The sequence below is a fragment of the Dipodomys ordii genome, unplaced genomic scaffold (assembly GCF_000151885.1).
Source record: "Dipodomys ordii isolate 6190 unplaced genomic scaffold, Dord_2.0 Scaffold24, whole genome shotgun sequence".
Taxonomy (NCBI): domain Eukaryota; kingdom Metazoa; phylum Chordata; class Mammalia; order Rodentia; family Heteromyidae; genus Dipodomys; species Dipodomys ordii.
The window spans coordinates 5,696,300-5,984,657 of NW_012267240.1; the positions used below are offsets into that span (position 1 = coordinate 5,696,300).

General features: G+C 39.4%; 1 protein-coding gene across 5 annotated transcripts; it reads right to left on the reverse strand.

Moving 5' to 3' along the window:
* Window positions 1-48,834: 48,834 nt before the first annotated feature.
* On the reverse strand, window positions 48,835-190,452 carry Znf438 (zinc finger protein 438). 5 transcript variants are annotated; one of them, XM_013014783.1, is made up of 8 exons: window positions 190,373-190,452; window positions 163,160-163,213; window positions 142,228-142,278; window positions 129,252-129,328; window positions 94,343-94,431; window positions 80,001-80,068; window positions 52,399-54,244; window positions 48,835-49,922 (listed from the first exon to the last, which is right to left on the reverse strand). In XM_013014783.1, the coding sequence occupies exons 6-8, from the start codon at window positions 80,035-80,037 to the stop codon at window positions 49,331-49,333; spliced, it is 2,475 nt and encodes an 824-aa protein (XP_012870237.1). In that variant the 5' UTR covers window positions 80,038-80,068; window positions 94,343-94,431; window positions 129,252-129,328; window positions 142,228-142,278; window positions 163,160-163,213; window positions 190,373-190,452; the 3' UTR covers window positions 48,835-49,330. The 5 variants fall into 5 exon arrangements, with proteins under 5 accessions (XP_012870237.1, XP_012870236.1, XP_012870235.1 ...); XM_013014782.1 differs by lacking the exon at window positions 142,228-142,278 and adding an exon at window positions 167,195-167,213; XM_013014781.1 differs by lacking the exon at window positions 142,228-142,278.
* Between the last annotated feature and the right edge of the window lie 97,906 nt (window positions 190,453-288,358).

Sequence of the window (288,358 nt, forward strand, 5' to 3'; positions counted from 1 at the left end):
TCTCCAGTCTAGCTTTTTGTTAGTTAATTTGGAGACAGAGTCTTGGAGACTTCTGCCTGGGCTAGCTTTGAACCATGTCCCAGGTGGCCTCAGCCTCCCGAGTAGCAGGTATTGCAGGTATGAGCCACTGGTGCCCAGCTGAACTTGACTCTCTTGACAATCCACAGATCTGAAATATTGTTGACATTATGCTAATTAGGCTTGGTGAGCAGACAGTGACAAGCATTGTAAATGTCTGATAAGACACCAGTGTGTTAGAAGTGGCCACATAAAGAAGTATTCAGAATATTGTCACATTGATAGTTTTTATAGGCAATTGGTCTAGCCCATATATTTCCTGTAAGCTGACAGACAAGTTCATGTACATTGTGCCTTTTGGGCACTGATAGGCCACATACTTGTGCTTCTATCAGTGTCTCTGGTATGGCTCTGGATATTACAGGGACAATTTAGTGGCCATACATGGCTGAATGTGATGATGGGCAAGAGGAGGAAAGTAATTCTGGAACTCCCTTGCTGCCAGGTGCTGGTGGCTCTCACCTATAATCCTAACAGCTCAGGAGCCTGAGATCTGAGGATCCTGATACAAAGCTAGTCTGGGCAGGAAATTTTTTGAGACCTTTAACTCCAGTTAACCAGAAAAAATCCAGAAGTAGGGCTGTGGCTCAAAGTAATACAGTATGAGCCTTCAGCGAAAAAGCTAAGGGACAGTACCCAGGGCCTGAGTTCAAGCCCCAGGACTGGCACACACACACACACACACACACACACTTCAGGAGACCCCATGTCATTGCTTCCTGAAGATAGCAGTGTAGTAAAACCTCCTGTGCCCCACAGGTTCAAGAAAAGCTTGCTGAACAGGTTATTAAATGAGCTATTTCAAACCTGGCCAATCCAAATCCCAGCTTTCTTTCCCAGTGTGAATGTGGTCCTGCCAGACCATTTCGGTGAATGGGAAAGAAAGCATGTGCCCTGAGGCTGCAGCCAGCAGCAACAACAAAGCCAGGGAATCCAGAGAGGCTAGAAAGTATGGAGGGCTAAGCCTGCGGACACACTGTGCTGGAGCTCACTCTCAACCCATCAGGGTGACAGCAGCAGAGGCCCAGAGCTATAGAGGCTCTGGTCTCCAGCTAGCCCCTGTAGACTGTTTGGTCTTAACATGTTGTTTACTAATACTTACTGGCTCTTTGGTATGTTATAGATTCTTTTGTATGTGATAGATTCTATAGTAGGTACGGAGGGCCTTCTATTAGTAGTTTTCTTTCTATAGTCACTTCTATTACTTTAAATGATATATGATTCATACCTTGTTATGGTGTGTGTGTGTGTGTGTGTGTGTGTGTGTGTGATTGAATTTAGGGCTTTTCACATATCATAGGCAAGCACTCTATCACTTCAGCCATACTTCTAATCATTTAGTTTATGTTTTCAGTTTTGGTTTTTGCCAAGATTGGCCTCAGACTTGCAATCCTCCCTGCTCCCAAGTAACTTAAGGTTAATACATTTAGCTAAATGCAACAATAAAATCTACTGAGAATGAAAAAAAAATAAGAATGAGAATGAGTAATGGAGGATGAATTTGAAGTACATTATATGCATTTATGTATGTCAATACAATAGAACCCTTTGTACAATTATTGTGCACTCATAAAAATTTATAGTAAAACAATTTACAGTAAAAACTGTCATTCATCACATTTTTTGTGCCAGTGCTGGGACTTGAACTCATGGCCTGAGTACTTTCCTCAAGTACTTTGCTCAAGGCTAGTGCTCTACCACTTGAGCCACAGCCCCACTTTTTTTGCTGGATAATTGGATATAAGAGTCTTACAGACTTCCTTGCCTGGTCTGACTTTGAATCCTGATTCTCTGTTTTCAGTCTATGGAGTACCTAGGATTACAGGTATGAACCACTAGTGCCTGGCTACAATACTTTTAATCCACTGTGACACCTTGCTTGCCTTGCCCTCCTTGCTCAAGTCAAGGATGGGTGGATAACATCCCCGCAGGGTCCCACACCATCACTGAGTCCCCTCCCCCCAAGAATGCCTGCTGGGCAGAGGGAAGCTGGATAAGTCGCCCTGACCATGTATAAGTTCTGGTGGGTGAGACACAGCCAGGGTGAATCCCAGGGAGACAGCTCCGCCCAGGCTGCTGCCAGACAGGCTGTGTGTTCAGAGAGCAGGGATCCACACATGGAGCCCACCATCCACGTTCTGCTTTCTCAAGACAAAGCAGGCTCTATCCTAATGTGGACACTAATGCTGAGTGCTGTTCATTTAATGTGTTGCTGGGCACCCAGGCCCAACATGCTGACTGTCCCCATTCTAATAACTGGGAGGGAAAATCCATATTACAAATCACCTTACTCAGTGTGGCTTTACAAGAGCTATTTATTCCATGAGAACCAGTCCATGTTTAGCATCCTTATTCTCCTCAAAGCAGCACGCAACAGCACATTGATAAATGAAGGCATTTTTTTTTGCCCTCCTAGCTAGAAGAGAAGGGTGGGAGAGAATGTGGAGATGCTATAGTCGTGATGGCTTTGGGCATTTTGTCCGAATGCCCTCCACAGCTGATGACCTTGCTCAGTAGTTCCCTTTGGTGGAGGATGAGAGGACAGTGTCACTGGTTGGCATTAGTCCCTGTACATGCTCAGGAGGTTCAGACCTCTTGCTGGAACCTATGGGCCATGGAGATGTCAGAAGAAGAGGGGTTTCTTCCCAAAGGAGTAACAGTCAATAATGCAAAGGAGCAGAAATGCCATGGCCCTTAGAAAGTGAGATGTCAGGGTAATTAATTACCCGTCTCTTAGGTAAGAAGAGGGGATGCACCGCCCGGCTGCATCTCTGTGCCTAGCACTGCACCCATCTAACCAGGTCTATATTTCTCAGTCCCTTTGCAAAGGGAGTATGGAGGGAGAGGAGTGAAAGGTACTTTAGGGCAGTGTCCCTGGGGCTGAATGGAAGAAGTACTAAAGGAAAATCTGGGAGCAGGCATGGTAGTACCTGTCTGACTCAAACTACTTGAGTCATCAGAGGAGAGCAATCTGAAGCTGGCCTGACAAAGTAGGAGACCCTATAAAAAAATAAACTAAAGATGGGCGCCAGTGGCTCACACCTGTAATCCTGGCTACTCAGAAGACTGAGATCTGAGGATCAAAGCCAGCCTGGGCAGAATCAATGAGACTCTTATCTTTAATAAAACTACTCAGAAAAAGCTAGAAGTGGCACTGTGGCTCAAGTGGTAGAGCACTAGTGCTCAAGCCCTGAGTTCCAGCCCCAGGACTGGCAAAAAATAAATAAATAAGAATAAAAATAAAGCAAAATAGGGCTGCGGAGTGTGGTTCAAGTGGTGCTGTCCTAGCAAACAGTACTGCAAAATAACTAAGAAAAAATACTACAGATGTTCATCAAAATCCGTTTTTGTTTTTTTCTGGATCTATGGGTATTCTCAACTATAGTTTTCATTAGAGGTCAGGGCAGATGCTTTTGTTTAAAATGAAAATTTCCTACTTAGCCACTTCAGTCACTTGTCCAAAACAGAGAATATTTTTCTTTGGAGTCTAACTATGAAAAAAAAGTCTTCATTAAAATTTTTGATTCTGCCTGAAAAACAGCAGTTTTTCTATTTTTTACGGACTGTGTCGGACAGCTGCTCTGGACTATAGTATGTTGCTACCAACTAAAACTACATTTGACTATGCTTTTGATATTCTGGTTATTTTATACCAGATGGAAGTGATTTGGATTTGAACGAGTCTATTTTTTTTTCTTAGAGGTGGAGAAAATTTGAATGAAACAATTGGGGGGTATTTGCAATGGGTTTGCTTTGGTTTTTCTTATACGGACACGTCAATTGTCTCAAGGAATAAAGCTTTTTGACACTTTAAAAGACAGCCCTACCCTTTATAACACCATTTTAAATCATCACCAGGGTACTAGGCAAAGTGACTTGCGACAACAGGATCAAGAAGTACTCTCTCCCAGGCCATAGTTCCATAGGACCCAGGAGAGCACTGGATGGCTGCAGTGTAGGTTCATGGCTGGCTGAGCATCATGGAGAGGGACCCAGAACTGAAGGCCACATGATGTTTGGTTGACTGAAGCCCTTAATGGGAGATGATGTTTTGAATGTTTCCAGCAGCATTATTATATTCATAACCTAGAGTGGAAACAAACATCTTATATCCGATCATCAAAATGTGACATATCCATAGACTAGAGTATTATTCCATCATTAACAGGAATGGAGCACTGATTCATGTCACGAAATATCAGAATCTTTAAAACACTATGGAAGTGAAGCTAGGTGCTGGTGGCTCATGCCTGTAATCCTAACTACTCAGGGGACTGAGATCTGAGGAGGCTCACGCCTGTAATCCTAACTACTCAGGGGACTGACATCTGAGGATCACGGTTCAAAAGCCAGCCTGGGCAAGACAGTCTATGAGACTCTTATCTCCAATTAACTACCAAAAATATAGAGCTGTGGCTCAAGAAAAAGAAACTTAGGGGCAGCACCCAGGCCCTGAGATCAAGCCCCAGGACTGGCACAAAACAAACTAAACAAATTTTATGGATGTAAAAGAGGTCAGACATAGAGGACCACAATCACATGCTGCCATTTGTATGAAATCCAGAAGAGGGAAATCTATAGAGTGGGTGGATCTCTACAGACAACAGAGCAGTGAAGTCCTAAGATTGTGAGAAGGTGCCAGGCTGGGAAGAACTGTTGGCTAAGAGGTGTGCTATTTCTTTTGAGAAATAAGGAAACTGAACTAAAGTAGACTTGGACCAGTTTAATTGTATGGTATATGATTTAGATTGCAAGCCAACAATTTTTAAGTAAGAAAAAAAAGAAAAAGAAAATGATGTTTGAGATGGGCTTTGGAGACTGGGTTGCAAATGCACAATGGCTCTCTGCATGTGTAATCCGAAGTGTGAACTGAGAAGCAGTGTTACTGGAGGCCAGGCCTCAATCTTACCAGCAGGAGCAGGGCTTGAAGTCCAGATGTAGCCTATAATCCAGATGTGGTGTCAGTAAGCAAGCTCTGAATGTCACGGAATTGCTTTCAGAGCAAATTCACACTCTCTCCCCTTATCCTCCTTCACACAGCTGCCACAATCTCTCTCTTAAACACAGATCAAGGCAGGCTGCACCCCACCCGTCCCCCTTTGGTCTACTAAACACTCTGTAGGCTTCAAGACCCTCCTAGCACTGGGCAGTGAACTGCCCTCTTAGCCAAACACAGCAGATGTTTTTATGTCATGTGCTGTATTTATGTTCATCCTTAGGCCTACACTGTCTTTCTCTCTGCTTAAAAAAAAATCACACCCAACACCTAAATGAAATTAACCTCCCCACATAGTGAGTCCAGTTCTTCTGGAAGCATGTAATCACATTTTCCTGGTCCACCACCTTTTGTCTGGTGCCTCCATTATGGCACTGATTTCATTATGGTTTTCTGGTATTTGTTCATATCCCTTTCGTTCAAATACATAGCTCCTGATGGCTGGAATCCTTCCTTTATGTCTGTGGATATTTATTGTGATTTACTGCACACAAATCACACGTCTAAATATTGTGGGAGATACCCACAATACTAAAGCATAGGTCCTTATTTGAATTAGTTTGATATCCTTATTCTCAGCATGAATGATTGACAGAGTATCTTAAATATAACAAGAGTTTTTACAAATCAATAAGAAAAGAGCCAACATTCCTATAGGAAAGAGAGGCAATCCTACGTGCTGACAACATTTTTGTCAACACTTTTCTGGAAGTTTGCAATACAATCAGTAATGTCAAAAATCAGTTATGCTGCTGGGCGCCAGTGGCTCATGTTGTAATCCTAGCTACGCAGGAGGCTGAGATCTGAGGATTGCGGTTCAAAGCCAGCCTGGGCAGAAAACTCTGTGAGACTCTCGTCTCCAATTAACCCCCAGAAAACTGGAAGTGGCGCTGTGGTTCAAGTGGTAAAGGGCTCGCCTTGAGCTGAAGAGCTGAAGGACAGTGCCCAGGCCCAGAGTTCAAGCACAGCAGTCGACCAAAAAAAAAAAAAAATCAGTTACACTAACAAGGAGGATGAGAGAGAATGAATGTGCTTGAAGTAGGCAGTGTGTATGTATGAAAACAGAACAATGAAATATGTTGAAATCGTTTTAGGAAGGGAAGAAAACAGTGATGGGGGAGTTGGTTGGAATACTTGTAAATATATGTGGAGATGTCACAATGCAATACTCCCCCCTTGTATAAATAATGTATACTCATAAAAATATATTACTGCCAGGCACTGGTGGCGCAGCCCCATAATTCTAGCTACTCAGTCCTACTGAGGATTGTGGTTTGCAACCAGCCCCGGCAGGAAAGTCCATGAGACTCTTATCTCCAATAAACTACTCAGAAAAAGCCAGAAGTGGAGCTGTGGCTCAAGTGGCCGAGTACTAGCCTTGAACAAATGAAGCTCAGTAGGGCTGGGAAGGTGGCTCAGTGGTAGAACAAATGAAGCTCAGGAATAGTGCCCAGGCTCTTAGTTCAAGCTCCAGTATGGACACAACACACACACACACACACACACACACACACACACACACACACACACACACACACACACACACACACACACAGAGTTACAGACTTTCAACAGTTCTATACTCAGCAGCCAGAGATATGATTTGAGTAGAAATAGGATGATTTGTAATGAATAAGTTTGTAATTAAAAGTGGAAATGAGCATACCTATTATAGAACTCTTTTGCAAAACTAAAAATGTAAACAGTACTCTTAGTGTAGACAACATATCTAGGATAAGGTACAAACAAAAAAACCAACCAGAGCACATAAAAAAATCTCCTTCACCTCCTAAATATATAATTAAAGTGTTACTTTAGATTATTTTTTATCTTATTCTTTAAAACTTTCCAGTGTGATTGCATATTTATTCTAAAATCAGGGGGAAAAAGCCATACTGGGCATGTAGTTCAGTGGTAGATTATGTGCTTAGTATATAAAAGCCCTTGAATATGATCTCTAGTGTTGAAAAAAATTAAAATCAGAAAAAATAATTTAAAAAAAGAAGTAAAATCTAAAGGAAAAGCAGGTGCTAGGTGCTGGTAGCTCATGCCTATAATCCTAGCTACTTGGGAGGCTGAGATCCCAGTTCGAAGCTATCCCAAACAGGAAAGGCCATGAGACTCTTATCTCCAATTGACCAACAACAACAACAAAAGCCAAAGTGGAGCTGGGGCTCAAATGGTAGAGCACAAGTCTTGAGTGAAAAAGCTTAGGGAAAGTACCTAGTTCAATGCTCAGTATGGTATGCGTGTGCACACACGTGTACGCGCACACACACACCCATACCCACCCCCACACACATACACACACACAAAATCAAAATAAATAAAAGGAAAATCTGGCTGAGATTCCAGCAGGGCCCAGTACAGATGACCAGTGACTATTTGATGGGCCAGGCCCCTAACATACTGATCTACACAAATATTTAATATTATCATCAAAGGCAGAGAATAACACATTTCCTAAAGCCTGGATAAAGTGCTTTAACCAAAAAAAAAAAAAAAAACCCAAAAAACAAAAAAAAAAAACCCTCTTGTTTCCATTTCCTGGAATAAAGTGCTTTTTAAAAAAATTGGCATTCAATGAATGACTTGAAAATTGTTGACAAAGGACATGAAAGAGGCCAACGTGCTCTAAAGACACAAATATTAAAGAACAGAAATGTCACAGCTGGAGATAAGGTGGTGCTGAAGAGGCCAGGGTCTGAGACGCAGGCAGTGGTGCGCAGGTTGAATTGTGTCCCTCGTGATTTACAGGCTGAAGGCTTCAGTCCAGCATGTTCCTCAAAACATGGCCTTATTTGGAAAATGTCACTAAAGACGTAATTAATTAGGCTGAAGTCATTAGGATAGGCTTTAATCCAATTGCCTGGCTGAATGTGACTAGGGTCCTTAGAAGAAGGGGAAGCTTCTGGGTCCTAGTGGCTCACACCTACAATCCTAGCTGAGATCTGACGATCACAGTTCAAAGACAGCCCACACAGGAAAGCCTCTGAACACAATCTCTAATTAAACAGCAAAAAGCCAGAAGTGAAGCTGTGACTGATGTGGTAGAGACGGCCTTGAGCAAAAAAGCTAATGTATAGTGCCTAGTCCTTGAGTTCAAGTCACATGCCCAGCACAAAAATAGAGGAGGTAAAGCTTGGGCAGAGGCACACACACCAGGCAAGTATTGTGTGAGCATGAAGGCGGAGATGGGGGTCCATGGATTTGCAAACTATAGAAAGCCAAAGATGACCAGTAACCCCAACCAAAGAAGGCAGTGTGGACAGAGTCTCCCTCTTAGCTCTCAGAAGGAACCAACCCTGGGGATACTTTGATTTTGAACTTGGGGTCTCCAGCACTGTGAGATAAGAAGTTATTACTATGATGATGATCATGATCATGATGATCCCAGTCCTGAGATTTGAACTCAGAGCCTGTGTGTTATCCCTGACCTTTTAAACCCAAAGCTAGCATTCTAGCACTTGAGTCAAAGCTTTACTTCAGGTTTTTATGTTGATTAACTGGAGATAAGAGTCTCATAGTTTTCCTGCCTGAGCTGGCTTTGAACTATGATCCTCAGATTTCATCCTTCGGAGTAGCTAAAGAAATTCTTGATAATGAAGCCTTGGCCTGTGGTACTTTGTGGCCCTAACCCTTAAATACAGCTGGGAACCAGGTATGCCAGCTTAGCCCAGTGCTAAGGTCTCTGAGCATCCTATGGGTGGCTCTGAGAGGTTTTAGGGTGAATGAACCCTGGGACCCGTTCCTGTTTTGGACTGGAATGAAAGGGCTTGGATGTCTAGGTCCCAGGTGTGGTTTAAAGCAGGTCCTGAAAGTCCTTTACCTAAGCATGAAGCCTAGCATAGAGGGCAGGGGGAGGCAGACCCGGGGACACACACTGAAGGCTTCAATGCTCCTGAGTGTACACTTTTCCAGTGAACACAATGAAATGGCAAGTTTGAGAGCAGCATCTTTTTGCAGGCACTTGGCCTCTCTCCTTACATTCCTCCTCCAGCTCCAGATGTCTGAGGCAAGAACGCTGGGTCCTGGACTTTTAATTGGTTCCAGATGGTGTACTGAGGCCTCTTAGCATGTAAGGCAAAGCAAAGGAAATAGTAAGGATGGCATGCGACTCGATAAAGCTGAAGCAAGACATACTACTGAGGGGATAAGCAGCAGCCATACAGAGAGGAAGGAAAGTCCAGGGCACTTTCGACAGAAATCTAGGGCCTCCTGGATAGTCCACTCTCATAGTTGCCTTCTAAGTCACAGCAGCCCCACTGGTTACATTGACATCTAAAGGTCAGCTTCTAGGCTGAACTCAAACCAAGATCTAGGACTCAGTTTCTTTCACTTGAAGAGGGAGTTGGTGAGGGATGTGTGCAGTTAGCCCTGTGTCATTTTCAGAGTCTGGGCTGACCCCTCATCCCTACCCATGCAGCCTTCTCTGAGTGGGGCTGCATTCTCCATGGAAGGGCCTGTGGAACACATCCTCCAGCTCCACCTGGGACCCCCCCCCCAGGACTCAGATCCACTTGTTTAGGACCCACGGAATGTTTGAAAAGCGAGGATTTCTACAGAGCAGCTTAAAACACAAACCAAAAATTCTTCTGGAAGCCACTTTGTCCAGCTGTATTAGGCCAAAGAAGGAAACAGCCCTCAAATTAAAGTCCATGATACATTTTGTACATAGTTTGTGGTTTCCTATCACCTTCATCTTTCTTTCTCCTCTCTCTGTACTCCTCCAAGATTTGGGTTATCAAGCTGAGCCAATACACTGTTGCATTTCGAAGCAAGAAACTTGTAAAAACCAGGCTCTGGATCGTGTCCATTACAGCTTTGTAACATCTCCAAGTGCAAAGGGTGACATGATAAATTGAAATAGGTCCAAGGAGCCATTACGATGTTTCGTGTCAAAGAGCTGCTTTATTAAAGGCGTACCACTATAAATCAGGCCAGGGGAAGGTTGTGATTTCTTTGCCCTCTCCAAGTTCCAGATGGACAGAATCCATTCCTAGGGTCTTGGGGGCTGCCTTGCATGTGTCCAGGACCTTGCTTGAGGCTAAGCCGGAGGGCAGCATTGTCACAGGCTAGGGCAGGATACACAGAGACAGATATGAGCACCCTAGATAGTTTGAACTCAGCACATAGATTTCTTTATATATATAAAATCTTTAAGTAGTTGTACAAAGGAGTTGCCATTCAGCAAAGCCGTTTATGAATAGAGTAGGTCTTGATCAATGTCACCCCTTTCAACATTCTCACCCAACCCTCCCAACCCACCCCTTCCCTCACTTCACTTAATCTTGTAGGCTATATATTGGCTTTTTTGCCATTCAAGAAAGTATTTTGTGTAGACAATGCATCTGGATCTCTGTCACCCCCTCAACATTTTCACCACTGCCTCCCTCTTCCACCCACCCCTTCCTTTATTTTTCTTCCTGTTGTGGTATATACAATGACTGCATTCAACACATGGATTTCGGACACCACCCTTTTCCAGATTTGTCCTCTCCTCCTCTTCCCTTCCCTCCTCCCCTCCAAGGCTCTTGATTTACATCTGACCCAAGACTGATAGGAAAAGATTTCCTTCCCCCAATACCTGAAAAAAAAAAGTCTCACGTTCAAATTATCCAAAGGAGAGTTGTAATTCTTGTCTTTCCGGCTTCTTCCCTCTCTTTCCTGGGATACTGGGATACAGGATGGCTCAGAAAAAGGACCCTTCCTAGGTAAGAAAAATAGTCAGTACAATTCCTTGGCATCATGATTTAATGGAGGAATACTCCCATTCCAGTGGATGTTAAGACGTGAAGTTTCCTCGTGAGTTCATTTGTACTTGCCACGGCTGGAGAGCAGGGAGTTTGGGATTAGAGGCACTGGCTGAGCCCCAGCTTTTGGCTGAGACGAGTCACCTCATTGTCCCCCAACCTGGCTCATAGAGCAGCTGGGAACAGGGTGTGTGGGAAGTGGGCTGGCTGTGGAAACATCTGCCCGCGGTGTATAATTGCCAGAGCTGACCTCAGTGAGTTGGATTTTTGATGAGGTCCCACCCTGAAGATGCAGGATCTGGGTTGGGTCCTTGAGTTACAACAGGGCTGCTGAGTGATCTGAGGTCCTGTCACCCTGACAGAGAAGAGCTGCTGTGACAGAGGGGGGAAAAGGACTCTCCTCTCGCAGGGAGTTTGGGGGAAGCTACGTTCCTGTCGGCTCACCTTGCCTTAATGGTGGGAAGTGAGAGGAGACGGAGCAGACACACTTGGGGCACTCAGAGGGCAGAAGTCATGCTGAGTCTGACTTGCCCTGGGCTTAGCTGACAGGAGAAGCTAGGCAGAGGCAGAACCACCATTCCCAGCTCAGGGGAAGGTCAGGACTGGGAAGCTGGCCTCTCTTCTGCCTACCCTCTTCCCTTAGGCCAGTGGAAATCTTCACACGAGAATTATCAAGCTCTTTCAGAAAGATCTTTGGTTAAAACACTAATGAGAACAGTGGGAGGTGTAGATACCACAAGACTCCTGAGGACCTTAGAGCAGGTGTGTTTGTTAGAGAGCACGTCCCTCACCCCTGAAGGAGAGGGGTCAGGGGTAACACCTTGAGTAGGCCAGGGAAGTCCATATGGCCCCGTCACACCCTAAGGGCGTGGCCACTCCCTCAGGAGCAGGCCCTCTGGTGGACAGCCAGCTCCCTTGCCTAGCTCCACATGGGTGTGGGAGTAAACCATCAGGAGGGGTTGTCATGTGGGCAGAAACCATGAGACAGGACCTAGAACAAAGCAAGGCTGTATGACCAACGTAGACCATAGTGGCCAACTGGCTGAGACTGGGTGGCTGAGACCAAGAAACCCTTGCCCCCCCCCCCAGTCCCACCTGTCTACTTGGAACCTTGGAACATAGTACTACTGGTAATGTCCAAGGACATGGCTGCTGGTGTCTGAGTACCTGCTTCCACTGGCATGCATGTGGAGACAGTGAGAAATTCCAGACTCAGAGCAAATGGGAAGAACAATTGAGAAGGTAGGGCCACAGTGCCAGAAGCCAAAGGAAAGGGGTTTCTGAAAGGGAGGTGAGTTGGCGCTGCAAGAAAACTGGGAGTACTAGGAGATGATGGGCCACCAGGAGGTGCTGGTGCCTGAAGGGCAGAGACCATGCGCGACTCAGTGACCTCAGTGGAGAGGTAGGGTCAGAATCCTGGGCTGGAAGAAAGTCCCCATCCTTAGGAGCAGAGAGTGAGCCTTCAGGGTTTCAGAGCTCCTGGTGAGAAAAAGCTTCCTCCCCAATTCTCTTCCAGGTTTCTGATAGCATAGGAAGACCTCTGCATCAGGTTAGTGCATTCCTAGCACAGCGTCTTTACCAGCAAACCCTAGAGTGATCAACAGAGGACTGACCCCTACCTGAAGCTTCGGCAGGCACAGGACATTGTAATGACATCATTTTGTCTTCGTTGAATTTTCTTGCCAGTGCTGGAGACGGAAGATGGGCTACTGCTCTACCACTGGGCCCTGGCATTGAAGTTTGTGAAGCTTTACTGAGAGATGCTGATATACAAAAGCTGCACACATAATGTAAAGCTCGATGACCTCAGACTCATCAAACACCTCTGAAAGCATCAGCAGGATCAAGGTAATAAACATCTATCCTTCTAAAACTTTGCTTGGGCCCTCCTTACTTTTTGAGTTGCTGTGATGATAGCTAGACAGACAGACAGACAGACAGACAGACAGATAGATAGATAGATAGATAGATTAATATGTGTATATATGGTATATAACATGATATTTTGCTATACATATTTTGTGAAATTATTTTTCCAGGCAAGTCAATCATCTCTCATAGTTGCCATGTATGTGTGTACGAGTGTAAGAGCACCTAAAATCTACACTATAATGTAACATTCTTAACTATGCTTATGCTGTACACTTAATCTCTAGATTTATTTGGGTTTTGTGGTTTTTGTTTGGGGTTTAATTTTTCTGTCTATGTCTGTGCCCGGGGCCTCATGCCCTTGGCTTTTTCACTTAAGAGTAATGTTCTACCATTTGAGCCACAGCTGTACTTCTGGATGTCTGCTGGTTGTCTGGTCAACTCACTGGTTGGCTGGTTAAGAGACTCACAAACTTCTGCGTAAGCTGGCTTTGAACTGTCATCTTCAGCCTTCTGAGTACCTAATATTACAGGCATGAGCCACCAGAACCAGCTCTAAAAGCTTTTGTTTGCTTTTTGTGCTAAGAACCTATGAGTTGTACCTCATTAGCAAATGTGTGTGTACCATGCAGTGTTAATTAATAGGCACTATATGGTACAGAAGACCACTAGAATTTTCCATCTTGCATGTTTTATGGTTTGACAAATGCTATTAGCTTTCTCAGTCAGTGTAGTAATAGGAAATCTCCTTATAAGCCAATTTTATTGAAACAAAATGTGAGTCAATTTAAAGATAAAAGGAGTAAGTGAATGTAGGTGGTAGTGACTGGCAAAAAATGTTATACAGAACATGGTAATGCCAGTATTGGTCACAAATAATGATGAAGCTTGAAGGCATTTCATCTTCTTTGGGAAGAAGAGGCTGAAGACAGAGCCCTGGAGTCTAATGAGGCTAGCTCCCTTCAGAGACCACAGCAGAAGGGCTGATTTCTCTGAACCCCAAGCATGTCATGAGACTAAAACAGGAATTACTATCACCCATTAGAATGACCCTTAAACATTTTATAGAATGACCTTAAAACAAAATTATCATCACCCTACAGAATGACCAAGAATTTAACTCAAGCCACTCAGAGCAGAGTTCACACCAGGTACCGGAGGCTTTGATAGCTGCTTGTCCATAATAGGATAACGCTGACATTACAAAGTGAAGCAACAGAAACATTAGTCCTGGTCCTCTGGTCCCCTGGTCCCCAGGGGGGGCGATGACAGGATGGCCACCCCTTTAGCTGGGAAACTCACCTTCTGGGCCACACATGGAATCCTGGCTTGGAGAGAAATTCCCTCCAGGGCCCAGGCTGGTGAAATGAACACCAGATGGGAAATGCAAAGCATTGTTGTGAAAGCACATATATAAATAAGCCTAAAAAGCAGACCCATGCTTTTCCCTCATGCAGAGAAAGAAGCCAAGTGAGGGAGATAATGATTTAATCAAAGAAAACCAGCTGACAGTTACACTGTGCAGATGCAAACAGACTGAGGGGCAGGTCTGTCTTCTCTGCTCCTCCTTCACCCCCTAAAGAAAATAAAACACACATGTGGGAAATCAAAGCTGTACTGCCAAGTAGTTTGCATTCAAATTAAGGATGAAAATCTAATGCTTTTGGGGGTCTGGTATTGAGAAAAATGTCTGATGTTCTGAAGACAAGCTGTTTATCACTCATCTGACCCCTTCCTTCCCCTGGGGAAAATCTGAGCATGGGGTGTTGCACTATTTTCTGTTGCTGGGTTCATGGCTCCACCAGGAAAGACAAATGGTTAAAACAACAGGTGGCCTGTGGGATTTGCCTTTAATTAAGTATTCTAGGAGGCAGGAATTACCTTGTAATTTGACCAAAGCTAAAGCTCTGCTTTAATTGAATCCATATTCTATCGTTCCTCTTTTTTTTTTAATAAGCCTTCTTTTGGTTTCTGCTCTCTTGTCTTCTTACCCATTCCTTTTAGTCTTCAATTTGAGGGCTGTATGCCTCCGTAATCTTAAAGTGAATACTGACAAACATATGGCCCCTTCTACAGAATCCTCCAAGGCTGGGCCCAGAGAGTCCTGCCCAATCTCTGGTCTCTTTCAATCTCCTCTGCTCTGTACGGGCCAGGACCAGCAGGGACCTCATTTGTCACCTCCACAGTCCAGGAGAGGATGCCTGGGTGCTATGTGGGTCAGGATTTATTAAACTTTACACTGTAACTGTGTGTAGCTTATTGTGTGCTTCATGATATTATAGTACTTTGCTAAAAGCTGAGGAGAAAGAAGGAATGGGGACAAAGAGGAGGCAAAGGAGGGGGAAAAGAAGCTTCCATTCTACTTCAGTTGGTCCTCCCTCCCCATTCTCCCAAACCTAATAGGTTCAGATGCGACTGAATTCATGGAATGGGTAAACTACAAGAAATAGAGGGAAGTTTGAGTGATAGAAAGGCATGATCTTTGGGTGTCGGCATGAACTTAATTTCCAACTCATTCATTGACTGGTAGGAAAATCTCTCTTTGATTTCTCTCTCTCCCTCTCTCTCTCTCTCTGTTATTGCACGTTCACTCAGAAGGTTCTTAACCACTCTCAAGTTACCATCTACTCATACACAGCCACAGAGCACAAAGATCTCCAGCTATCACTGATATTCTTATCTGTCTCATTCTTGAAGGGAAGTGACTCATGGATTTCCCGATGGCATATTCAGATTTCTGGCTGTTCAAGGAACTGTGGAAGACTCAGAAATACCATATGGACAATTACAGATAGGCCATCTCCTCTTGGGACAGGGAATGCTTTGCTTGTAGCATCCTCATTCTCTCACCCTTCCTGCCATAGGTAGAGTAGCCCTCCTTCGTGTACAAGGCAGCAGTGGTTTGGTGAGCAGGTAACTTCAGTAGGTCCTGCAGCTGGCAAAGATGGAGGGCAGATCTGATGGTGAGCAGAGCAAGTCAGGAAGTTCTGAATACAGGATGTGCTCCTTCCGTCAACCATAAAGAGCATACTGTAGAAGCTTGATCTGAAAGCTCCCTAAACAAGGAGAAAGGGAAGTGTTTGGATGGAGGTAACTTCCCTCAGGAAAAAAATGGTGACAAGAATCTCTTCAAGCTGAGAATCTTTAAAAGAAGTGGAGTCCAGTGGGCACTTCAGGAGTGATTGATGAAATGTCACTGTGACCAAGAAGTACTCCACTGAGTACAGGTGTCGAGTTTGCAGTCTTCTTACTAGTCTTGGGGACCCACTGGGGGTCAGTGTGCAACTGGGAAGAATCTGGAAGAGCTTCCGGTTCTATCTAAAGTCTAACCAAATCTATTAATGGTTCTGGACGAGAGAAGGACTTTTGCAGGTCTAGCTTGCTTTTGCCCTGGCTGGAGTCCACGGTCAGGGATGTTCACTATTTGCCAAGGGATGAGCTCTGGAAGGAGTCAGAAGCAGGGAAGATGGCTGTGCATGAGGGATTCATTTTATGACTCCTCTTCCCAAACCTGACTACTGTTTCCATGGCACATGGAATCGGCTGTGCTACAGTCACAAGGGTGAAGTGCACATGGAGGCACATTCAAAGCCAAGATCCACCATGGATCATCTAGGTAACGCCAGGCCTTCCCTCTCCCTTCACAGAGAGAGCAGCAGAAAGGGGAAAGAAGCAGAGGAACCAAGTAGATGAAATAGGGACTGAGAACACACAAAAGTTTCCCTAGCTCCTCTGGGAAACCAGGTTTAGACCCCCATGGGTCTATAAGGGTGGGGTTGATGATGATGGCGGTGGTAGTGATAAGAGCACCGCTGGGCTGAGCATGGTGATGTAAGCCCCTGTAACTCAAGCTACTTAGGAGAAGATGGAAGAGTTTCCATCAAAAGCCAGCTTAGGCAACAGGGAGAGGCCCACCAAACACAATGGCTCAACTTATAATCCTAGCTATTTGGGAGGTAGTGAACAAGATTCCATCTCTACCCATGGCTGGGTTCAGTGCCACATTCCTGTCATCTCAGTTTCCAAGGAAGAACTAATAGGATCACAGTCCATAGGAGCTTACATATAAAACAAGATAAAAAGTAACCAGCAGATCACTGTTGGTGGGAATGAAAACTGGCTCAACCACTCTAGAAAACAACATAGAGATTCCTCAAAAAACTAAAAATAGAGCTTCCCTAGGACCCAGAAATCTCACTCCTGAGCGCTTACCCAAATGACCACAAACAAAGCCACATTAAAGCTACCAGCACAACTATCTTCACTGCAGAATTATTTACCATAGTTAAGATATGGAATCAGCCCAAATGCCCCTCATTAGATAAATGGATCAAGAAAAGTGGTATTTTTGTTTTAGTATTTTTATAGGAAGCATTACTTCTAAGGTATATGTCTAAAAGATTCTTCTTGAAAATTGTCAAGGCAAGACTAAGTAGCTATAACCCAAACTAGGAAACAGAAAGCAAGATTCTCATTTGAAGCCATTCTAGCCTACATGTTAATGAGATCTCATCAGAATCAAATGAACCCTATGTAGTGGATCATAAGTGTCATCCCAGATTCAAGGGAGGCATTAGTAGAAAGATCATTGTTCAAGACTGGTTTTAGCTAAAACTCCTGAACATACCTGGTAAAATAACTGACAGAAAAAGTTGACAAAGGACAAAGGGTGAATCGATGCAACAGCAATACTCACTAGACACTATGTTGGAAATGAACTTTACAACTTTGGGAGGTGGAGTGAGGGGAGCCAAGGGAGAGGGAAAGTGGGAGAAAACGAGGGAGGGGGTAACAATATTCCATAAATAATGTACTTGTCACCTTACTTATGGAACTGTAACCCCTCTGTACATCACCTTTACAATAAAATAAAATAAAACACCAAACTACCTCCCTTCCCAAATAACCAGCAGAGGCCAGGTGCCTGTGGCTCATTCCTATAATCTTAGCTATTCAGGACGCTGAGATCTGATGACCAAAGTTTGAAGCCAGCTTCAGCAGGAAAGTCAGTGAGACTCCAATTAACCACCAGAAAACCAGAAGTGGCTCTGGGGCTCAAAGTAATACAGTGCTAGCATTGAGCAAAAGAGCTCACAGATAGTGCCCAGGCCTCAAGTTCAAGCCCCATGACTGACAACACACACACACACACACACACACACACATACACACACCAAAACCAGCAGAAAAGCACTGGAGACATACCTCTACTGCACCTGTCTAGCAAATGCGAGGCCCTGAGTTCAGTCCCTAGTTAGGAGGTAGCACAGAGAATGGCACAGATCATTGGGATGAGCAAGTGTTTCTGAGTAAGAGTTAACTCCATTCCAGTAAGGACTCAAGAGTAGCTATGGGCATCTTTCAAATCGTCCCATCACATAAGGAACAAATATGAACTTGGATTTATAGGTAACTTTCTTTTAGATTTAGAGTCTGAAAGGTCTGTTTCTGTTCTATCTTCTTTGCTTACTAGCTTATGACTGGGAAAGTTCCTTATAGCATTTATCTCATTTTGCCTCCAGAGAGAGGGTAGTACTCCCCTCTGCTCTCAGCCTGCAGGCATCCTGGGGGCCAGGGGCTCGAGTGGGCGTGTGGAGCATGCTCTACACTCACATCAGAGGCAGCTGGAAGGGCAGCTAGTCCCTACCCTCTGGCCTCTGATTCATCATCCACAGAACTGGAGAAGGAGCACACAGGGGGTCCTCTTGCCCTTCAAATGTTCAGCTGTGGCAAGAATCAAAGAGTATACGAGAGCAGTCCGCAGGGCATAACTCAGCCAGGAACCCACATACTGCAGAGGCTTCACGCAGGACAGCTACACTTTAGTCTTCAAGTAAGGTCACTTGAGCACCCCCTCCCTCCCTCCCTCCCCCTCTTCTCTCTCTCTCACTCTCTCTCTCTCTCACACACACACACACACCCCTACACACCTACACACCTGAGCTGAAAGTGATCCTCTGCCCAGTTGAGGCTTCAGAAGCCTTCAGACCAGGCCTCAAAGGAGAGGTGGGGTTCCTAAGCTAAATTCCTAGGTTCATGCATAGGCCTGACCCCATGGATGCCATGGACTCGGGCTAAAGGCGACCCCCTCAGTGGGGTAGTGAAGGAAGCTTTTATCCTCCTCATTCTAAGACCCTGTAGCCTCTCTGGCTTCTTGGCTCCATGAATTGCTTGATCTTCATCCAGCTATTTGCTCATATAAACAAGAGAGAGGAAAAAATAGTAAAGTTGTGAAAAATAGATATCCAGAATTGGGTCACCCTGAATTCTCAAGCTGCAGTGAAGCTCTTGTTCAGCATGACTAATTCAGTGACCTCTGACCACAGCCAGACCTCAAAAGGGCCATCTGGGGAGAAGGGAAGACGGCACAGGTATGGAATGCCTGGGGAAGCCCGGAACACCTTTTTGGAGCTGGTGCATGGGCTTGCAGGGGTCGGAGGTGGGGACTGTTTGAATCGTAAGGGTGTTGGACATTCTTTGGGGTCTAGGAGGTTTTTATCCTACTACAGTAAGTGAAGTCACTGGACCCCCTTCACACAATGCATCTAGATTTCCCCCATGCAGAACATTAAGCCAAGACATTTAAGAGGGAACACATCCCTCCTACCTCTGTGAGCTTCATCCTTGGATTTGCATTTCCTTGATCTTAATGCCAGCAAGTTTATAGGACAGAACAAGCAAGCCCAGGATTTACCGGCAAAACAAGGCTACTGCTGGAAGTTGGACTTCCATTCTGCTGCACTGTTTGAAGACCTATTTTACTTTCAATGTGTCTTTCTGTAGGCCATTACAAGCCTGGGAAACACATTTATACCTTGGAGCAAATGGAATGTATTTTAATTGGGTCAAAAGGAATTAGGACAAAGTTCCAGTTACGCAGGAAGCATAAACAGGAGGATCAAAGTCCAATCCAGTCCAGGAATAAAAATTAAATCCATTTTGAAAATTAGGTAAAATGAGGGGTTGCAGGCATGGTAGCACACTAGCCAATGAGAGAAAACATTAGGTAATGAGTTCAAGTCTTGATCTTGTGGGGTGGGGAAAAAACTAAAATGTGAGGCCCTAAGTTCAAAACTAGTACCACTGAATAAACGAGTTGAAACTGAAGTAAAAGGTTTGCTCTGTGCTGAATTAGATAGTTTCTTCTGCTCAAGACCTTGAGAAGTAAGAAGGTTGCATATTGGGTGCTGAGGGTCTGGGAAGGAAGGGGTTTATTGGAATACTTAGATTTAGCAGAGGAGAAAATAAAGGAAAAGGAATCATGATCTTGGGAAATGAACCCTGGGTTTGAGATTAGCTTTGGAGTAATTTATTTGACCTCTCACTTTCCTTATCTCTATCTTGGAAGTAATGATACTTATCTACTAATAGGCTGAAAATAAAAGAAGAAGAGGAGTTAATTACTGGTGGCTCATCCCTCTTATCCTAGTTACCCAGGAGGCTGAGATCTGAGGACTGTAGTTCAAAGCCAGCCCAGGCAGAAAAGTCTGTGAGGTACTGATCTCTTAACTAGCCACCAAAAAGCTGGAAGTAGATCTATGGCTCAAGTGGTAGAGCACCAGCCTTGAGAGAACAGTGTCCAGGCTTTGAGTTTAAGCCCCGCTATTTGAACACACATAGATGAAACATGTTTCAGATTCATGAACTGCAGTCATGTGCCACATTATTTATTTATTTATTTTTGCTGGTCCTGGGACTTGAATTCAGGGTTTGGGCGCTGTCCCATATCCTCTTTGTGTTCAAGTCTAGTGTTCTACCTGTTGCACCACAGCACCACTTCTAACTTTTTCTGAGTCATTTATTAGATAAGAGTCTCTCATACTTTACTGCCTATGCTGGCTTTGAACTGCGATCTTCACATCTCAGCCTCCCGAGTAGCTAAGATTATAGGCATGAGCCACCAGCCTCAGCTAACAACATCTTTGTGTTGCTGTTGTTGTTTGTTTTTAATCAGCAATGGGTTGCATATATGACAGAGGTCCCACAAGATGATTAGGAAGCTGGAAAGTACTTAATGTCGAGTAGTATAAGGGAACAGTGTAACACGTTTCCTCATTGTTTTCGGTGATGCTGGTAAGTAAATATACTTCACCGACAATTATGTAAAAGTATAACACCTACAATTATGTACCTACAATTGTGTACAGTACTATTTACACAATGCCTTATGATAATAAATGATGGTGTTACTGACCTGTGTATTTATGCACTACTTGTTTTATTGTCACTCGGAAGTATACTTAGGACACTTGTACTTCACAGATTCTTCTACTTTCTCAAGAAGGAAGGCTTACATCTGCTGTGGCACACTGTCAGCATTCCGTGTACATTTTTTGATGACATCTAGAGGCCATGTGTTCTGAGTGTGATGGCACATTCCAGCTACTCAGGAGGTGGATATAGGAGGATCACAGTCCAAGGCCAACCAAGGCAAAAACACAAGATCCTATCTGAAAAACAAAAGAACTGGGGTCATGACTTAGGTGAAAGAGTATATGCCTAAGAATTGGGAGACCTTGAGTTCCAATCCCCAATCCTGCTCAAATCGCCAGTTCCTGCTTCTCTGTGGGGGGAAGGACCCATGCTGAATTTGTGCAATCCCACTGTATGAAATTGGCTCACGTTTTTCAGTCTATATTCCCCTAGCTTAGTGACACACAACTGTTGTGTCTAAATGGTATTCTTCTTCAGAGTCTGTCATTGATCCCAAGCTCACTCTCAGATGGATGCTGGGCTGCTGATTTTACCTTTGTGCCAAGCCTGAATGGTAGGCAGACTGCTGTCCTCATTTGCAGATTCAGGGCCCCAAAGCTGAGACATGCCTCTCCCTCCCTGGAATCTCAAATTCCAGACTAACTTTTGAGAAGCTGCATCCCCTGCCAAGAGGGGAGGGAATAGTCAAGAGCAACTACCCCTACACTACACTTTAAATTGTGATCTGTACATATGTCCCCAAAGATGATTAGAAATGAGGTTCAGGTTTGGCTGCTCTGAGAGTCTGCATTCTCAGACTGCTCTGCAAAGTCTAATCAGTGGTTGAACCTTGAGCAGCAGCCATTAGGCCCCGGTTTCCAAGATACCTGGAGGTTGGGTGAAGGAATTCTGGGTAAAATTTACCTTGAAGAAGGATATTTTGACCTTTCATTTTTTCTTTTCTTTCTTTTGCTGCTGCTGCTGCTTTATGAAAAAAAATTGAAAAGCACAGCTAAATAAAATATGCCATACATTTGGAGACACTCACTTGCATGGATAGTAAGAAATTTTGGTCCTGAAAGAAAAATTCTTTCATATACTCTGCAGACTCAGGGGAATTGACAGCCATATTTGGACAGCTGGCCTCTCATTGACCTCTCTGCTGCTACCTAATGGAAAATGTAGAAGGTTCTCAACTTAGAAATAATGATATTTACATAGCTTCTGTTCTCTCTCTCTCTCTCTCTCTCATACATACACACACACACACACACACACACACACACACACACACACACACACAAAGAAAAGGACACTTGCTTTTGGCACTCATCAGCTCCAGGTGTTTACCTCTATTTGAAGTCAGAAACATGTTTTTTAATTTCCCCCATGTTTAAATTTCTTTTTTAAATTGTTATTGTAAAGATGACATATAAAGGATGATTATCTAAGTCAGGTAATAAATACATTTCTTTTGGAACAGTGTTATCTCTTCCATCATTTTCTCCCAGTTTTTCCCTTCCAATCCCCCCTCCCACAAATTGTGTAGCTCACTTTCAATATTGTCTACTGAGTGTCACTGCTGCATTTGTTCACTCTTTATCCCACCATTTCTGTGCTCCCATACCCTCCCCCAAAACAGATTAATTTGCATACTGGACAAAAGGTACAGAAAGAAGAACAAAATTAAGAAGCAAAATAGCATAAAACCTCTTGTTTCCATTTCTTGGAGTTTATTTCAATAAACATCATTTCATATGTTCATATAACTATAGTTATTGAGCCTTTGTGATCCTCTCCTAAGAATATCCTCCTTGTTTAAATTTCTTCTGGGAGAGCAGGACACTTCCAAACTTGCAAGTATGAAGTTGTTACCTCCATGGACAACAGAGTATTTGTCCCAAACATTGAATGGAGTTACTACAGACCAAAGGAAACATACTAGAGCTGGACTGGAAGGACCTGAATGGTCTGGAAGAAAAGAATTTTGTGACCAAACACATTAGAGAGGTTCAACAAGTCTCTCTCCTGGTGGGGCTTTTACAGTCTGCTAAAAGATACAATGGGGGAATTCCCTCCTTGATGTCATGGAACACCTACTTTTCACTGGACATTTCTAGGATCAATAGAAGTCCATGGCATCCAACTTCTGGGGAAAAGTGTTCAAGGCATGGCTCTAAAACAACTAACTCAATTCCTTAACTTGGGCAAGTACTAGCCCTTATAAGCTGGCTCTTCCAAACTATCAAACCCCAAGACCTTCCATTTCTGGAATTACTATTCCAGAAAGTTCCAGGCTAAGACTCTGAGTCAGCCCTGGAAGTTTGGTGCAGAAGCTGAGCTAGAAGTCCCCCTCAAAGGTGAACTACTGAGGATCCTCCCTTCCCCATTCTGCATATGCAGGTTTCACTCTCTGTGTCTCCACTGGGGCTCACGAAGGGCCATCTGCAAGTGTGGGTCTGGCTGAATGTGGGGAATTAGCATGGAGGAGACTCTCACTGGGGCTGGAGTCTGAGAAGAGCTACTGGAGGCCATGGAGATGAGACAGCAGGGTCCCTTTGTTCCTGTAAGAAAGCAAGAGAGGATAGAGGGCTTGCTGAAAAGGGCAGGATATGGATGTTCTCTTCAGACAGAACAAAGCTTGATTTGGTGTTCAGTTTCCTTAACTCTCTGCTTACTCATTTCTCAAACAAGGAGCAATTTGGTGGTTCTCTGGCCCCTCCTGGACAGTCAAAGCCTCCCACACAGCTGAGCCTAAGTGATGCTATGCATTAGAGGTAAGCTTGGAGGGGGTGAGGGGGGGATGTCTGCCCACCAGACACATGCTTTTTATTTTCATCATTATATATTTGACCGTTTCTTCAAAAAAATGTGATCTAGCACCTCAGTGCTTGTATTCCCAGATGTTCTTGCTCTGTTAGAGGCTGGGTTCAACCAGGTGCGGTCAACCTGCTGTACTCCCACATGTGTCTGGCTTCGTGGCTGGAGCGTGAACAGGTAAAGGGGCAGGAAGTACAGATTCATGGGGATATTCTCACTTCATGGAGATTTGCCTCCTGGCTGCAGAATGAATCTGGTCCACTCAAACAAGGTGTAGCTGACTGTGTCTAGCAACAGAATTGAGGACAGTTCCTCCTCACCCAGTCAATTTCCTACCCTGCCTTTGATCCCTTTTAGACTTTAAGAATTAGGCCTAATTCACTGGATGAGATCGTCTTAATTTCTACCACTTTGAAGGACACTTTTTGGAAGATAATGATTTAAACTGAAATGTAGGAGACAATTTATCCCCTTAAAATAGTTCTCCATTTGAAGGTGTCCATTTCACCCCTTAATGCTTCAGATTAACATGACATAGGACTCTGCATATTCAAGTGACTGGGCTTAAATTATGTAAAACTTTCTATTTTCTGATTCTGGCTCCAACCTGGTTCATCAAGATGGTTCTGCCCATTTATCACTGTTGTACCCAGAGTTATAATAGCACCAAGATTACAATGTATCAAGTGCTATTCTGAACTTAACTCTTGTGAACTCATGGAACTCTTGACAGCCAGGAGATGTTTTTGTGTCCATTTAATGGATGAGGAGACTGAGACACAGAGGTTAAGTAATGCTCAAATTCACAGAGCTTTAGATGGTAGAGCTGGGATTCAAATCCTCCAGGCATAAGGTTTGGGGCTTGTATCCTTTCTAGTTGTTTGTTAAAAAGAAGACAAAAGGAAACACCAGATGCATGGATTTTCACAGTAATTTTTGGTATAGACTGAATTGATCAAAAAGAATCCTAGGCCAGACACTGGTGGAGTCTGTAATTGTAGCTATTCAGGAGTTGAGGTCTGAAAAAAATCACAGTTCAAATCAGCCTGGACAGAAAAGTATGTGCCAATTACCACCACCCACCCCACTCCACCCCAGAAATGGAGTTGTGGCTTGAGTGGTAGAGTGCTAGCCTTGAGCAAAAATGCTAAGAGACAGCACTTGGGCCCTGCATTCAAGCCCCAGTACCAACACACACACACACATACACACACACCCAGTACCAACACACACACACACACACACACACACTGTGTTTTAAAATAATGTAGCAATCTTAGAGCCTCTCTGATGTATTGGGGTTTAGATAATTCATGAGAATTATGTGTATTCAGGAGAAAATATCTAGGAACCTGGAAGGAAGGGAGAAGAAAGAGGACAATGGGGACATGAGGAGCTCAGTCCCAAGATTGCACAATGAAAAAGAGGGAGGGAACACCAAAAGAGGGAACTAGAGGAGTTGGAGTGGCTGGGGTGATGCACTGGGGCCTTGTCACACCTCCCTGCTACTGAGCTTATCCCCATGTACTACATGGCCACCCTGGTCTTCCTGACCCAGGCCATCCATAGCTGAGCTCTGAGCAAAAGGACCCTGAACTTGTCCTGTTACACCACTCTAGTTGATCTCCCCAATCCCCAACACTTCAACCCCTCCAGCCCACTGATCCATGCTCCTGTGCCTTGTTTCCTCAAATTCCTGTTCTAATTGCCACCTTCTAGATGAGGCCTGCCTAGGCCACTGATTGAAAGAGATACCCCACTTCACGATGTCATTTCATCTCTGGATTCTTCTTTTTCCCAGTAATTCACAAACTCAAGACTCTCATGTTTCCAGCCCACACCTCAGGAAGATGTATGAAGGGGAGAAGAAGAGTGGTTAGGTAGGAAAGCCTGCATTGTGATAGAAGAGCTTTTGTTCTCTCTCACTGGGATCTTAGCCAGAAGCCCCCAGGAAGGGTTCTTTACCCCCCAACACTGGAAAAGAAGTGGCCACTAAGAATCTGCCAGTCACAGATGGACAGGTAAAAGTTTGGAAAGCAAGGATGAAGGGGAGCCAGCCTCCCCCAGAGAACAGAGCAGACACCCCTGCTGGTATCCATGGACCTTTGCACCTGGCCCCCATGTCCTCTGCCAGTATGTAGATCAGAGCCTGGCATGTGATGGGCATTCATCAGATGCTTCATAGCTTGAGCTAGGCAACACCCTCCAGGCACATTCCCAGTGTTGAAGAGAACTACAGTTGTGCTGGCATGGAAGTTAGGGATCCCCAATCTTGCCTGGTAGTTGTTTTCTTGAGATCCACCAACTGTTAGCACAAGGATATTGTGTCTGGATGCTAGCCCACAGGGCACACCCCAGAAATAGAAAATAGCAGGGCCCTGCCTGACCCTAAGAGGAAGAATAAGGAGTCTGGAGACTCAGAACAAGCAAAACTGGCCCTCCTTCCCTGCCTCCTCTCTCTCCCCCATGCTATCTTAGGGAACATGGCTCATCCCTTATAGGGGATCCTAACTTCTCTCCCTCAAAAGGGATCCCCTGCCCTTTGTTTGCTCTCCAGGCAGTCACCCTTTTCCTGACAACTTGCAGCTTTGAGAGATATAAGTCAAATTCTGAGGCTTGAAGCTTGAGCCAATTTTTCCCTACCAGGGTGCTTGGCTTGGGGCCTTTGCAAGTGACCAAAACTATATCCTCTGGGGAGACAGGGGGGTAGGTCATGTGAAGGGCGCTTACTTTGCCCCAACCCCTCCTGAAGTCCTTCCTGGCCTGTCTGCCAAGTTTCCTGTCCTCCTGTTCCTTTGGCTTTCCCCCAGGAGAGTGAGCTACTCCCAGCTTGGAATCCCAGAGATAACTCCCTATCCCCACCCCCACCACTCCATCCCCTGTCACTGGAGAAGAAAGGTTCCCTTCTGCATGACAGCTAGTTAGCTTGTGATCATTGGAAAACCTAGCAATATTTTGAGTAAGCAGGCTAGAAAGAATGTCAGTCTTCATTGGGATTTAAGGTGACAGGTTTCTGGCTCTGAACTTGGATAAGATTAACTCTTCATTCTTAAAGAAAGAAAAGAACAAAACCCAGTTCTCTGAAATAGCAGGTTAGTCCCAAAATATACAACTCTGGAAGCCTCATAGGCAGTCCAATCTGCATGTTTTTTTTTCTTTCCAGGGCTACAGATTTTCTGTGTCTGATAATATGTTTGTTACACCTCATCTCTGCCAGAGACCCATACAGTAAATTGTCAGATCCAACCATGTAATCTCTTAACCATAAGGCTCCAACATCTGCTGGCCAGTTGTCTCATGGTTGGATCATGAACAAGGCTTCTAATTTTACTTTCTGAATTTAACATAAAAAGTTTTAATGAGTCTATGTAATTCATACTTTCAAACTTCAGAGAGTCCTTAAAAGAGAAACCTATGCTTTCATAACCCAAGTCTCCAAAGTAAACGGTTTTATTTTTAAATCCCATTTCCTCCCCCTTTTCCTCTTATACAAACGCATTATCACACAGACTAATGAGACTTTATCTCCCTTTCCAGAAAAATGCATGACAGGGTTTGTCTTGGTTTTGCTGAAGAGCCCCCACCCCCAAGCTCCATGTTCATGTGATGCATCCCATAGGCTCATTCTTCATTCTGACATTAGACAGATGTCGTGAGCTCCTGTCTACTCATCTATAAGAGCAAATTGGAAATTAGAAATGATCCCTGAGTCATGTTGAGTGAAATTGTTTTAAAATTTGCTTTCTCTCATTCTCTTGCCTGTTTTTTGCTGAAATGGTATGGGCTTAGTAATGGCTTGATCCTGCCAACTTAATTCTCTTTTCCTATTTCTCCCTTCTTTGGGCGTGCCCTCAGACTTGGAAGGGATTACCTTTGATTAAAAGCAATTTGGGGTTGGCCTTCTTGTTCAGAAACCATGTCTCTATAAATACATTATGGGTTTTTTGTTGGAACAAATTCCAACAGGCCAGAGGAGTGTAGTGAAGTAGCTCCTTTGCAATTTCTTGCCATTGTTATGATTATCCTTAATCACATCCTGAAGAATTTCAAAGGGAATCATTAAATTAGTCCTCACCTCCTTGTTGAGGATAATCTGTACTGAATGTGTGTGTGTGTGTGTGTGTGTGTGTGTGTGTACTGGTACTAGGACTTGAACTCAGGGCCTGGCACTGTCCTTGAATTTTTGTCGGAAGGCTAATGCTCTACTACTTGAGCCACAGCTCCACTTCTGGCTTTTTAGTGATTACTTGGAGATAAGAGTCACATGAACCTTTCTGCCCTGTTTGCTTCAAGCCACAATCCTCAGATCCCAACCTCCTGAGTAATTAGGATTACTGGCCTGAGCTGCAAGTGTCAGGTCTAGACTGAAAATTTGGATGATGCTCTTAAAGCCAAAGGCCTAGGATTAACTTGGTTAAGGTGGTTTATTGATTCCTACTAGGAGTTCCACACATATCTTTCATCCCTTCCTGACAAATACATCTCCTCTACCCTCATCTGGAAAACTGGGACAGCAATGCCCATGGTGAGTGACCAGAGCCAACCAGAAAACACAGTTAGCTCCTTTGACAGGAAATGAAGGGGACAGTTTCCCTTCCATTCTCTCCAGTTCAGAAGCAGGATCACAGCATACTGTTGTTAGCCATTGCCCTAAATGTATGGTTAGAGATAAGGTGAAGTAAATGAACTTGTTTCTAGTTAAAAAAGTCTTCCTCCATCTTGGAGGCCAGCTTTCTATGAAGGTAACAAAAATGCCTGAGGCAATCAACTTACAATAAAGGAAAGCCTGTTTAGGCTCATAATTTTGGAGGTTTTAATCTATGGTTGGGAAGAGACATTGCTTTGGGGCCTGTGGTGAGGCCTATGCATCACAATGGGGAGTGTGTAGCCCAGGAAAAGCTGTTCCTGTGGTGACCAAAATGAAAAGGAGATAAAGGAAGAGGAGAGGGGAGAAGAAAAGGAAGAGGAAGAGGGAGAAGAGATAGAGGTGACTTAAAACCTCTCACTAGTTCCTACCTCTTAAAGTTCCCTCTACCTTCCTCATAGTGCCACAGGCCAAGGAACGTGCCAGGCACGTGCTCCACCACGGTGAGCCCCATTCACCTTCTAGACTGTACACGTATTTGACACCACTGCACTCAGCTGACAGGGTTCTTCTGTGTGCTGACTGCTGCCCTCCCAGGGGGAGCAGCAAAGAGGAGCTGAGGCTGTGCTGTGCTGGTTAGGGGTTTTCCTCCATTCATTCAACCTACCTGCCAGCCCTAGGGCTTTCTGGGAGCAGAGTCTGGAAGAAGAGAATGGCTGATGGGCCCATCGTGGAAGGCAAGCCTTTGATCCCTACTAAGCCAGAAAATAACCTCTGCTAGGCTCTGAAAACCCACATGCACTTTCTGATTCCCTCCAGGGTGGGATTGATTGGTCCAGGAAGAAAAGAGCCAGCACAGGAGAGAGGTGGTCTGTGTCTTGTCTGACCCACATGCATCTTGGTCACATCAAGACGAATGGACCCAGCCCAGCCTCTAGGATTGCCTCCCTTTAACCATGTCCCATCCATTCAGACTGACTTTTTAAATTGCATATTACAGAAGAGAAAGTTCCTATCTTGTGGTTCACTGTCTTGTGGTAGCCCCTTTCCTCTCCTTTCCTATCTGACAAATTCATCTGAGACTTCGCCTAAGCCCAGTCAACTGGTTAATGGGCACTTTTTGCTGTTAGCCTGTGCCAACTCGGCATTGGGTTACAGCGATGCCTACACAGGATCACATGGACTGGTAAAGGGGGTGAATATGCAAATGGAAACTGAAAATAATCTGAGCGAAGCAAAAGTTAATACTCAGATAAATACAGAAAGAGAACAGAAACTTCAGGGTGTCTTTGTCAATCATGCCAACTGCTATCAGAAGTCACTCTAGAAACTTCAGGACCATATAGGAAAGTTCCAAAAGTACAGAGAAGCTTTGGAAGTACAGAAGTCCATTTTGCCAAATCAGTATAGGACGAGAACATGACAGGGTTGAGAAATCTGAAGTATAAATCATGCCTCTGTCATATACATCATATGTGAGGGAGAGACTGTAACCAAAGTCCTGTAGGTAGCTTTGTGACCCACTCCCTGCCTCTACTCTGGGTGGTGGCAGAGGCAAGCCCGGGGACAGGAAGGATGACAGGCGACTACCTGTGGGAGGCCAGTCTCTAGTTATATATTGAAGAGGTTGGGAATCCCTCAGGTTAGATGACAGTGGGAGAGGGAGGGGAAGAAGAGCTTCTAGGGCTAATAGCTAAGTGACCGAACACCCTGGACCCTTTAGGGGGCCCCTGGCTGCTTGAAGACCATGACTTTGGAAACACCTGCAGACTTATGAGTATATGACTTCAAGAGAGAGAGAGAGAGAGAGAGAGAGAGTATCCTTGTAGTAGAGATTAAAAGCATCTGTCACATCTAAATACTAAGTTTTTGTGTTTGAACCCAGTACCAAGTATTAGACATCTAGTGACTTGCCTTCTTAGTGCCTTTATCTCTTGGAAAGTCTGTATAGTGGGCCTAACAAAAATACCTACTTCCTAGGATTGGTGAGTTGAAGGGCCTGCTTTAGGTAAGGGGCTGTACACGCCTCAGGTGCTAGCCAAGTTACATCTATGGCTCTGTAGGACCATGTGGAGCAATGATCAGCCACTTCTGATCTGATGAGCTCCATGCAGCCATCATAGAGAGTAAGAGAGACTACATTACTGGCTATGTGACAGCCGCTCTGGACACCGGCCAAAGTGGGTGATTCCCTCAGTGTTTATGAGAACGCATGCAATGCCAATACCAAATGGTTAAACAAACCCAGATTGTTGTTGGGGATTTTGATGGAGAAAGGATTAACTGGCTTCCAAGTACCTTGGCTTCATACCAACCTTATTTGCTCAGCTGAGAACTGCCTTTCAACACCAACTCCATGAGAAAGACCAGGCTGAGCACTGGGGAGGCGCAACTCAGGAAAGGGGACGCCGGGGTATGTTACAAAGACTTTGGCTCTGTTCATTACTCTGCTCTCCTTTCCCCTTCCCTCCTTTCTCTCATTCTCTCTCTCTCTCCTTCCTTCCTCATCCCTCTTTTCTCGCTTTCTCTTTTTCTTTCTTCCTTCCTCTTCCTTTCTCACTTTCTCTCTCTAACTTTCTCTCTCTCTGTCTCTGTCTCTCTCTCTGTTAGAGTAAATTAGATTTGCCAGAAAACCATGTGGACATCCAGGTACAAAGAACAAAGAAAAGGTTTATTGCTGGTAAAGAGGCCGAGGGGCCAGCAAGACTCTTCTCACAAGGGAGAGGAAGTGAGAAGTGCCGGCTATTGTCTCAGGTGACCTTTTATAACCTCTGGGGGAGGGGATCTCACTGCCTTATATGGTCTTAGCTATCCCAAAGGAAGGCCCTCTCAGGTGACCCATATGACCTGTGAGGTGCAGGGGATCTTGCTGCCTTATATGGTTATAGCTGTGCCAAAGGAGAGTTCTCTCAGGGAAAGGGGCTTGGAGCAAATCATTTACTGACTTTACTACGAGGGCCTAGTGTTGCCTAGGGAAAGAGCAGGCCAAGCTATGAGAAGAGGCTTCTGGGCTAACAGTTTCTCCTTCCTTCCTTCCTTCCTTCCTTCCTTCCTTCCTTCCTTCCTTCCTTCCTTCCTTTCTTTCGTGTCAGTACTGGGGCTTGAACTCAGAGCCTAGGCACTGTACCTTAGCTTTCTTGCTCAATCAAAGCTGGAACTCTACCACTTGAGCCACATACCACTTTAAGCCACTTCTGGCTTTAAAATCATTTTATTTTATTGTAAAAGTAAGGTACAGAGGAGTTACAGAGTTATATAAGTAAGGTAATGAGTACATTTCTTTTCGTGCAGTGTTACCCCTTCCCTTGTTGTCTTCTGCTATTTTTTCCCGACTCCCCACCCTGCCCCCCAAGTTGTAAAGTTCATTTCCAACATAGTGTCTAGTGAGTATTGCTTTTGCATTGGCTCACCCTTTGTCCCACAGTTTCTGTGATTCCCCATCCCCTCCCCAAATCAGATAAACCTACATACAAGACAAACGGTACTGAAATCAGAAACAGCAACCACAAGGAATAAGCAGAGGAGAGCAAAAAAGATGAAATAATTGCAAACAGTACACTAAAAAAGAAAAACAAAACAACAACAACAAAAATCTTGTTTCCATATTGTGGAGATCATTTCAATTAGCATCATTTTATATGGCCATATGTTTCTTTGGGGCTAGCTTACTTCACTTTTATGATTTCTTTCCCCATCTTTCCATTTGCTTATGAATGGGGCAATACCATTCTTTCTGATGGAGGCACAGGATTCCATTGTGTATATCTACCACATTTTCTTGATCCATTCATCTACTGAGGGGCTTCTGGCTTGATTCTATATCTTCGCTACGGTGTTTTGTTAGTTACTTTGAGGTAAGTCTCCTGAACTGGCTTCAAATTACAATTCTTGCATCTCAGCTTCCTGAGTAGCTGGGATTACAGATCTATTTCATATTGGGTCTGTACTCCAACTTAGGCCAGGAGACACTAGGGATTAACATTTGAGTTTAAGATTACACAGCTGGGTACTGGTGGGTCACACCTGGAATCCTCACTACTCAGGAGGCTGAGATCTGAGGACTGCGGTTCGAAGCCAGTCCAGGCAGGAAAGGCTGTAAAACTCTTATTTCCAATAGACCACCAGAAAACCGGAAGTGGGTGCTGTGGCTCAAGTGGTAGAGCGCTAGCGTTGAGATGAAGAGCTAAAGGACAGCGCCCAGACTCAGAGTTCAAGCCCCATGACCAAAAAAAAAAAAAAAAAGATTACATAATCAGACATATCCAAAAGTCACAAGTCTCCAAAAGGCAGTAATATCTTTCACTAGCTCACTCTCTCCACAAAGCTAGTAGCCATCACTATGATGCAAATGCTTCTCTAGGCCTCTAACAATTTAAGTACAAATATATTAAGAAACATCCAGTGCCAGCTCCCACCCCAGAGTTTCTAAAGAAGTTTAAGGTATTTCTTTTTCTATGCAAAGCCAAACTGTGAGGAGCTGGAGGGCTCTCAGCACAAGCCTTTGATGAACTGTGCAGTCTGCAGGAGGGACATGCGAGTGATGTATGTCTGCAGGGAACCTGGATTAGGCACCTCAGGTACATTGGGAATCATAGATCTGCAGACAGTCAAGATGGTGGTGCTTTAAGAACACTGAAGAGCGAGGGGCTGTGGCCTCACACATTTAGGGCAGTTTACTCACTTAATGAATCTATGTGTATAGAAGAGCATCATATTTCCTCTCAGCTTTGAAGAAGTCAGAGTAACATGGGAAGCTTTGTTAAGAGAAATATAGGGATCACTGTGAAACAGAGCAAATCAAAACAGCCTAGACTTACTACAAGCATCCACCCAGGGCTTTCTGGTGGCTTGAATGGTGTTAGGATTGTGAAACCCAAAGATGGGGTAGCTTTTTCCCTATGAAGAACTGGTAATCTGACATGCCAATAAATAGGCCTACGCTGGAACAAGGAGAGCTGGAGTGAGAAGAAAAGCTCCAACTACAGAGCACATTTAGGAATCTGGGCTCCCACATCCTCCTCCCAAGACTCCTCAGTAGGGAGTAGAGTCACCCCATCAATGGCAGAAGAAATGGAAACCAGCCCTCTCCTCCCATGGGCACCCTTAGCTAGTGGTAGAGCTGTGATTCAAACTCCGATCTTTCTGTTTCCTGGGTCATTATTCTTTCATGGGGCCATTCAGTCTTGTGAAAACATGTCAGGGTTCCCAGAGCAAGGGGTCCTTTCTGTCCTAGAAAAAAAAAGCTCCCGAGAGAGAGGGGGGGATACGGATGGACAGCTGAGGTGCATGAGTAGCTCTGTAAGTAATTCTTCTTCCAGCCCAGGAGGAAAGGGAAGGTCATGAGCCCCAGTCCCAAGCCCAAGAGGGGGTGATTGCAGGGCTGCTAGACAGCTGGCAATGTGGAGATGCATTTCTCAGGTGACTCTAAATGGACAATGAATCAAGCAAAGGGAGAAAGACTTCTTTGCAGCTTTGACAAATGACACTTACGGGACATGATCTGATCATAATAAATCCCACACTTTTGATCCATATCTCAGAACTGCCATCCTCAACCTGGCCCATAACATATCTAATTTGGGAGCTAAAATGTGCCTCATGTCTTTACCAGCAATACATAAGACAAAAGCTAATATCCAATATACACAAAGAACTCAAGAAACTAACCTCTCCCAAACTTAATAAGCTAATCACTAAATGGGCAAAGGAGCTAAGGAGAGTTCTCAGAAGAGGTAAGAATGGCAAAGAAACACATGAGAAATGTTCATCATCCCTATCCACAAAGAAACTACAAATCAAAATAACTCTGAGATTCCATCTCACCCAGTTAGATTAGCCAACATTTTGAATTTGACAAAAACAAATGCTGGCATGGACGTGGGGGAAAAGGATCCCTACTGTACTGCTGGTGGGAATATAAATTAGTACAACCACTCTGGAAAGCAGTCTGGATGAACCTTTAAAAACTAAACATAGACCTTTCCTACAACCCAGCGATACCACTTCTAGTCATGTACCCTGAGCATCATGAACCAGGATACAATAAGGACACCTGCACATCCATGTTCATTGCCACACTATTCACAATAGCCAAGATATGGAAACAGCCCAGATGCCCACAATAGACTGTGGATCCAAAACATGTAGTACAATGCAATTTTACACAAGTATTAGAAAGAATAAAATAACATCAAAAAATAACGTCATTTGCAGGGAAATGGAACTAGAACAAATCATGTTAAGTGAGCTAAGCCAAGATCAGAGAAACAAATGGCACATGTTCTCTCTGATATGCGGAAATTAGATTTAAAATGTACTAAGATATGACAAATTACACAGGATCTAGATACTCACATACAGTGAGACCAAAAGAGGATAACCTTAGGAGAGAATTACAAAGGTGCAATGAGCAAGTGGCTTTTCACATATGAGTGCATGTGTGTGTGTGTGTGTGTGTGTGTGTGTGTGTGTGTGTGTGTGTATGTGTACCAAAACAAACTCTTAAGATATGGAAACAAAAGATTTTTTTAAAGATTTTTTTCTTTTTCTTTTCTTTTTCTGATGACTCTATATTCTTTACTTATATATGGTACATTCATGTGTATATCTTCAGGGAGGGCATAGAACTCAAGGAAAAAAGGTGAAAAAGTGCAGCAATGGAGTGCACTGGACATTAATGAAAGTGAATTATACAACCTGTGGGTGGAGATAGGAGGCAATGGGAGATAACAAGGGAACCGATGAAATGTCCTCATTACCTGACTCCTGTGAATGTAACCCTCTGTACCTCACCTCTACAATAACAATAAAGTAAAACACGAGGCACGTTAAAGATTGTCTTTTCCAGTTACAGGCCATGGAGGAACACGTAGCTGGGCCCCTCAATTAGAAAAGTGTGTGTCCTGACCAAAAGCTTTGGCAGAAATGGCACAGCATTGAGACTGCCAAGAGCATCCTGCGGTAGGGACCACATGTCTGCTCCCTTGCTACACAAATGCTACCCAAGATGCAGGTAGTGGTACAGACTGGGTGACTTATGGGGAGAAATGGGCAAAGAAACCGCCTAAGAAGTGACATTGGCAATCAGTGGGCTGGGTTCTGGCTCAATCACTGACATGTCAATCAAAATTAGAAATAACAAACCAGCAAAAAATCCACCAACATGTGTCACTACAAATATGGCTCACCTTTAGCATACCCTTAAGAAGAAATTCTGGCACTTGTCTCATTTAAAGACTCCAGAGACATCTAGGACAACCACCAAACATCTAATCTGGTGTTTGATTTGTCCCGAAGAAGCAAAGAGTCTATCCTGGAAAACCATTTTGAGATCTACTCTTCCTATTTCACAAAGAGATCTCCCCTTGAATGGTCTTCTTTGGTAATATCTGAATTTCTACCAGCAGGTGTTCACCTTCAGCATTAACGACACTACCATTTCTATCTGAAATGTCTTTTATAATTGTGTAATTACACACCTCATTTATCCAATTGTTAAGCCAAGAGACTGATTAAATATTAACAACTGCTTGGTTCTTATGGTGTCATTAGTTGGAACACAACCCTGTAATCTCAGGTAACACATGATGGTAATTATCCTTCGTATTCACACTTAGCTGAAAACCAGGAGCAGTCAATCCAGATAAGGCTGCGTTGGAAAATGCATTGCCTTTAAATCCTGTTTTATCTCCTCTGTCTGGAGCATGGTGCATTTCAGACCAGCTCAGGGTTTTGAAGAGTAAACCTGCTGGTGCTGAGAAAGCCAGGCAGGGCCTGGCATAATGAACAGCTCAATTCCCACAGACACAGCTCTTTCCAGCCATAAATCCAGCAGCTTCAGAAGTTATAATGGGATTTTTCCTCCCATTATAACTTCACTATGATGAAAAGTCTGGTTTGGGTCAGATATTGCTCATCCGAGAAAACAGTCCTGAAGCTGTCAGAGTTGTCTTTGCAACGTTCCCGGGCTAGGGAGTGGCCAGGCAGCCTGGGGGCACTGGTCAAGGAGCCTCTGCCCAGGACCATCCCATCAGTGGAAGCAACTTGTCAGCTTTTCAAGGTCTTTCCTTCAACCTGCTCTTTTCCTTTCAGGTCATCCTGAGCTGTTTCAGAGACTCATCTTTTCCACCCATATGTCTCTCTCTTTCCCTTCCTTCCATCAGACTCTTGCCCTTTGTTGGCAATGTGCACACTTTAATTTCTTCCTGTTGGTGCCCTTGGGCCTTAGGATCGTTGCCCAGATGCTCTTGTGCTGACCTGGCAAATTGGGAGCAGGCTTCCAAAGAGCCTCAGGTTTGGGGTCAGCCTGGGCTCTTTATGCCTTGAGATGCTGTGGTCTGGAAATGAATGGTAAGCAAGGGCAAGGCCGAGAGTCTCTTGTGTGTCCAGGGCTGCTAATTATGCACTGGGTTCTGTAACTCTTGTCCCCTTCCCCAAGCATGGACCCTCTTGATGGAACAATCAATCATTGTTCTGTCCAAGGCTTCGGGTGCTATTTCAGGCTCTGTTTAGCCATCTGGCCATGAGGGAACCACATTGCTGGGACTGATGGACACTCCAGGAAGTTCCTACTCCATAGGTCAGACATGTTGAGAGCATGGCTAGGCCTGTTCAGACTCCAAGATGGCCAGCATCTGGAGATCCTCTGGATCCTCATGGGTGATGTCCCCCTTCTGTCCCAAGCATGGCACTGGTGCACATCTGGAAGATTATTCACCAAAGGTAACATCCCTTTGTAGATGTAAAGGGTGCTCTTCTGTGTTCTGCTTGGCTATGGTAAGACAGAACGAATGAGGAAAAAAATAGCTAATTATTGCTCAAATTGAATAAAACACCCAAACTTCCAGCTATTTTCTGCACTTCAGGGAACTATCTAAACGAATTTGAGCTCATCTGAAATATTTATTAGCATATGAAACCAGGTGACAGTGGTTCAGGTCTGTAACCCTAGCTACAAAGCTGAGATTTGAGGATCCTCTGCAGTTCAAAGCCAACCCAGGCATATCAATCCTAGAGACTCTTACCTCCAACTGAGCAGATATGGCTCAGAAAAAGCTAAAGGACAGTGCCCAGTACCAATACACGTGTGCACGTGCGCACGCACACACACACACACACACACACACACACACACACATTAATAACATGGACACATGTCCACATGAGAAGCAAAAGGAGAAAAGAGAAAGAACAGATTACTCCAGTGAATTCTGGTAAACAAATCTCTCAGCAGAGTGGGTAGCTGGATGTCATCACGCTGCTAGGGTCAAACAGGCTCCTTAAGACTTCATTACAATGGCTTCTGACACCACAAACCTATGTCTGATTGCTTTATAAATTAAGGATGATAAAAGATGTTGGCTTTCTCTATTACATGTCAAAGCCTCTTATTTTAGGTTGAAAAGGAAAATGGAAAATAAAAAGGCTCCTTAGTGAAAACCACATCTGTGTAGCAAATTTGGGGTTTGCATTTATTGCACAGCAGGGAACAGCTGTTTAAATCCTCCAAAGCAAACAGACTGGCACCAAGCCTCTTGGGAAGAACAGGCCGTTTTCTTTTGACAACTCATTTGCTAGATCCTAATTATACTGTAGGCTTGGGTTGTTGTCATGGCCGTTTGTTTATTTAATACCAAAGTCAGGGAAAAAGCAGGATGGAGCAGAGTTACAGAACATTCGACTCTCATGAGGTTAGGAACTCAGGACTTTCAGTTGTTTGTATGCACTGTCTGGGGAATAGTTAAAACTACTTTTAAAAAATAAGGAACCTTCCCCATGGGCCCCTGCTTGCTAATTTCTGATTTGACAGCTTATCTAAGGATTTGCTTCTGCATTTAATCAGCCCAAAGGCAAATTTTGTTTGGCAGCCTCTCTCTCTCTTTTTGATGTTTATGAATCTAGAGGATTTTTGTTATTTTTTGGTGGTGGTGGTGGCAGTTTGTGTGTGTGTGTGTGTGTGTGTGTGTGTATGTGTGTGTGTGTGTGTATTCTGGGGCTTAAACTCGGCCTGGGTGCTGTCCCTAAGCTTCTTTTGCTCAAAGGCAGTGCTAACATTTTGAGCCATAGCTCTACTTCTGGCTTTTTAATTTTTATTTTTGTAGCTCCTTGGAGTCTCGTAGTCTTTCTTGCCTGGGCTGGCTTTGAACTGTGATCCTCAAATCTCAGCCTGCTGAGTTGCTAGGATTACAAGCATGTGCCCAGAAAATCTAGAGGTTTTATTTTTCTGTTGCACAACTTGTCAGCTACCTCTTTCTGCCGATGGAAGCTGAGATCTGCCGGAAGTCAGGGCTTCTAAACAAGCTGCCCAATGCTGAGTAAGCACTGCACCTAAGAAGTGCCCACCCCGGCCTCTGCCTCTGTGGCTTTATAGTTCTCCTTGTCTAGCATGTCACTGTATTACTGCAGCTGGCAGAAGGCATGAAGTGCCCAGAGGCACTGAGCCCGGGAGACCTGACAAGCCTGCTTGAGCCCCGCCTGAAAAATGTAGCTCATCCTCCTGCTGCAGTGGAGGGAGAACACGGCAGACTTTAATTGGTCCTGGCTTCAGCATTCAGTTCATGGTTTTCCCTGGAGGAGTGCATCACAGGAAACAGTGTTACTGAAGCCAGGTCTTTTCTAAATGGCAGAAATTAATCAAGTTCCATGATCATTCGTAATGGGAAAAGGGAAGGGAGCATTGGAACATTTAATTACAATATTTTGTAATTGTTAAATCACCAGTGACATGACAAAAAAGCTCTTGGTGAGCAGATACATGATGCATTTCTGTGGGAGAAGGCAGACATGCTCAGCAAAAATAGAAAGCCATGCTAGGCATCTTTCTCCTCCTTTATCTTCCCCCCAGAGAGACCAATTCAAATAGATCATTTGACTAGATTGTTTTTAATTACATTGTAAACATTTAAAAAAATAAGTCTGGGATAAAGGTGAACATAAGTCATTTGGTAATCAAAATGCAGGCTATAATTCTTCCTGGATGACGGATGAAATGAGTTTAATATATTCTTGCTCTTGGCAAAGCAGGAACATTTAAAAAGGTGAATTAGTGAATTAGATTAGCCAACCTTGTTCAAAATGGCTTGAAGAACTGCAGACAAGGAACTCATGTTCCCCACTGATTGTAGAACTACAACATGCATCATGGTGCACAGCCAAGACCACTTGGTAGAAGAACAATGTGACACTGGTTCCTGTGCTTTTTCCATCCAGCCCTGTCGGGCAAACAGATCCACTCAGAGGTTCCGCTGCTAATGTTTTGATCCCTCACCTTACATAAGCACTTGATTTATCAGGAAGGTAGAAAAGTGGAGAAAATGCATGCAGTGCTGAAAGATGGACTGTTAACGTCATGGCTTTGAAATCAAGTAAACCCCAATGGAAAAGTTCAATTCCAAATGATCCCTCCCACCCCTTAATAAATCACCATCAGGATTATCAGTGTGTCTTGTAAGCAGCCTCGCCCACCAGGAGAGTCAGTCCTCTGAGAGATAGCTGGCCTGGAATTAACTTTTGAGTTGCTGATGGTTTCCGGTTTGTTTTTACGGATGAGGCCTTCACTGTGTTCAAGGGAAGTGTTTCCCTCAGCATGCCCATGGCTTTTATAATCTTGGAAATGCTATAAAATATAATTTACACATTCAAATGCTTTCTCTGGTTAGATAGGAAGAGGAACTCTTCTGAACAGGGATCAAGTTGTCACCTGATCTGCTTTTCCTCCTCTTCCTCCTCCTCCTCCTCCTTCTCCTTCTGCTCCTCCTCTTCTTCCTCTTTTTTCTCCTCCTCTTCATCCTCCTCCTTTTTTTGTTTAAGTAGTTGAGTATTAAGGCAAAGTACAGTACCGTAGCACCCTGAGGTTGAAGATTTACTTAGAAAATCAGAACTCTGGGGCTGGAAAGGTGGCTCAGTGGTAGCGTGCTTGCCTTGCATGCCTGAGGCCCTGGGTTCGATTCCTCAGCACCATATAAGCAAAAAGAAAAAGGCCGGAAGTGGCGCTGTGGCTCAAGTGGTAGAGCACTAGCCTTGAGCTGAAGAGCTGAGGGACAGTGCCTAGGCCCAGAGTGCAGGCCCCACAACCAGACCCCCCCCCAAAAAAAAAGAAAATCAGAACTTTTCTGGGACAGTGAGGGGATATCCATTGGTGGCAGGATGTGTGCTCTGAGAATTGAAACAAATGTGCTAGAAGAGTGAAGAAGTGGACAAGCCAGGAGCCAATGCTCCTGTAAATGACAGCAGCTATGCACCTGGTTTAGCCTCTTCAGTAAAATGTGCCTAGATATAGGAAGGAACTGGAGAGATGTTTGGCTGTATCCTGTCAGAGTGGTCCTCCTTTCATTCTGGGGAGTTTAGGTTCTTTAGGTTCATTGTTTCCCTTTTCAAATTTTTAATTATTGTTGTTGGGCTGGAGTCTTGCTGTGTTGTCCAGGCTGGTCTTGAATTCTTGGGCTCCAGTGATCTTTCTAACAACTCAGGTGCCCCAGTAGCCTGGGACTATAGGCATGAGCTACCATGCAAGGCCTGGGTACTGTCCTTTAGCTTTCTCACTCAAAGCTGATATTCTACCACTTGAGACACTTTTGGATTTTTGGTAGTTAATTGGAGTTAAGAGTCTTATGGAGTTTCCTGACTGGGCTGGCATTGAATTACAGTCCTCAGTTCTCAGCCTCCTGAGTAGCTAGGATTACAGGCAAGAGCCAACAGTACTCAGAGGTTCTCTCTTCCTTTTTGTAAAAAAGTTTTTTATTATAAAGATGATGCACAAAGTGTTTACAATTACATGTCAGGCAATGAGTACATTTCTTTTTGGACAGTGTCAACCCTTCCTTCGCTTTCCCAGGTTTTCCCTTCTGTCCTCATCCTCACCCACAAGTTGTATAGTTCTTTTTCAACATAATATCTAGAGAGTACCACTGCTGCATTTCCTTAATGAGAAAAAAGTTGTATAAACTTTCATGGTGTGTTCTGTGTGTGTTGCAGACATGATTGCAGACTGACAGATACTACTATTATGGAGCAGGAGGCAGGATGGGCGTGGCTCTGTAGGATGAGAGCAGGCCTGGGAGGGAAACATGACAGGTGGTGCCACACCAGGATGGGGCTGCAGATGCAGAAGGCTTAGCCTCAAGTGGGCCAGGTTGTATACTGAGCTTGCAGGCTGCTGGCAAAAAATGATTCTATATGGTACTATGTTGCATGGCTCACAGTGCCTTCCCACCATACTCCAGGGGACTTGACTCAAGTTTATGCAGAAAAAGAATAAAGAAGACAAACAGATTATTGGAAGGGAACTGAAGGCCCCAAACTTGGGGCTTAATAAAAAGCTACATCCCTATTGGAGGGGGTGGGCTCTGTCCCGTGCAGTTGATGTGGGCTTTCCAGGATCTGCTCTCCTCTAGCCCCCCTCCTTCTCTCGCCCCCCACAAAGAATGGCTCCATCTTTCAGGAGGACATGTGAAAGAACAAATGAACAACTGGGTTAGGCAGTGAGGGGAGGAAAGGCCAGCTGAGCAGAAACAGAGTCAGCCCCTCTCTTCAGAGGAGAAGACAGAGTGGGCAGCTCCAAAAGAGGGGGGGAATCTCAGCTCCAAGGATGATTCTGATCATGTACCTCCCACATTTCATGGCAGGTTCATGATCAGAATGGCCTGGCTTATAAAACCAGGTACATGATCAATATTGATTTAAGGAGGTAGGGTAATACAGCTCATGGGGTATGGGGAGAGGAAACCATTTTCTGTGTGCTTCAGAATAAACAGATTTTCCAGTAGATGTCTATTTTTTTTCTGTCATCCTTTGTCTTTTAGAAGAATTGTCCATGTAAAACATTTCCCCAAAGATGTTGGCGAATCTGGCAGAAAATCACTTGGATGATTTCAGAGCTTGCGGATGCTGTACTGGCATCAATGTGAGATTACACTTGGTAGGAAATTGGTCGGTATCAGCGAATGATTGGATGTGTCAAGAGTGCAGAACTGTGGAGTGTAAAAGTCTGATTCACATGCACAATGTGGCACAGCCTGCTCACCTTCCTTAAGAGCAGAGTGGTCCTTGCAGGTCACACCTCGCAGCTACCCTGTGCAGAGAGTCTCACATCAGAACTGAATCTTTCATCCACCCCCACTCTCCCATCACTTTGTCATCAACTGAAATTCTGTAGTTTCTTTCCTAAAAGGCTGTTAATTCTGGAGTATGCAGCGTGCTTAGGGTCTTGCAGAAAGCATTGTGAGTTCCTGGTAACATTAGAAGGCCTCTTGCTATTCTGGAGTGAGTTTTCAGTGACATTGAGAGCCTGTGTCCCAGAACTGTTTTTCTTGTCTCCAGAGAACACATATGCATGATTTCCTATTTACCATTTCAACTCTAGCAAGTCGCTGTGTGTCCCTGGTTTGTCTCTTCTGGGACTGTCAAGGAGGCCAATTAGTGCCCATTATAGCCATTGACTTTGTGATGTGGAAATTTTCCCAATTGTAACAGGATTGAAATCCCAGTGAATCCCCCAGGACCCAGAAAAGCATCTGAATTCTTTGTGATAATTGCATAAGGCTGTCCTCTTCAACAATAAAGGTCCTTAGAGTTATAACAATTATCAGTACTGTAATTATGATTTCCCATATAAGATGATAGATTTGTTTAGGTGGTATTTCTACACATGGATAGAAATCAAAGCAAAATTAAAACACCCAGTTGTTGGTAAATACTTTCTAAGTTCCTTCTTCTTTTGTACTTTTTTTTTTTTTTTGTCTGTCGTGGGGCCTGAACTCTGGGCCTGGGCGCTGTCCTTCAGCTCTTCAGCTCAAGGCCAGTGCTCTACCACTTGAGCTACAGCGCCACTTCCGGTTTTCTGGTGGTTTATTGGAGATAGGAGTCTCACGGTCTCTCCTGCCCGGGCTGGCTTTGAACCGCGATCCTCAGATCTCAGCCTCCTGAGTAGCTAGGACTACAGGCGTGAGCCACCAGCGCCCGGCTTCTTTTGTACTTTTTATTATCATTGTAAACAGCTAAAAATCGATTCTCCTGTCCTGTGTAAATGGAAAAGTACAGCTTCGCAGCACCCATGTCCAGGTAAACCCATTGGGCTGGGACTCCAGAAGGCCTTCTCTGGACCAAATTCCCGTGTGCCAGCCTGGCTCTTCAGGATAGTGACTCCCAAGAGGACATGCTGGGGGAGGGTCTCTCCCTGTGAGTGAGATCAGTCAGGAGCTGTGTATAGATTTGAGAAAGCCCTGGAGGACTTGTGAGTTGTTCCATAAATACTTTTTGGCAACTCGTGAGAGACTTAAGCTACTATAAAAAGGGAAACCAGATCTATTTTCTTTAAGCCAACACACTGAAACTGAACAAGAAGGGCCTCTGAGGGATATACACAGGAGCATGTGAATTAACTAGGTGTTACCTTGGAGAGACCGGGGCCAAGTGACAGCTGAGTGAAAAGGAGAGTTTTTCTCTTTCTGGTGGCTCTGGGCAAAGAGGCTGCATTTGGTGGAGTTAGTGAAAGACTCAATCTAACTTCAGAATGGTTCCCTGAAGAAATAGAGATCATTTTGAAGTCCAAGAGGCCTCTTCTTTGACCATGCAACTCCACAGGCTTGGCAGATGGCAGGATATTCAGCAGGAAGGCCAGGCTGGGAGGAGAAGGAAGGGGTGACACCCACTTGCTTAGAAGCTCTCCAGAGGGGATCGTCTGTAATATTTTTAATGATGATAGCTGTGTCCAGTTGTTTGCTTGTTATAAACAATGCTCCAGTGAACATGCAATTGTGCAGTAATATCTACAAGCCATATGCCTAGAAGGGAAGGCTCCTGGATCAAAAGGTTTGTGTACCGATACTGTTCAATTTTTCTCCATTGAGAGTACACCAAAATATTCAAGATGTTTTTCTGCCTGGACACTGGCATCAGATTCTCTCTACTTGTGAGTACCTAGTTGGGACTTCCATTGGCAAATAAGCCCAAAATACTCAGGCCACATTTTCACCCTCTCTCCAGCTTTTACTTCAAGAAAGAATGCAGTGCAGGTATGGTAGTTTACCTAGTATCCCAGCTAATTGAGAGGGAGAGGTAGGAAATTTACCATACAAGGCTAAACAAGGCAAAAGTTTAAAAGCCTATTGGAAAGACTATAAAAGCAAAAGAGTTGGGGGCATGGCTCAAGTGGTAGAGGGTTTGCCTAGCATATTTGAGGACCTGGTAGTAGAAATAAACATAGTTCAAATTACCATCTTCTTGGACATTTTGACATAACTTTTCTTGGGTTTAATTACTGTCAAAAATGCTTTGCTCAATGAAAGTCTTATGAAAAATGTAGCCATGCTTCAGTATGGATTAGACGGGAAGAAGTTTTCAAAGGATACACCTTTCCATAGTTCTTTATAGCCAGAGCTTTGGGGTAGTTGTGTAGTGCCTGTGTTTGAATCACCTGGATGTTTTCCATATCCAGTCTGTGTGATGATACCTATACTGCTACTCAGTAGTGATCAGACCATGTTCACTGTTCTGTCTCTGCCAAGGCTTACAGAACACCTGGTGGTTCTTGTTGCAAGTTCTCGGTGTGGATTAAATTCATACCCAATGAGAGAAGGGAAAGTCTCTCATTGTTTTTGTTAAGTAGGATATCTGGCTCATAAAAATATAATGCTTATTATTTGGTGTTCATGTTTGGGATGTACTAAAAATAGAGAATTCTTGAGTACTCAGCTTAAGAAAAACTCTATTTAGCTCCACATCAAATTATAATAAGTAGTCTTTGTATCACATTGAGTTGTCACATTTGGTTTTCTTCAATGGGTACAATTCTTTTTTTTCCCCTAGGATTAAATAACATATTGAAATACTTTCACACTTCACAGTATGGAAAATGTAATGTCCTTCCAAGCCAATGTGTGCCTACAATATGCCTGATGAATGGTGGTTATAGTTTTATTCTGGGGATAACTGTGACTAATGGCCAAGCTCAAAATACAAGGGACATTTTGCCTCCCAAGGAAGTAGAAAGTTAAAATATATATTAGATGGCACCACAAGCCTAGATAAGCTGCTGATTGTACAGCATCAGCAAAGTCAGTCCAAAGTTGAAAGCTAAAATCTGCTCTGCTATATCCTAGTTCATCTTTCCCAGGGCTCTTTTTTCCTCAGGAGCTCTGTAAAAATGGAGACTCTATAAAATACATACCTAACAAAGGATGTCAGCAGCTTGAATGGAGCAAGCCAGTCCAGATCTGAGAATGCAAATAAATAAATGAAGTTGAACATTTACTGCCAACAGTCATGTCACTGGGGCCACAGAAAACTGGAGCTATGCAGCTGGGGAGGGGAGGAGTCTGCAGCCAGAGAAGGCAATGGAACGTACCCAGGTTTGATTATTTACGGTTTGCTGATGAAGACACAGCTTTCCATATGAGGAGCAGCTTAACAGACCGACTCAACTAGGAGGAGATCCAGAGAGAGAGTGTGTGCAACAAAAGGGGAGGTGAATAAAAATGACAGGCAATAAAACAATACAAATCTAAAATGCTGTAACTTTCAGAAATAATTTAGGACTAGAAGAAAAGAGGGAAAAAGAAAAAGAAAACAATCGTGGTTTTTCTGGCTTTGGGACAATTTTCCAAGGAGCAAAAGATATTAAGTCAAATGAAAGTGCTGAACTGAAGACCAAATTTGTCTCATGCTTTTCTAGCTACATATTTGGTTGTTTCTAATGCTGGCTTATTCACCAAAAGCCACAGCATAATCATGCATTTGGTTGACGCATTCATTTTTTTTCCCTAACAAATATCTACTGGGCTCTATTCCATGGAAGAGGGGTTGGTCCATCAAGGATTCAGTGCTGAACAAAGGCATAATGTACCTGCCCTGACCTCACGAGGCTTATGGTCCAGTGTGGAAGCAGACGAGGCCACAGTCAGCTTCTGGTTAGGGGACCTGAGTACTATGGGACAGCAAACCCAGGACCCAGGGGAGAACACAGGCTTGGCCACAGGGAGACCTGGGCATTGTTAATCTCACAGTAAGGCCTGGAACAAAATCATTTAGTGAGCCTTGCTTTCTACACTAATTGGCTGGACACTTACCAAACCCGCATGCCTTCCAAATCCCAGATTTAATACTTATTTAAAAAAATCAAAAGAAACCTTTAATGAAAAGGTATACATTTCTGTGTCTCTCAGTAGACTTCTTGTCCTGGAAATCTGTACCTAAGGCCTACCTGAGCTGTTTTCAGTTACCTTTGTATGGTATAATATACCTTTCTTTCCTCCCAAATTTTCTGTCATGGTAAGTACCATTTATCTGGTACTATGTGATCCAAATATCCAGACATTTTGTGTTTCATGGATTCTTCACAACAATGTCTAGAAGTGGGGATGGACCATCATTCTCAATGTGTGCAGGGAATGGAGCCCTGGGAAGGGCACTATTTTAAGATCACAGTGATGAAGGATTACAACACTTTATTGGGACTGTGCCAATGACACTTTCACATCCAAGGAAGGTCTTGAGCTATCCCACCATTACCTTAGCTAAATTAGTTCCTCTTATTTCCTCCTCCCACGTTGTCCCAATATGAGCCCTTCTTCCCACCCGTCTCATGGAAGAACTACTGCTATTAAGGTCTGGGGGAGTACTGGAGCTGCTCCTGCTATCATGCAGCGAGTGTTTCCCTTATATTCTGAGTGACTCCATACACCATGCCAAGTCTTCTCTCATGAAAAGTTTTCTTAAAGATGAATGTTGCCCTCTACTCCTCCCTGTCTTCTTTCCTACCTTATAGATCAAAAGTCTGATGGCCTGCCTTCACTTAGTGAGGCAGGTCACTATGGCCACTGCTCTGAATGGATTCTAGAAGATCAAGCCTGGGCACTTGATCATGAACTAATCCTACCTTCTGCCTACCTTTGCTTTTTTCCCCACCGAAGTCCCTACTCCTCTCCAAACTATGTTTTATAACTATGTGGTTAAACTATAGCCACAGTTTGAGTGTCTCCACAACCAAAAGGACATCAGTCTTTTCATTACTTGCGGGCTGCATTCTGCTCGGCCTCCATACATGCCAGACTCATCCCTTGGGCCTCAGCCAATTGGCTAGTACTTCTGACACACTCACTTTGGATCTGAGGACTGTGCATATATTTCAGAGTATGAATTCATGGTCTGAATTTAAAATAGTATTTTTGGTAGCTCTCATTTTATATCTTTAAGACCAGTCTTTCAAAAACTAACAACTTTATTGAGGGGCATGATACTTCCTTACTAATCTGAGAGGTCTAAAAATATCACGCAGGAAGTCTCACAATTTCTTTGAAGCTGTGATAAATGTAATCAATTAGCTAAACCATGGCAAGATCCTTCAAGAATTCTAAACATGCCCTTGTTCTCTCAAGTTTCCAAAACTACTTGTAGTAGAAGGCAAGGACTGAGTTTTGTTTTCTATTTCAGCCACTTAATATCTATGAGCACTTACTTTTAAAACTAGACATTAAAAAAGATGACTTAAAACTTACTAGTGTAATAATGAGCCAATCCTATGTTTTGTCTGCCTACTTATTTTGTGTGTGTGTGTATGCCAATACTGGGACCTGAATTCAGGGCCTAGGCATTGTCTTCTTTCTTTCTTTCTTCCTTCCTTCCTTCCTTCCTTTCTTTTCCCTCCCTCCCTCCCTCCCTCCCTTCTTTCTTTCTTTCTTTCCAGTGCTCTACCACTTGAGCCACAGCTCCACTTCTGCATTTTTGCTGTTTGATAGGAAATGAAGACGAAGAGTTTCATGGACTTTCACACTTGGTCTGGCTTTATATTGCAATCCTCAGAGCTCAGCCTCCTGAGCAGCGAGGATAAAGGCATGAACCACTGGCACTCAGCCTTCCTTTGCTCTCATCTATCTCTAAGTCTCTACTACTTCAGTTCTTCCTCTACTGGGTAGCTTCCTTAGTACAGAAAAATGTTAGAGCCATTCCTGGGCCATGTTTTCTCAACAGGGCCAGCCACATGCACAGGGCTTTCATCCAAAGGAAGCAATTTTAGAGGCAGGCGCGCTCAAACACACCCTCTAAGAAAATGACTTTGCACTCAGGATAGCTAAAAACTTCAAATGGCAACTCTTCCGATTCTAGGTAATTTCCCAGGAATTTAAGAAGCAGTCATTTACTCTTGACTTTCAAAGAGAACCTAGGCATGAAAGGCGCAGTTGTATCTAAAATTGATCAGCTAGTGACAACCCTCTGAAGTTACTTGAGAGTAAGAGAAAGCATTGAGACACCTACACATCTGGACTGGACTATCTAAGTTCACTTTCCAGGTTGTAAAGTTTCTGGCCCCAAACACTTCTTGAAAATATTCTTTTACCAAGAAAGTACATTTCTTTTTTCATTAGCTAAAGTACTATAACTTTCCTATTATTTTCATATGGAACACTACAGCTATAAGATTTGCCAACAACTGATCTTCAAGGAACTGTGCATTTAATGAAATTGCAAGACTACAAAAAATTCTAATTCTGGAAAACAAAGATTTTGAGTTATAGAAGATAAAAATAGTGTTAACAAGACTTCTCTCGTAGCATATTTAAATAAAGTATATTTTAATAAACATCAACATTATCATCTAACTTGACACTGTAGTTGCCACTGAAATGGAATTTTCTCCTAAGAATTTTCATATTTGTTGATCTATATAAGCAGAAAACATACACACACACTTTTTGTGTTCTTTATGAACTCCCCCTGACACTTACTAAAAATTGTATGTAAAGAACCATCTATAATTTTCTACATTTCAGTCTCTAAATTTTTACTTTCTACTTATTCTTAAATAAAGCCTAAGATATTAAGAGTCCATACATATAATTTTAAAATGAGACTGACTGTGGTTAAAAAAAGTGCATCCAGGGCATATATTTTATTTTATAAGAAAATAAAACTATGTACAAAAATCACTTCTGTTCATTGAGGTTGATCTTAACTTATTTTCTTCTTCTAATGTACCACCAGAAACCCCAAAGCTGTGCAAGAAAGGTGCTAGGAAAACTCTTTAGCCCAGTTTGCTTCAGGATATCATTTTCCAGCTTCATGGGAAAGTTCGATCCTTCCCTGGTTAGCGAATGCACTTAAGATAGCCCACAGTCTGGAGGAATCCTCACAGTTATGGTGGTGTTCCCAGTGGAGGAGCAGATCCTCCTTCCTCTCCAGTGTCTGGGCACAGAGGAGACAGTTAAAGCCTGAATCAGACCAGAGGAGAAGGGTACGGGAGCTGGGGCAGTCAGGGGCCTGGGGCTCACTTGTTCCTGGCTGATCCACTTCGTTGTCCAGGAATGTCTCCACACTGTCTTTCTGATGGAGGCAGAGCTGCTTTTTCAGTCTCGGAAACGCCTCTGGGGCACAGGGCTTCACCTGCTTTCTTCTCTCTGGGTGCGGTTTCCAGTCAGGAGTTGAGTGTTTAACCAGTGCTTCCTGAGCAGCTCGGCTGCCTGGCAAGATCCCCTCTTGTAGCCTGCCTTGAATTTCCTCCCCATGAACACAAAGCAGATGAAACTTGATTTCAGCAAACGACTGAGCAGTGATCTGACAACGGCCACACTTGATCTGCAATTTGACTTCTTCTGCCTGGTTGAGAAGGATGTCTTCTTCCAAGCTTGACTTGTTTTCCCTGAAAAGGCCACAAATACTGTATATGAACCCTGATGGAAAAACACAGTAACAACTTTTTCCTCTCAGCTCAGATCTTATAGATCCTTCAGGAATCTATAAGACACCAGGAGAAGTACAAGGGATGAGTACCCAGAGAAAGGCTGGGCAGGACCAGTAAACTCAGGTCATCACCCCCACCCAGGGCTCTCAGGGTACATCTGCATCTGTGCAGTTAGCACAGCAAAGTCAGGTGCTTAGCACAAGGCAAGGTACTTAAGACCACTCTCATATATTCCATGTCCCTAGCCTTGAGTACTATGTGCTGCTTGGACATTTTTCTTAAACAGCAAGGCACAGGTGGCTCATGCCTCTAATCCTAGCTACTTAGAAGGCTGGGATCTGAGCATCATGGTCCAAAGCTAGCCTGGGCAGAAAAGTCTGTGAAAGTCCTATCTCCAATTAACTACCACAAAGTCAGAAATGAAGCTATGCCTCAAGTGGTAGAGTGCCAGCCTTGAATAAAAAAGGTAAGGGACAACATTCAGGCCCTGAGTTTAAGCCCCAAGCATTGTCGCGTGTGCGCACACACGTGTGTGTGCATACTCAAAATCTTTGTTTTCCAGAATTAGAATGTTTTAGAATCTTGCAATTTTCTTAAATGTGCACACAATTTAGGAAAGTAAGAAGGGAAGGAGGATTTCTCACAGAGATGAGAAAGGAGAACAGAGATACCTATGGAAAAGGAAAAAGCTAAGAAAAGGAAAGGAAGAAATAGGATAGAGAGGTATCCTTCATTTGTACTGATTATGATGGAATAAACCGAAGCAGAAAACATTTAAAGCAACTGCAACAATAAAAAAAGCAAACAAACAAGGCCCATGAATTGAAAGTGTCAGAAAGGTTGATTTCCCACAGTGTAATGAGAACTGATTGGTTAAAATGCCTGACTTCTTAGTTTTCTTAGAAAAAAGTAGACACAGTGGTTAAACAAGTTTATACTCCCACCAACAAGTAGAATTGAGGTTCCTCAAAAGACTCCAAATAGAGCTCCCCTATGACCCAGCAATCCCACTTTTGGGCATTTACCCAAATGATCACAAACAAGACCATACAAAAGCTACCAGCACAAATACGTTTATTGCAGCATTATTTACCATAGCTAGGATACAGGAACCAACTCAGATGCCCCTCAGTAGATGAATGGATCAAAAAAATGTGGTACATATACACAATGGAATTCTATGCCTCCATCAGAAAGAAGGACATTGCCACATTTGTTAGGAAATGGAAAGACTTGGAAAAAATTTTATTAAGTGAAGTAAGCCAGGCCCAAAGAAACATAGGTCCCATGGTTTCCCTTATTTGCAATAACTAGTATATGTCTGGGTCAAGCAGAAAAGGTCAGCTAAGATGATGTTAGGTGAAATGAACCCCAAGATAAGGACACAACTGGTTTTTTTCTTTCTTGTTATTGTTTCTAACATATTTATAAAGTGATTGTTTTGTTGCTTTTTATGTCCCTCCCCCACGGTATAACTCCAGTTTTCACTGTATTTGATGTTGGTATAATTTGGGGAGGGGAAAGAAAAAAAACAAATTGTTTAAATAGGGATAGAGGTGGACCTATTGCAACAATGAGATGTACAAAATGCTATGTTTAAAACGGAATTTTACAACTTTGGGGGAGGGATGGGGTGGAGAGTTGGGGGGGAGAGTGTAGTTGTAGAGATGGGAGGGCAGGGATGATGGTAGGGGAAAAACAAAGGAGGAGGCAACAATGCTTGATAAGAAATGTACTCATTACCTTGCTCATGTAATTATAATCCCTCTGTATGGTGTTTTCACAATAAAAAAAGCTTATTAATAAAAAAATGAAATAAAAAAGTAGACACTCGTGGCCACACCAGGGGCATTTCTCAAATTCATGACTACTCTTACGCATGCCTTCCAGCCTGCCAAATTATGTAGCTTGTTTGTTTATAATGCTAGGAAGCAAGAGCTTTCACAGGAAAAAGTCAATCTGGCCTGATGGGAAAAATAGAGCACAGGGTGATCGGGCTATCTTCGGGGACAATGTGCAAACCTCTGAAGACCTGACATGGGTCATTCATGCCATAGAACAGCTGATGCTGCTTAGGTATAAATGCTGAAGACAAGAAAAACTACCTGTGAAAACTCCCGGCATCTTCTTATACTAACTTAACCGTATTTTTGCTATTTTCAGATGCAAAAATAATCTTCTCTTACCCAACTGTCCCCACCCACACCTCAAAGCAACATTTTTGCCCTGAACAGATTAGAAATGAAATATTATGACTGATCAGAAAGCAGAGAGGAATGAAGTCATTCTTGACAAACCTCAGGGGAGTGGGTAGCTACCTTATACAATTTTAATCTGAGATGATGTTTGTCAAATCTTTCTGAGTTTAAAATCTCACCCTCTTTCCTAAGTTTCCATGGCTTTCTTTCCCAGTTTGCACCCACTGAGCACTCACCTCTCCAGGGATCCCTCCATTCCTCGCATACTAGCATCTCTGTCTCTGTTCTTCGGCATGTCCCCTGACTGCGGGTCACTGGTGGAGGCTTCAGTGCTGATCACAACCCTGTGTACTTCTTTCAGGTGGCCAAAATAGACTCGGATGTGACCAAACACTTTTGCACAGAACTCACAGCACACCAGTTTCTTCAGACGGTTCTCATTGTGATGAAGGTTCATGTGTGTGCTCAGGCTGCCTGGATGTACATAGGCCTTGCGACAAATCCGACAACTGTAGGGCCGTCTGTTGGTGTGTGTGTTCATGTGATCTCGAAGGTGCTGCTTGAACTGGAAGTGGTGGTTACAGACATGACATCTGTGCCAAGGCTTCTTAATGCCAGAAAACCCTTTTCTGAGTCCAGAGCTGGGTCTAGGGGATGGGCTGTCATTCTGCTTATAGGTGAAGTATTTAGGAGTGGGTGAACTACTTAATAAGGTGTCCTGTTGTAAGCTGCCGGGTGTTTGGGATGGTAACAGAGCTGTAGGAGAAGCCAGGGAGGTCAGAGCAGACATGACAATGACAGGTTTGGGCATAATACTACGGTACTTTCTCATAGTCCCAGGCTTTTGGTCTCTAGATTCTTGAGGATCCATTTTTGCTCTTTCTTTTCCATCTCTACATTTATTAATACGGCACCTCCTCTTTTTCCCCTGAAATGCCAAAATTTCATCTGCTACCTTTCTTTTCCTTCCTCTTTTCTTTGCTGTTCCCCCATTCATTTTGGCTTTGTGGTTGAGATCTGGTTTGGTGACTGGACAAAAGTCGTTTTCACAAAGGCTCTGCTTTGACATCTGTGAAACAGGTACCTTGCTTCCCTTTTTGGTAGCTTTATGGAAGTCTCCCGTAATAGAAGATTTCTGAGCACAGTCTGTCTTATGTCCAGGCAGAGAAAAATCTGCAGCACAGGTATCTGATTCACTTTTACAAACCTCTGTTTTTATTTTGGTATAGGGCAAGACTGGTAGTTTTCCTGCAGGAACTGAAGAGACCAACTGAACTGCATTGCTAAAAATGGTGGGTAATAAATTGGTCATGGATTTCGTATCATCAGCTTGTGCTTCAAGTTGTTCACTGGCAACAGCAGGAGGTTTCTTGGCTGTTTCCTTGATTAGAAAGCTTGTTTTCCCAGAAATCTTTGAGAGGCTCTGTATGGCAGACAGTTCCTCTGAAGTGGCCAATGATGGCATAGCAGGAGGGCTCCAATCTTGTTGGCTGCTGGCCACTGGGGATCTTGAGTCTCTGTGGCCACCACTGGTGGTCAGTGGAGCTGTGCTCATGCTGCTTGGGGTTTGGTCTAATGATGGTGCTTGTTTGAGAGGACTAGGTTTGCATGGAAATTCTAGATGGGCAGGTGGGGAAGGACACATCTGAGGACATGTCTGGGCTGGGACAGGAAATCTGCTCCATCCACTTTCAGGAGAACCCAGGCTGGGTTTCTTTCTCAATCCTTTGTTATTTCTTGGAGGCTGATATCGAGGAATAGGCAGTTTAAGGTTTTCAGGCAGGGATATCCTGGGTTTCTGAACTGGCTGGGCTGAGGCAACATTTGGCAAAGCCACGAGAGAAAATGTCCCCTCCTGGCCAGCCACCTGCATCAGTGCATAGTTGTGGGTGGGCATCGCCAGGGGTTTGGAGGCCAGGGGGGACCCCAGACTCCCCTGATCAGACAGTGGAGGTGCAGGACATGGCAGTACTCTAGAGGTTAGGACTCTGGGCACAATTTTTGGTGCAATAGTCCTAAACTGACTCTTATTCTGCAAACTTTTCCCACTCTGTACTGTTCCAGTAGTGATGTTTGATTCACCTGCAATGACAATACAACAACATAAAAGTTAACTGAGAGTTCAAGTAATCTGCTTCCCAGATTCCCCAAAGATCACGATTCTTCTCTGCAGTACCATTGCTCAGATTATAGTATGGATCATTTGCCATAAAAATGTGTTTATTTGTAACTCTATCACTAAGCACAGAGCTTCCGGAAAGACCTGGTCAGTCATCCTCTTCCTTCTCTCTTTTCCTCTCCTTCCTTCCTCTTCCTTCTTCTTCTCCTCTTTTGTGTGTGTGTGTGTGTGTGTGTGTGTGTGTGTGTGTGTGTGTGTGTGTGTGTGGGCATTGGTCCTGGACTGGAAGGGGCTGGGTGCTGTTCCAGAGCATTTTTGATCAAAGTTAACATTCTACCACTTGAACCACATCTCCACTTTCACCTTTTTGGAGGTTAATTGGAGATAAGAGTCTCATGGACTTTCCTGCCTGGGCTAGGTTGGAACTGTGATTCTTAGATTTCAGCCTACAGAGTAGCTAGAATTACAAGGGCCAGCCACTGGACCCTGGCTCTCATTCTCATATTCTGCAAATCCACTGTCTGTGTTTGCCCAATTCTGATCCATGTTCACCTCCTTTCTCCATCTCCTGAGCTCCAAAATCTCTCCTCTGTCAGTTTTTGTGGTGCATCTCATTTATTTTATATTCATGCCCTGTTTTCTGGATACATTTAAGTTCAATGAGGCTGAAGCTTATGCTAAATTTGTCTTGGTATTATTCACTGTATCTCTGGTATGAAACAAATGTTTCATATATCAAAGGCACTTTTCACTCAATTTCAGGGTATGCTATTTGACCCCTTGGCAGTGCAATTTGTTTTGCACTGTGGATGAATTCCAGACTGAATGCTAGCTTTGTTGGTATTTCCTTACGTGACTTGTGAATTTCTTTTCACACCTTTCAAACTGTTTATGTGTGCTTTTGCAATTAAATCACCAGTATTCAAAAAGCTGATGTGACACCTTTAGAAATGTTGAACCAAAACAGAAAGATGTAAGTGATAAGGTACAGAAATGATATAAAAATATAGGGATCACACAAAAATGAACCTTCTAGGATACTAACAGATAATTTTAACTGATAGGATGTTTCATTCACTCTAGATTTATTAGCCTGACAAAAGACCAATTACTCTAACCTTAAGAGAACAATTAAAGAAACATTTTGGTGTCCAGCTTCTAAGGACTGAATCAACTACTTTATTCCTTGAGGCCTCAAGGTCACTAGGTCTGGCTATGGAGACATTTCTCCTTTCTAAGTACCTCATATTAATCAAATCTCACTTCAACTCACATTTTCTCGGCACCTACACTATTCTAGGAAGTGGCTACTGCAAGCTCATAATCCCTCTTCTGAAGCATGTGGGGCCCTTTCAGATAATACTAAGAAGTATACACCAAATGTTATGGAACAACCATGCCAAGAGAATCAGCAGGCATGTGTAATTAAACTTACACTTCTGGAGAAGGCATGTGAGTTTTCACTGCAGTCAGACAAATGCAGATTTTTAAATTGTCTTATTTCAGTTCAGGTTTTGCTTTTCACTGAGTTTAACACTCACTTTTTGGGTAAGATTTTCTGTTTTCAGAATTTTGTAGAGTTAAGAGTTGTGTATAAAGTACAGAAGAACTGTTCATTTCATGTTTATCAGAGAAATAAAGTAGCTGTCAGTCTAGCTGAAGAGAAAATTAAGAATTTAAAACTGCTGAGTGTATAGGTAACATGCCTGTAAACCCAGGAATTGGGAAGTGAGAGGTTATGAAAATGATACTTTAAAAAATTACAACCAGGTGCTGAGATCTGAGGATTGTGGTTCAAAGCCAACCTAGGCAGGCTAGTTTGTGAGACTTACCTCCAACCACACACACACACACACACACACACACACACACAGAGACACACACAGACATACAGACACACACACACATAGCCAAAAGTAAAATTGTGGCTTGAGTGGTAAAGTGCTAGCCCTGAGCACAAAAGCTCAAAGACAGCACCGAGGCCCTTAGTTCAAGTCCAGCACATACACAAAAAGGTATAGAGGAGAAAAAAGCAAAATGTAAAAATTCACTTAGGGAACATTATAAAGCTAGTTTTCCATGAGCTTCCTGGTAATAAATGAAGAAGAAGACAACAGATAACACCTCCTCCGGATTGCTCAGGCCATCACACTAGTCCTGTTCTAGTCAAGGTACAAGTCTCTTAACATCCTTTATTTTACCCTAAAGTCATGTTTGAATGGAAGTTGGTCAATATACTTTTCAACTTATTCCTTTTATGCTGCTCGTTATTTGCAGTGTGCTATTTTTGCTAAAACACAGTTCACAGCTCACTTTATGCCTTACCTCTCTTTTTTTGTTAGAAGAAATAATGATGTTTAAATAGATCTTTGAAATCAGGATGGAGAGAGAGTTTTCAGAAGGCTAAAATTATTGCTAGGTTTGGCTACTTAAAGAGAAAGCTTATTAAAAATTGTATTAATTATTGCTCTTTGCATGTACACAGCAGATGGGGGCAGAGAGAGGGGGAGAAGAGAACATGTTGGGTTGCTTATATTCAGTTCTGATTCCAAATTGAGCTGAAAATATTTATAGTAGGAGGAAAGAATAGAAAGGCAATTTCACTCAGTCATAAATCCTCCTGAAAAATGTGACAATAATACATCACAGTATAAACCATATTAATATGGTTTCTTATGAATGACTGTCCTTATGAATGACTGTCCACCACTCTTCATCTCAGATGAAAAGGCAAGGTCCCACAATAGCCTAAAAGCCCTCACACCAGTGGTTCCTGGGGCCTCACTGACTCATTTCTTGCTTCCCTCCAGCCTCAGTGGTCTCTGCTAGAGGGGCACCTCCTAGGTGCCTTTGCCTTAGCTATTCCCACAGGCCTTGAGCATTTGTCCCTCCTTAAATCCCCAGGGTGTTCTGCATTACTTCTCTCAAGGTTTTGTTCAACTTCCTTCTGGTGAGCTCTTCTCTTATTATTTCAAACTACACTCTCATTCTGAACTCCTGCTATGGTTTAGATGTGATGTCCCAAGGTCCACCTGTTGGGAATTTGTGGAACCTTTTTATTTTTGTTTTTGGTCAGTCATGGGGCTTGAACTCTGTGCCTGGGAGCTGTCCTTGAGCTCTTCAGCTCAAGGCTAGTGCTCTACCACTTGAGCCACAGCACCACTTCTGGTTTTTCTGGTTGCTTACTGGAGATTAAGAGTTTCACAGATTTTCCTGCCCTGGCTGGCTTTGAACCACCATCCTCAGATCTTGGCCTCCTGAGTAGCTAGGATTACAGGCATGAGCCACCAGTACCCAGCTAACCTGAAGAAACTTTAAGAGGAGGGGTGAGGGCTGGGAAGATGGCTCAGTGGTAGAGTGCTTGCCTTGCATGCATGAGGCCCTGGTTCAATTCCTCAGCACCACATAAGCAGAAAAAGCTGGAAGTGGTGCTGTGGCTCAAGTGGTAGAGCGCTAGCCTTGAGGGACAGCACTGAGGCCCAGAGTTCAGGCCCCACGACCGACAAGAAAAAAAAATAAAAGAGGAGGGATGGAGGGACCCTGGTTAGCTCTTACGGGAGGGTTGTTTATAGAAGCCTTGGCCTGGCTCCATCCAGCCAATCTTTTTTGGAGACTTTCAGCCTCCAAAACTCTGAGCAAAATAAACCTTTGTTTCTTTATAAGCAGCCTTTCTTGGGTATTTCATTACAGTAATGAAAAGCAGACTAATACAACTGCCTGCTCCCATTTCCTGTTTGATCCCTCTGAACACTTGTTCCATCTGACATGTTACATCTGGGATCAGCTTTTTCTTAATGAAATGAGATTCTTAAGGGTAGGGAGTTTGTATCTTCAAGGCCCAGAAAATCATGTGGCTGGGATTAGTAAATATTTGTTGAATTTTTCAGTGATGATAAAATGACCAGTGAGGGAAATAAAGAATTTACAGATGGAGCTTAGGAAATTTTCTAACAATGAAAAAAGAAAAAAACATTTTAAATTGTCCATTAACATTTGAAAATACAAAAATTAAACAAGACATCTCTCAAATATGTACTTTCTCAATTTAGCTACATTCACTGCCAGAATAAGGGGAGAGGCTAATACTATAATTAAGACCTTAAAAACAAAGGAAGAGAGAGGTGGCCAGTCCACTAATGATCAGGAAAGATGGCAAAAGAGAACACTCAATGATCAGGTTCAGAAGCAGAAATTGCCTTGCAAACAGACATATGTAGAGGGAAGTGTAGGGGTCAGGTGGTAGGAGGAATAGCCAGATATGGACACACTGAAGCTCATTGACAATGTCACTTAGAAGCACAGAAGCATCAGATAGTGTCAAGGTTATCAAATTCTCTAAAGACCAAAATTGGGAAAGGACTATTTTTGCTCTTTTATGACCAAGTATAAGAAAGCAACTTGATGGTTACAATTTTCAGAAACTGGGTATATTTTACAGAGCCAGACCAAAGGACTGAATGGATCATGACATGTTTAGGTGAGTGTGCTTCAACTGATCTTTGAAACTCTGTATTATGGTGGGAATAAAATCACACAGAAGAACAATGATATTCAAAGGAAAAGGAGGCCAACCATAGTTAAGTACAAAGAACACTGCCCATTCCCAAGGGTAACTACCTCTGCCCCATCAGGGAGAACCTGATCATCAGCATAAGTCCACTGAACAGCCTGCCTGGACAGAGGCCTGGAGGACAGGTAGTGCCACAGGATAGAGTCACTTCTCTTCGAGATCCCTAAGGTGGATGCTGGGGTAGAAAGACATATCAGCTGCCTCATGATCAACAATCACAAACTGAACTTAATCTGTGGGTGAAGGTAAAGCCTTGTGTGTACTTGTCTGGTCTATTTGGAGGAACCCATAAAGCAAGATTCTCCAGGTTGAGTCCTATTTCTCAGCATCATTAAGTATAAGAATGAAACAGGCAAATTAGAAGAAGTGCAAGGCAGGAAAAAGAGAGCAAGGCCACAAAAATGGAAGAAAACCCCAAAAACCCTAGAAATGACTTAAATATCTAATCAAAAGGTTACCAATGAAATAACCATCCAATTATATAACATAACAGCAAGAAAAGAATGAATTAGCCTGGCACTGGTGGCTCATGCCTGTAATCCTAGCTATGCCAGAGGCTGAGACCTAAGGATCACAGTTTGAAGTCAGGCTGGGCAGGAAAGTTTGTGAGACTCTTATCTCCAGTTAACTACCACAAAAAAACCTGGAAGGGGAGTTGTAGCTCAAATGGTAAGGCACAAGCCTTAAGCAAAATAAAAGAGCTCAAGGACAGTGCCCAGGCCCTGAGTTGAAGTACTAGGACCAACATAGAGAAAGAAAGACAGAGGGAGAGAAGGATAGGAGGAAGGGAGAGGGGGCGGGGGTGGGAGGAGGGGAGGGAGGGGGGGGAGAGAGAGAGAGATAGAGATAGAGAGAGAGAGAGAGAGAGAGAATAAACTAGATTGATATCCTCCAGTATGTCAGCTTTATAGTATGCTATCACTTGGATCAAAGGCTGGGGGGTGGTGTGCATAAATATATTCCTGTATAGGTGCATTTCTTAAGGAAACAAAGCAGCTATTAGTGGAGGCTGCTGTGGGCTGGGGGTGGGGGTCATGTCTTCCTCTGTGCTTGGCTCATGGAGGGTTTTCAACATGTATCTGTTGAATCAATTTCTAAAAGTGGTGCCCTTTTAGGATTTTCATGGTTGACTATATAGATATACACAGTTAAAAGGGCTCATGTCTTTTATTTTTCCTGACAATTTAATGGCAAGAATTGCTACTAACCAGGGTAGTAATCTAGTTAGCTGACAGGCGGTACGTGGCTACCTTCTGAAGTCAAGCGCTGCTGGGAAGTATGGAGCTCATTACCTCCTAAGGACAAGTGGAGTCCTGAGAATTGTTCTGCCAAACATTTGGCTCTTTTAGATAAAAGAAGGTAATTTTCAATAAAGTTCAGTTATGCTACAATAACCACAGCTTTTAAAAAATTAATTTGAACAATAGGAGTCCTTAGAAAAGATTAAAATATCAGTACATCTTTTTAAATTCTCAAATAGCAAGGAAGTATGAGATGGGAAGTCTTTCTAGGCACTGCAGCTGTAACAGTGGTTTATTCCTCTCCACATTTACAAGACCTTTCACAGATGGTGTGATCTGAAACCCCTCACCTGCACCTACTAAATTACATATCTTCCAGAGGTGTGCAGTAAATAATGAGGAGAAATTTCCACTGACATTCCTAATTTCTGGAAATCCTAAGAAATTACCCATAACAGTTAAAGACACTCACAGCACTCTTGGGTGCTACACATGGACTTTTATTAACTGAAAACATAAAAGGCTCACTCAATAAAATTAATTTTGCACAATTATCCAAGGAGAATACTTACTATTAGGATCTTAAATGTGGGATGTTTTTAATATCATAAGCATATTAAAGTGGCTATTTTGAAAAGTAACATTTGCAGTTAGTGAGACATTGTTTCTAACTGGAATAAAGGGGAACTGGTTAGTGCTGAGTACTTACTATGGTCTAGAATCTACCACAGGCCTTTTCATTGACCTCTCACCCAAATTCTGCAAGGAAGTATTTTTGTTCTCCCTTTTAGCAATTCAAATGAGGCTTGAGGAAAGTAAGTAAGAAAGTGAGTAAGCACAACCATTTAAAGTAACCATGTTCTTCGTTTTCTTGTCAAGGGAGAAACATTATAAAACTGTCATAACTAATTGCACGCTGCAATGTAATTTCTGATTAAAAATTTTTTTTTGACTGGAACTGGGGCTTGAACTCAGGGCCTGGGCACCATTCCTTGGCTTGTTTTGCTCAAGGCTGGTGATCTACCACTTGAACCTCAGTTCCAGTTTTTTGGTGATTAGCTGTGTTTTCCTGCCCAGGCTTGCTTTGAACCATAAGTCTTAGATCTCAGCTTCCTGCATAGCTAGGATTACGGGAGTGATTCATAGGCATCCAGCTAATTTCTGAATTTTAAGGAGAAAAAAAATTGAAATAGAAATGGCTTGTCGTATCTAAAAAAAAATACCATTAAGGGATCTTTCTTTCAAAAACTCCAGCTAGTAGAATGAACTGGAAAATTAAATGAAAGTAAAAGCTGAATTTTATAGTTGAATGTGTCACTTACCACCCTGAGGATGCTGATGAATCTAAAGGCTGCCTGGCAGCATTCGTATGGAGATGTGCCACAGGTGTCTTTCCAGCCTCTAGTACCACATGACTAGCTCGGAGGGACACCTGGACACATGGCCCTTCTACATGTAGGCAGCAGGGAGGAAAGAATGAGGGCTCAAGAGCACTAGGTGCCAATGCCTAGCCAGTTTTATCAAACTGTTCACTGCACAACTGGCGTAATTAAAAGACAAGTGCATGGGGCAATTATCTAGACAGCTGGGCACAACTCACTTCCTGATTTCCATTTGCAGAATGAAGGCTCACTTTGTTGCTTCTAAACAAAGTTGTCCCCTCTTGGTTTGGGCAAAGTCCTATTATTCCCTCTCCTGGGGCCACAGGTCCACTGCTAAAATGTGAGGGAGTAAGCAGAGAGAGAAAGAGAGAAAGGGGGGGGGAGAGAGAGAGAGACAGAGAGACAGAGAGAGAGAGAGGCCCTGCTCTTGAAATGGGCCCCTGGGATCCAGGTTCAGAATGAAGTGAAGCCAAATCAAGCAGTAAAGAGCCAATATTTTAAGGTACTGTTTAGGTTTTAATTTTATTAAACTGAAAAACCCTATTTTCAATTTTATTTTATTTGCTGGAATTCTTGTTTAACCTCTCACTTGGTTTTCAAATAATAAATTCCAGTTGGGGTTCAAAATGTTTCCCAAGATGGGTCTCTGGTTAAAATAAATATGGCATATCCCTAGAGAAGTCTTGGATAAAAGGAATGTCTCATAACACAAGGGACCTTAAGTTAATTTTGTCCAAAACACTATAAACACATTTAGCCCTTGCCTACCCTCTTGCTTCGCTGCCTTCCAGAGCTGCAGCCACAGGCTGAGGCAGGAAGAATTTATTGAGTACTGGCTGTGTAGCACAGGCTGTTAAAACGTGCTGGCAACAGGAACAGCGTCCTTTTGTTTGAAAATAACTCATTCCTCGTTCTCAGATGTGCACTGTAGGACCTGCGGGACTCCTATCTTGGGCCCAAATTTCAGGAAATTTGAAGCAATTCAAAGTAAGCAAGCCCATTTCCAATTGGAAATCATGTGTCTTGTTTTGTCCATTCTCCTTGGCACCTGGTCTGCTCTGCTGAACTCTGTGCTTAGCTGACTCTCTCCCCTGCCTTAATCACATCCTAATCACGAAGCACTGTCCACTTCCACAGGCCTTTGAGAGCTGGCTTGCCCAACAATGAGATCATTGCACCATTAGCCAGAAAGGGAATTCTCATGTTCTGAGCAGCTGAGTTCCTTTGTCAATACCATTTCTTAAGCGATAAGTACCATATTAGGTGTCGGGTATTGTTCAAAATACTTTCTGTGCATCATTTTATCCCAAATAAGCAGAGTAAGGCCTTACTGTTAAATCTATTTTACAGATACAGAGTTCTAGGCTGGGAGGCAAAGATACTGGAACCTAGGTCATGCCCTCTGACTCCACAGGCCCTTTCCACCCCTCTCACAGCTCAAGAGTACTGAGTCAGGGCCTCCTTCACAGCCCCAAGGAGGGATTAGGGTCTGATAGTTGTGGTGTCAGCGCCTGGCTCTGTCATGTACGTGTGACCTTAGCAAGTCATTCTCTGGGCCTGCATGCTGTCACCTACAAAATGGGCAACAGGATCTGGCTATAGAGGTCACATCAGAATTAGATGAGAAAAATATGCACGAAGGTGCCAGATACATGCTCAATGTGCATTATGAAGTTTGACATTTATTTTCAGTGGATTTTAAAAAGGACACAGAACTTGAATGCTCATGGTATGGATGAGAATCTTTAAACCTTTTTCTTCTTTCTTTCTCTCTTTCTTTCGTGTGTGTATGGTGCGTGTGTGTGTGTGTGTGAGAGAGAGAGAGAGAGATAAATGTGAGAAAGGGAGAAGAAATGGCTGCTACTTGTTACTAATGATCGCAGTCTTTGGCAGAGGTCAGCCATGCCCACCATCTTATCCAACCTGTCAGTATCTCTCAACTGCAGGCCTGGGTGGCAGATGACCACGTGTTAATTAGATGAGCCCTGCAGTGAGAATAGGAGTTAACATTTCTGCATTTTAAAGCTGTGTTTTGTGGGGACTCTTAACTTTTATTTACATACAACAGAGGTGCCAATCTTTGCAGAGACAGAGAGGAGAGAGAGACAGAGAAGAGAGAGAGAGAGACAGAAAGAGAGAGACAGAGAGACAGATAGAGAAAGGGGGGAAGCAAGCCAAGTATCAGGGACCCTGTGAGGGAAGGTATGTAGGGTGGGTTGGGACTGGTTTTATCTCTGGAGGACTGAGGGCACAAGAACTTATGATTTCTCAATTCAGGAATTCAGGAGTGGAAACACCTGGGCTGCTACAGTGGGTAGAGGCAGGGCAACTGAAGGGTTTATTATTATTTTTTTGTTTTGTTTTTGGTGTTCTCACTAAGGCTTGAACTGGAGCTTGGGTGCTGTCCTTGAGTTTTATTTTTTGCTCAAGGCTAGAGGCTCTATCAGTTGAACTACAGCTTCTCTTCCAGCTTTGATAATTAGTTCCTGCTATGCTTACAGGCATGAGCCAGTAGAGCCCGGTACAACCTGAGTTTTGAAAGTACTTCCTTGTACATTTAGCATTTCACTGAACAAATCATTAAGTTTACAGAGGTGAAGTTAGCTTAAGTACAGAAAAAAAAAAGTTGAGCAACAGAAAGAGAGCTATAGTCCATAAAAGTGAATAAATGAGATATGTAAATGTATTATGAAACAAGAAGAAACAAGCAGCTTTTGTTGAAGAATTTAAAAGGCAATTACCTTAAATATTAGTGGCAATAAAAGAAAAAACCATAATGTGGCTTGTTAAATTAAGTAACTAATTATTCTTTGGGGGCATATAATTATAGAGTCCCAATGAAAAGTAAATTTAAAAAGCTTTATATTTAATTATATATTTTGATAATTCTGTTTCAATGACTTTTTCCATCGTCTTTATTATTATTATTATTTTGGGCCCGGTCGTGGGGTCTGAACTCTGGGCCTGGGTGCTGTCCCTCAGCTCTTCAGCTCAAGACTAAAGCTCTACCACTTGAGCCACAGCGCCACTTCCGGCTTTTTTCTTTTTGCTTATGTGGTGCTGAGGAATGAACCCAGGGCCTTTGGCATGCAAGGCAAGCGGTCTACCACTGAGCCACCTTCCAAGCCCCAATCGTCTTAATTATTAAAGCTCTTTTTAGTAGTTTTTATTTCTAGGAGAATTTGTTTTTGATTTCTAGTGCTTCAAATGGAAAACTGTTGAAAACCATACAAAACACTTTTTTAACTTGTTTATCTTTTTGGCAAAGATAGTAGCATGCACAAAGTTTTGTTCATCATTATACAACAGTCAAGTCAGTATCTTTCCCCAAATGTAAGAATGACACATAGCATAAAAACTTAACAAAGTGCTAGTGACTCTCCCAAGACACTAAGCAAGACAGACTTCTGAAATGTTTTTACTCCATTCTCTTAATATTCTTTTTGTTGTTATATTACTAGGTTGTTAATATGCATTTGAACTCCCACTGAAATTTAGAGCTTAATCATAACTTTAACATGACAAAGGCATCTGACATTTTAATCCAGATGACAAATACCTGTGCATGTTGCCTTCCCAGCAGATTCCGACATTTGCTGAGTCAGTTGGTTCTCCCCAGGACTATTGGAAACATCTGCAAAAGAGCTTTAGTGAACTGCAAAAGAGCTTTCAAGAAGCATCCACCTGTCTCATGAAACCAGAAACGTCCTACCAGCCAATGAAAATAGCACCCTTCATTTTTAATCTTATATTTCAACTGCAGTTGCCTAGCTCAGTATCTGGGATGACTCACAAGATTGACAGCTGGTAAAGAACATCTTTTCCTTAGTGAGATAGACAGATAAGGTTTCAGCACTGCAATACACATTCAGTTAGAACAATTCAACGAGACACACAGGAGATGGAAGCTCCTTACTGTTGGACACTACATTATTATTAATGAACTAAAAGCATTAAAAACCCCACAAAACGTCAACACAGTCCACGTGGTATTACTAAAAGCAATGGACAAGACCCCAAAGGTTATTTTTATGTCATCATTTCAAAAGGGCTACACACACACACACACACACACACACACTTCAGTGGTAGAGTCTGGCATGTGCCAGAATCAATCCCTAGTATGGAAAAAATGTCATTTCATTGGTACAGATGCTTGATCTTCACTTCTGAGTTGCCCTCACTCACAGTAATTTTACACTTTTACATGCAAGCCTTTCTATACCTGGGCTTTTTTTTTTTTTTTTGGGTCCGGTCGTGGGGCCTGAACTCTGGGCCTGAGTGCTGTCCCTCAGCTCTTCAGCTCAAGGCTAGTGCTCTACCACTTGAGCCACAGCGCCACTTTCGGCTTTTTTCTTTTTTGCTTATGTGGTGCTGAGGAATCGAACCCAGGGCCTCGGGCATGAAAGGCAAGCGCTCTACCATTAAGCCACCTTCCCAGCCCCTATATCTCAGCTTTTAAGGCAACATTTCATTCAATCATAAGTCAAAACACTCAAAACACACAAAGTTGGACAGGCATGAGCCTGTAGCAGTCAAGTATGACCATGTGGCTACAAGTCTATTTTTCTCATTGATTACCATTCCCTAACACTATGGATGGTGACTTCTGACACACCTTTCTTTAACATGAACAAACTAATGCAACCCTAATACTTTTTAGCAAAGTAAAGAAGCAAGTGAAAGTAACAGGCACCAACTAGTACCTCACTTCCTTTGGAGTAGCTGACCAGGCTCTCAGATGCAGATTCTGAGGTACAGTGAATATAAATCAGCTCGAGACCTGAGCTCTCATCAAGGTAATCTTATTAAGGTTTAAAAGCTTTATTGACCAATTTGAATTTTTTCCTTTGAATTCTGCTGGCTTCTCCTTCATCAATATTCTTCATTCTCCTTTGATGACAACTACAAAACCAAGTTGAAAGGAGTATGTCTCATCTGACTGTGGAAATATGTAAGAGTTCACTCTCCATTTACCCAGGAGGGTTGGAATGAGTGCTCAGAGTGCCAGTTCTCTCCCAGTCCTGTGGCTATGTGACTATGCCTGTCTGTGTGTACGCTTAGGTAGATGTACTGGCTGCAGAACTAGTTTCATGGCTGCTCAGGCTAAGTTCAACCCACTGCTGTCTTCTTCCTACAGAGTTTTTCTCCAATTGGCCCCCACTTGTGTTCTCCACTCTTGCTGCCTGCTGACTAGTGCTGAAGAAACCCACTCACCGTAAGCCCTTGACAATGTTGCAAAGAGTAAATTTTTTAAAAATTTAAAAAAAAATTTTAAAAATTTTGTCTTGAAAATTCTTCTCCAATCCCTTGGCACCATCCATTTACTTTCATTCCTAGATGTCTTTCAGCGAGGGCTCACCCAGGCTCCTTCCATTGTTCTAAAGCACACTCAACTGTCTCCACACCCACCACCATTGCCTCCTTGGCCAGCAGCTTTCATCATTGACGGGCAGGAGAGGTCATTATATGGGACTTGCTGTCCCTTCTTTCTACTTCTAAACTTCTCTCCTAGTTTTTTTTATTGTTGTTATAAAGGTGATGTACAGAGGGGTTCCAGTTACATAAGTCAGATAATGAGTACATTTCTTTTCCCTACTTTTTTTTGTTGTTTCATTATACCATGTACATAATGCTCTCTTGTGATGGAGAAAGGAAGATGAGGTACTAGCTATCACTCTAAATATATGATCAACTGCTTCAAGTTTTGAAACAATAAAAGCATATACATATCTTGGAATAAAGAGATGGAGGATTCCTTTTTTTGTTTGTGCTGGCACTGGGGCTTGAATTCAGGGAATCATGCCTTTACTTAGCTTTACTGCCAAGGGGCAGATGTTCTACCACATAAGTCACATCTCCACCTCTGGCTTCAGAGACTCTGCATGGGCTGGCCTGGAACTAGGATCCTCAGACTTTAGCCTCCTGAGAGGATTGGGTTCTTAACCCTTTTGCACCCCACTCTCTTCTCCAGTCTCTTTGCACTGCTCCCAGCTTTCAGCGGACCCCTTCCTGGCAATCCTAAGACTAGCTACTCAACCCTACTTACTGCTTTCTTCTGTCCTTTGAGGCACTGATGTGTACAATGGTATTCTATTATCTGTCTCTTCCCATGAGGCAGAGTCTAGCTTTATTCACTACCAGGACCTCAGTCCCTAGACCAGTGTCTGTCACAGAATATCATATTCATTTAGTAAATGCAAACACAAAAATATAAATATATAATAATCTTGGGCCTAATTTTGGATACTTCTGTACCAATCTATGGATGTAGAAATTGCATGTTTGTTGTAGGGTCATGAAACTGCAAAGAGCTGGATCTGAACCCTGATCTTTGCAGTAAAAAGGCTGTTTGTTCTTCTATTTCAAACGAAGTGTTTTGCAATTTATCCCCTTGTAGGGTCAGTGTCTTCCAGTGGCTGGTGAATACCCCATAGTCCACCCCAGTGTTGAGAAAACAAAGACCTTTTTACCAATTAAGAGTGTCTTTTTAGGGGATGATGAATGGCCTGTTTTACTAGAAATCTACACTACAGTGGCTGGATGGGTGGCAAGTTGAATTTACAAAGTAGTTGTAGCACCCTAACCCATTAGGCTCATACAGAATATAATTTTTTTTTGGGGGGGTCCGGTCGTGGGGCCTGAACTCTGGGCCTGGGCGCTGTCCCTCAGCTCTTCAGCTCAAGGCTAGCGCTCTACCACTTGAGCCACAGCACCACTTCTGGCTTTTTTTTTTCTTTTTGCTTATGTGGTGCTGAGGAATTGAACCCAGGGCCTCATGCATGCAAGGCAAGCGCTCCACCACTGAGCCACCTTCCCAGCCCCAGAATATAAATTTTTAAAGTAAAAAATTTACAATAAATTCTATGACACTTGTAAATATTTTTCTTGGTAATACTAGAGTTTGAACTTAGGACTTTGCACTTGCTAGGCCTATAAAGTTTCTTTAATACTTAAGCCATGCCTCTAGCATCACAATACTGTTAAGCTCTGAGAAAGTAGGGTTTTTGTTGTTGTTGTTTTTGTTTGTTTTGAGCAGTTGTGTGGCTTGAACTCAGGGCCTGGGCACTGTCCCTGGGCTCTGTGACTGAAGACTAGTGCTCCATTACTGAGCTATAGGGCCACTTCTGATTTTCTGATGGTTAACTGGAGATGAATCTCACAGCCTTTCCTATCCAGGCTGGCTTTGAACAGTGATCCTCAGATCTGTCTCTTGAGTAGCTAGGATTACAGGCATGAGCCACCAGTGCCCTAAGTAGGTTTTTGTTTCTGTTTTTTTTTTTTATGAGCAAACATTAAATGAAAAATATTTATGATTTAAAAAGTAATAGAAAGAGACTAGGAAAGTGGCTTAGTGGTAGAGTACTTGCCTAACATGCATGTAGCCCTGAGTTTGATTCCTCAGTTCCACATAAACAGAAAAAGCCAGAAGTGGTGCTGTGACTCAAGTGGTAGAGTTCTAGTCTTGAGCAAAAGAAGCTCAGGGACAGTGCCCAGACCCTGAGGTCAAGCTCCAGGACTAAAACATGAAACAAAACAAAAAGTAATAGAAATGGAGGGGTAATTTTGTAATTTCAAGGTTCCTACTTTAAAAACTGAGGTCACTGAAGAACATTATGACTGGAAGAAACAGTGTAAGAATGCTCAAAGAATTTTGGGTGCTGGGAGCCGGTGGCTCACACTTATTACCCTAGCAACTCAGGAGGCTGAGATATAAGGATTGTGGTTCAAAGCCAGCCCGAGCAGGAAAGTCCAAGAGACTCTTACTCCAATTAACCACCAGAAAAAAAAAAAAAACGAAAGTGGCAATGTGGCTCAAGTGATAGAGTGCTCTCCTTGAGCTGAAGAGCTCAGGGCCAGCACTTAGGCCCAGAGTTGAAGCTCCACAAGCGATAAAAAAAGAAAAAAGAAAAAAGAATTTTGGGGTTCCACTCACACATGGCAAGTCTTAACTCTTTCTGTGAACTTGATAAAACACCAAGACTCTGATGTCTGATCTTGGGAATCTGGTATGAGTGGATGAGAGAGAGAGAGAGAGAGAGAGAGAGAGAGAGAGAGAGAGAGAGTGTGTGTGTGTGTGTGTGTGTAGGGTGGTGGTTCTCTGAGACAAAAAAGACAAATTGCATATAAGATGGTAAGCAGAGGTCAGGAACAAACCTGGACACAACAGTAATCCTTAATCTTTATTGGCTTTGACTTCTATCTCTAGCAGCAGAAGATTAGAGTAGATCAGGGTTTTCTTTCTCTCTGAAATAGTAGTTTGATTTTTAAAGAAGATCCGAAAGACACATGTTGAAAGAGAACATGTTGAAGAACCTAGTCATATTTAGGTATCTGGCAGACACTTTCACAAGTGAATGAGTGGAGGTTTCATTACAAGAAAACAACTTCAGGCCATATTTGTTGTCAATGGTAAAAATCAACTTGCAAGAGGCAACTGGGGTATTGGAAAACTTGAACTTAACTACCAGAAACTTGAAGCTTCTGAATATAGATGCCCTTTGATCTATAATGAGGTCGATATCTTGAGAAACCCATTTTAAATAGAAAATATCATAGTAGAAAATGCATTTGGTCCACCTAACCTACCAAATATTGTAACGTGGCGGCAGCACACAAGTGGTCATTGTGGTTTCATGGCTGACTGGCCCCTGAGAACAATGAAGAGGAGTTTCATGACAACAGCTTGGGAAACAAAAATCAAAATCCAAAATCAAAGTACATTTCCACTGAATGTGTACGTGCTTTCACATCATACAAAACCCAAAACTACAATAGGAACAATCTGAAATTAGGTTTCTCTTAATGAGTTTTTAAGTAACAGTATACAATATTTAAAAAATATTGTATAATAAAAAATAAAGAAGATTTGCATAAGTCAGTGAACTGATGCTTTTTACGTGACCAGTGCACATATAATGATTAATTAAGTGTAAAACAGAGTACCTGTAACAGAATATAAAACATATAGTGACATGGTTTCAAATTTTACAATACAACTAAATTTAAAAAGTTACTCTATGGCAAATTTTGCTGTACCAATCAGCAAAAGACCTGAATTATCTGAAAGCTCTATAAAATAGTTCCTCCTTTTCTGGAGGTAACAAAGCTGTATTTTCTTGAAATAATTCAGCATAAATAACACCATAACAGATTGAAAGAAGGATCAGATGTGAAACTCAAAACTCTCTTCAATGGAAACTTTAAAATATTCACAAAAAAATAAGTTAATGTTTGCCTTTTCATTAATCTTTTGGAAAATACAGACAATTTCATTAAACTAGGTTATTTATGTTACAATACAGTGAGATTATTATTTTAAAATGAACCCATAAATATATATTTTCCTGATTCTAATACTTAAGATGAGAAATAAATATGAATGGTGTTCAGATAAATAAAAATGGTCTTTAGAGTCCACATCATTTTTAAGAGAGTGACAGGGTCCTGAAGTTAAGAAATTTAGAACTGCTAATTTAGATGAGACTTATATCTCACTAGGTTTTCTGAGATCCTATGATCCTGTTCGTGCTTGTGCGTGCATACAGAAAATCAACTCTAGAAATATTTTGCTTTTAGTTAGGTTTTACTTTGTTTTTCTGGTCCTGGGGCTTGAACTCAGGGTCTGAGTGCTGTCCCTGAGCTTGCACTCTACCACCTGAGTCACAACTCCCCTTGTGGTGGCTTCTTCTTCTTCCTTTTTTTTTTTTTTTGAGATAAGAGTCTCAAGGACTTTGAACTATGCCTTATATATCAGCCTCCAAAATAGCTAGGGTTACAGGCATGAGCCACCAGTACCCAGCTCTGTTCAATTTTTATTACCATAATCTTTGTTTCTTTGAGACTATGGAATATAGACCAATATAGATCATATAGATCAACAAATAATAAAGTTAAAAGATAATTTATCCTAATAAAAGTTTAATTATTAAAATATTACCAGCAGCTGGGTGCCAGTGAGCTATGTTTAATCCTAGCTACTCAGGAGGCTGAGATCTAAGGATTGAGATTCAAATCCAGCCCAGGAAGGAAAGTCTATGAGGCTCTTATTTATAATTAACCAACAAAAAGTCAAAAGTAGAGCTGTGGTTCAAGTGGTAGAGCACTAGTCTTGGGGACAAAAGGTCAGGGACAGTGCCCCAGCCTTGAGTTCCAGAACTGGTAAAACAAACACACAAACAAACAAAAAATATATATTCAGCTAGCAATGTTGGAATACAGATTAAATAATAAAATGCTTGACAAAAATCTTGTGGAATAATTCAGAGACATGTCACTTAATTTGCATTGAATTCATAGAATATATCATAAATTATGTTCACATTGTTTACATTTATATTTTTCCCATGAAATAATATCATTAGATGTAATATGTAATCTTTTGTAAAAAAGCAAATACTATTTTTAAATTTTTTAAAAACTGCAATTGGTTTAAATTTAATCAAAACCATAGTAATCATAAATTTTTCTTTCTAATATTGTTTACTTGAATTTCTGTAAATATTTTTAGAGTTCTGATGCTAACTAATTGAAGACAAGAACATATATTATCTCTATCTAGAGTGCTAGTGGATTTATAAATTGCTACTGTTACTATTACACTTTTAAGACAAAAATGCCTACCCTCTGTTCTTGGTTTGCATAATAACTGAACCCCTGTCAAATGAGCCCTTGCTCAGCTCATCACACCAGCCATCTGCATGAATAAAGATGTAAGCATCTGCTGTATGGCAAATGGTCTCAGGGGCAGATGTTGCCGTCTTCATGTTCATGTCACTGGGGCTGGACACATTATTTGAACAGATGTACACAATCTAAAAGTGTTGTGTCCCACAGTGAAATGTCTCCAACTGCTTCCTATCACAGTACATAAGTGCTATTTGCACCTGCATTTATGTTAATGATAAAAAGGCAGCGGGAGTTCTGATAAAGTGAGATGTGATGCTATGAAATATAGTTACATGGTTAATTGGAATTTCTGAGAGCTTGTACTGCCAAACAGCCACACTGACACCAATACCTGTCCAAGTAAATGGTCTCATTACCAGCCCGCATTTTTAAGCTGGAAAAATATGGTAATTTCAAGTAACAAATTAATCTGAACTTACTAATAAGAATATTATTCTAATCTCCAAATAAAGCAGCTTCTATATCTGGTGTACTTGGTAAGTTTTTGATCACCAAGGTCATTTTCCATTTGGTTCTATAAGGATAGGTCACTAGATATGTGTGTGGTTTCCATTTATTCCTCTGTCAACAGCAGAACACTTATAATGCACAGCTATATTTTCCACAAGTTATTGCATCGGAAAGTTCCAATTTCTAGCATTAAAGAGTTAACCAAAACCAGCTTGAAAAATGTCAATTTGTACATGGTCTGCAGCATGAAATGGTACAAAAAGGTCCAAGAACAGCATTTACACCACTTGTTAAGATCAGAATGTTTCCATATGAATTTTATATATTTAGAAACATAATATTTTGGTAATACATAAAGAATGGTTCTCCCCCCCAGTAACGAGGTCAGAAATCAATGTTAACCACTAAATGCGAAGCATCAAATTACAGTGAGTCTCCTTGCTACTGTGCATTCAAATGTGAGGACCAGAGAGCTGACTTACAATAGTAGTGTTCTTTAATAAGCTAGGAAGTTGTGGCTACTTTCAAATACTTTATTTGTGACTTTATTAACTTAAAACATTCTGTGCACAGAATTATTAGTCAAATGCTATCCAGAAGAACTTTTATTCCTCAAATTTGTTCTGAGATTCCTATTGTGTTTTGAAAGACTATTTACAAGGTCTATTTGTCTTTATTATTTAAAGATTCAAAATTTCCTACTTGATTAAATTTATTTATGACCCCAAATCTAGTGTTCATGGCGTTTCACAGTCACTCATGGGCATGTGCAAAGTAGGGAACATTCTGAGTCACCTGATGTGCACTGTTTCCAGCTGGGGTCAAATGAGGTGATGCTCTGCTTTCTTGTTTTAGCTTCCATGCTGTAACTAAGGGTCCTTTTCATGGTCTATTTGTTTTGTTGGTCTATTTGTTTTCATGGTCTTTTGTTTTGCTTTTGCTTTTTGCATTTTTGTGGGTTTTTTTCTTGGTTATTTCACTGAAGTGGCCATCAAACACAATGCTGATGAGGTCTCATGTTCCTAAGCACAAGAAGGCTGGAATATACCTTATGAACAAAAGAGGTAAGTTAGATAAGCTTTACACAGGCAGGAGTTATTGTGCTGTGCCTGTGAATTCAATGATAATGAGTTAAGGATATACCTGAAACACACAGCAAGCAAGAGTGTATATTGATTGGTGTTAAAAATGTTGAGATCAAAGGTCCACAGGAACTTAATCTTGTATATCATCCAGAAACAAGGAGTATTTGGTTCAATAGTGGTTCAGTATAAGTTAATTCAGTGATGCCTATGACTTTATAAAATGTAAATACTACGAATAACAAAAACAGACTGTGCTAATCTCACTTAAATGTTACAAGAGCAATCATTATTATCCTCATTGGATAGATGTAGGGACTGATTTAGCAAAGATCACAAACACTAAGAAGAACAAAATGAGCATAGCTCAGCTGTCCAGCTTAATTTTCTTTCATAAGACTGAGGGGAGAGAGGAGGAATGGAAGAGGAGGAAAAGAAAATCTAGGAATGGAGACTTAAGAAAATAGCTTTCATACCATGTTTAAAAAACTAAAATTTCGGTTTGATAACAAGATAATAAGATACTTTTAGGTTAAATCCTCATAAAAGTAAACTCATGCTTGGCTAGGCAGTCCCGTGTGATTAATTAAGACAGCTGGAAGAGAGCAGAGCTTACTTTGGTTTTACTTTTCCCCTCTTTGCTTCTTGCTCATTACTCCATCAAAGACAATAAATATTTATTAACATTTGCTTTCATTGACCTTAAAACTTTAGTTTAGTGTTTAGATAAGAATAAGCAAAAGAAGACATAAATATTTTCACAGCATCTTATATGACTTATAAAAAATTGTTGGAGAGTTTAAAGTCATGTACCTAAGAAACCATTGATGTGTTTTACATCTTGCTAAAGATAGAAAATTTATCAGTAAATTTATAAAACTGCCCCAAATAACAGTTTTCCCTTGGCTTTACAAAAGATGTAAATATCAACTAGCTACTTTACATGTTTCCTAAGTTCTAAAATGCTATATTCACTAATACCAAATTGTTTATATAAGACATGAACGTATTTTGGGGGTTGTGCTACAACTGGTCATTTTGCAAGTGTTTTATTGAATCAGAAATTCCAGGTTTTTAATAAAGACACAAATTTACATGATAGACTCTAATGGATATGGCTTAGCAGTCAGATAAGGTACAAATTTTGAAAGTTAGTGTCAGTTGTGCAGCACGTACTCAGACAAATGCAGTGGTCCTGAAGGTGTAAGTAGAGCCTCTGTGTTTGTGCCTCATAGCATATGCTTGCTTCTCAAGGCTCACTTCTTAAGTTCATTTGTGTAGGATGAATAGAGCAAGCACTCACAGCATTAAAATAGTTATTTCAGCAATACCATGTGAAGGAAAATGCTAGAAAACATACAGGAAGACTCTTCTACCCACAGCAAACTTGCCTGGGAAGTGTAAAATGAATTGTGGAACAGAAAAATGACTAAGAATTCTAAGTGACTCCAATAAACTCAACTGGACTCAATACAATCTCCTGACTAAGGAACAGCAGAAGGATTTGTTTTAACCAACTATGTAAGGACTTACAATTCATCCTGCCAGATCCAATGAACAAATCTCAATCCTCAGTGGATATAACCACAGCGAACTTCTTTGCAGCAAATAAAAACACATTGTCCCTGTCAGAAAGCCATTTGGTGACGCTGTCAACAGTGCAAGGGTTTTTTTTTTTTGTTTTCTTTTAAAATCTGTCCTGGAAATAAATCCCCCCGAATTTCCCATCACTAGTAGTGTTATGCTACAACAAACCTAAGAAAAAGAGCTACAGTTGGCCTATGTTGTTTCCATGCCTTTTCTGAAAATGCAGTTTACCACTATAATTACTCTTTTCCAACATAAAAAAAATTCACACACATTTCTATTACTATATCAGTTGAAAATAGCAAAGAAAAGAAGAAAATGATATACCTTATCCCCAAATCCTGAATTCAGAAGACAGAAAATAAAATAAAACATGTCTCATGAACTCCCAAAGATTAAGAAAATTAATTTAATATTTTGACACAGAGTTGAGTATGTAGCCTAGGTAGTCTTTAAGTTTATGGTCCTATTTATGGTCCTCCTATTACTACTGCCTGGTGTGCACATCATGACCCTCCCTCCCTCCCTCCCTCCCTCCCTCCCTCCCTCCCTCCCTCCCTCCCTCCCTCCCTCCCTCCCTCCCTCCCTCCCTCCCTCCCTCCCTCCCTCCCTCCCTCCCTCCCTCCCTCCCTCCCTCCCTCCCTCCCTCCCTCCCTCCCTCCCTCCCTCCCTCCCTCCCTCCCTCCCTCCCTCCCTCCCTCCCTCCCTCCCTCCCTCCCTCCCTCCCTCCCTCCCTCCCTCCCTCCCTCCCTCCCTCCCTCCCTCCCTCCCTCCCTCCCTCCCTCCCTCCCTCCCTCCCTCCCTCCCTCCCTCCCTCCCTCCCTCCCTCCCTCCCTCCCTCCCTCCCTCCCTCCCTCCCTAGGGGCTTCCTCTACAGCTCAGGGTGACTTCAAAAGTCTGATTCTCCTGCCCTATCCTCCTGAGTACTGGGATTACAGATATGTGCCACTGTTTGTCAAAAGGAAAATGATAATACTAAGTTATAGTAGAAAGCTAAAAGTAAAAAATTTCAGTACAGTGGCACAATAATGTTAAATCTCTTTAAGTAAAATTAGGAAACATTTTCTCTCTATGTATGTAGTTACTTCTTCCGAGGTTGAAACCCACATCTCTAGCCTCTACATTCTATCTGGTTGAAAATGACATACACATTTATATATTAAGCAAATATCATATCTTATGTTATGCTTTCTGACCAGCATCAAAGCCACTGGCTTGAACTGTCCTTTCATCTAGCTTTCCAAAATAAGTTGTACTTCTAAGACAGAATGTATCAGGCTTTAATCTAATTAATTACATACATGCCTATTGTGCCAAGAGGATTCTGTGTTGCCTGAAAGCCCAGGCTCTGTCTGATTCATTTTTGCATCTACCACTTCATCTGACATAATCCTGGCAAGAATTTTCAGTAAAGATGGTAGGCTGGTGAAGTGGATTTCATTATGAAATTAGTATGTAATAATAAGTCAGAAATTGCAAAAGCCCCACATTTATAAACAACCATGGATGGTTGTGAAAGAAATTACTTGGCATTTAATTGAAAAATGACATGCCCAGCAAATCTCATGTCACATAAATTATTATATTTGGTGACAGAAAAATAAACAGAATCGTAAAAATCAGACACTATTTTCCCAGACATAAGAACATTTAGATGAATGAATAAAATGAGAACAAGGGCATTGTATAGGTCTCATGTACACTTGTATTACTACTTTTCTTTCCTTTTTGTTTTTTTGTTGGTCATGGGGCTCGGGTGCTGTCCTTGAGCTCTTTAGCTCAAGGCAAGTACTCTATCACATAAGCCACAACGCCACTTCCTACCACTTTTCTTTACTAATTTCTGATTTTGATTTAAACAATTTTATTTATTTCTAATATACTTTTTATTATATTTAAGTAGTTGTACAGAGGAGAATTGCTACCCCAAAGCAGTTTATGCATATAATGCTTTTTTTTTTTTTTGGTCCATCCTGGGGCTTGAACCCCAGACCTTAGTGCTGTCCTTGAGCTGTCTTTTGCTCAAGGCTAGTGCTCTACCACTTTTTTTTTTTTTTTTTGGTCAGTCGTGGGGCTTGAACTCTGGGCTTGGGCACCGTCCCCACACTCTTCAGCTCAAGGCCAGTGCTCTACCGCTTGAGCCACAGCGCCACTTCTGGTTTTCTAGTGGTTTATTGGAGATAAGAGTCTCACGGAATTTCCTGCCTGGGCTGGCTTTGAACCACGATCCTCATATCTCAGCCTCCTGAATAGCTACGATTACAGGCATGAACCACTGGCACCTGACTTGCTCTACCACTTTAAACCACAGTTCCACTTCTGGTTTTTGAATGGTTGATTGGAAGTAAGACTCTCATGAGGACTTTTCTGCCCAGGCTGGCTTCAAACCTCAATCCTTGGATCTCAGCCTCCTGTGTAGCTAGGAGTATTAAAGCAAAATCATTTTTATATTTTTGGTCATGCTGGGGTTTTGATTCATGGCCTTATGCTTGCTAGCAAGTGCTCTACCATTGGAGCCATACCTCTAGTACTAGCAAAGTGATTTTAAATTAAATCTTTGGCTCACAATTTATTGATTAATGGTCTTGGCTAAAGAATCCAATCTCCCTGAACCTTTAATAAAGGTTACATTCAGCTATCTGTAAGGTCTAGATAAAAATAAAACATGAAATTATAGGTAGAGTGGCTATCACACGAACACATTTGACTCAGTTCTTATGTCTTCCTATCAAATTCCAGGTTTAGAGATTAAGTATCAAAGGTCTTAGAAAAGACTGGAGAGGAAGTTACTAGGGTTATTAAATCTCTAGGAGGCTCCAGGGGTCTTATTTTCTAGCCATGTCAATGGAGGTACAAACTTATATAGCAGTCTAGCAAGGTAGCATGGAAACAAAACACAGCCCTGACAGGAAGCAAAGCAGGCAAGAGGTGTGAGGGTGACATGCTTTATTTCCCTTTATTAGCTGGACAGCAAGCAGGTCATTGCCCAATTACTCGTATCTCAGGACTAGAGTGGAATGCCTAAGAACTTTGGCTTTTCCAACAGGGAAAATGAAGCTCAGAGGCAAAATAATTTTTCTGAGATTCCACTTGTGGTAGGAAGGGGTCTGAGAAAGGAGTCCAGCTTTCCCATGTCCCAGTGGTCTTCCTTCTATGCCAATCCTTCTTTGTTTAGATCAAAAGAAGGTATTAGTAAAGTTAGGACATTAAGTTCCTAATCCTTTCATCAATTACCAACTTCCTCACTAATCTTTCAAGGGATACAGGGGAGAGAACATGCATAGAAAGCGTGTGTTCTTTACTTCTACCGAAGGTTCCCCTCCCCCCTTTCCATTCTTGTTTCCATTTTTGCCCCAGTGCGCAGCACTGAATTGTATGTGTTAAGGGTGCTCTCCCTTTTGCCCAATGCTACAATGACATTCAAGACACAGGGTCTGTTTCCAGTGGATTTCTTGCTACAGGTCTCCTCAGATCAGATCCTGCTTGGCCTTCAAAGGGCATGGGGTATTACAGCAGGAGGCAGCCTCACATGTATATAATCATTTAGCCTCCCCAAAAGAGAAAGCCCAGAGATCAATAACTACTAAGAGTAACTAATGTTGGAGTGTGTGTGTATGTGTGTGTGAGAGAGAGAGAAAGAGAGAGGGAGAGGGAGAGAGAGGGGGGGAGAGAGAGAGAGAGAGAGAGAGAGAGAGAGAGTGTTGGTACTAAGGCTTTAATTCAAGGCCCCATGCTCTTGCTCATCTTTCTTGATCACAGCTGCCACTATACTACTTGAACCATTCCTCCAGTCTGGCATTTTGCTAGTTAATTATAGATAGAGTCTTGAGGACTTGTTTGCCTAGACTGGCTTCAGGTTGTGATATTGATACATTGTCTCTTGATTAGCTAGGATTACAGGCATGATCCACCAGTACTCAGATCTAGATTCTTTATAACAATTTTTCTTCATTCACTAAAAGATACATCTTTTACTAAGGCAATGATATCAAAACTTCATTCTGTATGGAAGAGAGAAGGTAGGGACAGGGGAAAGATTTGTATTTGTTTTATACATTACAATGCCCTTTTTAGTGAGAACAATTTAGTTATTCTATATTAAGAAAGGACTCTGATAACTCTTTTCTAATAAAAAAAACAAGCTTATGTTAAAACAGTTATGATATTAGCTAAGCATGGGCATGCATGCCTGGTAATCTCATCTACTGGGAAGGCTGTCTCAAAACATAACATTATGGGGAAATTGTTTTTCTTATCTGCTGCTTTTAAAACGTGCATGGGAAGAAACAGGCCAGAGTTGTATAAGCAATTTTCCTTTCTGGTATGTGTATAAAAAATACGTACAAATGAATTTAGTATCTATGAAAACCCATGTGATTCTGCCTCAATAAAGCCCTTTCCAAATCCACTGATGGCGATTAACACAGCTAACTGCCAGGTAATAGGCGGGGTTCTGTTAGTTGTGCGTGGAATGAGGGAGCCCAGCTCTCCAAGAGCTCTTGGCCTAGAGGAGGAGACACATCTTATAATTCAGGAATCCACATGCTCTCAGTTAATTCCAAAGAAAACAAACTTTCATGTATGGTCGTAATTTCTGTCTTTAATTTTAGGAAATAAGTCATTTTGTGATTACAGGGTCATGACACTAAATGTTAACAATAAAAACTATTTTATTATAACACAGACATTACTGTCCTCTTCAGCATGGCTTATCTTACCTTGATCTTTTGGTGGTACTGATAATGAATTCTGCATTATGATGTACTTGACTTGAATAGTAACGTTCCTAAAAATAACCAAGCAGAAATAACAGTTAAAAAATAAGGCATTATGTTAAATACATACTAAATGTTAAAAGCTCTTTTAAAAGCCTATTTATAACTCCACGAGTAATAAATAATAATTGATGTTCTTATTGCCTTTTTCTTTCTTTTCTTTTCTTTTTTTTTGCCGGTAGTGGGGTTTGAACACAGGGTGTTGTGTTCACTCAGCTTGGTTGCTAATGTCTTAGTGCTAGAACCCTACCACTAGCTTAGCTTTTTTACTAGTTATTATGCATATGAGTCTGGCAGACTCTTCTGCCAAGGCTGGCTTCAAACTACAGTCTCCTATGTCTCAGCCTCCTGAGTAGCTAGGACTATAAGCGTGAGCTACCAGTGCCTGTTTTCTCATCTTTCTACTGACAGTTTTTATTTTACATTATGTACTAGACTTGGAGAGGGACACAAGGACATCCCTCTAGTAGAATCACATCTAAGTAAACATTACCTGAAAATCAGCTGTCTAATATTTTTCACATACTCTATTTAAGAAGAAATAACTAAAATATTTAACATGTAGGTGAGGGTAATAAAATTGCAACATTTTCATTTGATGAAATATAACTCAGTCATTGAAATGTGATTAGAAGGATTATGTAGCAACATGAGAAACGTTGATGATTCAATTTAATGGATATGCATACTAAATGATATACACTAATACTACAACTATAGGAAAAACAAAGGTGGTAAGAAACACATGGCAGAAAATATGTTACACTGTGCTTGATTACAGAATTGTAGGCTCTTTTCTCTCATTTTAGCCTTTTTATAAATTGCTCCACTAGGGATTGGTTCTAGGGCTCCCTTTGCATACCCGAACTCCAAGTTTCTCAAGTCCCCTATATAAAATAGTGCAATGTTTACATGCAACCAATATGTATCTTCCTGTATACTTTAAAAGATTTCTAGGTTGCTTATAGTACAGGTTAAAATATAATATTATATAAATAATTGCTAAACTGCATTGTTTGGGATATGATGACAAGAAAATAATCTGTACATGTTCAATGTAGGTACAATATTTTAAAAACGTATTTCTGATCCATAGTTGGTAAAATCTGAGGATATAAAACAACAGATTAGAAGGGATGACTGTATCTAAATATAAAAATATGGCAACAAAAGTCTTTGAAAAATACAGTATTTTTATAGGCTTTCAAACAAGAACTGTTTCTAAGCAAAACAGTAACAACAGAAACCATTAAAGACTGATGAATTAAAATGTTGTGTGTTTTCAAAACAAGAAAATTAGGCATCAGAAAAAGGTATGACTTTCACTTCTAGCCAAGACACTAAGAGACCAGATTGGTCCTTCTGCCTGAAAAAAAACAGTAGAGGTAAACCTGTACGAAACCATGTTTCAAATACTGGACATAAGTGTTTGAAAAACTAATGCTGGAGAGATTGGAAGCAATTGAGATGAGCCCCAGAGCTATATAATAGGGAAGAAACACCTTGGTGGAGATTCCCATTGTACTAGATCTAAGAAGGCTGCTCTTGACTGGTGGCTATTGCCTATAATCCTAGATATTCTAGAAGCTGAGATCTGAGGTTCATGATTCCAAGCCAAGTCTGGGCAGGAGAATCTGTAAGACACTTATTTCCCATTAACAACCAAAAATGGACGTATAGCTCAAGTGATAGAGTGCTAGCCTTGAGCACAAAAGGTTATGGACAGCACCCAGGGCCTGAGTTCAAGCCCCAAGACAAGCACCAAAAACAAAACAAAACAAGCTGCTCTTGAAAGGGTCCTCATTGTGAACTCTCCAAACAAATATGGAAACTTCCTCAGGCCAAGGAGATTTCCAAAGTACTCTGCTTTCAGGAGGGAAACACTACCTGTTCCTATAGCCAGTTGGGACGGACTAGTAATTCCCAGAAATGCTCTTGACTGTGGGGGTGGAGGTGGGGAATAATTAACCCCAGGCTGAGAAATTTTCTGATTTCACAGGGAAAATCTTCACTTGATCTTAGCCAAAAGGCCGAGAAGCAATTCACAGGGCAAATCTTAAATGAAGACATGAATGGATCAACTATTTCCAGAATAATGCTCAGGTATACCTGGAGAAACACAAAAATATCTACCACCCAATGAAGTAAAATTCATAATGCTTGGCATCTATTAAAAATTATCAAGCATTCAAAGAAGCTAGAAAACATGATCCATAATGTAGAAAATAGTCAAAATTGATTCAGGACAGACAGATGCTGATATTAGCAGCTAAGAATACTAAGTATACAATTATACCTCATATGTCTTAAAAAGCTAAATAAAAGCCAAAATGATTTTTTAAAAAAAGACCCATATGAAAAATTTAACAGATGAAAACTACATTGTATAAGATAAAACAGATGGGATTATTAGACTACTTAAAAACTTACAAGATATATGGACATTTGACTATTCACTTGCAGATACTATTATTTGAGATGCTATTATGCATTTTGGAAAGGATACACTAAATATAGATTTAAAATTTCTTTTTTTTTTCGGAACTGGGGTTTTAATTTAGGGCCTCACACTTGCTAGGCAGATACTTTTATGTGTTCTGGTTATTTTGGGGTTAGGGTCTCACTTCCAGGGATATGCCTGAACTTCAATCCATCTACCTATTTTAGACTTCCCAGTGTAGATGGGATGAGAGGAACATGCCACTACATCCAGCCTCTTCTGCTGAGATGAAGTCTCAGGACTATTCTAATATTCTCCATCTCAGAATCCCACATAGCTTTATAGGTACACATCACTGTCCAGTTATGGATTGAGAAGGGTTCTTGAAAACATGTCTGTCCAGGATGGCCTTCAATCTTAATGTTCCTGTTTGTAGCCTTCTAAGGAGCTTAGTTGTGAACCATGACACCAGGCTACACATCAACCTTGTGCTCCTGTCTGATATAAAATAAAGTAATAAACAAAGAAAACATCCTACTATAAAAACTAGTTGACTCCAAATTTTATGAAAGGCATTAAGTTAGCAATTGATGAATGTTGAGGTTGACAAAAATCAAAGAAATGCAAATTACTAAAATGAAATTACCTTTACTGGCATATAAATTGTTAAAAAAAAAAACTGCTAAGAGTCTGAGGAAAGGCGCATGCCCACTCACTCTGTACAGCAGAGTAGGTACAGCTGAGGAGGTATGTAGTCACGTGTGCCTTAATGTCTGCAATTATTTTGGCCCAGACCTTCCTTCTACTTCTAGGAATTTATCTTAAAAAAAAAACATTGGGGTAATATGTAACATTACAAATCAACATGATTATCATTATCCTAGTTACCTTTAAAAGAACTTTCAGGATGTTATTTTAAAAAGTTGCAAAACTCTGAAGTAAATTAGTACATTTTTATAATGAAGTTATTTTAGAGATCTTAAAAAATTATTAATGCTTATGATGCATACGGTTTGTATGAAAAGTGCTGCAGTTTGAATATGAAATATTCCTCCAACAGTTTTGCATATAAAAGCCTAGGCTCCCAGCTGGTGGCACTATTTTAGGAGCTTCTAGAAACTAGGAGGAAGGACCTAGCTGGAAGAAGTAAGTAGGTCACTGGCAACAGGTTAGGTGGTTGGGGTTATCTTGTCCCTGGCTCCTTCTTATCTCTTTCTCTGCTTCCTCTGCCATTAAGGGAATGGCTGTCCTCAGTTATATCCTCTGAAGGTGACTGTCCCGGTTATGATTTTCTCTCCAGGTGCTTGAAGCCAAGAGGTCATGGATTGAACCCTCTGAAATCCTAAACTTTAAAAATCCAAATAAATCCTTCCTCCCTTAAATTGTTCCTATTAGGTATTTAGTTACAGCTGTATTTTCTCCTATTTAGCAGTTTGTTTCATGGCTCTGAGTGACTGTTTGCTTGCTGTGCAAAGCATTTCAGTTTGATGTAATCTGATTTATTTTTGCTTTTGTTTCCTGTGTGTTCGGGTTCTTGTCCAAAACCCCTTGCCCATTCCAATTTCCTGAAATACTTCCTGTTTTCTTCTAGTAATTTCATTATTTTAGGTCTTATATTTAAGTCTTTACGTTCATTTTGAGTTGATGTTTGTGACTTGTAAGAGATAGGGGTCTAGTTTCATTCTTTTGCTGTAAATATTCAATTTTCCAATATCACATATTGAAAATTTTCCTTTTCCCGATGTGTGCTGTGATCACCTATGTTGAAAATCAGTTGGCTGTAGATGAACAGGGTTATTTCTTGGCATGCAATTTGTTTCCACTGGTCTCTTATACATGCCTGTATAATACTATAGTCTTAAAGTATATTTTGAAGTCATGTAGTATAATATTTCCAAGTATATGCTGGAAGATTATGTTCTTTATCTTCAAATTCTTTATTGGCTACTCAAGGTCAAGATAATTTTAACTATACTCCCAGTATTTTGGTATCTAAATTAGAAAACTCAAAGTCATAGTGGCTTTTGTTACCATGAAAGGCAGCGCTGTATTTAATTTTATTATAATTATGGAAAATTAATATATTGTGTTATTGATGTACCTATCACTTAATAAAGAAACCAATGAATAATCACAATGTTGAAAATGACAGATTGCATAATGCATTGTAAATATAATAGAGGAAAAGATGTGGTAAATAGCTATATAAATTATCAGTATTTTTCAAACAACACATAAGGAAAGTCAGTGTGCACTTTTACTCCAGGGAGTAAGCACTGTGTCCTGGGAAGTATATAAGAATCTGTGAAAATTATGATCTGACCTTTCTTAAATTGCTGAAAAGCATATTAAGCAGAACAATCTATCAAAAAGGAACAAAAATTAAAGAATGCAAACAGCAAATATCATCAATTATGGCAAGATCTAGTAAAAGGAGCTTTATAAATCACTCATATGATTGCTTTTAATTTTAGTTAATATATCATATTTAAGCAGGTTCATTAAAAATGAAAATTAGGTGAATCTGTTACTTAAGAAAGTGACAGCTGGAAATAGAAATTTCCCCATTTCCTCTTTATTGAGGAGCCTGAGGCAAACACTGCCTTGTCTTTGTTATGCTGCTTTGCCAAGGTTCCTAAAACTAAATCTCAATCTACAACCTTAGAGAAAAAAGATAATCACTTCCAAGTTCAAAAAGCTTCCAGACATCAGATCATGTACAGTTGTGTGGTGAGTGCTTGCTCTCTGTGTCTGCATGAACACTGATCACAGAATTGCAATGCAGCTGTCAATCTAGAAAACTATTTTCAGGAAACTATTTCCTGGGAATAGATATGTCTTACATCACCAGATAGCCATGAACATTCAGATAAACGCCATAATAACATAACAACATTGGCCACAAAAACTTGTAATGCAAAACTAGCAAAAACAGTAATGATTCTTTCAGTGTCTTATAATGGGCAATTTAGCATGCTCTTTTTGGTACATTGAGATAATGCTATTGTTATCCTGCTCTGATTGGGTAGTTACTGCTGTGCAAGGCTTTCTTCCAGTTTTGCTTCTACCATGATTTTGTGCCCGTTGATTTGAAAGCATAACATGGTGATAGTCACACAAGATTTCAGGTGTGAGGTCAGAACTGGTCAGTGAATTCATAGATCATAGCTTTTTCTAGACTGGATATTATACATCCCTTTGGCAAAATGGTACTAGTTTGGTAGTAGTGTTCTATCAGGTAAGTGTGACACATCGTTTAACCATTAACTGATAGACATCTGAGTTGTTGCCATCTATGGGTTATCATGAATAAATATGTGTCTAGTTGTGTAGATAGGTGTTTTCATATGTCTTGGGTAAAACTTAAGCGGAAATTTGGGGTGGTAATTGTCTGTTCTCCAAAGAAGTTGTGTTCATGGATTTTTTTTCAAAAGAAAAATCAGCCTTGATTTTCATTACAGAGTAGAACCCAGGGCCTTATACATGCCTCAAAAACTCTACCACTTCAGTTACAACCACAGTCCTTTTGTGTTTTGTTTTTTGAGAAAAAGTCTTGTTAATTTTGCCCAGCCTGGCCTTAAATTTGGATCCTTCTGACTCTGCTCCCAAAATTGCTGTAATAGTAGATTATAGGCATGTTCCACCAAGTCTGGTACTTTAAAAAGCTACTTTTTTTTTTTTTTTTTTGTCGTGGGGCTTGAACTCTGGGCCTGGGTGCTGTCTCTCAGCTCTTCAGCTCGAGGCTGGCACTGTACCACTTGAGCCACAGATCCACTTCCAGTTTTCTGGTAGATAACTGGAGAAGAGTCTCATGAACTTTCCTGCCAGGGCTGGCTTTGAACCATCATCCTCAGATGTTGGCCTCCTGAGTAGCTAGGATTACAGGCATGAGCCATCAGCGCCCGGCCTAAAAAGCTGCTTTTAAGAAATGGAGTTCAAATGTGTTTTTTCTTTCAGGCAATTGTTTCTAACACATTTATAAGATTATTTCTTTGTTTCCTTTGTATGTCCCTCCCCCACAGTATAACCCCTGCTTTCACTGTATTTGATTTCCGTATAATCTGAGGAGGGGAAGGGGCAAAACAAATTGTTTAAATAGGGATACAGGTGGACCCATTGCAACAATGAGATGTACAAGTCATTATGTCGAAAATGAACTTTACAACTTTGGTGGGGGGGGAGGATTGGGTGGGGGGGGTCAGGGGGAGAATGGGAAGGGATGGGAAGGAAAAACAAAGGAGGAGGCTACAATGCTTGATAAGAAATGTCTCATTGGGCTGGGAAGGTAGCTCAGTGGTAGAGCACTTGCCTTGCATGCCTGAGGCCCTGGGTTCAATTCCTCAGCACCACATAAGCAAAAAGAAAAAAGCCGGAAGTGGCGCTGTGATAGAGCACTAGCCTTGAGCTGAAGAGCTGAGGGACAGCGCCCAGGCCCAGAGTTCAGGCCCCACGACCAGACCCTCCCCCCCCCAAAAAAAAAGAAGTGTCTCATTATCTTGCCCATGTAATTGTAATCCCTCTGTACAGTATTTTCACAATAATAAAAAAAAGAAATGGAGTTCATGTTTCTTATGATTAAGAGGATCAAAATACCTTCAGGTTCAATTTTGTTAAAATAATAGAGTCTTACTGTATATGAATCAACTGATAATAGTATTCATCATTACTCAACTGTAATAAGTGCTTCTTTCTATCTCAATCTATCCTACTAATCAAATTAAATTCTCAAATTGGCGCTAAAGAATCAGAGAAGCTAAGGCTTAATCTACGTAAGTTTTAATCCACTTAGTAAATTCTCAGTGCTTATATTCATATTTATACTGACATAAAATATTAATGTTTAGAATTTTTTCCTTCCCTAAATAAGCATATGCTGTTAGTAAGTTCAAAATAAAAGTATTTCAAATTCACCTATGTTTAATGCCAGCTACTGATAAAGAAAAAAACTTCAGAGTGTCACTGGGAGGCTAGTTTCAGACCCTTCGAGGCACTGTATCTAATGGTTCTTTAATCTTTGGAAGAAGTCCTAAATTCCTTATGTTTACATTCTGTAAGGAGGTCTTCCTAGATACACATGACTATCCCCCACAAGTTACTACCAGGGTGAGAAAATGTTCATTCACCCTCGTTGAAGTTTTTTTTTTTTAATACTTTTAGGTTTGAACTTGTTTGCTAGGCAGGCATTCTATTATTTGAGCCACACTTCCCACCAATATGTACATTTTCAAGCCAACTTACTTACTGTCTTTTCTGTTTGTTTTTTTTGTGGAAGTAATTTTAATGGACTCATATTTTACATAGATGCCATTCACATTACCCAGTAATGGGACAACTAGCACACAATTAGATTTGGCATGTGGTGTGCAATCCAAGCAGTACATCCATTCAAGACTTTACTTTTCCCATTTGATTTCAAATATAAGCTACTTGTGCTGTTAATGAGACTTCTAATACTCTGAGGATCTTCATAATTTATTCTTTCAAAGAATTTTAGGATGAGAACATTTCCAGTAATAAAACAACCGCAGATTTAGGGATCAAATTTCTCAGCTTTGAAGATACCTTATGGACAATGTTATCACAACAGAGAAACAGAAGCCCCATAATGATTTTCTTTCATGAATGCAATGAAATCACTTAATTACCTCGAAATAAAAAATGTGTAGAACATTCTAATTATGCAACCATTTAATATCACAGTTGGCAATTCAGTGGCTTATAGGTTCACATTTAAAAAAAGCACACAAACTTATTTTCCTAAATGACCAATGCACAGTATAAAAAATGCATATCCATGCTTTATTTTGTTATTTTTAAATTCCTAAAAAACATGAAAATTTATTTCTCTGAGTAGTAACCCATATGTTTAATTATTAAACAAAGCTTTTCCTAAAACTTGGAAATAATTAACTTGTTTATTTAACTTATCCAATATATTTTATTGTTAAATTTATTTTAAGCATATTTTTATTAACTTTAAGTAGTTATGCAAAGGCATTGCCATTCAACAAAAGCTGTTTATGAGTGAGCGCAAAGCATCCTGATCAATGCCACTCCTTTAGCATTCTCCCCCATTCCTCCCAATCCCATCCTTTCCCTAATTTTCTTAATTTTGCAGGATATGCATTGAATTTTATGACTGAGTTCTCCCTCTTCCTTTCTTCATTCATCTGTCCCCCTCCCCGTGACCACCCCGCTTTCCAGTATCTGTTTCCTGGTGTTTATTTTGTTGGAATATGAGTTAGCATTTCTAAGTAATTATACCATTGGAGTTCTCTCCCAAATCTACCATTACATCTTTAACCCCACATTCCATCATCTTAGTTCTCACAGCTTGGGAGGGGATAGATAATTTGTCCAAGAGAAGAGTTACCTAGATTCTGTATATTGAAAATAATTTACAAAAATACTGTTGAAAAACAGGGTACACATGTTCATAAAATTCTCTAGCATTTTTTAAAAAGAAATTAATTTTAATTGTTGGCATTAAAGATATAAAGAAATGCAGTATAATATACTTAGAAGACAAACGACATTATTTCCAAACATAAGATCTAATTATTCATCTCATGCAGAGGTCTTTGTGCTATATGTATAATTGAACTAGGGAGGCTAATAATGTTTTAAAAGTCATTTTTCTGCCTCAATACAAATCTATTTAGGAAAATGTATTCTAGTCCAGGCCCAATTTCTTTCCCCTTCACAGATTTTCTATAAATTTTCTTCCAACTTTGATGGCTCTACCTAGAATTTTATAATTTAATTTCTAGTCTTCAGGTTCCAGATCACAGTATTGTGTGATTAGATGGTGTCAACATATTCCAGTTGGCTACCTCCAAACTCAATGCATCTCCTGCCTGCACACTAAGCTCCTGAGAAGTATTTTTCAAAACAATTGTTCTGCTCCATCACCACCATCATTGCTTTAGTGTAGGTACTCAGCTACTTGCTACCACGCCTCCCGTCTTACCTCTTTCCAATCTATGATTTCTGTATAAATAGAATAATCTTTCCATGATTTCCTTTGTGATTAAAAATGTAAAGAAAAGCTACTTTAAATATATGCATATACCTTATTTTTAAAAAAAATGCAGCCATGATGTCCTCTTCCTCGACTATAGTTCTAATCTTATTTCTTCTTACAGTGGTTACTTGGCTTTAAATCTGGGCCTCATGCTTGCTAGACAAGTGCTCTACCACTTGGGCTACATCCTTGTCTTTTTTTTTTTTTTTGCTCTAATTAGTTTTTTAAAGGGTCTCACACTTTTTTCAGTCTGAGACCCTGATCCTCATGCTTATACTTCCTGTATAGCTGAGATGACAGGTGCACACCACCATTGTGAGATGAAGTCTTGGCAACAATTTTGCCTGAGTTGCCCTTGAACCTCAATCTTCCCATTCTCTGCTTAAAAGTAGCTGAAATGATTGGTGTGAGCTACAATGCTCAAGCCTAAATCTATCTTCCTTCCTTCCTTCCTTCTCTCTCTCTCTCTCTCTCTTTCTTTCTTTCTTTCTTCTGTTAGTCGAGGGGCTTAAACTCTGGGCCTGGGCACTGTCCCTCAGCTCTTCACCTCAAGGCTAACACTCTATCACTTGAGCCACAGCGCCACTTCCAGCTTTTTCTGCTTATGTGGTGCTGAGGAATTGAACCCAGGGCTTCATGCATGCGAGGCAAGCACTCTACCACTGAGCCACCTTCCCAGTCCCTAAATCTTATTTTTTGATTGTTTCAGTTGTAAACATTATCTATTGACGTCTCCCCATAGAATTTTAAAAGTTATCTCTTAATTAACAAAAAGTATTAACTAACAATATTTCTAAGTACAGAATTTCAGGTTGAAATTTAAGGGCATTGTTTCAGTGGCATATGGTTGTGAATGTTAATGTGAAGACATTCAGAAATACTGTGATTTGTGGTTCTTTGTAAGTAATCTTTTGCTTACAGAAAATGTTTAATAAACATCTCAGGCCCGGTGTCAGTGGTTCACACCTGTAATCCTAGTCACTTAGGAGGCTGAGATCTGAGAATCGCAGTTCAAAGCCAATCCAGTCAGGAAAATCTGTGAAACTCTATCTCCACTAAAACTACCAAAAAACCAGAAAGGGAGCTGTGGTTCAAGTGGTAGAACTCTAGCCTTGAGCAAAAGAACTGCAGGGACAGCGCCCAGGTCTTGAGTACAAGCCCCAGAATCAGCATACACATATACAAAAAAAGCATCTCGGCCTACTTTCATCCATTTGCCAAATGTTTAGTGTCCCTTTCTATCTGGAAACCTATGTGTTTCAGTTCCTAGGAGATTTCCTGTTTTCTGAGATATTCTCTGTCAACAACTGTTAATCAGATGTTATCTTCCCTAGATAGTTATAACTTTTTTCCTCTCTTTCCTTTGTTGTATTGATCTGATGTTGCCATTCAGAAAAAAAAATTCTCTTGGTAAGAAATGTACGCATTATCCTGCCCATGTAATTGTAACTCCTCTGTACAGTATGTTCACAAATAAAATAAAATTAAATTTAAAAAAAATAAAAATAAATAAATAATGAAAAAAAAGAAAAAAAATTCTTAATTTTCCAACATTTTAACTTTACTTCCTAGTTATATATTTAATATTGTTCCATAATTAAAACTGACAGATAACTAAATATAAATTTCCTATAATTTATACAATTGTCTGGTGTTTTTGAACTGTACCAATCCTGACATGATTTAAATGTTATTTTATGTAAATGTAAAAGAAGTCCTCATGTTGTTGGGAGAGGTAACCATGTTTGCAATCCTACCACCCCACCCAAGAGGCTGAGACAGGAGGTTCCAGAGGCCAGGTCAGGCTATATACACATTGAGACCCTGTCTCAAACAAACAAACAAACCAAAGTCCTCACTACTTCAATTTTTCTGGTATCGAGTTAGAGAGATTTTCAGATATAATATCATTGTTTAAAGTTTAAAGTTCCATTACTCACAGATATAAGTCCTAAGAAACAAAAATTTCCAACATCATCTATCTATGTAGTATGTTAATAAGGCTGCTTTTTCTATAAATACAATACATTTCATCCTTGATGACTTTAAACTATCCTTCCATTTCTTATGTGTTTGAATATATAAGACAGATATTAGAAATACTTGGATCTTTTTTGTTTGTTTGATGATGGTTCTGGACTTGAACTCAGGGCCTAAGTTCTGTCTCTAGGTGTTTCTGCTGAAGGCTAGTGCTCTACCATTTGAGCCACAGATCTAGTTCTGGCTTTCTGGTAGTTAACTGGAGACAAAATTCTCAGGGGCTTTCCTCCCTGAGCAGGCTTTGAACCAAGATCCTTAGATCTCAGCTTCCTAAGTAGCTAGGATTACTATCTTGAGCCATTGATGCCTAGCTTTTTGATTTAGGTCTTTTTATATCAAACAGAACATGCTTGGACTTTCTAGTCTGGCTTCCAATTCTAACAGAATGAGAAGTACTTCAGGCCAACAAGGTTACCACTGATGAAGAAGAAAACATTTCACAAAGGAATAGATAATATCATCTGGTAATAAAGAACACTAAGCAGTGAAATAAATACCACAGGAGAAGGAGGTTGTCATTTGCCAAGGATATCTGTTATGAAACAGTTCATTATCTTGTTCCTGTCAATCAGTTTAGCTGGTTGAATGGATTTAATTTATTATTTTAGACATTTAGACATTTCCACTACTTTAGCTCTTCTCTTATCTGCACAGGGACAAAATCGTCTTTAAACTAAGCGGGTTTACAGAAAGTTGATGTAATTTTTGTAAGAGCATTTCAAATTCCTCACATCCCCTTTCCCTCTTCTCCTTCACCTGCTGGTTACCTCTCTGTGGACCAACTCGTGGGCTATCAACACATTCCATTTCTGCCCCTCACCTCCCTTCCATTCAGACTCTCACTGTGGCCAGTTTAGCACATTTATCTCTCAGTTGCCATGTCTAGTTTTTTCCTTTTCTACAAATTTCAGCATTAAATTTAAATCTGCTTCATTTCCCACTAACTTCAACCATGCTTTATAGCTTTTCTCATATTCTTGTGGAGTATATGAACTGGTGAGAGTGCATGCGTGTGTGTGTGTGTGTGTGTGTGTGTGTGTGTTTGTGTGTGTGTGTGTGTACTTAGTGGTACTGGTTTGAGTCAGCGCCTCCTGCTTGCTAAGCAAGGACTTTGCCACTTGAGCTATTCTATCAATCTCCCCCACCTCCCGCTTTTTTGGGGGGGAGGGGTCTTGGGGCTTGAACAAAAGGTCTGGGCATTGTCCCTGAGCTTCTTTTGCTCAAGGCCAGAACTCTACTACTTGAGTCACAGCTTATATTTTATTAGAGATAGGAGTCTCACAAATCTTCCTGTCCCAGCTGGCTTCAAACTGTAATCTTCAGGTTTCAGTCTCCTGAGTAGCTAGAAATACAGGGTTTGAGCCACTGGCACCTAGCTGAACTGGTTATTTTTGAGAGAGGTTATCATGTCTAGGCCAGCCTGGACTATAAACCTCCAATTTGTATAATGTGCAATTGTATACATATAGCTTTGTACAAAATAGGATAATTTCTGTAGGATAAATCCACAACCAGAAATTTCTGGGTTGGTTTAAAATTTTTATAGATATTGGTAAATTATTACTCAAAGCCCTTTTCTTTTCTTTCTTTCTTTCTTTTTTTTTTTCGGTCAGTGGTGGAGCTTGAATTCAGGGCCTGGGCGTTGTCCCTGAGCTCTTCTGCTCAAGACTAATGCTCTACCACTTTGAGCCATAGCACTACTTCCTGGCCTTTCCTGCCTGGGGCTAGTTTTGAATCATGTTCCTCAGATCTCAGCCCCCATAGGCATGAGCCACCTGTGCCTGGCTTCAAAGTATTTTTATGAATTTACCCAACATATGAAAATGACTTAAAAACTATTTGTGAAAACTGCTATAGATTTTCTTCAACTGAATGTGAAGATTTAAAAATTCCAACGTATCTACATATGGTTGGGGATGCAAACATTGATTTTCACTGAAATATACAAACCCTTGAAAAGGAAATGAGAACCAAGATTCACAACCCAAAGACTGAAGGATGATTGCTTATGGAAAATCTGAGAAACTGGCAAAGGGAAAGAGTCCATTTGAAGAGACAGTGATGCTGTTAGTGTTCATGCAGAAAGACCCACTAGCTGGTACTAGCACATTCTTGCTATGAATATGAAATCAGTGACTTCCTCACTGAAAAAAAGACAAGCCAGAGAAAATAGCACGTATTTGAAAAGTAGCTACTAAGGACATTTTCCCCCTAGACATTACAGAACACACAGGTGAGGCTTTGAGATAATGTATAACAAAAATTGGGCTCTGTTGTCTAATATGAAATGTTATATTGACTGAGGTGCTACTGGCTGAGGATCAGGTGAACCCAATTAACCCAATTTTTTAACTTGCCCATACTAAGTGATTTATTTTAGATGTGTAGCTACTCCAAAAGTCCTTTAGGGTACAATATGGAAAAACCATAAATAGGCCATAAAGGTCATGACATTAATTTTGTTGTCATTCTCATGCTTTAAGCATGCATCAAAAAGAAAAAGAAGACTGTCCTTTGGGAACGAAGGCAAATCTGAAACTAATTATAATAGTTATTATCATAATAGTATTAAATTAAACACTGTGTCCCTAGCTAAATTTATTTGGGTATATTTTGCTAATGAATGTAACTTCTCAAATAGGATTACTATAGTCTTGCATAGAACAAAATGGTTTACCTGGGCTCATTTCAAAGCTTTATTCAAGAGGTAAAAACTTCAAATTCACTGGGTATAACACTGAATCAAGAGTCTTTATCTGCCATGCTTAATAGCCTACTTACAGACAGCTTTCTCTTATTTTCTGTTGTCATATGCTTCTTCTCTGATGTCAAATGAAGATTTGCTTGTAACCATTACTATTTATTTCAACCTGAAAGAAAACAGGGAGAAAATATCTCAATATCTCAGTAGCTTCTTTCTGTGCTTAAAGTTTATTTTTTTGTTTGTTTTGGTTGGTCATGGGGCTTGAACTCTGGGCTTGGCCGCTGTCCCTGGGCTCTTCAGCTCAAGGTGTGAGCTCTACCGCTTAAGCCACAGCGCCACTTCCAGTTTTCTATTGGTTTATTGGAGATAAGAGTCTCATGGACTTACTTGCGGGGGCTGACTTCAGACAGTGATCCTCAGATCTCAGCCTCCTGAGTAGCTAGTATTACAGGCATGTGCCACCGGTTGCTCTGTGCTTAAAGGTTTTAAGAACCAAACTACTTTGTGCATTTAGAGAACTTACATCTAAGGTGAATGATAGTCCAGGTTCCACCCACCTTCCAAGCACTTGATCTGAGCACCAGGCAGGACAGGAAGCCATCTGACCTATTCTGTGGGAGTATTTGCTGCTTGAAACTTCAATGTTACCTACAACTTAAATGTGTTCTATGGCCCCCTGGGACTTGTGTGACTTCTCTTGGAGCATCCAGTGACACTTCTCAGTAGATGAATGGATGAAGAAAATGTGATACACACACACACACAAACACACGTGAATTCCATGCCTCCATCAGAAAGAATGACACTTCTCATTTGTTAGGAAATGGGAAAACTTGGAAAAAAATCATATTAAGTGAAGTACATCAGTTCCATGATTATAACAGACATTAAAAAATTCCTAATGACATCATAGCTGTTATATGTGGCAGACAGACAGAACTACCAGAGCCACCAGCAGGCTCAGGATATGAACATAAAACTTGCCCAAGACCTCAAAATGATCTCTCCTAGAGTGCCATAAAGATGCTGGTAACATATTTGGGAGTCATACAAGCTAGTGCCATGTTGTGATAGCCCGGGATCCATGCATGGATAGAGCCCTTCTCAAGTGAGCATATATATGAACAAGAACAATGATCCTGTAGTGTGACCACTTGGCCCCTCAGTACCCAGAACTTGGGTTTGAGACTGTTCAATCTGTATTGGGAGTCTACACACAAGTGGTCACACAAACTTAGGCATACATTTTTTTTTCCTTCAGTAGTAGTAGGATGTGAACTCCAAGTATTACACTTCCTAGGCAGGTTGCTTTACTACTTAATCCGTATCTCCAGCCTTTTTTTTTTTTTTCTAAACTTAGTTTCAGTAGGATCTTTTTTTTTTTTTTTTTTTTCAGCATTAAATTTAAATCTGCTTCATTTCCCCTGAGTGCTGTCCCTAAGCTCTTCAGCTCAAGGCTAGCATTCTACCACTTGAGCCACAGCGCCACTTCCGGCTTTTTTCTTTTTGCTTATGTGGTGCTGAGGAATCGAACCCAGGGCCTCAGGCATGCAAGGCAAGTGCTCTACCACTGAGCCACCTTCCCAGCCCCTTTCAGTAGGATCTTGTTTTGACCAGTGCTAGCTTTGGACACTGATCCTCCTACCTCTATCTCCTGAGTAGCTGGGATCAGAGGCATGCACCACTATGTCTGGTCCTCTTTATCATTTTTTGCATTTTCCTCATTTCAATTTCACAACTAACATTACAGTCAACAAATAATTTAGAAAAATCAAATGCTCAAAGTCTATCCATTAGCTATTTAATAAAAGGATCTACTGTACCTAAATTGATTAAAAAATTAAATGTAAATTCTTAAAATTCATAAACACTTTTTTCTAACCTGAAAGAAATTTGAACTAAAATATTAGCACAAAAGTAAAAAAATAAAAGCAACAGTATTTTCTAACTTCAATTAGCTAATGTCCTGTTATTCTACACTCAATTTGTATAATTTAATTCTTCTTTCCTAACACTGGCTTCACCTATCTTTCCTGACAGACTCAAAACTACAAGGGTGGGGTCCACATCTATATTGTTCCTACTAGCCCAAATGCCTTGGAGAAGAAATTTTCAAATGTCTTTGACAAGTGGACTTGAATTTAAAAGATATAAATTTAAACCAAAGGAATGTAATATTTTACAGCTGTTCAAAGAAAAGTATTTCTTAATAAAGATTATGTAACCAACCAACAGAACAAAAAGGTATACATAGTTAACAATAGTGTACGGGTGGAAGAAAGAAAGAAACGATTGGTGTGACAAAATTAAAACATGTGTTCTCTAAGCACAATTACCAAATGCCTCCAATTTTGGCTACCTTATAAATATTAACCTCCAATTCATACAGTCAAAGACTTTTAAAAATAACAAGCAACTTCTGAAAGTTACTGTATGTTATCATTGAAAAATTACTACTTCTTAATGTGAATGTTTTGGATTTCGTTGCACTGCAAAAATCTCTGGAAGGAATTATAGGATAGCAAATAGCCTAGTTTTAGGTAAATCTAATTCATACAACTTACCAGTTATTAATTTGTCCTTAATGCTGCCCAAACCTCCATACAACAAAGAAAACCACAATAAACAGCAACAGAAGATTAAGTTAATTTTCAGGTGGGGGTTAGAGAGGAAAATGCTATTAGTATAACAATAGAACCAGAAACCTACATTTATTTTTGAGATTGCTATGTTTCAAACAATATTCTAACTGTTTTCAGTGTGTCCCAGCTTATTTTTATTATATGGCATGGGCATTTTATGACCCCCCCCCATTTTGTGTATAAGGAAATTTAGGCACAAAGCGGTTGCGAATTATCCAATCTCACACAGCCAGTGAACATGTCCTTGAGGACTTGGGACAGGCTTTATCTTTAAACTTCGCCAACACTCCACTCGTAAAGTTTCCATTTCAAATGACAAACAATTCTCTGAAATTAAAATATATAATAGAATAAGCACATTTGGAAAAAATGTGTTCATGCTTATCAACAGTAAGGAGTTAGTCTTTAGACTGAGTCTATATTGACAGTAACAAATATGGAGACAATTCAAATAGATGGGAACTACATTATTTTCATGGGAAAAATAAGTAACCACAGTCCTTGCTCCTTTCTTGTTTATGCAAGTTAGTGTGAACAGTATTGTTAAAAATGTCATTGAAACCGAGTGCAGGTGGCTCACACCTATAATCCTAGCTATTAAGGAGACTGCAATCTGAGGATCATGGTTCAAAACCAGTAGAGAAGCTGTTAAACTCTTATCTCTAATAAACTACTCAGAAAAAGTTGGAAGTGGCACTTTGGCTCAAGTGGTACAGCACTAGCCTTGAGCAGAAGTTCAGGAACAGCACTCAGGCTCTGAGTTCAAGTCTTGTTAAAGTCAAATCATGAAGAATGATGAAAGGGTGACATCGGTCAAGATGCAATATACTTATAAACTAATTTGTTGAATGCTAATCTCTTTGTACAACTACTTAAAGATAATAATCTTTAAAATATATACTAGTATCTTCTCTAAATGATTTTTTTTTATTTTCTTAGCTTAAATTTCCTTAAAAACTGGGAGCCAGTGGCTCATGCTTGTAATCCGAGTTACTCAGGAGGCTGAGATTGGACGACGTTGGCTCAAAACCAGGCTGGAAAGAAAAATTTCTAAGAATCTCTGAGACTCTTATATCTAATTTACTACCAAAAAGCAAGAAATAGCGCTAGTCTTGAGCACAGAAGCTTCGGGACAACACTCAGGCCATCAGTTCATGCCTCAAGACGGACACACAGACACACAGACACACACACACACAATTCCCTCAAGCTTTATTGTGTACAAAATATTCACAATGTTTTAAATGTGTTTCTAATATTTTTCCGTTAGTACTACATCAGAAATAAAGTACTAGTGGCCAGGAAGATGCTTTTCTTTTTTTATGTTTTTTTTAATTGTAAAAATACTGTACAGAGGTGCTTTTCTTAAATAGTCTGTTTTACTTACATCCCATGCATGTGTATCTTGTTTTCTTCACAGGGTTCACCTGTTGGCTCTGTGCACTGCTTTTAAATCCAACTGTATGCATGCCCATAACTAACTCTGCAAGAGTCATTCGAAAGAAAGGGTATGGTATAAATTAAAATTAATTTCATTGTAGTTGTGTGTACATGTATGTGTGTGCATGCACGTGTGCATGTGTGTGTGTGTGTGTGCCAGTACTGAGGCTTGAACTTAGGGCCTGAGTGCTGCCTCTTTTCTACTCATGACTGGAATTCTCCCACTTCTGATTTCTGGGTGGTTAATTGGAAGAGTCTCTGGGACTTTCTTATTTGAAGTGGTTTTGAACTGAGATCCTCAGATCTCAGCCTCTTGAGTAACTAGGATTAGACATGAGTCACTGGCACCTGGCTCTCAGTGTAGTGTTAAATCACCCAAGTGGCTTTTTGAAGTTTTAAGAAAACAAAACACTATTCTATTCCATGTAACTGTGGAATAGAAACATCATTTAAGAACTAAGTTGACATTTTAGAATTGGGGCTGGCCAAGGAAGTTAAGAAATTGCTAAAACAGAATTCATTCCAGATATTTCTCGTTGGAAGGGAGTAACATGCCAGAAAATTATTTCAGTGTCGACTTGCATTACTTTCATCAAATGAGGAAACTTAAATGACAGGTGATCTCTACAACACTGTGCCAAGTACCTTCTAATAAAACACAGAGGTTGTTAGCTAAGACAAAAGAGACTCCCTGAGCACAATTCATCTGGCAAATATTAAAAATTTTGTTTGCTTGATTTTCTCAATTTGTACTTTTCCAAAATATTTTCTATCACTAAATGGCATGACTCTATATTATATGTGACTGCTTTTGTAACAAGAAGGTATTTTTGGCAGAAAAAAAATCCAGTCATGTTAACTTAAGTTGTATATACCAAGGGAACAGCTCTAGCTCAGAACTAACATCCAGCCTCCTACCTCCAAAAATATAGCATGTAGAAGAGTCTTGCCCTTTATTGCTTACCTATCCATCTTGGTGGTCAGCAAATTATACCAATTTCATCTCCTAAATAGCTTGTAGATACATCCATTTGTTTCCTTGTATGGCTTAACTCTCTAGTGTGAATAGCTGTATCATGTCCAATCCAGATCAGTGAGTACTTTCAATTGGTATTCAGTGCTCCATTCTTGCCCCTTTAGCTAACATAGCCAAAGTAATGTTTTCAAAACACTAATTAGAACACTCCTTCTCACAATGAATATCTCTCAAAGCCATAACACATCTATGGAAACTTGACCTGCTTCATTCTGTATTCCTTTCCCTATACTTTGTGTCCTGGCCACACTAGCTTTCTTTAGATTCCTGAACATAATGCAGCTTTCTAAGTATGTATTTATACATGTTGTATTGCCTCTCACTTTTTGCTCTGATAATCTGGATGATCCTTCAGATCTGAATTATAGTCAGCTTTCTGTTGCTGTGACAAATCACCTGAGAAAATCAACTCAAAAGGAGGAAGGATTGTTTGTTTTAGCTTATGGTTTCTGAGGATTAAGATCATGGATGGTTCAGTTACTTTTGAGCCTGTGGTCAGGCAGTATATCATGGTGATAGGAGAACATGGCAGTGAGAAGGGGCCAGTGTCCCTTTCAAGGGTAACTTCCCTCTATGACCCAACTTCCCTCTGCTAGCTTTCACCTGTAAGGGTCCACCAACTCCCAGAAGAATTACAGGCTTGCAAAAAAGCCTGTAGCATATAAGCCTTTGGGAGATACTTAAGATACAAACCATAACCAGATCTCAAGGCAAAATCTTAGGAGAATGGTCCTGACCTAGTCTGGTTCAGATATTCATGCTAATAGACTTAGTAATTCTTGAATCTTTTTTTTTTGTAATACTTGCTTTTACTTGATTTTACTTAAGATGATGCTTAGTACCCTTGACATAGGGAAGGGTTCACATCCCTTTGTGTTCACATAGTACCATATACATTTAGCATAATTAGCATTTATTCATAATACAATGGATGTAATGTACATGGCATAAATTCCATCATTTAAATGATTATATCTAGGAACATAATAGGTATATTCCGTACAGATAAGGTCATTAGCTTAATCTATACTTCATTTTATGAAGTTAAACTTTTCCAAAGAAGCTTTCCATATCCTTTACTTCAGTAATGCACAGTTTCCCATTTCTACATATTTCCACTAACACTTGCTTTTTCCATTACTTGATTAAATGGTATTTCATTGTGTTTACTTTCTACTAACTAATGATATTGTCTTTTTTAAGTGTTCACTGAAAATTTCTGCATTTAAGAATGTATTAAATTCCTTTGTCCAGTTTTTTAAAACTTTTCATTGCTGAGTTTTCAGGAATTTTTCCTATATTGTGAATGAAAGTCTGGTCAAACAGGTAACTAGTAAAAATTTCCCACCATTCTGTAATAGCACTATTGTCTTCCCCTGGCTTCTATATTTTGAAGCATAAGAGTTATTAGCTTAGGCCAACTTATCTATTTTCTGTTGCTGTAGCTTATGCTTTTGTGACCTAATCCAGAGTCATAAAGATGTCAGCCCATATCTTCAGGTTCATTGATCTGGTTTGAGTTCATCTTTATATTGAGTTCATCTTCTATCTTGCATGTGAATATCCACTTGTCCCAATACTACTAGCTAAAAATACTCTTCTTTCTCATTGAATTGTCTTGACCTTTGTTAAAAATCAATATCTCAGCTGGGCACAGATGGCACATGCCTATAATCCTAGCTACTCAGGAGACTGAGATCTGAAGATTGCAGTTTGAAATCAATCAATCAATAAATTGCTGCAAATGTTTTTTTTTAATGTGCCTAAAAAAATTCCAAACTCTTCCTCATAGCTTCTTTAATGTTGACCTCATTCTTAGCAGAAACAAACTGGCAGATATCCTAAACTCAGAACCACCCAAATCACTCTAATGGTGTCCTATGAACACTCTTCTCAAAAGTCACAAGTAGTGAGAAAAAGGTGTTTTGGTCAAGTAGGAAATCCATTGCCCAGCTCAGGTTTAGAAACACAAGAGTCAGGCTCCTGGATGATCAATACTGAACCTTCTCCCCTGAGCTCGTTAAACTTTCTGAAATTTCAATGCTCTTCCCATAGCTGCTCTCTGATTTCCTGTTGCCCAAAGAGAAGGTACTCTCCAATATTACCCACACCTTCACAAGAAACTCAATCCCTACCTTCAGAGCTGACCCAAAGGAGGGATGCCCCTCATCCTTCCCAAGGCCAGGCCTGGGATCTCTTCTCTCTTGTTTTGCCACACAGAAACATTATTTCTCTCTCTCAATCTGTTCCTTTAAGCACATTTCTTATGCTGACTTTTAAGCAAACCCAAATCTCTTCCAATAAAACAAGAAAAACATCATTTGGTTTCACATCTCCGTGCAGCTGTAGCCACAGGCCTATCTAGGATTTTCCTTGTTTCAAATAAGCTTCTGTATAAAACTACCCAAGTGTTCTCAGCCATTTCCTCATCTCCTGTCCATGCTCCCTGTCCTCTGAGCCCTACCACACCTCCTCCAAGATTGCCTCTGCCAAAGCCATACACAGAGGCTGTTCAGTCCTCATTTTACCTGACCTCTTAGCAGCAAAACAACTTTCCTAATGTCCTCCTTAGGGGTTTCTTGTCTCTTAGCCTACATGAACCAGAAAGCCTTGTTTCAGACTTTTGCTTTCCTGGCCATCCTTGGCCATTGACTGCTGGAGCCTTTCTAGGTAAACATCAAGTCTTACTTTATATTCTCTCCCTAGGGTATCTTATCTGCAGCATTTTTATTTAAACCACACTCTTAGATTAAAAACAAGCCCTATAACCTCTTCTCTGTGCTCCTACATCATATGACTCTCCTTATCTGTCTTCCGGGGCGTGTACCCACTGTAAACCTGCTTGGTCTCAGAGGTGGATTTCTTGAATTCTGATCCTATCTTTTCTTCTTAGTATCTGCCTTTGGACAAGACTCTTAATATGGCTACATCTCTGTATTCCTAACTAGCTTTACCCCACTCCTCTTCCATGCCTTGCTCCTTTTCACCAAAGGTCTTTGCCTATGCTCTTTCCTCTGTTTCAAGTGCTTTTTCCTCCTGCTCTTCTAGTTAAGTCTTTTTTATCCTTTAGATTGCTACTTAAATGACCTTCCTGAAGGAAGCCTTCGATGAAGCCACTTTTACTGTTGGTTCTGACTGCTCCAGGCTTTTCCTTCAGGACAGAGGAAGGTGAGGGGCATTAGAAAAGAAGAGCAAAGGAAACGTTCAGTCAGTCAGAAATTTAAAGAAGATAATCACTGCCAAGAGAAAAAGCAAGCACTAGGCAGTGGGTAAGGAGATGTACTCAGATAACCATCAGCTAATGAAGAGAGTTGAGTCATCACTGGCTATGTAAGGGGAAAAAATCCTCAACAGCAAATCTGCTGGAATCAGAACAAAGAAATATTTTGATCTCCAACCCTGCAGTGGTTTATTAGACTGAATTAGGGAGTACAATGATCTTTAATTATTTTTTCTATGAAAATATATTTTCAGTATAAAGACGATAATTTTTCTGTATTTGGTATGCTAGGATATAGACAAATACAATCAAAATGACAAAATAAAATGAATGTATGCTTTAATTAATAGGTTAATTTCAACATTTTAAATCTAAATCTACATAATTTTATGTTATATGTGTATATGTAAACAGTAAAAATATATAGATAGGATTCTACTAAACAATAAGGAAAAAAGGGCATTTTTTATCATTTTCTTTTAATCATTGTATCCTTGTCAGGTTTGGTATCAGGGTAATATTGGTTTCACAGACTGAGTTTGATTGTAATCGTTCCCTTTGTATTTCATGGAAGAGCTTGAGGAACACTGGTATTAGTTCCTTAAAGTTCTGATATAAATTGACATGAATCCATCTGGCTCTGGACTTTCCTTTGTTAGACTCTCTCTCTTTTTTGGGGGGGAGGTGGTCGTGGGGCTTGAACTCTGGGCCTGGGTGCTGTCCCTCAACTCTTTAGCTCAAGGCTAGCACTCTACCACTTAAGCCACAATGCCACTTATGGTTTTCTGGTGGTTTACTGGAGATAAGAGTCTCATGGCCTTTCCTGCCGGGGCTGGCTATGAACCATGATCCTCAGATCTCAGCCTCCTTAGTAGCTAGGATTATAGGCATGAGCCACTGGCACCCGGTGTCATTAGACTTTTATTACTGCTTCAATCCTGTAGCATATTAGAGGTAAATTTATATAGAAAAGTATACATTCCCTCTACATTTTCCAGTTCATTGGACTACAGATTTTTAAAGTATTATCTAATGAGCCTCTACATTTCTTGGGTATTTGTTGCATCTCTAAATTTAATTTGGGTCTTTTCTTTCTTTTGGGGGGAGTCAGTTTGGCTGTTTTTTGAGTAGAAAAAAAAAAGACTACTCTATACCCTAACTTACTTAAAAAGAAAAGAGTTAAATAGTTCCTATACTATGGAGGTTTTCTATTTTTTTCTTTCTTATAGAAACCATTTTTTGTCTTATTGATTATTATATTGTAGACTTCATTCCATTATTTTCTGCCCTAATCTTTATAATCTCATTCCATCTGCTAATTTGGGACTTGGCTGTTCTTGTTTTTCCAGGAGTCTGAGGTGCATCATTAGGCTGTTTATTTGAGAAAGCTCTGCTCACCTCTCTCTTTTGGATGTAGGCACTTACAGCTATGACCTTTCATCTTGGCCTTGCCTCTGCTGTGTCTCATAGGTTCTGGCAAATACTGTTTTTATTATATTTAAAAGTTTAAAAATCTAACCCCACTCATTTCTTCAGTGACTCAATGGTTTGTACAACAATGTACTGTTCAATCTCCATATATCTGGGTATCTTTTGCAGTTTCTCTTGTTTTGAGTTCTAGTTTTATTCTACTGTGGTATGGAAGAATACAGGAGTGTTTTCAATTTTCTTATATGGATATCTTATATCCATAAAGACTGTCCTAAAATACATTCAACAACTTGAATCAATCTCAAAAAATTATACTGAATGAAAAAAAATCAATCCCCAAAGGTTATATACTCCCAGGATTCAATCTATGAATTATTGAAATGAAAAATTATGAAAACAGACAACCAACCAATTATCTCCAGGGCATGGGGATGGAGGTGGAGAAGTGGGAGAGTAAATGTGGTGGTCAAAGGGCCCTTTTAAAGAGAATTCCCATAAAGAGAAGTCTGTCTTGACTGTGGTATGCATAACAAGCTACATACTGGAGTAGGGTACCAGAAAGGTAGGCTGAGATCAGAAAGATTGTGGTTCCAGGATAGCCTGGGCAAAAAGTTTGTGAGACTCTATCTGAAGAGAAAAAGAGCACCTGCCTCGTATGAGGCCCTGGGTTCTCTGCCCAGCACTACAAAGAATCAGATAAATAGACAGCATTAAAGTGTTTATACTGTATAAAAAATGGTTATTAGACCACCCACCCCTAACTACAGAATTCCAGTTTAGTTAAAAGTAGTCTTCCTCCATTTGACCACATTCTATCCATGTGGGCATCAGCTCATGAAGAAATGGAAATTTATGTAGACAAAAGGAAAAACATCTTGAGGTTGTAATGAGTACGATAAACAAGTGTTAATATCTTATAAAGTACATCTTAAATATATTTGAAAGTTTGAGATCGTAATGACATAAACAACTATTTATGACATGACCTAAGAAAAACTGCTTCCTCTTTAGGTACTTTGAAGTATTAAAAAAATCACATAGAATTAAATTACAAAGCTCGTACACTTGTTTATGCAGCTGGTCTTTTAAAAGTGGAGCAACTTTAAACCTATGATTCTAATAGGCTTACTGGTGACACCCCAATCCTTTGAAAAATAAATGAAATATCATAAATCACTTGACAGTTCTTAAGCTTAGGTTTTTATCATCAGACTTTAAAAATAAAAAGCAATATTTAAGGATAGAATCTTGTTGTGTACCCTATAAAACTAAAGATAGAAAATAAATCATGCTATTAAATATGATTTGGACCCCTGACTTCAATACTTAACGATTAAATTGACATAATATTTGTGTCTGTTCCTATGGGAATTCATACAAGCAGAACAGCTTTTCTTACAAAATACGGCAGAAGTCTGGTACTTATGGTGATAAATGAAGCAATAAGGCTTTGGAATTGCAATTGTGTAAATTTAAGTACTTCATATAAGCAACCAGACTGTCATCCTGTAGGGATATCCAGCACTATGAATTTATTATTTCATGTTGGAATGTTGGAATACTTACAAAGGGTAAGTCCTTTTAATTTTAAGCTACAAGTTTAGGACCACATTATAGCCAGAGCTTTCAACCTGTGTATCTGGCATGTTTATTTAACAAAAAAATTTCACAGTTTTTGTAAGAAATGCTGAGATAAAAACCATAACCTTGAAAATGATTAGGGTTCAACAGAATGGCAGTCTAGGTGCTAGCTAGAGTACTCTGATAATTTTTATCACAGTTAAGTTTCAAGAAAGTAAGTGATAGGATACATTCTCCATGACCTGGCTATATAGTATAAATTAAATGATGGGCCAGTTCATTTAATAAAAGCATGTATTCAGAAGTCAGCTAGATCTGTCTAGAAGAAGGTCAAAGCTAGGCCTCCTGATTGTCTGGCCCATCTATTTTACAGGAGTTCTATCAAAGGAAATTCATTTGAAAGGTCAAAATATTACTTCTGTCTTTCTTGATTGTTTCATTTGCCCTTCACATAAGTGAAAATCCATAATTCTCCTTTCCTTTCTGAAAGCAGTAGTGACACAACTTCTGAGAAACAATCTCAGATTTACTCTACACTTAGACAAACCATAATCATTCAGTATTTCAGTAACTTTTCTAGATCATTTTTAGGATGTAGTTACCAAAACTGAAGTCTGCTAATACAGCCTTAACCATATTAGGCTGTGAACAGGCATCTGACCACATTTGAGTGAATGACTGAATCACTGACAAAGGGAATCTTACTCTCTAGATTCTGCACATTGTTGCGTATTATTGGTAATGAAGCGTCCTGAATGATTATTCAAATGTACTTTTTGTGGAAACAATACTATTGAATCTTGAATACACACCAAATGATACTCCCACCAGCTGTCTAATAAAGACAACAACACAATGGACACCTGTTTTCCCTGCTGGCCAGCTTAGGAAACAGAACATTACTGTTAACTTTGAAGACTACTTTATGGCTTTTCCCACTCCAATTCTTGTCCTTTCCATGCCTTTGTCCAACTATTCTAATTTTTGTATTTCCAATGTTACCATATATGTAACCTAATCAATTTATTGTTTCATTTTGGCAAGATTCTGGATGGACCTTTTATTATCTGGAATCATTCCTAAGGAGCATTCTTATGTCTCCTGTCTTTAATCACTCAACATAATGTTCATGAGATTCATCCAAGATGATGTATTTAGTGACATATCTCATTGATGGATATCTGAGCTATTTCCACTTTTCTGGAAACTTCTTATACATATTTTCCACTAACATTTCACAGTTTCTATGCATCAAAGTATTACTGAACTGCCATAAACTCAACTAGTTAGATAATGACAACCTTTTTTTTAGACAGCTGACCTAATTTATATAATGGCTAATGATTTGTTTTTGGGGATTTTTTTTGTGCCAATCTGGTGGACATAAAGAAGCATCTTCTTGTGATAATGTTAAAAGCTTGTTCTTTCTTGTCAGGTAAATTTTAAACTAAAAGACATACATAACTCCTAAGTACACCATTCTGTGAATTTTTTCAATGTGTATACCTGTAACCTTAGTCAACCTCTTCCCTAACCTTCAGAAGCCACCATTGCTCTGATCCTTTCTCTTCACACTTAGATGCTGAGTTATATAAGTTCTTTATGTAGTCCTCAGATAAATATGTTTGTCTTTGTGTTCATGTAGCTCTTTTGATGAGCATAAGATTTTATCCTGATAAAGTCACTTTTTTCTATTTAAATCATTCTCTTTTCAAATCTTCAGAAAATTTCTTTAAAACTTTAATATTTTTTCAAATATTTCTTAGAAAATACTTTCCAGTGGATAAATGCAGAAAGGAATGGCAGTGAATACAGTTATAATACTAAATGTACACACGTGAAAATGGAAATCGTTAAATTGAGGGGACTGGTGGTGTCGAGATAAATGGAGGTGAAATGGAGGGAAGGGAGGGTGACACTGATCAAGATGCACTGCACTTCTACACTGACATGTACAACTACTCAGAGGTAAATATTTTCTATCTTCAAGTCAAAATATATTCTCTTGCGTTTGATGACTGCTTTATACCACATAAGAAATGTCTGTCTATCCTCGAAATATAAGGATATTCTCAGATGTTTCTGTACAAATTTTTATGGTTTTAACTTTTACATTTGTACCATTTTGAATTGGTTATTGTAGTTGGTGCAGGTAAGAACTAAGATTCCATCCCCTTGGACATCTAGCTGTTCTAGCACCCCTTAATGAAAATGTTTTCTTTCCCAGCTGAGTTGCTTTGGATCTTGATTAAAAATTCATATATATGTGTGTGTGTGTGTGTGTGTGTAGGTATATTCTGGTCTTTTAGTTGCATCCATTTATTTGTTAATGTATATGGCAATAACATATGCTTTCACTATTACAATTTTAAAATCATGGTAAAAGTCAAGTCTTTTAGCCATGTTTTGAAGATTATGTATATTATCAGTCTTTTATATTTCATAAAACTTAAAGAATGAGCTTGCAAATTTTACAAAAAGTAGATTATAATAGGAATTATGTTCAATTTATAGATTAATTTTTTGGGAAGGATGTAATTTAATTCAGTTTCCAATAGACAAAAAAAGCATCTTTCATTTTGTTTAGATCCTCCCTAACTTTGCTCAGTACTGTCTGTTCTTTTTTTGGTAATATATCCATCTTATTAAATGTAAAGAAGGTTATAGTATTGATAGCTAAAATATTTTAAAATGCTTATTTCTTAAGATTGCTCTATCTCTGAAAATATTAAATACATGAAACTTGTAAACAATTTTAATTATATTATAAAATACACATATACATATAACATAATAAACATATGTAACATATATACATAATATTATATCTATACACACAGTTTTTAACTCAGGGCTTTACACTTGCTAGAAAAGCATTCTACTGCTGAGCTATGCCTCCAGCCCTTTATTTGCAATGGTTATTTGGAGACAGGGTTTGCTTTTTGGCTAGGCTTGTGTTTGGACCACAGTCCTCTTATTTTATACTTCCAATGTAGCTAAGACAACAGCCATGTGCTACTGTGCTAGTTCTTTCCACAGAGAAGAAACTGATGAAATCTCCTGACATTTTTTTGTAAATCTATGTGGCTTGGAACTGTGTTCCCCTCTTATCTTAGTTTCCCACACAGCTGGGATGTCTGGCATGCAGCACCCTACCCAGATACTAAGAAGGGGATCTCAAGTATATGCCTGTTCTGGCATTCAACCTCCCAAATAGCTTGGATTAGTACTTGGCTCGAATAAGTAAAAATATAAAGTAAAATGAAAGGGACAAGGACTTTAATACTTGGCAATAAAATGAAGAAGCAGATAAAGTATAACAATATATATGCTGGAAATAAGAACAAAGTTTTTATAGTCTGCTCTCATTTTAACTATATTCTGAGACAGAAAATGCATTAGATATATAATCACTTTGATCTGCAGGTGCATTGCACCTTTAGGCATGGGGCTTATATTACCCAACTGATCCAAGGTCCTTGCTCACTTCCCCAAATTATTATTATTTCTGGCCCACATAGCCATGATCAGGAATTTCAAAGGGAAGATAAAAGCAGGAAGTATTTAAGTTTCACTTCACAAGTCTCTGTTTTCTGCTAGAGACAGACCTTCATCTAACACTCTTAAGATTTCATAGTAAAACTTCTTTCCATTGCAATTTGTTGATGTCATATTATACTCCTTCCTCCCTCCCTCCCCCCCCACCCCCTCTCTCTAGAATAACTCTGAACATACTACTTCTAGCCCCAGCCTTCATAGAGCTGGAATTCCAGGTGTGGCAGTAACAGCTGAGTCTACTCTTATCTTTGGCCTTTGCCTCTTGGCTTCTCTTCAATCTCTCCTCTTTTGAAGACTTTTCGTTTTTTGCTTTGCCTTTTAACTTTCTTCCACAATTTCCTTGATTAAATTTTCTCTCTTCTTGAGGGTCTTCTTTTGCAATATTTATTCTAATGCAGGTCTTGTTTTCTCATTGTTCTAAATTCTTTTATTTAGTCAGTGGGGCAGAATAGAGCCCTAGGCTCATTTATAATTTTTTTGATCTGTTCTTTTACATTTTATGATTTTTTTTTAATCTAAGGTGTTATAGCAGGTGGTTCTGTTACATAATGGATAGTGCACTGGACTTCTAAGGTGTTATAGCAAGACCACAAGATAGGGCATATTCAGGAAGAAGTAACACTTTCAATCCAAATATTTATTCACCCTTCATTAGATGGACTAACACAGAGGAAAAAGAATAAATTTGAGGTCTTTCATTTAATTCAATCTGCGACTCAAAATTTTTCTACAATTATTTTGTTTCTTTCAGAGGTGCTCTCTTCTAAAAAAGTTGTTGTATTATTCTTTTTCTATCCAAGGAAGGGTAATTAATAAAGTATGCAAGTACCAATCTCTTTTTGCTGGGTAGCTCTATGTTCTCTATGAGTGAGTTCACATTTCTGGGTAATCAAACTGAAGAACTCAATTCATGGCTTGGATTATTCTGGCTGCAATGTTAGCAGCAAAGAACACTGCATCTCTCTCTCAAATAAACTGTTTTTTCATCTGCTGCTATCACTACGAGGGTCAAGGATAGCAACAGCAAAGTAAAGCAGAAAAGTTGTTTAGATACCAAATCTCTTTACAACGGGGAAAAGAAATAGAATACTCTTCTTCAATGAATTTTAGTGAACTTCTTCAACTTTACCATGAACTAACCTTTAGAGATTGCTATGAAAACTTGTAGCTACATTATGTTTATTCAGAAAGTTGACCCTGTATGCAAACTACTGTGTTTATCTTATTGATGGTCTCAATCTTCTTGTTCAAATCTTTTCTTTCAAAATGAGACTGCTAGGAAGTTGTGACTTTTTCTCGTTTTTGGACACCTTAAAGACCTGAGAATCTTGTCAGTTCTCTCTTAGGGAATATTATTGGAGCACAAAGTTCATTTGCAATAGTTCACTACAAAAACAAGTTTTTATGGTTGCTACAAATCTTTACCTTGCAAAGCTAGGTCTAAAAAGTCTGTCTTCTAAGTGTACATTCAATAAAGTCTTAAAGAAATATTTTTTTAGAAATTCTTTTAAGTGCAAAACTCTTTGTTGACATATTGTAAAGACAATTTGGACAGATAAAAAATATTTGTTACCTGGTTCTTTACTTAAAAATCTTTTTTTAGTGTTTTAATTAGGATTTGTGGTAATATAACAGGGTTACAGTAGGGAGAGATAGAAAGAGAAAAACAAACTGGAGTTAAGGATTCAAAACGGCAGCTGTTATGAGCTACGTCAGGGCAGTAGAGCAACCCCCAACCGCTAGACAGTGGTTCTGGGTGGTAAAATGGGTGAGGACCACCCATAACACAGGTAACCTTCAAAACTTCCTTTTGCATACATGCTATTCTTCACATTTTTGCATTGAATGAAATCTGAAGCTAATATAATTTCTCCCTTTATAAATACTGCAACAATCTGCCTAATTCCTCTCACCAATTCTCTTTGAGGTCCAGCAACTTCATAAAGCCAAGGCACCCAACATGCCCTTTCAATATTGAGCATCAAGTTGTCATTTATTCGAGTTTAATCTCAAAATGTTGGTTTTTTTTTACTGTTAGTTTTCCATGTGTGTTAATAATTATACATATGATAGAGTTTTCCTACCAATCCACTATGTCTGGAGCTACATTTGGGTCTGCATGAAGATGATCTAAGAGATAAGGTAGACACAGAGTTTTAAGGTAATCCATTTCTAGGTTCTCTACTTTCATTCTTCCTAGTAGTTGGGAATGTTCTGGCAGCCAAGGTATCATGCCAGCCACTTTCCCCATCTCACAATTTTGTTTTTTACCACTTTATATAAGAAACATATACCTCTTGCGAGATAAAATCCTCTAAGATGCCAAAATAGGGACAAACTAAAGTAATATTATCTGTGAATCCCCTTTTAATTAATGGACTAAGAAGGCTTGGCCTTCTTCTTTCACTGTCTCATGTATGTTTTATTAAGAAATAGAATATTTGGGTCCACATTATTATACTGTAAAGCAGAAGCATACTAAAATGAAGCAGCAAGTAAGGACATTTACTTCAGAACTTTACTTCTTCATAGCCTTAATATTAGAAGCATTTCTTTTCTTCATGCTCAAGAAAAGAAACGAAGGCAGTGGTACCTTATTGTATCCAGGCAACACAAGACAAGGCTCTGTACCTTATCTATTTATCTATATTAGGATTAGAATTCAGTCATGGGATGGTTGTCATGACGGCATAATATTAACATATTTGAGTTTTTAAAAATCAAGTTGGACTTTCACTGAAAGGAGGATGACTGATTTGAAAGATATATGAAAAAAAATGAAGATTAGCTATGACAGATTAATTGGCAACCATTTTCCTTAAACAATAATCTACATTTAATAGCTTCCAGACTTGGATAAAAATATACTTAAGATATATACGCAAAAATTCTCTAAAATCATATATTGGAAAAATGCATGTTAAAATGAATATTCTTATAACTATTTCTTGGTATAGTCAGATAAGATGCCTTTATGTGAAAGAGAAATAAATTTAACTATCCTTTGATAAATCTTTGCCCAACCTTATTTGATAAACATTTCCAAACTGAGAAAGTAATAGCAATCCCGTTACAAATCAAATGTTTTCTTTCACTTTCTACAAGGGACAGAGTTATCAGTTAAATGATCATTGAAATAATTTAATTCATAGGCCCCTTTATAATTTTTGGTAAATAACTCAGAAGGCTGAGCAAAGTTAAACAAAGGACACAGTTACTGCTCTGCCACACTGGTATTTCACAACTCTGAAATGCAGACTTAGCTCTTCTCACCTCGCTCTGGTCTAAGCCCTACAACTCCCCGTTTCTTCTGTAGCATCACTTTTCTCTCAAATGACTTTCAATTTTGCTCTCATTTCTTTTGGCATTTTTTTTCTTATTCGGTGTCTTCCAATCAGTTCTGTTTTTGATTAAAGTTCTCAATTTCATAATCAAATTTAATTATAATGATTAATGTATAACATTAAAGCAGTTCCCCATTGTATGAAGGCATCCTGTGATCTTTCATGTATCAATGTATTGCCTCAGCACCACACAACGAAAGCCCTGTCCACCCTTTCCCCACTGATCTACAAGACAGTTTTTGTTGAGTTTTGTTACAAACCAAGTTTCCACATACAGATGAAGCTTTTTCTGAATTCTTGATCCTTTCCATTGGTCATTTTATATCTTTACACCACACATTGGCTTCATGGTTTCATATTTAGTTATGATATAAAGGCACAGAACCAGATCCTTGATACACGTCAAGAAAACCATCTTGTTTCTGTAGGTCTGTATTTTCTGTAATTTCTAGATGTCTGTTCTTATGACTTCAAAATTATGATATCAATTTTCACCAAAGTATTAATAACATGATAAAAACTTCCTCTAAAATCTATTAAACATTTGATTCTATGTGCATTAACAATGATTATTTTACAACATTAAATCTTTGAATCCGTTAACATAGTGTATTCTGTACATCCAATTAAATTATATATATCTGGTTCATAGCTTTCTCAATAAAGTTCTAAATCATTACATTATTCACAGATTATTTATATTGTATTACTATGTAAATTGTCTTTTAAAATTATACTTTCTATAAACAATAATCCCTCCCCACAATCTGTGGTCTTGCTTTCCATGTATTCAGTTACTTGAGGTCAACTATGGTCCAAAATTATTTCACAGGAATTTTCAGAGATAAGGATTTCATGAGTTTTTTTTTCTTTGAGTACTTACGTTTTTTATTACTATTATTGGCTTATATCAGTTATATAGGGAGATTTCATTGTTACATCTCTTCACAAGTTTTCATTGTATTCCAATCAATGTCACCCTCTGTATCATACTTGCGCCCTTCCCTCTAGCATTAGCATTCAAGAAGTTTTCTTTCTTTCTTTCTTTTCTGTATTTCTTTTTCTTTCTCCCTCCCCCCTCTCTTTTTGTGCCAGTTCTGCGGCTTTAACTCAGGGCCTGAGCACTGTCCTCAAGCTTTATTGCTCAAGAACAGTGCTCTACCATTTGAGCCACACCTCCACTTCTGGTGCTATGGGGTGGTTCACTAAAGGTAAGAGTCTCGTGGACTTTCCTGTCCAGGCTGGCTTCAAATCATGATACTCAGATCTCAGCTTCCTCAGTAGCAAGGATTACAGGCTTCAGCCACCAGTGCCAAGCCCTTGATCCATTTTAATAATTACAAGTAGTCTATTTTGACAGTATTTAATCTTCTTTATCATGCTGAGAATTCGTAAGGTGTTTTTTTTTTTTTTTTTGGTCAGATGTAGGGCTTGAACTCTGGGCCTGGGCACTGTCCCTCAGCCTGAGCACTGTCCCTCAGCTCTTCAGCTCAAGGCTAGCGCTCTACCACTTGAGCCACAGAATCACTTCCGGCTTTTTATTTTTCCTGCTTATATGGTGCTGAGGAATCGAACCTAGGGCCTCATGCATGCAAAGCAAGCACTCTACCACTGAGCCACCTTCCCAGCCCCGAGAATTCATAAGTTTTAAATTGTATACCATGCTCAACAGTATAACAAAATCCCATGTTGTCCTGTGTGGTGTGATGAGCTTGCTAAGGCCTATGAGAAAAAAATCTCCAAAAGACATTCATGCAAATTTTGCTAAAACTGCAAAAAATATGGCCATAGTCAAAGAATGATAAATACTTAGTTAAGAAAAGTCATTAGATTTGTGGGTGGAAGTACCAGAAAAACATTGGGCTTATATGAAGATAGATATAAGCAAGGATTCCATGAAACCAACTCCATGTTACCAAACAGTGGTATCATGTAAAGAGTGTTTTATAGACTTAGTTATAGGTTTAGACTTTATCTAGATCTGTCCATAGATAAAGAAGCTACTGTCTCATTTCTAGCAGAATTGAAGTTGATCAAAGAAACAGGAAACTACCAAAGACAAGTCTCAAGTTGTAAAGAAACCAGATTCTTCTGAATGAAGATATTCTACAGAAGCTATATTCATGAAAATGCAAAGGAGGCACTAAGGCATAAAACACAGAGGAGAGATCAGATCTGCTACTGTGTGCAATGCTTCAGGGTAGACAATCAAGTGTAGTACATGGAGGAAAGAAACCATAAACTCTCAAAAACAAAAACTGTATATTGGGAGAGACACCAGATCTATGTAATTTTTATTAGTGACTCTATAATTGTTCTATTTTTATCATTAGCTACTATTGTTAATCTCATACAATACATAATTTTCTAAATGAAACTTATTATAGTAGAAAGAACATGGTAAACACAGGGTTCAGTACTACCTGCAGCTTCAACATTCACTGGAAGTTTGGAACATATCCCCAAGGGATAAGGACTTTTACTACTGTAGTAATTTTGTCATGAAGAAAAAAATCTGGCCCGTAACCAAAAGATCAGGGCTAACACCACAAGCAATGAATCATGCTGATGTAATTTACCACCTGATCAGATGTGCTATATAAAAAACACTAGACAAATCCAAATTGAGGCCACTTGTATAAAAGACATGACTTGCACTCTTCAAAAGTGTCATGTTGATGGGCGATGATGACTTATACCTATAATAATCATAGTGACTCAGGAGGCTGAGATCTAAGGACCATGGTTTGAGGCCAGCCTAGGCAGGAAAGTTCGTGAGATTCTTATCTACAATTAACCACCAAAAAGCTGGAAGCAGGTTTGTGGCCCAAGTGGCAGAACACCAGCCTTGAGCAAAAAATGCTCAGGGGCCAGCCCGCAGACCCCCAGAGTTTGAGCTCTAGGACTTACTTGCACACACAGCAAGGAGTGTCATGTCCACAAGGAAAAGAAGAAACCAAGAAACCGAATAAGTTGGAACAGACTAAAGAAATAACTTCTGTGTGGAATTAGCTCTTTGACATAAGCAAAAGGACATCATAGAAAAACTAAGAAAATGAGAAAAGGAGGCTGTAGTTTAGAAAGCACTATTATATAAATTTTATTTTTTTAGTGTCTTTTTTTTGCGGGGGGAGGTCTGGTTATGGGGCCTGAACTCTGGGCCTGGGCGCTGTCCCTCAGCTCTTCAGCTCAAGGCTAGCGCCACTTCCGGCTTTTTTCTTTTTTTGCTTAAGTGGTGCTGAGGAATTGAACCCAAGGCCTCATGCATACAAGGCAAGTGCTCTACCACTGAGCCACCTTCCCAGCCCTATTTTTTTAGTTTTGATGGCCATGTAGCATGTTAGTTATCATCACAGTCTCTATATGCTAGGCTACAGAAATGCAACCGACTTTCCTATATTGAATTTATATATAAAAGAACATGTTAAATTTATTAACTAATAATTCAGTTAATAGTTCTGAAAGTTTTCTACTTAAGACAGTTATATCCTTTGCCAATAATGACATTTTTTTTTCTTTGTATTCCTACACTTTTTCTTTTAGTCTCTTAACTTATTTTGCTGGCCAAAAGTGATGCTATTTAGGTATCTTTGTATGCTAAGAGTTGAATTATATATGTTGATGGCCTGAGCTAATTTTAATTTCGTTAGACTAGCTCAGGGAAAATAAGATGCCTTTGCTTTGGACATTACTACCATAGAAACAGTTATACTATTTTTAGTTTCAATACTGAAATGAAAGACTATACAATACAAAGAAATCATGAAAGAATATGTAATACAAAGACAAAAAGAAATAAAATAGAGTATTATACTACTATAAAAGTGGTGACATTAACCTGACTCAATTTTACTTTCCTCTGTAAAATATGAGAAATGTCACTGGGAAGGGACTGTCCAATCAGACTTTGCATTCCCAATCATTTTCCCACCCCAAGTATTCACCTACAGCAACTTATATGGAAACTTGACAGTAGGCATCCTTTTAAAAATGCCAGTGAAAAGACTGGGTACCATTTCATAGGTGGAGGTTTTATAGAAGCAGAGGAGCCATGATCATTGTTTTTGTTTGTTTGTTTGTTTGTTTTTCCCACTTGCTGGAAGCATCATAGGCTCTAGTTCCAGAAGGTCACAGGCCAATAAAAATGTCTCTAGTACATTGTTACTTTAGCAATATGAACATTTGGGGCTTTATTACATCTTTCCCTCACTCACACACACACACACACAAAACAGTATCTTCAAGGGAGGTGCTAATCAAAACTTAAGTAAAAATCTAAAATGCAAAGCAACTGTTTATAGCCAGGCCTCAGGAGATGAAGAAAATAAAATTTTAAAACCCTGCAAGGTAGCTATGGTATACAGCAAAAAACATATTATACAAATATCACTTGCAAAAATAATACAAAAGGGGTACTAAATAGAAAAGGACATCATCTGGCACAATGAAAATATTCCATATCCCATTGTGTGAGTTATGGGGTCCATGGATATACAAGTGCCCCAAATCACTGAACTGAACACTTTAGTTCATCTTCTGTATTTATGAGGTTTGCATCTTTGAATTCAGTTAACTTCAGATAAAAACTAGCTGGAAAAATCTGCATGTGGGCTGAACCTATAGGGACAAATTTTCTTCTTATGATTCCCTGAACGATATAGTATTATGATAAGCTACTTACATAGCATTTATATTGTGTTAGACATTCTAGGCAATATAGGATGTGGACACAATAGGGAAATATAGAATGTGGATGTGAATACAATGCCATTTTATATAATACATGATAATTTTTCCTATCTTTTGGAGTACTGGAATCAATTACTGGAATCAATTATCTGTGGAGATCTTCAGACAGTTGTACATGTATTTTTTTAATGTGTCTACCAAGCATATGCCTGCAGAGAAAGAGATAGAAAAAAAGAATATTAGAGTAACAAAGTCCTATTTTGTACTTTTATTAAAATTTATGAGAAAGAAATGTGAATAGATAAGCACTAAAAGTTTGAAAGTAAACAAAGAAAACAGTTTTGAGATATCTGGGAAACTCCCCGGATTAGAAACACTGACTGCTTCTGAATTTCCCATAGGAAAGAAGAATGGAAAAGACTTTGAACGCAACAGGCTGTTACATTTCCTCAGGTAAAAGGAGACAGTCTTCCTGCAGATCAGACTAAGCATGTCAACTTTAGATAAAACCTCTTTCAAGATGGCTGTAGGAGCACATGTAATAAGAGAGGGGCAGGAAGGATGGAGGTCTGGAATTCTTGATGCTTATGGCTAATGAGGATGCTTATTGGCTAGTGTGACTATATATATAATTCGTACTCAAACTGTGGCAGTTTTCAGAGTGAAAGGGGACATTATTACTTTATATGGCAAGAAAAGAGATGTAAATTAAGACTGTCCCTTCCAACCAAGGAAATGTAGTCACTCTATTACTAGCACTTGGATTTACTCCAAGAAGTTAGATCAAAAGCTAGCTAAGTTTTATGGGAAGAGTATTTCTACAAGCCCCACCAGGGCTGTCACCTTGGCTTTGACTTTGACCCTTAAAACAATGTTCAAGGCCTTCCAAGTACATGAACAGAAAGTAGGAAATAAAGGCTACTGCCTCCACAAAGGGCAGATTCTCCAGTGTCTGAGCAAGGAAGATTCTTCTTCCAGAGGAAGAAATCAGGTCTTAGAGAACAATAAACAATAGTTCCCCATAGAGAGCAGAATCAGTGTCTAATCAAGAGACGCCTTCTTCTCTAGCCAAAGGTTCTTCAAAATGTTTCCTGCCATTCATGCTTTTTATCACTGTCCATATTCCTAATCCAAGAAGTTTGCTTAGCTTTAGAAAATTAAACAACTTGTAATTTGCTAACTGGGCCTAATACAATAAATTATGAACATTGCACATACAGTGATGGTGTTGAAAAGAAACTTGAAAACCCTCTTATGAAGATTATTAAACTGATGGCTAAGAGGCCCTGATTCTCACATGACCTGGACAATTAGCTGCATGACCCTGGATAAATCAAGACCTCCCAGGACTTCAGTTCCTTCATTTATACAATGAATAAAAGGGATGATTTCCAGCTCTATAATTCTAATTTAAAATTCTTGACTTCACTGAGCCAAAAGAAAACTACAAAAAATCCTCTATAAAATGTCACTGCCTGAAGAATCACAATAGACTAGTGGGTCTGGTTTTCCAGCAGAAGCAAAGTCAGCACAACTTTAAGAAGTTATATTGGCAGGAAAAATTCTGGCCCTATTTCTTTTTTAATTTTTCTGTATTACTTTGGCCTCATTCAGATATACTAAGGAATAATATATCATTTTTAAGTGGGGAAAGACATTTGCCTTCTGTTTCATTAAGCTTTAGACACTAATCCAAAAAGAAAGGAAGAAACTCCATCCCAACTCAAAATACTTTTTATAATATTTACAGACTAAATTTTAGAATGTTTAAAAAACCCCAATTGCAATTTGGAGAAGATTTCTAATCTAAAAATACCATAATAGCCTATTTTATTAGCTACTAGTCAAGAATAATATTCATCAAGTCCTAAAACAGTACTTTTTAGGCAATTAAAATCTGAAAAACATGTCCACTAAATTTCAACTTCTGGTACTTCCAATATTTAGAAGTAAACAACAGGAGAATTCTGTCTTCCTCATTGATATACTGATTCTTTGTTACTGAAAATTATCCAGGCCTATTTATGCATAAAAATAAGAGAAACATTTTAAAGTTTATTTTATCTATGTATTTACTTATTTTGCAGTTCTGGGATCTAGTCCAGGGCCCTGAGCATACTAGGCAAGAGCTCTACCACTGAGCAACACCCCTAGACCCAAAGCCAAAATGCCAACCATTTTAAGAGAAGTGAACTCAAACACTGTCCATTCAAATTTCTATTGTTGAGATAAAGAAAATATGGCAAATACTTTGCAAATCCTGGTATCACATTGTGATATTTCTACTGAGAACAGATGTTGAGAAGTCTCTCATTTACTCTTATTCACAATATTCTGTGTATGACATTTACATTTACTGGAGCTCTACGAAGAAGACATTCACTTAACCTCTCTGTTCCACTTATGTCCACAGATGTCCTTGTATAGTCTCTGTAGTTCGGATTTATCCAAAGAAGAAATCTCCCAACCCTGTGGTTCGGAGAAGACAGTTGTCTGGCTTGGGTAAAGAGAGGGCCTGGGAGTCCACTGGGTCCTCCAACAGATATTCAGTCACATGATTTTAGCAATTGCCTTATGATCCTATCTTCTAAAATCATAGTCTGTGGTCTCTACAATGTTGAAGTTTTTCTCTGTTCAACTAAATTGTGGTGTCATATATTTTCTGTCTTCAAATATTAGGGACCAAGACTACTGATATCACCTACTTCTTTTGTTTCCATTACCTTTGCTTTATAATATTTCTTTAACAGAAGGCAGAAATGGCTTAATTTCCCACCAAAAGTCTGAATTATTTCATACACCTTTTTAAAAAAATTGTGGTACCAGATCTTAAACTCAAGGCCTCAAGATCCTCATTTTTCCTACTACTTGAGCCAAACCTCCATTTCAGAATTTTGCTGGTTAAATTGGAGATGGGAGTGTCTCAGACTTTTCTCCCTGAACTAGCTTTGAACTGTGATCCTCCAGGTTTCAGCCTTTCAAGTAACAAAGATTTCAGGTAGGAGCCATGGACATCCTCACTCATACCATTTTTAATGATTCTGAAGTCATGACAGTTTGGGAATGCAAAGAACACATTCTGTTTGCTTTGGAGGAAGACTTCAACTCCATGAGATCCCAGTGGAGCTCACAGTCATTGGTCAGCTTCTGTCTATCAGAGCCCTGGAAAACAGCCTAAGCTGGCCCACTAGTGTACAGCATTCCCAGGCCACACAGATTGTTTAAGGAGCTATACTTAAAAGAGTCAATAGAGATAATGTGTATCTTCTGTAGGAATACAGCTGGGTTCTCCTTGGGCGGTTACTAGACTAGAAGAACAATAATCTTAAGTCACTATAGCCATCTTTCTAACCACATTCTTATTTGAAGAATGAAATAAAGGAACCCATAAAGCTAAAAGAGATTCCAGATGAGATCATTGGAGTTCCTGGCCAAAACCATGCCTGAAGCCAGATGCACCTCTGGACACCATAGTTACATAAACAATTAAGTTCCCTTATTTTCATAAGCTGTTTTAAACTGGCTTTCTTTCGCTTATTAAACATAATAAAACCTACATATTCTGATTATTAATTCTTAGACTACAAAAGTTTCTCTGTCCAAAATTAAGTTATCTAACTTCTTTGATTCAAATAAAATTACAATTCAGAAATAATATGGAAATAACACACACACACACATGCTGCTTCTATCACTCAGGTAAGATACTCTTACTTGATATACTTTGATGTTTTCAGATAGCAGCCCCTTTGTGAATGAAATGTACAGGGTTGTATACAACCCCAACAGTCACTTATCCACAGAGCAATATTCTTCCTGGTATTTCTGTTTTTTACCATTTATATAATTTTACTACAATTTAGTATATTAATTGTACGAATTAATTGGTTTATAATAATATTTTTATATATGAAAGTAAAGCACTTGGATTATATTTAACCCTCACTCCATTTCTTGATGTTTCTCTGAAATTTCTCTATTAGTTTTTTAGTAAAACTCAAGCTGCATGATTGTCATACATAAAGTCTATGTGAAAAAGTGAAATTATATACATCAAAACAGAAATAGAATTTAAATTTGGGACAGTCTCAAACTCTGACACTACAATGAGGACCAGAGTAACTTCAATGTAAAGACTGTGGGAAGGAAGTAGAGGGTAATGATGAGCTTGCAAGGAGACAGATAGGAATGATTAAATGTCTGCCTTTTTTAGCTTCCTCATTGTTATTTATATAGCCTTGTATTTACCAACTCCATAGTCAATGTCTGTGCTTCTGGGTTTGAAGTTCTTTCCTTCCTAAAGATCTGTCTTCAGTCAACTTCAAGTAAACATAGGGGCCACGGGGAGCTAATCTAAAAGAGCAAGCAGGCTAAATATTTTTAATGCATTAAAATTACTTGCATTAGATACAAATCTGATTAAAATTTCATTCCCTTTAGGGGGTAATTTCAAGTTTTTTCCAAATCCCATTCATCATTGCTACCTATCTTTAGTTTATCTATGAGTTATTTCATCATGTTATCCTAAATCATGATTTTTGCCGCAGATACTCCATGTACACATTTAACTTATATAAGAATAAGAACTAATAATAATGACAAAGGCCTAGTTTGTTTAGTGCATAGTATGTTCCAGGCACTTTTCTAAATGCTTCATATATATTGCTCACTTTATCCTCAAAGTAAACGTGTAAGGTAAGTCCCTTTTCCCCAAATTTACAATTCAGGTCATTGAGAACTCAGCTTATCTAAAATTACATAGTAAATACATTACAACTTTGGATGCAGGTACTACTTGAAAGACTACTGATCTTAAACCACTACTCTGCATTCCACAGAGAAATATGATGTCTGAAATGGGCTGAATTCTGTCCCCCTAAATGACAGGTTTAAGTCTGGTCCCTAAACATATGAATAGGAGTACCTTATTTGAAAATAGTCTTTGTAAAACAAATCAGATTAAGATGAAGTCAACCAGATTAGAGTATATCCTGATCCAATAAGACTGGTTCTTTATAAGAGGAAAATCTGGATGTGGAGAGACACAGAGGAAATACAAACATAAGACAGAATCAGAGACTGGATTTATGCTGCCAGATGGCAAGGAATTCATGGCCTTCCAAAAATTAAAACAGGGGAGAAGGATTTTCCCCCTGTGGAGAGGCAGCATGGGCCTGTCCACACCTAATTTCAGACTTTTAAGTCTGAAAACTATAAGGGAAAAAAATATCCACTGTGGAAAATCACTTGATTTGTGGTACTGTTTTAGGGCAACTCTTGAGAATTAGCACCAACTATCATTTATACTAAAATATGCCATCAATCAAACTGGTGTGTGTGTGTGTGTGTGTGTGTGTGTGTGTGTACATGTGCACGTGTGTGCGCATGCACTCATGTTCACACACACATGCGCACACGTGCGTGTACCTGAGCTTAAGCTTGGGGCCTGGGTGCTATCACTGAGCTTTCTTGCTGAAGGCTAGCACTCTACCACTTGAGCCACAAATCTACTTTCTGGCTTTTTGTTAATTACCTGGAGATAAAAGTCTCATGACTTTCCTGTCCAGGCTGGCTTCAAACCCTGATTCTCAGATCTCAGCTTCCTGAGTAGTTATGTTTACAGACCTGAGCCATCAGTGCCTAAAAGTATAATTAAATTTAACTTTACTCTTAATCCTACCTAAAGAAAACAACAGCGGAGGGCTGGGAAGGTGGCTTAGTGGTAGAGTGCTTGCCTTGCATGCATGAAGCCCTGGATTTGATTCCTCAGTACCACAGAAGCAGAAAAAGCCGAAAGTGGCGCTATGGCTCAAGTGGTAGAGCACTAGCCTTGAGCTGAAGAGCTGAGGGGCAGCACCCAGGTCCAGAGTTCAGGCCCCATGACCGACAAAAGAAAGAAAGAAAGAAAGAAAACAACAGCTGGAGAAGGGGCTATGATAATCAAAAGGCACAGACATCCTTCTAGTAAAGGCTATTTCTACTCAGCCCATGGAAGGATGGAACCAAAGTTGCCAAATCTTCCTGTTTTCCTGGGACTGTACCAATCTAGATTGGTACACTGAATTAGTTAATAACAAATTAAATTAGCTACTAGTTAATACTACACTACTTTATAACTAACTGATGTTTTCAAAATAAAACAAACAAAAGGGTAGGTCAAAGATAACATTTATGGACCAAATTTGGCCATCTCTGCTTTATGTGTTTATTTTCTATGTCTGTGTCTCTTTATACTTCACATGACCTGGTACTAACTGGGGTCATCTATCTACCAGATCTAGAAGCAGGCACAACCATGGCTCTGTGGGTCATGGTGAAGTCATAACTCAAGACTAGAGAACCCTCTTTGGGATGCTGAGTGTGGCATATGCCTAGGAGTCACATATACCCAAAATAGAGGGCACATTTATCTGGATCCACATCTGAGGTCTAATTAATGCTACTTCTCTATTTTTCCAGCAAGTATCTTTTATGTAGTGACTTGTAATTTTTAACAGGTTAGTGATTTTGTGTAAGCCTTACTACCATGGCAGTCATAATACTCTCCTCATTGTTTAATGAACTCCCAAAATTTCTTATTTCTTATATGTACCCTGGGGGGGGAGCACAAGTGGCTTCCAATAACCTATGATTATCTTTCAGTATGTTATAACTCACAGCCTAGGAAAGCATGAGTTCAAAGTTGTCCCGAAACCTGAAAACATTTTTGAAAAGCAACTTTGTGAAAACAGTCTTACAAATGAGACTTTATCCTTCAGGTTTGTTCTAAAACTTCCAAAATGTGGGGGAAAAACACTGTTCTGAGAACATTAACATCGACTCTAGTCCAATAAGTCACATTGCCACGAGGATTGCATTACAATCCCCACTGGCAAGATGCATCTTCCAGAGTTCAGACCTATTTAGTATGGCAAAGAATCTAATGATTGCTTCTGGTAAGGGAAAGGAGGTATTTGGTATGTGGCCAGGACACTCTGCTATGCCAAAATATTAAATGCACACTGATGCACTTTGGCACACCACAGTGTTTGGGATTTGCAAAACTGACCAACATTCTTTTTGGAAAGTTTGTAGAAATGCTAAGAAGTGAAAGACCACAAAACCTCTCCAAGTCATTTCATTTGTTTGTGCTCTCTCTCTCTCTCTCTCTTTTTCTCTCTGAATTAAGTATCTCCTAAACTTCCACTGAATTATACTAAATCTTTCACTAGCTCATTTTCACACAAGCCATTTATTGACCTTTTGGTGAAGAAAACTTTTAATACCTTTATTCTAGACCAGGAAACTGACACTGAGAAGATGAAATAATCTGCTAAAGTGACAGAGGTAAAGCTAGAACTCAAACTTCCTCAGTCTGTTTCCCACCAAGTGAAATCATGCAGACATACAATAGCAGGCTGTTTAGACAGACTTGAAACCACAACCCATTTATGCTGTTTACATTGCTTACCTCATGTTTGGTCTCAGGTAAGTGTTCCAAACCTCTCAAAATCCCAATATACTCATTTGCAAAACAGAGTTAGAATGGTAATGGATACAGAAGTGGGAACATGAAAGGAGTTCCCTACTCTTTCCCACTACCTGGTCCTTTAATTCTAAGCAAAACATTCACTATGTACGTAAACATTTAATACCCAACTTAAATACCCAAAAAAGTTATTTCATTACTGATGAAATAATAAAAAAATTCAGTGTCATAGGCAAAAATGATTATAGTAGAAATTGTTCTCAAGTGTGTACTATTAAATAGCTGAAAAAGAAGTTTGTTTACTCCTGGTACAAGTGCTCTTGCTCAGCTTTTTCATTCACAATTGGTGTTCTACCACTTGAGACATGGCTTTAGTTCAGTTATTTTTTCCTGTTTAATTGGAAACAGAGTTTCTCAAACTCTTCTAGCTGGTCTGACTTTGATCCTTGATCCTCAGAACTCCTAAGTAGCTAGATTATGGTGTATGATGCTCAGGCTCAGCTACAAATAATTATTCTTTAAAAATTCACTGATTTTCAGCCTTAAAACGAGATGGGTTACATCAAAACTTCAGGCTTTGAACTTATTCGCTGGTATCTAATGAATATATTTGTCTCCAAAGATAAATAATTTAAATCACATGAAAGAGCTACGCTTCAACATGCGGCATTGTTTTGGGACTCCAGAGTAAGTACTAAAGCAGCTATCATGTCCCACTTTTGTTCCTAGGAACAAAAGACAAGCAGGATTAGCACCACAAGAGAACTGGAACCTGGTTCCTGAAAGATCCTGCTGTGCTGCTTGGATGAGGACGAATCTAAGGCACTTATGGATGGAGACTAGTAGGCCCTGAGAATGAATGGAAGGTAAGCGGCTGCCCTGATCATAGAATTGGGGCAGGGAGATGGAGAAGTACAATGTATGGAGAGAAGCTATATTTAAAAGGAATGCATAGTATGCCACCAGGAAATTAAGCAATTATCAAGTATGATGCAAAATTATTACAATGTACCATTTGGTTTATAACATTTCCTCAAGTTTCAACTTAATGCTAGAGAAGTGTGTGACAACCTTATACCTGAGTGGCTCTTGGCAAGATCCTGCAGGACTGGGATTGTGTTATGCATATGTGAGAGATTATTAAATGCTTTACAATCATGTCAAAGGTCATATTCCTCATACACATAACTTCACTTGCTATTAGGAGTTTGACATGTACATGAATAGACAATGGTCTCCTTCCATTAAATGCAAACAGGCTGAAATTACTGTTTAAGTTGCCAGGTCATAAGAGAAAAGAGATCAAAGTAATGAGGGTGAAGTTGTATAATCAGTTTCTAAAAGAAATTATGCTGAGGTCAAGGCTGACATCATCAGCTCCCACACATTTAAGTGCACTTAAAAACGCGAGTCTCCTTTTTTTTTTTTTAACACTAATACTGCTCTGATATTCAAGTAGTTTCTTATTTCTTCTCCATTTATATGTAGTTAAAGCACTGTGTCAGTCAACTAACAAACCTCCAGAGGCTCCCAACTGCTCAAGGACAGAAATCCAACTCCTCAGGAGGTCACTCAGCTTTCCTAAATTTGGCCCATTCTTCTAAGCTAGGAGTTTTCAACATTGGCTGAATATCAGAACCTGTGTGGGAGCTCTACAAAATAAATAGGCACATGCCCCATGCCACACAAGTTCTACATAGTAGTTCTGGGGTAAGATCCAGGGACTTGTAGCTTTCAACTATCTGAATGACTCTTACAGCCCTGCCAGGGTTGTGCCACAGATCTAATTTTCCCACCCATTACTTCGCTCAACATGAAGTAACTCTTCTGTTCCAGCCAATAAGAGCATTTGTCTGTTTGTGTTCTCCAGGCCTCCATTCATGCCATTAATCCAACCTGGAACTGTCATTACTCTCCAGTTCTTTATTTACAACTTCACCATTGTTCACAATGAAGTGGGATGCCCCCACTATCTTTGGATCCAATGTAATTACGATGATAATGATGGTGATACATTGCCATTGTGCTAATCCTGAACTGCCATAAAATATTTTATGGTAATTAATGACATTGTTTCCACTGTGGATGGTTTTTTTAATAGTTTGCTTCCTGTATTTCAGGCTTGTGAGGGAAGCAAACTTTTTGTAAGATCTTTTGTTCCCATTCCCTAGCCTCTAGCACTAACAGACAACAGTATTAAAAGCAAAGATATCCATGTGCTTGATAACTATGATGACTGAATAAATTAAATATCTGAAATTTAAGAAGTGTTTTTTTCTTACAGCCTGACAACCCAAACTGTCAGCTTTGAGTGCTGTTTATGCACACACTGACATGTTTTTCCCTAGACACATCATTATACCTGTGTGGAAATGATAATCACTTATTCACAAAAACTGATGTGATGTCAAATAAAGGGAAGATACCTATAAATATGTTTTTTCTATAGATAGAACTATTTTCTATGTTTGCATATTTTCCATGTATCCACATGCTGCTATTTGTGGAAGTGAAGAAAGGAGGAAATAGTAAACCAGTTCCTACTTTGTCAACATCTGGCTTACAAAAAAACCACTGCCCTCTTTAACATGAAAAGGATGTCTAAAATCTCATCCTTGTCCACTGAGAGAAGAACTAGAGAGACAGTGTTTATTTTCCCTTAATTTAGATGACATGAGAGAATCAGTAACCTATAGGTATTGTGATCCAAGTACTGAAAGTTACAAAGCTACTGGTAGGAGAATAGCCAATATGAGTCACCACAAGAGCTACAGCTAAGCGCAGAAAGTTGCTGTCGCATATCTAGAACATGAGAAATATCCTTCCATGTGCAAAACTGTAATTTCTCCACAAAACAGGGTTGTACATGGTGGCTGTCTGTGGTTAAAATAGCACTGATACTTGTGAGTTAAATAGTCTTGGGAAGGAGGACAAAGAATCCAAATACTATTTATAACATTGTTTTTGTGGAAAAATGCTTTCTGCATTCCAAACAATAGAACTAGACATTAATTTCTGAGATACAGATTGTTTCTAGGCTGGGGAGTAACTGCATCTTGTTAAGGACACCAGGGTTGGTATTTTCCTTGGATAAGAAAGAATAGTTACCATGAATATAAGCTGTATGTGCCTCTGAGGATGAAAGATAGAGGAGAGGATGGGAGAAAAAGCCAAATACATTCTTAATTACTAAATCAATTATTTACTGAGCACTATTAAAAAAGCTGTAGTGAGTGTTGTGGGGAAAAAATTAGTCAGACAAGACCTTTGGATTTATATCCTTACAACCTAGGCTGGCCATGATAGACACAAACACAAATGATAAGGTTGCATGAAAACAGTGCCATTACAGTGATTAACAAATTTTTTTAGATGCAGTCAACACTAAGAGTAGAAAGAGCTACTGCTTCCAGCTGGTGTAATCAGGGAAAGTTTCATGCAGAGGCTTACAAGGGGTTTCAAGGCACAGAGAAAACAGAAAAGGAGGGGACACAAGGAGTACAAACAGCAAAACAGCAGAAGACAGATGCATGGAAGATAATGCAAGCTCAGGAAGAGTCCAGCTGATACAAGGTGGGGATGTTTGGGGAGTATGATGAGGATTTGAATGCCAGTAAAAGGAACATGGATTCCATCCAGCAGAGACCAGAAACCCTGAGGTTTTAAAATTAGCAAAGTGGTTCTATGTGAAGATTTATGTGGCAGCAGATTAGATGGAGAAGACAGAATGAATGTAGAATACCCAGTAACAACTGAGGCTACTTATGATGACTTTTCAAAGCCAAGGTTTTTTGGTTTTTTTTTTGAACAGTTAGCAAATATTTAAAGATTGTCTTAATTAATAAATTACTCTCTTTAATATGAACATATAAATAATTAGAAACACTATATGAAAACAAAACCTGACTGGTTGTGGTAGTTCACCGTGTGATAATAGCCATGTAATTTTTAGGTAGAGAGCTGAAGGATTGTGATTCAAGGACAAGTAGACAAAAAGTCAGGAGACTCCATCTCAACCAACAGTAGAGTGTGGTGGCACACATCCGTCAGCCCATCTACATGGGAGGCATAAATAGGAGGATTACATGTCAGGATGGCCAGGTAAAAAATGTGAGACATTGTGCTTCCCCAAAATAATTAAAGCAGAACAATACACAAAAAAATGAAACAAAAATGCCAAAGGGCTAGAGGAAATGACTCAAGTGCTAGAACATCTAGATAGCAAGACCTTGAGTTGAATCCCAGTATAGAAAAAAGAAAACTTAAAAAAAATTGAAAAATAAAATATTAGCTAGAAAGGAAAAAATATTGAAAGCACATAATTAAGACTTCATAATTAGACTTATTTCAAATAGAAGGATGATTCTGAGGTATTAGTCTCATCTTTAAAATACAACCATGAGTTTAAATGCTACATCTTATTAAGCATATGGAATTTAACAAATTATTTCCCACCATTTTCTGAGACCAATGATTCCATATTCAAGATGATTTTGAGATTGTCCAAGAAATCTGACATCAACGTTGAGTTAGTCTTGGCCTGATGCTAATGCAGATAGATGTGAACACAGACTTACTTGAGATGATCTGTGCTAGCAAACGTTTTCTAACTTTAAAACTTCCACATGGGATGACACATGGCATTCATCTTTATCTGAAAGCAAATGGAAAGGAAGTAATGAAATTAAAAGAATTGATATGTAGCTTAGAGAAACCAATTAGATGATTACAATTGAAAGACCATAAAAGAGTTATATGAAGTACTGTAAAATTGACATTACTTATACTATGTATAATTTAAGAACCTAAAATAAAAATCTCAAGCCGCACTCAAAGACTTCTAAAATAGAAGATACAATATTTCGTCTCATATATTTAATGTCAATCTCCTAAAAATTTGGGGAAATACATTATTTGATGTTTAAACTTGGCTTAAATGATTTAAAATTCAGCCAACACTTGCATCTTAATCACTATTCCAATGAGTAAGGAGGTAAGAAGTTGAGTAGGAAACAGTTCTTGGTCTCAAGGCACCCAATCTCCAAAAAATACAAATGTGAATGAGCCCATATTTAAGGCAGATATAACAAGTGTTATCAGTGACATAGGGGTCAATGGTATTTGGCAGAAAATTAATTAGTACAGGGAATGTGTGGGAGAAGGCTTGGTATACTAAATGTAGAGAAGGAGAAGAGAGTCTTGACAGTGGAGTTTTAGGATGAAATCATATTGCAAGAGTTTAACATTAGATCCAGCTCACTGATTTTTTTATGCATAAAATGAGTCATCAAGTGTATTTTCATTTGAAAACATCAGGTGTTTTTATTAGAAAACATACTCAAATTTATATTTTTAAATGTTGCTCTTGTTTTGGGGTATGAGTTACTGTGAGAATATTCATTAGCCAGAAAAATATATTGTAATAATAATCGAGATGAGAAGAAACCAGGGCAACTGCAATGGAAATAAATGGTTAAAACTTCATTGATGTGAGGACCAGAATAAACACTGGATCAATTATGCAACACTGAGAACTAGCACAATCATCAAGCTTCAGTTATAATAGTAAATAGAAGATCCTGATTTTCTTTTTAAGCAGGGAATCATGTGCTGTTTTCATCAACCATACCCTGAAGAAACCAACTAATCCAATGTCTCACTTCCTTTCTTCTATCATGTCTTAAAACTTCAGAGTCTACTCTGTAATGCGTAAAAACTCCAACTCATTTGCTCTAAAGGTCATCTCTTCACTCATCTCTGTAGTCTCTCTCACTACACAAAGTCAATGCAACAGTTTGCTCATCTAAATGGTTTATTTGAGGAGAGACTTTCCACAAAAGATTGATACCCAGTTTTGAAGTCAGAGAGGAAGAGTAAAAGGAAAAGGAATCCTGTCCTGTCCTCTCTGTAGGACAGGAGGAGGCTGAAAACTTAAGTCACCAATGACCTTAAGGAGATATATCAGTACAGTAATAAAAGAACAATAATCCTAGATCAGAAGATAGAGATCCGGAGGATCATGTTTCAAGTCCAGCCACAGCAAAAACTTTCATTAGGGACAATCTTAACCAGTAAAAGCTGGGCAAGGCAATGTGTGCCTGCTACTCTAACAATATCAGAAGTAGAAGTAAGTGGATCGTAGTCCAGTCAGCCTAAGTATAAACATCAGAACCTATTCAAAATATAACTAAAGCAGAAGGGGCTAAGGGAATGGCTCATGTGGTAGAGTGCCTTCCTAGTAAACATACACTCTAGTTCTACCAAAACAAAACACAAACAAAACAAAACAAAAATAAACAGAAAAATATAAGGAAGTAGAATTATCTAGTAAGCTGTACTCTTCTAAGAAACCTGGCATAGTCTGAAAGGGAAGCTAACTCCTTAGTAAGCATCCTAAAATGTTATTGATCACTTTCCAAATCATCTGTAATGCTAGTAAGAAGAAATCAAAGGAAAGAGCCTATATATGGAACATATCTAAGAGAAGACAGGAACAGGAATGCTGGAGTTTGCTTTGTTAAAAAGGAAAAACAGGTCTTTACAATCAAGAGCAAGCCAAGGATGGATGACAGATAGATAACAAGGGTGTGAGAGAGGGAGTAAAGTTGAAAAAGTTCAGATCTAATGGCAATGCCATCTACTGAAGTGGGAGAGGCAGGGAAGAAAGAGAGGTGGGGAGATATCATATGGATGAAAGAATATTTGAATTTAACAAGTTGAGAGGAGAGGAGGGAAAATGAGAGGCATTTCAGTATTTGAGATCCTGCAAAAAATTCTGGCTGATAGAAATGATGAAGTTACTAAATGAATTCCAAGTATGAAAACTTAGAAATGAACTTGGAGATAGATGTGGAGTAATCACATGGTAAGGGGTAGAGGTGCTAGCATCAAGCCCAGTGCTGATGCCATTGGGGAAATGGGAAAAGCATCCCAGAAATCAACCAGTAGGAGAAACCAGGAAGGAGAGAAGAATTAGAAGACTAGGAACCAATGGGTCAAGGTGGCACACCGATCCTTGAATTCACAGAAGGGAGCAAAAAGACACACTAGCCCTCTTTTCACATCTAGAATGTTTTAAATTTCATGCTTTCTCCTAAGACAATTATGAAAATAATGAAAAAGAAAACTAGGTATAAGTCTCTAGACAAGGGAAAGAAGAGTTAGAGAAAAGGATCAGTCTTCTAAGAACTTTTTCAAAATAAAGCAAAAAGATTGAAGTAAGGAGGTCAGGTCTGGCCAGTGCCCTATTGGCCATATGGTGGATGGGTAGGGTCTGGCATCTTATCTTCATGCTACTGGAAGAAATTCCCCATCCCTCCTCACCTGCCTCCCAGGTAATGGGTGTGCCAGGATCTCCAGAGGCAGCAGCAGGCATTTGGCTGATAGGTTACTGAATCTGTAAGTCCAGTGCCTGGGAGTGAGAATTTCCTGAGGATCTACCCCCAGGGCCCACCTATTTAGGCCCAGAACAGCCTAGCAGCCAGGGCACCACCATTCCACGCATGACTCCGTGATCGTGTCATGTGTCCTGTCTCCTGGCTGTCTCCAGTCATCATGGAGCCCCAATTCAGCTCCCTATTGGAGCTGAATTGGCTTCTTGGTATTGTTTTTGTTATTTCTTTTCTCTTTATCATGTTTCCTAGCTGTGTTATGTGTATTTAAGTGCTTCAGGCTTGGGTAACAACTGGAGGCCTGCAGCCTGTTCACTGTATAATAAAGACTCCAATATTTTATATTTTAAAATGTGGATATTAATCAATGATTAAGGTAAATCGGATGATTTACCTTACAACAAGATCAACATGATATTGAAATGGGAAGTAGGTCAGCTGTAGACTACTGTATTCTGTGGTGTGTGTGTGTGTGTGTGTCTTTTATTCAACTGTTTCCTGACCATATGTGAAAGCAGTGCCATATGTGAAAGCAGTGTCTGGCTCAGAACTTGCCTGAACAAAACGTGCATGCATTCTGACCATCCATGTAGCAAACTCAACAGGACAGGCTGGGTCTGATCAATGTGAAAGGAGGAAGACTGCATGCACACCTAAGCTCACTTTTTCCTTGTAATGATGTTGAATGTTGTCATATATTTGTTGGCCATCTGTATTTCTTCTTTTGACAAGTGTCTACTGAGATCATTTGCCCACTTTAAAATTACATTGATTACTTTTTTAAAAATTCTTTGCATTTATATATATATATATATATTGTAGATGTCACTCTTCCGTCTGATCAGGCAAAGATTTTCTCCCATGTGTGGCTACATCTTCACTCCATTAGCTCCTTGGCTGAGCAGAAGTCTTCATTTGATAGAATCCTATTTGTCTTTTTTTTTTCTTGCTGGTTTTCTGTGCTTTGGGAATCATGTTCAAAAACTCATTGTATATATAAATGTTTTGAAGTGCTTCCACTATGTTTCTTTTCTAACAGCTTGAGAATTTCAGGTCTTACATTAAGGTCTTAAATTCATTTTGAGCTGGGTTCATTGTGTGCAAGGGAGTCTTAAGGGTTAAGTTTCAGCCTTCTGCATATGGACTTGCAATTTTCCTACCACCAGGCATTAAAGAGGCTGACCCTTTCTCCAATGTAAGTTTTCGTACTTGTGTTGAGACTCTGTTGGCTGCTAATGCATTGGTTTTAGGGCTGGGATTTGTATTTTAGTCCAGTTGGTCAGGGTGTGGTTCTGTTCTGCATATAATACAGTAAAAACCAAGGTTTCTTACTTTCTCCTAGCAAGGTCCCTCCCATGCTTCCCTGTATTAGGCAAGCAGAGTCAGCAGCTGTTGACCTCAATCCAAACCAGTCTCCTCTAATGTAAAATGTCTCTAAGGTATCCTGCAGTGTGCTGCAGCTGGATTTGCTGCCACATATATGGACCCTGCCCCCTACACCCTCCAAGACTGCAGAGATTTCCTTGTACATTTGCAGGTCAACTTCCCAGACTCCCCAACTGCCCCAGGCTCAGCAACCATCCCAAGGGGAAAACTAGATATGTGTTCATGACTCTTAAGTCCTGTTTACCCCACTAGACTATGTGATCATCAAAACTCGAACCATCTTTCCTTCCCTTAGGAGAGTCTCACTTCCATAGAAAACTGTACTGCGCAAATTCCCCAGGAGAAATGGTTGCTATCATTTCAACACATGTGGGCTTCTCTGAAATGTGTTTGTCTATTCTCTTCACTTTTATAGATCTCCATGCAAAACATGATTGGGGTGGATTTGAAGGTTGTCACTTTGTATATTTTTCCTCTAACTACCTGTGTAGCTGTATTCCATAAATAATGATGTTTACATTTTCATTCCATTCAAAAATATTTTCAAATTTTCTTGATTTTTCTCTTAAAGCATTTGAGGGTGTGGTTCTAGATGTTCCACTGCTCTTGGTCTCTAATTCAACTTGGTTATGGGGAGGGAATATAAATCCCTTAAAATCTATGACACTTATGATCTAGCATACAACCTCCTTGTGATGAATCATCTATATGTACTTGAGCAGAGTAAGTATTGTGCTATTGTTGAGTTCAGCATTGCACAAGTGTTAAAAATGAGGCTAATTGGTTAATAGTGATGCTCCACATTTCTATTTATTTTCACTGATATTCTGCTTCATCATTTTATGTGCTGCTGTGACATAAATATTAAAATATGTAACTGTTATGGTAGATGTATATATTCTTCTCTCTTGTTATGATAGGTTTTGCTTCATATATTTTAAGCTCTGTTATTGGGTAAGCAGACACTTAATATTATGTCTTTTAAAAATATTTCCTAATATAGCTGGTAATATTCATTTTGAGACAACTTCGTTGATTTAGTATCCATCACTCTAGTTTCCAAGCTTGGTGTTTACATGATTTATCTTGTCCAGTTGTTTCTGTTTGAAGAGGATTTCAGATGGATAAAGCGTACAGTAGTCCCTTATTCTCATTTTCACTTTCCATGGCTTGTCCACTGTTAACTTATTAAATATACTTATTTTGGGGGTCGGGGGTGGTACTGAGGTTTGAACTTAAGTCCTAAAACTTGTTTTGTTTCTTTGATTTGGGTTGGTTTTTTTGTTTTTGTTTTTGTTTTTTTGCCAGTCCTGGGGCTTGAACTCAGGGCCTGGGCACTGTCCCTGAGCTTCATTTACTCAAGGCTAGCACTCTACTACTTGATCCACAGCGCCACTTCTGGCCTTCTCTGTTCTTGTGGTACTGAGGAATTGAACCCAGGGCTTCATGCATGCTAAGTAAGCACTCTACCACTAGATCGTATTCCCAGGCCCTCAAACTTGTTTGATAGACACTTTAGCACTTGGGCCATGATCCCAACCCTTTTTGCTTTAGCTATTTTTTCAATGTTTCTGCCCAAGCCAACCTAGACCATAATTTTCCTATTTATACTTCCAGAAAAGATAAAATGATAAGACTTTTTTTTTTCTAAAAGAAAGTCTTATAACACTAGTCCTTGGGTTTGGGACCAGGAAGGGAAAAGTCTTAAGACTACAGGTGAAGGCTTGAATGACATTATTGTTAATGGATGACAGAGAAATGTTAACCTCTCTCATGCCATAGTTCAAAGTTTATGATACTGTTCCTTGAAAAAAAAATTCAAAAGAGGTTTGGCTAAGGAATGTTCTAGTCACAAGGTTGAAATTGTTGGTATCTTTTACCCTTGCATGATAAATTATGTATGAGAAAGGTAATATTTTCAAAGTATTGTTTTTGTTTTCTTGATACAAGCTAGGACTGCAATTCCCGTTTTTCCTGCCACAGCATCCCCAGTGCTGGGAAAATACAGGTGTGGACTCCACTCTCTCTGGCTCATTTTTAGAAGATTAAGAAGAAATTTAAAGAAGCCAGAATTCTTTTCAAAAATTAACATGCTCTTATCAAAAATAAAAGACTCTTATTAAAAATAAAATATCTTTCTATTCCCATTTCTCCAAATAGAAAGGTTAAGTACTAGTCTCAACGCTATATAGTTATTATTAGGGCCTGGGGGTCTAAAATGAAACATGGTTTCAAACTGAAAACATCTAGAATGTGCTGCAATAGACTGTCTTGAATCTGAAAATGATTTTAAATTGTATATAGCTCAGTCCTAAAAGTCTTAAGAACCTGAGATCATCTTTTACGGACAAATGGTCTCTATGAATCTTAATGGTACCAGTTTTAGACTTTCCAAAAGAGAGAGAAGTTTCTTACGGGCATTATTTTATAACACCTTGCCTCTTACTATGAAGTAGGAAAAAAAAAAAGCCTATGCCAAAAATAAATGTGGGTGTGGCCTCTGTTTATTGGAGTGGATTATAATTTGAAAGACAGGAAGTCCACAATGTTTTTAAAGGCATTATGTCAGCTTGAACTAAAACATACAGAAATAAGTACAAAATGAAAAATAGACCTTTGGACTCTGCAACTCTTACAGACAAGAAGCAACAGACAGGAGGGAAAGGCTACCTAGTTGCAAACATAATCACTTCTTAAGAATAAAGAAAGCTAACTCAAAATTGAAAGGATGAAGCCTGAAGCCAGTGGGAATCATTTCCAGTACTAATGAACTAGTAACACCAGATTTAAAAGTTTCTAGGGTTGGGCACTGGTGGCTCACACCTGTAATCCTAACTGAGCTCTAAAGATTGTGGCTTGAAATCAACCCAGGCAGGAAAATCCTCGAGACTATTATTTCCAATTAAAAATCTGTAACTAGGGGACTGGGAAGGTGGCTCAGTGGTAGAGCGCTTGCCTTGCATGCATGATGCCCTGAGTTCGATTCCTAGTACCACATAAGCAAAAAGAAAACAGCCGGAAGTGGCGCTGTGGCTCAAGTGGTTGAGCACTAGCCTTGAGCTGAAGAGCTGAGGGACAGTGCCCAGGCCCAGAGTTCAGGCCCCATGACTGGACCGGAAAAAAAAAATCTGTAACCAGAGCTGTGGCTCAAGTGATAGGGCACTAGCTTAAGCAAAAAAGCTCATAGTGGGGCTGGGAAGGTGGCTCCATGGTAGAGTGTTGCCTTGCATGCATGAGGCCCTGGGTTCGATTCCTCTGCACTACATAAGCAGAAAAAGCCAGAAGTGGCACTGTAGCTTAAGTGGTAGAGCACTAGCCTTGAACTAAGAACTGAGAGACAGTGTCCAGGCCCAGAGTTCAGGCCCCACAACCAAAAATAAATAAAAAATAAAAAGCTCATAGTGCTGAGGCCCTGTGCCCAATCATTACCCACCCCTCATGAATTTACAGGGAGCAATGAAAACTATAGGCTTCTTGTTTCTCCATTTTTGAATGTGAGTGTCGTGTAGAGTTAAACTGTGCCTGACTATCCATTGTATGTTGTGTAGATAGCTTTTACCTTATGAAGAACTATACTGTAGACACTTCCTGTAAATTTAGACCCAATTAAAACAGATCTTTGTCTTTAAGCTTGAGGTTAATGCCATGCTAGGAAAAAAATGGGGATTCTTGGAAGAGTGTGAAAGTACTGCAAACAGAAAATGAACTATGGTGAATTAAAGATGGTGACGTACTCTAGGATATTTCTCCCAGTAAGAATTCATTCCTATTTACTCTCCTTGCAACATACAGGGCTCTGTGACTGTTCTGACCAAAAGAATATCATAAATGCTTCATCTTGTACCAGTTTCCACTTTTAGGCCTTAAGATTATCTCTGCTAAGAGAGGGCCAAGCTACAAATGAGGAGGAAGTCTAACTTGATACTAACATGCAACAAAGGCCACATGAACCCCGACTTCTATGTCGGCACAGGTACCGTATATGTGCATTGCGATTACTCCAGAGTAATTCACCCATTAATTGAGAACCATCCAGTGATCTTAGTCAATACAACATCATAGAAAGATCACCCAGTTGAGACCTGCTTGAATTCTCAACCTGAAGAATCATGAGTTATATAAAACAGTTCTTGTAATGTACTGATTACCTGGCTTATGTAACTGTAACCTCTCTGTATATCACCTTTATGAAAATAAATAAAATTACTAAGTATTGATGATACAGTCTTACTGTAACATGATTTTGTAATTCATCTGTTTTGTCTTTTGAGCTGTTATCGGGGTCACATGTCCTGCTACTACTTTCTGCAAAATAAGGGGGAGGCAGAAGCCCAATTCTAGTTACACAAATAATCTGCAAAGTTCATAATCTGCAGAGTTCATATTTTTATAGACAAAAAGTCAAATTTCCCAAGATATTATAAAAACAACAACTTTCCAAACAGCATGAGGTTCAACCTAAGTGCATTTACATTCATATTCTTCTTACTAAACAAATTATTGTACATATATAATCAAGCCAAAATATTCATGCTCAGGCTCTCCTTTCGTTCAGTTAACAAATGTCTATTTAGATACTTTCCCATGATTGAAGCAAGAGTAGGATTACAAATGCATAATTAAGACCATTTACAGTAGTCTGAAGCAGGAAGCTTCAAAGACAGTATTTTAAAACACCCATTACTGAGATAAACTGTTACAAAACTGTTCTGTGATGTATGTGGGTGTAGAGGTATGTGAAGGGGATACATGCACCATCACAGCATTACACAGTTAAAATCTGGATGTAACAAAAATACACATGAATAGCTAAGATAGACTAGAGAAAAAGATGGAGACTAATTTTTTTGTCTATCTCAGCCTCTTGAGTAGCTCAGATTAGCCCCCTGCACCTGGCTTAGTCTATCATATTTTATACTTGACACATGAAGTGAGTTTTTAGAAATGTTTTCTGACAAGTATGTATCACTTACGAAAATTTATAAATAATCTGGATTGCACCATTCCAAGATGAACACATTGTCCTGAATAATCACCTTGACCCAAGCACAGGAGAACAGCCAGAATGAATTACTTCCCAAGGAGAAACTTCACCCCATCCACATTAGAAGTGGTAAATTCTCTCCTCAAATACTTCTCCTCCTTGGGCTCCCCAATCCTACCCCGGCCTTGCTTTATGGCATGGCTCCATCTCTAACCTGTAACTGAGAAAGCAATATACAAGTTACCTTCCTGGAAAGAAAAGAGTGCATTTATGACAGCTTCGGCTGATGGCTTTTAGTACAACCATTCTCTATTCTAAATGTCTATCTCTGGATTAAGTCAAAGCACCCAAGAGAAGCATTCCCAGCCCCCCTCTTACTGCTTCCCTTCAGCAGAATGGTATTTACTGTGGTGTCTGACAGAAAAGCCACCATGCTTTCCTGGAGGAAGCTCTAGAAACCAGCCTGCAAAAGACAGGCTTTAGGATTTACTCTGAGGATGCTGAAGAGTACAAAGTTGATTATGATGCATGATGACAAAAAGGAAACATCTCTTTTATAGCTTATAAGGCTTTCAAAAAGCTGAGAAAATTTTGATCTTACAAACACTAGAAAATGTAACTAGTTTTGTAAAGGTTTCCTTAGAGAGCTTAGGGAAAAATTCGTGATCCATCTCCTGTAAAGGAGCATTGATATAATTGTGTGCCTTACCCTTATTCCATCAGTCCCATTTTTACCACATTTTTTACAGTATTAAAGTATAATTTACATATCACTAAATCCACCTATTTGAAAGTGGAGAGCTAATGATATGTCAATTACATGGTGTGCAGTATCATTATAATCTAGTTTTAGAACACTTCGCCCTCTGAATTTCTTTAAGTTGACATATAGACAAAGTTGGCCTCTACTCTTTGAACCATTCTGTGCTTTCTATCTCCATCGATTTCTCATTTCTAAATAGTTCATACAAGTGGAAGCACATAACATGTAGTCCTTTTGAGTCTGAATTGTTACTTAGACAATATTTCTGAGCATCATCCATGTCAGAATTATTTCCCTTTTTTTATTGACATACCACATTCTGCTTATCTATTCACCAGTTAATGGATATTTGGATACTTTCTTGTTCTTGTCCATTATGAGTACTGCTACTATGAAATACATGTCTTTGTATCAATATGTTTTCATTTCTAAAATGTTTCACTCTAATATGTTGAAGAATTAATTACATGTGTCAGTTTGGGTGGGTCATAGTACACAGAATTTTGTCAAATATTAGTCTGTATGTTTTGTTGAGTATTTTTGGATGAGATTAATTTGTAGACTTTCGTAAAGTGGCTTGTCTTCCACTATGTGGGTGTGCTTCATCCAATCTGTTGAAGGCTTGGATAAAAGTCTGAACTTCCTGACTACCTTCAGATTTCACCTGTAACACCAGTTTCCAGCAGACTGCTGTGGACCCATGCTGCAACTGTTTGGAGTCTGTGGCCGGCTGGCTCCTTAAGCCTCTGTAACTGTGAGAGTCTACTCTTTAAAAGTTTTTTCCTATATACATACACACCTTACTACTTCTGCATCTCTAGAGGCCCAACTAAAAACAAGGTAAACTGATAAAATTTTCCAAGAAAGAACCAACTAATTTTTCAAAGCAATTTTATCATTTTACATGGATGCCTATGAATTCTTGTTTGACCAGGTTCTAGATTGTATTATATGCCTTTTTGAGTACAACCATCCTAGTAGGCATACATCATACCTCATTGCTTACACCACTACCTCATTACTTTTGGTCTTCTCTTTTCACTTTTTCTTTCTTTTTTCTCTTTTTGGTGGTCCTGGGATTTTAACGCAGAGCTTCATACTTGTTAGGTATATACTATCGATACATACCCGCAGCCCTTTTTGCTCCAGATAATTTTGAGATTGGATCTCATTTTTTTTTTGCTGGTCATGGGGCTTGAACTCTGGACCCAGGCACTGTCCCTCAGCTCTTCAGCTAAGGCTAGCATCCTACTACTTGAACCACGGCACCACTTCCAGCTTTTTCTGCTTATGTGGTGCTAAGGAATCAAACCCAGGGCCTCATGCATTCAAGGCAAGCACTCTACCATTGAACCACCTTCCCAGCCCCTGGATCTCACTTTTTGTCCGGCCGGTCTGGACCATAATTCTCACTTCCATAATTTACATTTCCCACCACAGATGGTATGGCAAATACATACCACCACATCTAGTTTTTTCCTCTTGAGATCTTATAAAAAGTTTTGCCTGAGCTGGCCTAGAAACTTATCTTCCTGATCTAAACCCCCACATAACTGGGAGGACAGGTCCATACTACTATACTCAGGTAAGAAGTCAAGAATTTTTACCCTGGGTATTGAACTGTGATCCTCCAACATTTCTGCCTTCTAAGTAGTTAGGATTGTAGGCATCAGCAACAGGCATCCAGCCTAAACTTACTGATTTTTTAAAAAAATTGTTGCCTTCCTAATAACTCATATAATGATATTTTCATGTGTTTTTTAGCCATTGTTAGGTCTTTTGTGGGGGAAAATGTTTACTGGGTGCTACTGCTTTTTATCTCTCCCATAGGACTGTATTCTTACTGATTACAGGGGTTTTCTGTGTACTCTGTGTACTTTACCACATAGAATTTGAAAATAGCTTCTCTCTCAGGTTGTAACTTGTATTTTTAGCTTTTCAAGAATGTCTTTTGACATGCCTGTAATCCTAGCTACTCAGGAGGCTGAGATCTGCAGATCACGGTTTGAAACCAGCCCAGGAAGGAAAGTTCATGAGACTCTAATCTCCAATGAACTACTCAGAAAAAAAAGGCAAATGGTGCTGTTATTAAAGTAGTAAAGCACTAGCCTTGAACACAAAGAAGCTCAGAAACAGTACTCAGGTCCTGAGTTTAAGCCCGAGGATCGATTAAAAAAACAAACAAAAAAACCCAAAAAAACAAACAAAAAATGTATTTTGACTCATGAAGGTTTTCATTTTAAAGAAGTCAAATTCATCATATTTATCCTCAAAGACAATACTTTGAAAATCACACACAACTCTGTACAACTCAAAGTTTCTTCTTTTATTAGAAGTTCAAAGTTTTTCACTCTGAATGTTAAAGTCCACAATTCCTGTTGAGTTGATTTTTGTGTGTGGTTGATTTTTCTAAGGAGGTTTTATCATATGGATGTCCAATTCTGAATGTGTGACATCTGTTGGAAAGATAATCCTTTTATATTTAATTGTCTTAGCAGCTCTTCTGAAATTAATAGACCAGGAGTTTAGGTTCATTTCTGGTTTCTCACCTGTACCCCACTGATCTCCATGCTTAGTTTTGTGCCAGGACTGTGCTGCCTCTACAAGACTTAGTACTAGAATTAGGAAATTTAAGTCCCCAATTTTATTCTGTAGCTATTTCTTTTAGATTTCATTTGATTGTAGTTTATCATGTGCAGTAATGGATACAATCTTAAACCTTTTCTTGGGCAAAACAAAATATAAATATAAAAATTAAATAAGCCATAGTTTAAAGTGACCTTGCAAAAAGGAGTCCTCTTAAGCTATGAAAGTGAGAGCCACAAACATTATTAAATGAATGCTTAAGACAGATCAGACATGTACAAGCTTCCATGCTAAAGATACAGAGACTAGTAAGACTCAGTGCTCACTTAGCACACAGAAGGGAGTGAGGGTACAGTGTATTCACAGCAATGACAATAATGTGGACACACCAATGGTAATCAAGGCAAGGCCTATTTACTTCATCTAATCAGGATTTTCCTTACTTAATATAAGCTTGTTCCTGAAAAAGTAGGTGACAAATTTCTGGTATTTTTCTGAAAGAAAAAAAAAAAGAAAGTGAGTTTCAAAAAGCCATAGAAGTTAGTACTTATAAAAGCTTGTAATAAGCAATACTTCTGTAAAGCATAGGTTCTCTCAACTAGTTTAAGTCTTTTCATTCGCTTTTTGTTCTTCAGATTATGAAAGGAATTTAGACCCACAGAAAAAAATCACACAAAACAGAAGTATTTATAGTAAAAAGGGAATGTCTTACCTCTACCTCACCCTTCATTTCCCTCACAACTCCTGTTAGGTTTGGTGAATTCCTGATCATCCCAAGTAATAAGCAACTGACTTGTGTGTGTGTGTGTGTGTGTGTGTGTGTGCGCGCGCACGCACGTGAACATGTGTTCTGAGTGTGTACATATGTGTAAGACTTCATAGTGACAATTGCTGACAGTGGTTCTACAAGAAATATTAATGAACTTACTTAAAGGGGACAAGAAGTAAATTAGAAGAAAGAGTGGGCATTTCCAAATTCAAGAAAAACTGGAAAATTCTGGGTTAAGTAAAATCCCAATATATCTTACACTGTGACTGTTTTCAACTTGCCTAAAATTTGCTGACTACCAAACCCTTTAACTGTAAATTATCAAGTAATATCTTGAAAGTCTAGATCTTCACAAATCACAATGTGAGAAGCCAGCTGTTAGAGTTTCTCCTCCACTGTTACACTGGCAGCAATCCATACAGTTGAACCCATGTGGACATTCAGAAACACGCTGAGGGTTGCACACACTACCATTGGCTAAAAGACTAGGAAACAGTCAGCAGGCTGTCTTAAGATTCTATCTCTACAGGGCTGGAAAACCTGGTTTCACTTCTGTTCTGCTTTGTTATTTTTCCTTTAGACAATAAAAGAAGAAAACTAGAGACAAAGTTCAACTCTAAAATTACATCATTAACAGTATTTTTAAAAGGTAAACACAGTAAAAATATCTTAGCATAAATTCTGCTCAACTTGAATGTAATTAACAAAACCTAAAACTAGGCTTAAAATCATTTTCACAATTAATACAAGAATTGATTCATTACAAAAAATGCTTTAAGAGGCACTGAACACTATGACGTTATGTTTATATTTAGTGCCTACAGCTGCCTATAGATAAACACAAAACAATGGATTTGGAGTTTCTCCTTTTAAGTTAGAGTTCACACCAAAATATCACTTGACAATAAGCAGCTAAACTTGCCATTGAGATAGAATGGGGCCTTTTGTTGTCATGAATGGTAACTTTTCAGCCTTCTTTCTTTTTCCCCTTCCTCCCTCCCTTCCTTTCTGTGGAAATTTTAGTTGGCAGAGCCATCTGTGAGATATTCTACTGAACTGATTCTTATGGTAGCCTAAAAGAGCTGCTGTAAGGCCTGGGCAAAAGCTTCCCTAAAATTCCACTCCAGAATAATATAAGGAATATCTAAGTCAGTGTTGGAAAGATGTTTCCACCATCCGCTTAAGATTGTTGTTGTTTGTTTTCTTCATGGCTACTAGGAACAGTGCATGTACTAACTGTTCCCCTTATTTATAAATGCAGGTGGTCTCCTCACTTCTTTATAGACAAACTGCTTGTCCAATGCCATATTCAAACTTCCACACATCTGCCCTACTCTAACTCAAGCCTAGATGACTTTTCCCCTTCCTAAGCCTCCTGATTCTTGCTCAAGCCTCTCACTTAGTACATTTAATAGACTTGAAATTACTATTTGACTTGATGAGTCAAACAGTAGATGGCAGGAATCTGCAAGAGAGACTACAATGCCAGGCACAATTCTGTTTGCATTGGTACTATTTGTTGACTGACTGATAATACAATTCAATGTTTTTCCCAGGAATATTTAATCCTTGAGAGAAATATGGTTTTCTACTCAGGAAACAATGGACTTCCTTATTAGTTTTAGAAAATGTTCACAGATTATCTATAATTTACATAATCGATGACTAGATGTCTTTTTTTTTAACCTGTGACAAGGCAGTGGTATGGTTTAGCCTTAGCTCTAGACCATCTAAGGACTTGCTGTGGAAAGCTATGAAGGAACCAACTGCTTAATGACAAAGGGATTTTAAGTAGTAGCTAACATTAGAGGCTACAGGAAGTATGAATATAGCATATTTACATATATGAATACCATCATGTACATATGGAACAATAAAGAATCTGCAAAAGTAATTTGACAGTGCCATTCATTCAGTCATTTAACAAACCATTACTGAAAGCTTATTATGCATAGGGTCCTGCATTACACTTGAGAACTAAAGGTGAATAAAAAATAGCAACCATCCATGTTGGTCCTCTGAAGACTTAAATGGAATAAATTTCAAGATTTACCTACTTATGTTCAAGTAAAATTGTATTAGATGTGGTTAAGGAGCATTTAAAGTTCCTTATCTCAGCCAGGCATGGTGGATCATGCCTGTAATCTTAACTACTCTGGATAGAGATCAAGAGACTCCTAGATCAAGATTATACCAGGCCAAAAAAAAAAGAATACCCAGGACCTTATTTCAACCAATAGTTCAGTGTAGTGCCACATGTCTGTCATCCCAGCTCCACAGGAGGCTGAGAGTGGGAAGACTACAATTCCAAGTCAGCTGGGGAGGAGGAGGGAGTAAGATGCTCATGAGATACCAGTTTATGATGGATGTGGTATTAGGCCCTTGCAATCCAGGTACCTCAGGAAGTATAAATAGAAGAGTCATGATCAAGGCTAACCCAGACAAAAAGCAAAAACCAAGACTCTAACTCAAAAACAACCAAAATAAAAAAAAACTAGAAATGTATCTCAAGCTGAAAACATCTAACAAATGTAAAGCCCTGCGTTCAAATCCCAGGACTATCAGAAAAACAATCTTATTGTTTAAATCAGAAAAAAGTTTATTTTGCCCAAGCACCAACAAGATGTCTTGTCTTCATAGAGAGTTTCACTTCTGACCCTAAATTTCTAGAGTCCCAAGTTGCTAACCGAGGAGAGAGATGTGCTATGAGCAGCATGAACAAATGTACACCTAAATAAACCCTGTTAGCTGGTGTGGCACAGGTACCCCATCCGCCTCAATTCATAAACAGCTGCAGACACTTTATTTTGCTTCATAGCATACTGGTTTTTTTGTTTTCCTAAAAGTTATAGGGGAAAGGCAAAAACTAGAAACCCTTTGCCAATCACAAAAATGTATGTATTTTAAACTGCAGAACCAAAATGAGTTGCTATATACTTTTAAAACCAGATTTTAAAAAATAGGAAATAGGTATTTCCTCTAATGTTCAACTATAAATCCTATAAACTATAAAAGAATCAGAAATGTTGCTGTTTTAGCTAAACATCTTTGTGTTTCTCTGGTGTATCTTTAGAAGGAATATAAACTTGAAGAGATCTATAGGATTCCATTCAACCAGAAATTCACTAAATCGAGAATCAGTATATTCAAAGTCCATACAATTAATTTGACCATAAACTTGGTTGCTAAATACCAATTTCAAAAGTAATGTTATTGCTCTGTTGTTTTAAACCAAAGGGCTTCCTTCTCAAGACTGCAAAGGAAGAAGCATGTAGGCTATCTCATGGGTGAAGGAGTGATTTCTACTCTTACAAAAACAGGAGGTTCGCCTACGTAATCACCTGGGACAAACTTGGCCCGTGCAAACAGGCCAAAAGTTAAAGGAGCCTGGGAACGTTTAACATCAAGAAAGGAATTACAGCTCAGTAAGATCAGAGGGAATTACACAGGAAATGTGAACAGTAACCCTTTCAAATCTTTGGACCTCCTCCGAGTGCCTGTGATAAATGGAGTCTTGCTGCCTTGCAGTAAAGTGACTACATGAGCCAAGAGCAGAGAGGGATGGGGGCAAAGAAAAAAAGACATTTTATACACATCATACACACACACACTCATACACACACATGTACACACATAGAGCAACATATATTCACACTGACATGACAGAATCATGCTACTTGAGAAAACAGCCCTTAACTTTTCATTTTAACTGCTACATATGCATCATATCAATGCCTTATCCAACACAGCCCAAAGTAAAAATTCCAAAGACATGTGAAGAATCAGAAGGGGTGGGAGAGATGGAGTAGTTGGCAAACTCAGCAAAAGCAGGGAAAAGTGGCTCCTAGCTGACCAAAAAAAAGAGGTCTCAACCCTGGCTTGCATTTAAACATCTTGTCCCCAGGAAGTCTGTGGGGAGAGCATTCTTTCCATAAGAAATAATATGAAATAGAATCAGAAATGATGCTATTCCATACTTCACTATGTAAAAGTTTTTCAGTATTCTAAACCAGATGCATAGACGGTTCAGCGGACTATAAACTTTTTTTTAATAAAGAGTAGTTTATAGTCATCAGTTAAAATATTTCTAGTTGCTAATTTGGAAAAGTAGGTGTGATTGCACATCCAAGAGATCTTTAGAAACTCTGGCATTTCAAGAAAACAGGGTAGTCTTACTGCATCTACCTCTTAGAAAAGGGGAAAACACTTTTCATGAGCAGGTGTCTTTGAGAGATTATTAATTAATACACAGTCTTTGGACAGGGAGGGCATGGATGGAGCTAACAAAATACAATGGAACAAAGTGCTATTTACAGTTAAGTAAGATTAAATATGGAATGGAATTTCAGAGGTGCCTTTTTAAAAAAAATTAAATTTTCCACTGGTATAACTTTAGGACAGACATGGTTTGGCATAAAAAATACATAAGTAAGTGAAAGTGAACACAGAGATGGTGAAGCAAGCTACCAATGAAAGGGAAAGGCTTAGTTTTTCTGAACTATCCAGGAGGAGGAACAATATATACCAGAGCACAAGTGCCTTCTCCAAGAACACATAATATCCATACTGTTTTCCTACAATAAGTGGCACAATGAGACTGAAACCATAGGTTTCTTCATTGTCTTAAACAACTGATACCTAATTTCTATAGCACTGGCTTCGGAGATAGGCAGACTTAGGACTATAAGAAACTATGGGATTCTGAATTGCTACTATACTTCGGTTAGGAAAATACCAGAATTTGGAAGGGATGAAAGCAATAAACAAACCTGAATAATACACCAGACTTCTGCTGGAGCTTCCATTCCCCATGTGGACCTTGAAATGCAGCAAATGCAGGCTCAGGAGGCTCTACTTCTCCACTCGGCTCTGTTGTGGCTCTTAACAGCCACCCTTAGTGCATGTGCTAGTCTATGAAACATGAAACCTCATGCCGGGTGGAGGGATCCAAGATGGCAGATCCAAGATGGCAGACTAGAGACAGGGCATGTTTTCCCTTAGTTATGAAAGTTAGTTTGAGCTTAAAACTTATAAGTAAATACATTGGGTATTATATACGTATACACAAATGTATTAACTGAGATATGCTAGATTCCAGGGAGAATTCAAATAGAGTAATTCCTTAGGAAGGCATAGGCCAAGTTCAGCAAAATAAAACACCAGGCTGTGCGTTCTCCAAGGGGTCAGGTGAGGACAAGGGGAAAGGGTAGAGGAATGAAGAAGGGGAAAAATGCAGCCAAGAATCAAATGTATGTCTTACAAAATTAAGAATGAGGGAAGGGATGGGGAGAGAGGGATGAGTGAGAATGTTGAAAGGGGTCACATTGATCAAGATGAGTTGTTTTATAAACTTCTTTGTTAAATGGCAACTCTTTTTACACAATTAAAGATAATTAAAAAATATTTTTAAACTATGCCCTCCTTGAATGCTCTTTAAGACTTCAAAATAAATTAAGAATTATAACCAGAAAGAAACCAAAGCCACATAGTATGATCACTGTTCATGCCACTATAACCTGATCTATTAACAGGTACTTGAACAAATAGATGGACATTACCATTTTTCCAATCCTGAAGACAAATGATTAAAAGTGCCTATAAACATTAATATATGGCTGGCAGTGAAATGATACTTACTGGGACCTTCAGAGGATACTTTTCTTCTCCTTGAGATTTGTTGTAAATGATCTTTATTTTTCCTCTAGCATTCAGCAAGAAGAAAAGCTGATTGATACATACAAGGCCTCCCATGTCTATTAAGTTACTCAGCAATAGTATCTCTTTATTCTGAAAACAACAGTGCCTTCATATAGTGACCTCTTTCATTTGTTATAAAACAAACAAGCAGGCTCAGGGGCCCTGTTACAGAGGCACTGGCACAGAAGAAAACTACAAAAGGTCTTGATAACAACCACAATGACAAAAACAGTAAGTACGAATAACATCTAATTCTGGTACACTGCAACAGCACTGCACAATGCATAAACCACTTAGAGTAATAATAAAGTGGACAGGATTCTTACCATCTGGTTAAAACAGTGTAAAGAGGCTTTCGCAAGCTTAAGAAGCAACAGAGGGGACTTCAACTTTTCTGACAGCTATCCCACTCACTGAAAGTTCCTTACTTGATGACAGAATATTGCAAAAACCTCATCTCAATTCTTCAAACATATAATCAGCATAACTTTTCTCCCTCTTAACTCAGCAAATACAACGCTCCTTCTACCAAGTCCCATAAAAATTCCAAGAGTTTCCAGTATAGCAGAATTTGTTTCTCACAACAGTATGATCAAGGGCATAAGAAGGACATCTTCAAAAATCAAACTTCCTTCACACTTGCATGATTCTGTCACTGTGTCCAAAGTAAGGATATCACCACCTACTGAAGAGATGGATGGGGTAGTGTGATCCTTACTCAGAGTGAATGGAGAGAGCACATAGTTGATGCTCTGGCCCAGTAAGCAAACAGCTGCCTGTAGGGACCTGATAAAGCCAGCTGCACAAGCAAGACAAAACTAACAAGACTATGTTATATGCTTATCAACTTAAAAAATTCTAAATTTAGGCTGGAGATGTGACTCAAGTGGTAGAGTGATAGCCATTAGCAAGCAAACCAAGCAAGCTCTAAGCTCTGAGTTCAAAGCTCTAGGCTCTGAGTTCAAACTTTGGTACCAGCAAAAAAAAAAAAAAGAAAAGAAAATATTTAGTTTTGAAGTCTTATTAAGGAACATTAAATTACTTTAGAAATATAATATAGCCAGGCACCAGTCACTCAGACCTGTAATCCTAGTTACTTAGGGGGCTGAGATCTGAGGATCACAGTTCAAAGCCAGCCGTGGTAGGAAAATCTGTGAGACTCTTATCTACAATTAACCACCAGAAAACTGGAAGCGGTGCTGTGGTTCAAGTGGTAGAGCACTAACTTTAAGCCCAGGCCCAGAGTTCAGGCCCCACAACTGACCCAAAAAGCATTAAATATAAAGGAACAGACATATAATGAAAGTGGGATTTTCTTCAACTACTTTACTCACCTATAAAGGTTTTTATGAAGATTTTGAGTCCATATAATATTAAAAACACTAAGCATCCTGTCTAGCACACAGTAACTACTCAATAAATGTCTGTTATTATAGTAATATTGAGGGAATACTAAAGCTATAAATACAATAGAAGATCTTAAATCAACCAGCAATCAACATGGTCTGATGTTTGAAAAATATATGCAGGAGCTGGGAAGGTAGCTCAGGGGTAGAGCACTTGCCTTACATGCCTGAGGCCCTGGGTTCCATTCCTCAGCACCACATAAGCAAAAAGAAAAAGCTGGAAGTGGCGCTGTGGCTCAAGTGGTAGAGCGCTAGCCTTGAGCTGAAGAGCTGAGGGACAGCGCCCAGGCCCAGAGTTCAGACCCCACGACCGGACTCCCCCCCAAAAAATATATATATGCAAAAATTCAATTGCAACTGTGTGTACATGCGTGCGTGCATGTGTGCGTGTGCGTATGTGTGTGTGTAAGTGTAAATATTTAGAAGGCTTGGAAATAGCAAAATTCATGGGAAAATGGGAGGGTAGTAAGACATGGGGGACTTGGTCTTCAATGCTTTTTTTTTTCTTTTGGTGGGACTAGGGTTTGTGTTCAGAGCATTGAGCTTGTCAAGGAAGGTGCTCTACCACTGGAGCCACTCCACTAGCCCATGTTTGCTTTGGTTGTATTTTGGTGAATTTGTGCTTTTTGCCTGGGCTGGCCTGGAGCATGATCTTCCCACCTATGCTTCCCACTGTAGCTGGGGTACCAGGTGTACACCTCTCTGCTTGGCTTTTTCTGATAAAATGTAATCTTGTGAACTTTCTTGCCAGGGCTGCCCTGGAATTGCAGTTCTCAGCCTCCCAAGTGGCTCTTCAACTTGTGTACTCCTCCATACCTGGCCATTGGTTAGGATAGACTTGTGAACATTTGTGAGGGTTGACCTGTCCATGAACTTTTCCATTACTGTCCCTTAAACAGCTAGGATTACAGGCATGAGCTTCCAGTAACCAGTCATCTCATGTGGAAAGAAAAAAGAAGGGAAGGGAAGGGATTCGATTCCTCAGCACCACATAAGCAGAAAAAGCCAAAAGTGCCACTATGGTTCAAGTGGTACAGCTCTAGCCCTGAAATGAAGAGCTGAGGGACAGCACCCAGGTCCAGAGTTCAAGCCCCACGACCAACCAAAAACTGGGGGTGGGGGAGCATTCTGCCACTTGAGCCACAGCACCACTTCCGGTTTTCTGGTAGTTTATTGGAGGTAAGAGTCTCATGGACTTTCCTGCCCTGGCTGGCTTTGAACAGTGATCCTCAGATCTCAGCTTCCTGCATAGCTAGGATTACAGGCGTGAGCCATCGGTGCCCAGCTTCATGTATTTCTTTACAAATAATATTTTTTTTAATTGGCCATACTTGGGATCTGAACTTAGGAACTCACATATGCTTGTCAGAAGCTCTACCTCCGAGTTACCTGATATAGTCCTTTTTTATTCTGGTTATTTTTGAGACAGAGTCTTGCTTTTTTCCTGGACTAGCAACTGAACCTTAGTCCTAATTTTTTTTCCACCACAGTTGAGATGATAGGCAGGTGCAACTACACCCAGCTTCTTCTTCCATTAAGATGGAGTTTCAGTGCCTAGACTAGCCTGGAACTGTGATCCTCTTGATCTCAATCTTGCATACAGCTGGGATGATAAACCCATGTCACTCCACCCAGCTATCGGTTGAGATCAGACAGTCCTGGGACCACAATCTTCTGGATCTCTAGCCTCTCTGCTAGGCTAACAGGCATTAGCCACCATGCTCAACTAAGTATTTTTTTTAAAGAAAATGTATTTATACAAAAATTATATCTTAGAAAGATTTGGTTTTGTTGTGAATTTCAGTATTACATGAAAAGTTTATTTCTGTTTTTATTTAATTCATCCAAGTTTCTAAAACTTAATATTTTGTTTAGTAAATCTATTCAAACTTTATATCCTGCTTCCAATAATCTTCCTAATAATGTCCCCTAATTGCTATAGTAAAAATACCTGCTTATATAAAAAAGCCCCCTCCTTCAATTTTATTAGGTTTTAAAACAACTGAATGAATTAAATCAAAGCACAAGAGGGTTTCAAAGTCCAGGAAGCCATAAATCAAGTTTTATATAAAAGATTACCTTTTCCCTTTAAATTTGTATGTGTTTACATTTAATAAACCACACACAGAAAGTCAAATCTTTGATTTCCTTAAGGCCCAGGATTGCCTACTTAAAACCATAATAACAATTTCAAATATCTTAAGGATTGCTGTAATTAGAAACCTTTCCTCTTATGTATGGTCTAAGGCTAGTCTGGATAAAGATCACTAGACTCCATTTCCAAAATAAACAGCAAAAAAGCAGGGTTAGAAGCAGGGCTCAAGTGGTAAAGGGCCAGCTTAGCAAGCTCAAGGATCTGAGTTCAAACCAGTACTTCAAAAAATAGAATAAAAAAAAATAAATATATCTTGTCTCCTAGGTTCTTCCAAACTTCTCATCATTGTCCTGGTTTTTGTAATTCTAACTTCTATTTCACCATCACAACTAATATTTTCATCCCACATCATTCACTTTTCCTTCAGATCAACTACATTCTACCCAACAAAGTGTGTGTGAAGTAGATCACAAAGGTTCCCATTAACTACCCAAATGCAGCAAACAGTGGTGCTCTTATGGCTCCAGCGTAGAGAAAAGCAACATGCTCCAGAGGATGGGAGCAGACTGAGCCCTTTAATGTACAAGTCCAACTTTTAGTGTTACAAAAAGACACCAACATTTCAACAGAGGAAAGCTAGAAGAAGTAGCCTCTAACTTGGACAGACACTGAGCTGAATAGGAAGTCCTCACCCCAAAGAGCTACAGGAGATGCAATGGTGGTAAGAGGTTGTACAATCTCTTTTAGATATATTTAAAATTCAAGGAAACCCTTTTCTGTAAACTAATAAAAATAGTAATGGATCCAAAGTTATCTTCCTATAATTTCAAATAAAAAGTGTAGACGTTATTTGTGGCAAGCACAGAACAATTCAATCCATCTTCATCAGCAGTTCTTTTTCTAGTATATGAATAATACATGGGTTCTTCTTTTTTTCTTCCAGACACTAAGTTATGAGCCCATTAACATGAAGCAACTACACCTCCAAAAAGAGACAAGATTTCTTCTAGCAGTTGACTTCCTTGGTTCTACAAGGGGTTTTTTTGTTGTTATTTTTGATTTTTTGTTGGTAGTAGGGCTTGAACTCAGGGACTGGGCTCTCTCCCTGAGCTTTTTTGCTCAAGGCTAGCACTCTACCACTTTGAGCCACAGCTTCACTTCTGGTTTTCTGAAGTTAACTGCAGGTAAGAGTCTCATGGACTTTCCTGCCCGAGCTAGCTTCAAACAGCAATCCTCAGATTTTAGCCTCCTGAGTAGCAAGGATTACAGGTGTGAGCCACTAGTGTCTGGCTTTGCACAACCACTTCTGTGCTGTTCTGGGCAGGTCCTTTGCTGGTGGCTCTTGCTGAAAAAAATCTGACCAGAACAAAGCCTTTCTCAAAAGAAAAAGTCAGCCTAGAACTTCTGTGGAGATCCCATTCAATCTGAGCTGTTTCCCAATTCTTTTGTAATTATGACATGTTCATTATTTGAAACCTTTCTCTGCCTATCCTTCTCGTGGCCATGCTTAGCTTAACTTATGACATGAAATGAGCTCGGGCAGCATTCTGTTGGTGCTTGTGAAACATGACTTCAGTGCTAGAAGCCTTTTCACCACTCAAGAGCTTATCAATGAAGAATATTCCAAGTGGCATGCAATCTGGTATCTGTTATCACAGTGGGCTCACCTCCCAGCATCCTCAAGCTCAAGACACAGCCATAGCCTTCCCAGTGGAAAAGGTGATGATGACCTTCTGGAAATCTAGACAAATATCTTTTCCCTTTTTACAGGGAAAAATGGTGAGTTCATATTCCTCTGAGTCATTGTAGGACTAGATTACTTGCAGGTGTTACAAATGGCACAATCAACTATAACTTGTGTCACTTACCTAATATGAAGTCAGCATAAATACCAGGTCACACACAATTCCTTCTTCTAGCCCTCCATATTCAAAGTAGTAAGATAAATTACTTATTACCCTCAACTTTACAAGATGAAACTAAGCTTGCTTCATTGCTTAATTTGAAAATTTAAAAGAAAAAGAACAGTCTAGTGGAAATCTCTGCTATCTCTAGTGCCCAGGCCAATCAAAGAATTTTAGAGAGTCAACTTCTTTATTTAATAGATCCAGTCTGAGACCCTTGAAAAGTTGAATGGCTTGTTATGGTCACAAAGAAAACAGGCAAAACTAGAAAAAAGGTTTTCCTGCCTCCACAGCTTTCCAAAGTACAAGCCAATCCAAGTCTCTTGCCAGAAGCCTCACCCTGAGCTAGCAATCCTAGCAAGACTGTTCTCAACTTTGCCTCACTCCTTACACCTTGGTAGTCTTGCCATTAAAGAATGATCCAAACAATGTGGTACCTATACATAATGGAATTTTACACAGCCATTAGAAAGAATAAAATAATGTCATTTGCAGGGAAATGGATGGAATCAGAACAAATCATGTTAAGTAAGGTAAGCCAAGGTCAGGGAGACAAATGGTGTGTGTTCTCTCTGATATACAGACGTTAGATTAAAATGAACTGGCATATGACAAATTATACAGTATTCTAGATACTGACATACAATGAGACCAAAGAGGATAACCTTAGGAGAGAAACACAAACGTACAATGCCTAAGTGTCTCTTCATAGTTACATAAAATAATATACATATTGAAATGATATGGAAACTCTAAGATATGGAAACAAAAGACTATTTTCTTTCATCCCCTTTCTTTTTCTTTCTTTCTTTCTTTCTCTCTTTATTTCTCCCTTTCTTTCTTTCTTTCTTTCCTTCTTTTTTAGCTTTTAGTTTCTGGTGAGTCTCTCTTCTTTACCTTATGTATGATATATTCAGGACAACATCTTCAGAAGGGCTGGGGGGAGAGTACAGAACTAGAGAGAAAATGGGTGAGAAAGTGCAGCAGTGGTGCTCATTGGACAGTGATGAAAGCTTACAACTCGTGGGTGGAGATGGGAGGGAAGGAATGGGAGAGAGTGAGAGAACAGAAGATACTGCATGAGAAAGGAAATGTACTCATTACTGGACTCATGTAATTGTAATCCCTCTGTACATCACTTCTATAGTAACAATAAAGTAAATTAATTTAACAATATATAACAAAGACAAGCCACATAGCTCTAAAAAAAATCACCACAGTAACAAGGGCCACAGATGGCCTCCACACTGTTTCCAAGGCAAGGCTGGGTGTCCTCTGAGACCTTGCTCCCATAAATTACCTCAAATTTGTACCAACAAAACTGGAAAAGCCCCATTCAAATTTCTTTATCATAGATACTGATTGAAAGTTATGTCCACTTGTAAGAGACAGAACAGTAGGTACTTTCAAGATCAATCTGTTAGATCAATAAGCGGACACTTTTGTCATTGAAAATATATCAGTGAGAAGTTAACGGCAGACTCTATATTATCTGGTATAGTAACTGGTGGGAACATCTTAGAAAACAAGCTTAAAAGTTTATTAAAAACAATGGAAATGATTCCATAAAATCTACTCCCATTACTAATGTAACATCCCTGGCCAGCAGAAAGGGAAAAGAGAAAGTCCAGGCACCTGACCTACTTTTAGGTGGTGATGGTGCTCACATTACTATTCGCTCCTCCTTGGTGACACAGCCAAACCTTGCTGCAAGGGAAGCCGATAAGCCTAGATTCTGGATGGGTAACTACACACTGTTAAAATTTAAGTATTCTATATCTATAGGAAAGAATAGATTCTAAGGGACACTAATGTTTGTTCCCATATATTCTTTGTAGTTTTAAAAATGAAATGAAATTCAACTCAAGAAGTTAGGAAAAGAACAATCAAACCAAGAAATGATTATTTGTAATTATTTCAGCTTAGCTTGCTGCTTCTGAGTATCATGGGTTACCACTAATTATTTTAAGAAAATGGAAGCTGCGTGTCGTGGCATATTCCTGTAATTCCAGCTACTTGAGAAACTGGAATCAGGAGGATCCCATTTGAAAGTTGGTTCAGCCAAACATTTAACAGATCCCATCTTTTTATGTGTACTTTTCAATGCGTTTGGACAAATTTATATATTCATATAATCACCTCCATAAGAAAGATCTAGAACACATCCATCACCCCCAAAAGTTCTCTTCACTGCATTCAAGTCAATCACAGCCTATCCTTAGCTACAGACAACAATTGTCTACATTCTGCCACTAATGTACTAATCGTTACAGTAAGTTAAGTCATAGTAGTCTTTTATATCTTTTTACTCAGCATAACACATACCTACTTTAGTTTCTTTTACTACTAAGTAGTATTCCATTATACACAGACATAATTTGCTAGTTGATAGAAATTCCTAATCTAACATTCTACTACAATTCCAGAGCTCCAAATTCAGAACTTTTTTTTTTCCATTTTGTTTTTGTTTTGTTTTTACAGTTTTGGGATTTGAAACAAAGAGCCATTATATTTAGTAAACTAGTACTATACCACTTGAGCCACATCTTTAGCTGACATTTGCTGGTTATTATAAAGACAGAATTTAGTGAACTTTTCTGCTTGTGGCCTCAACTGTGGAAATCCCCAGATTTCAGCCTCCTGAATAAGATTACAAGACTGAGCCATGGGCACCCAGACAGTTTCAAAAATTTTGAATACTAATACAAAGCTCTAGAAGCTTCTTATTTTTGGGTGGGAAGGTTCTATGGGTTCTTTGGGGTGCTGGAAATAATTCTTTTCTTTTTCCTTAGTAGTTGTTACACATATGTCATATTCATAGTTCATTTGACTCAGAATTTGTGCTCTTGTGTAGATTGTGTTTCAACTTAAAAACTTCCAAAAGTTTAATATTTTGGAGCCATATGGATATTGGATTTTTCAGATTTATGGTGAAGCCTATACAAATAGTTGAAAATAAGTTCCATTTAGTCCACATCCCAGTCAACACCCTTTAAAAATGTATAATCTTAGTAATTCTTTTTTATTTATTATTATTTTTATTCTTTTCTTTATTGAGATTAAGTGATTACATAAATTTCACAAAATACTGTGGGATAGTGATACTTAGTTAAAGTCACACATACATTTTAACCTTCACGAGGTACATTGTCATCATCATGGTCAATAAAGCTTATGAACTCTACAAACTTTGACACTACAGCTATTTTTTCAAATTGAGTGATACGTACATTTCTTTCCTTTGCTTACTGTAAGATGTTCCTTTTTTCTCTTTCATTCCCTCCCTCCATAGCTGCCATTGAGTTGCTTAGTTCAATTTCATCCATGTCCAGTGCAGCTGATGGGGCCCTCTGTTGTCAATCTTAGTAATTCTAATGAATTGAATTTTCCTGATGTCTAATTACAGTAAACACCTTTTCCTTTGATACACTGGCTACTTACTATTTTTGAACTAGTTTGTCTTGTTATTAATGCAAGAGGTTTTAAAAAATATATTTTGGTCACAGGTCATTTGTCAGGTACATGTACTGTGAACATGTTTTAAATAATGCCTTTTCATCTCTTAACAATGTCTTTTGAAGACTGTAAGTTTTAAAATTTTTATGGCATCCCATTTATCAAGTTTTTCAGGCTTTATTATCAGGAAGTCCTTGCCTATTCACAAGTACTGAATATTTTCTCCTATGATTTCATCTTAAAACTTTTATAGTTTCAGTCTTTTATATGTAGGTCCATAATTTCTTTCATGTTATTTTTGCATATGGAAGTAAATGCTGAGGTTAATTTTCTACATATGGATATCCAGATGTTCCAGGTACCATTTGTTTAAAAGATTACCTTTTCCTCATTGAAATACCTTGACACTAGTTTCAAAAATTAATAGATACTTGGTTCTATTTTTAGATTCTATATTTTGTTTCACTGACCTCTAGGGCTACCCTTAGGCCAACACTGTCTCTACAATTGTAACTGAAGTGAATGTCTTGCAATTCAGTAATAACATATATTCTCCAACACTGTCATTTTTCTTTCTTTGTTTTCTTTTTTCACTGTATTGTCTTATTTTTGTCTTTGTATTTTCACATATATTTGAAATTTCAATTTCTAGTTTTCTATATCTAGAAAGTACACCTCCAACTGATTCTGTACATGTACTTGGTGTCCTACAATCTTACTAAATTCAAATATAAGTTCTAGTGGCTTTTAGAGATTTCAGTGTTTTCACTGAACACAATCATGCTGTCTGCAAATAAAGAATACTTGTCTGTACATAGCTAGTTTCATCTTGCCAGCTTACTACACTATGGTGGCCTTCTCTAAAAATCAGATGGACATAGGGAAAGTAGACATATTTCCTTTGCTCACACCTTAGGAAGAAAGCAGTCTTTTTGGCAGTCTTCTTAAAAAATGAGATTTAAGCTGTAAGTTTGGTATACATGTTGAGAAAGTTCTCTTCTATTTCTAGTTTCCTGAGAGTTTTTGTCATAAATGATTGTTGAACTTAGTTAATGACTTTTCTCTAAGTACTGATAGAATTATTCCACTTTTTTTTCTTTTTCCTGTTAATGTTATAACTAATGCTGTTGAATTTCTGGTGCTAAAGCAATCCTTCAATTAACCCACTTTATACTTTTTGCTCAGTTTGATTTCCTAATGACTTGCTCAAAATTTTTCTTCTTGTAATAAATTTATGTGATTGTAGTATTAGAATAATGCTGGTCACCTAAAATGAACTAAGAGGTGTTCTTTTTTTCCTCTACTCTACATTAAGTGTTTGATAGAACTCAACAGGTAAAACATACACAGGTTTGATGTTTTTGTTCTTATTTTTGTTATTTATGTGGGTTTTTAAACAAGGAATACACTTTAATATACATTTAGTGCCATTTAAGCCTCATATTTCTTCTAGAGTCAGATTCATTTCTTTGTCTTTCAAGGAATTCATTCATTTAATCAAAATTGTCTAATTTATTTCTACATGATGTTTGTAATATACTTTCTATGTGAGGTTTTCTGTTTTTGGTTTTTGGTGGGGGTCCTAGGGCTTGAACTCAAAGCCTGGGCACTAGCTCTGAGCTCCACTTCCCACTTTTTGGTGGTTAATTGGAGGTAAGAGTCTGACAGACTTTTCTCCTCAGGCTGGCTTCAATTGTTATTCTCAGATCTCCACCTCCTGAGTAGCTAGGTTACAGGTGTGACCTACCCATGCCAAACCTGTTTTTTGTTTTTTTTGTTTTGTTTTTGCTGGTTGTGGGGCCTGAACTCTAGGCCTGGGCGCTGTCCCTCAGCTCTTCAGCTCAAGGCTAGCGTTCTTCTACTTGAGCCACAGCACCCTTTCCAGCTTTTTCTGCTTATGTGGTGCTGAGGAATCGAACCCAGGGCCTCATACATGCAAGGCAAGCACTCTACCACTGAGCCACATTCCCAGCCTGGGTGTTTTTTGTTTTTTTTTTTAAGTTCTGTAGAAGTGGTAGTGATGCCCTCTCTATAAATTTGGATACTGTAGTTAGCAAGATGAGTTATCTTTATTTTTCTTCATTAAACTAGAGGTTTATTCATTTTTTAAAAGAAACGTTTGTTTCACTTCTTATCTCTGCATTTATCTTTATTATATTTCATTCATTTTTACGCTCATTTTCTTCTTTCTACTTTAAGTTTTAATTTGTTCTTTTCATCTAACTTCCTAAGCAGATATCATTTATCTTTTATCTGTTTTCTTTTCTAATGTGTGCATGGCAAGTTAAATACTTGTATAGCTTCATCCCACATTTGTTTTTGAGTTTTCCTTCATACTTCAAAAAGCCTTTTAACTTCCATGTGTGGCTTGTTTTGTTATGACCAATGTATTATTAGTCAGAAGTATGTGGTTTAATGGTAAAGGTTGACAATTTTCCCAATATCTTTCCAGTACTGGTTCTAATTTCATCTTTTTGTGGTCAGAAGACATAGCTTGCATAATTTCCATCATCTTAAATTTAATGAGACTTGTCTTTTGTACTTATGTGTTTGTCTACCTTGGGGAATTTTCCATGTGTACTTGAAAAACGTGTATATTCTTCTCTTGTTGAGTGGAACATTCTATAAATGTCAAGTTAGGTGGTAGCTCATAGTGTAGATAAGCGTATCTATATTCTTTCTTGCTCCATTGAATACTCAGAGGTATACTGAACTTCCAACTCTAAATGTAAATTTGTCAATTTCTTCTTTTGTGCATTTTGGCAACATAGTATTGGTTATATTTAAATTTGTTATATAACCCTATTTTTACATTTTTAATGTTCCAATATTTCTACTTCTCTAAAGTTTCCTTAATTAAGCTTCTATATATGTATCACATTTATAATAGCTGTTTTCATATGTTTGCCTGCTAATTCCAACAACTATATCATTTCAGGGTCATTTTTTATTGATTTGATTTCCCCGCCCACCCCTGCTTTGTTATCTGTGAATGTTTGATTGAATGCATTTATCTATGAACTTTATGTTGATGAGTATTAGATTTTTGCCATATTTGTTTAAAGAGTTCTAGACTTCTGGCAGGCAGTTATTTATGGATTAATCTGATTCTATTTAGACTTAGTTTTAAACTCCTTTTTAAAAAAGTTTTAACTAGGATTTATTTTAGTAGGGTTAAACTAGGTAGAAATAGAAAAAGAGAGAAATTTTCCTGCTCCCTGTGCAGGAAATGGAAGTAAAAGATTTCTGGTTTTGAACTCCTATTTTGAGGCTAATTTGGGGGCTAGGTTTGTCCTACTCAGCAGTTTTCCTCTTGTCACAAATTGCCCTTGCCACATTCTTGCAAAATGAAAAGAATACAACCTTTCTGCACCTAAATAAACTTCTGGTGAAAAAAATAATATCAATAAATATTTGAAACATTTTTATCTTTAACACAAATTATTTATTAAAATCTTTATTTCATTATCTTTTTTCTTAAAACTACTTGTTCTTCCCCCAGCTGAAGTCCCCACTAAACTACTAAATGGCTTACATATTTACTAAAGAAAATAAAATAGGTGTTTATTGGGGAGACTAGAGAAAGAAAAGTGAATGACAGGAAGTATTGGTTTCCACCAAGATTAAGCTGTCATGAAGCAAGTTTGAATAAAGAACTTTCTAAATGTTTTAATAATCATAACTGAATCTCAAAAATTATGTAGGCTCACTCTCAAAACATGAAAAATCTGCTAAAAACATAGAGATGAAAAAATGCTACCTGTAAAGCTATCACTTAGAAGGTAACAACTTCTAACATTTGGCATGCCTTATTTTGGCTAACAATACATACACATACACGTATATGTGTACACATCTTCACACACACTTTGTTGTCTATATCTCTTAAAATGGGATAAAAGGAAAAACAGCATTTTCAATTTCCTTTTAACAGTATTATAAGCACAACGTAAGTGTCTACTGAGTGTCTTTAAAAATATGACTTTTTTTTTGGTCAGTCATGAAGCTTGAACTCTGGGCCTGGGTGCTGTCCCTCAGCTCTTCAGCTCAAGGCCAGCGCTCTACTCCTTAGCTACAGCGCCACTTCCAGTTTTCTAGTGGTTTATTGGAGATCGGAGTCTCACCGGTCTTTCCTGCCCGGGCTGGCTTTGAACCGCAATCCTCAGATCTCAGCCTCGTGAGTAGCTAGGACTTACAGGCGTGATCCACTGGTGCTTGGCTAAACTATGACTCTTTACCAGGGATCAGAATAGGAAATAATGAATAAGGTATCTCAGGTACTCTAGTCTTTCTCTTGTTCTTAACAATTATGTAAGATGAGGTACTGAAACTTCTTACTATTCATCTTGAGATCCATAGATTGGCAGCATCAGAATTGCCTGGGACCTTGTTATTTTGTTTGTTCATTTTGTATGAACTATTGTATGATCAATGGAATCTAAGTTTGGCCTGAGAAAAATATTCTTCCTTTTTTTTCCTATTAACATTAGAAATCATGCTAATAACTAAGAAGCAGAGCTCTAAAATCTATTCATATCATACTGATAATACTAATTCTAAATAAAAGTTATCAAGCAAAACAAAAATCTGCAAACTAACAACTGTCCTGCTAGAGTCATTCAAAACTGAGCTTGTTGTTTTAAACATCTATGTCTTTTTAGTATAATATACTTTTATTTCTATTTATGAAATTTAACTAAAATTATTAAAGTTGGAAACAGAAGCAGTCAACAATTCATAATACCAGCACAGCTATTTTAACTTTACAAATTAGAAGTTATATAATAATTTCAGTAAATTATAGAACTCCCTTCTTACAGTCTTTTAATATTTATAGAAATTTATGCTAGAGACAATTTTGGAAACTGGTAATCACTATTATCTGACAGCAATTTTAGCTTAGCTCAGTCTCAGAATTTGACTATATAACTGATCTATTCATACTAACTATAGGTCAATCACGTCATTTGACCTAGAAGTTCAAGTAAGTGTGACTGGACAAAGCTACACTAATAATATCTCAATTCCAAACTACTAAGTCCTATCCTTGCCCTTTTCTGTCTCCGAGCAGTATACTAGCAAGAAGAAAAAGAGGTAACAAAGAGGAAATGCACTAGGAACCATCTAAAGAGCCTGTGGCATTAATAGGAAATGCTGCAAAAAAACACCAAAGAACACACAAGTTTTAAGGAAGTCAAAGAAAAAGCCTGAAAAAAAAGCACAAGCAGACACTCATGATTTCATGCTAATGTCAGAAACCTGAAATATTCACCTACAACGTGAAAAACAAAATTTCTGGACCATCTATTTCTCTCCATTTCAATGGCATAGAGTCTGGAATTTTTAAGATCATTAGTAGTTTTGATTTTTTTCAAACTGTTACACAGAATACATAAGTACATAAAAGGTACATCTAAATTGTAATTATCAAACCAGTATACACTGACTGTGATTTAAATAAACTCATTTTAGATTTTTCAAAGAGTTAGTTACAAAGATAATCCAGAGTTTCTGTATACCTTCAGTTACTCATAAAACTAACATCTTACAAAATCATGGCACAAAAAACTAAGAAACTAAGAACTGATATATCAATACGAACAAAATATAGACTTCATTATATTTTATCTATTTTTTTCAGATTCTAGGGATAACCCAGAGTACTATATTGCATTTAATAATTCAAGTGCTGTAAATTGGGAACATGCTTCATTTCTATGTCCTATTGACGTATTTTTACTAATTTATTAATCAGGAGTCTGAAATTTGAGGACTGCAGTTTGAAACTAGCCCAAGCAGGAAAGTCCATGTCCAATTAACTAGTAGAAAACTGAAGTAGTGATGTGGCTCAAAGCTATAGAGTGCTGACTTGAGCAAAAAAGCCCAACCCCTGAGTTCAAGCTCCATGACCAACAAAAAAGAGAGAGAAAAAAAAAGAAATAAATCACTAAAGTAAGTTATACTTCACTGCATATTTTGCAAGGACCTATAAGGACAAATTACTTAATGTTCCAGAAATATCTACTTCAAAAAATACTTGTCACTTACCTATTTCTCAAGGTTCGTGTAGTCATTTATACAGTACATCTTTTAAAATTAATTCTGTAAATAGAATATAAAGTTGTATTATAATCATAGTCAGATAATCTGCTTTTATCAAATATATAAAACCCACTTTCAGTTTAATTTCTGTATGATATTTGTAGTAAGTTGACAAAAGAACTAATTTAAGTGACAATAATTGCATAGTTTAAAAGTGAAAGCATGCAAAATTTAATAACTTTTAAGATGAATAGAAAATATTCTGGAAAAGGGAAAAAATGTCACAATGAGTAAAATTGGCTTGGGAAAAATGCTCCACATTCTTTTCTGTGTGCCTAATGCTGTGAGAATTGCTAAATGGTCATAAACAAGTGAATCAGACTGAGAACACAGGCTTTTTCATGAAGAAATAGTAATTAAGAGCTTGGTAGTAGTTTTGGGGAGGGACACAAAACTAGATAAAGTAACCATGTGGGCCAGTTTGCTTGAGACAGTCCTAATTTATGCCCAATGTCACACTCAATTTACCAATTGTCTTAGACTTTTCATTTTCCAGTGATTTTTCTGGTTGTACTAGAAATAACTGGCACTTATTTATGATTTACTTTTAGGTTCTGCCATGATCCTGTACAGCCATATGTGAGAGATATAGGCAGTGAAGCCAGTTGTCAACATGTGGTTAAGTCTGACAAACAGCTGGCCCACCTCTGTAAGTACTGTAACAGACACCTCATGCTCAGACCATACCCAGCCCACCTGCCGAAGCATTATACAAGAAATATCCAATGCTGCTGCTGTTTCTTATGACTTTCTTGAAGACAGCAATTTTTTTAAAAAAAGATGGAAAAAGATGTTTTACATACATATTACTCTATAAACCATGACTTTTTTGTCTAGATGAAATGACTTAAAAATTTCCTTTGATTCTGATTCAAAATTATCTTCTGTACATAATTAAAGTCAAGAAATAAACATTTTTTTTGGCTCCTTTACTAGAAATGGCAGCTTCCTATCAGTGTCATGTAGAAAGATCAGTCAATTCCAACAATGGCTTGATTGTTTCATCTAATTCATAAAATCAAAGGTTTTGGAAGTTTAATACATACAATCTGAAAATGTCATATTATTAAAATTGCAATTTAACCTCTAAAAAATTCAAACAAGGCAAAATTTCAGTTGCCTCTCATTACTCATAAGCAGTTAGGTCTATAAAGTCATCATCAACACTGAATTAGTGAATACAGAAGTCCATCTTATTTGTTTTATTACATGGTCTGACCAAGCATGATCAAAAATTAATATATTTTTTAAAAATCAAGAGAAATTTAAAAAATGTGAAGAAGCTCTCAATCAGTTCTTGCTGTATTGTCAGTTGTGTTTAAATAGTTGTGTGATCTGCCCTTTAGAACAAAACTATGCCTCCCCCAAAACAAATGGGGCCCACAAGGCAAGGTAAACAGTGGCTTAATTAAAAAGATAAAGTGAAAATTTCCAGTATAGTTCTGCTCTGCAGCCTAAGTGTGCCTTTTTTCCTTAACAGTAGTCTCTTAGAGCCATACACCCAACAATACCAGAGGCCTACTGTGTACCAAACTACTGCTCCTAGTGGACACAGGACCAGGTTCCTAGGAGCTCTAGGTTACATTTTCATCAACAAATCCAACATACCCTTATTTTATGCATGTTTCTGTTTTGACATGCCTTATTAAACATATATACTGTTGATTCACAAACATTTAATACATAATCTACAGCAATGTGACTCAAGTCAAAATGACACTTACCATAGCACATTATTTTCTCTGTAAGGTACATTACAAGCTTTCTGCACTTAGGAAAACTATAGAGCACATTAGTTCTCTACAAGTAATGATTTAAAATATAGTAAAACCACTATCAAAAGGCATAAAAACACAAAACCATGGCACTACATAGATCACAAAAGTCAGTTTGTCCTATGTATTTCAGACCTGTCAATTCCCGTAACCATTTGAGCCATTCTTTAAAAAAGCACAATCTTCCACCCCCGCCCATCACCTCACCACCCCCACCACCCCTGCCCTTTCACTGTCATCATTTTCTCTGGAGGAATCCTAACACATTAGGAAAGGAGAGTAGGAAGTATCAAAGAGCTCCATCCACCAAAACAAAGTTGCTCCCTGATCAGAGGAGGAAAGTGAGAGAAAGAGTTTTATTTTAGGAAGCATACACTCAAAAGCACTCACATTTTAAAAAGAAAAATAGAGCCTCAGATCTACAAGCACAGGTTTGTATAGCAGAAGGCCACTACAGAACCAGTAATGCTGACTCCTGGCTTTTGGAGAGCAGTGATGTGTCTTCCTCCTCTCTGCATCTCCTTCCCAACAGGGAAGTCACACAGAGAAGATGCTCTGCAGTAATGTTAGATGAGCCAGACATTTCCATCCCAAAGAGGGCCAACGAATATTATATGTCTTTTAATGTTTTCAGTACTGTTAGTATCTGATGCTGCTGCCTGTCTGAGATAGTGATATTTTCTAATTCTATCATTATGTCCTTAAAAACTGAAAGTTGTAAGCAACAGCGAGAGGGGAGGATGAAAAAAGTAAGTCATGTCCTTTCAATAAGAAAGTAAGGGGCTGGGAAGGTGGCTCAGTGGTAGAGCGCTTGCCTTGCCTGCATGAGGCCCTGGGTTCGATTCCTCAGCACCACATAAGCAAAAAGAAAAAGACCGGAAGTGGCACTGTGGCTCAAGTGGTAGAGTGCTAGCCTTGAGCTGAAGAGCTGAGGGACAGCGCCCAGGCCCAGAGTTCAGGCCCCATGACCGGACCCAAAAAAAACAAGAAAAAAGAAAAAGAAAATAAGCTTGTACAAGAAGAGGGTAAGAGACTGAAAAGGCAAGAAGAAATGGATAAGGGGTAAGAGTTCAGTCCCCCTCCCCCCAAAATGGCTTTGGCATGTATCAGGGTAAGAGAACTAATTTTGTCCACCCTGGGAAGGGTGAAGGATGATGAATCTCAAGTAGGCTAAGCCAAACATAGGATTTCTATACCCCCAACCACTTAGAAATGGGTATAAGATGCAATTTTGGCTAGTGAAGTCTTCTAAGAGGCTTCTGAAAATATCTTCATCACTCTCAGGTAAGACAAAAAAGACACATCTTCTTTTCCTACAAACTTAAGAACTTTTGATATAAAATTTCTAAGAACAAAAGCTGCCATATTGATACCACAAGGAGGAAAGTCTCAGGACAGAAGGCAACTATCTCCAGGATTATGAAATTGAAAGACAGAAAGAATCAGTCTGATGATCACAGTGCTGCTAACAAAGTATAAAACCAGATTTTCTAGTTAAATGACAATAAAATATACTTATCACTGAAGCTATTTTCTATTGGGGCCTTTGTTACTTGCCAGCTGAAGGCATTTGCACCAATACAGAGATGGAGGCCAAAGATACTAACTATACAGATAGGGGAATTAAAGAGTTTCTTCCTCGAGTTTAGTTTATTAAGTAAAATGAAGCTCTTTAAATGTATTTTTACAAAGGAACTGGCTTTAAGAGCTCTTTGCTGTTTTAAAAAATTGAGTGCTTCTAATGTTATCAATAGCTGGTGATGCTGATGATAGTGAGCACTAACTTACCAGAGTATTTTTAAAAGCTTGCCATTTTATCCTTTTATTATTTACTTTCTGCATTCATTCCAATAGTGAAGGCATGCCAATCATTTACTTTCAATTTATAATCATTTTCATGTTGTTTCATGCTTCCTGCTTCCATGATATATAAAACATACCATTATAGACTTAACAGACAAGATCCTTAACTCTTAAGAACAAGCATTTTGAAAACCTAATGATCTGTTACAATAGTTTTCTATTTGTTTTCAAAATATGAACATGGAATAAAAGTTCAATCACATTTGTGGAATGACACATTTAATATATATCAGAGTTAGAAAAATAAACACTGTAGCCACATAGGTAAACACCAGCAAAAGAAACAACAACAACAACAGAATTTTAGTGTAAATAGCAAAAAGTTCTATAAGTGTGTGCTTACCCAAGCAGCACCCAAATGGCTGAAAAAAAAAAGAAACTTAAATTATATGACAGCTTTTGAAGTATAAACCATTTTTTCTATAGAAACAATGTGAACTATGAGTCATTTCAAAACTAGGCCAGTCCATAAAAGCCTTGTAAAGCTATATGCATAGAACGATTGTTTCAACTACATCAAGGGAGCATAGTGTTTGTTCCTTTGGGAAATAAGATTATTTTCCCCCAGCTTTCACACCCCACCAAGCCACAGGTGACAGTACCTGTTTACTTCTTCAAGTCTACCACTCATTCATCTGTCCCCTGCACTTGTATGTCAGCCACAATGAACTTCTGCAAACTACAGGGCCTTTCCTGGGTTAGACACTGACTGCTATTACCCTTCCCTTCCTCTTTTTTTTAGGTCACTTGTACTCAGCCATCTGGCCTTGGCTGAAATGTCATCTCCACCAGAAGGCCATCCATGTCTCCACATTAAGTCACATGTCCCTCACTGGGAAACTCTCTCATCATACTATACCTCCCTACTACCACATTTATCTGCCTTATCAACCTCTTCTCTAAGCTTCATTATGCCAAGGAATCATCTTATTCGCTAGTACTTTAGCCCAGAATTTGTAAGGGTATTTGGCATTTTGAAGATACTTAAAATATTTTTGTTCATATAAAATATTTTCTTAAGAAAAGATTCTTCAGTGAATTTTAACCTGATCTACAGAATACTTAACCTAATATTTGTTAGTAAGAAAGAAGGAGGTTTTCCAAAGATGTTTCTACTCCCAAACTTATTCCTGGAGATATTCACAGAAAAGAGGCTGTGTAATTTCTTCTCTAATGCTGGCTTCCTGTCATTAAATGGTTCTAGCAAGTGGAAGTAAGTGTATTTAAGTGTATTTCCTAATGTTAATTTTAATTCTTTCTTGTTGGTTATGTAAAAATTTATTTACATGGATCTTACTATAAGCCATGAAATGCTGATTTCTAAACTTATATCAAAACACCTGATTTTTTCCCATTGAGCTTAATATCCAACTTTTCAGGTGTTATCCATTTCATATCTAAATATATATTCTCTCCAATCGTTCTTTTTTCCTGTGCTCCCCATTTCCGATAACATTACCATATATACACTAGAACCTTAAGCACGAGATATGTTAGCCTGAGTGCTTAAACACTGGTTCATGATCAACAGTGTTAGCATCACTAGGAGCCTATTAGAAATGCAGACCGTACCTTCCACCCCAAAGCTACTAAATCAAAATCTACCTCCTAACAACTCCCCACACAATTTATGTACACACTAATATTCAAGAAACTTTGACTTGTAATTCCTTTTTCTTTCTATACACTGACATCAAGTGTATGCAGGCAAAAACAGAGAAATACTGCAATGGTTTCTCAGCGGGTCTCATTTCTTTAATTCACTGGCTCTCAACCAGAAGAGGTACTCTTATACATAGCTATAAGGGAGATCATATGGTTGACTGGCTAGAACTATAGGAAACAGAAAGCTTGTCTTTAATATGTTGTGAAGAAAAATCTGGTAGAATACTTGTATAAGTCAGGTCCTGGATTCCATCCATCCCTAGTTTCTCCACCACTCTACTCATATTGCCACCAAATTTTTTTTAAAAAAATAAGTATAACAGAAAGACTGAGATTGAGATCACTCTTCATACTGTTTAATGATTCTCCATACTCCCTTCAATTTCCTTTCCCAGAAAAATAAGCCTGAAGACATCATATTCCCCACTAAAATCTTTCAGTGGTTCTGAATATATCATGTGCTTCTATACCTCTATACCTCTCTGTCTGCTCATGTTTGTCCTCTGCTTTGCCTCTTTCTGGCAAAAAAATAAAGTTTGTTGGTTTTATTTTTTTCAGGTGCTGGTCCTAGAGCTTGAAATCAGAGTCTGGGTGCTGCCCCTAGGCTTTCTTTGCTCAAGGCTAGTATTTTATCACTTGAGCCACAGCTCCACTTTTGGCTTTTTGCTGATTAACTGATGATAACAGTCTCACAGACTTTTCTGTCCAGGCTAGCTTCATACCGTTACCTCAGATCTCAGCCACCTGAGTTGCTAAGATTACAGACATGAGCCAGATGCTGCTGCCTAACTCCTAGGAAAATATTTAAAGCATTATCTCACTAGACAAGAATCATTTCATCTCAATATTCTCCACTGGTAAGCAACTACACACTCTCTTCTCTATTCCCTATGCCTTGTATTCATCACATGAACACCGCATACATCAGGCTTCATGAAGACCCAAGGATATGGGCTTTTCATTGTAAAGCTTTTATATATACTATACATTCAAAATTTTTCCTTTAAGTTTTCCATTGCTCCAATGCTGAGTTTTCAAACAAATCTAATAAACATTATGTTCTATTGTCTACTACTTTTTAAAAATGGATTTTAAAAACATTAGGCTCTTGATAACAGATCTGATAAAATTCTGGTGTGCATAAACACTCACATGCTAGCTATTGTCCTCTCTCTTCCAATACTACTCCCACATCCTTTGCTAAATAAAGTACAGCCAGGGAATTCCCTTTCATCCAAACCACACATGTGTTTTAATTCAAGTTCCCACACATAACAACATTGGGAAAAGAGCAGCTGAAATATGTATCCTTTGCATTATCTTTAGAGATGGCCTTGAGACATGTACATCTTCTATAACTGGATTAAATATATATATATACATATATATTATATATAGTAAAGTATATAGTATGGGCAAAAACACAAAGTACTTCAGCAAGAAGAAGCAGTATTAGTTTTAAGGAGTTGGTGGATACCCTCTAAATCTTTAAAGTGTATAGAGGTGAAGGGAGGGGCATTATTTAGAGGCTCAAAGTGGGAGCACACTATTGCTAATCTGGAATACCAGGGATCCTCAGTGTCAGTCCTATTTGGAAACAGACAAGACTAGCATTACTAAAGACATCAATCTTTTTTTAAAAAGGAGATGCTGTCATTTGTTATAGTACAGATATACCTGGAGGTCATGAGGCGAAGTGAAACTTGCCAAGCACAGAAGGAAATATACTGCACCACCTCACTGAGTATGTGAAAAGAAAAAATGTTGAACACATTAAGAGAAAATAAAGAGGAAAGATGTAGAGACACTGATCACTGGACATGTAGGATAGACAAGTCTAGAGATATAATGGACAGCATGAGGGCTACAGTTAATATTGTATTACATTTACTATTTCTACCAAATGAGATTTTAAATAATCTTGGCACAAATAACAAAAAGATTCACTGTAAAATGATCAATAGAGTAAAATCATTTCACTAAACATATGCATATGAAACATATATAGAAAAAACACATTATCTTAATGTTATCATGCTGGTTAATCAAGATAATGTGTATCAAGTACCTAACAGAGTGCCTAGAATAAACATTTAAGTATCTGTTATTGATAATATGAGTTCTAACATCATTAATACCACCCAAACTAGTCAACAGAAAGAAGACTGACTCAGTCCTAGAACCTACTCTACTTTGTGATGTAGGATACCTTAACATTTACAGGATTCTGTTCTCTCACAAAACAAAATGAGCACCTTAGAATAGATAACTTCTGAAGTTCTTCCTAGCTCTAAAATTTTATTATTCTAAACCAAATTCTTCAATGACATTCTACTTATTGCTAATTGATTCAGAAAATCCTATAAAAATAGTAGACCAAGCAGTTTTCATTTTATGTTTTAACACCTTCAATATTTTATACTGCTGAGTTACAGCCTTATAAAGTTGAGTCATAGCTTAAAAATCACAGGCCTACAAGCAAGGAAAAATATTTAAGTCATCTTACTACTATTTAAAGGTCTCACAGTCAAACTAAAATAATAAGACTCTTCTCAAATAACTCAAAGTATATTCCCACATATTACCTCATTTATTCTTTTAACAGCTTTTGCTTTATTCAGATATAATTCATATACCATACAATTTATTGTTTTAAATTATACAATGCAATAGTTTTACTTTACTCAGAGCCCTGTAACCATCATCACAATTTTAAAACACTTTCATCAACACCAAAATTCCTGACTATAATAACAGTTACTTAAGAAGGTTGAGGTAGGAGGGTCACAACCCTAGGTACGCCCAAGTAAAAGTATGAAACCTTACCTGTAAAATAAATTTAAAGAGTGAAAAACCAGGGGACATGGCTTAGGTGATATAGTCCTTGCCTAGCAAGCATGAGGCCCTGAGATCAAGGAAAAGAAGAACTCCTTACCCATTAACAGCTACTCCCATCTCCCCATTCTCATTCTTGCAGCTCACTAATCTATTGTGCTCCCCCATGGATTGGTCTAGATTAATCAAGATAATGTGTGCTATTTCATGCTTAGTAAAAACAAACAAACAAACAATGTGCTTCCCCATGGATTAGAAACATAATACATGGCACTTTATGTCTAGCTTGTTTCTTCACTTAAGATTCCCCCACTATATACCATGTATCAGTGCTCCAATCCTTTTCAATGTTTAATAATATTCCATTGTATAAATATAACACATTTAATCACTCATCAGTTGGTAGACATGAATCTACTTAACTATCAGGGATAACATCACTATGAGTGCAAGTTTTGTACAGTTTTATGTTTTTATTTATTCAGAGTCAATACCTAGTAATGAAATTGCTAGATAATATATAGTAACTTGATGTGTTAACCTTTTGAAGAATTACCAAGCTGATTTCTAAAGTGTCTGCTAACATTATGTTCTACCAGCAATGAATGAAGGTTCCAATTTCTCTAACATCCTTTTCAACACTTGTTACCATGTTTTTTAAAATGGCCAGTGAGTGGGTATGGATAATTTTAGTTTGATTTTCCCTATGAATAATGATAACAAATCTCTATGTGCCTATTAGCCACTTGTAAACCTTCCTTGGAGCAATATCTATTCAAATGTTTTTGTACATCTTTGCTAGAGTATTTGCCTTTTTTATTACCGAGTTGTGAGAGATCTTAAAAAATTCTGTACCCAAAATTTATAGGTACATGATTTGAAAATGTGCCTGTGTGGTCTATTTACCTCTTATAATCTTAAACCAGCACTAAATAAATTCGATATTGCCATACCCATCTTGCAGATTGAACTGGCATTACCTATGACCAAACAGACTTGACAACTGGCAGACTCTTAAGAAAATTTACTCTTTCCATTAATTTAGTGATGTCAACTTTGTAATATCCTACTGAGGAAGGCTTATTCCTTAGATCTTGTAGTTATCCTGTATGTATAACCAGACAATAGCATTTCCGCAGTTGTGTCAAAAATGGTTCATTCACTCAATGAAAAAGTAATGAAAGGTGTGACATGCTATACTCCTCATACCTCAGGATAGACATGACCAAGTACGTGTCCTTATTTAGCTTGAGAATTTGAGTGTATGCAAAATCTGTAGCTTCAATTTTCTTAGTGGTAAACAGTCCTGACAAAGAAATTTTTAATCCTAGTAAGTAAAGGTATTATATTCCTCAACTCAGGAAATATTAAAGATTTTAGTGTAAACCATATCCTATCTTTTAAGAGTCCAAAGCATCAAATTTGTTTTGTGACCCAGGACACAGCTTGTTTATGGATTCCTTCAATTCCTAAGCTGTCACCCCTTTTTTTTTTTAAAGCCCTTTTATAATGTAGAGATGATTACTCTAAGGGCATTCATCAAGATTAAACCTCCTCCTTTTTTTTTTACATGTTTTTTTTATTGTGAAAATACTGTACAGAGGGGTTACAATTACATAGGCAAGATAATGAGTACATTTCTTATCAAGCATTGTAGCCTCCTCCTTTGTTTCCCCTTCCCATCCCTTCCCAGCCACCTCCATGACTATCCCCCCACACAAGTTGTAAAGTTCGTTTTTCAACATAATGACTTGTACATCTCATTGTTGCAATGGGTCCACCTGTATCCCTATTTAAACAATTTGTTTTTCCCTTCCCCTCCACAAATTATACCGACATTAAATACAGTGAAAGCAGGGGTTATACTGTGCGGGAGGGACATACGAAGCAACAAAGAAATCATCTTATAAATGTGTTAGAAACAATCGCAAGAAAGAAAAAAAAAACATTTGAGTACATATCTTAGGGTTCATTTCCCTAACATCACCTTATCTGACCTTTTCTGCTTGACTTAGACATATACTAGATATTGCAAATAAGGGAAACCACGGGACCTATGTTTCTTTGGGCCTGGCTTATTTCACTTAAACCTCCTTCTTTTGAAAGCAGAAAATACTTTACCTTTTACCAGAAAAGCCTGATGATTCAGAGCCTAAATCATGACCAGGTCCTATTCCATGCTTAGTTTTTTTTTTTTTAAAAAAGCTACAATAGCTTTATTAAACATAAAAAGAAAAATACAGAATTACAAATCTGGTAATTTAACAATTTGCCTTTCCGATACGATACTTACGGCATTCCTAACACAAGGCAGAATACCCAGTAATCTGAAGGCAAAACAATAAGGAGCCATGAAAGCTTTAGTTCTCCTTGTTGGGCTTTGGTTCCTTAAAAATCCCATACAAATAGTAGTTTCTAAACTAGATTTGTTATAAACTATTGAACAGCCTTAATTAGTGCTAACTAAAAAATCTGCTGAAAAGGTGAGATGTCCTATTCCCATAGTATTATGTTCATTCATATTATAAGAACTTAGTAAATTAAATAGGGGGCAGGGAGTAAAGCTAATACTGAAGAACCCTCATGGCTCTATGTGCCCTCAGCATGCTATGCTGGAACTCGAGGGTGCCCATGTCACTGTGGCAAGCCAGGCGCCTTAAGGATTAAGAAAGCACTTGCTGAGTTGGAAGCAGGACCAGAGGCTATCCTAGGATGGCTTGCTGCAAAGAAAGCTATGTCCCAGTTCAGCGCAAGGCTCTTGCACACTAAGAAGTGGAGCAACTGGAGATGTCTTAAGAGTTGCTTCAGGGGTCAAATGACAACTGCAAAAAAGCAGAGCACTGTATTCCCAACCCCCACTTCCCTTACTTTCACCTGGTTTACACACTGAGGTTCCAAGTAAGCAAATTCAAACACTGAGCAAAAGGGTCAGAAAGCAGATCTGGAGGAAGTCTTGGCCAGGAAGACAATAATGTATATCAGATCTGAAAGACACATAGGACAAGATGGGAGAATGAATAATGGAGTGAGAAGCAGAGTTAAAAACAGGAAAGGGTGCGGCATGAGCCAAGGGTCTAGGTCAAGCCTTAATCCACAGAGAAGAATGCCTATTGTAGAGTGGGTGCCTCTGGCTTAAAGGAGCAGCAACTGATCCCTCACCCAGAAGGGCTGGACTGTTGAAAGCTGAATACCAATATGCCGTGTATGGACCACAATCTCTTGTCTTCCTAGTTCTCTGGATTTCCTACCTCTATAGTCAATCAAAAGCAACCAGTAGCAGCCATCAGAAAAGTAGGACAGATCCTGTCACTCCCCAGATTCAAATTTTCCAACAGCTTTCACCACACGTACTTCCAGTAGCCCAAATTGATTACCACTCTCTTCACACTCCTCAGAGCCACAGCTGTGTCTCTAACAAGCTCCTAAGGCTTTGCACAAGGCCTGTTTCCCCACCCTGGAATGCCTTTCCCTAGGTATCTTCATTAGTAAGAACTCTTCCCTGATCACATTATAAAAAAACAGCATCTATATAACTGTCTCTTGTTCCTCATTATTCTTACTGACAATTATCTAAACTTATGTGTATACAGAAAAATATGTGTCACATTATATATATATATATATATATATATATATATATATATATATATATAGTTGTTGTAAGCATTATGCCCACCTTTGGTCCTCAGCTCCAACTAAACCTGAGCTCTGCCCTGCCCTACAGCTGGCCACTCCCTCTCTCCACCCAGACCCACCTGAGCTCCCACCTACCTTGTTCCCACCTACTTCGGGCCCCCAGACCCTCCTGCTACCTGGATAGGGACAGGTGCCATGTGCTCCCTCTGGAGGGAAATATGGCTCCTCTAATAAACCTTATAATAATCATTCTCCTGTGCCTGCTTGCCTCTGTGTGTTCCCCTGGGATGGATGTGAAGGATCCTTTCAGTTGTCACATACACACATGCACGTAATGCACACACATGCAAACACATAGTCTGTTATATACCTCCTCACTAAAATTAAGGTCTACAGGAGAAAACTGTTTTGATCATTTTTATACTCTAAGTAGTCAAAACACCTAGCACAGTATCTGAGTATACATGCTCAACGAATATTTAATGAATGAATGACACCTGATCTTAAATCTGCTTAATATATCAGTTTTTTTTCTACTTCCCTCTAGATTTTTGCCATTAACTATTCTCCAAGCTTCACTTCTTCTTTTTTTTTTTTTCAAGTTTCACTTCTTATCTAGTGTAACAAGATCTGCTCACTCAGCTTTGTCCATTTTTTGGCCCTAACTGCTCAATTTCCTGGTGGGCTTGTTCTTCTACTACATGCCTAAGGACCTACCTAAGGATCTAGTTTATTCTCACACCCAGAGTTAAGGACTGGGAAATGCAAATACAAATGCTCCTATCTCAGAAGGGGCTTCTTGCTGCTGCCCATCAACCCTTTTTGGAATCAGCTCCCTCTCCTACTTCCCACAGAATCAATTCCAAACTCCCACCACTCTTCCAGATTCCTACTCCCTTTTCATTCAGCAAATGACATCACCTCCACAGAAACAAAAGAGAGGTCAGTAGATCAGATTCTCTCAGTTTCCTTACACAGGCAGTCTCATCCCCTTCCTGGCAGTGAGGAGGAAGGGTGTCCCTCTTCCTGCCCAAAGTAACCAGTGTTCTGGAACCCAAGACGTCTGCCTTCTGAGTAATCTGATGTCATCATTTATCCACTTATCAGCTTGATGTCTTTGATTTCTCTATTCTTTTCCCCAACTGTATGGAAATGCTTAAATATACTTAAAAAAATGAATGAACAAGCCAAGTACCAGTGGCTCACACCTGTAATCCTAGCTATTTAGGAGACTGAGATCTGATTATTGCAGTTCAAGAGCCAGCCTAAGCAGGAAAATCTTCAAGATTCGTATCTCTAATTAATAAGCAAAAAGCCAGACATGGAGCTTTCTCAAGTGGTAGTGCATTAGACTTGAGCACAAAAGCTAAAGAACAGGGTCCAGGTCCTGAGTTCAAGCCCTAGGATTGGGACATGTGTGTGTGTATGCACGCACACACACACACAACAAAAATACTAATATACCCCCTACTTTCCATCTCTCAACTGTCACTCTCTACTACCCCCTTTTCTTTTCACACCCAAGGGACTTGAAAAGAGTGCTTATTTTTTTTCTGCCTCCCTGTTCACTACCTTGGCCCTCTGAATCTGGATGCTGCCTCCAAATAAAATTGTTCTCCCCAAAATACAAACAGGATCTCACCAAAAAATTCATTCACAAGTTACTAGACTTCATCGACTGAATTCAGACATCTTTAATCTCGAGAGGAAATGTACCCATTACCTTATTTGTGTAACTGTAAACCCTCTGTACAGTATATTTACAATAAAAATATACAAAAAACCCACTTGTCTCTTGGCTTCCAGAACATTATCTCTTTTTAGGTTCTTTTTTGGCCTCTTCTTCTCAGTCTAATATGCCATTGCCTGTGAGATCTGCGATCTCTCAGGCTGTAGGAGTTAAAAGCCAGGCTCTTTCTTAGTCAGTTTAAGTCACAACAGAAATAGAAATGTATTGGGGAATCCTAAGCACCAGAAAATATATTGTCTCACACTTCTGGAAGCTGGAAGGCCTGAAGTCCCCAGAATGGGTCCTTTCCTGACTTGAAGACAGCCATCTTCTCTTAATATTCTTACATGGCAGAGAAAGAACAAGACAGGCTCTCTCAGGTGTTCCTTTCCACATGGGTCATAATTCTGTCACAGTGATTCCACCATTGGTCTCTCTCAAATGCCCTGGGGATTATGAAGTGTGTGTGTGTGTGTGTGTGTGTGTGTGTGTGTGTGTGTGTGTGTGTGTGTGTGTGTGTGTGTGTGTGTGTGTGTGTGTACCAGAACTGGGGTACGAACTCAGGGTCAGGGGTGCTCTGCCTTAGCTTTTTCATTCAAGGTAAAGTTATACCTCTACTTCTAGCTTTTTTGCTGGTTAATTGGAGGTAAGCGTCTCATGAACTTTTCTGCCTAGGCTGGCTTTGAACTTCTATCCTCAGATCTCAGCCCTTTGAGTATCCAGGACTAGTATATGAATTTTGTGGGGACACAGTCAGTTCACAGTCGGGTCTGCAGTAAGCCTGTCTAGAGCCCAGAGTTGTAACTATGGAGAAGATATTCAACTGCCCAGGGCCTCACTTGTCTCACCTACAAAGCAGGAATAACAGCACTTACCCTATGAGGTTGTTACAAAAATTAGAACCAAATATAAGTTATAAAGCCCTTCAGACAGTGCCAGGTGCAAAGGAAGCTTTGGATCAATAGGAATCATTATTATTACTATTATTTTCTTATGATTGTTTTAACGCTGCTATTAGCAACATTGTTCCTGTCATTATTAGCACAACAATAAAATCATCCTGGACCTCGAGTCCTATCTAAAAGAAGTTAGCAAAAGAAATTTTTTTTTTTTTTGTCGGTCATGGGGCTTGAACTCTGGGCCTGAGTGCCGTCCCTCATCTCTTAAGCTCAAGGCTAGTGCTCTACCAGTTAAGGCACTTCCGACTTTTTGTTTATATGGTGCTGAGGAATGGAACCCAGGGCCTCATGCATGTAAGCAACTACTCTACCACTGCGCCACCTTCCAAGCACCAAGAAATACTTTTTATGAACATACAGCATCATTTATAAAAGGAAAATTTGAGAGGAATCTAAATGCCACTGTACGGGCTGTGCTAGCAACTGCAGTTTTCTCACAGTTCTGAAAGCTGGAAGATGACGACCAGGAGTTAACATGGTCAAGTTCTGCTAAGGCCCACTCCCTGGCTTGCAACACTGTATCCTTACTTACAATAATGTCCTTACAACCTAGAGAGCCAGCTCTGTTATCTCCTCGTCCCCTTCTAACAATGAGGCACTGAGTGACAGAATACCTTTTCCATAGCTGGTCTACATTCCAGACAGGCTTTGGTACCTAACAAAGTATGCTGTGGACTGACTGAAAAAATTCATACATTAAGTCCCTAAGGCTTAGTTTAGTAGCATTTGGTGATGGATCCTTTTGTAGAAAAGTCTGTTCATATGAAGACATGAGGATACTCATGATGGGATTAGTGACCTTGTGGGAATGAACACAGAGTTGGTCTTCTCTTTGTCTGCTACATAAGGACACTGGAAGAAGGTGACTGTCAGAAACTCAGAAAAAGAGACCTCAAAAAACTAAAGCTAGCACTTTGATCTTAGCTTCCTGTCCTCCAGAACAGCATGAGACAGCATGTTTCTGCTGCCAGACCACCCAGATAGACCTCCCTCCCTCCCTCCTTCCCTTTCTTCCCCCCCCTTCTTCAAACCCTCAAGGTTTGAACTCAAATTTCTATTTCCTATGCAAGCACTCTACAATTTGAGCCACACTCCCAAGCAATTTTTGCTCAGATTATTTTGAAGACAGGGTAACTCTTTTGCTTAGACCAGCCTAGACCACATATTCCTGTTTATATTTCCCACCATACGTGGGATGACAGATACACCCACCTGTACCTGGGAGTCTCATAAACTTTTTGCCTAGGCTGACCTGGAAGATCAATCTTCCTAATCTGTTCCTCCCAAGTAGCTAAGATTATAGGCCTGAGCCACAGGCCTATTTTTTTTGTTTTGATTCAGCCAAGGGTTTTGATGAATTTATTGTTCCTAATAATAGCCAGTTAAAAAGTAAGTGTTGTATACCAATGAAGTATACTATGTTGATTTTATATAAAAAGATGGACTGTTTTTGAAGTGATTCATGAGCACTGGAGGACAAATCAGAAAATGAAATAAAATGTAGACACTTCTAAGCAGGTTCTGCCACCTTTCTTACTTCTCACAAACAGCAATGCATTACTGCAAAAAAAAAAAGGCACTATCTTTTTGCTTTAAATCTTAAAAGTAGGCTGGGAAGGTGGCTCAGTGGTAGAGCGCTTGCCTTGCATTCATGAGGCCCTGGGTTCAATTCCTCAGCACCACATAAAGCAAAAAAGAAAAAAGCTGGAAGTGGCGCTGTGGCTCAAGTGGTAGAGTGCTAGCCTTGAGCTGAAGAGCTGAGGGCAGCGCCCAGGCCCAGAGTTCAGGCCCATGACTGGAACCCCCAAAAAAGTAAATAAATAAAAATAAGATAAAATAAATCTTAAAAGTAACACAAGATATGAAACATAGTCACAGTTAATATTTATCACGTAGGAAATAAACATTTGTTATTGAAGTAAACACAATGTGAAACTGTAGCTTTTACATAGTTCAAGGGACTGATTCAGGTAAAAAAGTAAATTCTTAATTCTTGTCTGGACAAAGTTCCATTGTTGAGCCAAAAACAAAAACAAAAAAACAGGAACCACAGCAGTAGCTTCCTGAGAATGCCAGTGTCGCCTCTTATCATTTTGCACACAGAAGCAAATTGTTCCAATCCTGCTCTATCCACATGACTATCCTCTCTGCCAATTCACACCACATGACATGTGGAAAGAGAAATTCCATTATCTATATACTATATCCTATAAGCTATATTCCTTTTGAATCTAATTACAAACTGGCTAATTATTCCCACATTTGATGCCCTATTGTTCCTCTCAAAAGCAGCAATTTAACTCATATTATCAATGTGATTTTTTTTTTCTAACAACTTCCCAGGAGATACAGGGTAGGTAGACAAACTGCCTTACAAGTTATCAAAGGTGACACTTCCACCAAACATTGTACCACCACATAATAAAGATTACCCATCTTCTAGCTTATAACATTTTCTACTGAATGCTAACCAACCCCTTAGTCAATGCCATGCATTTTAGCTTTTGATTACAGAATATCCCATTTCAGGTACTGATTTTAGCATTACGTAAGGTATGGGTTATGCTGGTGTCTACAAATGATGCCAAAACACAGTGGCTCAAAAAGAAAGAAGTGTATTCTCTTCTAGGGAGATATGTAGGTGGCTGCAGGGAGAGTAATAGTTGATTTTTCTCTACAGCCCATCTCACCCAGGCAAGTGAGAATGGCTTTGATAATCTCATATGAGGGCTTCTACCTTTGGGTTCAAGGCAGGTGTTATAATTACAGTTTTCTGTTTTCTAGTCCCTGAGATGATGAAGAGGTGGGGCATACAAGTAGAAGACAACATCATATCTTTAAAAAGATAATCAATGTTGCTTCAGTTATAATGGCCCACACCTAATCACATAGCCCTAGCTAGTGACAAAAGTTAAGAAATGCAGTCTATAAACAAGTAACTCTGTAGCCAGCTAAATCACAGGAATTCTAATTCTAGAAAAAAAGAAGAGGAACGACATTGGAGAATTAACCATCTTGCTGTGACCTCACATGATATCCTCTCAATAGTCATCAGAACATCACTTTTAAAACATGTTTCAGATTCTAGAACCTCTATTCAAACCCTCCATTGGCTTCCTATTTTTCTCAGTACAAGAACCCAAAAGCTTTTTCACATCTGCTCTTCTCATTAGCTCTCTAAACCCATCTCCTCAATTTACAATCCTATATTCTCAATAGACAAATGGTGAGTTTAAAATGTCATAGCTTAGCATCGCAGTTTAGACATAACACATGGTAGAGTTTATCAGTTGGTTATCATTACCAGGTAGCTGACTGGGATCTCCAATTAACTGACACTCTTCAGTATTACAAAAGAATATCACGCTACATGAGGATAGCGTGGGAAAAGAACTAAACTCCAAATTCTCATACTATTTATACTGACCATATATCATATTCACACCATATAAAACATCATTAATGTAGAAGTTCCGGGAAGATGGCGAAGGAGAAGCTGGAGACTAAACAAGCTCTCGCATAGAAAGCAGTTTTAGTGTTCCAGTGAACAGTCCTAAGCCAGAGAATCACACCAAGTGTGCCATCACAGTACAGAGTGTTAGGCCAGAGAGGGAAAATCCAGGCAAGGAGACAGATCTGAGCATTTGCCAGCAGCTGCGGCGGCAGCGGTGGCAAGGGCCATAGCCGCCATACTGCAACACAGAAAGTCCGGGACAAAAGCGCCAGACGCGGCAGGCAAATGGATTCTACTCAACACCAACAAGAACTGACAAGGAACAGGTATCTTCATCCCGCAGTTCACAGACCAGAGACAATCCAGGAACCAAGACTCTGGCGTGAGTAGAAGCCTGACATCCTCACTCCTTCTCAGGGAGCAGAGGAGGGAAGGCCACCCCTCCCCCCCCACTACCAGAGATGAATGTAAACCATGGTAAGTGTGGCTATCATGAATCAAAACATCCTGAAAGGAAAGTAGGATTATGTACTTGCAACCTTGGGTGTTAAAAGATCTCTTAAATTTCTTAAAATTATAAACAACATGGAAAATTTTTGATGGAACTGACTATCAAACCAAGGCCTTGCTTTTTCAACAAGGACACACTGAACTAGAAGACTGGCAAAACTGGAATCATCTGTTTATAACAGCTAAAGAAGACAAGGGATTAATATCTAGCATATGCTAAGAACTCTTGTAAAAACAACAAAACAGAAAGTAGAACTAAAATTCTGAGATAGAAACAGATAATTCACAAAAATTGTATTGCATTGCCCAATAAAGTTAAAGATACTCCATTAAATGTGAGTTTGATATATGCATACTTTGCTAGTGTATCACAAATACTGCATGCCACATACTTGCACTGAAAAATTATTAGTTGATTTTTGTTTGCTAAACTGGCAACTGTAGTGAAATCTGTAGCTAACATGTAGTCTCACTAGTAGTCAAGAAATACAAATTAAATGGGAAATACCATTTTGCCATTTACTACAGACTAGAAAATAAGGCTTTTATTTAAAATCATACAATTGGGAGGAAGAGATAAGACAACTGCAGTTCAAGGATAATGTGGACAAAAAGTTAGAATGACCCCATTTCGAAAAAGAAGCCTAGAGAGATGCTAAATTCCTGTAATTCCAGCCATAGGATGACAGAGATAGTGGGATTGTGGTCCAAGGTCAGTCCCAGAAAAAAGCTGAGGCCCTATCTGAAAAGCAACTAAGCTAAAAAAAAAAAAAAAAAAAAAAAGGCTGAGGGTGTGATGCAAGGCCCTGAATTCAAACCTCAGTACTTTCCTGCAAAAACAACAACAGCAAAAAACACCCCTTGCTTTTCCAATTTACTATAAAAGACAACCTAACATAGGATTCATTTTTAAATCATAACATTAAGCAGCAAAGGCCAACTATGTGCAGAGAAAAGATATACTTCAAATCTATTATTTCACTATTTTATATTATTTTTAATACTGGTGCAAGAATAAGCTCTTAAAGCTATAAATCTTACAGGTCATAAATTTAGTATGTAAAGAAAGGTTAAGATTCAGGCTTTATCATAAAAACTGCCTTATTTAAATAACAGATACAATTTTATTACTGGATACTACCTATCTGAAAGACAACATGTATGGCATAAAAATTGTAAATCAAGGAAAAAATAAAGGCTTCCTAGACAATAAAATAAATATTAAGTATTCTGAGTTTATGATTCTGTAAATAATATAAATATAGCACTTAGAATTTATTTATTTTATTTATTTAATCAATTATTTATTTATTTTGCTGGTTGTGGGGCCTGAACTCTGGGCCTGGGCACTGTCCCTCAGCTCTTCTGCTCAAAGCTAGTGCTCTACCACTTGAGCCACAGTGCCTCTTCTGGATTTTTCTGCTTATGTCGAACAGAACCCAGGGCCTTCTGTATGCAAGTTAAGGACTCTACCACTGAGCCACCTTCCCAGCCCCAGCACTTAGAATTTTTAAAACAAAATTTCAACATAAAATAATTACATAAAAAACTCATCTTGCCTTCTCTAATACCTAAGGTAATAAACAAATGCTCTGAGTTTGTTTCAATGTCTATGTAGGAAAATATTTTTAACTAAAATATTACTGCAATATTAATATAGAGAACTACTATACTGTTCCAGTAGTTATAATTAGCAGTTATTTCATTCTAAATATAATAAACTGAAAAACATTTGTTTCCTATTCTTCAACCTCAAGAAAGGAAAAGATTGTTCTGTGGCTCTTGTCCCTAACCAAGAAACAGGCTTCAAATCCGCAATCAATCAATCTTTAAAGTCTACTCAGCATTTCCACGTAAGTAGTCAGCCAAGAAAATCAGCAACTGCCATGCTTCCGTAGCTCCCTCAAAGCCATCTCTTAAACTCTTAAGTTGAAAGTCGATCAATACTTAAATTGTTTCACTCTTGAAAATCAGTCAGTGCTTCCTCAAAACCTTGTATAATAATATTTCTGTCTGTTTGGAAGAGTGAATCGCAAGTATGCAATTCAACTTTTTTCTGCTATAATTGAGTGACAATCTCTTCCTTAACTAGATAATATTATGGTTATTTAGGAATTAACATTTTTTTCTTCATAGAGGGCAGAAAAATATTGGTTGTAATGTTTGGGAATCTTCATTATTTAAATACAGTTATAATCCTTCTTGCACAAAATGTAACTGCACTAGCCAAGGACATCCCTCTGTCTTAGTCCCTTTCTCTCTCTTTCTCTTCCCTCCCATGTCCTCCCCCCTTTTTCCCCACCCTCCTCCCTCCCTCCTCAAGATCCACAATGTCATACTATCAATGATACATATAGCTAATGGATGTATTATTCAAAAACATTAAAATATCCGACTATTATGCCAAGTATTGACTATCAAATAAGTCATCAGACAAAATAATAACTCAAATATTTAAGTATTCTTTTTGATCTACTAGCAACTATAATTTAGTTTTATGAAGTCTAAAAACTTAATTAAAAATCTGATATTTGCCAGGTGCTGGTCACTCAAGCTTGTAATCCTGGCTACTCAGGAGGCTGAGATCTGAGGATCTTGGTTCAAAGCCAGCCCAGGCAGGAAAGTTCATAAGACTTATCTCTAATTAACCATCAGAAAACACTAGTCTTGACCAGAAAATCTCAAGAACAGTACCCAGGCACTGAGTTCAAGCCCTTTAACTGATCTTTGATTTATTTGGGCAAACTCTTAGGTTTCCCATGTAGGAAATATAGTGACTATCACTAGCTTCTATAACCTCACAAAAAAGATGTTACCTTTTAAACTAGAATGAACTCTGTAAAGAATATTTCAGAAGGAAAATAAAATGAATATAAGGTGGTAATTTTGTCTACTGTGAAAGTCAAGTTGGTTTGAAGTAGAGGTCAGCAAAGAAAAACAAACCTTTGTGAGCTTGGCATAAAATAATGGCTACATCATAGAAAAGTTCAGAAATGATAGTCTTATTTCAAATATGAATACTATCACATGGGCTGCTTCACTCAATTATACTCTGTACAGCTGAGATCTATCTCTGGGCTGTTTTTGGACTTTATGTTCTCAAAAAGTTACATTCAAAATAGGCAGGGGTGCTACCACTGTTGTTTACCAAAATTCAGTAAATTTCCACTCAACTTAAATCTGGGTAGGATTTCAAACTGCTGAATTTACCAACTGACTCAAGTGGCAACATGAACAATAGACCATGTGCCAAGAGACCTACTTAATCATCAATTTGGTAACAAATGTATACAGAAATTGTAACATTTGCTTACTGGAGAATATCAGGAAGACAGCACAGCTACCTTGATGGAAACAGTCAAAACTATATTTTGAGTTGCGTGTCTCTGACTAGGTTATGTAGTATTTCTAAACCAGTTCCTTATCCATACAATGGGAATGCTTACTGTTTCCAAGGGCTTTTAAGTAGATTTTAGTATGTAACAATGATTAATCCTATGTCTGATGTTGTCACTAACTTGCTTTAATACATGTCATTTTACCTAAGCTTATCTCTCTATCTACCAAATAATAAGAATAATGTATACTTTTTAGATTTAATAGCATGTTTGTGGTAATCACACATTCGCATATGGAAAGGACTTTTGGAAGATAAAGCTGTGAGATAACTAAATCAATATGTATGAAAAATAAAGGAAATTTGCCAGGATTATATAATGTCCAAATTAAATTTAGTAAAAAAAAGAAGTCATAGCTAAAAACAAACACAAAAGCAGTAGACACGCTGGAAAAATTCAATCCTAGTTAGTTGCAAAAGTCTCTTTTCTGCATTATACTTAATGGTGAAAAACTAAAGCCATTTCCTCTTAACTCAGGAACGAGAAAAGGATGTCAACTCTCTCCACTTCTCTTCACTCTAGTAATGGGAAGGGATGGGAAGGGGAAACAAAAGAGGAGGCAACCATGCTTGATAAGAAATGTACTCATTATCTTGCCCATGTAATTGTAACCCCTCTGAACGGTATTTTCACAATAAAAACAAAAAATAATCTCTTTTCCTTGTTATAAATACCAAATTTAGTTCAGCTATGCAATAAAACACAATCTCAGGCATCTGCCAGTTAAAACTACTTACCTCCATTGCTAAAGCATTAAAAGAGGTGGAGGTGGGGGCAGGGAGGAAGAAAGGGGAAGGAAGGAAAAGAAAGGGAAGGAAGGAAAGAAGGGAAAGAAAGGAAAGAAGGAGAAGGAGGGAGGGAAGAAAGGAAGGGAGGGAGGAAGGGAGAAAAGAAAGAGAAAGAAAGAAAGAAAGAAAGAAAGAAAGAAAGAAAGAAAGAAAGAAAGAAAGAAAGAAAGAAAGAAAGAAAGAAAGAAAGAAAGAGGAAGAAAGAAAGAAAGGGAAAGAGAGAGAAAAGGAGGAAGGGAGAGAAATAAAGAGAAAGAAAAGGTATTATGCTATGCATCTTACATGTCCCTAATAGGCTCATATGCTAAAGGTTTCACTACCAGCCTGTGGCTCTATTGGGAAGAGGTAGGATCTTTAGGAGGTTGGGCCTAATGGAAAGAAGTTGGATCTTTATGCTGTGCAATCACTTCTTTTCATTCTCTGTCTGTTTCCCAGCCTCCATGGCTCCTCATCTTCAGCACACATTACCTACTATGATGTACTGGGATACTACAGTTGTAAAGCAATGGAGCCAAGCAATTATGGGCTAAAGCTGTTGAAATTATGAGCCAGAACAAATTTTTCCTCCTTGTAAGTGGTTTATTTTTTTACCCCAGCAACAGAAACTAACACAGAAAGAATGAAAAGAAGAAAATAAAGAAGGAAGCAAGAAGGAGAGGGCCGTAAATGAATGAAATAAATGAAAGCAAGCAATTACATAGTTTCTCAATGTCAGCAATATGACAGTTTGAGACACGTTTATCTCCCCATGCCCCTTGGAAACTTGTCTAAACTTCTTAAGATGTTCAGTAACAATCTACCCATGGATGTCACACTGTGTGACAACTAAAATGTATCTTCATTGCCAAATATCCCTAGGGTCAGTTGGGCATGACAAAATTATCCAAGTTGAGATCTAGTAGGTCAAAATCCATATATTCTAATGTTTGTCTCATATTTATCTTTCCACAGATGGATGATCTAGAATGGAACCTGAAATTAGCAGTCTTGAAATGTAAGAATATAATGAAAGAAGTCTGCCTGTGAGAGGGTAACAACTTGAAGAGAACAATAGCTATAATGGTTGTGATGGTTCCATCAACAGGCTGTTTATGCTTTATCCTAAGAACTTCATTTGGGTCTGTTTTGGGGGGTGACAACTTGGTTGATCTGTCACTAAAGCTTAGTCTCCAACAGACTTACTAGTAAGTTAGTATTAGTATTTGTTATTATTAGCCATCACTATTTACGTAGGAAAAAAATCAAATCTAAATATTTTAATTTATAGGCAATTAGAAATGAGTCAGTTTAAGTGTTGTTTGTGTAAATTATGTAAATTATAATATATATTACATGTATATGTTAAATATATATTCAAATACATTTAAATCCACAACTGGTATTTAGCTATCACTGTATGTATATATATACATACATATATACATATATATATATAATTGATGTTAAAGACCTGATCAATAAAGAAATTCAAGTTGGCTAATATGTGGAACTTTGGCATGACACACTGAAATGGGTGGCAACTTGCCCAAACACTTCCCACAAAGTCTCTCTATTACCTTTTATCCTGCAAGATGCAACAATTCAAGCCAACTCCCTGACTTCACTGGTGAGCCTTGTCAACACTGAGGTAATAGAACTGGGAAAACTCATCACTACAACAATAGTCAAATATCCGAATTTATTTCATTTGGTAACAAATATTATCAGTGCCAAATAAAACTAAATGCAATTGCAGTAAAGTATGCCAGACTGGTTAATTTTGCTGTTGAAAAGGATTCTTGGAGTGCCTCATATTCATCCTGCAATTGCTTAGGATTGGAATTTTTGTTGTTGTTCCTTATCCTTTCCAGGCCCTTCTCTCCAGTCATGGGGCTGCAAGAGAGTAGGTGTGGGAAAACAGGAGCTAGTCAGCATGCATTTATGCATTTGGTGTTCTCTAAGTTCATTCCCACTCTTCACACTCTGCTCCCCCAGGAAGAGAGATATGTTTATTTATTTCTCCATCACTATATGGCAGGCAACAGACAGAGGAATAAAGGAGATAGAAACCTCATCCTCATGAAAGTTACTGAGAGGAGAGGACAGGGATGAATGGGTATCTGTTGCATGAACCAATCAAATGAAAAACCTGATAGTAGAACTCTACTGCCTATGTTCTTTCCTCTCACTGCCAACCAAGGTTTAGATGAGGAACAAAAACTCTTTCCAGAAATATAAGTTCATGTGTCTGACCACACTGTTCCAAAGCTCCATTTCCATATTCATGCATACTCAATGTACCCAAGTAGAGATAGTTACAGAGATTAACTGTATAGGTTCCAAAGAAAACTGTATTAGTGTGAGTGCCAGCTCCATCACTAACAGATTGGACAGATACGGAACTGGAAGCAAAAGAGTCTTCACTCTACTGGGTGATTTAAGGCAACACACACAACTCCACATCTCCTTTCTCTAACCCAAAGTACCACCTTGGTTCCTCTAGGATACAGTAATAGCCTCACACCTTCCCATTTTCATTTCACCCATGACTCTATAGTTCATTCCCCACAGTGTAATTAAGAGAAATCAGATGCCAGAATTTCTTCAATGCAAACCTTCTAGTAGTTTTCCACTACTCTTGGAGTAACATCTTTACTTGACTACAGACTATAAGGAACCACCTCCATCATCTGCCACTTTTTCCCTTCCTTATTGTATTCTGAACACTCTCACTTACTGTGTCTTGAACAATTCAGGCTTGTTACCACCCCTAAGCCCTATCCTGTGCTCTAAGGACATACTTATGTGGAATGTGAGCTCTAAAGTTACTGTCCAAAGGGGTTTGAGCAAACCCCTTTCTGTGTGTCAGTTTCCTCATTTATAAAAACAATATTACTAGTTACCTCATCAGGCTGTTATGAGAACTTAAGTGTTTACCTCGGGGGCCTTGCATAAGTGCTACATAAGTGTTCATTGCTATTATTATCTCCTCTGAGATGTTCTTATTCAAGCTCTTCCCCTTTCAGCAGCCCTCCTCTGAAAGGACTGCCTTGACAGACCTATCTTAAAACAACCCTCCCTGTTTCTCCACTGTCTTCTTACCTTTCTTTGTTTCAAACTTATCCCAATCTAAAATTATTTTATGTCCTCATTCTTTGTTTCCCAACTGTAATGTCAGCTCTGCTAATCTGGAGACCATCTTCTCTGCTGTACTTTTTCTAGTTCTGACTCAAAGCTTCACTTGAGAATGCACACATCTCTCCAGGGTAGTGACTAATGCAAATCTCTTAACAATACTGTCTTTGGAAAGGCTCTCAGTATTGTACTCATGATCCTATTTGACTCTTAAAAGAGTAGTAACACTTTAGAGGTAAGAAATGCCAAATTGAGGTGACTTGTCTTTGGAAACAAAACTAGTAACTAGTAGCTAAAAATAGAAGGCTCACATTTTTATTTAGAGGCTACTAGTATTAAAGGATGTTGCTAAACATTAGAACTAAATTTACATAAATATGATCACTTATCTACTGTGTAACTACACTTTGTGGTGAGCACAATATCCTTCAAAATTCCTGAACAGTATTTTACTAAATCAATAATGTCCTAACCTTAGCAAGAGTAAGCGGAATTATTCAAGCCATCAGATAAGATGACTGAATATTCCAAGTGTACATCAACAAATCTACATTTCAGGGTGCTAGTGTTGAGTGTAGCACGCAAGTATCAGCATGCTTAAAAGCTTTCTCAGCAAAACCCAGCAGGGAAGAATTATACTGCCAAGATAACTGAGACAATGATAGAGGTTATTTCTAATCCCTGGTCCCCCAAGTTCCAGGACAAGAGCCGGGATCACCTACCAGGCTGAAACGTTAAGATCACGGAGGTTGTGATAGGTTGAGGAGGTAACACGGGTAACACAGGAGGTTAACATGGATGAGAAAGATTCTTACCCTACAAATGGCCACAGGCCACTTCCTTCCAGGGAGTAAACTGGTTGTTATCTCACCTTATCACAATGTTCCTGGTGGGACTGACAGCTAGGGAGGCCAGAGGTTACCCTCCCTCGGTTGTACACAAAACGGAAACTGGGGCAGCAGGTGGATATCTTATCGCTTGTGTACTGCGATTTGGGCAGTTACGGGGTCTCAAAGGATGTCTCGACCTAGGATTCCAAATCTCTGAAGAAATCCGCAGGGGGGGTGAGGGGTAACACATTTCTGTCTTAAATAGAAGCATCGACCCCCCCTTTATCGAATAATTTTTTAAAGGAACTGTCCAGGGGGACCGTCCCCCTTCCACCGCCGGGACCGCCGGCCCCCAGCCTGTTCCGGCCCCAGGGATAAAGTTGCAGGCCCGGCCCCGCAGGGCACGGCCTCGCCTCCGCACCCCGGGTCCCTCCCGCCTACGAGGGCGCGCTCCCCGTCTGGGCGGGCACCTGTGCCTTCGCCACGTTCGGCGGCTCCCCGGATCTTTCAGGGAACCAAACGCCCCCACAGCCACCACCGCGGCGGCCACTGCCAGCACACACCCGCAAGCCCAAGGAGCTGCAGGAATCCTCGCAAACTTACAGTTTTTCTCACTGCGTGCGCGTCACGGCGAGGTGACGTCACGGGGCCCGGCGTTTGGGGAGGTCAGGCCGCGGGCTCAGCGCTCGGCCCCACAGCTCCGCCCCGCCCGCGCACAGCGAGGAAACGCCCTCTCCTGGCGCCCCACGCTCGCCCGCAGCCCCGCCCCGCCCTGGAGGGAGCCCTGTGCGCAGGCGCAGACGGCGCGGGCCGCCGCGTGCGCGCGGCGGGGGAGGGAGGGGGGTCCGCGACCCGGGATGCAGAGGTGGCGCCTGCTCCAGACCTAAGTCGGTAGACAGTAGCCGGGATAAGGTGTCAATAGAAGGGGGCCGAGACCACCTGCACCACACCCTCCAGGAAGACAAACCACAGGTGGGGGCGGGGAAGGTGTGGACAAGATTCTGAGGTAGTTTTCCTCACACGTTGTCTTCCCTCACGTGTTCGTTAAAAGTTCCACACGTGTTGGAAACAGCTACCTGCGTCCCTCGAGGGTCCGGCGGGTCCGCCAGCCGGGCCCCCAATCACAGGGACTCAGCTCTCCCATCGGCCCTTGCTCCGCCCGGCCCCGCCCCGCCTTTCCCTGTCAGGACTCGGCCCCGCCCCTTCGGCCGAGGTCCCGCCCCCTGTGGCACGCCCTTCCGGCTCCGGCTGCTGGCTCGCACCAGGCCGGGCGCTGTCTGCCCCGCCCTGCCGGGCGCTACGCCTCCAGTTCTTTCTCTGGATTTCCTGTTTGAACTCAGTGACGTCTCTGTTCACCTGTTCAGTGCAACAAATCGTGATCTGTGTAGACACGCGGGTATCCTTCGCCACTGAAAACTTCCTAGCCTTCCTTCGCTCACCTGTAATGATACCTTCCTGGGTCCAAGCCGAGCTCTGCTCTTTTCTGCTTTTAGAAATAGCGAGGTCTGATTAAAAATGACTGAAGAATGCAAAATGAAAGGGTGACGAACAGAGCAACGTGGTAACCTGGTTTCTGGTTTGTAGGATGCTTCTGTTACTCATAAGCAGAGAAAAACATTATGGTAAAAAGTGGCTCAAGCGGGTCTTAACCAATATTATTTTGCTAATTTATTTTATTAGATTTAAATGTTTAACTTTAGTTATGCAGAAGTGTTTATTTTCATTTTCATTTTCATTGTTAAAGAGTAGGAAAAACCCGGGGGGAAAACAGATCTTAAGGAGAAAGTATTAAAAAAAAAAAACCACATTTCAAAACTTACTTGGCAAATAGCTTAGGAGTTTTGCAAAGCAGGACCAGTTATATAAAACTTCAACTAATGCTCTGTTTCCACTCTCGACAAAGAGTTTTGATGAGGAATGTTGTGAGCCATTCGCTGGAGATCCTGAGCTTTAAACATGTATTCCAGAAAAATCTAGATAACTTTGTATGTTTTTTCCGTAGTTTATCAAGTGATGTAAAATGACATTATGAAGTCTGGTAATTTAACAGTAAGGTTTTCTGTGCAACAGATGTATACAAAAATCAACTTCTTTAAAAGTTCCACATATATTTAAAATACTGATGTTTATATTTATCCTTACAAAAATAATTTTAAGATACATTTATGTTGTCATCGCCTTACTTTTACAATTAAATACTCTAGGCCATATCCCAAAATAGGATTCTTTCCTATTGTAATTATTATCTAAGTAATTGTACAAAGAGGTTTCAACGCAACATGTCAGTTTTTCATACAATGCATATTAATCATCATTCTCCCTGCCTACCAGAATTTTTTCTAAATAAGATGTTAGATACACCTGAAGTTGTTCCATAGTTAAATGTCATCTGTCATTTTCTAAGATGGAAATAGCTAAGAAGTACACCAAATGTATGAAAAAAATTAGTATAGGATACCTTTACTTCTGAGTCAGGGAGTCAAGTCAAGCAGGAACTCATTTATTACCACACAGCAAGCACTTTTTAAAGCAAAAAACCACATGGCATGGAAGGGGAGGAAAAAGGAACCAACCAATCACTGTAGAGGTTACCCTATCATGTGCCTAAGCTTTCTATACTTTCCCTGCTGTCCACGCACTGATGTCACTTCGCCTGGTTGTGGTATACAATCAGGTTTTAACATAAACAACTCGGGCTCTGCCCACTCAACTTCCTCTCAGTGCCATCTTTGCTGCCCATGTGCCCCACTCAGAGGCAGATTGCTAGGAGCATGGGAACAGTAGATGTAAAAATGATCACAAGGGTAAATTCAAAGTCCATAATCAGAATGTGGAAAGTGTCAGTCTTCCCGTACTAAACCTAGAGTTTAGAGTGTTATACTCATTGTTAAGCTTTTTTTTTTGATACCTGAAGTCTTTTTAAAAGACTGTATTATTCATTGTAGGAAAGAAGTAAGTTGGTTGAAAAAAAATGGACAGTACTCAAGCAAAGAATGGAATTCTGGGAATATGCAGTAGAGATTTGCAGGAAATGGAAAAATAAAAAAGAGAAATTGTAGTACAATGTATGGCAATAGAGCTGTGGTTCAAGTGGTACTAGCTTTGTGTAAAAAAGCTAAGGAACAACTCCCAGGTCCCGAATTCAAGCCCCAGAACCAGCACACACACACACACAGAAATTAAAAAATAAATTTTCAGCAAATAGCTAAGAAGTATGCAGCAGACATATTAAAGTTTTTTACCATAGGATACCATTTGAAAAATAGTATTGCAGAGTATTTCATGCATATGCACAATAAGATTCAGTCAAGTTTCTATAACACACTGGAAAATAATGAAAAGCTAGGGTCAAAGTATTGGTATTAGGAACTACAAGAAGAGCTGCTTTCTTTAAGGAAATGAAACCTTGGACTTTCTAGGTTTAGTACGGGAAGACTGACACTTTCCACATTCTGATTATGGACTTTGAATTTACCCTTGTGATCATTTTTACATCTACTGTTCCCATGCTCCTAGCAATCTGCCTCTGAGTGGGGCACATGGGCAGCAAAGATGGCACTGAGAGGAAGTTGAGTGGGCAGAGCCCGAGTTGTTTATGTTAAAACCTGATTGTATACCACAACCAGGCGAAGTGACATCAGTGCGTGGACAGCAGGGAAAGTATAGAAAGCTTAGGCACATGATAGGGTAACCTCTACAGTGATTGGTTGGTTCCTTTTTCCTCCCCTTCCATGCCATGTGGTTTTTTGCTTTAAAAAGTGCTTGCTGTGTGGTAATAAATGAGTTCCTGCTTGACTTGACTCCCTGCTGCGGGTCTGACTGTGGAAGAGTGGCTGGGGAACTGGTGAGCAGCACACTTACCTTTCCTTGGACCCCATCTGTCCTCTGCGGGACGGTCAAAGACTCAACACCTCTGGAGACTTCTATACACATAAATTGTCCTTTGGCCCTACTCACCAAGCTGAGGAAAGCTAAAGACAGAAGGAGGGTGGGAGGGAAGTACTGGGAGGTGGGAATATATATATATATATATATATATATATATATATATATATATATATATATATATATATTAAGTATCTTTATACACCATTGGCTGTTACTTAGTTCTTTCAACAAGTCCTGATACTCCATCTTACACACCAGGCAAGCAGGTGTGGGAAATTAAGTGCCATGTCATACAGCTGCTGAGTAAAAGTCAAGATTTGAACCCATACTACAGAACCAACAGCTATAATCACTGATCTGTATCACATTTCATGTAATGAAACACAAAGCATGCAAGAGCTTTAAAAGTTCAGTGTAAGTTATGTAAAATTTAGCTCCAAAAGATGTCCCCACAGTATATTAGCGTTCTTCACTAGTTCTCATCCTATCTCCACTGGTTTTTAATTTTTAAGGTGCATTGCCACCCTGAAAAACACAATTCAGGATCTGAAATGTAAAATATAAGATGAGATTACATTTACCAAGAGTAATTTTTCCTAAAACACAAATGTGAGAAAACAGATGTTCGAATAAAGTGCATATTCTGTATTGTGATATTAAACATATTTCGTACTATGTATCTTTAAAAAAAAGTTCAAGGCTGGGTTTGGTGGCTTTAGTAACCCCAACTTTCTGGAGAGGCAGAAATTAGGAGAATCAGTTTGAGACAAGTCCCAGCACAAAATGAAAAGCAAAAGTTTGAATCTGTAATCTTAATTATGCACGGCATAGGTAGAAGGATCATAGTCCAAGGCCAGCTCTGGGAAACAGTAGGAAACTTTATCTGAAAAAAATAATCAAAAGCTAAAGGGCTGAAAGCATGGTCTAAGTGATAGAGGCCTTTAAAATCTGATTGTACCACAATTACCACCAAAAAAAAATGGAAAGAACTACTATTATAAACTATTGTAACTACTGTTGCAGTTTGGATTTGGAATGTCTCCCAAAAGTCCACATTTTAAAGCTTGATCCTCATGATGGAAGCTTGTGAAGATAGGCCCTAATGAAAGGTTTTACTTAGGTCACTAGTGACGGGCATCAAAGGGGATGTCTTTCTTTCTCCTTTGCTTTATGCTGCCACAAATGAGCAGCCTCCTCTTCCACTTCCATGTGTTCCCAAGGCTAATGGGGCCTTTTCGACTGAAGCCTCTGAAACCATCATCCAGAATAAACTTTCCCTCCTTCTAAGTTAATTATCTGAGGCATTTTATGACAGTGATGAAAAGCTTACTAATGAACTACCCTTTTATTTACTTCTATGCATTGGTCATCTAAAATCAAAACCAACAGAAACAAAATCCATCTCTGTGCTCCCTTCGCAGCCTTCTCAAATAACCAGGATCTAGTGTTCCCAGCTTGATTATCTGGGAACATAATAACCATAATAATCATGTTTTTCCTGCTGAGAGAATGCATCTTGTCTCTAGTTGGAATCCATATGAGTCCAAATAATACGATAAACACTTATGAAACAAGAGTTACACAGAGGAAGAGGAAAGTCATTTTGACAAGCAGTGAGAGTTTGCTGGTAAAAATAAAAAAGAAAGAAAAATTTCTTGGACAGAGACTGGAGAGCTAGGGAAGATACAGGTTTAATGACCACACCATCTTATTCATGTCTTCAGCTACATTTACAAAGTACTTTGTATCTCCTTTGATCACTTCTCTTTCCCCATTCTTTACTTTGCTAATTCTCATATTTCAGGTCACTACCTTAATTTGCTCTGAGGAGCCTTTCCTAGGGTGTCTTTGCTTTGTGTGTGTGTGTGTGTGTGTGTGTGTGTGTGTGTGTGTGAAGGCGCGCGCGCGCGCGCGCGCGCATGCGCACCTGTCTCAAGGCTTGAACTTGGAACCTTGACACTCAAGGCTAACACTACTGCTTGAGCCACAGCTCACTTCTAGCTTTTTTGGTGGTTAATTGGAGATAAGAGTCTCATGGACTTTCCTTCCCTGCTCTGATCTGAGCCAACTCAATCTCCAGATCTCAGCCTCCTAAGTACCTAGATTTACAGGTGTGAACTACTGGTGCTTGGCTGTCTGTGCCTTTATAATTGCCTCCTCTGCTATACTGTAACTCTGTGAGAACAGGAAAAATGTTGGTCTAAATAAACCTCATGTCCTCTATTTATAGCTGAATAATATGCCTTAAGTACGTGTGTAGAAATGAATGGATGGATAAAACCAGATTTAAAGCCTGGCCAGTATGGCAGTGTGCCTACAATTCCAGCATACGGAGACTGGAGCAATAGCATATTGAGACCCTATCCCTCTATTCTTTCCTCCCTCCCCACCAGAGAGAGAGAGACAGACAGACAGACAGAGAAGAGGATGAGCCAAAGATTATAGATTCCTTAAGATACTAGTTGCTTTCAGAAAGGGGACACTGTATGGAGAGAAATAATACTGAGAATAAAATTTCTTTATGAAGAAAAACATTTGAATAACTGTATAGCATAATACTGCAAAACACTGAATGAGATGTGTCTGTTATTATCTGGGGACTTTCGTACAAATGTAATAACTTCTTTCCTTTTTAAAGGGGCCAATACTTACTAAATGTTATTCTTGATGAATATCTTAGTGGAGCGTTACCTTTTTGGGAACTCTAGGGAATCAGGGCCACCTGGAGCCTCATTTGCATGTTTCCTAAAAGAGCTGGACAGGCACTGCAGCATAGCGATTAATTCTCTCAAACAAAGAATACTGGACAAAGGCTACTCCCAGTAACAAAGGGGGAGCTGGGAGAAATGAAATGGGAAATGAGAAGACAAGGAACTGTGGCCTTCTGAGGAGCCAGGCTCATGATCAAGTACAGGGTCAAGTTCACACATTTGAGTATAATACCAAAACAACAACAAAAAGGTACCTCTGTGGGTGTTTGGGGATTGAGAGATGGAAACAATGGTGAAAAAATAGAATATCAAAAGGATTTGGAATTCCTTAAGAGAAAAAAAAACCCCTTCTATACTGTGAAACAATGGACTATAATAGGTAGAATGTTCCAGAAATAGGCCTCAAGGCCTTTGTCTAGTCTCCTTGGAAATCTTTTCCCCTGCTCCACTTGGAAAAGACCTACTCATCTCTGAGTCCAACATATATCATTAATTACCTGCTGATAACAGCAAACTTAAACTAAGCACTTAGTAATTCTAAGGTATACTTAGGCACTCCATGTGAACTCTTGTATTTAATCTTCATAAGAACTCAGTGGGATAACTACTAATATTGCATTATTTTACAGAAGAAAAAGAGAGATTGAGTGACTTGCATTAAGTCACTGCTATGGACTAAATTGGACTCCCCTCCATCATCCTACTACCAAATTCACATGTTGAAAGTTTAACTCCCACTGTCACTGTATTTACAGCTAGGATATTTAGAAGGCATGAACTGAGTCATAAATCATGATCCAACAAGATGATTGGACCATCATGAAGCCATCTAATCCAACAAGATTGATGTCCTTAGAAGAATCACACCAGCACTTTCTATCCCCTTGTGAAGATACTAGAAGAAAACAGTCATCTGCTAGCCAGGAAGAGGGCCCTCACCAGCACACAAATCTGCTGGGCTTCAGTAGTAGACTCTGCAATATCCACAGCTGTGACAATTAGATTTCTATTGTGTAAACCACAAAATCTGTGAAATTTTATGGCAGCCAGATCAGAATAAGAGCATCATATCAATTAAAGTAATCGGACAGCCTCAGCTTTGGGAAAGTCACTGTATCTCCCTGCTTTGCTCAGATGGTTAGATAATCTCTTATCTATTCCTTTGCATAACTTCTCCTACAGCACATATGATATTTAATTTTATTTATTTATTTTGAGACAGGGGCTTTCTATGTTGTCCAGATTGGTTTTGAACTCCTGCAGTCAAGTGATTCTCCTGCTTCATCTCCTGGGTATCAGCAGTACAGGCATGGGCCAACATGCACAGGTAGTATTTATCAGTATTTGTTTAAAAAATATTAAATTTGTTTTAAAGATTAAATTCTCTGAAATCAAAATGCATCTTAAAACTGAAAGGTTATCATAATTTAATTTTTTAAAGGATAAACTGTAATATGCCTTATTAAAAACATCTTAGTTCTAAAAACATATGACACATTGTACCTTCATTGTTTATGTCTCTTTCTTTCACACTAAGCTATGAACTCTTTGAAGACAGAGACTGTTTACGCACCTTTTTGTCCTTAGCAACAAACATAGTTCCTGTCACATGAGAAACATTTGACAAGAAGACAAGTTGTACAATTTAGTGTTGTCACCAAACCTCTTGATTGTTTCCAAGGCCCTGATGGCCCATGGAAATACATAGCTTCTCCCAGTATTATCCAAGTTAAGTTCCTTTTGTCACTAAAGATCTATGTTATTTTCCCCTTAGTAATTAATTAAGCTTAGTACTTCTTTACTTGATGAATGTCACATATTATTTGTAAACCTTCATGTTGGATTCAAGTGTGTTTTCTTAAAAATAAATTAATAGTTCTGGGGTCCATTGCAATAGCTCAGGCCTGTAATGCCAACTACATGAGGAGATATAGTTAGAAGGATCACAGTATGAGGCTCTCCCTGGACCAAAAGCATGAGAATCTATCTGAAAAATAATCTAAAAGATGTTGCTCAAATGGTATAGTGCTAGCTGAGCAAGCACAAGCCGTTGACTTTAAACCCCTATATACCCCCCCAAATAAATAAATACAAAGACTTCTGTTTGACAATATTGAAATAGAGTTCTGAATCTAATTGTGAAAACTGAGATCCAGTTGCATGTAAACATTAAATTGGAGATGGCAGGCCACAAGGTATTGATTTGAGTTCGTATTTTAAGAGTTTAAATTGGGTATCAGAAGATAATACATTTAAAAAGCCAGTGTTTTAGCTACTTTGAGAATATCAGAAACTCTAGTAGTATTTGCCACTCACTCACTCATAACATTCATTCTTGGACCAGGTTGTTGGGTTCTGAGGCATGGATATTCTCCATTTTCTCATAGCCCCACCTGGGTATTTTTCATCCTACTTGCTTGGCCTCTGAAGGTACTTGATTGCTCTGATGGATCTTCAACAGAGAGACTTGATCATTTAAGCTTCTAGCTTAAGAAGGATCATAAAACCTGCATAATGAATAGCTTTCCCAGAAAATCAATAATGCTAAATAGTTACATTTCCCCCCTACAAATAGATTTTTCACAATTTATCATCTGCAGAAGGAAATTGTGTGTGCTTTAGGAATTATCCCCTAAAGAATGAATTTAAGATAAAAGAAAAAAAAAAACTTAAGAAGAATTGAACTGTAAAACAGAAGTCTAGGTTACCAGTATGGCCTGATAATATATTTAACTACTCTGTTGATAGTATTAACAAAAACATGCTTTTTAATTTTTGCTGGTATCAGGGCTTGAATTAAGAGCCTAGACACTGTCTCTGAGCTTTTTTCACTCAAGGCTGGTGCTCTACCACTTGAGCCACCAACTCCATTTCTGACCTTTTGGTGGTTAATTGGAAATAAGAGTCTCACAACTTTTTTGCCTAGGATGGGTTTGAACCTCAGCTTCCTGAGTAGTAAGGATTACAGGCTTGAGCCACCGGTGCCCAGCTCAAACACATACACTTTTACTCTACAGAGAGTAACACAGATTTTTCCTTAGTTCTCTTTCTCTCTTCTCATATAATGCATGGAACAAGGAAGTGAGTGTCTACTATTTATCATGATCATGTCTCATTTCTATACCACAAATGGTTGTCACAGTCACTTCTAAATTTCATTTAAATGTACACTGTAAAGTGACATATAATATGGGTATCTAATCAATCTATTGTTTTGATGAGATTATCTAGACATATAATAGGTGTTGCTATTTATATTAGTTGGGATTAAGGTTAGCTGGACTGTAAGGTAAAGAAAAATCAAAATAACAAGTTTAAAATGATTAAAGTTTATCTTGTTTGCATGTAAAGAATTTTTGGACATAGGTATCCCAGGCCCAGTTTGCCCAGATAGTGTTGGAACTATATTAATCAGCTTTCTACCATTGCAACAAAATATTGAAATAATCAACTTAAAAGGAGGAAAGGTTTTAAATGTGCCTCAGTTTGGAGGATTCCAGTCCATGGTTAGCCTTGCTGCTTTGGGGCCTGTGGAAAAGCAGAATATGGTGGCAGGAGCTTGTGGTAGAAGAAACTGACCTCATGGTAGTAGCCAGGAAACACAGAGGAGAAGAGGAGGAATCAGGATCCCAATAGACCCTTTAAAGACATCTCCCAAATGACCTAGCTCTACCTTCCAGAGGTTATACTACCTCAAATCTGTTCTTCTTTTTTTGTCATGGGGCTTTAACTCAGGGCCTGGGCAATGTCCCTGAGCTTTTCTACTCAAGGCTAAGCTGTACACTTTTAGCTACAGCTCCACTTCTGGTTTTGTAGGAGTTGACTGGATATAAGACTCCTATGGACTTTCCTGCCCAAGCTGGCTTTGAATGATCATCCTCAGATCTCAGCCTCCTGAGTAGCTAGGATTACAGGTATGAGCCACCTGCACCCATAGCTCAAATCTTTTAGCACCAAGTGTCAGGCTCTTTATCTCTTGTTGCTTCATCATACATGACCTACATACCTCACATCACCTCACAATTAAAGATGGCAGCCTAATTCCTGTAATTTCCAAGTTAGCAGGAAGGAGAAGGGCCAAAACATTTTTCAGTATGTACTGTTTCACCCTTTCCAATTTCATCCTTTCCTTGTTATTTCTCTTACAAATTTCCTTAAAACTTACTTACAGTAGGCTTCAATAATTTAAGTACATCAAATTGCCTTTATATCACACATGCCATTATAATACATTTATATTCTGCCTATTCTCAAAATTTCTATTATCATTATTCATTGTTCTTAAATCTAGAATAATGTTCTCAGCTCCAATAACACAATAGTTACCTGACAACTTTAAAATGAGAAGCAATTCTCAGAAAACGCCACTGATGCAGGATTCATACTTGAGAACCACTGCAAAGGTGAAATAGGGACTGACAAAGGGTGGAATGCAGTTCATATACAGCCTCTAATATATCATTTGCACATAGGGTCCTAAGGAGTAGGTATGGTCAGGGAAGCTAGATCATAGGAAGCACAATATAGGATCTCAACCTATAGTCCTGAGACCAGTGCCTGGAGACATAAAGCTCAATAATGGACTGACTATATATGCCAGCCACTGGACATGGAAGACTGAAAGTTTTTTCCCATTATTTTTGGGGTTTGGTACAATTCCAAAGAAAGGAATCAAGCCAAGAAAGAAATAAAAATATATTATACTCTTTTACCTCTTTAGTGTACAGAAGCTGAGTCAGACTGGATTTAATTTAATTTTTTTTAAATTTAGCCCAGCAGTGGTGGTTCATGCCTGTGAGCCTAGTTACTCAGGAGGCTAAGATTTAAGAATCTCAGTATGAAACCAGCTGGGCAGTTGATGTCCATGAGATTCTTATCTCCAATTAACCACCAAATATTCAGGAGTGGAGCTGTGGCTCAAGTAGTAGAGTACTAGTCTTGAGCAAAAAAGCCCAGGGACAGTGCTCAGGCCCTGACTTCAAGCCTTAGTTCCAGCACGCACACACACACACACACGCTCACATATACACACGCAATCATTTTAGTGACTCCAGTATCAGGGAATGAAATTGCAACTATGACAAAACCTAATCTATGTGTAGGAAAATATCTTTTTTGTTGTTGTTGTTGGTCTTGGGGCTTGAACTCTGGGCCTGAGCACTGTCCCTCAGCTCTTCACCTCAAGGCTGGTGCTCTACCACTTGAGCTACAGCACCACTTTCAGTTTTCTGGTCGTTTATTGGAGATAAGAGTTTCATGGACTTTCTTGCCCCGGCTGGCTTTGAACCGCAATCCTCAGATCTCAGCCTCCTGAGTAGCTAGGATTACAGGCATGAGCCACCAGCGCCCAGCTAGGAAAATATCTTATATGTGAGTAACACTTTATGAATAAATAAATCTTTATGCTGCTATGGCTTGAATATTTGTGACCTCACAATATTCATATGTTGAATTCTACCAGGTAAAGTGATGGTGGTAGAAGGTGGGGCCTTTCTGAGGTCATTAGGTCAAGAGAGTTGAGCCCTCATGAATGAGATTAGTGATTTTATAACAATGGCCTCAGAAGGTTCTTTGTCAATGTGAGAATGTAGACAGGTGTCCTGAATCAAGTATAAACACACATCACATCTGCTATAACTTGACTTTTGTCTTCCCAGCCTCCAGAACAATTACACATAAATTTCTATGATTTATGTAATAAATGCATACCTTGTACTATTTGCTATAGCAGCCCAAATAAAATGAGACATAAGCTCGACTTATCTGATTTTTAACTACAAAGTGATCCTTTAGAGTAAACACAAAGCACAAAGTTAGAGAGATGTCAGCAGAAATTTACCATGGTATCTGAAGATTCCCAGACAGAGATAGTGAAATTCTTGCTCAGGATATTTGCATTTCTGACTCTTCACTGGGATTAAAGGTCGATGAAAAGGAAAAGGGGTGCCTTTAGGTGTATAGTTGAGAAAAATGCCATTTTCTTAGCTAGACATTTTCCTTGCTGTTAGGATTTTTTCTTGTTTATAAAAGTAAATGTGCTTTTATATTCACTTTAAAATTTTTATTCCTAGCCAGGCGCTGGTGGCTCACACCTGTCATCCTAGCTACTCAGGAAGCTGAGATCTGAGGATCACAGTTCAAAGCCAGCCCGGGGAAGGAAACTCCATGAGACTCTTATCTCCAATAAACCACTAGAAAACCCAAAGTGGTGCTGTGGCATAAGGGGTAGAGCTCTTGCCTTGAGTTGAATAGCACACAGACAGTACCCAAGCCCAGAGTTCAAGCCCCACAACCGACAAAAAAATATTCCTATTTTAACTGTCAAATAAAGTGGGCACTTAACTTACATTTCCATATGTGTATATGCATGCTATTCAATTAAAGGCATGCCCATTTTTCTCCTAAGTTGCTTTTAATTTTTCCTGTTGATAATAAAGGCAAACACATTTATTACCATCTAAAATACTATCCTGATACATAAAGTAGATCAGTTTCTTAAAGTGGGCCTAGTCATCAATTCACTAGTAGCTAAAGCATTAAACTACATAGATCTCCCTTCTGAAATAAAATTTGGGCCATTTATCAAAAGCATAGACTGGTATACTGTCAGTACTCAGTTGATAAATGAATACAAAGGTTTTACAGGAAAAAAAAACAAAACCCTTCTTTAAGACATTAGAACTGAAGAAAATAAAACCTGACCATTATGAGCTACTCATTTATTTTGTCTCACTAAAAAAAAATACACACACACACACACACACACACACACACACACAAAGCTAGGTGCCAATGGCTTATGCCTATAATCCTAGCTACTCAGGTGGCTGAGTTCTGAGGATGATGGTTCATAGCCAGCTAGGGCAGGAAAGTCTAGTCTGTGAAATTGTCATCTCCATGAACTACTCAGAAAAGCAGGGGCTCAAGTGGTAGAGCACTAGCCTTGAGCACAAAGAAGTTCAGGGACAGGTCCCAGGTCCTGAATTCAAGCCCCAGGACTGACATATATATATATATATATATATTACTGTATATATACAGTAAAATTAACCAATTATTAGTGTGTAATTGATTTATAACCAATAAATATCCATGTACTCATCACAAAACTATGATGTACATTGTAGCATATTTCCATCAAGTAAAATGTTCCTTGATACTCCTTTCCCTCCCCACTCCTTTGCTTTCATAGAAATAGTCACATAATCATAGTCTTTTGTGTCTGGCATTTTTATCAAAATATTTTAGAGATAGTAAATCAGTACTTCAAATCTTTCTTATTTCTGAGTGGCATGGAATATTAGGAATATATCACTACCTATTCACCTCTTGACAGACTTTTTTTCTATTTCTTGACCACTATAAATTAAACTGCAATGTAGGTTAGAGTGCAACTCTATGTATCCATTTCTCCTGGACAAATGAATCAAAATGGTTCTACAATTTTATCTTCTCATCATTAAAATGCAAGAGTTCCAAAACCAGTGCCAGAGGCTCACACCTGTAATCCTAGCTACTCAAGAGGCTGAGATCTGAGGACTATGGTTTGAAGCTAGCCCAGGCAGGAAAGACTATGAGACTCTCATCCCCAATTAACTAGCAAAAAAGCCCAAAAAAGCAAAATAGCTGTGGCTCAAGTGTTAGCTTTGAGGGCTAACACTCAAAGAGCCCTCAAGAGTGCTAGCTTTGAGAAACAAACAAACAAACAAACAAACAAAAAGCTCAGGGACAGTGTCCAGGCCCCAAGGGCCCTGAGTTCAAGCCCTAGGAAAGGCACCAAAAGAAGACAGGATTCTAGTTCCTCCATCTTCTCATCAATATGTAAGTCTTGCCAATCTTTCAGCTCTTACTGTGCTGATTTTCAAAGTTCCTTTCTGAAAAAGCTTAGAATAAGGTGATCATAGATGACCTTATTATGGGGTCTGGTCATGGGGCTTGAACTCTGGGTCTGGGTGCTATCCCTCAGCCCTTCAGCTCAAGGCTAGCGCTCTACCACTTGAGCCACAGCACCACTTCTGGCTTTTTTCTTTTTGCTTATGTGGTGCTGAGGAATCAAACCCAGGGCCTCATGTATGCAAGGCAAGTGCTCTACCACTGAGCCACCTTCCCAGCCCCCACAGATTACTTCTTTTAATTTCTAGTAGAACTTTTTATAGTTTGATTGCTGAACCAGGCTAGGTTTCTGTTTTTTATTTTTTATTTTTTACCACCATACAGTATGCCAATCATACTGACTTCTGCACAAGGAATACAGTTTATTTGCAAACAGCCAAGAGTAGAGTTAGTAAACCAGGTTTCAAATCATCCTCCCCAAGAAGAGGATTTGGGGATATTTACATTATGAAGAAGGAGGATCATTTAAAAAGTTGGGAAAGCACATTCTCAAGTCAGCCAACGACAAATGCTGGAGGGGATGTGGAGAAAGAGGAACCCTATTACACTGCTGGTGGGTATGTACACTTATACAACCACTTTGGAAAGCAGTCTGGAGGGTCCCCAGAAAGCTAAATATTGACTTCCCTTATGACCCAGTCATACCACTTCTAGGCATCTATCCTGAACAACAGGAACCAGTATACAAAGACACGTGCACCTCCATGTTTTTATTGCAGCACTGTTCACAATAGCAGGATGTGGAAACAACCAGATGTCCCACCACAGATGAATGGATCCAAAAATTGTAGTATCTATACACAATGGAATATTATACAGCCATTAAAATTACAAAATAATGGCATTTGCAGGGAAATGGAAGGAGCTAGAAGAATTCATGTTGAGTGAGGTAAGCCAAGAGCAAAGAGACAAACGGTACATGGTCTCCCTGATAAGTGGATGTAAATGTTAGGTGGTACAACAAAATTAACAGGACTTAAGAAACAAAGGACTTCCACTCATCTGGTTGAATCACTACTAAATAACCCCATGCTGCTGATCACATGTATGGTATATATGTGCACACCAGAGGGGAACCAGGAAGACGACACAGAACTAGAGGGAATCAGGGGAAAACATGTAACAGCAGTGGGACCCATCAGCTGCACTGGACATTGACCAAAATGAACTAAGCAACTCAATGGCAGCGATGGGAGGGAGGGAACAAGTGGGAAAGAGGGAACAGCTGATGCTATGCAAAACAAAAGAAATGTGCATACCACCCAATGTGGTAGAAATAACTGTATCGCAAAGCTCATAGAACTCATAAATGTTATAGACTGTGATAGACAATTTGCTCCAGGAAAGTTAGAATGTGCTTGTGACTTTAACTGAGCATCACTATCTCACAATACTGTGAAATTTGGGAAATTATGTAACCACTTAATCACTATAAAAATTTTGAAAAATAAAAAATAAATAAAATGACAAGAAAAAAGAAAAAAAAGTTGGGAAAGGTTATTTGAGGTGAATAACCCATGGTCTGTATATGTGTAATCACAAGTTCTCATTGGATACATGTTCAGAAAGTGTCAGTGTTGATGTGAGCAAAAGTAGATTTTGAGACCTGACCTTGAAAATGTACTCATTGAATTTCTGGTTAGGCCAAAATTGAGAGCCAGTGGTTTTGACAAAAGTACCTTCAAGTCTCTAAAATGGACATAGGCAACTATGATCATAACTCACATATCAGAGGTGTTATCCACAGGCAACAAATGCATGACAAATAATATATTACTCAGCTTGGCAGCCTGTAAACCAGTAATTTTTTTAAGTCAACTTGAAGCAAGTATGTTCATTCAACTTGTCCTTTCTTTCAGTTGTACCTATTAAATTTTTTTGACTATGCAAACATTGCCTTTGCTTATAGGAGTCTATCTTGCTCAAAATGACTCCCCCTTTCTGTGGAGACATCTCTTTCCAGTGACTTTAAATATGAGTATTGGCCCCTTGGATTCAAGATAGAGCAATTTTGGTAGCAGTTTGAGCTTCAGAATGCCCCCATTTGATCAGATGCAGCCTGCGATGTAAACACATAGCCACTTGATGTTCCCACTTCCCTTCCAGCTTCTCCTCACTGTCTTATAGGTGCTTTCCCCCAAATTATTCCTCAGATGAACTGTTGTATGCAAACTTCAGTTTTAAAGACAGTTTCTTAGAGACTCTGACCTGCCATAATCACAAAGCTGATTATGTCTTTTCTGTGCATAAAATCCCTTGCCAACAGAGTCAAGTATTAGCTCCCGGGTTGGGCATGGTAAGCCGTTGGATGGCTGGCTTCCATCCAGGTATCCTTCCACAACTCTCTCAATCCTCACTGTCCTTCAGATAACCTCCCAGATCCATATTTCCCACTTCCCCCATGCCCATTTCTTTGCAGGTAACTTTCTCTGCACATCTTTCTGTTCTTTGTTAAAGCCATGAGTCAGATGCTAATACCTCTGGTAAGTTTTCTCATTGTTTTCTTCCCCATAGGATTATATAACTTTTTATATAAGATTTTGCTATCTAACACTGAAAAATTGGAGTGCCACGAGGCAGGATGTAAATGAATAACTGAATGAATAAATGTGAAGACAAGCTGAGCAGTGTTGAAAACATTAAACCTTTGAAAATGTATACTCCATTTCATTCCTGAAATCTTCTATTTATGAGACTATGTATCTTCTTTAACAGAGCCTACATTAAAACATGTTTCTGAATTTTTAATTACCATGTTGACCAATGACAAATTTGGGTCCAAATAAAACAAAATTCAAACCCCAGATCTCATTTTCTTTATTATAAAAATGAATATTGCTGTGTTTGGAAACACTAATAACTTCAGAATATTTTTTAAAGAAAGAACTGATTAAATAGGATTGGCTGGTGAGAGACAGAAAATATTCTTCTCAGTCCCAAGAGGCTTATTTTTTTATCTTACTTTTTCACACTGTAAAGTGTCAAATTAAACTCAAAGTTAATTCTCATCACCAAGGAATGGATTCAGAAGGTATTAATTAAGGATTACTGGGCATTTTAATTTTATTCATCAAAATGAAACTTTTTAATAGCTATACAATTAGTTTTTACTTCTACACATTTATATCATTATAGACTGTTGCAACATAATATCAATAGTTTCCATCTCCAGCTGCAAGAGCTTTGAGTGATTCTAAGGGTTGTTCTTATTGATATATTTGATTTTATGAATCATGATACTAGGTCTCTCTAGAGAAATTATGTTCCTTTTCTTCAAAGCTGATGTCCTTACTAAGACAAGATCTTATCTTGTAGGGGCCATGAATTCACTATGGAGGAGAATGATTTGGTTTCACATGAAGAACCTTCCACATTCTTGAACTCTGTTCTAGTTATTTATCTCATGCATGAAAATATTAGTATTTTTCAAAACAGAGAAATCTGTCTTTATAGAAACTGAATGTTTTCTGCAAGAAGGTCTGAGGGAAAGAAGGATATAATCACTTCTTTTGGTAACATACCTGCACAAACAAGGTAAAATGAAAAATCTAAGGATTTAATGATTGTTTCGAAATTAATATTTTCTTATGCTCTAATGAAGCATTTGTTGAAAAAGTTGGAATTGTCTTACTTCGAAACAAATGCTAAGAACATTATGAATTATAATTAGTGGAAACTTAATCTGAAGGTAATAGCATAATCCAATTGAAGATTCAAGAGTATTTCTTTTTTCCAAATTTGCTTTGTTTCTTAACATTTCAGTTGGACATCTCTACTACATTCTTTCAAGAAATGAGTGACTGATTCATTTCACAAATAGCTCCATAGAAAGGAAATACCAATGGAAGATGTGGTTCTTCCAGCAAAACTAAATTATATTGTTTCAAATGACACCAATAATTAGTGATATTTTATTGACTTGTGTTTCCATTAACAAAATGAAAGCTGGAGCTTCTCATATGGAGACAGAAAATATGTGTCTTGAAGCATACTGTCTTCTAGCCACCATGACAGTCAGAGACTGTTATTACAAGTAGTGTAATACAGACATACAGAAGCTAGGATTCTGTGAAGATTTAGATCCCAAAGGGGTAGCAGCTGTTTTCAATTTAAGAGGACAGGAGTGAGTGACATTTTTGCAAGAAATAAATGAGCCATCTGTACACACTACTTGCTGGTAAATTCAGAACATGATAAACATTCTTGAACAAGAAATCAAGACAGGAAAACACCCCCAAAGACTATTTTCAAACAGAAAAGATTTCTACCACGGAACTGAAACTCTTGCTGAAGTTTTCCCATTGCTCTGTTCCTTTTTCTCCCCCTTCTTTTTTTCCTTTTTCCATTTAAGACCTTCTCTACATTTCAGCGATCTTCATAAATTCTCAAAGTTTGACCAAAATAAGCAAAAAGTTCTCATTTTCTCCAAAGTCCATAATTATAAAGTGCCAGACTCCATTTTAAAACTGGAAAAATATCCTATTTTGCAGTAATATTGTTTGATATTCCTTTGGCCTACACTTTTATTTGTGTATGAAAATAGCAAAAACATTTTATCTTTATTATTATTATTTATTGTCAAGGTGACATATAAAGAGGTTTCAGTTGCATAAGTAAGATAATAACTACATAACTTGTTACCCCCTCCCTCATTTTTCTCCTAACAGAAGATAAAAACTTTCCAAGGAATGGTCCTTCAGTTACACAACAAAGGGGCTGCTAACACCATATTCACAATGGAAGACATATAGTTCAGGTGTTATTCCTTTGGTTGGCATTCCAAAGAACTGTTCCAGAGTGGAACAGTTCGAACAACCTTTAAATAGGATTTTAACTCTCCAACTTCCTAGTATTTTTACCCATTGTATAATTGAGTTGATGAAAAAATAAATGTGCACTTTTTTTACTTTATACTCTTTTGTTTGTTTTTGTTTTTTGTCTGTCATGGGTAGAAGTCGGAGCCTGGGCACTGTCCCTCAGCGCTTCAGCTAAAGGCTATAGCCTCTTGAGCCACAGTGTCAGTTTCGGTTTTCTGGTGGTTTATTGGAGCTAAGAGTCTCATGGACTTTCCTGCCCAGGCTGGCTTAGAACCGCGATCTCAGATCTCAGACTCCTGAGTAGCTAGGATTACAGGCGTGAGCCACCAGCGCCCAGCTTTACTAGATACTTTTTTTAGAGACAAGATTTTGCTATGTAGCTTAAGGATGCCATCAAACTTACGATCCTCTTGCCTCAGCCTCCTGATTTGAAAGCTTGGATGTCTGTCACCATGGCTGGCAAGTTTGTTTTTATTTTGTTTGTTTGTTTTTTAATGTCATTAAACTCAATGAAAGGAAAAACAAATTCCTTCAGGTTGCCATTTTAATGCCCTGAAATAGGTCACTGGATCACATACCAAATAATATTTCTTATTTTTTGTCTTTATATCAACATCTACAGGTCCCTGTAGTACCTTTATCAACAGTATAATAGAGAACCAAACTGATGAACAAAAATATGATTTTTCCAGATTTTCAGACCATGTATTACAATCACAATATCAAAAAAATATGCTTGAAAACTTGAGATGTGGTTCTAGCAGTAGAGCACCTTACCCAGTAAGAACAAAGTCCTGAGTTCAAAACCCAATACCACAATAAGGAAGTTTAAAGCTAAGATATAATAACAATAAATGACATATGTGCTAATGTCTTTATTATTTGAAATTGATTTTAGAAATTTAAGTTCATACAAAAGGCATATAATTTAATAATGAATAGTGGAAAATAATAGGCAATTTACATTAGTTGGAGAAATGTTACATAGAACCCCCCAAAATTATATTAAAACAATTTTAAATAGGAGAATTAGGTAAAGTGTCAAGATGTAAGATACATACACAAGTATCAATGGATTTCCTTTGTATTAATTGCAATGCCATCGTACAGAAAACAACTAATTTTCACAGTGATTTTCAATAGCAAACATTTAGTCCATGTTAATATCACATAAAAACAGAGATTTGGTGTCATAAGTCACCCATTCCTACATGAGCTTCTTGTGTCCCTAAATGTCTTATTGTTTTCTACCCATCATTTTTTCAGGATTTGGTTCACAGGGAGGAACCTTGAGGGAGAAAGCAATTTCTACCTCTGGAAAAAAAGCAGATTTGCTCATGACTTTCTATGAATTAATGGAATTTCAAGCTTAATGTTCTTTTCAATTCTTACAAGTCAACTCACTATTTGTCTAGTCATTCATCTGGGCCTATTCACTTGCTGTGGTTTGAATGGAGACTTGGGAAGCTGATTCAAATATTCTGGTGCAATGGCAGCAGCCATTTTGCTATTCTAAAGACTTGTATATTCAACCCAAATGTCTCCTGTCAGTGTTCTTGAATCTAGCAATTTACTATGTTACCTTGAATGCAAGATAGAGTATGAGACTCTTCACAGTTTTTGACAGTTGGCTGCTGCTATGCTTCAAGCTATAGGTCAGCTGTAAGTCTGCTTCACATATGTTCTCATTCTCAGCCCTCAGAATGAAGGATCAGCCCCTACATGGGCATTTTCATATCGCAGAGCAAGCAGATGTTCATAATTACACAAATGAATCTGAAACTTCTACTTGGATTAACTTACTTTCATGTCCACTGATTGACTGTCACAGTGATGACCCAAATTGAGAGAAGCATGCTTCAGAGAATTATGCTTATAGAAATAAATTTTTTTCTTTATGTATCTTGATATTTTGTGACAGTACAGTTCACTACAAAAGTAAGTAGGAAATCAGATAATCCTAAAAAAGTATTTTAAGGCTTGTCTAAGTTTCCATTAAAAGATGACATGCTTTAGAATGCTGGCCTAAGTGTATGTGCTTATGGAATGAAAAAATAGTTCACTAACAGGACTCAGCAATGAGGGTGAAGCTAAGCAGTCATAGACCTAATGTCATCACCATTGCTCATTGCTCTTCAAAGCCAGATGAACACTCTTCAAAAGACTCCTCACAGATGTTCACTTATGGATCAAAGTTAGATTCATATATATTACAAACAAGAGGGGTTCAGCTGTTTCAGTACACTTTATGTCTAAAACAACAACAAAAAAGACCAATCAAAGTAACCCTATAGACTTAACTCAAGTTTAATAAATTTAAACCAAAGTCATACTTCCCATCCTTTTAAGTAGGTAGACTTCATTGTTACAGAGTACAATATCCTATAGCATATACTATTTAGTGATATAGAACTATATTAAGAAGAAATATAAATGGCTGAAAATATTTTGCATAAAGTAACACTTTTTTCATCTTACTGATTGATTGACCCATTCATTAATTTTTCCTTAGCAGTACTGTGGTTTTGAACTCAAGGACTCTTTTTTTATTTGGCACTGTCTTTCTTTTTTAAATTTATTTTTACTGTGAAGGTGATGTACAGAGGAATTACAGTTGCATAAGTCAGGTAATGAGTACATTTCTTTGTGAACAGTCACTTCTTCCTTCATTTTCTACAGTACCCTATAGTCCCAGATGTTCTCCCAACCAAGGACTAACCAGGCCCAATCCTGCTTAGCTTCAGAGATCAGATGAGATCAGACACATTCAGAGTTCTAGCCATAGACAGGTTCCTCATTTTTATATTTCATGCAATAGCTGGAATGACAAGCATGCATCACCATACCTAACTTTTCCTGTTAAGATGGGGGTCAAGCTAGGCAGGAAACTTGATCCTTCAGCTGTTCATTTGTCAAGTAGCAAAAATTATGGTATGAGCCCACTGGCACTTTATTATTTATTTATTTATTTATGATGTTAGGGATTGAACCAAGAGCCTTGTGTTTGCAAAGCAAGCACTCTATGGATGAGTTACATTCTTAGTCCAGTAGCCATTTTAGTCACTGGGGTGAATCCTCATAATCTTGGAGAAATTCTCCAACTATTCAAGATTTTTCCTCATACCTGATATCACACTTTCAGTTTTATTAAAATAAAAAAATTAAAGCATGGCATTTGATTAGTATTTTGATACATGTTTAGATTGCCTCTAAGAAGTTGGTGCTACCCTATGTGTTTCTGCATGACTGTGGTTAAAATGGTCGGGAAGAAACAGCTGTTTTCTTAAGCATTTGGTACCACAACTACAACTAATATCTTAGACATTCTCTCTAAATTTTTCTGAACAAATGAGCTTAAACAAACCTGATATGAATATCCCTGCCCAGCAATGTCTGAGAGGTATGCATATTATAATCAAGATAATCAATCCCAAAGGAAGTCCTAATGTATGTGCCTTTCTTCGTGAGGATTTGAATGCTTATGAAAATGTTTTTATATTCTATTCTAAAGTTTGTTATTGATGAGAAGGAAAGATATTTGACTAAAAAATGCAGGGGCCGATTTTCAGAACATCAAGGAAACTACCAATTATTCCAGACTTGCAAAACGAATACTTTTCATTGGTGTTTGGAAAATTATAATTGGAATTTTGTGCATGGGACCTGAACTCTAGGAAACAAATACCAATTAATTTGAATTATGTATATTCAAGTATTTATATCTACAGCATCGGAAAGTAAATTGATGCTAAAATTGATCCTTTCTCTTTCTGACTTAATTCTGAAAAGCATTTTCAAGCTAAAATGTAAACTCTTACTTAGTCTGCATGAAAGATAAATTCAGGCGATGTTTATCTGGCATGGCAGAAAATCCCACTAGAAGACTGGGATGAAATTTTTACTCATTTACATTTTATATTTGCCAAGAAAGCCCTAAGAAAGCTTAGTGGTAGGCTAAATATGCACATAGTATCCTCCGAATAAAGCTTAAAATATATGCGTTTGTTTGGACTTTCCATCACTATGACAAATACCTGAGAGAAACAGTTTAAACAAGATATGACTTACTTTGTCTCATACTGTTAGAGGTTTTAGTGCGTGGTCACTTGTCTGTGTTGTTTCTGTGCATTATTATAAAGTTGAACATAATGGTAGGGACCCTGTGAAAAAGCAAAGCAGTTCATCTCATGGTGGACATGAAACAAGAGAGAGGCAAACAGTAAGTAGACTGGGTAAGATATTCACTGCAACACCTCCTCTCCCAAGTGACCTCCTATCTCCAGCCAGGCCCTATCTTCTAATAGCCCATTCTATTTGAACTCATCAATAGACTAATCTATTGCTGACACCAGTGCCCTCATTATTCAATCACCTCAATGATTGGATCTACCAGCCTGGGACCATTCCTTCAGCTTTGTACTGGGAGCAGGGAGAAGGGATCTTCTTACCCAAACCATAACAATCTCTCTGAAGGTTAAAGTTCTATCTTCTAAAGGAGAATTGCTTTTATTTATTTTAGTTGTGATACTTCATTTATCTTGCAGTTTCAGATACAATCCAAGGAAATCAAGGTTTTAAAGAAAGAGTGTGGTTAGAATGAGTCATGGCTCCTCTTTTTTTTTTTTTTAATGCTTCAGGGAATGTACCTTCTCTGTAGCTACATAGAGCTGATTGCAATTCCCCATGCATACTGCTTTATGCTTCAGTGCCTTCTCAGCCATTGCCTCTTTCCCTGAAATTCAGTTTTCCTCAATTTAAGAGCTGAGCTAATTCCTCCCTGTCCTTCCAGCCTCAGATCCAGTGAGTCATTGATTCCAGGAAGGTTGGTTATGATGGAGTGGCCTTTCCTCTAGGTTCCCATTGTGGCTCACTCAACTTGTTTGCGTATCATTTCCCACAAACTGTACTCCATGCTGCCCAATATCATTTGTATTTGATTTTATATGTGAAATGTCTTACTGAGTTTTCACTTGCATGATTGTCTCTCAACACTCATTAGATGTCCAATATTTATAGATAACTACATACAATATGCATGTCACAGTGTGTAAGTATAGAAGAAGCAATGTTTACTTGATTCCTTCTGTACAGGCTTTGTATATCTTTTGTGTGTAATCTCTTTTACATGCCCACTGTAGTGAGAATGGGCATTCAAGGGTGACTATACACAATGGTTGACACTAAATAAGATCCTAACTGAATAAACGATGCTATGTAGAGGGATAAATTGAAGGAAACAGGAAGGAAGAGAACCACAACTGGTGAAAGAATATGCATAGGAAGGAAGAGAGGGAAGAGTAATGAGAAAAGAAGGGTATGGAGATATACATCAATGGAGACCTAGTAAGCAAACCATAGTGCATGACTCATTTAAAAAGGGGCCCAATAGTTTGTCATGTGGAAATTTGGAGGGGAATATTATCATATCTTTTCTTTTTTTTATTTTTGTGCACATCCTGGAGTTTGAACTCAGGGCCTGGGAGCTGTCTCTGAGCATTTTTTTTTTGTTTTTGCCAGTCCTAGGGCTTGAACTCAGCCTGGGCACTGTCCCTGAGCCTCTCTGTGCTTAAGACTAGCCTAACACTCTACCGCTTGAGCCACAGCACCACTTCCAACTTATTCTGTTTATGTGGTACTGAGGAATTGAACCCAGGGCTTCATGCATGCTAGGCAAGCGCTCTACCACTAAGCCACATTCCAGTCCTGTCCCTGAGCTTTTTTGCTCAAGGCTAGTGCTCAACCACTTTAGCCACAGCTCCACTTCCAGAATTTTGGTGGCTAATTGATTAGAGTCTCATGGACTTTCTTGCCCGGGCTGGCTTCAAACTGTGATCTCTAAATCTCAGCCTCTTAAGTAGCTAGGATTACAGGTATGAGCCACCGATGCCCAGCTATCAGATCTTTTTTTTATATATTTTTAAATAAGTTTTTTATTAATAAGTTTTTATTGTGAAAATACCGTACAGAAGGATTACTATTACATGAGCAAAGTAATGAGTACATTTCTTATCAAGCATTGTTGCCTCCTCCTTAGTTTACCCTTACCATCCCTGCCCTCCCAGCCCCCCCCAACCAAATTTGTAAAGTTCATTTTCAGCATAACGTCTTGTACATCTCATTGTTGCAATGGGTCCACCTGTATCCCTATTTAAATATTTTGTTTTTCCCCTTCCCCTCCACAAATTATACCAGCATCAAACACAGTGAAAGAAGGGGTTATATTGTAGGGGAGGGACATACAAAGCAACATAGAAATCATCTTATAAATATGTTAGAAACAATTGAAAGAAAGAAAAACCATTTGAATCCTTATCTTGGGGTTCATTTCGCCTAACATCAACTTCTCTGACTGTTTCTGCTTGTCTCAGACATATACTAGTTATTGCAAATAAGGGAAACTATGGGACCTATGTTTCTTTGGGCCTGGCTTACTTCACTTAATATAAATTTTTCCAAGTCTTTCCATTTCCTAACAAATGGGGCAATGTCATTCTTTCTGATGGAGGCATAGAATTCCATTATATATACCACATATATATACACATATATACCACATTTATCTACTGAGGGGCATCTGGGTTGGTTCCATATCTTAGCTATGATAAATAATGCTACAATAAACATAGTTGTGCTGGTAGCTTTAGTATGGTCTTGTTGGTGATCATTTGGGTAAAAGCATTCATTTTGTGTCTGTGGTATTTCCTAGTGAATGGTGCATTGGAGACTGTGTCCCCATTGAGAACATTAACCATCACCAAGAGGGTTAATGTTAATTAATACAGGTTAATTTGTGCAGAACCCTAAGAAATTTATACTTATAAAAATCTGGAAAAATAATCATTCCAGATAGTTTAATATCATACTTTAAAGAACCACTAACATGCCAGGTGCCAGTAGCTCATACCTGTAATCCTAGGGAATCAGGAGGCTGAGATCTGAGGATTGCAGTTCAAAGCCAGCATGGGCAGACAAGTCCTTGAGACTCCTCTCCAATTAACTACCAAAACAAGTGGAGCTGTGGCTCAGGTGGTAGGAGGGTTAGCCTTGAGCACAAAAGCTCAGGGACAGCACCCAGGCCCTGAGCTGTAGCCCCAGGATCAGCACCCAAAAAAAGTGACTACAGAGAATATAAGGGGAATATAAAGAAAGACCTAAAGATAGAAATGTGGGAAACATTTAGCTTAGCACTTGAGGAACAAGAGAGGAGAGAGAAGAGAGAGAAAAGGGAAACAGTGTAACAAGGGAAGTTTGCTATGAAGCTGAAGAGAGGAAGAGGCCAAGGAGATCATTTGTCATAATTATGCTCAAGCAATTCACTTAGTACATTTATTTTTATTAATGTAAGGACATGAAAAGTAAGTTTAATGACTACTAAGTTATTTCTTCACCCTTCTTCTTATACATGTATATTTAAGAGTTAACATCCCCTGACAAATAATTCCATCTGAAGAAAGAGGGTTGGGGCTAGTCTCACATCTGCTTTACGTTAACCTTTCTACACAGGAAAAACAGCTCTGATGACTTTGCCCAGTTTTTAAACTTGGAATTGTCTTCCATGGACCTGAAAGGCCCTCACACACATTGAGATTAATCTCATGGTGTTGAAATTTCTGGAAACCTGGCATGGAATTTTCTTCTTAGATTTGAAATCCACATAAGAAAGATGTGTAGTTAGGGGACAAATCTGGAGAAATGTTCAACCTCATTAGCAATCCAAGATATACAAATAAAAGCAGTAATAACATAACCTTACTAGTTTGGGCTAATGATTTCTAGTGCTGGTTGCTTTCTTGTAACGTGAACTCTGAAACATTGCTGGAAGCAGTACAATTGGGATCGTCTCAGTAGAAAAATAACTTGGCATTGCACTTCTTGAACCACAAAGAATCCTGGCTTTGTATTTTCTAGAAATTAATTTGAAATTTATAAAATAAGAAGAAACATTATAGATGTAAAGATTTTGTACTGCCTTTATTTATAAGCTATGAAATGCTACTACTGGTTTTAGTTTGGTATGTTGTCTCAGGTTGATGTCCTGAGAAACAGAGACTGAAACAAGGATTCTTGTAATGTTGTTTATGAAACAATGCTTGTAGGTAAAACCTGTAGGAGAAAGAAATGAAGCACGGGGCAGAGGCACGTGGATGAAAACATACATTCAACTGAAGTCTAGTCTGAGCCTCAGCCCTTGTGGGGTTCTGGAGTGTGAACAGTTCCACAACCTTTTCCCACCTTCATACAAGAAGGTCACTGAAGGTCATCTTTCAAGAGAGGGTATGATCTTCCCTGCATTTCCAGGTAATTCAATGCCTACCCATTCTAGAGAAGGGTTGGTTTCATAGCACCTGAAGAATGGATGCACCCTGGGCCTGGCCCCAAATGTTGGCTTTCTGTATCCTCCTCAGTCTTAGAGGATTAATTCAACCTATGCTGGATTCTAACATGCATCTAGGGTAGATATCCTGGACTAGAAAGTTAGGTTTGATCTTTTTTTTTTTCCTTCCTGAGAACAGGATGTGCTTTCGTTTGGCTTTTTCCAACAGAAGCTGCTTAAGTACTTCTAGGCAACTCCTCATTTTCCTCCACTTCATCTTCCTCCACTTCACTTTCTACTACCAGCCTGACCAGAGATGAATAGCTAAAGAGACTGTCACAAGCAGAAAGGAGATGTTGATTGGTTTGGTGGAAGGCAGAAATCTGGCTTTTATGGCTCAGGAGCTGGGAATATGTCTGTTTATTCTGGTTGGTGCTACTCTGATGCTTCATTGTAACAAGATGGATGAATCAAAAGCAGGTCTTGTCTCCTTTGGGTACATCTGTCCGGATCTGGTTCAGGCTGGGAAGTATGCAATTTTTAATTCAAAAAATATGTTCCTCTGTACACACTGCTGAATGACATTGGTAGTGAAGAATGTGGCAGGTCTTTTGCATTTGATCCTCTTAGCTTTATTTTCCATTTTTAATTTTTTTTTTGTTTATCTTCCCAGGGAATTTAAAAAGAAACTGGGAGGAAGCTCAAAGCTATCAGGACTGGCCACTCTTTCACAAAGTTCATTCAGAAAGGGTTTAAAATGGAAATTAAAAGGAAAAATATCACATATTTGAGAACATTTTTGAGAATTCATTTTAAATGGATGTCTTTAGTAAAAAGACTTTCTGTGCAAACCAGATATTCATATTTCTAAATAACAAATATGCAAATTTAAATGTCATAGATAAAACTTATTGAAATTTTCCTACCTGGATCCTCAGAAATAAGTTTGAGAGACAAAGGGATTGGATGAGATATTTTAAGGAGCCTGCAGGGACAGACAAGTGTAAAAATTCAGAGGGGACCCAAGAAATCAACTGCTTATGATTATAGTTAAAATCCCTCCGCTGCCCGCTTAATGTCTATAACATTGGATAAAGTTCTTGTTCTTTCTGACTTCAGTCTCTTCAGCTGTCTAATGGAAATGATTATCTCCACAGGACAGCATGGTGGTAAGGGGCTCTACAGTCAGAATTTCTGACTTTCAATACTAACTTTGATATATACTAACTGTGTGACTTTAGGTATATTAGCTTGCTCAGTTCTTCAGTTATTTTTGAAAGAGCATAATAAAGTACTAATCTTCTACAAGCATTGAAGACTGAATACTATAAAAAAACTTCTAAAAGCACTTGCCACATTGAAGCATTCAAAGAACATTGCCTACAAATTATATACATACATATGTATATAATTGTGATTTTAGGTTAAATAATGTATGTAAAGAAAGTTATAAGTATAGCAAATACTACAACAAAAATATTACCTTTATATATTTCATAGCAAGGACTATGTTCTATATGATTGCTGGCTAACTTTGTTTATTTGATGTCATCGTTTTGGACAATAAATCACAAGCACAAGGTAATAGCAGACTTGTATGTGAAATATGCGAACAAATGAGTAAGTGATCTCTCAACATTCACATTATAACATTTCTTTCTCAAGGAATATAAATTATTCTTTTATCTTACCATGATGAATCATATTGACAACACTGAACACATAACAGTCACTAAGACACTGTCTTTAATAAAATTAGAAAGGAAAGGAAGGAGAGAGAAAGTGGGCAAGAGAGAGAAAAATCTATAAGAGTAAATGTACAGGTCATAAATATAATTTGGTTTACAAAAATATTACCAGTATTGCTATATGTGTCTTAAATTACCTACAAATGTTCATGTGTTAAAGAGTTGGTCCCCAGGAGTGTTTCAACTGGGAGGTGGTAGAAACTTTAAGAAGTGAGCCCTAAGGGGAGTAAGTTAGGTCACTGGTAGTATACCATTAATGGCAATTAGCAGATTTTATATCTTCCTTCTTATGGTCATAAGGTCATAAGGTGAGCTCCACCACGTTCTCTCAAGCATGATGCATTTCCTCTCCACAGATACAAAAGCAACAGGGACAAATGATCATAAACTGAAACCTTCAAATCTATTGAATATGTCATAGTGATGGAAAGCTAACACAAATATATAGCTCAGAAACTGAAGCCTAAATGGTTTCTTCAGCCAGTCATCTCTGGATCAACACTACTAGAACATACCCTCTCATTTGTGAATGAACAGCCACATACATTTTTGGTCATTTCAAGAGGAAATCACGAAATTACAATGTAGAAATCTTGTCTTTCAGGTCTTTAGGTATATATGACTTTAAGGTAAGATGCTGATGCAGGTATTTTCTGCTCTTAATTTGATATGCATTTGCTTAGGAAGCTCTTCTCTGTAAAAAAAAAATGGAGGGAAGGGATGGTAGGGAAAAAAACAAAGGCAGAGGCAACAATGCTCGATAGGAAATGTACTCATTACCTTGCTCATGTAACTATAACCCCTCTGTCTAGTATTCTTACAATAAAAGATACCAAAAACCTTAAACATCCACATATGCATGCAGGGTATATACACAGTTACTTTAGTAACTGAGTTTAGGGGAAAAAAAAGGTTAGAGCAGGACACTCAAAACTATGCAACTTGTGTAATTGGAGCAGTATAAAAACAAGAACCTCAAGAGCCTAATTACATAGCTCAGTGCTGCTAGAAATGCCATAGTGGAACAAAGGCAGTACTGCCTATGTTTTTTATGAGCACAAAGCTGGCACCCAGGCGAGAGGATTGCAGGCATTTGTTAAGGTGGGTACTAAGAGCTGCTATCAGCTTTAGGTGGGAGACATCCAGTCTGGGCTTCACTTCCCTGGGGAAGATGTCCCAGAGACCAAAAAATTTATTTTCTTAAATATACCATATATGGGACGCACTATGGTGAGCTCAGTTTTCCCCAACTACTGCTAGGAAGTCTTAGTTCTATTGCTGTTATAACAGGAACTTTCCTAGAACTCCTTGAATTTCCTGGTATTACTAACCACATCACCTACTATTCAGTTATGCATAAGTTATTTTGCATGTGGGGCTATCTATTATGATCAAATTGGGGTTAAAAATTTCTACACATTTAGAAAATGTACAAAGCCACTTCTTAAAAATTATTTTGCTTTTGGCTATGTGCAAGAGAATTACAATTTGAATTAAACCATTGAGGATTTCCAGGGAATTAAGCTGAGCAAAGACAGCACACAGATAGATGCCAAATAATAATTGGATGAGTTATTTCTAAACAACATGCATTGAACATTTAACACTCTGCTACCACAATGCCTTGTGTGGATTGACACCCTTTGTCCTCACAAAACTCCCTCTAATTCAGATTTTTACAATCTTTTTGAAAAATTTACAAATGAGGAAATTGAGGCCCAGGATGGTTAAATCACTTGATGAAGGTCATACAACTTATCAACTGGACTTTGAAGATTTGCAGCTCCCAAGATTCCACGTGGAACTGCTATGTGGAAAAATCCCAGATGTTGGTTTTGTGACTTTTCAGTGGCTGCCTGGATGGATATGATTCTGCTGTGGGCTCAACACAAATCTCTGAATTAGGCAGACAATCTCCCCACCAAGCACAGATGAAGACATGAGTTAAGACCAATTAGAGAGTCTCTGTGACTCAAAGCCGACAAGAAGGAAACGCATGCTGGACCAATACATATATGGCTTCCTGACCACCCCAAGTATACCCATGTGGACCCTCATCTGACACTTCTCTTTTTCCTCACAAATGCCAGGCCCAACATATTGTCATGCTTTCACACTAGCCTTGGCTTCTGGGAGAAAGAACAGGTGGTCTTTTGTTGGTTTTAAACATAAAAGAGTCAATGTTGAAACAACAGTCTATTTCCCCTGAGATCTTAATTGGGGTATTTAGGAGGTCCATCATGAACATCATTCCAATTTCCTTCTCTCCTGAGAAGGTGGGAGGGCCATGAAATGAGATCAATATCAGAATAAAATAGGAAGATCTGTGGAAGAGACACACAGTGCAGAAGAGGGATTCAAGGAGGGTGAATCTGGGAGGGCCTCTCCAGAACACAGCATATCTGGAGAAGCATCACGCCTAGCTCCAGTTACATGCTGACACTCCTGGTGGAAAGAACTGGACAGGGAACATTTGTACTTAACATCTGTGCATCTCTGTTTGCTCTCTCAACCCTCAGCCTGTTTCCAGCTGTTTCCAACTTCAAAAGGATTAAAACATCGTGGCTTACTTCAGGATTCAGAGAGTAGGAGGGATTTATGGCTGATCCCAGGCTTAGGAGCCAGAGAAGAAAAGAAATTGTGATCCCAAGGAACAGGTGGGTGCAGTGGAAATCAAAGCCATGGGCAAACACAAGAATTCTTGGAAGAAAAAGAATGAATTAATCTAAGGCAAAGAAGCAACCCCTGAGGGAGGATGGGACATCTGCAGGTTGAGCCCCACTTTGCCAGACCTCCCCATTCCGGAGTAAGTCCTATTCTAGGACCTACTCACTTGGGACGAAAAGCGAGAGGTTCTATTATACTGTCTAGGAAATGTGTGGAGATGATTGGGAAGTGATTCTGGAATCCCATGTTTGGAACTGGAAGACATTTTCCAATAGAAATAATAGTGTATATAGATGCATTTTAGCAAGTAGAAACATTGTGGGGGGGGATAACAATTTTTAGCTAATATGAGTAAATAAAAAGGTATATAGGGAATAGAGGGGACAGAATAAGAAAGACTGGAACTCAGATTAATGGGAAATAATTCTTGAGCCACAAGGGCTGATAAGAAGTAGGAATCCAGGTTTGAGACCTAAGAAGGTCATGTTGGCTAAATTTGAAGATGAGAGACAGGAAGGAGATGTGTTTGGTTTCAGAAAAAGCAGTTACAGTTTAAAATGGGAGATAGGCTTTTAAGTAATAGGAACTAGCACAGGTGCAGAGTTTAGGTTGGTGTCTCTCAGCGACATCCCCTTCCACCACCATGAGCATTAGCATCTAGTAGGCAAGTTAACAGGGTAGACTCCTAGGTTCCTCCCAAACCCACCAACCCAGAATTTGTATAGTATGACTCAGAAAGTTTTGCTTTAACAAATACTCCAAAATCTCAATTTTCCTCTCCAAATTAATACTGGCAAATCATCTCTAGTTAAGGTTTTATTATTTGTTATCTACAAATTTGTATGCCCAGATATTAAATAGAACAACAATCCAATTCACCTCAAAAACTATGGAGACCAAACAGGCCATTGTATTTCAAGTGCTATTCTAAAACCAGTGTATTTAGCATATATAATCACTTTTGAGTGTGTGTAACTAGGCATAAAAGCAAACCAGTTTACCTAAACAATTGCATTTATGTTACTTTAAAGGAATTTAACTTCCCTGTCCACAGGAGAGAGAGACAAGAACCAGCAAGGACAGAGCTACAAAAACCTCAATTCCCTTGGTGCTGGTGGCTCACACCTGTAATTCTCACTACTCCGGAAGCTGAGATCTGAGGATTACAGCTTGAGGCCAGCCTGGGTGGGAAAGTCCATGAGACTCTTTTTTGTTGTTGTTAGTGGTCGTGGGGCTTTAACTCTGGGCTTGGGCACTGTCCCTCAACTCTTCAGCTCAAGGTGAGCGCTCTACCTCTTGAGCCACAGTGCCATTCATGGTTTTCTGGTGGTTAATTAGAGATAAGAGTCTCACAAACTTTCTTGCCCAGACTGGCTTTGAACCATGATCCTCAGATCTCAGCTTCTTGAGTAACTAGGATTACAGGCATGAACCACCAGTACCTGGCCAGTGCAACTCTTATCTCCAATAAACTACTCAGAAAAAGTGAGACGTGGTACAAATAGCTTCTTTGAGCACAAAGAAGCTCAGGGACAGTGTCTAAGCCCTGAGTTCAAGCCTCACAACTGTCACACACGCACACACACAAAAAAAATCCCCAAACTATCAGCTTCTCCTGGTCTAGATCTGGACACTTTGTGATGCTGTTTCCTGCTGATAAGCTGATGGAGAAATGAGATGTTATAACTGCTTCTATCACTGGGTAGCAGGTGGAGCTACTTACCAATCCTGCCTTTCCTCTTCCATGTGGGTGTTCATTGCAAAGCTCTAGTCTCCCAATTCCCTTCCAGAAAGACTCAACACACTCAGAGTAGAATTTATAATGTCCCTGCTATTCCCCTCCCATGATCTGCCTGGAATGGGGGCGACCTGCCTGGAATGGGGGCGTAGGTGGGTGGCCATCGTGAGCAGTTATTGATACGCGCAGGAAGAATGCTGCGTCATTTACTCTGTTGATTTCATGCAGCCATTGAGTGCCGAATATCACTTTTTATGACTGTCATTTGTTTTGAGCAAACATCCTTACACACCCTGGCCAAGGAGACCCAAATTAAATTCCAACATTGCTTGTGGAAACTTTGAAAGGCTGAAGTCATGTAACTGTAGACATAAGACAAGGTCTCTGGGGACAGGAATGACGACACTTGGGCCAAGCCGGTTCCGTTTCTGTAAGCTGAGGTAACTGGCAAGGGCTAGAAATTTCCTGGGAGACCAGACTTCATTCCTCCCATCAGGACTACATTGCTAGACACATCCATGAACTGGACAGAACATGGGTTTAAGTCGGTTCAAACTTTTTAAGACTTGAATATAAATTCCTCAGAAAGTCTTATGGAGAAGTTGGGGAGATACGTGTGGGGAGAGGGGACAAAAGTCCTATTATTTCTCAAACTAGTTGAGATCAGTGTCTTCTGTAGAAGTGAACTTTATTTCAGCACACCCATGTGGATATGAAGAAGGCTGGTTGTCAATTCTAACAAAGTATATCTTTATAAGAGTTTACCTTCAGCCTGAAAAACTTCCTACAGAAAGGGAACAGATATTAAGCTCCTATTGAAAGATCCTTGATTATTCCACAGGAGAAAGACAGGCCTGTAAGGACCTATTTTTTTTTTCTGGCCAACTATGAAGAATTTGGTGAGTTTATCAGAGAACTCTGCAAAATCATTCTCCCAAAAGTAGTCCAAGAGTGATAACAAATTTGAATCTAAAGGCCTTATCTAAGTAATCTATAGGTCTAACTCTGTTGGCAACTCTACATTCTTCACTTTGGAGCAGACAGAAGAATCTGTCAGAAATAAGCCCGGTGGCTTTCAAGGAGAAGTGAACAAAATTTTTAGCAGAAATTCAGTCATCACTTCACTTCTTAGTAAGCAAGAAGAGGGAAAGGTGTTAGTGGCATACAACCAAATATAATAGCCTCAGCTATGTGAAACTCTTTGTACGTCTTGGAATTTTTGAATTCAAAGTTGTCTATGCCAAGATACACTTGAGCAATACAACCTGAGAAAACAAAGTTTTAAATAAAGCGTTCTGACATCTTTTTCTAATGACACATGCAATTTTGTAATATACCAAGCTTACGTCTTTCCTTCCAATTTGAGGATAGTGCAACATCATACATCTCTGGCCCCATACCAGGAAAAAAGGTTGAGCTTGGCCTCACCACCAGTTTTCTGTGGCAGCTGATTCAAGGAGCCAAGGCAGAGACAGAAAATTAATACATCATCCTCTTACGCTGAGAGGTTTGGGGGAACTGTTCTCATTGCCTTGGTTTTATAGTGAAAATATGTACAAGAACTTAGGCTGGGAATAGGCAATGATGTTATGAAGCCATTTTGGACCCAAATGAAGGGGGGGAGGGAACTCATGTCATCTTCTATAGATTGATCACAATAAGAGTCTATTTTAATTAAAAGAGCCAAACACCACATAAATACGATTTTCTACAGTTTAACTATTCTAATTATATACCTGAATTTGATTTTTTGGAAGAAAGAAAGCAGAACATTTATTTCAGTCATAGCAGTCACCATATCTTTGGCTTGTATTAAGGACTGTTGGTCTCCCAAGTTCTGCTCAAAATTCATAACATGGGAATTTACAAAATTTTCATAAAAGCAATTGAAATTACAGTGTTTTTATGAACTCCCAGGGTATACTTCTATTAACAAAAGATGTTTTGCTTTACTCACACCTGCTCAGTTCTCCATGGGGGCCCAAGCAATACACATTCCAATAGAACAGCGCCAATAAAATCAAATAAAAATGAAGTTCCAAGGAAGAGAATGGAGATTTGCAATATTACCATAGAAAGTGCATTTGAGAAGGAGCTGAGCTATTGGAACTGGCTTTTAAGGTAGAAATTTGTTACAAAAAATAGATATGCAACAATAAATCATGTAATTTTGACTGTTGAATACTCAGACAACTTTTAAAGAATTTCTACTATGTTTCTCTGTGTGCATGTGTGTGTATGTTTGTGTTTGTGTTTGTAGCCCAGAAGGGGTTAGAAATGGAGGAAGTTTAGAAATGAGGGAAAAAAGAGCTAGAAACATAGGAATTCTTCTCATTGCATGTTACTAAAAAACAGAATTTTTGTAAAGTCTACCTAAATTAATCTGTTTATACGTGCTAGAATATTATCTTAAGGAAATTTCAAAGTCCATGAAATTCTACTTCTTCTAAAAGACTTTGTTTAATGGGGGAAAAATGGAAGAAATTAACTGGCTCTAATTTCCAGCTCTTCCATATTTAGACAAAGTTTCAATAATTCTAAGGTTTTGTTGTTAGATTCTGAGTCACAGAATGTCTGAAGAACCCTCACCAGGCAGAGTATTATATTAACAGTTAGACTATCATTTCAATATGGCTTGTCTCACTAAAACTCATGTTGAAATTTAATATTCATTATGAGATATTAAGAAGTGGGATCTGGTGGGATTTAAAGAGGTGATTGAAGAGGTGCTTTCGTGAATGGATTGATGAATTTGTTCAAATAATGGATTAGCGCTAGTGGTTCACACCTATAATCCTAGCTACTCAGGAGGCTGAGGATTGCGGTTCAAAGCCAGTCTGGGCAGGAATGTCTGTGAGACTTTAACCTCCAATTAACCACCAGAAAACAAGAAGAGGCACTGTGGCTCAAGTGGTAGGGCACTAGCCTTGAGCTGAAGAGCTCAGGGACAGTGCCCATTGGCCAAAGTTTAAGACCCATAATAGACAAAAAAAAAAAGGAATAATAGGTTTTCTATAAAAGTCAGTATGTCAAGATCGGTTATTTCCCATATCTCACCATGCAATGCTTCACCATAGTTTTGTATTTCACCAACAAGAAAGCGATTACCAAAGGTGACATCTTCATCTTGGACTAGAACCATGAACCAAAACAAAACTCTTTTCTTTCAAATATAACCAGCCAATACCATTGTGTTTTTAGCAATAGAAAATGGACCAAAGCAAGAAATGGAGTAGATTTGGAAACTCTACCATGTTGGATTGCAAGTAAAAGGCATGTCCTTTGCTCTTTCTTAAAGGGATTTACATTTTATTGGGAACAGACAAATGAGAAAAGCAAATGACAGGCAAGTTTTGTTTGTGAGAGGGGAAATTGTTATTTATGACCTTTTGCTGCTCCTGGAAGAGGGAGGATCCTGAAGAGGGTCTTTTGCAATGTCAAGTGATGAGTACAAAAGTGGTAGACTGGGAATACCTGGAGAAAGGGCTAGTAGCTCTGCATAGGGGACAGAAGTACTGGATGATGAGGCCCTGGGATCAGGATAGATTGATGGAGAAGCAATGAACAGGACAGGAGAGTGAGGTGAGGCTGCCCATGAATGAAGAAAAGCTCTGAGAAGGGTAACAGAGTTGTTCAATGGGGACTTGTGTTGATTTTTCCATTCATTCCAACACGGCTCCCTAGTGCTTTCTTTGTGCCAGGGTATGCACTAAGTGCTGGAGATAAAGTACCATCAACCTTATGGCATCCTCAGTGAAGTATCCCACTTTTCACTGACACCTCCTGGACTGGATTTTTCTCTTGGAGAAGGTAGAGAAATACTCTGATACTCGCCAAGACTGGCAGAGTGTTAGAATATAAGAGGCTGCCAGCAGGACAGCCACACCTGTGTTACTCACATTTCAGAAGGGCTGTCTGAAAAGGAAAAACCCAACATATTGGCTCTTACTTGTCATAATTGACTCCATGACCAAGAACTGTAAGCATCTAACTGTAGGAAGAACATGCGTAGTTGCTCAGGAATGTGGAGGGATGGAGTGATTTGCTTTGGATTGAGTTAGTCCCTTCTCAATGTGGTAGTGGTTTAATTAGCATCTTCTTTCACCATCATCAGGAGCAGTCTTTGGAGCTGAAGCCACCAGAGCAGTGGTTCTCAGATGTACCACTTGGCACTGGTGGCTCATGCCTGTAATCCTAGGCACTTAGGAGGCTGAGATCTGAGGATCTCCGTTTGAAGCCAGCATAGGCAGAAAAGTCCCTGTGAGGTTCTTATCTCCAATTAACTACTCAAAATCCAGAAGTGAAACTGTGGCTCAAAGTGATACAGTGAGCAAAAGAGTTCAGGAACAGCACCTAGGTCCTGAGTTCAAGCCCCACAATTGAAGGAAAAACAAGAGATGCCCCAAGCAACCAATGTTTTGGCACACAATGTGAGGGAAACTATAATTTCTTGTTACTAATTTAGATCTAAGAGTGTGCAAGTGAATCCACCCTCATTTTAATGTATAAAATGAAAATATAAATACTTTTAAATAACCCTCTTCCCACAAAATAATCTCCATTTTTCTGTTTTCTGATATTTATGATAGTTGGTCTTCACGTATTTACACACATAATCCAGGATGTTTCTAGCTTCATAGCTATAACGCCACTCCTTATCCATTTTATTCAAAAAGTATAGCTGAGTGCTGATGACTCATGCTTGTAACCCTAGCCACTCAGGAGGCTGAGATCTGAGAATTACAGTTTGAAAAGAGCCCAGGCAGGAAAGTCTGTGAGATTCATCACCAATTAAAGCAAAAAGCTGGAAGTGGAGGTGTGGTTCAAGTGATAGAGTGCTATCCTTGAACAAAAGAGCTCAGGGACAGATCTCAAGCCCTGAGTTCAAGTTCTAGGACCATCACATACCAGCACACACACCCATGCACACGTGCGCACACACACACACACACACACACACAGAGAAGGGGCTAGACAGTGGATATTAATTCAGTATTAGAGCACAATATTTGCACATGCAAGCATCTAAGTTCAATCCTCAGCCTTCTCTCAAAAAAATCAGCAAATGAGTGCAGTATTTTTGTAGGCATTATTATTGTTCAAAGCTAGTTCTGGGATCTGCAGAAAAATGCCTGATTGATTAGCATTGTGTGCCCTGAATATGAGGTTGGGTATGGCATTGTATTACATTACTCTGTCACTTCTGAGCTCTCAGGTGGTATATCTCTTTAGTTTGCTTTATTTTATAGTCACCTAGGTTGTATTTTACACAGTTCTGATTCACTCATGTCACCCAACCCAGCCAGGTTTTGTTTTGTTTTTTTCTGAAGGGGACTCAATAGATTTATAATTCAACTGACATTAACCAGAGATGAAGGCATGTCTCAAATGATAGAACTTAGTGTGTGTGTGTGTGTGTGTGTGTGTGTGTGTGTGTGTGTGTGCTGGTCCTGAGGCTTGAACTTTAGGCCTCATGCTGTCCCTGAGTTTCTTTTGCTCAAGGCTCATGTTCTTACCACTTGAGCCACAGCTCAGTTTTTTGGATAGTTAATTGGAGATAAGAGTCTCACAGACCTTCTTGCTTGGGTTGGCTTTGAACCACAATTCCTCAGATCTCAGCCTTTTGAGTAGTTAGGATTACAGGTATGAGCTACTAGCACCCAGCTCAAATGATAGAACTCTTGCTAACAAGTGTGAGGCCCTGAGTTCAAATCTTCATACTGCCAAAAATAAGAACAGCATCCAATTGACCTTAGTCAAGTGCTTCTATCCTGTGTGACTTTTTCTTGCCAGTCCTGGGGCTTTAACTCCGAGTCTGGGAATTGTCCCTGAGCATCTTTCACTCAAGGCTAGAATTCTATCACTTGAGCCACAGCACCACTTCTAGCTTTTTCTGTTTATGTGGTACTGAGGAATCAAACCCAAGGCTTCATGCATGCTAGGCAAGCACTCTACCACTAAGCCACAATCTCTGCCCCTTAACCTGTATGACTTTGAATAGTTAATGAATGGAGGTGACATCCATGAACACATGTGTGCAGTTGACACTCAATATAGAGAAAGTACAAAAAAAGTATTGTAAAAAATAAAATATAATTTTGAGCAACAGTAAAACTGTATTTTACTAGACATTTCTGCAAATACAGCGTGTCTTGATTTTTTTCCTTATTAATGCTTTGGAGGAATCTGTCAGACATACATTTCTGCTTCCCTCCCTTGGTAAAAACAATCCAAAGGATAAATTGAAAGCTGTGGGAACATCTAATTGTCTCTAAGATCATTTGGATACAGATGATTGGGTTATAGTAGCAACTATAGTAACAAAACTAATTTAAGGCAACCATTAAAAGCTACTCTAAAAGCAAGAAAGAAGGAGAGGAAAAGGGAGGGGAGGGAGCGGGAGAGGAAGAGGGAGAGAGGAGAAGAGAGGAGAGGAAAGACAGAAGGAGACAGAAAATGAATTTTGTTGTTAGGAGTAATCGCTTTATGAAGTTAAAGAAATAAAAATCCAATGATTTGAGGATTCTTGTAAGCCAGGAGTAGATAATTCTAAGTTTTTCTAGGGTACTTAAACATGTATAAGATTAGAATAACATGAATAAGGTTGGAATCCTGAAACTACTGAACATTTGATGTAACTGTTTCTTGTCTTGCAGGTACTAAGCTTTGACAAATTGATGAGAAGAGCTCACTTCCCTATATTTTTGGTTCACTAATGCTTCATTCTTTTTTAGCATTTGAAGCTGTCAGTCACATGGAGTAGACAGGCTCTTTTATCCAATGAGTTTAGCCCCACCTTAAAGAATCCTATTCAAGCATATCTTAAAAATTACAGTGGAAATATGTTTCAATGAAATTGTTCTTTTCATAGGTGTTGAAAGCATGGGATTTAGAGTTGGATTCCAGAGGTTCTCTCTCATTTAAAAGCAGTGATAGTGGGCAAGTATTTAATGTCTGTACCTCACTTTGTCTGTAAAATGAACACTTTTTGTTTTCCTCATCTGTAGAAGAGGAGAATGTTGTGCCTTCTGGTTTATGGACTGAGTACCTGGAGAGTCGTTACAAGGCAAGGCTAGAACACTGTGACACTGATATGAAGTCAGTGAAATCATATTTTGCTTTTTTCTAATCAGCCAATAATGATGATTTTCTCTCTGATTGATCCCTGTACATGAAAAGCTCTATTTATTACCATTATTAATTATGCATAAGTGAGGTTTGATTTTTACCAGGTGTATACCTAGAGAAGGCCAAGTCTCAGGTGTGCATGGCCTTTTGAGTACACAACCCATTTTCAATGTTTTTATGGATGACTAATTCTTAAATGTTAATATGAGACAGTTTAGTGTGTGTGTGTGTGTGTGTGTGTGTGTGTGTGTGTGTGTGTGTGTTGGTTCTGTAGCTTGAACTCAGGACCTGAGCACTGTCCCTGATATTTTTTGCTCAAAGCTACTATTCTACCACTTAAATCACAGCTCCTCTACTGTCTTTTTGGTACCTAACTGGAGATAAGAGTCTCGGGGACTTTCCTGCCTGGTCTGGCTTCAAACTGCCATCCTTAGATAGCAGTTAGGATCAGACACATGAGCCATCAGTACCCGACACGTTACTGGTATTTTAAAATGGCTCACATCTGTAATCTTAGCTACTCAAGAGGCTGAGATCTGAGGGTTGTAGTTTGAAGCCACCCCAGGTAAGAAAGTCCATGAGACTCTTTTCTCCAACTAACCACCAGAAAACTGAAAGTAGACCTGTGGCTCCAAGTGGTGAAGTGATATCCTTGAGCAAAGAGCTCAGGGACAGTGCCCAGGCCTTGAGTTCAAACCCCTCAACTGACAAAGAAAGTGGCTCAAATTCATTTCTTATAGAATAAAAGGCACTGTGGAGCTGTGGTACATTCCTGAAGGCAGGAGAAACTTGAAGGACCTTCTGACAGGAGATCTGGGACCAGGAAGTGGTCTGCCCCCCCCCCATCCCTCTTCGGCTCCCATTCAGAACAACCACAAAGCCATGTGGGCAAGGGGCAATGAAAAGTGAGCTGAAGAGGGAAGCCAGAGGTCAGCTTGATGGAAACAGTACTGGCCTGCAGATCAGAGGGACAGGAAACAGGGCCAGGGCCATGGCCTCAGGCAATCAGGAACAGGTGGGGAAGGGAAGAAGTCTGCAAGATGGACTGAGAAAAATATTTCAGGATGTGGAGGTATTGCCTATGAGGTATGGGAATGCCTTTCTAGCTTAAAGATATTTGCAAATTACTTTTCTAAGTCCTCCTGAGGTCTATTTTTTTCTACCTTTGAATTATGTGACTTATCAGGGAGTTCTTCAAAAATTTCACATAGATCTTTTGAAATTTGGAATACAAGTGAGCAGTCATGAGGGTGAACACCAATATCTTCCCTTTTCTTTTCTTTTTCTTTTTTTAATTGGTCATGGGGCTTGAACTCTGGGCTTGGGTGCTGTCCCTCAGCCCTTCAGTTCAAGGCTAGTGCTCTACCACTTGAGCAACAGCGACACTTCTGGTTTTCTGGTGGTTTATTGGAGATGGGAATCTCAAGGACTTTCTTGCCTGGGCTGGCTTTGAATGGCGATCCTCAGATCTCAGCCTCCTGAGTAGCTAGGATGACAGGCGTGAGCCACCGACGCCCAGCTTCTTCCCTTTTCTGAGTCTCAATATTTCACTTGATGATGCCTCTAGGGAAAAATTCCTAGAAAGTAAGGTTAGGCTGAGGGGTGGGGTGGGAGATGGGAAGGGATGGGAAAGGGAAACAAAGGAGGAGGCAACAATGCTTGATAAGAAATGTACTCATTGCCTTGCCCACGTAATTGTAACCTCTCTGTACAGTATTTTCACAATAAAATATTTTTTAATGGCCTTGGTGAGGACTGAATGGCTAGTTGCCTGGTGTGCTACCATCACAAGGGCTCCACTGCACAAAGTTGAAGTTAGCATGACCTTATGTCAAGTTACCATCTTCACTGCATCCTTATCCTTTCCTCCTGTAGAGACTTAACAGCAATAGCTACATTGAGATTTAGTATGAGTGCACACTTTTACCTATTAGACATGACTTAATTCTTGCACCAATTCCCAAAGGTAGGTATCATTATCATCCTTCTTTTGTATATGAAGAAGATTAAGTAACTTGCCCAAGGTCGTTTGACAAAATCACAATGAGCAAATCTGGGAATGAAGTCCAAGTCTCTTTGACACCAAAGCCTACACGTGTAACCACCTCACTAAGGTTCTAATAAGAATTCCAGCCAAACATAGTGGCACTTGCCTATCATCCAAGCTAATAAAGAGGTGAAGGTAGAATTGAGGTCCAAGGCCAGCCCTGGCAGATTTAGAACAAACCCCATTTGAAAAAAAAATAATAAACTAAAAGTACAAAGTGGCAGGGCTTGTGGCTCTAGTGCTTGGCCAATTGTCTAGCAAGTGTGATGACCTGAGTTCAATGCCTAGTGCTGAAAAAAAGATTACAGGGCCTGATGACCTCAACATACCCAATAAATGTTAGTCAAGATATTATTATTCTCAGAATTTACTTTTTTAACATGCATTATACTCAACTGCAACCAAAAAAATAAATTGAGATTCAAATGAAAAGGACAAAAGTAGCAGGAGAGAGAGGCCAGGGGACAAAGTGAGTGAAATTGTATTTAATGCCCAAAATGCTTCAGTTTGGATTATGACCTGAGGAAGGTCAATAGGCTCTCCCTTACCCCGCTCTGGAGAGATCTGGGAGGAAGACCAGGCCAGCTACCCGGGCTTCCAGCCAAACCTATTTTCAGAACCTGCAAACGTACCACACGTATTTGATCAACCTTATCAAGTTGCCCTGTGGCCTGGAATCCCGGTGATCCACACAGCTAAATGCTTGAATTGAAGTGTTACATATGATGCCCACCTCTGTCTTTCCACCTTAACCTAGCTATCCTTTATTTTCCTTTTCCTCCTCCTCCTCCTGCTTCCCCCCCCCTCTCGGTTCAGGTATTACTGCCAGTAAGAAGAACAGCATACACTTACACTTTCGTTGTGTTGACTGTCCAATCAGCCACATTCTTTCCTTAAGCAGTTTAGAATGTTTGCATGCCCTGAGTATCTTCATTCCCATCCCCAAATGCATTCTTAGATTTTATTTTTCCACTTTGTTTGTGACAGCCAAGTATGTCACCAACATGCATCCCTTTTGTCAGGGGGTATACATACTGTTCAATTTTCTCTTACATTTTTCTGTACCCTCAAGTACTTCTCTCAAGTACCCTGCTTGTAGTATTTGTGCATTTTCTTAAACTTTCCAGGTACTTGCCTGTAAACTTACTCTGTTTTCTCTTACTATGCTACTTTTATCTCCAACTACATATTTGCAGCATTGTGATTGTCCCTCAAAATTGGCTCCAAATGTGTGGCTCCTGTGATTTGTTTGTCTTTAAGGAGGAAGGTCACCAGTCCTGAAACCTGATGCTGGCCACAGACTCCTCTCCTCTCTCTGCCTCACTGCTGAATAACTTGTCAATTGAGCATGAACATAAAATGGTGCTGGTTGCACCCAGACACTCTCCTCACACTGATGAAGGTCTGTGGGCCACATGGAAATTACAGACAAAAGTTCCTGTTTTTCCTCTTCCTTCTTCTTCCTTCCCCCTCTTCTCTTTGAGAAAACAAGAAAAGCACATATCTATGAAACTGGCAGGGCCAAAGGACAAAACAAACATGAAATGCATGTGAACATTTTCATGGGCTTGATAAATATGAGGTGCTCTGAAATTAGAGGTCATAAATTTGGGAGTCAATAGTAGATGCCATAAATTTAATAGAACAAACTGCTATGTGAAATCTGTCTTATTAAAGTTAATTAAGGGAAGTGGAAATAGTCATCTATTAAACAGAATCTAGCTCTCCAATGAAGATTTTGTGAATATAAATCCACTTGCAGATAGAGATGGCTATTATCAATGGAGTTATAAAATGTGTGTCTGTATTTATGTACAATAGCTTCTGATTCAAATCATATAGTCCAAAGAATTTTCTTTTCTTTTCTGGTTTGTGAATTTATGCATGCAAAACATTTATAAGTATAAAACCAACTGATATTTTAGTAACAAACTATAGAAATAATCCCTGTAAAGAAAACACTGTTATAAATGTTTTCCTATAATAAAACAATTGACACACATTCACACAGAGCATACCTGTTTTACAGTATGATAGATTCTACCCTTTCCTGGACAATCAATGTAGCACATTATTGAAGAAGGTTAGTATCCAGAGACATTCAAGATGGACTACAGTTGTAGCTCAGTGGTAGAATGTTTGCCTTGCTTGTACAAGACCTAATTTCTGTCCCCAGCATCACAATAAACAAATAAATCCATTATAAACTTGTTTTCCAGATTAATAGTATCATTTTTTAAAATCCAGTATAATCCAGGAATGGCAATATACTATATAATCTCAGCTATTTAGAATGAAAGATGAGCAGGAGGATTGCAAGTTTGAGGCCCAACTGAGCAAAGTTAGTGAGACCCAATCTCACAACAAATTTAAAAAGTAGAAATAAAACAAAAATACTGGTAGTGTGATTCAAGTGGCAGAGAATTTGTCTAACATGCAATGCCCTAGGTTCAATCCCTATTACTGCAACAGAGAAAATAAAACAAATACAGCAAAGTCAGATGTTTTAGTATTTGAAGATAAAAAGATAAGAATATGAACTCCAATGCAATGAGTCACCTATGCTGCCTCAAACGATTCAGAAAACAAGTATGCTTTTAATATGGTCTTTTGTAAACATTTTTTTCATGAAATATGTAATGCATGCTTTATTTCTTATCTTCAAACTTATTAACTGATAGTTTTCAATCTACCCATTTACTCATATGGATTTAGAAATTTGGGGCCATTAGTCAAAGATTTTAGTAGGAATCCTTTGAATCAGTTCCGCTTTTATTAAGAGCTGAACCTTTGGGGTACATGAACTGAAGGAACACTTGAAGATGAAAAGAGAAAGGAAAAGGTTTCTTCCACCTATTTGTCTAAATAGAAGGGATGGCTTTTGAACCAGACCAAAATGTTGCCATTCAAATCACTAGTCTAGAAAGTCAGCACAAATGTTGCTGTAGGTCTAAATTGCTTGGAGGGATATACAAAGAAAGGGTGTCTATTTATAAAAGCACAACAGGAAGCTTTTAGTATGAAAAGCAATACTCAGGACTTCCAAGGGCATACCAATGTTGGTAGATGTAGTAGACCTTAGCCTTCTAGCTCTAGCTCTATGCTATTCTAGTTCTAGCTCTTTTCTCTCTTTTAGCCGTATTCTCACATGCTGATGGAGCTAGTAAACAACTGGTTTGAAAAGTAATTTGGCAATCCAAAGTAAGTCTCATAACAATTTCATGCCTTTCCACACAGAGATTGATCTTTTGAAAATTTATCCTAAGGGAATAGAAAAACAAAGGTACATTGGCTTCCATGACATTTTTATTTCCCAAAAGCAACCTCTTGAGCATAAACTGGAACATCTACCAAGAATGAGTTAAGCAAAAGAAGTTCAACCACTATAGGAAATATGATACAGTCAGACTGCATGGTGACTTACAAAACAGAGCTTAAGATAAAAGTTGATTGGGGTGAGTTGCCCTCTTCCATCTTGGGATCCATATCACCTGTGGCGCTGAACTTGAACTCAGCTAACCAAATTTCTTTGGGGCTGGCTCCTTGTTAGTTTCCACGCATAGGAGTTGGTGGAAGAAGTAGAAAGAAGGAGATGAACATGCCCCTTGCTGTCTGCTTTCTGGCTAGTCAGTTTTTCCACTCACCCTGGATAATGTAGTTGGTTTTACCAGTAGTTGGTTCCAGAACTATTCTCATCATTTCTCCCCTCAGAAAATATCAGCTAGGGAGTTCTCCGCAGAGATCTGGGTCCCAGCCCAGCCAGCCCCTCCCCACCAAAATTCTGAAGATGTCCATTTCTTCCTTTTGATCCTCCAGGCCTAAGAGATGGAAGCTACCTCTGAAAGCTATTGTGAATGTTTTATTTCAGGTTTTCCTGAAATATCCACAATACCTGCTTAATTAATTACTATATTAAATTCTTTCTGCCAAATAAATGGTGGGGCTTTGATTTTTCTGACTGGCTAAAAAGAAAAATTCAGGAAATAAAGGTGTATGCACATAGAATACAACCAAGAAAAAAAAAGGATTAGGAGGAAATTTACCAATATTTTAGTAGTGATTGTATTAGACACGATATTAGGCTTAGGGGAGATTTTTTTTCTCATCTCACCCACTTTCTTTTTTCAGGGCTGGGAATGGATCTCAGGCCTTGCACATGCTAAGCAAGTGTTCTATACTTGCTGTTCTAGACTAGCTTTATTGCCTACTTTCTTGACTTACTATTAAAGTAAGTACATGTATTTATAGAGATAGATAGATAGATAGATAATTTTATGCCAAGTAAATGTAGATCGCCTGCAGAGAGAACCTGGCCTATAAAACCAGATGAATTAGAATCTGGATAATGAAAAGTGATTACAAACATAATCACAGTTCCACTAGGTGACTTTCTTTTAGAAAAAAAAAAGAGCCCTGGGGAGGACAAGAGGGGAAAGAGTATTGTTCAGAAATAATGAAGTTAGAAGGTTTATCTGACTATCCAGCAAATTCTTCAACCACCTATGACATAGATGACTCATGATCACTGGGGAAAAGATTGATTCATAGAAAACAGACTGTGCCAAATTTATTTCCTTCCCCTTTTTTGGGTTGAGTTGCTATGGGATCATGTACTCACTTTTAACTTATTCATTTATACAACAAACCCTTATTATAGAACCACTGTTCCAGTAAATGTCTTGACAATAAAGTAAGCAAGGTAAGTTTCTAGTAGAAGACATATAAGTATATAATATTCATAGAAGATGTATAGGTAGATAGATATATAATATTCCATCTAGATGCTGTCACCATATATCCTTGAAAATAAATCATTCTAATTGAAGCTTTTAGTTTTATCCAGTAACATGCAAAAGATACTTGGGCTTCATACATCACTGCCCCCACTCCCACCCTTACTAGAGATGCATATGGGGAATGTAAGGGATTGGGACAAGGCAGGGGATGACAGGGTGAGAAGGAGGGTGGGCTCAGGGGTGGGTGGGGTGAGGCACCATCTGGCAGCCCAAACATATAAAACCAGACGGCATATGTTTTTCACACTTGCTCATCTCTGCAGGGGCCATCAATCATTCTAAATAAGATGTCTGCTCATTCTTCTAATTTCACATGAATCTTGAATAGTCTCCATATCAGTTGCTCTTAATTCTTCCTAAACATCGCAGTGGCCAAACTGATTTACTTTCTTGTAATAAATAGGTTTTGCTGTTTAGTGATGAAAACCATTTTGTTTTTGATAAGAACAAAAATATTTGCTATTTTTTCTGATTTGGTGTTCTGACTGATTCAATATCGATATAGTGCTATATATAATATTAGAGTCGGGGAGAGTTTTGTCCATAATATTATTTTCTCATCTCTACAGTAAAATAAATTCTAACTATTCTTTGGTCATCTCTGTAGCATACATTCATCTTAGTTTGTATTCTGAAATTCCATTGTAATAGTGGCTAGTGGGGAAACATTAGAATCTCTTAGCGATGAACAGATATGAACTTTAATATATCTTTCCCCTTTGCCCTTTGATGATAAAATATTTATACTCATAACGTTAGAAGCAATTTAAAATGGAATAAAACAGAAAATGAAAGTTCTCACCATTCAACAGTGGAGGATTGTGAAGGATGGAATTAGAGAGAGGATTTAGCTGAGTTTGGATACATGGTAATTAATAGTGATTTTGCTGTTGTCCTGGCTAAATTGGCATGGTTGAATCAAAATGCTCTGCTTCGGGGCAGGCCAGGCCCCCAGGAAAATCTTTCTGATAAACTAGGATGTGTATTCTGACAGAGATTCAAGAAGAAATCAAAGAACGATGATGGAGAGAATGGTGAGTGGGAGAAGGCTGGGGCTAAATCATGGCTTAGTATTGCCATGGCTCAGTATTTGATAACAACACAATGAATTTATTTATATTCTATCATATTCTAAAATGTGTAAGATAGAATATATACTATATATGTATATTTAATATTTAACATATACATAATATGTATGAGCTTCTTGTATTATATTCTTGAGTATTTATATTCTCTCTGTGTCTCTTTGTGTGTCTGTCTGTCTGTCTGTCTGTGTGTCTCTCTCTCTCTCTGTGCCAGTCATGGGGCTTGAACTCAAGGCTTGGGCATACTGTTCCTAAGATTGTTTTACTCAAAACTAGCACTGTACAACTTGATCCTCAGTTCCACTTCCAGCTTTTGGTGAATAATTGGAGACAAGAGTCTCATGGATCTGCCTGGGCTGGCTTCAAACCATGATGCTCAAATCTTAACCTCCTGCATAGCAAGAATCACAGGCAAGAGCTACCAGCATCCAACTGTATACTTATATATGTTATAATATTACATATAATATTATACATAGTACAAGAAGAGAAAGTAAAAGATAGCATGTTGAGAAACTGCCAAAATAAGATCAATGTACTAGTAAGATTAGTCTAAAATTAGTATTTATGGAAATAATACAAAATATATGTAGGAGCTACTTTCCATTACTGCAGGTAATCCCAGTCATGCTTTTTGGGATCCACTGCCATGTGGGCACCAGATCCACTATACCCAGGGCTTCCCAGCTCCAGCCAATGACTGAGTACAGTATAGGTGGTGGAGCCAAGATGTAGGGAGAAAAGTTCTCAGCTGGGACAAGTGGCTCCCCCATAAGACTATCCAAACTTTTTAAGAACTGTGCTGCTGTCTGAGATCCTTCCCAACTGATTTTCCTCTCTTCCCCTTCTCCCTTCATAGGTTTCCGACCTGCATTGTAGCTCCTCCCAGCCCCCTCTTTTGTTCTTCACAGGTGTACTTCCCAGGAAATCTCTTTTCTTTTTTATCCCAAGGAGACAAACTAAGCAACACATACTGAGCATTCAGTGGTTACCATGACAGCCAGACATGTACTCCCATGGAGAGATGGACCACAAACAAGGCTACAAATGCATTTAGTACCTGAAGGAAGCAAAACAGGGTTATGGGATGAAAATGGAGGAAAAGCCTGGCCAGAGGTGGGATGGCCTTGTTTATTAAGCTAACATCTGTTAGGCTCACAAGAGACAGAGAAGACTGAGTGAACAGCCCTGGAGAGAAATTCAGATTTTATTCTTAGCGTGATGAGGAATTGAAAAGTGTAGGTATAACTTTAGAGGCCTTAAACACCTCTTTGAATTTTTCCATGTTATATAGACATATGTAGACATAGAGCTATAGAGGTTTCCATAAGTATCTCCCTTCTTTAAAGGAAATGTGCTAAATATACTGAAAAGCACAAAGAAAAAAATAGATTTTTATTTCAAGTCTCACTTTACAATATTGTTGAATGAACCTCCATACTTTTTTTGTAGTACTGTGAATTAAACACAGTGCCCTGAACATGCAAGGTAAGTGCTCTACTACTTGAGAAAGGCCTCCAACCTATTTTTATTTTCTTTTAGGAAAAAGGCCTTGCTATTTTTGTTTCATATGACTATCCTCAAACTCACAGTCTTTCTGCTTCTACTTCTTTACTAGTTGGAATTACAGGCATGTACCACCAAGCCAGACATGGTGAATTTCATACTAATATGAATATGAACACACACTTTCATATGTATCTACTATCTACACTACTCTGAAACTTGTTTGTTGTTTTGGTAAATCACTTCTTAATATGACCTGGATTTATAGACACGTTTAATTGATTTAATGGATTTATTTTTGTCAGTGGTGGGGCCTGGGCACTGTCCCTGAGCCTCTGTGCTCAAGGCTAGCTATCTACCATTTGAGCCAGAGCACCACTTGCAGTTTTTCTGTGATTAATTGGAGATAAGAGTCTCACGGGGACTTTTCTGCCTGGATGGCTTTGAACAGAGATCCTCAGCCTCCTGAGTAGCTAGGATTACAGGTGTGAGCCACCAGCACCTGGCTAAATGTTTGGATTTTTAAGGAACATTTTGCACCCAGAACCGATATACTTATTGGAGCAATGTCTCCCCAGGTAATGGTCAAAAAAGACACCTTGGCAAAAGCATCAAAATGCCCAGAAGGACTATTAATGTCACAGGAGAAAATCCAGAAGCAAGAGGTAGTTCTCATTCAATGCCGAGGGATAAAATTACTGAGCAAAAAGTATGCACAGAAGTTTGTTAGAGGTGAATCTGACATTGTGTATTAACATTCTCCAAGCAGGAGCCCAGTGTTGGCCTATTCTACATAACTGCAAAGTCAGCCAATAGCCAGTGGTTTGCACTTTTAGGAAGTCAGCCTCCAAACACCCATGGTGGCATGGAAGACACTAATGTATAATGGGCATTAAAGGGACCACATAACATTAAAAAGCTTCAGTTCAAGCTGGCCACCAGTGGCTCACATCTTTCATTCTAACTATTCAGGAGGCTGAGATCTAAGGATCACAGTTTGAAGTCAGCCTAGGCAGGAAAGTCCATGAGACTCTTACCTGAAATTCACCAAAAGCCAAAAGTGGAAATGTGGCTCAAGTGGTGGAGCATCAGGCTTGAATGAAAATGTTGAGAGGGCTGGGAAGGTGGCTCAATGGTAGAGTGCTTGCCTTGCATACATGAGGCAGACATAAGCAGACAAAGCCGGAAGTGGTGCTGTGGCTCAAGTAGTAGAATGTTAGCCTTGAGCTGAAGAGCTGAGGGACAGCACCCAGGCCCAGAATCCAGGCCCCACGACTGACAAAAAAAAAAAGTTAAAGAGGACAGTGCCCAGGCCCTAAGTTACACCCCTGCTGACGTGTGTGAGCACACATACACATACACACACAGAAATTAAAGAAAAGCTTCAGTTCAATTAAGGAAACAACTACTAGATTGGGAGAAAATTCTCACCAGCTATATATCTGACAGGAGATCAATATTTGGACTATATAAAGACTCAAAAAATTAAACATCAGAAGATCAAATAAGTCAATCAATAAACGAGCAAATGGACTGAACAAGCAATTTTCAAAAGAAGTACAAGCAACCAGTGAATCCATTTAAAAATGTTCAGTATCTTTACCCATCAGAGAAACACAAATCAAAAAGACATTGGGCTTTCTATCTCATCCCAGCCAGAATCAAACTCATCAAGAAAACAAAGAACAAATGCTGGTGAGGATGTGGAGAAACGAACCTTATCCATTGTTTGTAGGAATGTAAGGTAACTTAGTACAGCCACTATATAATATGTATGCATGCAATGGAGTACTATTTAGCAGTAAAGAAGAAAATTATTTCATTTGTAGGAACATGAAAGTAACAGGATTTCATCACATTAAACTAGATTCTGAATTACTCATATACAGCATCTAGGGGGAAAATTACATGAAATTAAACTGAGGAAACAACTAGGAAAGAAAAAGGGAACCAGAGAGAAGGGAAAAAGATAAGAGGGAAATGGGAGATACATATGACCAAAGTACAGATTTGAAACTATCACAATGAAAGCCATTATTTTGTGCAACTAATATACACTAATAAGCATATGGGAATTGGCTATCATGATATGATTCAGAGGAATTGGAATCTAAAAGTTAAAAAGTTTCAAGGACATATTAACCAATTTATTAGGCTTATGTTTTTCTCACATGTATACACAAGAGTGACATATAGTTTAAATCTGCCTAATTTAAAAAGAGTTAATAACTAATGGACTGTTTTACAAAATGAGTATCAGGAAATAGAAACCTATTTTTAGGAGGGAGGGCAATGAGAAGAGGAGACACATTCTCTTGATGTGGGCACTGAGGGCAATAAATTTGCCCCTCAGGACTGCTTTTGCTATGTCCCACAAGTTTCTTTGTGAGGTGTTTTCATTTTCATTGAGTTGTAGGAAAGGATGAGCAAAAACAGTCATTATATTCAGAGTACATTATGTGAAAATTGAACTATGTAACTTGAATGTAGGTATTAGAGGGGGAAATGGGTGGTATATCAGAAGGGATGATATTGGTCAAAATGTATTGTACTCATAACCTGATACATGAAATTGAAATCTCTTGGTACAACTACTTAATAATAATAGTGAAGAGCCAATAAATTGAACATTAAAAGTTCTAGGTCATGGAGAAACTTGTATCATTTCATTGGTAGCATTTCATTCTCTTTCTTACTGTCATAAATAATGATGTTTCTTAAAGTGGCAGTATCTCAGATGGGATCTCTGTCCTTTATCTTAAGGTTCTTTTATGTTCCACGGTGTGTTGCAGTTTGTAATTTATATGTTCAGCCCTCAATTATTGGTCACGTAGGTCATTCCACTTTTTTCCTTAAGGTAAACAATGGTGTAACAAATGTATATGTACATAATATCTTTTCACACTTGTGTGACTTTCTCTTTAAGATAATACACCACAATTTGCTATGTGTCAAGTTGCAGGGATTTAGAAGTGATACCTCTAGGCTGGATGTTCCTGAAATGCTCCTACTTCAATATGCCAGGACTCAAGAACTTACTGAGACCTGAGAAACATGATGGGGACTTGTCCTATGTGGATACTAGTCACCCCTTCTTGGAATAGATAGAAGGAGGCAGGATGTGATTAACCAACTATTCATCCATTATCTGTTATTCACTAAGTCATTCATTCAATCCTTCCATAATGCTGCTCTGTCCAATCCACTGTGATAAGTAGCAACATAGAGCTTGTATCTTCTGGAAGATTAGTGTACCCTGTGAACTATAAGAAGAAGCTGCAATTTTATTTCAAAAGTCACTTCTGTCTTCTCTTGTCTTTTAATCCCCAAAGTATTATATTAAAAGCTTTCACACAGAAGAGTGCCACAATCCAATTGACTGAGTTTGTCTGAATCTAAGTGCTCGACATTTGATCATGTTGATCAGGTGGCAAGAACCAGAGCTCGCCATTTGGAGCCATCTGTCCAAAGACAGGGGATCTTCTCTGAGAAGCCAAAGCTTTGAATCCAATCCACTATCTGAGGGAAATGTTGCTGAGGCCTAGTTAGGAAAGTGCTTAAGATCCATCAAGTTTGGGTACAGTTCACCTGACTTTGAAAAGTTAGGAAAATTGAATTCCTCTAGTAGCCAGCAGAACTGAGCTGCCAAGATGGCTCTCATAGTCATTTCTAGGTTAGCTCAGCCTCAGTACTCTTCGTTCTTGGCTTTTTAACATGCAATTTCCTTTATCTGAACAACTTTACTTTCAGCCTGGATAACTTAGACCAATGACTAAACCTCAGCCACGTGTCAGTTACTCCATGAAACTACCAACTATGCCAGGCCAGGGAGTGTTTCTGTGTGCTCACATGGTACGGGCACAGTACATCACCACTTATTTAGCACAGTTTCAAAAATAGTTTGAAGCGACACCACTAGATAGTTGCACATGTCCTGCTTTTTATTGTGGCACTATTTATACCACAGTCCATGAAAATAATGTACTCTGAGGCTGAGCAGTATACAGCCAGTGCTGTACATTTCCACTCTGGTTGCTTATTTTATTGAGTGTTTTTCCCATTTGATTATCCTCTTACATTCCTCTGTATTTGTTTTGTTGGTTTGTTTTTGTGTGGATCCTGGGGTTTGAACTCAAGGCCTCAACATTGCCCCTGAGGTTTTTTGCTCAAAACTAACCCTGTATTACTTGAGCCACAGTCCCATTTGGGTTTTTTTGGGTGGTTAATTAGAGACAAGAGTCTCACAGACTTTCCTGCCCAGGCTGGCTTTGAACTGTGATCCTCAGTTCTCAGCCTCCTGAGTGGTTAGCATTACAGGTATGAGTCACCAATACCTGGCCAGTTTGTTTATTTTTAGTTTTAGTCTTTAGTGGGCAATGGTATATATCTTTTGTGTTAGCCATTAGGGTTGAATAAAGGCAAATTATTTTCGGCATCTCTTCTCCAAGAGATTCTGCGTGTTGAAAATTTCCACTTTGGTCTGTACAACCACCTCTAAAACAATGATCCCACAGCAGGAACTGCACCTCCCATGTAGCCATAGGGAAGGCTCCAGCTTTTTGTCCTAGAGATAACTGAAGATAAATGACATATGGAAGCAAGGGAGATAACACGTCCCTTTACAAGGGCAATGTAAGAATTCAAAAGAGTCACGTCCTGCTTCCTTCCCATAACTCAAGCATGCCATTGTCATAATTTAAAGCAGAAAGTGAAAAACAAACAACATGTGCAGGATGCATATGGAGAGAGAAAGAGCACAAATTAGAAGAAACTTCAGAGCTGGTGGCACGTTCCTGCAATCCAGCAATCAGGAAGCTGAGACAGGAAGATCATGAGTTTCAGGCCAACTTGAGCTACAGACAGAGATGTACTTCCCCCAACTCCTCCCACCCCCCAAAAAAACCCAGGAGAAAAAAAAACAGACTTTAAATTAGTCTCATTTGGGTTTGGAGGAGGTAGCAAGACAGTGGTATTATGTTTAGACAGTAGTTAAAAACATAGGACTATGGCTTTGCTGAGAGTCCCAGAGAATAGATTTGTCAGCTAAAGGAGAATGGATGTAATAGAAACAAATAAGAAATTCTCTGAGGGTTTTATTCAGGACTATTTATTTGCTTTGCTGGATAAAATAAGCAGAACCCAAATCCTCCCTGGTCAAACCATGTCTTTGGGGATCCAGGCAATAGGTAATAAAAAGTCTGCAACAAGAAGTTCACAATGAGAATGATCTACAAATGATAAATCCTTGATATCGAGCATCAAATGATATGTTTTAATGTAGCATTGTTCACAGGATACTATAGCAAAGCATTTCGTCTGAAATTAAATTTTGCCATTTAAAAGATGAAAAAGAACATTACTTGTTTCTTACTGGATAAGAAAGGTGCTTCTTTGCAACATGAATCATCTTAACTCATGGTTTTTCTGAGGGATAACCCACACCGTGTCTTTCCATTTTATCTGACCTTTAAAAGGAAACATAACTCTGCTAGAGCTGTGTCCTCACTAATTCTCTAAGATGGAATCTAGAAATATGGCAGGCTTTATGATGTTCCCCTGGGCACCATAATCACTAGTGTAAATGATGCCATTCCCTGGTTTCAAGTACTGTATCACAAAAACTACATTAATAAAATGACTGGGCTGAAATTCATCTGAATGCTGGAGGAATTCAATAGAAAGGCCTTATTTGTGAGCAGCTTACATAATTGGGCCAGCCTGATTGACATTCACTAGGGTAACAATGACAGACTCCATTTCAGTGTAAGCCTGTTGAGAAAAATAATGAATAATCTTTCCTATTTTAGACACTCCAGTACGCATTAAACATTTTGAATAATGCTCATAAGTCTATGACTATCTGAAATGATCAATCAAGTCTTTGCTCTGGCAAAAACTATACCATCAATGGAATTCTTCACCCTTACCAAACAGTGTTTGCTAGTAGAGCAAGTGTGCATTTCTCTTTCCTCCCATGGCTGAGATGGCAACTAACAGTGCACACATCACCAGACTCTGGTCCACCTTCCACAACAGGCCTCACTGATCAGTCTTGGCACACTTTCTTGCTGAGCCCAGCCCAGCTTTCTCAAGATAACACTTCAGTGAGCTGCCATGGACAGGTGCTCAGGGGAAATCGATGTGCCCTTCTGGTCTCCAAAAGAAGCTCTTCACACCTGCTTTCAAAGGTTAGCTATGTTTCATATATTCAACTCTTCATAAAATTGCTTTTTATTACATTGAAAATACGTTTCTCAGTTGGACATTATGAACTCAGTTGTGATTTTATCATGACTATAACACTCTAACATTTTAAACTCGAATAGAAGGTAAAAAGAGAAAATCCAATGAAATGAGTGGTCAACTTCTTATGCTATTTATATATCATCTTTGTTACAATGCTTGTATATATACTTTTATATGATGGGGCTAATCAATACGTATAATCAGGTTCATTGAGATGTGTGACATCCATCTCTGAGAGGAGGGAAGTTTATTGAATTTTAACATGCACATTGGGTGACAGTGGTAGCTAATACACATCATGCCTCCAAAAACTAATCTTATCTAGGAACTTTTTAAAAAAATATTAAGTCATTTTTCTCTTTAGGGAAAGGGATCAAACCTTGTCTATGCTAAACAATCATTCTACAACTAAGCTATATTCCACCTTAGCCCCAGAAGTTGAGTGTTTTAAAGTTAACATAAATCTGGGAGCTGGTATCTCACTTATGTAATAATAGCTATTCAGCTGAAAGGCTGAGACTGAAAGACCATTACACAAGCCAGACTAGGCAGGAAACTTTGCAAGACTGTATCTCCAAAAAGGTAAAAAAAAATCCAGCTGGAAATGTGACTCAATTGGTACAACATTAGCAAAGAAACAAGTTAACATAAAATGTGAAATTATTTTTTTTGCCTTTTTCCATCCATTGTGTTTACTTGTAGATTTATAGGTACATTCTGATTACCACAACTGAGGGAAAACATGCAACCTATGTTTCTTTAGGTCTGTCTGTCTTAGATTAACATAATTTTTCCCCAAGACTTTCCATTTCCTTATGAATGGGGCAATATCGTTCTCTCTGATGGAAGCATAGAATTTCATTTTGTATAAATACTACATTTTGTCCACTGAGGGGAATCTGGGCTGGTTCCATATTTTGGCTGTGATGAACAATGCTGCAATGATGTGGTTGTGCTGGTAGCTTTAGTGTGGCCTTGCCCAGAGGTAGAATTTCTGGGTCATAGTGAAGTTCTATGTTTAGTCTTTTGAGGAACCTCCATACTGCTTTCCAGAGTAATTGAGCAAGTTTATATTTCAATCAACAGTGTAACACAATGGAATGCAAAAGACAAAAAATTACACTTGGATTAATTATGCAGGACTCTAACCATTCACATAGTGAATGAGCTAAGAAAAAGAAAATCTACCTGATGGAAGTGTAGAATATACACAATAGAATTCTATACTTCCATTAGAAAGAATGATATTGCACCATTCATAAGGAAATGCAAAGACTTGGGGAAAAAAATTAAGTAAGCGAGAAGTAAGCCAGACCCAAAGAAATATAGGCTGTATGTTTTCCCTCATTTATGGTAACCATAATGTGCCTATAAATCTACAAGTAAACAAACTGGATGGTAAAATTTTAAAAAATACACTTGGACAGGATAAATTATACAGGACTCAACTCACACAGTGAGACAACATGAGGATATTCTTAGGAGAGGATCACAAAGGCTCAATACTATATGCATATGATTATATAAAATGATGTTTTTTGAAATGAACTCCAAGAAATGGAAATGAGGTGTTTTGTTATTTTACTGTTTTTATCTCCTCTGTTGCTGCTTTTGATTTCTGTATCTTTTGTATGTAAGCTTCTGTGTTTGGGGGAGGGTAAGAGGAAGCATAGAATTAGTGGGACAAAGGGTGAACTAATTCAGCAGCAATACTTACTAGCTACTATGTTAGGAATTAACTGTACAACTTGTGGGGGGGTGGGAGGGAAAAAACTGGGAGAAAATGAGGCAAGAGGTGGCACTGTTCAAAATGAAACGTATACATTACCTGACTTATGTGACTGTGCTCAGCCTCTGTACATTACCTTTACAATGAAAAATTAAATTTTGAAAATGTAAAGTGATTTGATTGGTTACATTAATTGTACCAGCCAAAGGGTGAATTTCCAGTACCAGGCTTTGTAATACCCTTATCTATAAGTGTATTCCCAAGGAGGTATTTCTCAGAGCTGGGTGACTTCCAGCTCTGAAAAGCCATCAGCCCCCAAAACTATAATTATTATTTCTTTTCTTCATAATGGTTGAGTAATAAGGCTGATATTACTCAAAGCTTACTGGGGAGATGGCAGGCTGGGAAGGTGGCTCAGTGGTAGAGTGCTTACCTTGCATGCATGAGGCCCTGGGTTCGATTCCTCAGCACCACATAACCAGAAAAAGCCAGAAGTGGCACTGTGGCTCAAAGTGGTAGAGCGCTAGCCTTGAGCTGAAGAGCTGAGGGACAGCGCCCAGACCCAGAGTTCAGGCCCCACGACTGACAAAACAAAACAAAAAAAAGCTTATTCAGGAGGTAAAAATTAACCTAAACATAACTGTAAGGTTTCTTCATCCTTTCTTATATCCTTATCGTGGGACTCTATGCTCTTTGGGCTATTAAAGAAGCTGATAGTCAGGAGTCCTCCATAGGTGGTGATTGCTTCAAGAGGCCTGCTGAGGGGACCAGTCATATCACATTCTCTGTCCTCTCTTCTCCACCGAACCCCAAGAAGCAACAAACTAGACATGGGAGACAAAGTGTGTTAACTTTAGGAAAGGGTTTGTGTACAATGGAAAACCAAAAACCTATTATGCATGCCAGGATATAAGAAAACACATCTTCTCTCCATTTGCACTGAACTGTCGAGCTAAGTCATGGACTGCTGAGTTCTAATTCCTCTGCTGTGTGACCATGAAATCACGTGGGAGTAGAATCCACTGCTTCCTGGCCCTGGTGAGATGTGGGAACAGCTGGCAGACATCAGGAATTGCATCTAGGGAAAGAACATGAAATGGGATAAGCCTAACGTTTAGGGACTTTGCGGGATGTGGCACATTTTCTCATCTGTAGTGTGGTGGGGATTCTCATACCACCTGCCTCCTAGCCCTAAGGAAATGAAGGGAGGGAATGAAACGTATAAGTGCTTTGTCAGTTAGGGAGAGTCCCCGAAGAGCCATGGCGCATTAGGCTGTGACTTCATCGTTATAATCCTCATCAGCTTACATTTATCTGATACACTTTAGGATCTGCAGCTCTTTCTTTGGTTTCAAACAAGATACCAGAAAGAGGAATATATAGCCTTTTGATATCTCCTTTTAAAGGAAACAAAAGGTCATATTGTCAAACATGCTTTATAGTTATTATCAAACAAACTTTATAGTTTAGTTCCAACTACTGCCTATTCATTGCTTTCAACCCATATCAGCATTTAACACCAGTTGTAGTTCTTGATTTTTTTCAGTTGTTCAAGCTTCTCCCCAGGTCTTCATGGGACCCAGTTATCTGTCTTTTAATTCTACCAGGTTGTCTGATGCCTAGGCAAGGTTGGCAAACACAGGTAGGTGGTGATGCAGACAAGTGGTTTGAACCATCCATTCCCACCAGACCCCCAAGATCCTGCCTTTGACACATGGGCTTTAAGATTCCATTGTACAGAGACATAGCCACTGCCTTGGCCTCTCCTTCCTTTGCCTTTCCAGAAGAAAGAGTCCTGAATATCCAGCACCCTTTCTGCCTGCATTCTCTTCTTTCTCTAATTAATTGTGATAGTTTGGAATGGAAGCTATCCGAAGTGAAAAATTGGCTCCAACTCTCAGCCACTACTATCTGATATAATCACAATATATGGCATGATGGCTAATGAAACGTTGACAAAATTTATTATACTAAAAAGATATATGCATGCATTTAAAGTAAGTGCCTGGGATTATATTTTGCTGAATTTCCAATTTTAAATTCAGTATTGAATTTATGCTTTTTTTTGTTCCAGGTAATAATGGTATTAGCCAAGATTTTGGACACTTTGGTATAGATTTGTTTCTCTCAGGTGAAAATACTTTTATTATATTAAATTGTTTTACTCACCCAGTCATTGGCATGTATAATCCTGGCAGCATTAATTCTAATCACCTCACTTTTACACTAAAGAACTTGTTTTAAATTTAATCAGTCTTTGTTGACATTTGCTATTAAAATACTCTCAGGTTGGTGCAGGTAGGACCATCAGAGTGACTGCTGACATCTAGGATGTTGTTGTTCTTTTCATTTCCTCTAAGTTTTTCAGCACGTTTATACAGTAATATTTCCCAGCTGGTAAGAGACCTGGCTCCTGGAAGAGGAAAAAGCAAGAAACAGCCTTGCTTCCCAGCTGCATGCTATTACGTATTCCCAATTCACAGGAAATGAACAATCATTTAGTCTTGACAGGTACATCCAGAAACTCACTGTCTTCCTTTTCAAGCTGGGAAAAAAAAACCCTCTGGACTTGCAGAAGTTAAGCATTAGCCTTAAAGCATGCTCCATCTATATATTATCTTGCCAGCCATATGAGGATATCTGTCTGTGAAATTGTTTGCAAAGACTGGAGAAAAATACTGCCAATGGGCTTAGAGAACTGGGAGGGAAAAAATGATCATCTGAAATACTTTTTTGCTCATGAAGATAAGTAACTTAGTGGTTCCTTATAAGCTAGAGTAGATCAGACTTACTTGACAGCAGTTGAGGTGTAACCCAAGTGGCCTATTGGTAGACTGCTAGACTTAACACAACTGCAAAGTTGTCAGTAGTGTAGTTATTCCCTTCCAAAATCAGTTTAAGGATAAAGCACCCTTTTCCCCTTCATTTCTGTGCATATAGGATGTTTTGAATGCCCCTTATTGTGATAGATTTCTTTTGTAGTTTACAATGCACTAAGGTCCTTTCAGGGACCTGACTGACGCTACATGCTCCTCACTATGACACTGGCCTCCAAATCCCCAGCGACAAGGTAGGGACAGGATATTGGAAAGCCAAACAGCTTGCCTTCTCCATGTTCCCTAAATGGAATGCCTGAGGAGACAGCTGGTCTCTGGACTCCTAGGCCAATGCTGTTTAGTCTATCTGGCTGAGGATTTTAAAACATTTACTTCAGCTTAACTCATATTGCCACCCATTATGGTCTATTTGCAAGTGTCAGTCTTTATCTCTGGACCTGAATCAAACCTTATCCTTTCTCTCACCTCATCTTGTTTCAGAAGAAGAAGAAAAAAAATTCAAAGTCTAAATGTGGAACACATATGCTTCTCATCTGGGCTGTTTCGAGGGTTTGGGGAAATGAGAATTGTCATTGGCTCTTTCTCTCAATGTTTCTGTGCACCCTTACACCAGGGCCGCATTGACACTGCTAAGGCCACAGGCTGAGTCAACGCTTTCAAAGTGAACCTTCCAAGGCGGACTCTTTTCTTAGCATCTCTGTGTCTCCCTGGTTTGCTTTTTCAGTCCATGGAAACTCTGCTTTTGTTTCTAAGTAGGGTTGGTTTGGTATTCAGTAAGTCAATGGTAGACACTCAAGATCTGGAATCTTCTACCGTCTCTCCTCTGGGACTACAGCAGGCAGCCATGACTCAGGGTGAGGTCATGCATTCCCAGGCAACATTTATGGGTAACCAGGAGGCTGAACTGTTTGCAGGTGTCTTACATACTGAGCATTCTCATCCTCACTCACCTCTATGTTACACTGGCATCTTTTGAAGTAGAACTTCACAGGGTGAACAGGAAGACTACAACATTTTTATGATAGTTGGTTTCCTTTGCTGAATTAGCATTTATATTTTCCCAGTAGAAATACCCCAAATTGAAAATATAGAGGTGTCAGCTCACACCACTTTAGTTACGATTGTGTCAACATTTCCTATAAACCTTGTTTTTTCTAGGGTTTATAACTAGACCATAAAAATTTGCTCAGCACTGAAACTTGGCATAGAAAGGAAACCTGGGAGTGAATTTTTGCAGAATTCGAAGAGGGAAAAATAAGTTCAGCTGTTTTTAACATTTTCTGGTACTAATTTGGAAATGATTTTAAGATGCATTGTGTGTGTGTGTGTGTGTGTGTGTGTGTGTGTGTGTATGAGAGAGAGAGAGAGAGAGAGACTCAAATGGAGCTTTGGTTTTTATAAAAAAATTAATTCCTCAAGAGATTATTTCATTAATGTGGGTTAATTGTCCTTGTTAATTTTTAGAGAAAATGTTAATGACCAAGGTATTTAACTCAAACCTACTGACTACATCTGCAGCTTTCAGTTTTCTCAAAGCAGTTAGCTGTGCATAATAATGCGATTTGGCAAGTTGTCTGCATAGAAGGCATCCTCCCCCAATGCTTCAAAGGAATCCTGTGCAAAAAGATTAAGAGCCATTTCAGAAGGTGTACACATGGAGGATTGTGGCCTTCATTCATCTTTATTTCATCTGTAGTTTGCATTTCTCTAATGACCCCTGAAGTAACTAATTTCATGTCTATAGGGAAGATATACTCAGTCTCCCTCAAGCCAGAGATAAAACTGGTTCTTTTCATCCCCAGAGGCTCACATATCTGTTTGGCTTTGCTGGAAAAATGGTGGAATTTTGGACTATTAGTCTTCTTGTTACCATTTGCTTGTGATACACTTATGAGCTCATACCATGAACTCTGAGTTGATAGTAGCTACTGAGGACAGGGGTATCATGGAGGCAAAGAATAAATTTGAATCCAGATTCTTCTAGATAGTAATCCAGATCTCTCTTAGCCCTGGGCGAGTCAGTATACCTGCCTACAGATCATACAACATTCTGCTAACCTAATGGGGCTATTGAAAGGATCAACTGAAATCATTATGTGTTTAAACTGTAAAGTGCCATACGAGTGAAACTCAGTAGTACCTACCTCCTAACATGATATCCACTAATACCTGCTAAGTGTTGTCAGTAACGTAAGCAAGCGCCCCCCATAGCTGATTCACAGGTCTTCCCAGTATAATAAGCCATAACCAAATGACTCAATCGAGCCTTATTTCTTCTAGCTGTGCTTTCTAATGTCCCCTTCTCTCTTTTTGCCTGTTGGTGATCACAGGCCACTTTCCCACTGGAAAATGTGCCAGAGTCTTTGCTGCTCATTTCTATGGACTCTGACGTGACCTTGATTTTTACCTGTTCTTCCACTCCCACTCCATGTATAACAGAACCTGACTCTGATGGTTGCAAGGACATAGTTTTGGGTGCCTTTGTGTTTTCTTTGGGATTGTCCCCCCCCCAACTCCATCTAAAGGCTTCTTTCCTAAGGAGAAACCTGCTACATGTTTGGGCATAAGAGATCTGGATTTGTTATGGGGAATATTCCAGCAGAAATGTCTATGAAATGCCATTAGCATGGTCAGTGCTTGCCAGAACTGGCTTCATCAGTGTGACATCTTCTTGGGTATGGCCGTCTTCTGTGCAGTCACATGGTTCACCAGGCTCAGAAAGGACTGTCTAAAGGACCTGTCATCTTGAAATTCTTAATATATTCTTATAAGCAAACTTGGTCTCATACTTGCTAGGCGGGCACTTTACCATTTGAGCTGCATTCCCAGTTCTTTTTCTCTGGTTATTTTAGAGCTAGGTCCTCAACTTTCAATCCACGTTTTCCTGTACCACTGTCCTCTGTTTCCACTTCCAATGACAGGTGCAAGCCACCAGGCCCAGCTATTGATTGAGATAAGGTTTCAAGAACATCTTGCTCAGACTGGCCTTACACCGTAGTCCTCTAGATCTCTGTCGCCCAAGTCACTGGAGCACAGGGATGAGTTAGAGCTCACCAGTCACATGGTTATGGCCCTTGAACTTTTCTGGCTGGCCCTGATAACCTTAAACTGAAATAATGTGTGGAGTGCCTGAGCCAATTTGTATTAGAGACAGTAAGATTTCGGTCCCATGTTTCAGGTAGGGTAGTGGAGGAATTCAGATTGAGCTTTTCTGCTACCATCCTGGGCTCTTGGAGTGCCTGCCTCACCCCATCCCTTGCCAGCAGCCTGCAGGAGTGATTTCTTCCTCAGGTTTGAGAAATGAGCACCCTCTTAGCTGAAACCAGACTCCCTGTCCACTCCATGCCCACCCCCTCTTCCATAAGCCTGGACATTGGCATGAGCATTTGTAGTTTCCAGTGGAATCTTTTCCCAACAGGAACAGGACAATGGGCACCTCGAAGCAGCCATGGTCTGGACTTGAGACCATTGCTTCTGCGCCCAGCCAGCTGGAGCAAAATCCTTCTGAGTCATCTGTTGGCTTAGCTACCTTGAACTGAGCACAAACCATGTGCCAGGTATTCTATGGGCACTGGGGACACATTAGGGAGCAAGATAAAGATGTCACTGCCTCTGGAGAGAAGACAATGACGTGCAATAAATGAGTAAATTTCAGGGTTAGAAAATGAAGAAAGCTATGGGGAAAGCAGAAGCAGGGAAAGGGAGACTAGCAGGGCTGGGGGCTAGAAAAGGGAGGTCGAGAAGGCTGGGAAGGGAGACTGGGAGGACTGGTGGGCTGTTTGCGTTAGGAAGGAAAAAGACCTCAGATCTGAAGGAGCTGGAAATGCCACATGTGAAGGTTTCTGAGGTGGAAGGAGAGTATTCTTAAGAGGGTATGGCAAATGTCAAAGCCCAAAGGGGAAGGGGGGGGTTGCTGAGGAATGCGTAGGGGGCCTCTGTGGCTAAAGACTGTGAGCTATGAGAGAAGTATGGTAGGGGGATAAAGCCATTAGCCAATACCAGAAGATGGTGAATCACAGAGAGTTTGAGAGAGATTTGGGCATGCACTGGTTGACACATGAGCCCTCAGAGCAGTTTGGAGCTGAGGCGTGGCAGATCTGTTGTCCTAGGATCTCTGTGGCCATAGAGTAAGGGTAGCTTGTGGACAGCAAGGGGGGGGTGGGAAGCTGGGAGGTTATTCAGAAAGCCCAGTCAATAACCTAGAGGTGAAGTGCTAATTCCCATTCCCAAGGTCACCCCCAAGTTTCTATGCTCCTTTGAACATTGTCATTTGGCCTCATCCTGATCTCTTCTCTCCCTGCTTGTCTGATACAATCTTCACAGCTGTTTGAAGCCAAATCCACTCAAGAGTGAATAGGTCATCAAGCCCTGGCAGGGCATCCATTTGGCCAGAATTGTTTATAAACAACAAGCTTGATTTTTCACCTGTGGGTTATTTCAATCCACACTTGGGAGAGGGTCCAGCCTCACAGTGCCTTAAACCCCTTCCAGGCCTGTAATGCTTTTTCCAGTCCAATTCTTAGCAGCTGCTTTTTGTACTATTTGGCTTACCCATAAGTTTGCGTTCCAATGAGTCCCTGTAGACATGAACTCAAGTCAGTAAAACACCTTTGCAGGCAGTAAAAGGGGTGTCCCTCTGAGGTCAGAAAGCTCATTTGGCAAGAAAGTCAAATGGAAGAGGCCTAAAAGGCAGGGAGAACTCAGATCAAGGGACACCCCAGGCACACAGGTCACTGGTAGGTGGGGAAAAAAAGGTGGCCTCTTAGTACCCTTTGTTCTTCAACACCATCATTTCTTTCCTTCCTTCCTTCCTTCCTTCCTTCCTTCCTTCCTTCCTTCCTTCCTTCCTTCCTTCCTTCTTTCCTTCCTTCCTTTCTTCCCTCCCTCCCTCCTTCCCTCCCTCCTTCCTCTTTCTTTCTTTCTTTCTGCCTTTCTTTTTCTTTCCAAAGTATGATCGCCCTCACGAATGGAAATGAAACCATTCATATCAGCCCCAGATTGGATCTAGGATCAAATAAGAAAATTGTGAAACTGCTTTGTAAACATGGAAAAACTTCCCAAAATTAAGGTAGCATCATTATCTGGGAAAATGGTCTCTAACTCTCTCTGTCAATGTCTGGCAATGCTGTCCAGAATACCTTCCAAACAATTAAATCCCATCAAGCTGTTTCAATTACTATGTTCTAATAATCTGCTCAGACTCTCACAGAAGCTTTTCAGAGTCGGCTTGGGCCCATAGTTAGCTGCATTGTCCACTAGCTACAGTGTAGAGTGGGCATCTGACCCACTGGGCTCTATGATTAAAGCAAGTTGCTAACCCACTCAGTATAGTTTCCCTATCTGGAAAATATCCTATTTACTTCACAAGGTTGTGATTGAGTCATATGGATAAGACACCAGAGTGAAGCAATGTCAATCAGCAGTTTAGAAAGTTGATCTTCACATAGAAATTCTGAGATACAAGGGCAGATTAAATATTATGAACTTTTTTGGGCCTTCCCTACCTTCTCCTCCTGCTTATATTTATTTGTATATAAACATAAGAAAGCCAAGTTCATGGGTCATATTGCTCATCCAGGTATTTCAGTAAACTTAAATGAGAAACACTGTGTCACAGGTCACCAGGTCACAACTGTCATTTGCAATAGTGAATAGGACCTAATGAATTCCATAGATTAGAAGCAAGTGAGAAAAAGGAGGGAAAAAACTCTAGTTAAAACCTGAATAAACAATGCTATAGAAAATGACTGCTGTGTGAAATTTTATTGCCCTCTAATTAATGTGTTTAAAAACATTTCATACTGTTTTTAAAGGAGAAAGCTATGAGGGAGGGTGAATATGATGGATGTACTTTATATGCAAGTGTGAAAACAGAATAATAGAATCCATTAAAAGTTAGAGGATTAAAAAAAAGAGCTAGTCAGCTGCTCAGGCCTATAATCCTAGCTACTTAGAAGGCTGAGATTTTAGGATCACAGTTGAAAGACAGCCTAGGCAAAAAAGGAAAGTCCATGAGACTTATCTTCAGTTGAAAAAGGCAGAGGTGGAATTTTGCCTTCAGTGGTAGGGTGGCATCTTTGAGTGAAAAAGGTAAAGGACATTGTTTTAGCTCTAAAGTCAAGCCACAGTACTCTCTCTCTCTCTCTCTCTCAATTTCACACACACACACAGATACACAACAAATAAGGTAAAAATGGTGATATAAAAGAGTAGAAAAGGAATGACTTTGATCAAAGTACATAATATGCACACATTATATGCATGTATGGATATATCATAAAGAAACCCTTTGAATAATTAATATAAAAAGTTTATAGAAAGAGTTGAGCTCACTCTGATTACAAGGTGCTTCTGGGGTGAGAGCCTGTATGGGATCACTTTCTTGTTGGGGTCCCTTGTATAGCCTCACTGAAGCTGTGGAGGGAGAAGTCGCTCGGCTAAATACTGGGCACCTCGCTTATGGCTCACTCCAGCAGACTGGAAAATTCTTGACCCTATAAGGTTATCAAGTCTTATGAAGAATTTAGGAGGCTCTCAAAATAGCAAGGTGTGAGAAGCAGAGGGGTAGACTGTAGACAGATGAGCCATGGCACTCCCTAGCCCTGGATTCAGTCCTGACTCCAACACTTACTGTATAGGTCATCTTTAATTTATCCTGATTTCTCACCCTCAAGACACACAGTGGATCCAGGTGAGCTGTACACAGGATGCTGTGTAGGAGAGCTTTAGGCACATGTGCAGCCAATGTTTAGTGAGCCTTGTTCCAACTCCTGCTCTAATCACTTTGACATGGGTTATTTTACTGAATTCTCCAGTAACTCTATGAGCTAGGTGCTAGTTCCCACCTTCACGTGTCAGAAAAGCCTGCACCCAAGGAGACTAAATCGTCCCCATCTGAAACTTCGCCCATGAAGTCCTCTGTTTTTTCAGTGCTGAAAATCTAACCCAGAGCCTTATGCGTGCTAGACAAATATGCTACCCCTGAGGTATATTTTATTTAATAAAAATATATTCTTTCAGTTATGCCCAAGCATTCCTGAGAATGTCTGTATCTTCCCCAGCAACCACATCACCATAAAAGGACTTTTATGCACTAGGAATTTATGAGGCATTCATTTCTTAGGGATTTAATATTATATACTTGCCCTGGAAATGGAAGAAAAAGGTTCCCTTAGCTGAAAGTTAGCTTATTCCAAGGTAAGCATTTTACAGGTCTTATACATTGATCCTCCAAAGAACTTTATGAGAGCACCTGTTATTATCTTCATTTCACAGAAGAGACCAGCACACAGAAAGGTTAAATGTTGGGCCCAGGGTCACACGGCTGATTAATGGCAGAACTGGGATGCAGTTCTTTGTGGCTGTCCTTGCTCTGGCCTCCCTACAAAGCACTTGACAGAAAAGGATTTGCACTCCCTCCACCCTCCTAGCCTCCACGTGATCTGGGCACGGGAAGGCCTCAGAACATGTGCAATGTGCATGCATTAAAACGACAAGACAGACCTCAAATATATCAGGTGTGCTTTATGAGGAATTGAAATAAGCCTTTGTCTCACTTGTGACTTTTAACAAAGGAACAAATTCCAAATGGAAATCTTTTCTCCCCATAATACTTTGCTGGAAGTGGCTTCTTTACCAAAGGATATTGGGGTCCTTTGGACTTTAACTCTGGATCATAATAAAGAATAGCTTAGCCAAGTATGGTTGGCACACAGATGTGGTTTACATACCTGTAAATCCTAGGATCTTAGGAGGTGAAGATAGTCATGGTACAAGATCCACTCAAGTACAAGTGTTGTGTGTGTATGTTTGTGCAAACACTGGGCTTGAACTCAGACCCTGGGTACTGTCCTTTAGCTTGTTCACTCAAAGTTGTACCATACCAGTTGAGCTATAGCTCTATTTCTCACCTTTTAATTGAAAATATGAATCTCTTGAACTTTCCTGCCTGGGCTAGCTTTGACATCCTATCTTCAGATCTCAGCCTCCTGAGAAGCTAGGATTACAGATGTAAGCTGCTAGCTCCTAGCTATCCAACCTCTTAAGAGGAAACTGAGGCAGGGAAAAGCTAAGATACTACCTAAAATACTACACTGCACTGGTATTTTTTGATAGAACCATTCAAAAACTGGGAGTGTGTGGCTAATAGCATAATTCAAGTGGTATAATACTGACCTAACCCATATAAGGCATGAGGCATGAGGCCCTGGGTTCAATTTCCAATAGCACGCACGCACGCACGCACACGCACACACAGAGAATATCTTGACACCAAATTTGGCCTTGAGATGTCAGTTAATGCAAAGACCTATTTAAACATCTAGAGTCAAGATTGTACTTTCTGACAGGAGAGAAGACTTTAGCCTTCCCTACTAAATCGACATCAATGGTGTCAACCTTTTAACAGTCTCTAAGGGGACCTCCCAGTGGCTTAATAAAATCATTATTGTGATGATGTATGGCATACTTATGGAAATCAAGGCTACTTTATTAATCAAGGCTGCTTTATGTAAGGAATTGGATGGTACACATAATTTAAGGTAACAAAGGTCCTTATGTCCTAGAATCAGCTTGTACCGCTGAGTCAGCTGTGTCTGGAGATATGCTGGACAAGAATGGGAAGTAGAGGGCATTTCAATGTCACCTGGTAGCCAGGCCACTCTGAAGTCAAGGCATGCCCCGTCTACAAAGAAGCCACTGTACCATTATGGAGCTCTTGATATTACTTGTTTTAGCCATTAGTATGCACTGGCCTAGTCTCTGCATGAACTTCAGCTTCCTGGGGTTCTCTGAGTCATGGGTTTGTGAAAAAGTTTATCTCCATCCTCCAAATCAAGTCATTTCAGGACTCCTATATCAAACATGCTTCTCATAATGCTCTTCTATTCACCAAGGGCTTCTCAAAAGAATCTTGAAGAATAGTCACCAAGGCAGGAGGGACCTGCTTCCTGTTTGACGATGAAAAATGTCTCTAGGGTATGGCCAAGCCAGAGCTGGGGGTGGTGGTGGTGGTGGTGGTGGTGGTAAAGCTGAGATCATTGTGGGGGGGAGAAACAAGCCTGGAAGGAAGAAGCAAGTAGGAGAATGGGGACCAAATTGTCCTACCCAGAACCCTGAACTTTTCCCTAACACCTATTGGGAGCTACAGGTAGGGTTTTCAGAATACTTATCATATGCCAGTCTCCCTTGGGTTTGAATATAGGAGGAAATCTCTCTTCTCCTGCCTCACTTTAAGTAGACTCAAGGCGACCTTGCTGCTAGCCATCTCCAGGAAATTCCTAATCATCTAGAGCTTATTTTTCCTTATGGGAAAAAAGAGGAAGTTGGATTAGATCAAAGGTCAGGTTAACTCACTGCAACCTAACATCCAAATCCAGTTGGTAGCCCAATTTTGTAAACAAAAGTTGAATGGAACTTTGCCACATTTACTTGTTCCTGTTTTAACTATGGCATTTTATTGCTCCCATGGAAGTTGAATTGTGAGACCAGGTAGCCTGAAGAGGCTGAAATACTAATTTTTTTTTTTCCCTTTACAGAAAAGTTTGTCAAGTTATTTGGTTGAAGATAACTTCCCTATCTTTCCACCTTTTGCAGGTCTATGATTCTCAGAGGCAAAGTTCAAGGCTTAGCAGCAAATGATGGGTGAGCCAAGACCCATTTGTGGCATTATTTTGTTGAAGCTACTCTCTTGATGACTATTGCTTGGGTATTTCTAACAGATTTTCTTTCAAGAGGAACTACTTAAAAACAACCAAGCATCATGGTTGCTCTAAATCATGTTCTTAATAATATGTCCAATCTCAGGGAGGTTTATTATGCCTCAGTGAGGTTTATTTTAAAAACAAAAACAACAACAAAAAACAACCTAAGCTGGGCACTGGTAGCTCACACCTGTAATCTTATCTACTAAGGAGGCTGAGATCTCGGGATCGAAGTTCAAAGCCAGCCAGGGCAGGAAAATCCATGAGACTCTTATCTCCAGTAAACTACTCAGAAAACTGGAAGTGGTGCTGTGGCTCAATTATTAGAGTGGTAGCCTTGAGCTGAAGAGTTGAGGGACAGTGCGCAGGCCCAGAGTTCAAGACCCACGACTGCCAAAACAAAAAAAACAAATAAATAAACAGCCTAATAATGTACATGAATCAATAATATTAAGTTTAGGAAACTACGAGATAATATATACATTCCTATTTACCAGCTCAAATTCTGTTTTGAAATGAGCTAGGTAGGACATAACCAACAAATGTTAGTATTCTAATATGGATGGCAAAGGCAGTGTTCACCTGAGCATGATCTTTCTGGCCTGAGCATTCCAGAAACTGATTTTTTTTTTTTTTATGAAACATGTTGTCCAAACCATACTTTCCAAATATGATGTGCTGAAAGGTCACTGTGCCACAAGGGCATAGCTTCATGGCCCACATTCCAGGGGACTAGGGTTTCCCAGCCAGTCAGACATCCAACAATCTCATTAGATTGGAATGTATCTTTTAAAAAAAATTATCTGTCTTATTCCTATTTACTTTGTTAATTCAAAGAGTAATTAGATCTAAGGAGCATGCAGCTTTTTTTTTTTGGCAGGGAGGGGGGTCGGTCGTGGGGCCTGAACTCTGGGCCTGGGCGCTGTCCCTCAGCTATTCAGCTCAAGGCTAGTGCTCTACCACTTGAGCCACAGCACCACTTCCGGCTTTTTCTTTTTGCTTATGTGGTGCTGAGGAATCGAACCCAGGGCCTCATGCTTGCAAAGCAAGTGCTCTACCACTGAGCCACCTTCCCAGCCTTTTTTTGAAATTTTTTGCAGGTTTTTTTTTGAAATTAACATATTTCAATGAACTAAGCTCTATATTGAGTGCTGAGAAATTAGATAGGAAATAGTCCAGCAATTGCTCAAGCTCTTCTTGTTGTTGTAATTTTACTTCCTGTTTTCAATCTACTCCAATCATCAAATTACTGTTTCTCTTCCAGTAACATCCCTCTACCTTGCCACTTCAGTATTTTGGTGCAGTAGAAATAACAGTCTCTATCTAGTATGGGGCATTTTCTTAGCTGCTCCTGAGAAGTGTTTTGCATACAGCTTTGAAAAAGAAGATCCTCTCCCTTCTGCCATTTTGTTTGGTAGCAAGTGGAACACATAATTCCTAATGGCAGGCCACAGGTGATGATGAGGTTGTAGTGTTTGAATCCCTATCATTCAATGAGATTTAAGTTATAAGTCTCCTGTCTCAATGATAAAAGGAGATTGAGACACTTTCCCCCAGTCAGTGCAGTTCTTCATGGTCAGGGATAGAGTTTGGGAGGGCAAGGAGAACAAAATGTCAAGTGATGCCTGAGTAGTTCAAAGAGCCATGGAGACTTCCCCGGGCCTTGGAAATTAGAAAAACTGGACATGGACTTGCAGTTTGGGCAATCTGAGCAAGTCTTTGTTAACACCATACTTATTGTTCCTGCTTAGAAACTTTGCTGCTACTCCTGTCTAGAAACAAGAGATTTAACTGCCTTAACATACTTATATGTTCACTTTCTGGTGGTTTTTGTTGTTTGCTTGCTTGCTTTGGGTTTTTCATGGGAAGTTCCAAGTCTCATTTCTCTGCCTTTCTCCTGGCCTTGTGCATTATTCCTTTCTATAGGAATCATCTATGCTCTCTCTCTTCCCAAAGGACTCTTGCCTCATGATTACATCTACTCCCCTACCTTAACCCTCACTCTGGATGAAAAACAATTCTCTAGCTCTCTTGGCATTTGGGGATAAAAACAGTTAGCGGGATTGTCTAAAAGGAGAGCTATTGCTGCTCACAAGCTTGGCATGTGTGCATGCATGTGTGTGTGCATGTATGTGTGTATATGTGAGTGTGGTGTGTGTATATATGTGAGCATGGCTCATATTTCTTTCACATGATTGGCATCACAAGCCTCTGCTTCTCTTTCTTTGACTTCCTTTATTTTTTCTAGTAAAGAAACATTTGCATTGCCTTGTTTGGGATTGAAATGCTGGTCTTGCTCATAGCCCTGCTATGAAGTTCTTAGTTCCAGTCTCTATCTCTGTACAAATCTTGATTCTAATTTTGTTTTACTGTTTATGTTTTTCTTATTCAACTTCCTGCTCTAAGCTCTGTAGAGTTCACCTTTAGTCTCAAGAGTTGTCATACTTTCTAAATAAAGTGCTGCCAGTTCCACCAGAAAGGAAAAAAAATGAACACCAGATTTATGAATGTCCCTTACAAAGAAAGGGTAGCTCTTTCTGCTTTGGGGTGATATCATCAGAATGGTCAAGGAAATTCTTTCTTTTCCACTAGCTACTTTGGCAGTTCTTGTGTGGGTCTTAATTTCCCAGAAACCATTGCACATGGTGGTCTAGTTCCCAGACCAGCTCATGAAGGTTCATTTAATCAGGTATATCCAGTAAAAGTGTTTTTGCTAGTGTATACTATTTCATCATTATTAGAGGGTGGTTTTGTTCAGTCATCTTTATTGTGATGTTTCTATGGGAAAAATGTTTATCCCAGCTTCCAGAAACTGATTTACATATAAACTCTTGGAAGAAAAAAAAGCCAATCTAAATTTAGAATTCTTAGATTAGCTCTAGTTTTCAACACATATTTTTCCTTTCATTTGCACAAGTCATCTGGGGACAGCTTTCCTGAGACAGTTAAGGCAAAATCATAAGGCAAAACTCTGTCTGATATAAGCCACCCAGGTGTGTACTAGGGCCAGTAAAGGAAGCTCTGTAAGAAAGAGTTTGGGTTTCAACTGGGCTTAATTTTCTGCATTGCTATTACAATGCTATTATCACTTTTGCCATGTAGAAAGAAAATTAGACCGGTTTTAGAAGTAAAGTCTTCCTCTGTAACTTCTCAATCCTCCACACTGTTGTGAATGTGTCTTTCTTAAAAACACTAAGTATTACCCATCCTGATGTCCAAATGGGTGCATCTAGGAGTGGTCCTCTATACTAAGATGGAATGAATAAGCGTTGGATTCTTTACAATTCTTCACCCCTACAAAATTCCCATGGAAGCTGGGTTGTTAATATGAGGACACAGCCTTAGAGTCTCTTGGTCTAGTCACCTGAAGAACACAGCTGGTTCTTGGAGCTAATTAACCATAAGTAAGAAGGTTCCCTTAAGAATGGGGTTCTAGCACTGGACATAGAAGAAAAAGAACTAAGACCACGATGGGAAGGGAGGATGAGAGGGAAAGAGGGAACAGCTTACACTAAGCAAAAGGAAGAAATATTTCTTCCACCTGGTGGAAGAAATAATTGTATTTTCAAAGCTCATAGAAATCACCAACTTTATAATCCATGATGATGACAATTTGCCTTATGAAGGTTAAAGGTGCTTGTGACTTTAACTAAGTATCACTATTCCACAATACTGTGAAATATGTGAAATTTATGAAATCACCTAATCTCAATTTTTAAAAAAAAGAAAAGTGAGAGAAGGGATGGGTTAGGAGCAATGGGTGACAATGTTATCAGATAAAACAGTATTCATGTACTGTTTTGTAGAATGGGAACTTCTTTGTACAACTACTTAAAGATAATAATAATGATAATAAATGTAAAAATAAATAAATAAATAAATACTCTCACCCCCCAAAATATTTATAGTCACACCTATGCCTCCTGATTGCAAATATAAGTGAAACTTACAATATAGAATCAATTATCTCCCACCAACACCCATTCTATTCTGAGGATATATAAAGATTTGGGGAGTAGTAGAAATAAGAAATTCCAAGGTAAAGATTGTGGACAGTACAACACTGAAAATTAATTTATGTGATAGCATCAAGTGCTTTTGTAAGAGATGACATGAAGGTCATTGATACTTTGCCCATGTCCCACGTTCCCTGAAGAACCAGGAATGACATGCAGATAAAATTGATGTGGGCCATGAATTATAGGGTGTAGAAATTGTTTTCTTCATGGTAGAATTTATTGAGCTTCTAAAATGAATTGTTCTCTGTATAAAACTTGTGGCACATGGACCCTCAATGATGTTTTAATAAAAGATAATTAAGTGAATAAATGCTTAAATAAATATTGTTGGGTTTTTTTTTAAGAATGGGGCTCTAAGTCTTTCCATTTCCTAACAAATGGGGCAATGTCATTCTTTCTGATGGAGGCATAGAATTCCATTGTATATATATATATATACCACATTTTCTTGAGCCATTCATCTACTGAGGGGCATCTGGGTTGGTTCCATTTCTTAGCTATCGTAAATAATGCTTCCAGACATAGTTGTGCTGGTAGCTTTAGTATGGCCTTGTTTGTGATTGTTTGGGTAAATGCCCAAAAGTGGGATTGCTGGGTCATAGGGGAGCTCTATGTGGAGTCTTTTGAGGAACCTCCATACTGCTTTCCAAAGTGATTGAACAAGTTTACACTCCCACCAACAATGTAGTAGGGTTCCCTTTTGGCCGCATCCCCTCCAGCATCTGTTGTTACTAGATTTCTTGATTATAGGCATTCTAACTGGAGTGAAGTGGAATCTTAATTTGTTTTGATTTGCATTTCTTTTATAGCTAGAGAAGTTAAGCATTTTTTCATGTGTCTATTGGCCATTCTTATTTCCGCTTCAGAGAAGTCTCGCTTTAAGTCTTTAGCCCACTTTTTAATCAGGCGATTGTTTCTTTGAGGATTTCTTGTTTAATTTTTTTTGGGGGGGTCTGGTCATGGGGCCTGAATTCTGGGCCTGGGCGCTGTCCCTCAGCTCTTCAGCTCAAAGCTAGCACTCTACCACTTGAGTCACAGTGCCCCTTCTGGCTTTTTTTCTTTTTGCTTATGTGGTGCTGAGGAATCGAACCCAGGGCTTCAGGCATGCAAAGCAAGCGCTCTACCACTGAGCCACCTTCCCAGCCCCTCTTGTTTAATTTTTTGAGTTCTAAGTATGTTTTAGATATGAGAATTGTCTGTTGTATGGCTAGTGAAGATCTTCTCCTGACCCATGGGCTTTCTATTGGTCTTGCTTGTGAAGTAAACCAGACTCCAAAAAATTAGGTCCCATGGTTCCCTTATCTGCAATAACTAGTATATGTCTAGGACAAGCAGAAGATGTCAAAAGCTATGTACATATGACTATATAACCTTATGCTAAGTGAAATGAACCCCAAGATAGGGACACGAGAGATTTTATTTTTCTTGTTGTTCTTTTCAAAGTACCTATAATGTACTATGTGTTTTTTTTTTCTTTGTCTGTTCTTCTCCCATGGTATAACCCCTCCTTTCACAATATTTGATTCCGGTGTCCTGCATCTTGTATATACATTTTTCTAATTTGGGGAGAGCAAGGGAAATAACAAAATGCTGAAGTAAGGATACAGGATGACCCATTGTAACAATGAGACGTACAAGACAGTATGTTGAAAACTAAGTTGACAACTTTGCAGGCGGGGGAGGGAGGAGTTGGAGAGGTGGGGAGGAAAGGAATGGTAGGGGGAAAACAAAGGAAGGGTAATAATGCTCAATAAGAAATGGACTCATTACCTTGCTCATGTACGTGTAACCCTTCTGTACAGTATCTTTACAATAAAAAATATATATTAAAAAAATAATGAGTTGCAAAAAAAAAAAAAGAATGGTGCTGTAAGCATACTAGCCTAGCTTCTGGGCCAGGTGCTCCTGAGCCAAATCACTACAATAGTCAAGGTGTGCCTTCCTGCCTTCACCAACTCTGTCTGAGGCTTTTTTGTTCCTGGGGCTTGTAAGTGGCATTTTATTTTAGAAATAATGACGGGTAGAGAGGATATTTCCTGATATTTAATGACCAGCTAGGGGAATGGTGAGCCTCAGGCAATGCATATAATATGCTATTAAACTCTAAAATTTGAAAATGTAAAGAAAAAATAATCACCTTCTTAATGCATGTTACTATGGACACTGAGTTTTGTTTATGGTTTCAGTCTTTTCCTAGAGGTTCAAGTCTGGTTTAGCCACCAATAGGAAGTCAGCACTTCAGTCTCAATTTCCATTCACTTTATAACGTTTGACATTACCTACTTAGTGTGTTTCTTTAAGAGAGTACCCATTGCCCCTGAAATGGGATATGTAACATGTGATATGGACTTCCATAGTAAGTATTCATATTTTATTGGACAATTTGGCAATCAGTATTAAAATCAGCTAAGCTTGTAGATAATCACGTTCTGTGTCCTTAGAGTGGCAGTAACATTCATACTATTCTCTTCTCCTCAAAGAATGATCCATTTTTCAGTCTTCAAATTGCATGCACATATTTTATACATTAGTGCCAGAAACACTATTTTCAGTTGGATCTATTATTACAGTGCATAACTCAGAGATGGAACTTTTAAGCATGAAGGATATACTCAGGATTACCTAATGCTCCATAATTTACATGGTAACTATTTGTTATATACTTTTCTAAGTCTTGGAACAGATTTCTTTTCAAACTCATCGGGAAAGGCAGGGTTCCATCAATCAATTTCACAGCACTGCAGAAGTGCTGGCCCAAATTCATACAACTGACATTATTATCTATTCTAGGGATAGAAGACATTTTAGAAAAATTTAGAAACCTAATTTCATCCACAAGTTTAAACTTAATTTCTGAAAGTATTTTTCCATTTATTAGAAAAGTATATGTTTTTATTTTTCTTTATCATAATAAAAGTGATGTAACAAGCTTTCATCAAATAGTTCCTACAGAAATATCAGTCATTTGTTTATTAAGTATATTAAGTGCTTTTTAGTTAGGTTCCAGTAGATCATGCCCTCAAACCTAGCTACTCAGGAAGCTGAGATCTGAGAATCACTATTCAAGTCAGCCAGGGCAATTAACCACCAAAAAGCCAGAAGCAGAACTGTGGTTCAAGTGATAGAGGGCCAGACTTGAGTGAAAAAGCTAAGGGACAGTGTCATGTCCTGAGTTCAAGCCCCAGGATTGGCAGAAAAAGTGTTTTAAGTTAACTTCATGCATTGACAAGCAAGGTGACAAGGACTCTAATAAGGGATTCAGGAAGATGTCTCAGATGAAGTCATGTTTACTTTAGATGTGGACTTCAAAGCATGATACATAATTATAAAAGTATTGTTTTAGTTCTTTAACTTTTCTCTTGGAGTCCAGGTACATTCCCAAAGGGTTTCCAACTCAGTTTTGTGTCTAGTAGAAGAATGTGACCATGGCTGTAATGCTCATTTTAAACTCTTGCCCTTCAGTGCCCGTCTCCAAACGTTCTGTCTAAACAGTATTGAATCTACATCAAGAACCATACCTTGACATAGTTGTGACATGCCACAATGACATTGTGATGGTGAGGATGATAGGTTCCTGGAAGGGCAGAGCAGGTGGATACCTCCTGCTGAGTAGATTTCCCCATCGACATGCAATGCAGTGAGCACTCCATTTTTGTCTTTATAAAAGTACATGAGAAGAATCCTGACATTTTCCTTTGTATTCTTTTTCTCTATAGACATCCAAATAATGCTCTGTGTCAGTGTGATTTATCTGGGCCTTTTGAATCACACAGTACAAGCTAAAAGGGTAAGTTCTAAGTAGGAGGGAAATAAAAGCACCAGAAGAGAATTCATTACAAAAAAACTGGCTGGACTGCATGGGTCTGAGCCAGACCTTTTGAGATGTAATGAACATATATTCACAGAGATGGGTTAACATGGACAAAAGTGGCCAGACAGAATCTAGCCATTCCTTAGGGGTTATAAAAAGCAGATTAGCTTCTCTGGAACAGAAGGCCTAGTTGGCTAGGGAATAAGGAGAACTTAGATTTAAAAGATAAGAGCAGGAAGGGGAGCAGATGGCAAATGGCCCTGCTATTAGCCTGAAAAGGAGAGATGGACCGGTAAAGTCCTTCTGTCCCCATGACTCCACAAAGGCATCATCTCTGGATCATTTTTCCTGATTTGGGCACTCGGCCTAGATTCCCTTGCCCTGGTAGCATTCGCCATGTTTTACAGTAATGGTCTGGTCCAATACCAATCCCTGACCTAGACTCTGATCTGCAAAGCAAGTACCAATGCCTAGCACAGCATTCTGAACTTAGCACAGTATCTGAACCTGATTGAGGCATTTGTGAGCCTAACATAGCCCTACATTTTTTTGCTCATTATTTTGGAGATGGAGTCTCCCAGACTTTTCTGTCTGGGTTGGCTTTGAATTGCAGTTCTCTGGATCTCTGCCTCCTATGTAACTATGAGTACAAATGGAAACCACTAGCACTCATTGAAGGAGGACACTTTTTTATCTGAGTAAAGGGAAGAGCCTGCAATTGAAGTCAGAGTCTTAAGCTTGGGCCTTCCACATCTGTGAACAAATGAGTTTTCAAATCTGGCATGACAAGAGGAAGAAGCCTCAAGACATGAAATGACTAATCAGAGCTGAAAATGACAAAGTTGCTGCTATGGTTTAAAAGTCCCCTCCAAAACCCATACTGAAATTATTTGCCATTGTAACAGTACTAAGAGACAGACCTTTGAGATAGGTGGATCATGAAAGTACAGATCTCATGAATAGACTAAGGCTGGAGTCGATTAGTTATTCAGAAGAGGGCTGTTGATAAATGATGAGTTGAACTCAACTGTTCTTACTGTCTTGAATGCTTCTTCACCACATGGTACCCTCCACCATGTTATAACACAGTAAGATGATCTTCACCAGATACCAACGCCAATGTCAGTGCTCTTGGGTTGTCCCTCCCCAGAACCCTAAGAAATGTATCTCTTCCTTACAAATACTCAGCCTCAGGTATTCTGTGATAGCCTCAAAAAATGGATGGAAACAGTCGCTAAGACATTGTTTGATTTTTGATTTTGATTACTTTGATTTTTTTTATAGCAGTAACCTTTTCAATAGAAAAGTCCAAGGAAAAGTATAATGTTTTTTGAAGGAAAGAAGAAAGTACTTCTGCAAATACTTTTGGCATCCAAATGCACATTGATGGGGTGTACAGAGCTTGGCTCAATATCCCCACAGACAACGTCCCCTGGTGCTGGCTAAATCAATTGCAAAGGCAGGCTGAGGAAAGACTACCTAACCTAATTAAGAAAACACGTGGGCCCAGGAGACTGAATTCTGACTGCGATTGTGACAGAGCCAGGGCTAAATTGCTTACGCTCGCTGCCAATTTTCCTCTTCCCTCTATTCCACACACCCACATGCTCTCAGCCTCTGCCACCTTCCATCATTAAGGTAGAAAGAAGCATGGCACACTATCTCTTACTTTCAGGGGCTGGAGAAATGAAGGTATTTGTTATCACAGGTCTTTAAAACAAGGCTTACTGAAGCAGAGAGGGCTATCCCAACAGTGAGGGCAGAGTTTCAAAAACAGCCAGCCTTACTTGAGTTGTGGTCTGCCTGGGACTATGTGCCATGACAATTCATCCTAGAATGAATTAAGCTTGTCCAGTGAAAGTGTTGATGGCTTTGATCTACATGAAAAATCAGTTTGCAGACCTTAGAAGGATCATATAAAAATGGGGGTAAAGACAAGATGCAGGGTACCAAAATCAAGTACAGTGACAACAGGGGATATACCATAGGGGAAAGAACATACAAATGAAACAAAAAAAATCACATAGTACATTTAAAAAAAACAAAACAAAGAAAGACCGCTTGTGTCCATATCTTGGGGTTCATTTCACTTAGCATCATCTTATATGGTCATATGTACATAGCTCTTGAGCTTTTCTGCTCATCTGATAACAATTAGCCTAGATATATACTAATTATTACAAACGTCTAATTTGGGGAGGGGAAGGGGAATAACAAACCGCTGAAACAAGGACACAGGATGACCCACTGCAACAATGATACTCACAAGACACTATACTGGAAATGAACTTTACAACTTCAGGGGCAGGGAAGGAGTGATGGAGGTGGGGAAGGGAAAGGTATAGTGGGAAAACAAGGGAAGGGATAACAACGCTTGACCAGAAATGGACTCATTGCCTTACTCATGTAACTGTATCCCCTCTGTACAGCAGCTCTACAATAAAATAAAGTTAAAAAATAAAACACCAAAAATGGAGGTAAAAAGTAATCTCTTATTTACCCAAGTCAAAAGATAAAGTGATCCTGTCCAACTTTCACTGCTTTAGCTGGAGAATTTGTACACATTTGTTGGAGACGTTGTCTCCTGAACTACCTCTTCAGGTCAGTAAGTTTGTCTCCTGAAAGAACTGAGAACCTCTTTGTTGCCCCTCCCTGGCAGAGGTTCTTAGAAAGGTGTGTACATATTAATGAGACTGGCTTTACCTCAGAAATACTGGAAGACTGATATTAGTGACTTGTCCAGGCCCCCAATGCAAGTGGATATGTGAGCAAGTATATGCCCACAGAACATGTTCATTCTGACTTCTCTGGACCTCCCCAAACCTCCCCAGTTTAAAGAGCTGCTATTGGGTGGACATGGAGTCTATCATTCAAGAAAAGATTCACAGGGTTAGATAAAATTGAATTATGCTTTGTAGTTTTTGCAGTTGACCATGGCATGAAAATCTCAGCATGTATCTTAACTATTAAATATTTGTTTTATCAGTTTCAAGAACTGAATGGGCTGAGAAACAAGCCAGGCATATAAAAGGAGGCACAAAACATTTATGAGTCTAGAAACAAATATATGAATCCACAAGCTCTCATAAAGTTTCTGACCATGCGTCAAAACTCCAAGGCTCGTCTGTATCTCCTCAGCTTTGTGAAAACGTATTTCCTTTCAAGAAATGGCCAAGATCCAACCTGAAAATGGAAATCAGTCATCTGAAGCGAGATATGCCCAGATGGAACATATTCAGGAATTTTTACTTTGCTCACATATATGTACACTGTGATCAAAATCAATCGACAACTAGCAAGATCCTTCTAATGATAGTATTTGGCATTAGTAAAATGAACTACTTTAAAAAAAATAACCAAAGTTGTGGGTTTTTTTTTCTAGGCCTCACCAACTTATGAACATAAATTATCTCATTTGGTAATAATGAGTTCTACTGGATTCTGCAGGCCATGTTCCTAGGAAATAGGTTATGAAAGAATGCTCTTTGCAATCAATACCTGTGCAAGGGAAAGGGACAAGCAGGATGAGGGGGAAATTAAGACATAATGCAGTCCCAGAAAAACACCAGCCAATCCACAAGGAGCCTTTTTAGAGTGTTGTCAAATTAGAACAAAGAGGTCAGGACTTCTCACTTCCATATCAATCAGCCATTCAGCACACATGGTTGGGAGATGTGACCTTCCCATTATACAGATTGTACTCTATAGATGACACCAACCCCCGTTTACAGCAGAAGGCCATCTTCTGACAGCATTCCAAACATCTGGGAAATAACAGGAATGAAAACAAGAATTTTCTTGAGTAAGAATCTGGACAGTGTAGCAAAGCATCCATCACAGTCCACCTGTTGCAGCACGTAGATCCTCCTCTTCTTGTAGGTTGTAGGGATTGTTTTCCTAAGACACCAGTGAATCTTTGTTCCTACTAGGAATTTAGAAGAGGAACACTATAGTGTTTTACCTGGGTTTGGGGTGACAACTGATATTCTTCCCCCCGCATTGCCTGTTGAGTTCCTTCACTCTTAATAAACATCTCAATAAAGATTCCCTTCAAAACTGATGGCCACTTTTGTTTTCCTATTGCTTTGTATTGCAAGGAACGCCTGTGGATCAGCCTCCTATACCATTCCATGGAGGTATAGCCATTACTCCTCCCCCATCCCTTAGGATTCAAGACCTCAGAATCCACACAAGAGCTTAGTTTTTTAGGGATCATTTCAGTAGGTCACTGGAAATGACAGCAAAAAACTCCTGGCTCTACTTCTTGGTTCCTATACTCATCTATTCTACCCAGTATATAAAGAAAGGTCTTTGATTTAAGGTGCATGCTGCCTCCTGGAAAAGGTGCTTCATTCTTAAAACAAATTGCCTTGAGCTGGCCTGTCAGCCAAGACCTTCAATAGGTCTATCTATGCCATTTCTCTCTCATCCTGGCAGCTGCTGGTTGTAAAAGCATGTGACAGAACCAGTAGAGTTCATGGTCACCTGCCTATTCCAACAATTCTTGTGCTGAAAAGTGGTTTTCTTGCTCTGATGTGATGGCATATAGACCCCATGAAAGTGGATTTAACACTAGAGAGCCCTCAGCTTGTGGCCAAAGCAAGAAATATAAATGGATACCTAGAATGCATATCCATTTATGTTAGAATTAACTGGAAAATGCCCAATAAAGTGAGTTTTTGAGGGACAGTGCTCTATTGGGTTGTATATTGCAGCACTCTCTGTTGCTGGAATATGAAACATCCGACAGTAGTACCAGCTGAAAAAGCTTTGGGAGTTGAGCAGCTGCGATAATGGGCCCTTACATAGCCTCCATCCTTTCCACTGTGGCTATTCTATTCACATGCTGTTATGGCAACCTTAATGTTCCTGATGACAGAGGCTGGATGCCATCAGTCTTATCTTTCTGCATCTTTAGTATTCCCCTCTTGTAATAAAAAGATGTTCACACTTTCCAGGTGCCATTGGCTCACGCCTGTAATCCTACCTACTCAGGAGGCTGAGATCTGAGGATCACAGTTTGAAGCCAGGCCACTGTCCACTCTGTTTTCAAGGCCACCATTGAATGTAGATGTAGTTCAGTGGCCATATCTTTTTCAGTGGACACCCATATTTAGAGTTAGCCCATCAAGAGCCAGGCATAAGCTTTGTGCAGCTTGATCTCTCCCCTTGGTCTGGTTTAGAATAGTCCCAGCTGTTCCAGGTTAATCTGGTTCTGTGACCTATCCAATAATATGACACAGTGGGTTCTGACAGGATTCAGTTCATGGTCGGTTGCTCTGGCCATGTGGTCACTTGGTGTTCTAGGACAAGGTATTCTGTCTCTATTAGGTACCCATGGTGTAACAGAGCTGGTGTTCAAAGTTGTAGACTTCTCTACTGCAGAGAATATAGTCTTGTTTCAGAATCTTCAGAATTTGTCTCTATTGTGATTTCCTCCCTGCACTGGTTGATTAAGTATTCCTCATGGCATCTTTTACTACTACTGATATGTCAGATGCTGGAATGTCTGTAGGCTCAGTATCTAAGTAGCATGACCACTTGCACCACAGCCTGGACCTGTTACAAAGATATAGACCCTTCTTTTCTTGGTCTGGTCTCAAAGCTACTGACCTTCAATCAACATTCAGATTCAAGTAGTGTTTCCAAGTGTAGAAGATACGGTGTTTCTGGAACTCTAATGTCTCTGTGAGGTTCTGAATTTCCATTTTTTTGTGCTGAGAGTACCGGATGCCAATATTTGCCACCTTTGGATATGAGGTCCTGGCCTGCCCCCAATCCGGGCACCCATAAGAACTCTACTATGATATGAGGGGATGTGGCTGGTCCCTGGAAGAAGACCCAGCCTTCAGGAGGAAAACTTCCCTCTGTTAAGCAATTATCAAAGAGTATTGACAGTTGAAGGCCTTCTTGGAAGCTAGAGTAAGCTCTTCTCTCCTGATGTGAGATTTAGATAGTCCAGTAAATTGGCTCTTGATTCCCCTTGCTTAGTGTAGCTCTCTCCTCCTTGGAAATCTCATGTCTCTCCTATCACCTCTCTATAGACACCCCAAGTAGTATGATGGAACTCTAGGCTATTATTTTTAAGAATGCATTGCATTCCCTATTGATGTTCTTTGGCAATTAGAATCCTGGAAGATGGAGGAGCACCAAAAAGGTGGTGCAGCTCAGTTACCTGTATGAGCCCCAACCCAGTCCTAGAGTAGATCCTACTCAGCCCGGTGCCCTATTACCTTCACAGGTTGTATCCTTGAGGGCCACAGATGAGCCAAGAGAGGAGCCCTGGCCAAGGCCTAATATAGATTTTATGCTATGTGCCAGCCAGTTACACTTGCACAGTGACACCATCTTCCTTTCATCTGTGCTTAGGGCCCTTCTGAAAATCAGCCCTCTCAGTCCCCCTAATCCTCAGTGCTTCCATTCTCATTTCCTCTTGGATCCTATGGCTGCCCACCAGTTCATTCCCCAATTGGTCACCAAGTTGGTCACCAATTAAGATCTAGCTCTTATTTTCTGCTTGTTGTTTTGGGCTGATCTTCTATTACTACATTAAATGTTTTCACTATTACTAATCATGGGTCTATGTGATTTATCCTTTAAAGAGTTTATGTGTCTCACACTTGTGAATACAGATTAGGTAGCCTATTATGAACACAAGCCCAAACCAACCTCCATATTTTTTTATTTACTTATTTGTTTGGTCATTTTTGTGCTGCTGGGGATGGAACCTAAGACCTTGTTCATACTAGTTAAGTGTTCTATCACTGAACTACATCCCTAACCACAATCTTATGTTTCAGTTGAAAATAAAAAGAGAGAGATAAAAAGATGAATTTACCAGCCCAAACTCAAACTGTAGATTTATGGCAGGCGTGTTTTGTTATGGTTTTTTTTTTATCTTCTCCATTTCTTGCCTACCTCTTTAATATCAAGAAAATAGTAATAAATTCACAGACACATCCAGAGAGCCTCTGAATTCATAAATTCATTATTGAATTCAGAAATTTAATCAATGGTCTCCAAATGAAGATAATAAAGGTTTAATACTGTTGTTTTTAAAACTCATAATGGTCTAATCATTTTTATGGCTTTGTCACATGGCAAAGGTATTATATGTGACTGGGGATTTATGATTTAGGCTTTATGATTTATTTAAAAGGAATACTTACTTATGTGTCATTAAATACGTTTATTTTGAAAGGCCTACTCACACAAATCTTTGCTTTTACATACCCTTCAAACAGAGTAGGACAAAATGAATGAATAAAAACTTAAGAACCTAAAAATATGGCTTGGTAAAATGAAACCAAATCAAAGTCAACAGACAAAAGCTCGGGGCCCAAGTTTGAACTTGTTGCCAGATCTGTACTGCACACTCACAAGTCTCTCTGTAACTGAAACAAAGACTTCATGATTTGTTTCTCTTACTAAGGTCTACCAAGAGATAAGAAGTTCTATGCTATAGTTTGGATCTTAAAGATCCCCTAAAGCCTATGTTTAAAGGCCTGTTCCCAAGGGTGGTCCTATTAGAAGATGGTGGAAATTTTAGGAGGTGGGGCCTAGAGCCAGGTCTTTTGGTCATTGGTGGGGGAGCATGTCCTCAAAAGGGACTATGGGACCCCAGTCTTTCCCTCTTCCTCTCATTTAATTCCTGGCCATGAGGTGAATAGCTTTGCTCCACCACACACTTCCACTATGAAGTGTTCTTTCCACAGTCCTAAAAGTAATGTCTTCTGATCATAGACTGCAATCTCCAACACTAAGAGTAAAAAAGAAAATCCTTTCTCCCCTATAAGTCAATGACCTCATTAACTTCATTACAGCCATCAGAAACTGAATAACACACCCTGTAAGTGGTTTCATATGCATAACTAGGTGGGGATTCACAAGGAAAAGAAGGGTGAATTCTTTTGCGTTTAGAAAACTGACTTAGATGAGAGGGTATGAAGACAGCTTAGACACTCCAATTCCTTTTAGGTGTTCTTTGGTGTTTGTTTTTTGTTTTTTTTTTTTAAACAGCCAATATTACTCGGACTTAGCCTAACCCACACCTCCCATCTCAGACAGCAGATGTTGAGACAAAAGCTTGAGTGCAAATATTTACTGGGAAGTGTGATCCAGCAAGCAGGATGAATAGAAAAAAAAAAGATGAAGCACAGAAGGATGGAAAACCAATATGAGGATGAATTATGAAGTTGGCCATAGCTCCTGGCAAATGGCTCCTGGCTCCTTCCAGACTGCCTGAGGTATTGTATGAATTGTTTCAGGATTGTCTGTCTGGGAGGAGTGAGAAAAACATTTATCCACGAGTATTTATTCTCTATCAATCAAACGTCTGTCCCTGAACTTACCCTCACACTTCTGGGATGAACAACACACTGAGTCCATAGGGTTCAAAGAAGCTCCAACGGGGATTCTGGAGTCTCCAGCAAGGGTGTGAGGCATGGGTACCAGGCACGGTCCTAATGGGCTGCACCTACAGAAGGCTACCGAGAGCCTGTATCAGAGATTGGACTAAGTGACAAGGATGCCCAAAATCACCCAGGTGGTACCCAAGATCATGATCAGGTGGAAAATTGTTTGTTGCTATAAAAGCATCTTATTTTTTAGAATCTTCAGATCATAGTAAATGGTTGATCTCTGAATACCAATGCCCTATAAGGGTTAAATGATATCAGAATACTTGTGCCAAGCATTGTCCTGGACATTCAATCTACACATGAAGACTGCTGACATTTTAAAGTGTGTTATTTGCTTCTTTTGTCAAAGTATGATTGGAGATTATGTCTGAAAATGGATTTAGTCTCAGTATCTACTCTAGCAAACTCTGCCTAAGTTGAAGCCTTATGCAGAAAATAAAGAAATGAAACTGTCTATGCCATGGGTAAGAAATAATTTCCAACTGTTTTCTTTCATGTAGAGTAGTTTACATGAAACAATATGAATTTTTTACAGTGTGCTCTAACAGGAAGCTTCTGAAAATTTTCTTTCCTGAAAGTCTACTATTGCTTCTTTTATAAATTATATTTTTTCTTTTCTTTAAGTAGTTGTACCACTATATATTCTTTTATAGTTAAAATAAGCTGTGGCAAATGAGGTTTTCCTTCTAATACACTCTTTCATTGAAAGCAGGTCTCTATTGTTTAAAATAATATGGCCCCCTGGATCATAAACCTGTTACTGAGGAGACACCCTGGCTACTAAACCAGTCTTGGGAAAATGATTGAAAAGAGGTATTTTCTCTCTCTGTCCGTCTGTCTGTCTTTCTCTCTTTAAATCTTGATATATAGCTGCTGCACTCCTCTCTTGGAGAATAATGTCGAATGAAAATCACAACCTACACTGAGAGGAAGAGTTCCGAAATGCTGTTAAAGAATTGGAATCCTGCTAGCTGGAAAAAACCATGAGTATGATACAGAATACCTCTTTGGAACTCAAAAGCAGCAAGCAGAGGAAAACTAATCCTCTGGCCATAGTCCTCTGCAATGCCTCTCTATGACTGTCAGACTTAATTAGATAAATTAACCTATTAAAGGCTGGGTATTTAATTTTAATTAATTAACCAATTATTGGCATTTAAATAACATTTATAATTATCATGTGAATTATAATTAGATACAAGATTTGAAAAAATGCTAACACTGTAAGTTTGATCCTATTATTCCTCTCCCCTCCATTTGCTATGCTGGGATTGAACCCAGAGTTTTATCCATGCTAGACAAGCACTCTACCACTGTGCTACATCTCTGCCCCAAGATTCAATCATCTCTATGCACAAAGTCCCTAAATTCCAGAAAAGCTAAGGAGCTCCTTCAAAATCTTGAAGCTAAGAAGTGGTAGAGTTAGATTCAAACTCAGACAACATCAAAATGTCAGGCCTTTTCCAAGCCTTCTCTTTCTTCCCTTTCAGTTAATTCCATTCTGGTTATGTTACTAAATGGGAAATTCCAGAAGTAAACAGTCCATAAGTTTTGAATAACATTTATTAAGTATAGCATTACAATTGTTCTAGTCTATTATGAGTTACTAATAATTCTTACTGAATCTTGAATATTATCATAGGTATTGGGCATAGGAAAAGACTTAGCACATACAGGGTTTGATTTTAGCACATATAGGGTTTGATTAGCACATATAGGGTCAGATTTTTAAGCATCCACGGTGGGGAGAAGGGGCCTTGAAATAGATTCCCTATGGAGAAAAGGGGGGCTACTGTTGTCAGCAATGCCTCCTCAACCTATACCCTCTGCTTATTCTTATTGTTAAAAATATAGTGTCCCACTGTGTAACAGAAACTGAGGTGGAGAGAGCCAACTTTCTGGTCAATAGGTTTTACTGAGCTCTTTCCTACAAGTTCCATCCAGAATCCGGGAGGAATTGAGAGAATTGGGGAGGCAACATGACTATTTAGCCTATACATATCCCCAGCTACTTGAACACAAAACTATGTTTAGACATTATGGAGTGATTTGAGTGCATTTGGGGCTCTGTGAAAGCTGCAGCTAAGAATCTGTTTGCCAGGGTGTCCTTTCTCACAAGCAGTAAAGTCATGTTCATTCTGCAGAAGCCACATCACAAAATAAAAAATTCTAAACCACTTTCTTCCAGGTAGTTCCTGCTGATACCTGGAGTGGAGCAGCCACAGTCTGGCCTCATACTGCAAATGGAAAATGTATGGCTGGGTTTCTATTAACTGCAAAAAATCTGATCGTCCATCAGTTCAACAAATACTAAAGAACTTGGTGGGCAAGGCCCCATGCTGGGTGTGATGAGTCCATCCTAAAACACAGGGGTGGATTTCCCCCTCAAGACGGTTTGCAATGGAATGAGGACAATGAGCTTGTCTCAACTGTATGTATGTGTGATGAGAAATGCATAACAGAAGTCCAAAAGAGCTAATGATGGTTAACTAGCAGAGGCATTTCTTCCAGGGCCTGGAAATGGACAGGAGGACAGTGGTGGGTATAGGTGGTAGGTGGAAAGAGATTGCATGCAGCAGAGACCTGTGTGCACAAAGGGCCCTTCTGGAAAGCTTCTCCCCACCCTTCCAACCTCCACTTAGCCGTCTCTCCCTCCTGAGCAGCTAGGTTCAGACTAGTCCACTGTCAACCATGGCACTCTTGTATCACCACCAGTTTTAATGAGCTGTTGATGTCTGCACAGCACAGCTGATTGTGACAGTGGAAAATTTCCCTTCTTCACACCCCTAGTCCGTTGCCTGATGTCTGGCATCTACAGGACACTCAATTTAATATGTTTATAAAGGGAAGAAAGGAGCCAAGCATAGTGATGCATACCTGTACTTACAGCTACAAGGGAGGTAAGAGGTAAGAAGATGACAGTTTGGAGCCAGTTCAGGCAGAAGCGCAAGACTATCTGATAAAGCATAACTAAAAAGGGGCTAGAGATGTGATTCAAGATGTGGAGCATTAGCCTAGCTGGCATGAGGCCCTGAGTTTAAATCCCAATACCACCAAACATTTTTAAAAACAAAGAAAAGGTATGGAAAAAAAGAAGGGAGTAGGGGAAGAAAAGCAAGAAAAAAGTAGCTAGTACTTCACTGTTGGCAGAGTTTCATTCTCTCTGGTGGTGTGATTTTGTGAGCATAGAAAAAAAAAGAAAGAGAATTGTTTTGTTCAGTGGCCACAATCCACCCCACTCTAACCTAACAATTTGTGTTAGGTGTTGGAGACACAAGAAGGGCTATGGTTAAGAAGCAAGAACATTTTAGGGGGTGGAAACTTTACAGAAGCACAATTCTTTCACACTTTTGCCAAAATATGGACCAGGATGGATTGATTCCCCTCCCCTCCCATTTTGTCCTCACTCCCCTTCCCTCCTGCCTTCCTCTCTCCTTCCCTCCCTTCCTCCCTTTAGTTCTCACTGCTAGGGATGGAACCTAGGGCCTTGCACATGGTAAGCAAGAGCTGTGCCATGGAGCCAGGCCTCCAGTCTTGGGTTTTGATGCTGTGAACTGTTCAGGCAGTTTTGCCTTTGCCCACCAGCACGGTTGTCTTTAAAAGGACCAGGCCAGGGATGCCCAGGAGACAGGGCAGAGGCTGAGCCTTGCGCCCCTCCAGGGCCATCTGCCCATTTCACTTGTTTTTCTCAGCAAGGATGGGAGGGTTCCCATTCCTTCTGTTCCTGCGCAGAGGGCCCTGCGTGGCGCTCTGCATCCATACCCCAGGCTCTAGGGGGCTGGCGCGCCCACCCTGTCCACCCGCCCCCTCCCATCCCCTGCAGACTTCACCGGGTCACGTGTGAGATCCCCCCCTCACCCCTCGCCCGCTGCAGACTCAGCTGCTCCCCGCGGGCCACGGCTGCTCAGCCACCCCCCCCCAGGAGCGTTCAGCAAGGGGGGCTCTGGTGAAATTGGAGCCAGTGTTCTAAATTAAGGGGAGCAGATGTCCCTGTTTTGCTCCGGAGGCCCGGGCGGCCTGCTGTTCAGAGAGCAATCGGGGAGGAGGCGCTGACCTTCGGGGCTGCTGTCAATCTCCGCGTGCAGATGGCCGGCCCGGAGCCCCGGCCGCTCCTCTGCGCTGGGAATGGGGCTGTGCGCGCAGGGGTGGAGGCGGAGGGCGGGAGAGAAAGGCCGGCCCCGGGGCACAATGGAGCCCCCCGCGGCGGCCCCTCGGAGGACAAAGCCGCCCTCGGGGACCCGCGGTGGGCCGCGCCTGGCCGGTGCCCGCGCTCCAGCTGCCTCTTCAGAACAAGGCGGTGCAAATGTGCCCACTTGATTCTAAATCCTCTTAGGCGCTCTCCGTGTGAACAGGGACGGGGGTGGCCTTCTAATCCTTCACAATCGAGGGGTGGGGGGCAGGCCGGAGAGGCCTGGGAACCCCGGTACTGGGGGGAAATATCTGCACCACGCATGCAAATGCAATCACTTGGAGATGCACTCGGCCAAGGCGCCGGCGAAGCTGCAGCCAGAGAAGGAAATCGAGGCGCTGAGCGCAGTAAACACCCCGATCTGGCCTTTCAGGGGCACCGGGACTCCTGAAATGTTTTGAAAGGTGTTTCCCTGGGCAAGAGACTTCCCATTAAAATGTTCGCGAAAAAGCCAGCTGAGCTGCACAGCCCTTAGTCACCCAGGTATTTGTGCTGTTTTTCCTATTTCCTTTCTGTCTTGGCCTCTGTGGTCAGTGGTATAAAATTCCTGGGAACTCCCACCTAAATACCAGCTTCCTGTTTATGCACTCAGCGGCTTAAATGTTTAGCTGTTAAAAGCCAGTGATCGAGACTATGAAACAATCAGCAGAGGTCTGTAGGTAAATAGGGGGTGTGGGGGGGGAAGGCAGTAGTAGTAGTAGTAGTAGTAGAAAAAAAATTTTAAAAAACCGTAGGCAGGTCAGAGGTCGGCTTCATTTTTAATCACTTCTGTCAAAATCACAAGGGAGGGAAAAGGTAAAAAATTAAAAATGTAACATAATGCCTAAGATCTTGGTTCAGTTTCATTTGACCCAAGTGTCTGCTGGAACCCATAAAATACAATACAGCAAAGTATGAGAGTTTTCATTTCCAGCAGTTAACCCTCCTCCCCACCCCACCCCCCTTAAATGTGCCATGACATTCTTTTGTTATAGGAGCTTAAAGTTCATGCATGTGCACAACCTGTATACTCCTCTGTGTGTGCCTTTCAACTCTTCATGGCTAATTTTCTTAAAGTTCCTGCCTCAAAACATTGCATTTTTTAGCCAGGCATTGGTGACTCATGCCTGTACTCTTAGCTACTCAGGAGACTGAGGTGGGAGGATAATAGTTCAAAGCCTGCCTGGGCAGGAAAGTCTGTGAGACTCTTATTTCCAATTAACCACCAAAAAGCTGGAAGCACAGGTGTGGCTCAACTGGTAAGGTGCCACCTTTGAGCAATAAAGATAAGGGATAGCTCCCAGCCTGGAGTTCAAGCCCCAATACCAACACAACAAAAAACAAAATGTTTCTTTTTATTATTATTACTGAGTTGCATACTCTCTGACCTGCTCCCCTCCCCCCCCCCCCCCCCCCCCCCCGCACTTAAAACAATCCTAGAGGTCATCTGGTCATCTGTGCAGTTCCGGGGGAGTGGACAGCTATTCTCTAGTAGGATGCCTCTAGAGATAGGACCCTCCCTATCTGCCTTCGAAGATAGTATCATTCTATGACCATCTTGTTTTTTAATGAAAGTGTTCTATATATAATACTGGAATCTGTCTCCACTTACGGAGTCATGCAGAATAAATCTAATTTCTCTTCCATATGACACTACCCTTCAAGTATGTGGAGACAGTTTCATGTCTCCACAGTGTCTTCTAGTTGAAACATCTGCAGATCCTTTAGCAGTTTCTCTCCTGGGTCTGAATCTCCCACACCATCTCTTGAGTTAGCTAGAGATGCTCCAGGTAACATAACAGAAATCCCTTGAAACTAAAGATAGTGATTTAATTCATGCTAGAATCTAGCTTTCCAGGCAGCACAGAAGGAAGATCGTTTAAAACCAGAAGGATGGAATCAGTCAGATTATGTTCAAATTATTGAGACAGAATGAAATTTTGGTTTTCTGGATTAGTCCTTTTCTACTCTAAGTCAGGAATCAAAGACCTAGTTATGAATGCAAATAAAGAAGAAAGCCCTACTATGTGCTAGCTTTTCATGTTCTTGAATCTTATCCTCACCAATAAATAAATAAACATACAAACAAAAAAAAACCCTCTGTTTAAGTACTTGTTACTATTTCCCTTTAGAAACTCAGAAGTCAAACAATGTACTCAATTGAGGTCATGCACCTAATAGAGCCAAAGTCTCTAGCCTGTTTCATGCTCAATGTATTATAGAAAGCTTCTGCTTCAGAGTCTCAGGGCTAAAAACAGGTCCCGAATTTGCTTTTCAGTATATTCTACAGCATTCAACTTTTATTCAAAACTAGGTTGTATTTATCATGCTTATATAGCTACAAGGACTTTTGAAATACAAGTTGAGAACTTTAAGGTGGAAAAAAAAAAGAGTTCTTTTTGGAAGCAAATGAAACAGAAATTCTCAGTTAAATCCCCAAACTATCTTAAACATGATTCTATTCCAATGGCATTACTTAACAGCAAAGTGTTCTAATACTTCTGAATTTCCTGCCTGGACTAAGGGTAGGGCAGGCCCTTGATGCTGTTTCAATGTTTCCATGTATTCCAGCCATATCACAAGCAATGCTACCGCCCATGCCAGGGCCTGCACACGCTCTAAGTTTTTCCAGTGTTGCTAAACCTGCCAGAACAAAAGCAAAACCACAAAAAAAGGAAGAAGATTTAGATCTTTTTGATCATCCTGCTGCTGTTTTACAGTTTTAGGAGGGTTGGACATCAAACATGTACAACTGTCATCTAGCATTCTTCTTCTCAGAGTGAAGGAGCATTGGCATACACCCTTGTTAAATTATTTTCTACCCCCAAATGTTGGAAAAGCTTTCTCTCCAGAGAACACTCCACAAAGATACACGAAATTCATCTGAGTGGGTTCTGAGAACACTATTATACCGTCATGAGCTGATATTGGGCCAGGTAGACTCTACCATGGCAGGAATGTTGCTTAGACTTCTAGTTTTGTTTTGTTTTTAAACAAAGGAGGAGGCTACAATGCTTGATAAGTAACATACTCATGATCTTGCCCATGTAATTGTAACCCCTCTGTACAGTATTTTCACAATAAAAAAATTAAAATTAAAAAAAATGTGTTTGCAGTGACAAACAGTGCCTGAGAGTTTTGTTTGGGGTGGGGTGGGGGGTAAGAGGAAGGGAGTTGCTGGTTCTGAGGCTTGAACTCTGGGCTTAGACTCTGTCCCTGAGCTCCTTTTACTCAAAGCTAGCACCTTCCCACCAGAACCACAGTGACACATCCCGCTTTTTCTGTGATTAATTGGAGTCTCACAGACTTTCCTGCCCAAGTTGACTTTGAACTGTCTCAGCTTTCAGCCGCCTGAATAGCTAGCATTACAGGCATGAGCCTGTTTCTGCATAAAATTTACCTCCAAGCTAATGCTTTATTGCCTACTCTTCTCTAGACCATCACTTATGAACAAGAAATCTCATCTGTCTTGTTTGTGACCTAGCACATAGTAGGTCTTCAGGAAAGTGGTTTTAATGAGTGCATGAATCTCTGGTGCATCTCTACTTTGCTCCTGTACTCTTACCTCCTTAAGTTAAATCTTTGGTATGGAAAATTCATTGAGACAGAAAACAGAACACAGGTTGGCCGGGGTGAAGAAGAGGGAGGAGTAGAGGGAGTGGGTATGAACAAGGACAGAAGTTGACTTGGGGAAGATACAGAAAGTTCTGGAGATGGACGGTGATGATGGCTATTCTACAATGTAAATCTTCTTGATGCCATTAGACTGTAGCCTTAGAAATGACAAATGTGTTAACAGTTCCATGTCATCACTGGAGTTCCAGTGTCACAATTGGAGTACTTATAATACTCCTATGTCTTACACATGGAAGGTTGAAATTGTGTTAACTTAAAAAAAACATACTTTACTGAGACATCATTGTATATTGATATATATATATATATATATATATATGTAGATACCTAAAAGTTAAAAAATTATTTTTAAAGTAATTTTTAAATGAGAATAAAAAGATTTTATCTATATCTGTAAAAGTGGTTCAAATGGTCACTTTTATAGTAAAATAATGTGATAAAAAGTAGAGAAATGAATTTCTTGAACTGGAATTCTTAGGCTAAGAGTAGGTATATACATAGTAAGTTTTGTTACATGTTCCTAAACCTCTGTGGAGAAAAATTTTATATCTCAATTTATATCCCAAATATAAGAGTATAAGAATATCCATGTTTTATTCTTTTTGCCTTTTTATGAGCGTGTATGGTATGGGGGTTTGAACTCATGGCCTTGTGCTTGCTAGACAAGCATTTTATCACTTCGGCTCTTTTCACTTGACTTTATTTTACAGGTAGTTTATCCTGCTTTTTAGCATGGATCCTTGGACTACAATCCTCTACTTCTACCACCCTCCTAACTGGGATTACTAGCATGTACTACCATGCCAGACTTGCTTTGTTTTGTTTTTCATGGTACTAGGATTTGAACTCAGGGCTTTGCATTTGCTTGGTTGGCTGGCCCCTCACCCCTGAGCCAGGCATCCAGCCCAGATTCGGTTTTTGCTGTTTGTTTGTTGTTGTTGTTTGGGTTTTTTTTTGGTGACAGAGTCTCATGAACTATTTTTTCCAGGCCAGCTTGTAGTTGTGATCCTTTGGATTCCAGCTTCCTAAGTAGCTAGGATTACAGGTATGAGCCCATTGGCACGGGGCATAGCTTGGTTTTTAAGATGAGTTCTCACACTAACTTTTGTCTGGCTTGGCCTCAAACAGTAATCCTCTCATCTGTGCCTCAAGAAAGACAATTTATCAATATGATCGACGTGAGATTTTTCTCAATTCTACTTATTCTTTGCAATTGATACCCACACAATTACTGTGATTATTGCCTTCTTTGCATACTATATTTATTAACAAAGTTGAACATCTTTTCATGTGGTATTTCTTCTGTGAACAGCCTATATTTATCCATTCTCAATTTCATTGGGCTGTTTACTTCTTACCGACTTGTAAGAGTATAGTAAAGAGGTTAACTCTTCATCCATCCTATCACTTGCAACTAATATTTTAGAGGCAAGTAGAAGAGGAGGGAGGTCAGAACCACAGGGCCAGCAGGAAGCTCTATGAAGGACGGGCAGTCTGCAAACTGCTTTACTACAAACAGCTGCTTCCAGATCATCTTGCAATAGCCACGTTCACTGAGTGTGGGTGCCACATATTGGGAATCAGAGGAAGGTAAAACAGCCATGATTCTTAATCCCCAAAACTTACAATCCAGTAGAAGGGAATGACAAATACCATAGAACAAATGTGTAAGATGACCCACCCTGGTAAGTGTCATCTACAACAGACCAAGACCAAAGCCTTGACCATGGCAAATAGAGTCATTCTGAACCCTTAGCTCAGCTTCCATCATGAATTTGATTTTCTTCCCATGAATATGTGCAACAGTTTCCACCAGGTCTTCCTACATTTGCCAGTTTTCTAGTGACAAAAGAAAAAAAAAATCATTAGCCAGTGAATTCTAGAAACTGGAAAAATAAAGCATCATGCTCCTCGTCATAGTCTCTTCTTCTTTTGCCCTTTGACACCTTTTACTTGATTGCTTTTAGACTTGGATTAATTTTGTCTGGCCAGCAGCCCATGCTAATTTGCATGGCTATTCTATATACAGGTCAGAGCCAGGAAGACAGCAGGCCAGCCTGAATTCACAAACCAATTCCCATCCATCACATGTCCCATAGCTCAATATACTCACTGTAGGAGAAAGGAGGATAATGAAAAATCCTCTCATGACCTGAAATCCTGACTCATTGGGATTGCCCTGTGGCCAGGCTATGGGTAAACCACTCCATCATCCTTATGTTCTTTTTGTCAAACACTTGCAGGATCCCATTTTGGGGTTTGGACATGTAATTATGGGGCCTATTGTTTTCAAAGCCAGAATTAAGCCTTGGATTGTATAATTAATTGTGAGTTAGTTGGAGAGCCTTCTTTCATTTCAAATACTCACCTATGACGTTAATACAAATCCTTGGTTTTTCTCTTTTTTCCCCTCTGGTGTGAGGATCGAACCCAGGGCTTTGCACCTGCCACCAAGCTACATTCCAGCCCAATAAAAATCTTTGTTTTTTTTTTCAGTAATCTCAAATATTGATGAGCCACACTAATTGACAAAGTATTTAGGTGTTGTTTTCCATGAGTACTTAAGAGGTTTGTTTATGTCTAGATCTAAAATCCATTATGGGAAAATATGATTTTTCCCTGTAGTTATTGACATAGTCCATAATTCTTTCAGTCTTGAACATTCGTTTGTTCATTAATTGATCAATCAACTCAATCAATGAACCCTTAATTTAGCTTGTTGGTATATAAGGATTGGTGCTCCGTGTGAAATAGAAAGCATATTCTCTAATCTCCAAATAGTATCACCTAAATAGTGCCCACCTTGGAGTGGGGTACATCAGGTAGCTGTATATGATTCAGCTGTGCAATGTTCTGAAATTTCATTTGTCTGGGTATGGTGGTGTGCCCTTACCATCCCAACTACTGTGGAAGTGGAGGTAGGAGAATCATTAACCCAGGGCTGGCCCGTGCAAAAGTATAAGACCTTATCTGCCAAACAAGCTAAAAAGTGAAACAGCTCAAGACATGGCTCAAGTGCAAGAGTGCTCAACCTAGCAAACTGAAGGCTGTGTTTAATCCCAAGTGCACAAAAGTAATAAATAAATACAAATAAAAGTCTACATGCCTGCTCATCTGGCAGAGTAAGGTTTTAGCATGTAGACCTTCAAAGAATAAAAGAAACCTTTTTGATTAGATTCTTGGGTCATACAAGACCCACTATTTTAGTGACTTTCCTAGAATTCAACTGTCTATCTCTCTTTAACCAAGCCTGGGCCAAGAGTAATATTGGACTCATGATTCAAATGACCTGCTCATTTCACATTTTCTCTCCTTTTTTCTTTTACCCTTCCTTCCTTCCTTCCTTCCTTCCTTCCTTCCTTCCTTCCTTCCTTCCTTCCTTCCTTCCTTCCTTCCTTCCAAGCTTCATTCTCCCTTCCTTTTATTTTTTTCATACCTGTGCTGGATCTTGAATTCAGGACCTCATACTTTTCCCTCAGTGTTTTTGCTCATAACACCCTAGAGTCACACCTCCAATGCCAGTCTATTGCTGGTCAGTTAGAACTGGAGTCTCTCAGACTCTTCTACCCAGATTGACTTCCAGCTTTGATTCTCAGATCTCAGCTTCTTAAGTAGGTAAGATTACAGATGTTAGCCTCTGACACCCAGCCAACCTGCTCATTTCTAAGGGGCAGTTCCTAA

What these genes read in the sequence shown, in the direction of transcription:
- Znf438 (XM_013014781.1), bottom strand. Translation starts at nt 80,037, where the DNA reads ATGCAGAATTCATTATCAGTACCACCAAAAGATCAAG. An exon ending in AGTACCACCAAAAGATCAAG is followed by an intron (nt 54,245 to 80,000) that starts GTAAGATAAGCC and finishes TTGTCATTGCAG; the next exon opens with GTGAATCAAACATCACTACT. An exon ending in ATGGAGGGATCCCTGGAGAG is followed by an intron (nt 49,923 to 52,398) that starts GTGAGTGCTCAG and finishes TGGCCTTTTCAG; the next exon opens with GGAAAACAAGTCAAGCTTGG.